We start from the raw sequence: 271,678 nt of genomic DNA on the forward strand, positions 1-271,678 counted from the left end.
GGCAGCCCCTGGATTGTGGAAAGGCAAGGAAACAGCTCTCTTGTGGAGCTTCCAAAAGGAACCCAGTTCTGCAAACACCTTGACTGTAGCCCAGTGAGACCCATTGTGGACTTCTGACCTGTAGAGCTGGGAGATAATAAATCTGTGTTGTCTTAAGTCACGACCTTTGTGGTGATTTGTTACAGCAGTAGTAATCCCCCTATGTAGTAGATACTTGTTAATTTTCACCTGTCTCCTGTGAACAGTGCCCACATTATTCTTTGGGGAACTCCCTTTCTCAACCCTCCAGGTACTTTGGGTAAAGTCAGTTTCCTTCTTCATATTGGATGTGAACAGGTGATTCAGACGTGGCCCCTGGGAATGTTGTATTTGCCTGGTCAAAGTTGTTAGTTAAGGGTTGGTTAGATTTGTGTCCTTCAAAAGTAAGAGCGTTTTTCTCTGGGATCTTGGGGAGCAAGGCTTGTAGGCTTGAACTCTGGAGATGTGGGGAGCCATCCCACCACCATGGAGAGCCTAAAACTGAAGGCAACATGGAGGAGCTCAGAGCCAAGAGAGGACGACAGATTGGGTCTTTGGACAAAGCCACTCTTGATTTTTTCTATTACACGAGCCAATAAATTCCTTCTGCATAAGCCAGTTAACTTTTGCTTCTCCAATTCTATCATCAAGTTCTAGTGAGGAGGCATAGGAAAGTGATAGAAACAACTCTATGTCTTTTATAGTGCATGTTTAGATATGTGTGTGTGATATAGTTTGGATATTTACCGCACCCAAATCTCATGTCGAATTGTAATCCGCCATGTTGGAGGTGGGGCCTGGTGGGAGGTGATTGGATCACGGGGGTGGTTTTCCCACGAATGATTGAGCATTATCCTCTTGGTTCTGTCCTCACAATAGTGAGTGACCTCTCACAAGACCTGGCTGTTTAAAACTGTGGCCCCCTCGCCTTCTTTCTCTCTTGCTCTTCCTTTCACCATATGATGCGCCTGCTCCCCCTTCACCTTCCACCATGATTGGAAGCTTCCTGAGGTCTCCCAGAAGCAGATATGCTATGCTTCCTGCACAGCCTGCAGAACCCTGAGCCAATGAAACCCGTCTCCTTTATAAATTACCCAATCTCAGGTATTTCCTTAAAGCAATGTGATAATGGACTAATACAATTTGTGTTTGTAGATTTGTGTGTATAATACACTGTATATATTCTCATCATAGCCATTCTCAGTTACTTTTTCATCTTTGTAAAAATCTGAGTTAAATACTTCCAGCCCCAACACCATCAGTTATAGTTCTATAGAGTCAGGTTCTCTGCTTGACATTACCTGACTATTAACATCAAGACTGTACCAGAAAGACAGTACCCTATTATGGAAGTATGCTGCAACACATCTTAATTCTGTCTTTGAATGTTCCACATTATAATCTTGCGTAGCATAATGAAACTCTTCATCATTTGAAAACATTAGCTATGAAAAGTTTTAAGTATTACCAGGAGGCCATTTTTTAAGCGTAATAATTTTTTTAATGATTTGTCTTCACTACGTAATTTCACTTGATTTTCTCAATATTTAACTAATCTATTTCTTTGAAACTCACCAACTTGCATTTTGACACACCAGCGGCTTTTTTTAGTTGAGGCTTATCTCATCACTGAGTTATTCACATCAAAGAGTAACATTTTCTCTCTGACTGTGTGTGTGGGAGCCTCTTGCAGGAGACTTCATTCTAGGTTTAAGGCTGTCATTCCCTTACAAAGGCCAGACTCACCAACTCAAGTGCCCACCATGGCCAGGCAGGTAATGAGTGAAGTGGGTTGGATGGGGACTGTGGTTGATCAGAAAGCCCACACCCGTCTAGGGCTCCTGCCACTCAGGACCAGTGCTTGTTCTTGCAGAATGTAAAGTCCATTGCTGATCTTTCAGATTTTCAGCAGAGGCCAGAAATCCACGTATTTATGTACAGCTCTGAAACTTTACCTATAGGATTCAAATTAAAATAAAAAAAATACCATGTGGGTGAAATAAATCCTAAACAAACAACAAAAGTCATGCTCATTGGCTTTATAGTGGCCCCAGGCCACCAGTTTGTCCTTCCAGAATACAGTGACTCATCCGTGCATCCAAAGTGTGAGTCTCACTTTGATCGTTTGTCTAATTGTGTTTATTGCACTCTGGCTTCATTTTCAGGTGTGTTGGGACATTATAAAACCTACATGCTCAATATGTACAAAGGTGACTATTGTTGAGAACACTAGTGAGGAAAGGCAAACATTTATGATGGAAGAATATTCTAGAAAAAAAAAACTGCAAGAAAATGGTGAGGAAAGGGCCAAAGTTGCACACACATACTGGATGAATCATTAGGGAACTGGCATGATTCTGAAGGAGAAAGAGAATCCTACAATGTGTGACAAGTTCATGCCCATGGAGTCTACAAAATTAGCAAGAAAAGAAGAAGAGTGATTGAGAAAATTAAAATTAAAGAGTGCTTGACTAGAAGGTTTAGTCTAAAAAAATAGATGTCTAGTAACCTAACATTAATTCAGAAGGCTAGCAATTTGTTGAAGAACTTAAAAATTATTAATACCTTGAAAGTCCTGCCGCTTTAATTTTTATGGCAACCTGTGGTTATGTCCATTGGATCAAGGTCGATTTTGGTGATGAGGTAGCAAAATTATGAATATTGGAGCTATTAAGGAGTTTTCTGCGATCTTTGTGGATGTCACCAATGAAGAGATTTATTTGCCTCAGCAGATTTTCAATATTGATGAAGCTTTTTAAAAATTGTGGTAAAAAACATATAACATTTACCATTTTAATCATGTTTAACTACACAGTTCAATGGCATTAAGTACACCTGCATTGCTGTGCAACCATCACCAGCATCCACCTCCAGAAATTTTTCATCAGCCTCAACTGAAACTCTGCACATACTAAATACTACCTTCCCATTCTCCCATTTTCTTTTACTGTCTCTATGAATTTGACCAATCGAGGTATTTCATGTAAGTGGAATCATACACTATTTGACTTATTGAAGATGTTTGTGGCTAGGCACCGTGGACTCATGCCTGTAATCCCAGGACTTTGGGAGGCCAAGGCAGGCGGATCAGCTGAGGTCAGGAGTTTGAGACCAGCCTGGCCAACATGGTGAAACCCTGTCCCTACAAAAAATTAGCCAGGCATGGTGGTGGGTGCCTGTAATCCCAGCTACTCAGGAGGCTGAGACAGGAGAATCGCTTGAACCCGGGAGGCGGAGGTTGCAGTGAGTCGAGATTATGCCACCGCACCCCAGCCTGGGCAACAGAGCAAGACTCTGTCCAAAAAAAAAAAAAATCTGAATGCCTATTATGTGTCCAAGTGCAGATGTTGAGGGGACAGTGGGGTGACAGATGTACCTACCGTGGCATGACTGGAGGTAGAGAATTGGAGTCATTGTCATCGAGATGGTGTCTAAGTCCATGGACCTGCGGCGGTAATCCAGAGAGAATGTAAACATATTCAATGAGAGCCTAAGATGAGTATGACAGAGCCTCACATTTGGAAACTGACCAGTGGAGAAGGAGACCAACAAAGAGACCCAGGCAGAACAGTGAGCAGAAGGTGAATGTGCTGATGTAAAAGCCAAGAGATGAGAATATTTCCAGAACGACCGAATGACTGGCTGAGCTGAATCCTGTGTGAAACTGGGAAGAGAAAAAAGAGATAGCCATTGGCTTCTTGGAGTCTAACTTATTACCTCTAGAAATTAAAAAAAATATATATTTAATAGAGATGGGATCTTGCTATGTTGCCCAGGCTGGTCTCGAACTCATGGGCTCAAGTCATCCTCCCACCTCAGCTCCCTAAGTGCTGGGATTACAGACGATCCTAACTTATTTCTAAATAAAAGACTGTCCCTAAACAACCTTTGGTCAAGCCTTAAAAAGAGTTTAAAACATTTTAGCATTTTTTTTTCCTCTGAGGCAACTTGGGGCAGTGATTTGCATAGCAGTTCATGTTTTAGCATAGGCAAAATACTATTTTATACTCTGATGGGAATTTCATACTATTTTATACTCTAATGGGAGTATAAAATCAAAATGATTTTATGTGCCAGAAGTATTATTTTTCATTAATCAAATGGTGCAGGTAGACAGATAAGAAGAGAAAGAATGACAAATTCTGATGATTTTAGTAAAGGCACAGAGGCTAGGGGATGACAGTCGACTGGCAACACTCAAGACTGTTAGTCACCATCTCTTTATGACATCAGCCTGGATTATCAAAGCAGACATCACAGGGGAATGATATATGAAGACTTACATTTTCAAACCCTGTAAAAGATATTCTTCACGAAATCTCATCAAAAGCTCTGTGGGTGCCCAGTAACTAACGGCTGCACAAGATTTAGGGTTTCCCTAAGATCTCCCCATTTTAGTTAACAGGATCTTCCTGGTCAATAAATTTAGGGCAAACGTGGTTTAACAGCCTAAATAAACTGCCGAATTTCCTCTCCGAACATGCAGTATTTTCCTTCTGTTTCAATAAAACCCACAACCATTAGAAAACATGCCCATTCCCAAGCAAAAGCTTGGTCACACAAGGGAAATCGCCGCATGATATCTTCTCAGCTGCTTTTGCGGCCACGCAACTTAACTCTCTCCAGATGTAACCCTTCATTCCTCCCACCTCCTCGTAATTTTTGTCTTGAGTGAAACTACTAAAGGAGGGTTTTTTTTTTTTTTTTTTTTTTTTTTTTCTTATGTGAACTCAAAAGTAGGAGAGACTGAATTGCAAGTTCGGTGATAAGTACTTGATAGAGTGGGCTTTATCTCCTGACCCTGGGATGCACATATAAGGGTAATGGCATTATGAGGAAAAAAAAACCTAATAGAGATGGGTCAAAAAGGCTAGATTTTAAAAATCATAACTCATGTGGAGTTTACGGGCTGCCAGGGGATCAGCTAATCTACACTGGACTTGGGAGGAGGTGGCTCTGCTCCTTGTACCTCTAACTTTTATTCTCCTCCTAGGACAAGCAGCATAGCCCTGGCATGTCCTTCTCATGGTGATGATAGAGGTGAAGGAGACCAGACTTCATCGTGCATGTGCTTTTTCCACATATTTGCTTTCCATTTGCTAGTATCCCACTGGTCAGAGCATGCCATGTGGCTGAACTCAGAAGCAAGGGTCAGGGAAAGCTAGTTGGCCCTTTGATGGGAGGAACAGCAAAGCCATGTGGCCAAGGGCTTAGATATAGGGGAGAGAGAAGGATTGGGGTTGCTAATACAACCTACCATTTAGGGGCAGTTCCAATTCTCCCAGATGAGATCATTGAAAGGCATCACAACACAGGAGGAAAAAAAGTTCTAACTTTCATGCTACATATGACTTCCCCATTGTCCATGGGATGAAGCTCTTTGCAGGGATTTCTCTTCTTCATGGCTCTCCCGTCCTTGACTCTGTCCCTGTATAAACCTACCTTTTTCCAGTCTCCGTGCCGTAAATCTCATCTACATTGAGGGAAACTCCCTCCTCTCTCACCAGACCTCTCCTTAGAGCCAGTCCATTCCTCTCCAAAGCACTACATTTCCTCACACCTGAGCATCTAGGCTGGTAGAATGTTCCTTAGGATACTTGATGGTATGTTTTGACTTCCCAAGTGACCCTTTGAGGTTTTTCCATGAGCATGCATCACAAACTTTCTTCTTTCTCCACATACGTTATTCCCTCTCTCTCTCTCTTATATACACACACACATACACATACATACACACACACACACACACCCCCTTCACATGTATTCCTCTAAAGTCCTAAGGATAAATATTAATTCTTGAAGACAGTCAGGTCTTTATAAAGAGAAAGAAGAATATTGTCTGTGTTTCCCTCTCTTTCTGTCCAACCATAATGAAATGCTGTCAGTCCCAAGATGGCTTCACATCTCACATCAGGCAAAACCACACCATCACCTTTCTTTCTCTGACCCAGTATTCAAGCCAGAAATGATGATTATCTTTTCCCTCTCTCCATCCTACAGGGGAGTTAAGAGAAATTCATTCTTCTAATTCTACACACAGCATCTCCATTAAAAAAAATGTATAGCATTTCAACATCACATAGCCTGAATTACATATGAACAGAGATTGCTGTTGATGCAATTAACAGACCTCCTAGGTCAAGGACTAAATTTGAATTCTATTTGTCTGGGTTAATCCTTAATAACTTCTAGTTTAAAGAAGATTAAAAAAAACTATTAGGTTAATCCCCCAAGTAAGGAGATCTTTAGACAGCAATTGTTTGGGGCCATTGCAGCCCAGTTATATGAGGTTGTAGTTTCCTAAAATGAAGCAGAGAAAAGCAAGATTTTTTGATTTGACAAAGGAGTTTATTCTGCCATTTAGGCTTCTAAGAAGTAGCTTTTTGGTGTAAGGAAAATGATTTAAAATACACTGTTCTAAAATTCTGAAACCCCATGGCCTTGGGAGTCAGTTCCAACCTTCACAGATGACCTAAAGAAGGGATTTCCCTGTTGAAGTATGTTAAAATTAAATAGCACATGTATTAGCCTGTTCTCATGCTGCTAATACAGACATACCTGAGATTGGGTAATTTATAAAGGAAAGAGGTTTAATTGACTCACAGTTCTACATGGCTGGGGAGGCCTCACAATCATAGCAGAAGGTGAATGAGGAGCAAAGTCACATCTTACATGGTGGCAGGCAAGGGGAGTGTGTGCTAGGGAACTCCCCTTTATAAAACCTTCAGATCTCGTGAAACTTACTCGCTATCACGAGAACAACAGGGAAAAGACCTGTCTCCCACTGGGTCTCTCCCATGACACGTGGAAATTATGGGAGCTACCATGCAATATCAGATTTGGGTGGGGACACAGCCGAACCATATAAGCATATATCAAAATTTTTAGGTGTCAGAGAATGTTGAGAATGTTTAGTCATGTGCATGAATCTAAATAGAATTCTGAAAATAGAAGGGGACAAAATGTCTGTGGTTCTTATTCCCAACTCTTTGTAAACTAAAGGAAGGATTCAGCTTTGTACTTCTGTATCTAGGAGACTTTCACAGATCTTAGCTCTTTTTATTCTCTGATTTTGGGAGAATTTAAAAGGGATCATGGAAGTCATGGCAAATGATTTCAACCTCATTATTTTAAACGGTTCTTCCCCTGCTTTCAACATGAATCTAGTAGGAATTCTCCATATTTGTTACCTGTGGCAGGTTGTAGGATCCTGGTCTCTGCAATTAGGCAGACCTAGATTTGAATGTCATTTCTGCCATTTGCTATGGGGCAAACCAGCAGAGGAAGCTACAGAGTCCATCTAGCCTGCGATTCATCAGCAAAACAGGGATCAATTCCATATTGGCAAAAATTCCTTCCTTGGCCAAACTGTCAGGCTCCTCTGAGCCCTCTCCTTGACCAGAGCCAAACATGGGCTTTCATCTTTGTCTTCGTAGTATCCCATTTTAGCAAGAATCCGAAGTTCATTTGGAAAGAGCTCCCATCCTTTACATCTGACCAAATTCCTCCCCATCACCATGCCCCAGGTGACGTCTGATTACCTTAGTCTGTCTCGGCCTTAGCCAGAATCGCCCCGACCCTGATGTTTCCTCTTTGTGATTTTCAATCCGCCAACCCCCACCCTGCTCCTTGCCTATAATCCCCACTTTTCCTTGCTGTATTCAAAGTTGAGCCCAATCATCTTCCCTACTGCAAAACCCCATTGCTGTGGCCCCTACACCCATGGCGATGGTCCTGAATCAAGTCTGCCTCACCGTCTTAATAAGTGTCAGAATGAGTTTTTCTTCGGCAGTATCTGTCCTGTATGGTTGTGTTAAGGATTAAAAGGAAGATGCACATAAATTACTTAGTGGAGGGCTTCATACAGAGTGGATGCCTAATGCATTTTCATTCTTACTGCTGTTAATGCTGCTTTTATGATGCCATCCTCAGCTCCTTCCTACTTGACTTCCTCTTCCTCAGAACAATCCGTTAGAGACCTGGGGTCAGTGTTTCCCCCAGACATTCTCCTCTTCAGGTTAATCAATCCCAGATGACTCAGCTATTCCCTGCATGGTGTGGTTGCGGCATCTCCTATTTTTGTTGTTTTTTCTCTCAATGATCAAATGCAGCCAGTATCACTGACGCCTGGGGCTCATGGGCCCAGAGAGACTCCTCAACCTGAGTGTGGGGTGAGAGGCCACTGGCCAAAGGGAAATATTCAATGCCCTCCACCTGGAGGTGGAGCTGGAGCCACTCCTTACATATAAATCAATGGAAATCCCCCAATAACTGGAAAGAAGGCAGTGGGAAGAGCAGATAGGTGGGGTGGAAGCAAGAGAAAAGGGTAGTTTAGGGGACCTGCAGGCCAATTGCCCAACCTGTGAGACCACAGCGATGTATGTGGGCAGGCACAGTTCACTCTTACCTGTGGCACCAAGGGCCCTGCCTACCTATGCTTGGTAAATTCACTTCTACCACAAGTGTCTGGCCCAGTGCCACATACAATATGTGCCCAGAGAATGTTCATTATCTTTATTTTCTTCATTCTGTCACCCACTGTGGCAACTGTTTTTCTCACCTCTGGGTCACTGTAGATTTAAACAATGTCTTCTCTGTGTTAATAGTGGGCTGGGGGCCAGGTGCAGTGGCTCACGCCTGTAATTCCAGCACTCTGGGAGGCCGAGGCGGGCGGATCACGAGGTCAGGAGATTGAGACCATCCTGGCTAACACCGTGAAACCCCATCTCTACTAAAAATACAAAAAAAATTAGCCTGGCGTGGTGGTGGCAGGCACCTGTAGTCCCAGCTACTCAGGAGGCTGAGGCAGGAGAATGGTGTGAACCTGGGAGGCGCAGCTTGCAGTGGGCGGAGATTGCGCCACTGTACTCCAGCCTGGGCGACAGAGCGAGACTCTGTCTCAAAAAAAAAAAAAAAAAAAAAAAAAATAGTGGGCTGGGGACCAAGCCCTACAGCCCAAATACAGGAACTTCCTCTCTGCTTCCCACTAACTCAGTGATCAGCACCCTTTGGGTTCTAACCAGCCAGGAATCTACTCACATATATCATAAAACTCATATTTATGCCTATTGCTTATGAGAATAAAATGATTATTTCAAGGGACAAGAAAAATGGAGAAAGAGAATATGGCTGCTGGTAGTAAGAAATTGCAAAGCAAGGCAAAGTAGATGAGTTAATTATTTGAAAAATGCAATCGCCTTGATCTTGTAATATATGCATAGAGGCAGTAAGTGAAGGGAAAACATAAATATGTGTAAATCTATTATTCACTCAGCGAACGCAAGCATATTACCTGAGTGAGTAGGTAATACTCACTTTTGATTCCTAGAGCCACTCCTTACATATAAATCAATGAAAATCCCCCAATAAATACTGGAGAGAAGGCAGTGGGAAGAGCAGACAGGTGGGGTGGAAGCAAGAGAAAAGGGTAGCTTTTCAAAAGACTCATGTAAAGATATCCTCTTTAAAATCTTCAGCCTATCCTTAATTCACATGCTTATGGATTTTATTATTATTTTTAGAAACAGGGTCTTGCTCTGTTGCCCAGGCTGGAGTGCAGTGGTGCAATCACAGCTCACTGCAGCCTTGAACTCCTGGGCTCAGGCGATCCTCCTGTCTCAGCCTCCCAAAGCTCTGGGATTATAGGCAGGAGTCGCCATGTCCAGCCTAGAACAGACACTTTTGAAGGGGGATGTTGTGAGTTGAATTGTGTCCCCTCCAAAAGACATGTTGAAGTCCTACCTTCTGGTATCTCAGAATGGAACCTCATTTGGAAAGAGGGTCTTTATAGAAGTAATCAAGTTGAAATGAGAAAATTTAGGGCTGACCATAATTTAATATGATTTATATGTCCTTATAAAAACAGGGAAACATGGACCCAGGTCCTCACAGAGGGAAGATGATGTGAGGACACATGGGAATATGATGTGACGAGGGAGTATCCATGTGCTGCGTTTACAAGCCAAGGAACACCTGAGACTCCCAGAAGCTGGGCGAGATGCCTGGAAACAGGTGCTTCCCTAGTGCCTTCAGAGAGAACACAGCTTCCCCAGTACCTTGATTTTGGGCTTCTGGTGTCCAGAACCATGAGACAATACATTTCTGTTGTTTTAAGCCATCCAGTTTGTGGAACTTGGAGCCCTAGAAAACTCACACAGAAGAAAACTATGGAGTTTTGAAAAATTAAAAGCCCTTATGGAAATAAAAATTATAGTTGTATGTGTACCTTTCAATCAATGAAGTGAATGAAAGTGGAAATACAAAACTTTAAATCCAGGAAAGTCTACTGTTACTGCTTAAAAATCAATCCCACCTAAAGGTTGGCTAGCAGGATGATTTGCTAATGACTTAGTTGTTTCTACAACACAAACCACAATCAAAATAAGCCATAGCACAGAAGGATGAGGAGCCATTCTTACTGTGTTATATCATGTCACCAATAGAAGTTAAATCCGGTCAGGCATGGTGGCTCACGCCTGTAATCCCAGCAGTTTGCGAGGCCGAGGTGTGTGGATCACCTGAGGTCAGGAGTTCGAGACCAGCCTGGTCAACATGGTGAAACCCCGTCTCTTCTAAAAATACAATAATTAGCCAGGTATGGTTGTGCACACCTGTAATCCCAGCTACTAAGGGGGCTGAGGCAGGAGAATTGCTTGAATCTGCGAGGCGGAGGTTGCAGTGAGCCGAGAGCTCATGCGCCACTGTATTCCAGTCTGGGTGACACAGCAAGACTCCGTCTCAAAAAAAAAAAAAAAAAAAAAAAAAAAAGGTTAAATCTAAGACTTTTTATTGTCAGGAGGTCCTAGTGTCAGGCTACATTTCTATATGGATTTTGACCCATAATCACAAATAATGGAGAACTTGCTCATTAACAATTCCAAAGGTAGATGATATTTGGGAGGTTGGGAGAGTTTAAAATGGCAAGCAAAGTTATACCTAATGCATGCTGGCCATCCTGAATGTGCCATTGACTTATGCATCACTGGGGGAGTTATCATTTTACTTGGCTCCCAAAATGAGCCTAAAGTTTCAATGCTTTAAACTTCTTATGCTAAAGAAATCAACATTTTAATGTAATCAGAGTTCTGGAGGAGAAAATCTGCTATATTTGGGAAAAAGAACATTAGACCCTAGGGGGATACTGTCTTAGCATTTATGGACATCAACCAAAGGTTTTCATGCTCTAGATCTTCCTGCAGGCACCAGAATGAATGCTCTTTTCTCTACAGGTAATCTGTGAGGATGGTGCAACTTTTTCAGAGGAAGTGTGCAATCCACAAGAGAATTTTACCTTGTTAGAATTCTGCAAGGAGTGATCCTTATCTCATTTCATCCAGTCTAGGCACCCAAATCTCAACTCAACATTTAGGAAGTATTGCCACAGTTAAGCATCTACATATAAAGTGATGGGACGTGGCAAAGAGATCACATCAACAGAATTCGTTGAGAAGACTGAGCTCCCACCTCATTTGTCCAACTACAGAGCATCTGACTACGATGGAAGACCTCATAGGAGTTCCTCTTCCTCTTTGCGATGAATATGTGCAGTCTTTAATCAGTGGGACTGGCCAAGGTGGAGCCTTCTTGTGTATGTCTCAGGCAAGTCTTGCACCACACAGGCTAGTTTATACTGGGTTGAGTGCTTTGCTCTTCAGCATCAGGCCAGGCATGGTGGCTCATGCCTGTAATCCCAGCGCTTTGGGAGGCCAAGGTAGGTGGATCACTTGAGGCCAGGAGTTTGAGACCAGCCTGGCCAACATGGTGAAACCCTGTCTCTGCTAAAAATAGCTGGGCATGATGGTGTGTGCCTGTAGTCCCACGTACTCTGGAGGCTGAGATATGAGAATCGCTTGAATCTGGGAGGTGGAGGTTGCAGTAAACCGAAAGTGGAGTGATCGTAGCTCACTGCAACCTCAAACTCATGGGCTCAAGCAATACTCCTACCCGGGCCTCCTGAGTAGCTGGGACTACAGGTATGCGGCACCACACTAGGCTAATTTTTAATGTTTTTTTTCTGGTAGAGATGGGTTCTCACCATTTTGCCCAGGCTGCTCTCAAACTCATGGCCTCAAGCATTCCTCCTGCCTCAGTCTCCCAAAGTATTGGGATTACAGGCATGAGGCACTATGCCTGGCCAGGCGTAGGTTTTGAAGTGTGAGTGGTATATAATACAAAGTGAAGGATTCATCCTACTGCTTGCTGTGGGGTACAGGGAAAACACCCAGATAAATTGTTCTCACTGGGATTCATGAATGTCAGAGAAGTGTCAAATATTTAAATATCTTATGGCTTATGAGCAATAAATAGGTTTATATTGAGTGGCTGATAAATATTAGAACTCAAAATTAAATGTGTACATTAAATTTACTAAATTCTAATAAAATATAAATTAATATAAAGTAACATTTGAAAACAATTATCAAACTATTTAAACCATGCTGAAAGAATTGGGAAGGAAGTGGTACCCTTCCTCCTCCTCCTCCTTCTCCTCCTCCTCCTCCTCCCCTTCTTCTTCCTCCTCCTCCTCCTCTTCCTCCTCCTCCTCCTCCTCCTCCTCCTCTTCTTCCTCTTCTTCTTCTTCTTCTTCTTCTTCTTCTTCTTCTTCTTCTTCTTCTTCTTCTTCTTCTTCTTCTTCTTCTTCTTCTTCCTCTGTTTGAGGCCATCTCATGCTGTCACCCAGGCTGGGGTGCAGTGAGGCTCACTGCAGTCTCAACCTCCTGGGCTCAAACTATCCTCCCACCTCAGCCTCCTGAGTAGCTGGAATTATAGGCACGCACCACCACGACCTGCAAATGTTTTGTATTTTTTGGAGAGACGGGGTTTCGGCATGTTCCCCAGGCTGGTCTCAAACTCCCGGACTCAAGCAATCTGCCCACCTCGGCCTCCCAGAGCGCTGGGATTAAGGCCAGAGCCACTGTGCAGGACTCATAATGCTGTTCTTAATATAAGAATCTGTGACCAGCTATTCCCAATAAGAGGGGGATGGTTAAATGAACCATGGTTCACTAACTGAATAGAACATTTACTATTATCATCACATTGTATGAATATTGTAAATAGGAGGATGCACACACATTTGTCTGTAGCTGGTGTTTAGTAATGAAGGGAATGACAAAAGCACCTGTTCACATGATTATGACTATGCGTGTATATATAGTCATGCATCCATTCTAGCAATTGTTTTGATCACTGATTGTATAACAGGTGTTGGTGCCAGGTATAGGAAACATACTGAGGAAATGATATGGTTTCTGCTCTCATTGACCGTCACTCAGCCGCAAGGTAGCTATGGGAACAAATGGAAAAGTACGGAAATTCACAAAACGCTAATGGAGGACAGTTAGGCAAAGATGAAGGGAAGGCTTTGTAAAGGAGCTAACTTGTATCTACAGTGGAGAAATCACTTGCATAAGGGTAGAGGTACTAGAAAGTACTTAAACATTCTTAATGTCTTTATTGAGATATAATTCTCATACCTTAAATGTGCTCATTTAAAACATACACTTTAATAATTTTTACTATACTCACGGAGTTGTTTTTGTGTGTATGTGGTTTGTGGTTTTTTTTTTTTTGTTATTGTTTATTTGTTTTTTGAGATGGAGTCTTGCTCTGTTGCACAGGCTGGAGTACAGTGGTGCAATCTTGGCTCACTGCAACCTCCCCTTCCTGGGGTCAAGCGATTCTCCTGCCTCAGCCTCCTGAGTAGCTGGAATTACAGATGTGCGCCACCACGCTTGGCTAATTTTTGTATTTTCAGTAGAGACAGGGTTTCACCATGGTCAGGCTGGTCTCAAACTCCTGACCTCATGATTTGCTGGCTTGGCCTCCCAAAGTGCTGGGAATACAGGTGTGAGCCACTGCGCCTGGCCACTCACGTAGTCTAATACAAACATCACTGAAATCTAAGCAGAACATTTGCATCCTCTCAGGGAGCACTGCATTTTTGCTCTATTAAATTTCTCCCAATCTTAAATGTTTTTCTAATAAGGAATTAAGATGTAGAGACAAAAACCTCTGATGTCTGGCCACAACAGGGAAGCTTATGTCGCATGTGAAATAAACCAGAATTACGCCATCGTATCTTTCAGTTTTAATTTTATTAGTGACAAGGTAAATAGGTACATGAAAATCTTCACAGATATCTACACATGTATTTAAATAAAACAAGAGTTGAGTTCTAAGAATGCAGTTTCAGTGGTGACTAGTACATACTATTTTTTTTTATTTACTGTATAAAAATCTCCAAGTTTATAACCCTTAATTTGCCCCTATTCTTGTGTCTTAAAACCCAGCGACAAGAATTTAAAAAGGGAATTCTTCGAAGAGGAATACAGATAGACCCTCAGAGGAGTACAGCACATTATGAATTATGAAGGCAATCGGCAGTGCTCTAACTAGAAGCAGATAACCTCTGTGTGTTCTCTGTCATCAGTATGTTCTCTGGGCAGAATTGATTGCTGGAAGGTTTGCCTGACCTCAGTTTCCTCCCCTCCTCCATTTGCTTCCTTTTTTTTTTTTTTTTTTTTGAGACAGAGTCTTGCTCTGTCGCCCAGGCTGGAGTGCAGTGGCATGATCTCAGCTCACTGCAACCTCCGCCTCCTGGGTTCAAGTGATTCTCTCTCTGCCTCAGCCTCCCAGGTAGCTGGGATTACAGGCAACTGCCACCACGCCCAGCTAATTTTTGTATTTTTAGTAGAGACGGGTTTTCGCCATGTTGGCCAGGCTGGTCTCGAACTCCTGACCTCAAGTGATCTGCCCATCTCGGCTTCCCAAAGTGTTGGGATTACAGTCGCGAGCCACCGCGCCCGGCCTTTGTGTCCATATTCTAAAGGGGGGGAGTGCCATTGTGCGCATGCGCATGTGCGCAGCAGCCTTCTCCAATTCCCATAGGTAGCAGTGCCTGTGGGCAGGTGGAAGGCCCCTGGAAAGGGGCCATCTTGGCTGAGACTCTGGGATGGTGCAGTTCACTTTGGAGCCTTCATGCCTTGCTTCATTCTGGGTCTCAGTCTTCCTTCCAGCATCTCTAGTTCCTCCCAGGTATCCGCATAAACTATCTCAACAGGGGTCTCTGTTTATGTAGCCCTAAGAGTTCTCAGTTCCTTCACAAATACTGGCTTAAAGACAAGGGGTGCATTTTTTCAGGGACCTTTTAGGACCCCAAATCCCGAGGAGCTAATCTTTATTGGTCACAGGTCAGCCAGGATCACCAGAGTCAAGGCATTACCTGGAGACAGAGAAAGCTGTCTGCCATTGCTCACATCATATCCTATAGATGGCCACCTACTTGTAAAACTGGCTCTACCTGGAGGACTAACACCAAAGACCCCCAGAGACTGGTGTGGACACCCCTTAAATTCTTCGAGGCAAATTTAGTGCTCATCCATAGTCAGCCACACAAACCAGCCTTGAGCTCCTGACAGACCCGAAACTGCTACCGGGACAGTATTCAATTCACAGGCAGGAAGAACATGAACTGCACCAGTGCGCTCGTCCATGTGCCTTTCATTTGCTCCTCAATGAAGTTCCGCAGCTGTAGCCAAATGGCTTCTCTCCAGGTTATAGCATGACATAAAATTTAGTGTCTGTGAGCTTGGCTCATCTTTCAAATAAAGCGTGATTGTTGAAATCGGGACACAAAGTTTTCCAACAGCTTTGTAAACTTAAGGATTTGGGTCAGCTTGTTCTATCATACTTAACGTTTAGGAAATTAATTAAAAAAAAATAACGCCAGTGTAAACATGCTTCAGATACATAGGTCTATAAAATATTGCACATAAAAATTTGTTCAGTATTTCTTCATAGTAATTTTTCATTATTAAAAAAGGATACAAAATTGTGCAGACTACCTATACACTTGGCTGGTCAATTTTACTTCAAAAATGATAATATTACACGATTATGAATTATTTACAAGAGTTTTAAACGTAAAAAATTTGTGATGGTTAAATTCAAGATGATGGGAAAAGAGCTTAAATAAAAGATTATTCTCCAAAGTTATATATTATAAGGATTAGCAGTAAAAATAAGTAATAAAGTTGGAATAAGCAATTTTAAATAAAATCTTTAGGAATCAGTTTTCCTAATTTGGCTCATGCCTGTATAATTTTATGTTTTGTCTAAGTTATATTCAACATGTTTTCTCTGTGTATACAAGTACAAGGCATAGCCCGAAAAATAGGTATTTAATCCCAAGCTAAATATCTGTAAGAAGTGTAGCTTCTTATAGACATTAAAAATAATGTTTACCCATATTGTTAAATTCCTTTTTAATTAATGAACTCTAGACATTTTACCATTACTTTTAAACACTCCAAAGGGTAGAGGGTACCTTGAAATTCATGTATTAACTAAGTCAATGGAAAGATATACAAGGAAATATAAATGCAACATCTTGCAAAGCTAAATGAAGCAGATGTGAGTCCCTGGATAATGTGAGTGAAAGGAATTTCAGATCGAAGGCAGCAAAGCATTAAACAGAACTGATTCCTAATGCCAATCTTCCTCTCCTTAGCACTGTCTAAATTCTGAAGAAGCTCTGCTAAATGAGTTATCTGCACACAGTGGTTGTTAGGAGGAAACTGAGTGAGTGATTTTGAAAACTAGCTAACCAAACCTTAATTTCCAAATTCTCTAGATGACAGATTCTCAACCTAGAGACATGGAAAATAAATAAATAAATTTTCACCCTCACTCACAAGATTCTTTTTGTCCTTTCAAAAGTACTTTCACAGTACCAACAACATATAACTTGTCTCCCTGAGCCATAATGTCCTTAGAAATGTTTCTTTTCCATAGGGAGGTGTCAAATGTTCCATTGGATACAGTAGTGTTGGACGATGTGGTCTTAGTTCTAAGTTCTATGGTAATTCAGTCATTTCACCTTAGTTCACCTTGTAAATTCTATCGTGATTCAGAGATTTCATCTCTGTAACTTATGCTGGATTGATCCGGACTGCAACTTATGTTCCCATACCCATTTCAAAGTGTCTGCCAAATACAGAACGATTAAAGCAAAAGAAAATCTTCCACAATTGCTGATGGCTTCTCCAGCGTTGGTGTTTCCTTTTCCAACAGGGCTCAGTGGGCACCCATGACAATTTCTCCAAAGTGTGGTGTAGATGAGGTGATGTTCCAGGGTCCCCTCCATTTCCCGGGTGACTGTCAGGTATCAGAAAACCTTGATTTTTAACTCTCATGTTCTTTTTCTTTGAACAGGACCCGTGTTTGAGGTCTTTGGTCTTTTTTTTCTTTTTTTTTCTTGTCATGCCTCGGGGGTCTTGTCATTTGTCAGCTGTTCCCTGTCGGTCATGTCCTCCTGAGGAGGTCTGGCTCTGTCAAAGAATCCACACTATAAAGGGAAAGATGGGCTATAAAATCACGTCATTCTGGGAATCTGTGAAACCCCTCATTCAAAGAATTTTCACTTTACATATTTTTTTTTCTTTTTTTTGGAAACAGAATCTTGCTCTTTATCCCCCAAGCTGGAATGCAGTGGCGTGATCTTGGCTCACTGCAACCTCCACCTCCTGGTTCAAGCGATTCTCCTGCCTCAGCCTCCAGAGTAGGTGGGATTACAGGCCTGCACCACCACACCCAGCTAATTTTTGTATTTTTAGGAGACACAGGGTTTTGCCATGTTGGCCAGGCTGGTGTTGAACTCCTGACCTCAAGTGATCCATCTGCCTCGACTTCCCAAAGTGCTGGGATTATAGGTGTGAGCCACCATGCCTGGCCCTTTATGTATTTTCGAAGGAGCCTGGAGCTCTGTGCATATAATCAGTTCGTTTCTCCAAATTAGGAGGTGTGAGTACAGTGTTTGTTACTTGTAGAGAGTTTATTGCATAGGGCAAGGTGAGCAGGAGGGCAGAGTGCTCACACCCATTCTCCTGCCCTGCAGTTGGAGTAGAAGATGTCCCTTTCGTACAGACCACTTATGGACCTTGGATACTTTCCCGAGATCACAGGAATGTGTCCCAAGGGTTTCCCACATGCTTACTAGAGCAGAAGCACGAACTATTGACCAGGAAAGGGAGATTGTCTCCTAAAGAATCCTGTCGGCTGCTTTGGGATGGATTATAGGAAGAAGTGAAGAGATGGCCACACATCCCTCCGTGCTTGGTGGAACATAGAGCATATATAGAGGGAGAATCGATTTGTCATTTATTTCAATGCCAGAACCAGGTAGGCACAGAATCTTAGTGACTTTCCAAAGATTAGCCAGCAACTCAAGGAGGAGGTGACTCTAGAATTTTCCTCCTCTTCGGTGTCAAATTAGTACTTTGCCAAGTAAACTATATTTTTTCCTAGACACCTGGAACCTCAATTTTTTCTTCTGTTTCTCATGTTGGAAGCCAATTAACTGGATTTGGCTTATAGACATTAGTCATCTCTCTTTCCCAGGGCTACTGGAATATCCTGTCAATTGGCACACATGATTGTGTCTTATACTCATTGGAAATACAGTTACTATGAGTGACAGAACAACACAAAAGTCCATTCTAAAGGTATGTCATAGACTACGTGGGTGTAGGATGACACAAACAGCTGATAATGATCAGAAACGCTATTACTTAACTCAAAGTCAAGGTTTTCTCAGTTTATATGTCTATTAGCCATGCCGCATATTGTTTCAAAATAAAAACGCACTATGATTTTAGGGAACACCACATAGTTATAAAAGATGTGACTGGGTTAATTACTCTATAGTCATGTAACTGGGACGTCATTTCCATTTTGGAATGGAAGGCTCTGTGAAACCTGGCAATTGTTTAGGGGCCAGAAATTAATTTCTATTGTGGGCTTTTAGAACAAACCTCAGTAAAACACATCAAAGACTAAGTTCAGGCTTCCCAATGGAGACAAACTAATTGGCAAGATGAAAAACTAAGTACAAGCATCCTATGACATGCATGATCTATTTGGCCGCATTAATAACTGAAATAAAAAATCAGAATTGACCTATATTAATTACATCTGCATAGTGCTTATAAAAAATCTCAAAGGATTGATGATAGGGCCATGTCAATAAAAAGCTTATGATCTTGGTTAATTAAACAAGAAAAAGAAATCTCCATTAGAATATTATCACTCTAAGCATATTGGAAAAAAGATCACAGGTCTTAGTTAATACAGCCTAACTCTCTATATATTTATTTACAAGAAATCTCAAGATGAAAGCAACACTAACACCTCCAGTCATCTTAAATGTCAGCTATATAAACACATTAAGTATGCCAAAGCAAACAAGACATGATTTTCCCTTTATATCCTTCAGACTGTTCAAAATTTCCAAAAATGCCTCCATAATTGTCTTTTAAAATCCTTAACTATATCCCCCTAAATTCCCTCAACAGCTCCTCTAGTTTAAAAGGAAAATAAAGTAAATCAACTTACCTTCCATAAAGCTAAGGTTAAAATGGCCAGAACCAACAATCCAAGAAGTATTGCTAGTATTATTACCCATAATGGGATTGAGAAGGAAACATTCGGAGTTGCCCAAATAACTGATGTCTTAATCTGAAATGGAAAACAAAGCAAATGAGCTCTAATGGGGAAACTATTTGGTGAAATAAAATAGTAATTACCAATACAATACTGGAAGTTGATCTGAAAGGATCCATATGACAACTGAAATTATCTAGGGGATATTTGAAAAGTAGCACTAGAACATGAACTCTTAAAAGCTAGCACGTTCTCAGATCTGCTTCGTTCTGTAAAATTCTAATGAGAGATTTGGTGGGTGGGTGGCTTCAAGTCACAGAAACCCTAGAATAGAATTGAGTGGGTCAGGAATCAACAAGTTGGAAAGGAATGGCCATAACTTGGGTTGTACCTTTCATGGGAACAATGGCAAAAAGTAGACTCACTAAAAAACTGAATGAGTCTGTCTACCATGTGTCTCCTTAGAACTCAGCTGGCCTCACTGAGAGAGGTAAGCTTGTGAATAACCATGAATCCTTGGAGAGGTGACACTTGGAGTGGAGTGACACTCTGTCTCCCAGGCTGGAGTGCAGTGGCACGATCTTGGCTCACTGCAACTTCCACCTCCCAGGTTCAAGTGATTCTCGTGCCTCAGCCTCCCCAGTAGCTGGGGTTATAGGCATGTGCCACCACACCTGACTTTTTTTTTTTTTTTTTTTTGTATTTTTAGTAGAGACGTGGTTTCACCATTCTGGCCAGGCTGGTCTAGAACTGACCTCAAGTGATCCACCCGCCTGGGCCTCCCAAAGTGCTGGGATTACAGGTGTGAGCCACTGTGCCCAGGCGCTTCTGTCTTCTTAACTAGAGTTGAGCACCCTGATGGTGCCCTTCTCAGCTTGTCTTGGTTTTTATTGCTCCTTCCTTCTTGATCTGCATTCCCCATGCAGCAGACACTGATGACTCAATTCATTTGATTCTCCAGCCCCAAATGTGTCATTTATAGCTACACTAATAAAGGAATTGACAGAGGAATAAGATAGGGAGGGAGTCATTCCACCTTGATAGGAACATGCCAAGGATGTGAGAGATGCTCTTCATGAGCAAAAGGCTGGCCTCAACCTACTCATCATTACATTTTCTTCCTGTGCCTGTTAACTCTCCTCGCTAGGCATTATTTCATCTTATCCTGGTTTTATCTGACACATCAGGGTGAAGCACGACAGTCCATCGCCACGGTGACATTACGTACGCTCTGCTCGCCACTGTTTAAGGACAAGACACATAGTTCATATGTTGAAGAAATCCATTTCAAGGACCCACCGTGGTTGCAATGCCACCTGGATTCTGCAGCCTAAATAATTTATTCTGAAATCATCTAAGATAAATATTACACATTCTCATTCATACACGGGAACTAAAAAAGTGAATCTCATGGAGGTAGAGAGTAGAATGGCGGTTACCAGAAGCTGGCATAGGGTGGGGAGGGCTGGACGAAGAGAGGTTGACTGACAAACACACAGTCAGGTACAACGGATACATTCTCGGGTTCAGTAACACAGTGGGGTGATCCTAATTAACAATAATTTATCGTCTATTTCAAAATAGGTAGAAGAAATTTGAAATGTTCCCAACACACAGAAACAATAAATGTTTGAGACAAGAGATATCCTAAATACCCTGATTTGATCACTATACATTATGTTCATGTGTGTTTCAAAATATCCCATGTACTCCACAAATTTGTACAATTATTTATCAATTGAAAATAATTCTTTGCATGTACACAGCTACATGAGCAAATCAAGAACAAAGATTATTTCTCTTTTTATGTACCATTCTTTAATTACACCTGATGACATGTATGAAATTACTGCTGAATCCAAATATTTTACTGTACTCAGAGAAGGGGTATGAAGTGGTATTTCAGGATGAACTTAACATTGCTTGAAGTGGACTTACACAGTTTTGATAATGAGAATTTCAGAATTTTGGAACTGAAAGGGACGGTGGTGATCATCTACTCACAGGCCAGTTATAATGACCCCAGGAGAGAGAAATCTGGAGCCATGGAAGATTCTGAGGTTTCATGTAAATGTTACTTCCTCATAACCCCCAAGTCCATTGAGGACACAATATAGTTTTAGTCCCTACTTTGAGCCTGTGTCAGAGCTCAGCAAAATTTTCTAATAGGTAATTCAGGGTGAGACAGGCAATGGATCTTTCGTCTCCTGGTTTACCTAATTAATACCTTAAGGCTGGGCACAGTGGCTTATGCCTGTAATCCCAGCACTTTGGGAGGCCAAGGCAGGTGGGTCACCTGAAGTCAGGAGTTTGAGACCAGCCTGGCCAATGTGAAACCCTGTCTCTCCTAAAAATATGAAAATTAGCCAGGTGTGGTGGCAGGCGCCTGTAGTCTCAGCCACTCGGGAGGATGAGGCAGGAGAATCGCCTGGACCCGGGAGGTGGAGGTTGCATTGCAGTGAGCCAAGATGGTGCCACTGCACTCCAGCCTGGGTGACAGAGCCAGGCTCAGTCTCAGAAAAAAAAAAATTAGTATTGTAAGTTGCTGCCTACTATTTTATATTAAACAGAAAAGAGTTCAAGTTTTATAAGTTAGAGAAAACACAAAACATGCTAAAGGAGTTGAAATAGAGGCACTTCAAATTGTTAGCTTAATAAAAAGAAATGGAATGGCCTTAGTGGATACCCACTGAGTACTTTGCTAGGTGACTTTGCCACTTGGTTATTGCAGGTTTTGATGTATCATCTATAAAACTGGTGTATCTATAGAAATAAGCAGAGAAGGTCACTTACAAAGAGCTAGTAAAGACATTTGAAGTTGTTTTTTTTTTTTTTTTTGTAGCACTGATGAAAAAGTACAATGAAAATGTGAAATTGATCAGGATATGCTTCTTAGGGTCTTTCGAAGCAGAGAACAACTTTATAGGGATAGTTACAGAACTTACTGGCTTTTTGTTTACATTTGCTCCCAAAGAGCCTGAAAAAAGGGTCTTTAAAAAGTCTATGGGAAGATGATCCCCATGCAGTGATCACAAATTCGGAAATTCCCTTTCAGTTCCCAAATTCTGAAATTCTCATCATCAAAACTGTTGCCGGTCTGCTTCCAGTAACGTTAAGTTTGTTTTAAAAAAATACCACTTTTGGCCAGGCGCGGTGGCTCATGCCTGTAATCCCAGCACTTTGGGAGGCTGAGACAGGTGGATCACTTGAGGTGAAGAGTTAGAGACCAGCCTGGTCAACATGATGAAACCCTGTCTCTACTAAAAATACAAAAAAAAAAAAAAAAAAAAAAAAAAATTAGCCAGTTGTGGTGGTGGTGGTGGTGCACACCTGTAGTCCCAGCTACTCAGGAGGCTGAGGCAGGAGAATCACTTGAACCCGGGAGGCAGAGGTTGCAGTGAACCAAGATCGCACCACTGTACTCCAGTCTGAGCAACAGAGCGGACTCTGTCTCAAACAAAACAAAACAAAACAAAAAAACAAAAAACACTTCATATCTTTACTCTGATGTTACGATTATGAATATCATATACATTTCCTACATGTCATCCTATGCAATTCATTAGCAGGAAGGAACACACAGAGTTTTAAAAGAAGGTAACCTCTGAGTGACTCTCCTCCCATGCCTGCTTTCTGCTTTCCTGGTCCTTTTAGCTGTAGGATGTCCATATGATGCCGAGACTGCCCAATCTTCTCAATCTAAAATGGGTGCGGCTGCAGAGACCTTCCTTCACCCTTGATGTTTTGCTAAACTTATGTAGGCTTTTGCAGCGTAGTCCAGAAGTCACTACAGTAACAATAGTGGAAATACAGAAAACCAACAACAGCAACCCAGAGCATTTCATCTGGTGTCCAGTGCAGAGGAGATGCTGACTCTTACTGGAAAGAGTTAGACAAGGAGCCAAAGGTAATTATTCAAATAACTGATAATTTTTTTTTTTTTTTTTGCTGCACTGTAATGATTCAGTGTTCAGACATATTTCTCCGAATCAGGCAATCTTGTCCTTGCCTCTGCACACATCATTAAAAGAGTCACGTATATGTCTCAGCAAGAGAGGTCCTTCTGGGAATGGAGCGATGGGGAGTCATGTGACATGGTCATCTCTCTAAATCAGTAAATGGCAGTGGGGAATCCCACGTGCAGGTGGAAACCAGTAAAGCAAAGCTTTTCCTGAAACTCCATGCTCTGTATAGATAAACTAGACTTGACCGCACAGGCAAGCTTAAGAGAAGATGACTTAACTGATCACTTTTACAGGACCAAAGTGTCTTTAAATATGTGTTAGTGCTGTGGGATTGCAGGCTAGTTCTGGGGAAAGCTTGGGCAAGAAAGAAAATGTTGACAAACACCAAAACTTTGTTATTTCTAATATCTATATTTGTCTCACAGCTCATTTTGACAAGCCTACAGGAAGCTTAGATCGAAGTAGCCATTAGGTAATAAATAATCAGGAAAAATAAGTCACAAATGTTAGAGTTTCTCATGACTAAACACTGACATATACAAAGTATCTTTCATTCATTTCAAATAATATTTATTTATTTTTGGAGACAGGGTCTCACTCTGTTGCCTAAACTGGAGTGCAGTAGCATGATCATAGCTCACTGCAGCCTCCAACTTCTGGGCTCAGGCAATCCTTCTGCCTCAGCCTCTTGAGTAGCTGGGACTACAGGCATGTACCACCATGCCTGGCTCATTTCAAATAATATTTATTAAACACCCTATGTTCTCTGAAGTTCTGTAGGTATTATCAGCTTCAAGACGTAACCTTGCCCTTAATCAGCACTGCCCAATAGAAACACACTGCAAGTCACAAGCGTAATATAAAATTTTCTAATAGTCACATTACAAGGAGTAAAGGTCCAGGCACAGTGGCTCATGCCTATAATCCCAGGACTTTGGGAGGCCTAGGCGAGCGGATCACCTGAGGTCAGGAATTCGAGACCAACCTGGCCAACATGATGAAACCTCATCTCTACTAAAAACATAAAATTAGCCAGGTGTGATGGCACACACCTGTAATCCCAGTCACTTGGGAGGCTGAGGTAGGAGAATCACTGGAACCTGGGAAGCGGAGGTTGCAGTGAGCTGACATCATAGTCCCACTGCACTCCAACTTGGGTGACAAGATCGAAACTCTGTCTCAAAAAAAAAAAAAAAATGGAGTGAAAACAAGCAGGGGATGTTAATTTTAATAACATATTTGATCTAACCCTAAATATCAACTATTATTTATTAATGATAAAACTATTATCCTTTCAACATGTAATTGGTTATTTATTATGAATCATCTAATTATTTATTAATGATGAAACTATTATAATTTTAATATGTAATTCATATGAAAATACTCATAATTTACACTTTTTTATTAAGTCTCCAAAATCAATGTGTATTTCACATTTGCAGCACATAACAATTACTAAATTTTTAATGGTTAAAGTGAAATGTAGTCCTATGAAAGTAATACAACTGTGTTTAATGGAAAAAATACTATTTACTGCTTCAGTTCTTAAGTTTACATTGAAATGTGTGAAAATGAAATAAAATCACAAGTTCTTCAGTTCCACTAGCCATAGTTCTAGAACATTCTGTATAATTTCACACAATGGTGAGATGGCCTGAATTACCCAAGTCTTTCATTATAAATTTTTTTTTTTTTTTTTTTTTTGAGATGGAGTTTTGCTCTTGTTGCCCAGGCTGGAGTGCAATCTTGTGATCTCGGCTTATCGCAACCTCTGTCTCCCAGGTTCAAGAGATTCTCCTGCCTCAGCCTCCTGAGTAGCTGGGATTACAGGCATGAGCCACCGTGCCCGGCTAATTTTGTGTTTTTAGTAGAGATGGGCTTTCACCATGTTGGCCAGGCTGGTCTCAAACTCCCAACCTCAGGTGATCCACCCACCTTGGCCTCCCAAAGTGCTGGGATTACAGGTGTTAGCCACCACACTTGGTCCATTATAAGATTCTTGGTAGACTCAGGGCAGAAGATAAAGCATATTTAGGAATAAAAGTTTACTTTCGGCACAGGGGCTTGTGATGAGATATTTCAATTGCTTTAAGAAAGAAGTTTCATGTTGAGTAATTAGAGTACTTAAATTTAGGAAAAACTATTCAATCTTGTGCCAGCTAGTCAATAAACTATTTTAATACAGTTTTATTTATCAAGAACTTCTAGCTATTTTAAAAATAGCTTTAAGTAAGTTTAACAAATCACTTTATTATAATTATCTGCAATTTTAGAAAGTAGTATTCATAAATTGTAAGTGGTTTAGATTTTCTTAAAATGATTCTAAGTAGGGAACATTTAATCTTACCTTCATCATGTCGTAAATCTTGTTGTTTTTTATTATGGAGGAAAGACCATAAATAAACCTTTAATACGCCTACATTTTATTGTGGACATTTATGATATGTTTTTGTATATTTTGACAAAAAATACCAAGGTATAAGGAAAAAGCTCCCTTGTATTTGCAACGGTAATTAATGTTGACGTCTCTATTTATGTATCACAAAATCTTGTGTAAACACACTTCAGTGGGGTCAGAAGAATGTTTTAAATAAACATACGAAGACACCCTACCTACACTGCCATTTAGAACAAAACAATCACATGAAGTGGACTAGCTGAGCCCACATTTTGACAACATTTAAACAGCTTCCCTATGAGACAAGCAGTTCCCATCATAACTTTCAACTCCAAATGATTGTTTAATATAAGAGTTCCATATTAAGGTACTGAAGTTTTGCTAACAATTCTGAAAACCAAATGGGTTCACAGTTTCTATACGAGTTTTTAAATAAAGATTTTCGGCCGGGCGCGGTGGCTCAAGCCTGTGGTCCCAGCACTTTGGGAGGCCGAGACGGGCGGATCATGAGGTCAGGAGATGGAGACCATCCTGGCTAACACGGTGAAACCCCGTCCCTACTAGAAATACAAAAAATTAGCTGGGCGTGGTGGTGGACGCCTGTAGTCCCAGCTACTCGGGAGGCTGAGGCAGGAGAATGGCATGAACCCGGGAGGCAGAGCTTGCAGTGAGCTGAGATCGCGCCACTGCACTCCAGCCTGGGCGACGGAGCGAGACTCTGTCTCAAAAAAAAAAAAATAAATAAACAAATAAAATAAAGATTTTCATGAAATATTTTGTAATAACCACCTTTGGAATTACACTAGACAATCCCACTTTCTGCTAGATGTAAATTATAGAATTGGGGGTTACTTGTATGGCATGCAAAGGCCAAAGTTCCCTGGTGAGCCAAAAAAATGTTCAGATAATTGAATTTCAATTTCTTCTGTTGCAGTATAATGATTCAGTGCTCAGGCATATTTCTTTGAATCATGCAATCTTTCCCTTGTCTCTGGACATGACAAGCATCACAGGACATGAGGAATTTTATTTGTTACAAACACAGATACTATGCAAGCAGCAAATGGGAACTGTGGTTTTCTTCCGTAAGTAAAACTAACACAGGCCTGAAGAGATGGCTGAATTATGACCATGCTGAAAAGGGAGTACGAACAAACTAATCATCACACAAAAACGTCTAGGAAAACAAGCAATTAGTAGTTAGTCTCATTTAGAAGAAGGAACAAAGAATGACTTTCCTCAGGGACAGATCAGAGCTCTGATGCTTCTCAAACCACCAGTTCCAATGGATTCCACCACCTTAAAGCAATTGCCTTTCTGCTGGGCCTTGTTTTTTTTTTTTTTTTTTTTTTTTGAGACAGGGTCTTGCTCTGTTGCCCAGGCTGGAGTGCAGTGGTGTGATCTTGGCTCACTGCAACCTCTGCCTCTCAGGCTCAAGCAATCCTCCTGCCTCAGCCTCCTGAGTAGCTGGGACAATAGGCGAGCATCACCACGCCTTGCTAATTTTATGTTTTTGTTATTGTTGTTGCTGCTGTTGTTTGTTTGTTTGTAGAGGCAGTGTCTCACTATGTTGCCTAGGCTAATCTCAAACTCCTGAGCTGAAGCAATCTGCCTGCCTTGGCCTCCCAAAGTGCTGGGATTACAGGTGTGAGCCACCCTCTTGGCCCTGCTGGGCTCCCTTCGAGAGAAGAATGACAAGACCTTTGAAAAGAGCTCACTATAAAACAACGTCTGCCAGCTCCACTCAGAGTTCTTCTCTCACATCAAGCCACGGTAAGGCAGCATTTCCCTGTGTGCTGCAGAGTTAACTTTGCACTGGCAAGGTCTTCTCCAGTTGGTCAGCTATGGGAGATTTGAAACTGTTTCCATTCCTGGATCTTTTTCCAATAACCTTTACATAACTGGTGTGGTAAATCACCTACATCAGATAAAAAGTCTTTTTTTTTTTTTTTTTTGGCGGCAATTCAATAATAGGGTGGCAGGGCTGGGGAAAGCATGTATCAGATTATTTTGTGGATCTTTTGAGATGAGTTGAGAACAGCAGGCTGTCACCTGTGGCCAGCGCTGAAAGATGCAATCCTGTTGATGGAATCAACCGTAACATGTGTTTCTGTTAGGGAACAGGTGCTTGGAAAAAACAAAAGGACCTAGATTTATTTCCCTTAGAGCTATAAGCCTTTGAATATTTTTACATGACACTTCTATATTAAAATCCCAAAGCCTGTTTTCTAGGTTGAACATAAATCCAAAATACAGAGGACATCGCTGGAAAGAGAGAGGTGGTGTAAATGAAGAAAGATGTGGCCGTGCTTGCTTTAAATACCACCGAAGTTTACTGAAATATTTTGACTATGCACGTATCTATCTTTCCTTTCTTTTTCCTTTTCTTTTCTTCTTCTTTTTTTTTTTTTTTTTTGAGACGAGGTCTTGCTTTGTTGCCCAGGTTGAGTGCAGTGGGCACGATCACAGCTCACTGTAGCCTTGAACTCCGGAGCTCAAGTGATCCTCCCACAACTGTGTAAATCTTCATTGCCGTTTTCAATTTGGACTTACTGGACTTAGCCAGAGAACGGGAGATATTTTGAGAGGTTACTCTCATGTATTGAGATTTGAGACTAACTTGTTCCAGGTACAGTGCTAGAGCTTTATACAGATAATCTTATTGATCTTGTTAACAGTTCCATCAGGTGGATGTGGTGGATTGTCTCAGAGAGGCAAAGTGACTTCCCAAAGGTTTCCTAATTAGAGCAAGGCAGGGCCAGGATCAAGCCCAGGTGACTCTATCTTGAAAACCTTGGATTTTCCTCTAGGCCACCTGCCTGTGCTAGACGCTCTCAACCCTGGCTCCGCTGCAGAATTGCCCCTCATAAGACTTTTAAAGCGCAGTGCCAGGGTCCCGCCCCAGACCTACTGAATATTTGCAGGGAAGTCTTAGCATGTATGCACTTTCTAAGTTGCATGAGTGATGATTCTGCTGCATACTCAGGGTAGAGAATCACAAATCAAGTGGTTAATTTAGATAACTGAAAGTAGACTAGGTTAGAAAGATTCAGTGTTACAATTAAGTTTATAATCTAGGCTAGAAAGAGATGACAATAGTATCAACTTATCTACCATCCAAAGCAGTGCTTCTCAAACTTGACCATGCCTAGGAATGCCCTGACGATTTTGATAAAATGCAGACCCTGACTCAGTGGATCTGGAGAGGTCTGTTTCTGCAGGGCTAAGAACCTCCAGGTGATGCTGATGCCATTGATCTGCAATCACATTTTGAGTAACAAGGTCTGGGGGACTAAGAGTTCAAGCTGTGGATGGGAAATATCCACTGGCTACCAAGGGATGAAGGTAGAATTCTAACATTGTTTTTTTTGGAGCACTATGTTTTTCAAAAGTCTCTGACTACCTTCACAAATAACTGAAAAGGCAGAGCTTTGGTGATGGTGCCTGCTGGTCTTGTCATTCATTCCTTCATCCCCTTTGCATGGCCTTGCCGGGTGGCAGACGATAATCAGAGTTGTTCTGTGGCAGATATTTGGGTGTCAGTAATGTTTAGTAGTTTCAGTTTTTAATAAAGACATTTCGGCTGGGCACACTGGCTCATGCCTGTAATCCCAGCACTTTGGGAGGCTGAGGTGGGCAGATCACAAAGTCAGGAGTTCGAGACCAGCCTGGCCAACATGGTGACACCTTGTCTCTATGAAAAAAAACCAAAAATTAGCTGAGTGTGGTGGCAGGTGCCTGTAGTCCCAGCTACTCGGGTGGCTGAGAAAGAAGAATCGCTTGAACCCGGGAGGCAATGGTTGCAGTGAGCTGAATCGTACCACTGCACTCCAGCCTGGGCAACACAGCGAGACTCCTTCTCAAAAAAAAAAAAAAAAAAAAAGACATTTCATTCTATTGAAGGTCAGAGTAGACTTTTTTATTCCCTTCTAGGACAAAATTAAGGTTCTTTGCATAGCAAGAAAAAATGACTGTCCAAAGCCATGCGACTACTCCATGGCCTACTCTGCCTAAGAAGGAATTTCTTCTCTTCTTACTTGACTCACTGTGCTGTTTAAAATGAAAGAATCAGTACGATTTAATTGTAATAATAACTGCTATCTGAATTTCTTGGAACAAAATGTCTTCGTTTAAAAATGGTATTAGTTCTGCCCTTTAATTTTCTGGGGTAGACATTTATATTGAAATTTCAAAAACCAGATCAAAAGGCACTAGGAAATTTCCAGACTAATGTAAGAAATTGGTGAGCTGAAGAGGAAAATTTTTCTCAAGTCAATGTAAACACTAAAGCCTCGCACAAGCTAGACAGTGATTAAAACAATTATTTCAATTAAATTATTTGTGCCTATATATATTTAAAGATACTCACTGCTATGCTTCCTTCTGGGAGTTTTGCTGGCTGGTCTTTATAAGGCATCTTCTTAACTTCAAAGGACACCAGCGATGCAAGAGCATAGGGATCATTTTTTCTCTGAAAGTAAAAGTATTTATTTAAATATATTTCATATAAAGTTTTTAAGAGTTATACTGGCAGCCACCCAATTATTTTCGGTGTTTTGCATTTCAAGGCAAAATTTCATCCTTACTTTTTAATTTCCTCTTTCTTTTAACTTTTTCCTCCCATTCAAGCATTCATCCATCTACTCACACATCCATCCATCCGTCCATGCATCCATGCATCCAAGCATCCAAGCATGAATCCATCCATCCATCCAAGCATCCACCCACATCCATCCATCCATCCATCCATCCATCCATCCATCCATCCATCCATTCATCCATCCATCTATCCATCCATCCATCCATCTATCCAAGCATCCATCCATCCATCCTTCCAGACATCCATCTATCCAAGCATCCATTCATCCATCCAAGCATACATCCGTCTGTCCATCCATCCATCCAGGCATCCATCAATCCTTCCATCTATCCAAGCATCCATCCATCCACCTATCCAAGCATCCATCCAAGCATGCATCCATCCATCCATCCATCCATCCATCCATCCATCCATCCATCCATCCATCCATTTATCTTCTTCCTATTTCTAAGGAGAATTTGTCTCATTAATAAAAGACTGTGTATAATAAGGTTAAAATAAAAACAAAAAATCCTAAAAAGTCCTAAAAAGAAGCAAGCAAATAATTAATATAGTTACTGCTAGTGAAGGACAAAGGAGAAACATGATGGATTACAAAATTCTTATCAGATAGAGGGAAATGTTTTAGGAGAGAAACTGGTAGTAAGTTATAAAGAAATGTATTGGCCGGACATGGTGGCTCATGCCTGTCACCCCAGCACTTTGGCAGGCCGAGGCGGGCAGATCACCTGAGATCAGGAGTTTGAGACCAGCCTGGCCAACACGGTGAAACCCTGTCTCTACTAAAAATCCTAAAAAAAATAAAAATTAGCTGGGCATAGTGGCAGATGCCTGTAATCCCAGCTACTCAGGAGGATGAGGCAGAAAAGTGGCTTGAACCTGGGAGGCGCAGGTTGCAGTGAGCTGAGAGCACACCACTGCACTCCAACCTGGGCAACAGGCTCGAAACTGTCTCAAAAAGAGAAAAACAATTGTATTACATTTCACAGATTACACAAGACTCACAGCAGAGTTTCTTGGCCTAAGCACTGTCAACATTCTGAGTTGGGGTGGGGGTGGGGGGGCCTGTCCTCTGCATTGTAGGATGTTTGGCCAGCGTCCCTGGCCCCTGGCTAGATGCCAATAGCACCCTCTATCAGTTGTGACAATCAAAGATGCCGGCCAGGCGTGGTGGCTCACGCCTGTAATCCCAGCACTTTGGGAGGCCAAGGGGGGCAGATCATGAGGTCAGGAGTTCAAGACCAGCCTGGCCAACTGAGTGAAACCCGGTCTCTACTAAAAATACAAAAAATTAGCCGGGCTTGGTGGCAGGTGCCTATAATCCCAGCTACACAGGAGGCTGAGACAGGAGAGTTGCTTGAACCTGGGAGGCGGAGGCTGCAGTGAGCCGAGATCACACCGCTGTATTCCAGTCTGGGCAATCGAGTGAGACTCCATCTCAAAAAAAAAAAAAAAAGAAAAGAAAAAAGAAAAGAAAAGAAAAGAAAAAAGCCTGTAGTTACGGCCAAGTGTCCCCAGGGGAACAAAATCACCCCAGTTAAGAACCACTGACCTACAGCCAAACAGTGTTTTTAACAGAGCTTCTCAGCCAAAGCTCTCTTTGTTTAATTGGGTCTCATATTAACTGTTGATAAATGTCAACGTTAACATATTTAAGAGTGACTCAGGAAGGCTGCTTGGAGAACTGAAGCTTCTGTGGCTCTCTTCTATTGGATACAATGGTTAGATCTACCCAGTGCTGGGTCCTAACTGGCTCATGATGGCTCTTGAGACCCCAATGTTAATGATTTCAAGACTTTTCGGTGCCGGTTGTCAAACAGAGCCATTATTACAACTTAAATTATACAAATGTAAACTTAAGTAAATTATATTTCTAAAAAAAAGGGTAATAAATACTCAAAACCACATGCTTGCTATTTTATTACATTTGACTATTATCTGTGCTCAGGATGTGATTTATGTCTATTGTATCTGTAAGAGGAAACGCTACAGAATGGTGTGGGACCTGGCATCTCTTCCCAGCTCTGTATTCCGTGACGATCGTGGTGGTGACTTGAAATCAGTGGCAAATGCTATGCATCAGGGCTCTTTTTCCTTCCCAGAGAGTAGTTAGTAAAAATCTACCAGTACGTCACTGTCTATAATCCAATGCTGGGCCTCATGAGTCCAGTCCAACAGGTTGGACTGTAATAATGTTGCTTAAATATTTTTTACAAAGTTCTTTTTCCCCTGTGGCAGAATTTTTTTCTCTATTAGATAACCCCTTTTTTTCTCTACATGGTAAGGGCAGGACATAGTATGTAACTTTTATATGTATGTAACTTTTATATACTTAAAGTTACAATATCTTTGAACGTTTCTCTCTTTCTACTCCTACCCTCCAGAATAAACAACTCTAATCATTTGGGAAAATTCTTTTTTGGGTGTTATTCTAATGATCTCTTCTCTCTTAGCATTTTCATTTTAACTAAAAGTTGGATTTTTGTTTGTTTGAGAAGTGTTTTTATACAATTCGGAAACTTTTGCTCATAAAATTGTGGGTGTACCTGGTGATTTCAATCTAATTTCCTTGCCATCCTCACTGGTAGAAACAAGAGAAATTCTAGTAATGAGATCCTGTGTGTAAGGATTATAATTATATTCTCAAATGTGTTTCCATGCTCCCAAACCTCCAATGAAGAAGTTTTCTTTAATCTCCAAGTTCAATAAAAAATTGATAGAAAATATTACCACTCTTGAAGTCATGTCTTTGATAAATAGTTTGCAAACTGCATCTCTGCATCAAAATCTTTCTAGATGGAATGCTTCTCTCTTACAGATTCTACATTTATAAATATGCAAGTTTCTTAATGCATCATAGATAGCATTTGAACTCTAGGATGTAAAATGTGGATTAACATGTTTCTTTAGGGGAATTTTCTTTCACTTCCTTCCTTTGCCCTTCCTGCTCTTGGCTGCAGTTTGATTTCTCATATTTTCCATTCATCACATTAACAATCTTTTTTTGAGATGGTGTGTCACTCTGTTGCCCAGGCTAGAGTGCAATGGTGTGATCTCGGCTCACTGCAACCTCCACCTCCTGGGTTCAAGTGATTCTCCTGCCTCAGCCTCCCAAGTAGCTGGGACTACAGGCAAGCACCACTATGTCCGGCTAATTTTTGTATTTTTTTAGTAGAGTCAGGGTATCTCCATGTTGGCCAGACTGGTCTTGAACTCCTGACCTCAAGTGATTCTCCTGCCTCAGCCTCCCAAGGTGCTGGCATCACAGGCATGCGCCACCATGCTCAGCCTCATCACCAATCTTGACTGTCGTTTCTGGTGGTTGCTGAACTTCAGACACACCTGAGATCAGGCTCAGAGATTCCGATTCAGCAAGACTGAGATGAGACTGTATCTGACATATTTTTTGGAAGGTTCACATTGTTGTTTAATTTTTCTCTATTACTTTTCTCCCCAACTATATGATACAAACATGGAAGGCATATTCCATGGAATATAATGTCTATATCTTCTACAGAACCTAGAACAATGTGCTCAGGAGAGCTTAATCAATACTGGATGTCTGACCACATGAATGAAGGGTGAATGAACACATCTAATGCTTTGGTCATTTGACGACCCTCTCACTCCATGTACCATCCACTTGATGGCAATTATGAAAGATCTTTCCATTATTGAATTGGACACCCTTTCCTTTCTCCCTTTAACTACAGTAAGCAGTTCAGGAAGTTGTAAAGGGTGGTAGTGACATAAAATGAGGGCTACAGTTCCTGTGAAAGGGATATTGACACGCTTACCTCCTCAATCGAATTAGTCGTGTGCATGGATGCAGCCTGGGGCACTAGCAAATCTTAAGGTAAGCAAACAACATGTAACACCACCTCTCCTAGATCAGTCTGTTCTTTGTTTTAAATGCATTCTCCAAAACCAAGGTTTCTTTCACCCTTTTTGGAAAGAAAAAAATGCATTTTCCTCACTTTTAAAGAATGCCCTGGAGTTCCAAGGAATGGAAGACGTGGTTTATTAGACTGATGAGCAGAGTCAGCATCAAAGATACCCAAGTCCTGCGCTATAGGTCAGAGGCATGGCACAGGTGAGTATTTAATAACTTATGAAAAGCAATCATGGGCAGAGTTGTAATAGGGATTCCACATCCAAAGTTAAATGCTTCCAGTTGTGCTCTTTATATAACAATAGTATTATTCTTATGTTCAAAATAATCTCCTCTCCCATACAGCAATCTACTCATGTAATAGCAATCACTGCCATATTGTAGGCAATTTAGGATTGAAAAACCAGCTGGGGTTAATAACCCTTGGCAACACTGAGGACCTTCGTCTTGCCCCAGCTGGCTATTAATCCCCAGAAAATGCATTGCTCCTCTGTCATTACCGCATCATTTAAACCGTGGTTTGTTGCTCACTGGCTGTCTCTGTGATGCACTTTTGCACAATGATTTGCTTATAGGCATGGCACCAATAAATGTAAGAGTTGGTAACAAATGGAGGAGTTAGCGACCTAGTGTGTCGGGCAACGACACAAGCTCTCCCACTCCCAACTTCCAGCTGCTTAATTTCTTCCCAATAATTATTTTTAAGCACATATCCATTTTATGTAGCCCATTTTGAAATACTCAATATTTACCAGAAACCAAACCCTTTGAGGTGACAAAACCTAAAGAATTACTGGCAAAACTTTCACCTGTAAAGGAAATTTCTATTTCAAGCAACAATCACAGAACAGGGGACTATTTAGGATTAACCTACATACAATCTGTTTCTGACCAGTTTGCATGTTCGTTACATGGACAGAAACCAACATAACGCAGCAAGTCATGTCCACCAAGAATTGTAAACTTTCTAGCCTGGATTAGAAGGGCGGAAAATGTTTCCCTCTTCCTGGGTTGTATGACAAAACCGTTAATACACCCCAGTGTACAGTCTCTTCTTGGAGACAGAGAGATTATAATAACGCATTCCTCTTTAGCATTTGGCACCTGACACTGACATAAGCAGAAACCACGGCAGTGCAGAAATCTGGGCTAAGGATGTGGGTGAGCCCACAGCGACTTGTACCTGTCTTTCCCATATCTCTGGAAGTGATGCTTTTCCCTAGGACTTCAAAATGTTGCTACAGATTCTTCCTTTCTGACTCTGCTTGTGCTAAATATTTATTGTTTCCAAAGCCCCTCAATTACTATTGACTTTTTGCAGATACTGGGTCTTCTTTAAAAGAAAAACGAAGATGTAATTTTCACTCGATCGGCCTCCTACCAGAGTAGAATGTCGTGCATGGGACTGAAGTGTGTGGGCTAAAATAGTAACGTTCCCCTATACTCTAGTGTCATAATGATAGGAGTCCTGCCTCACTGAAAAGCAGTTCTCCCTCATTTCGGTACGATGTGATGCTCAAAGTAAAGGAGGAATGTGTTGTTGTCATCTAGGCTGTATAGACTTGGGAATTCGTTAAAGCACCTCTCTTCCAAACTCTTGGATAAAAAGTAACAATTGGCTGGGCGCAGCGTCTCATGCGTGTAATCCCGGCGCCTTGGAAGGCCAAGGCAGGAGGATCACTTGAACCCAGCAGTTTGAGACCAGCCTGGGTAACATAGTGAGACCTCATCTCTACAAAAAATACACAAATCAGCCAGGTGTGGTGGCATGTGTCTGTAGTCCCAGACAATCAGAAGGCTGAGGTGGGAGGAACTTGGAAGTTTGAGGCTGCAATGAGCTATGATTGCACCACTGCACTTCAACAGAGCGAAACCCTGTTTCTAAGAAAAAAATAAAAAGCAACAGCCAAGCAATAGAGTGATTATAAGCAAATCAACTAAATGCAAGTGGTTCAGTCATCCTGGGTATTCAGTTAAAAAATTCTATAGCTGACCAGGTGCAGTGGCTCACACCTGTAATCTTAGCACTTTCGGAGGCCGAGGCAGGCGGATCACCTGAGGTCAGGAGTTCAAGACCCAGCCTGGCCAACATGGTGAAACCCCATATCTACTAAAATACAAAAATTAGGTGGGTATGAAGGCAGGTGCCTACAATCCCAGCTACTCGGGAGGCTGAGAGGGGAGAATCGCTTGAACCCAGGAGACAATGGCTGCAGTGAGGCGAGATCATGCCACTGTACTCCAGCCTGGGCAGCTGAGTAAGACTCCATCTCAAAAAAAAAAAAAAAAAAAAAAAAAACTATAGTTATGAAAATTGGCACTCTGGGGGAGCCTATGTCACTTAAGAAAAGTGGAATCTAATTTGAAAAGGCCAATGACAATTTTCAAGTTTATGACAAATTGTTAAGGTGTTAAAATGACATCATTTTTGTTGTTCAGTCTTTAAAGAAACTGTAGTGCTAATAAATGTGTGCCAACAAAATAATTAAATGATAAAAGACTCAGATGGCAATTTATCATGAGGAGGCTAACACTTGGATTCTCTGAATTATTAAATTTAAAACTAGCTTTTCTTTGGACTCACATTTCCAGGTACAGGTTTTTTTTTTTTTTTTTTTTTTTTTTTAAACATTTCCTTAGAAGACCAGGGAATGGACAGACTGGTTATGAACTATACAAAGATCTACGTGTAGCATTTCTGGAAGATATGTTGCACTCAAATATATAGGATATTTTGCAAAGCTTCTGTGGGGTGTGTGCTTGCTTCTTACATTTCAACTACAGAATAGAGGGAACCTTGCCTCTCATTTCCTTAAAATGAGAAGGAGTTTGTGACTGGCTCTGATCACGGAACCTACCTCAAACGAGGCAACAGAAATCTGATTGAATGTCACTAAGGGTCTCTGGTCTCTGTCTCAGTAGATGAAATAAAAGATATCAAAACACCTCATCCCTCTGAATCTGTCCCCTAGTTGTGTCCAAGAAGCATGGTGAGTTGCAGCCAATATTATTCATCATTATGTCTCTCCCCCAGGTTAAGTCTAGATAAATTATGTCAGCATTTTGTACTACTCAGACGTTTGACACTATCTCCCCTTTGGAAGTGGACCGGAAGCTGAGCCAGTATGACCCAATACTGCTGGTCATCATTTTGGGCAGGAAATAAAAGAACAATCATGACTCTTTGGACTTGTCTCTGTTCCCTGAGATGCTGAATTGTCTACCTTATGGAACTGAAAAGAATCAAATTAGGGTGTGGCTCAAAAAGGAAAGGCAGCCTAATTCTTATTTATTTTTTACTGATATCAGTTGCATGCATTTTGGAGGTACATGTGATATTTTGGTACCTGTATGCAATGTGTAATGATCAACTCAGGGCAATTGGGATATCTGTCATCTCGAACATTTAGCATTGGGAACGTTACTGATATGATTTGGCTGTGTTCCCACCCAAATCTCACCTTGAACTGTAATAATCCCCAGTGTCAAGTGTGGGGCCAGGTGGAGATAACTGACTCATGGGTGATTTCTCCCGTACTGTTCTTGTGGTAGTGAATAAGTCTCACAAGATCTGATGGTTTTACAAATGGGAGTTCCCCTGTACATGCTCTCTTGCCTGCCGCCATGTAAGACATGCCTTTGTTTCTCCTTTGCCTTCTGCTATGATTATGAGGCCTCCCCAGCCATGTGGAACTGTGAGTCAATTAAACCTCTTTCCTTTACAAATTACCCAGTCTCAGGTATGTCTTTATTAGCAGCGTGAAAACATACTAATACAATTACAAATCTTCCTTCTAGCTACTTTGAAATAGACAATAAATTATTATTAACTATAATCTCCCCACTCTTACTACTGACTCTCAGAATTTATTCTTTCTGACTGTATTTTTGTATAACCAACCTCTCTTCATCCCTGTTCGCCACCTTCCCTTCCAGGCCTCTGGTAATGATGAATCTGCTCTCTGCCTCCATGAGATCCACCCTTTTAGTTCCCACATAGGAGTGAGAACATGTGATATTTGTATTTCTGTGCCTGGCTTATTTCATTTAACATAGCAGCCTCCAGTTCCATCTATGCTCCCTCCTCAGTTTGGAAGCCTTCTCATCTTAACCTGGAGGGTTTCAATTTGAAAGATGTAAGAAAATGAGATGCTTGCTTCTGCCCAAAATGCAAGAAGTCTTTGCTAAACTCACTAAATCAGGACAGCTTGTGGCTTGAGGGAGGATGAGGTGCGAGGATTTGGGAGAAAAGCCAAATGTCATAACAAACATGAGCCCAAGCTCCTCATGGAAGATTCTTCTGGTGAACGGGCTGGCTGGGCACAGATGTCAGCATAGGTGCATTCTTGACTGCGCCTGTGCTTCTGAGGTATGGGACCGGCAGGACTTGTTTTCTGGTCACAACCCTGATGACTAAAACAAGACCTTGTACAGACAGGATGAAGGGAAGAAACTGGCTGAAGGCAGCCAATAGCTACTAAAGCAATCCCTAGCTGCCCTCATTGCTCACCAGCATAAGACACTCCCGCCAGCACCATGACAGTTTACAAATGCCATGGCAACAGCCCAGAAGTTACTGCTCCTTTCTATGGCAATGACCCGGAAGTTATTGCCCCTGTCCTAGAGAGTTCTGAATAACTTGCCCTTCAATTTGCATTCACTCACCCCTTAAGTTGCATATAATTGAACATGGGTATAAGTGGATATAAAGAGAGTTGCCAAGAGCCCACCAAGTCCAGCTCTGTGTGTGCTGTCTAGGAGTTAGCCCTGCTCCTCAGGGAGCAGATTCAGTTCAATAAAACACTGATCAAGACTGTGACTTTCCTTACATGCTCTCACAAAGTAAGAATGAAGCCCTTTTTCCCACAAAGCAGTGTCACCTGTCACCTGAAAAGGCAATGTAAGGTTGCTTGAATTCTTTTCTGAACGAAGCCAAGAATGCTCATGGGCTAAGCCCCAATTTTGGGGTTCACCTGCCCTGCGTCACTTTTGCATCTCAAACCAAGTCATCAAGGTGGCATTTCCAGAGACCCCAGAGAAAGGCATCAAAAATCACTTCTTGTTCATTTTGTTCAAAGGTATCACAAGTTTTTACATTTCTTGAATATCTGCTGCTTCCTGGGCTACTTGCTTTATGCCACGAGGGATAATTTGTTGTGATCTCATTTGCTGGTTAGTTGGACTGGTTTCATTCTAAATAGACAAGGACTTGTGTACCAGCCAAGCCTAGCATTTGGCCTGAGATGTTTCATTCGTTAAAGCATTATGAGTCAGGTGATACAAGGGCTGGGAAGAAGATTCAAAGACAAGAAAACATTCCTCCTGCTCTTGAGGAGCTTACCCTCTGGTATCAACTACAGATATACTTTTGGGAAGATTCCTCCACTTCCCTCCCCAAAACAACTTCTTAACACACCTCACAAGTTTTTGTTTTTTCATTACATATTGCAGAATTTCAATATTTTACTCACTCAGCAGATCTGAATCCAAAAGTTTACTTGCATGGTTCATACTTATATCTAAGCTTTGAAGTAAAGCCAGTACATTCGACCCCTTGGTCTATGTTCACCTCTTTTGCTGTCTTTGCTCACCACTCAGGAGAGCGAGCAGGAGGCTGTTGTGTTTATTCAAACCTGTAACATCACACTTAGGGAAAAGTAGATTCCTGATAGAAATTTTGCCTTTTGGAGTGGCGATTGACATTGTTATAGGGCAAAGGGGGCCTAATTCTTACTTTATGAGGGGATATAAGGGAAGTCACAAAGCTATTATTAAACACAATCCAGGTCTACATTCATAGATATAAGAATTGATTATATGATCGAATCTTACAATTTTGAATGGAAATATACTTCCCTAACATTTTAAAACAGTGCTGCCCCATAGAACTTTCTTCAATAAGAGGAATGCTCTTAATCTGCACAGACCAATGCCGTAGCCACAAGCTGTGACTCTTAAATACTTAAGATGTGATTGGTGAGACTGGGGAAATGAATTCTGAATTTTAGTCAAATTGAAATACTTTGAGTTGCCATACATGACTATTACTACTGTACTGGACAGTATAATTCAATAATCATAAGATGTTTTCTTTATCGGATTCTGAAATAGCATGCTGTACAATGTAAACATCTTGAAAAAGTTTAATACACGGTATTTAAAACCTTTGTATAGTAGTTATAGTATAGTTATCCATAATATAAGAGTTATAGTTTAGCCATCTGTAGTACAGTGATCAAAATATAAAATCTACAGAGGCTGTTACAGTAGTCTTTAGTTCAGCAGTCCAGTGTAGTGACATACATGGGGTAAAAGCTCAAGATTCTCCCCCTTACTATCTATGTGCCTTGGGAAGGCCATATAGTATCTATGTCTCAGTTTGTTCATCTGTAAAATGCAGCTGACAATAATAATATATGTCCCATGGGATTGCTGTAAGAATTAAATAAGTCATTCATATACAAGCATGTATCATGGTACTTAGCTACATGGCAGTCACTCAATAGTAACCTGACTATTTGCAGACAAACAGCCCTCTTTGGAAAGATTGGCAGGCTGTTCCTTAAGTGTAAAGAGCCATTTGGATGTAGTCTGTTCTCGGTCAACCAAAACATCAACAAAATAAAAAAGTAGGCTATTGAGACAGCATACAGAGTTATCGCTGGCTTATGCCAAGTAGAATAAACACCAAAAATTACTTGTGAGCTACCTATAAAATCAGTGAATTTTCAGGCATGAAAGCAGACTTTAGTCCAATCTCTTCATTTCACAAGTAAGGAACTTGAGCCCCATGAAAGTTAAGTGCTTTGAACACAACCAGGCAGGAATGGAACTGAGCTCCTGCATCCTGACCCAGTTTCTACCAAAGGTAGAGAAAATAGACTGTCTGATGTTAGTCAGGGTCATTCCTCCTAGAACTTGAATTTAATGGATGTCTGTGGTTTTTTGCCCATCACTTTGCTAATAGGCAGTTTTCACATATGAAATTCAAAAACAGGCTCACCCCTGTGTTTACTCATATACTTTTGCCAATATTTACCCAAACTGCAAGAGCATCAACACTGCATCTCCAGCCCCACTCAAGCCTTCAGATAACTTCGGCCCCAACTGTTCTGGTTCAAAATTTTGCCCATTTAGTGATAATGTCTAAGAGTAGATGGAAAATGTGTGTAGTGAACAGAGTCATAACAAAAACAATTTAAACCCTAATTACTTTCTTCTCATACTAGTAAGGTTGGTGAAGTAGTTTAAGGAGCATATTTACTAGATTAAAGAAATTGGTGCAATACCGTGGCAAATAGAATCAGGCTTTGCTAGTGGGGATGGAAGATTATTGATTTTAGGGGGTTGAATAATGTCTTCCCCAAATTCATATTAACTTAGAATCTCATAATATGACCTTGTTTGGAATAATGGTCTTTGCAGAATTAATTAAGGTAAGGTTTGAGATGAGATTGTACTGGGATTAGGCTGGGCTCTAAATCCAGTGTCCTTATAAGAAATAGAAGACACAACGGCCGGGCGCGGTGGCTCAAGCCTGTAATCCTAGCACTTTGGGAGGCCGAGACGGGCGGATCACGAGGTCAGGAGATCGAGACCATCCTGGCTAACATGGTGAAACCCCGTCTCTACTAAAAAATACAAAAAACTAGCCGGGCGCGGTGGCGGGCGCCTGTAGTCCCAGCTACTCGGGAGGCTGAGGCAGGAGAATGGCGTAAACCCGGGAGGCGGAGCTTGCAGTGAGCTGAGATCGGCCACTGCACTCCAGCCTGGGCGACAGAGCGAGACTCCGTCTCAAAAAAAAAAAAAAAAAAAGAAATAGAAGACACAGTGACACAGAGACACAGAAGGGAAGGTGATGGGAGATGGAGGGAGAGTAGAGTGATGGTCTACAAGCCACTGAATGCCCAGGATTACTGGCAACCACCAGAAGCTAGGAGGGGCCAGGCCTGGTGGTTCATACCTCTAAGCCCAGTGCTTCGGGAGCCCAAGGAAGGAGGATCACTTGAAGCCAGGAGTTTGAGACCAGCCTAGGCAATAGAGCAAGATATAATCTCTACAAAAATAATTAAAAACCGAGCATGGCATGGTGCCAGGCACCTGTAGTCCCAGCTACTCAGGAGTCTGAGGTGGGAGGGTTGTTTGAGCCCAAGAGTTCAAGACTGCAGTGAGTTATGACTGCACCACTTCACTCCAGCTTGGGTGACATAGTGAGACCCTGTCTCTACAAAAAAAAATAAAAATTAAAAAAAGAAAAAAAGAAAATAATAATAAAAAACAAAACTCCACAAAAACCAAAAATAACTTGAAGGGAGGCATGGGGTAGTTTATTCCTCAGAGCCTCCAGGAAGAACCAACCCTGCTGACACACTGGTTTCAGGCTTCTGGTTTTGGACTTTGAGAGAATAAATTTCTGTTGTTTTAAGCCACTTAGTTTGTGGTCCTTTGTTGCGTGCGTCATCCCTAAGAAATGAATCTGTTGATCACAATAATATAGCTTACTCTCAGCTTTCATCTGACTAGAGAAAAACAGGATTTATAGCTTAAGCTTTCAGACAAATTGCATCTAAAAGTAGGAAATTCAAGGGCTAATGATCTGTGGTATTAGATGGCCACCAGGGATTCTTCCCTCCTGGTATTCACACCCTTGTATGGGTGCCTCACCTACTGAATGAATACGACTGATATGTGCAAATGATAGAACATTGTGGAAATAAAAGAAAGTGACGATCCTACCTACAGCAGCAGCCCTGCTCCCTACTCTTTATCCTACTACCCTGATCTCACTCCCCAATTCTACTTTCTTCCTGGCACTGATCCATCTGTTTGCCTGCTCAGTTTCTGACTCCCTCCACTGAGATTAACAGCCCTGTGAAGGCAGGTACTATGTCTGTTGTGTTCACAGCTATTTCTCCTATAACTAGACCCTGAAGCAGCCCTTGGCACACAGTAGGTCCTTCCTACATGTTTGTTGAATGAATGAATACATAATGGTTTGATTTAAAAATAAAGTCAAATAAATTGGGCACTATGCCTCTCCTTAGGTCAGTGGTTCAAAATGGGATGATGTCCCCCGAGGACATTGGCAATATCTGGAGACAATTTTGGTTGTCACACCCGGGGTAAGGGTGCCACCAGCACCTACTAGGTAGAGGCAGGGATGCTGCTAAGTATCCTATAATGCCCAGGGTGGCTCCCAACAACATAGCATGATCTGTTTCAAAATGTTAATAGTGCAGAGACTGAGAAACTCTGCCTTAGAAGAAAGGAAAGAAAGGAAGGAAAGAAAGGAAGGAAAGAAAGAAAATGAAGTAAGAAAAGAAGGAGGGAAGGAAGATAGAAAAAGAAGGAAGGAAAGAGAGAGAAAGAAAAAGAGAAAGAAAGAAAAGAGACACAGAAAGAAAGAAATGAAAAAATTACAGAAAGACAGGAAAGAGAAAGGAAGGAAGGTAAGAAAGGGAGAGAAGGAAAGGGAAGGGAAATGAAGGGAAGGGAAGGGAAAGGAAGAAAGGAAGACGGCTTCACAATGACCTTTAAAACAAAACTTTAATTTTCCTCGTTTTTATTTTAAAAACAAAAATAAGATTGACAAGACTATAGAAGCATATTAAATCATAGAAAACATAAAAATCTAGAGATAAAAATTCTATATTTATAACTAGACTCAAAGGGATTTGACCCTTTGATTTTTCATGGCACAATAAACCAAATGAGTTTGTTTAGTAGTTAAAATGTGAGCAAGAATGCATAGACGTGGTAAGAGTTAATTTAGGATTAAAAAAAAAAAATTCCCCAAAACAATAAGGTTGTAACACAGTAGTATCATTTAAATAGCACTTCCCAAAATGAAACTCTCATTTTCTTAGCATAAAAGAGATTTTAAACTTTTAAAATGCACACAGTCAGCCAGGATCAATGGCTCATGCCTGTAATCCCAGCACTTTGGGAAACTGAAGCTGGTGGATCACTTGAGGCCAGGAGTTTGAGACCAGCCAGTCAATGTGGTGAAACCCTATGTCTACTAAAAACACAAAAATTAGCCGGGCATAGTGGCCTACATCTGTAGTCCCAGCTACTTGGGAGGCTCAGGCAGGGGAAATGCTTGAACCCAGGAGGTGGAGGTTGCAGTTAGCCAAGATCACACCACTGCACTCCAACCTGGGTGACAGAGTGAGACTTCATCTCAGGAAAAAAAAAAAAAATGTGCACAAATCAATGGAATGATCCCTGGCTATTGTGGGATGCAGAGCCGATCACGTGAGTGGTGCGTAATCTGTAAATCACACTCACATACTTGGAGCTTGGCTGAGGTGCTGTCCTGGTTGGAGCCCATGCTGCTAAGAGGAACCTTCTAGAACAATCTCCCTTTTCCCTTCTAAATTGATTTCTATTTTAACTTCTCTGGACATATACGTCTTGAATAATTATGTTCTCATACTCATCATGCTGCCACTGACTAATAGTTACTGTGCCCAACACTGGGTTTATAGTACATAACTTATTCAGAAAATAAGTACATTTTCTGAATCTACTCTTCAAGGTCTTAGAGAATCAGGATATTTAAACTGTCTTCACCTGCTGGGTAAAATGGCCAGTTCATCTTGCTCAACTCCTCCACATAAATTTTAATTGAAATATTTTTTAAAATGGAAACTTTTACATTGAAAAATGTAAAAAAAAATTTTTTAAGTTTAAAATTCTTTTTAATTTTTTTTTCTCTCTCTCTCTTCTTTTTTCTTTTTTTTTTTTTTTTTTTTGGTGGCATCTCACTCTGTCACCCAGGTTGGAGTACAGTAGTACAGTCTTGGCTCACTGCAACCTCTGCCTCCTGGGTTCAAGGGATTCTCATGCCTCAGCCTCCCAAGTAGCTGGGACCACTGGTGTTCACCACCATGGCAGGCTAATTTTTGTATTTTTAGTAGAGATTTTTACCATGTGGGCCAGGCTGGTCTCAAACTCCTGGCCTCAAATAATCCATCTGCCTCGGACTCTCGAAGTGTTAAATTAGAAATCTCTATGAAAAGTCTTCCTACTGAGCTTTTGCGAAGCAGCTCCCAGTGAGCAGTGTGTATGTGCTTCTGTGGTTGTTTATTACCTGGAGGAAGGTGTGGGCCCATAATCGTGACCTGACTTTCAGGACTGCGCTTTCTCCTCCTTCGAGTCGTCCCACTGCACAGGAGATTTGTAAACACTCAATATTTGTACAATTCTGCAAACAACAGCAGTGGGAACACGTCAGAGTCTTTAAATCATGGTAGAGACAATGAAGTTAGCTTATTGACATTTTATTCCCTCAGAAGTCATCGCCTTATCATAAATTATTAATTTAAATAGAGAACAATATATTGCAACAACCAAGAAAACACAGTTTAGTGGCGAGGATGAATCAACTTTAGTAGTAATGTAGAGGTAAAATGGAACACAAAATACAACATAAAATTTAAGCTCTTTTCGAACGACTTTAAGACAATCTTCTTGCAGCAGCAATTGAATTGTTCTGTTTCATTTTCTCCGAACTGGGGGAGGCATTGCTCATAGATATTCACAATACCCAATGCTGGGCTCAGCAAGTCTGGAAGGGATTGCAGAGGAAGACCCCTGAGCCCATATTATCTCAAAGACCTGCAGTTACTGACCCATTGACATACATTTGTTCCATAACATTCTTCTGTCTAAATTATTTTTCTGGTTATAAAGGAGGTTTTTCTATGCCTTTCATTCATTAGGCTATTTTTTAATCAGTTTCTAGAATTGCCCAGCGTATAATGAATAACCTTTAATATATGAAATGCATGTTCCTGAAAAGGATTCATTATAATGACATTCTATCTATCAAATCAAATTTTCTTTCTTCTTTTCTCTTTCTTTCCTTCTTTCTTTCTTTCTTTTCTTTCTTTCTTTCTTTCTTTCTTTCTTTCTTTCTTTCTTTCTTTCTTTCTTTCTCTCTCTCTCTCTCTCTCTCTCTCTCTCTCTCTCTCTCTCTCTCTCTCTCTCTCTCTTTCTTTCCTTTCCTTTCCTTTCCTTTCCTTTCTTTCTTTCTTTCTTTGTTTTCTTTTGAGACAGAGTTTTGCTCTTCTTGCCCAGGCTGGAGTGAAATGGTGTGATCTCGGCTCACTGCAACCTCTGCCTTCCGGGTTCAAGCAATTCTCCTGCCTCAGTCTCCTGAGTAGCTGGAGTTATAGGCATCTGCCATCATGCCTGGCTAATTTTTGTATTTTTAGTAGAGATGGGGTTTCACCATGTTAGCCAGGCTGGTCTCAAATTCCTGATCTCAGGTGATCCACCTGCCTCAGCCTCCCAAAGTGTTGGGATTACAGGCATGAATCACCATGCCCAGCCTCAAATCAGATTTTCTAATCAGATTCCAGCATGGAAATAAATGAACACATCATAATCCATTTTCTGTGTGCCATGCACAGAATGACACTTCTCTAACTGTACACCCTCATGGGTTTAAATTTATCTTGTGGCCCACGCGTATTCATTTTTCATATCTCAAGCACTCAACATTGGCCTGTTAGTACTCAATAAAAATCAAAGTACTGGATATTATATGAAGTAGGTGACTGAGACATTTCACTTTAATGAAATGGATATAACAGAATAATGCAAGGAGCATATTAACATGAGAACCCTTTTTGAGAATCTTTTTCAAGATCCTCAGAATTCTCCGCAAAGGGGTTAGTAATATATTGTCCAATAAATTGCAGTGAGGTTCATTTCCTACAGGACACTCCCAAAGACAGGTGGGTGGACTGTCCTTGGGCTACTAGAGTTGGGTGCTGAGGTGCTGATGTTGTTTGGCTGTGTTCCCACTCAAATCTCACCTTTAATTGTAGCTCCCATAACTCCCATGTGTTGTGGGAGGGACTGGTGGGGGATAATTGGATCATGGGGACGGTTTCCCACATACTGTTCTCACGGTAGTGAATAAGTCTCACGAGATCTGATTGTTTTACAAGGGGTTCCTTCTTTCACTTGGTTCTCATTCTCTGCTTGCCTGCCACCATGGAAGATGTGCCTTCTGCCTTCCACCATGATTGTGAGGACTCCCCAACCTTGTGGAACTGTGAGCCCATTAAGCCTCTTTTTCTTTATAAATGACCCAGTCTCGGGTATGTCTTTATCAGCAGCTTGAAAATGGACTAATACAGGTGCCCCTAGCAAGAACAGGAATTCTCAAAACTCTGTGGTTTGTGGCCCTTTCAAGGACTCTCATGTTGACCTGTGCTCCATGGCTGACATGCTGTGTACCACTAACCCCGCCCTTCAGAGGGAAGAGGGGTGTCAAGGTCAGGAGGTGTAGACTCCCTGCAGATGGGGATCCCAGTTAGCCAGCTCTGCTAGAGGATTCTGGAGAAGATGATGCTTGGAATGAGCCACGAAGGTGTGAACGGGAGGTCACCTAGCAGAATGGGAGACCTGGCCCATGATTCTGTTGTACTAGACTGGGGCATGCTCGAGAAAGGGAAGGGCAGGGTACATGAGGGTGAAATGGACAGATGGAAGTAGGATAGCAATGAGAGAAAGTCTATATGAAGAGTCTTCCTACGCATGCTAAGGAGTTTAGATTGTATTCAGAAGGTACTGGGGAGCCTGTCATGCTTTTATATCCAGGGGGTATTGATCAAGTCTGTATTTTAGAGGGATGGGTAATATGAGAGGAAAGAGAAGAGAGAGGGAAGAGTTGGGGGCAGGAGGGTGATAGGGGCCCAATGCAAGAGCCCCCAGTGAGTGAGGCTGAGGCCCTGAACTGAGGCAGTGGAAATGGAGAGAGGAAGATACATTTTGGAGAAGTTTAGAAAATAGAATAAAGACATGATGACTACACAGAGGTTGCATGGAGAATGCTCTTTGGAGAAGAATGGGGTGGACGGGTACTGGTAACACTGAGACTGGGGATTCTAGAGAGGAGATACCTTTGAGAAGTCATGGAGACAAGGGTTTTGGGGATGTGAGGATGGGGGTGGCTCTTAGACACCCAGATCAGGCCTTTAAGGCTTGAATGCAGTAAGGGAGGTCTGAGATGACAGAAGGCACGGAGGAAGGACTGGAAATATGATCATCCAAAAAAATTAAATGGATGGGAGAGAAGAGAAAGGGGCTGGGATGGAATCCTGGGGCACAGGGGCATTGAAAGGATGGGCAAAGAGAAATCTTAGAAGAGACTTTCTAAGAAGGAGCCATCCAAATGGCAGAAAGAGAACCAGGAGGGGATGTTCCGGGGGGAATTCAAGAGATGTGATAGTTTCAGGAAGTGGCCAATAGTATCAAATGCTGGAGATGCATTAAGAAAGGTAAGGTGGCTGGAAGCTGGGCAATGAAAGGGAAGACAGGAAAGTTCGAAGAGGAGGAGATGGAGGTGATAGCTACAGAAGCAGCAGGGGCCCACGATGAGAAAGGGAAGGGTATTCTGGGGGTGGAGGAGAAATTCTTTTTCAGTGTTGTAGATACAAATTTTTCCTATGCAAATTGGAAATTATGATCCCAACACAGGATGTTGGCATTTTGCACTTTCAAATTCCTCATCAGAAATGTGATTCAGTAAGTTGTTTTTAACTAAACAAAAAACGTAGGAGGTCTCATTTCGCTTTTGATTTTAGAATAAACTTTGCATAATCACTTTCTATCCAGAGTTGTTTTGACTCCAGGACATGGGGAGGCATAGGATTTGCAATTTTTGAACCAATAAGAGAAAGAGAGTAATATATGTGTTAACAAAACCAGATATGGAAATCAAGAACTGCCTTGGCCTTCATCTGAGAGTTTCTGTGATATTCGGGAGTTTAAAATTATCTTACATCAACAATATTCAAAGAGAAACAATAGAAGGAAAAAAATGGGCCCTGCAACACAAATACATACAATTTTCAAAAACAATTTAGTTATTGATCTCTACTGTCTCATTGTACTCATGAGACATACCCTGAAGTGGAAATTTAAAAACATACTTGAACTTTGATTTTTCCTTTTTTCTTTTCTTTTCTTTTCTTTTTTTTTTTTTTGAGATGGAGTCTCGCTCTGTCACCCAGGCTGGAGTGCAGTGGCGTGATCTCTGCTCACTGCAAGCTCTGCCTCCTGGGTTCACACCATTCTCCTGGGTTCACACCATTCTCCTGGGTTCACACCATTCTCCTGCCTCAGCCTCCCAAGTAGCTGGGACTATAGGCGCCCGCCACCATGCCTGGCTACTTTTTTGTATTTTTAGTAGAGGCGGGGTTTCACCGTGTTAGCCAGGATGGTCTTGATCTCCTGACCTGGTGATCTGCACGCCTCAGCCTCCCAAAGTTCTGGGATTACAGGCGTGAGCCACCGTGCCCGGTCAAACTTTGATTTTTCAAATCATTAATACTGCATAGGTTTGGACATTGGTTTTTCAGAAGGATTTTCCCATTAGTAGTGCATATTAGAATTCTGTAGATGTCTCTTTTTTATTATACTTTAAGTTCTGGGATACATGTACAGAATGTGCAGGTTTGTTACATAGGTATACACGTGCCATGGTGGTTTGTTGCACCCATCAACTCGTCATCTACATTAGGTATTTCTCCTAATGCTATCCCTCCCTATCCCCTCACCCTCTGACAGACCCTGGTGTGTGATGTTCCCCTCCCTGTGTCCACGTGTTCTCATCGTTCAATTCCCACTTATGAGTGAGAACATGCGGTGTTTGGTTTTCCGTTTCCTGTGTTAGTTTGCTGAGAATGATATCAATTGTTTTCTGTTCTATTGTACACCATGGAAGCTTCTTAAAAATGATAATATGCAAAGCTTTATTAATTTATCCTAAAAGGAATAGTATATGGATTCCCTACTGTTATGTTTCTTAAACATTACAGTGTCGTAAACATTTACTTGAGGCTGCATGCGGTGGCTCACACCTATAACCCCAGCACTTTGGGAGGCCCAGGCGGGACATTCACTTGAGGTCAGGAGTTTGAGACCAGCCTGGCCAATGTGGTGAAACCCCATCTCTTCAAAAAAACACAAAAATTAGCCGGGCGTGGTGGTGGGCACCTGTACTCCCAGCTACTCAGGATAGAGGTGGGAGGATCACTTGAATACGGGAGGCAGAGGTTGCAGTGAGCTGAGATCGCGTCACTGTACTCTAGCGGTGACAGCGCACACAGGTCCCACAGATGCCACTAAATTGGCTGAGAGAGTAGAAGACTATTTATCCCCAGTGCATTTTCCACTTTAGTTGAAGGGGCAACTGATTGTTAACATTCACTCATATTGTCATTACATTTTATCTTTTGCAAATCCTTCCTTCCTTCCCTTCCTTCCTTCCTTCCTTCCTTCCTTCCTTCCTTCCTTCCTTCCTTCCTCTGTCTTTCTTTCTTTCTAAAAGACATTTAATTGACTCACACTTCCACAGGCTGTACAGGAAGCAGGATTGGGAGGCCTCAGGAAACTTACAAGCACGGGGAAAGGGTGAAGGAAAAGCAAAAACCTTCTTCGCATGGCAGACGGGGAGACAGAGAGCAAAGGGGGAATTGCAAATCCTTTCTTAAACTTTAATTTTTCAGTTATGTAAATCAAGCATATGGGTTTCCATTCTACAGATGAGAAAATCGGGGATTCAATTTCTTGAGCACTGATTTCCTTTCTTCAGTGACAGTTACTTTGAATTATTTCAGTGTCATAACTGGCTGGAGCAGTTCTAGTCCTCAAAGCATCCTTGAATGTTGTCATAAAAAATGGCTGCTTTTATTTATTTATGTCATAACATTTTATTTTGAATTCAGCAGGTCCGGTGGCTAATGAATTTGGTCACTACCAACACTATCTTTTAAATGGCTTGTAATATATCATTGGCTTATAATTGGATTTAGGATTAAGAGCGTTTAGGTTAAGAACATGTAGAAGGGCACACCACGGAGCATTTTAGACGGTGATTCCAAAAGCTATTAGTATTGTCTGTGATGAGTTCATTCACTGTGTCATTCACATGTTTGCTCAACAGATGAGCTGGTATTATGCTACATGTTGAGAAAACAATACTGAGAAACCAAAACATGCTACCTACCCTAATGGGCTGTCAGGACGGCAGACAGGGAGGGAAGGAGGATGCTCCCTTAGGCCAGTGCACTGTGGCACCTGAACAAGTCTAGGAGCTATTCAAAGTTTCTGGGATGAAGCCACTCTGGAGAGGGTCGGCAGCATAGGTAGGTTAGGTGTCTGAAGGCTTTCAACCCAGCCAGGACTGTGACTGCTGCCCCTGTAGAAAGAACTCTAGCACCCTCCTTGGTTCAGGCTTTTCCAGTTCTACCTCCACCTTCCCTTTCTTATTACTCATTTGCCCTGAGGCCTTCTGCCAAGGGTTTTTCTCTCTCTCTCTCTCTATTTTTTTTTTTTTTTTTTTTTTTTGAGACCAAGTCTCACTCTTGTCTCCCAGGCTGGAGTGCAGTGGCATGATCTCAACTCACTGCAACCTCCACCTCCCGAGTTCAAGCGTTCAAGCGATTCTCCTGTCTCAGTCTCCTGAGTAGCTGGGATTACAGGTGCCTGCCACCATGCCTGGATAATTTTTATTTGTATTTTTAGTGGAGACGGGTTTCATCATGTTGGCCAGGCTGGTCTGGAACTCCTGACTTCAGGTGATCCATCCACCTTAACCTCCCAAAGTGCTGGGATTATAGGCTGAGCCACAACGCCCAACCAGGTCTCTCTCTTTGGCTTGTTTCTTTGGATGGACAACCCTGGACTTATCACTGTGGCCTTTGATTCAGTATCACCACAAATCACTACATCTTGGACTGAGCTTCTGAACTGCAGCTTTGGGGCAAGAAGTATCTGCTTGGTCTGTCCCTCCCATACCAGACCCAGTGTTCCTAGCCTGTCCCTGCTCTAAGCACGGAATGTTTGTTTTCTTGCTTTATCTTTAATATACATATTTTTTAATTTTTATGGTTATGTAGTAGGTGTATATATTTATAGGGTTTATGAGATATTTTGATACAGGTATACAATGTGTAATGATCACATCAGGGTAAATGAGGTACCAGCACTTCAAGCACTCATTTCTTTGCATTACAAATGTTCCAATTACGCTCTTTTAGTTATTTTTAAATGTACAATGAACTGTTGACTATAGCCACTCTGTTATGCTATCAAACGATAGATCTTATTCATTCTACCTAACTATATTTTGTACCTGTTCATCATCCCCACTTCCCTTGTTTGCTTGCTTTTGAGAAGGGTATTAGCTTCTGAGGTGATCTCTGGTTACTTCTGCATAGCTGGAGAACGTGCATGTAGCTTCCTACTTTCCATGGAGATGGTCTACAGAGGACAGATAAACCCTGGCATTCACTTTGAGGGTGAATGGTCAGGGAAGAGGATGTATATTCACATGAAAACATAAAGCACTAGAAGCTGCCGTAATAGGATGAGTGGGAGAATAAACTCGAAAACGCTCTGACCAGGCATGGTGGCTCACACCTATAATTCCAGCACTTTGGGAAGCCAAGGTGGGCAGATCACTTGAGGTCAGGAGTTTGAGACCAGCCTGGCCAACACTGTGAAACCTCATCTCTACAAAAATGCAAAAAATAGCTGGGCGTGGTGGCATGTACCTATAGTCCCAGCTACTCGGGAGACTGAGGCAGGAGGATTGCTTGAACCCTAGAAGCAGAGGTTGCAGTGAGCTGAGATTGCACCACTGCACTCCAGCCTGAGTGACAGAGTGAAACTCTCTCTCTCAAAAAAAAAAAAAAAAAAAAAAAAGGGCTGCGTCATGAGCACTGAAGATAGTATTGCTAAGGGCTGACTAAGCTCAGGCTTAAGCTGCCACAGACCCCAGTGCTATGACGCAGCAGGAGTTTTGGCCCAGGAAACCTGAACACAGTATTCCTTTTTAAAAAGTAGAGACTGCGTTTTGCTATGTTGTCCAGGCTGGTACCAAACTCTTGGCCTCAAGGGATCCTCCCACCTCAGCTTCCCAAAGTGCTGGGATTACAGGTGTGACCCAAAATACCCAGCCCTGAACACACCATTCTTGCCTCTTCCAGATAATCAGAAGACTCTGAGATTCTGGGACAGGTGCAAAACCCCAGGGGTCCACGCTCACTTCAAACTACCGCAGCCCAGCATCTATGCACGGACTAACAATGGAAACTGTATGTTCCTGAATTGGATTGAAGGCCACAGTTGATGTTTTCACCATTATTCTCCAAAGTGGCCTCCATGACAGCTTTAGAAAAGTGAAAAGGTTATATTGCAAGTGCTCCTTAATTCTTACAGAAAAGTTGCTTTTCATTCTCGAGATAAATACTGCCAAAAAATGTTAGGAATATCTGAGCAGTGAAGGAGACTAAGAACAATCCTTGAAGTTAAAACCATCTGTATTTGGGAGTTCTATCCAATCCACTCATTTCCCTCAGTTCTATGCGCACTGGCATAACTCACCAGTATTTTTGCAGGGCTCTGTCTGTGGAATTCAACCACGGGCACATCCCTCTTCCTGACAAGATGAGGAATGGTAGAGTTTCGCAAAAAGGCGCTGAGTTCAGGGGTGTCCTCTGGGGAGGCAGCAGACTGCAAAAGAAAGTGGGAGATACCACACACAAATGAGTGAACAATTGCTACATTTTCATTAACCTTGAACTCTAGGCATTTTTTTTTTCTCAGTGGAATATGATTCACATGAGAATCCAGTCATGTGATTACCAGCAGTGTGTTTGACAGTGACGTGACCTGCACGCACAAGGAACAAGCTTTTCCACTCTTCGATGACTCTTCGAAGAATTCATGAAGCATGGGGAATGCATTCCTGGGAAGTTTATCTTGCAAGGAGAAGATCTGAAGCAGAAGTCATTTCCCCATAAGGATAGAAAACGTGCAAGTGACATTTCAGACATGAGCCATCCTTCTCTCATTACTTTCTTCTCATTGTAGAGCAGGGCCAGTTAAACTGAGGAATGTTCTGTATGGGGAGATGAATCCTGAGGTGATAGAAAAGTGAGGTGCCAACCTCATTTGGGGAAACAGCCTGATGTGGTCAAGGACCCAACCTCCACATGGCTGAACCCCACGTTCCTGCACTCCTTTAGGAGAAAACTCTGCCCTGATGAAAATGACTTTTCCAAAGCATGCTACATGCCCACTGTGCCACAGTGGAGTCTGTTTTCAGCCCCGAGTTTAATTTGCAAATGTCCTAGAACTTACTATTTTATCTCAGGTTCCATGCTGGGTCCATCTGCTGGCTGGATAAATATTTTGAGACTTCCAGTAAATCACACAGAATATCCCACTGACATTCTTTATTTTAGACCCACTGAATACAAAGACCTAATTTTCTGCACCCCACTCCTACCCTTGAGAATTATGATTTCTCTTACACAGTTTCTCTTTGTAGTCACAGGAGCAATAATAGTATGCCCATCTCTATGGAATGATGAAAAGAAATTTCTACATTGCAGATGTAGGCTGCATCACAAAAGACGAAATAAGAGTGCTCGGTATGTCATAAAAACCTGGAAAAACCTACCAGGCAAACAGAAGAATGGAGTCCAGACTCCCTAGCGTGGTATACACAGGTCCTCACGTGCTGGTCTCGGCCGGTTTCTCCAGCCGTTTCTCTGACCAAGAACCCTAGGTCCCCCACTCCAGCATGCTAACCTGCTCTCCACTCCTGACAGCCACAGGCACACTCGCCAAGCCTCTAATGTTCTGCATGCCTGGTCTTGGGCCCATCTGTGCCTATCCAACTGCACCTCAACTGCCTGCTAGCTGGTCTGCATTGCCAGATGAGAAAATGCAAAACACAAAGCAGAGAGTCACTTAGAGCCTCCCAGGAAACAGGGAGACGAAGATAATCTGGAGAGGAAAGCTAAGGCAGGGAGATCAGATGTAGGAGGTAATCCAGGGAAGTGTGGCTTTTATAGAAGCCCAAGGAAAAGAAAGTTTGCAAAAATAAGACAGTGACAAAGAATGCCAAATCCTGCAGAGGAGTAAAGGGCAAAGACCTTTATGCACTGAACTTGGCAATTTTGTCACAGCCTTTGCAGGGACATGGATGGAACTGGAAGCCATTATCCTCAGCAAACTAACACAGGAACAGAAAAACCAAACACCGCATGTTCTCACTTATAAGTGGGAGTTGAACAATGAGAACACATGGACACAGGGAGGGGTACATCACACACTGGGGCCTGTTGGGGTATGGGGAGGGAGAGCATCAGGAAAAATCGCTAATGCATGTTGGGCTTAATACTTAGGTGATGGGTTGACAGGTGCAGCAAACCACCATGGCACATGTTTACCTATGTAATAAACATGCACATCCTTCACAAGTACCCTGGAACTTAAAATAAAATTAAATTAAAAAAAAATTATGGGCCAGGCTTACACCTATAATCCCACCACTTTGGGAGGCCAAGTCAAGAGGATCTTGGCTTGCGGCCAGGTGTTTGAGACCAGATTAGGCAACATAGTGATACTTCATTGTTAATTAAAAAAAAAAAAAAAGTCAATATAGTGGTACAAGCCTGTAGTCCCAGACACTTGGGAGGCTCAGGCAAGAGGATCATCTAAACCCAGGAGTTGAAGGCTGCGGGGAGCTATGATCACGCCACTGAATTCTCAGCCTGAGCAACAGAGTGAGGCCCTGCTCTCAAAAAAATAAAAATACAAAAGAACAAAATTATAGATGTCATTTTATCAGAAGAGATTGGTGGAGGTAGAAATTTAACTGCAGTAGCTCAAGAGTTAATAGATTTTAACAAATGGATAATTATTTTAAAAGTTATGAAATTAAATCCTTCTGTTGTTTTTATATTAAATTCCCTATGGCTCAGAGACAAGATGAGCCTTGTCCCCCAAATAAGGCATGAAAACAAAATATTGCTGTTTGTAGCAATACTATTTATAATAGAGAAGAAAAACAGTAGCTTAACACTTTGTAGGCATATACAGATTACAGATTAAATAAGTTATGATATATTTATACAGACTACTGGATAGGTTTTAAAAATGATGACATGAAGCTCCATTGGAATTTAGAAAGATACAATATATTTGTAAGGGGAAAAGACAGGTTTACAACAGCATATGTAGTAAGATTGTATTTTTAATAAAAATGGATGTATCTGATATTATAGATCTATAAGTAGAAATAATCTGGAAGGGCGGTCCTCAAAGTGTTATAGTGGTGGAGATCTGATGATACTAAGGGAGTTTTGCTTATTTCTTTTAAGGTATGATAATAATGTTATAGATTTTAAAAGGGTCTCCTTATTTATTTTTCATTTTTATAGACAGGGTCTCACTCTGTCGGTCAGGCCGGAGCACAGTGGGTACAATCGCAGCTCATTACGCAGACTGATCCTCCTGCTTTAGCCTCCCAAATAGCTAGGACTACAGGCACATCCTGCCACACCTAGTGAATTTCAATTTTGTAGAGACAGCGTCTTGCTGTGTTGCCAAGGCTGGTCTTGAACCCCTGGGCTCAAGTGATCCTCCTGCCTCAGCCTCCCAAAACATTGAGACTACAGGCCTGAGCCACTGTGCCTGGCCAAGCCTCCTTATTCGTTGGCAATATATATAATAGTAAAATGTTTATGGATGAAATGGAAAAATAAGTTAATGCATAAATAAATGGAAAAAACAGTAAACAGGTGGTAACACTATTAGATATTTAAAATGCTCTTCTTTATGTTTTTACATATTACCTGATATATTCTTGTGATGAACATTTAGCATTTTTAACATAAAAACTATGAACAATGTACAAAAACGTAAAATTGTAAAAAAAGTAAATGAGAAATGAAAAAGTAGGGATAGCAAGCACAGCTTGGCTGTAAATGGAAGGGGAAAGAGGTCCGTTCTTGGAAGAGAATACAGAGTGAAATTACTGCATTTACTGTTTGTTTTGAAGATGAGAGAAATTTAACAAAGTTTATAGAACCCCAGGAATGCCCAAGGAGAGAAGAAGAGGTTGAAGACATGGGAAATGGGGTTACTTGATGTAGCAAAGTTAATTCATGGAGCTGGAGAAATAATCCTCCTTTCTCTGGAAGTGTTGGAAAGAAATTGAGGATGGAAGAGAGATGATTAGGAGGCGTGTGGAAGGCTGGGGTGGTGTGTTAGTCCATTCACACACCTCTATAAAGAACTGCCCAAGCCTGGGTGATTTATAAAGGAAAGAGGTTTAATTGACTCACAGTTCTGCCTGGCTGGCAAGGCCTCAGAAAACTTACAATCATGGCAGAAGGTGAAGGGGAAGCAAGCTACCTTCTTCACAAGGTGGCAGGAGGGAGAATGAACACAGGAGAGACCACCAAACACTAATAAAAACATCAAATCTCGTGAGAACTCACTCACTATCACGAGAACAGCATGGCGGAAACCATCCCCATGATCCAATTACCTCCACCTGGTCTCTCCCATGACACGCGGGGATTATAATTCAAGGTGAGATTAGCCTAACCCTAGCAGGTGGGGAGGGGTTTGGGATGGGGAAATGGATCATTCCTAACAGTAATGATAGAGCTATTGCCTAGGAAGGTCAGAGAGCGTGGTGAAGGTTTAGACAAGGCAACGAGGAGGATGGGGAGGAGCGATCATCACAATGGCAGATGCCCCTGCGAAGCTGGCGGCTCCGTGAACGTACGCCGACATCCATCTGTCATGGCGCCATCAGGCTATGGGGTGGAGAAGCCAGGCTGTGGGACTGTGCATGCATGACTGAGATTTTCAGGGCAGGGGCTTGGAAGGATATTAGGAACAGGAGGTTATAGGGGCTTGTAAAAGCGTGTTTCAAGTAACGCATCGTGGAGTCCAGGCTTGGCAGAAAAGAAGGTATGGCCAGAGGAAGTCCTGAAAGTGGGATGGGGTAACTGTGTCAGAGAAAGCATTTATAGCAAGGAAGAAAAATTTTCTTGAAGAGAACAAGTGAGACCATCATAAAAATAGGAGACTGAATTGGAGGAGAAAGGAAAGTTGAGTTGAATGTCTTGGAGGCAGGGTAGTTTGAGGTGTTGTTGAAGACCAGTGGCAGAAACCCTGGGAGGTGGAGTGCATGGACCTGAGGGGAGGCCTTGGATATCCCAGCCTTATGGGCACTGGGACATCCCAGAACCATGGAAGAGCCTGGCACAATGAGGAGGAGGGGAAGCCCCACAGTTGATCGAGGTTGCTGTTATGGTTTGAATATTTGTCCTCCCAAATCTCATGTCGAGTTTTAATTGCCAATGAGGGAGGTGGGGCCTGGTGGGAGATGCTGGGGTCACGAGGATGGATCCCTCATGAATGGCTTGGCCATCGCATTGGTGCTAAGTGAGCTTCCACTGTGAGTTTAAAAGTGTGCAGCACTGCCTGCCCCACCCATCCTCTCTCTCTTGCTTCTGCTTTCACCATGTGAAGTGCCTGCTCCTCATTCTGCCTTCTCCATGAATAAAAGCTCCTTCAGGCCTCCCAGAAGCCAGGCAGGTGCCAGCTCCATGCTTCCTGTACAGCCTGCAGAACCGTGAGCCAATTAAACCTCTTTTCTTTATGAATTACCCAGTGTTAGGTATTTTTAGCCAGGCAAGAATGGCCTAATACAGATACTCAATGATCGAGGATCGGATAGAACAGTTTTTATGGCATAAGATAAAATGTTAGCTTAGACAGAAAATTAAGAATTGTGGAAATCGCTTGCTAAAATTCTGTCATGTGTTTTCTATCATATACTATGTGGGCGTGCATGTAGATTGTGCTTTGAGATGAATCATGTGAATTCTTTTATAGGTCATTGACAGTTATGTTACAGAGGTTAACTCTGTAGTTAACCAAACTACAGAGAAGAGGCACTATAAAAAATGAGAGACTGACTCTTTATTCCCAAGCTATAGTCTATTATTATTATTATTATTAGCAGTAAGCAGTAATAGTAGTGGTAGTGGTAAAACAATAGCCCAAACAGCCAGGTGCAGTGGCGCACGCCTGTAATCCCAGCGCTTTGGGAGGCTGAGGCAGGCAGATCACATGAGGCCAGGAGTTCAAAACCAGCCTGGCCAACATAGCAGAACCCCATTTCTACCAAAAACGTAAAAATTAGCTGGGCTGCTGGTGATGCACACCTGTAATTCCAGCTACTCAGGATGCTGAGGCAGAAGAGTTGCTTGAACCTGAGAGGCAGAGGCTGCCTTGAGCCGAGACTGTGCCACTGCACTCCAGCAGTCTGGGCAACAGAGTGAGGCTGTCTCCAGGAAAACAAAAACCAATACCCTGAAGAAAACTCTTTAACTTCCGGTGTGGTTTCATCAGATGTATCTTGTGTACAAATAAAGAACATGTCCTATTGGGGTAAATCGTCATTCACAAATATTTGTAAGTGGTCTCTCAATAAAATACAGGGCTTACTTTGAGCTAGAGAATGACAGTGTCGTGTGGCAGGGGTTGATGGAATACATCTCTGTATTTTGCGACACTGTTTTACAAATAGAGGAATGCCACTCTTACACACCATAGTCAAAAGGTCTCCAAATAGCTTGCAAACCAGCTTTCTGAAATGACATTCCAGAAATTATTTAAAAACAAAACAAAACAAAAAGGAAGAAGTTACCCAAGAAATCTAAACAACAGTTAAAGCCCATTTTCTACATGAACATTTGGAGCCTCTTTCACAGTTGACAATGAACCTGCAGGCCATGGTTTTCCACTGAGGGTGGAGGACACTAGCCTCTTAGCATCCATGATAGGCAGACAGTTCCCAGGACAATTTGTTAAGTGCTAGGAGAAGCTGGTGGTAAACACTAAAGTGTCTTCTGCAGAACAAATGAAAATGACTTCTTTCTGCATAAGGAAATAATTGTTGGTAAACATGTTTCTTTCTACAGCTGCTACTCAGAATTTAGCCCAACAGGAATTTTCTATTTTCATAATCTTTACCAAACTCTTCACCGTGTCATAAGTTTAAATTTATGGATTAAAAGGATACTGTGCAGCCAGAATGTGCAATACAGTCGGAAATGCGGCATTTGAAGAAAGGTAGTTCGGTGAAATTAGATTAAGGGCCCTGTGAACCCAAACAAAAGCAATGCACACTATCTTTTTCTTGTTTGTAATTTGTTTTTGGATTTCAGATATTCCTAGCACACAAAAAACAACAGACAACTCTCATGTACTTTGCCTATAATTAAACCGAAGTGGAGACAAGCCTGGGGGGGCAGTCCACCATGTAATTTTCTTTAAGACATGAATGTTGAGGGTTTGTAGGGAAAGAAAAACCCCACTTTTTTTAACCTCCTGAAAAGTTCATGCAAAGCATAACTAAAAGAATCAACTCACTCCGCTGGTGATGTTGAAGCTTTTGTTAGTATTTGAACATGGTGTTTTTACATTCCAAAATATATATGCAAACCTGAAGACCATCTCAAAGAGAAGGTAAAAATCTCAGACTGTATAATTCTTTTTGGTGGTCGAGAATTGGATCTTCAGGCACTCTTAAAAAGGCGAATACAATTCTTCTATCAGAGGTAGCATTCCCATAAGAAAGAGAAAGTCTACTTAGGACAGACTGACCAGGTCCGGGGGTAAGCCATAGATGTCACTAGCATGTCACAATAGGAGAGGAAGTAAATTAAAATTGACTACTGTTCTCCTGATCAGACCTTCTAAAATAATAAACAGTTAAGTTTTTTTTGTTTTTGTTTTTCCTGGGAGGAGAGTTTGTAGAAGACAGCTGAGTATTGAAGGGGCAAGTAACAGCCATCAAATAATGCTTTAGCTAGGACACAGATTACGGTTCCTGTGGTCAAGGCTGTCAAAATGATTCCACAAAGAAATCAGGAGTTAATGGCAAAGATATACTAAATAATCTTCTTCCTTTCATGTCTTGGTTTTTTTTTTTTTTTTTTTTTTTTTTTTTTTTTTTTTTGAGACAATCTTGCTCTGTCACTCAGGCTGGAATGTAGTGACGCGATCTCAGCTCACTGCAACCTCCGCCTCCTGGGTTCAAGCGATTCTCCTGCCTCAGCCTCCTGAGTAGCTGGGATTGCAGGTGCCCACCACCACGCCCAGCTAATTTTTGTACTTTTAGTAGAGATGGGGTTTTGCCATGGTTGCCAGACTCGTCTTGAACTCCTGACTTCAAGCGATCCTCCTGCCTCGGCCTCCCAAAGTACTGGGATTACAGGCATGAGCCACTGTGCCTAGCCATATGTCTTGATTTTTAAGGGTGTGTGTGTGTGCGTGTGAGTGAGAGAGAGAGGGGAAGAGAACCAAGAGCTGTTGTGCCAGGAAGTAACAAAAGCGCCTGCATTATGAATTAAAGAAAATCGGTACACGAAGGCAGTCAAGAAGAAGAAAGTACCTTTAAGGATAACACAAAACTATGCAAATTTGCCAAGCCACTGTCTGCGGGCCCACTCATTCCAAAACACAACTCCAAAACTCTCATCCCTAATGAACGGACAGTTTCTGTGTCTCTGCTTTCCTTGTTTGTACTATCTGGTTGTAATTTGGACTTCCCATGGGACCGGTCTGGTTCAGGAGACATTCTCGGTGGCAACCTCCAGCTTTCCATGGCTCTCACAGCAGTTTTTACAAACAGTATTGGCTTTTGTAATTCTGTAATTTTGTAATTCTCTTATGGTAAGTTCTTCTTTGTCTATAGAGTCTTTCAGGCCACTTTAATCTCAGGATTATTTTCTTGAACTTGGGCCCAAAACGGTGTTCCATAGTCTTAACATAGGTTATATGTGGGCATCTTATCGGTCCTCCTCTCCTAGGTACGGTCTCACATCTAAGCCTTTTCCCTCTGCATCTCACACTTAGCTGTCTATTACAAAGTCTTGCCAATTAAAGAAAAATCCTAGGCCAGGCATGGTGACTCACGCCTGTAATCCCAGCACTTTGGGAGGTTGAGGTGGGTGAATTGCCTGAGCTCAAGAGTTTGAGACCAGCCTTGGCAACATGGTGAAACCCCATCTATACAAAAAAAATGCAAAAATCAGCAAGGCGGGGTGGTACATGCCTATAGTCCCAGCTACGCGGGAGACTGAAATGGGAGGACTGCTTGAGCCTGGGAGGCAGAGGTTGTTGCAGTGAGCAGAGATAGTGCCACTGCACTCCAGCCCATGCAACAGAGTGAGATCCTGTCTTTAAAAAAAAAAAAAAAAAAAAAAAAAAAAGAGGCCAGGAGCAGTGGCTTACGCCTGCAATCCCAGCACTCTGGCAGGCTGAGGAGTGCGGATCACCTGAGGTCAAGAATTCGAGACCAGCCTGGCCAACATGGTGAAAACCTATCTCTACTAAAAATACAAAAAGTAGCCAGGTATGGTGGTACCAGGGTGCCAATCCCAGCTACTCAGGAGTTTGAGGCAGGAGAATCACTTGAACTCAGGGGCAGAGGTTGCAGTGAGCTGAGATTTCACCTCTGAACTCCAGACTGACTGACAGAGTCAGACCCCATCTCAAAAAAAAAAAAAAAAAAAAAAAAGAAAGAAAGAAAGAAAAAGAAGAATCCTTTACTTGTTATGAAACTTTTGGCTCCTCAATAGGTTTTACTTTTTCAACCTCATCTTATCTAAAGATCACAGTCTGTGTGCAGGACTCTCCAAACCCTAGGATAAAGCCCATTAAATAAGAAAATTGATAGTTTGAAATAATTATTGTACTGGCTTTAGATTAGTTGAGAAATACTTGACTCAACTCTAAAATTTTCTTCCAAGAAAGATCTGGAAAAAATTAGCTCTAATGGATTGCTTTGGATGCTGCAGACAGTTGAACATTTCAAAACGTTGTAGATGGTACAATGTGAATAAAGTGCCGTGTTAAAATCCTCTATCTCTGACCTAGACCCTGAAGCCTGGAGGGAGACCCTTCCCGGGCATCTGCTTATGCCCCTAAGTTTACAGAAAACACCAATGGAACCTGGTGAAGCAGAAACTATCAACGGAGAAACAGAAACTCAAAGGCAGAGACATTGTCATTGGGAGGCAAAAGAGAAAGTGGGAAGGGACGTCCCCAAGGTACTTCCGTGCCCCTACGCTGACCTCAGCTGGGCCCTGGGGCCAACTCACAGGGGAAACCCCAGTTGTGCAGCTCACCCAGCCTTTCCTGATCCCCTCCAGCCCCCCGCCCCGTTGCCTATCCCTGATTCTACCTTCCCTCATGCCCTAAGGTTCGAAAGTGTGGACACACCAAGCTGAGTGAATCCCATAAATCCTGATATGAGGCAAGTGTTTATTTATTTATTTGTTTAGAGGCAGGATGTCATGCTGTTGCCCAAGCTGGAGTACAGTAGTGTGATCATAGCTTACTGCAGCCTCCAACTTCCGGGCTCAAGTAATTCTTCTTCCTCAGCCCCCTGAGCAGCTGGGACTCCAGGGACTATAGGCATGTGTTATCATGCCTGGCTAATTTATTTTTATTTTTGTAGAAATGGGGTCTTGCTACATTGTCCAGGCTGCTCTCAAACTCCTGGCCTTGAGTGATCCTCCCACTTAAGCCTCCCAAAGAGTTGGGATTGTAGGCACGAGCCATGTGCCTGGTCCAAGACAAATATTCAGAATAAGAACTCACTGACTTCTAGAAGCATTTGTGTGTGATTGCCCCTGCCCCACCCCAATTTAGTTGCTAATGCTCTGTGTTTGGGCAACAAGTGAGATGCTTGTGGGTGAGAACTTTTCACCACTATTTTTTAAAGCAGCTACAGGTTACAGGATGATCCCAGTGGTAGCTTATAAAAGCCGTCAATGTCTCCTCCTGACTTTGGGGACATTAGGGTAACTTGCTGAGATAACCAAACTGTAACCAGTTTCCACTGTGAAAAAAACCTGAACCTTGTTTGGGTCTTATCACATGCCGAGACTTACGTGTGAAGACTTTCAGGGATATGTTGTATTTGCAGTGCATATCCGGGTTATAGACTGGTTGTATTTCAGAAGGTTTTAGGCTAGATGTTTGGCATTCAGAATGCATTTCTCTTTAGAAATGATATTTTAAATTGTGTTTCAGTTCTCAAGCCAGTCCACAAAACCCCAACTTAATCCTCAATAGGGCTTTGATGCTGTCAAAGTATGTGTTTGTAAGAAAAATAACAATGTCCAGGACTGCTGCCATATGAGTAATTTAAAAAATAAAAGAAAATCCATTTGTTAAGTACATTACATTAAACACTGATATTTAGGTGGGAATCGATTTAATTGAGAGAAATGAGGAAGTATGTGGGAGCTTATAGGGATTCTCAGGGCGTATCTGGGAAGTTCTGAAGGCTGTAGAGTTAGTGGCAATGGATCCCTGTAGTGTGTGACCTCTAAAATGTTTCTTAGGAAGTTTGGCTTGTTTTTCGCAAGTTTCCCTAGAGATCTGTGAGGGATCAGGGAGAGGTAATGAAGAAGAGAGCATTTTTCCAGTGGGAAGTGGGCAACTTAAGAACACATAAGGAAGGGGGATGTTGACTACAAAGTGTATCCGAACATAAGGGAAAGGGATTTTGCTGAAAGGAAATCAGTGGAATGATTAAAGAGGAAAACATAGGAAGGAAATGGCCAATCCCTCAGCTTGAGAAAGCTGGGGAGAGAGCTCCTCTCTTACAGGTCCACGGTGGCCTGCAACATTTTGGGGGCTAGTGCAGTGGGGACCGGATCATCTTCAGAAAGGGAGAAGAACTTGTAGACATGTACTACTCACAGATGCAGCTGTTTTATGAGACACTTGCTCCTATATCACTCTTCTTATAAAGAAACCGTAGAACCAAATAATCAGGAATTGAACCTCAGTTCACTTCCCCAGTGAGAAAGATTGGATACTGGAATTGAATTATTGCCTTGACAGATGTTATTTCTGCCGCCTCCCTGTTCCTTTTTGTAAGCCCATCCTCTGTCTGCTTCTTACTAAAAATAAAACTAACTATACAATTTTTTTAAAGAGATGGAGTCTTGCGATGTTGCCCGGGCTGACCTCAAACTCCTGGCCTTACGTGATCCTCCCACCTCAGCCTTCTGAGTAGCTACAGACACACATCACTGTGCCTGGCTATGGCACAATTTTTTGTTTTTTTTAACAGCAATTCATTTTCATGCTAATTTGAATCTAAAATGATTATTAAAATTAAAAATTTCTCAGGTCTATTCTGTTGAAGACAACAGTGGGGAAGAGATTATTTGTTTTTCACTGAAGTCCAAGTCACATCAAGAAAAGACGATCTTTGCATTCTCTAGGAAAAATTAAATTGCCAAGTAAGTTAATAGCAACTTCACCAAAACATTATTTAGCGTCATAAGAGAATAATTTCCAGTGCTTTCAATTATTTATAGCCACTAATATAAACTCTCTTGATTATCTGTTTTTTAATATCTATTAATAAAAGCTCCCTTAGACTTTCTGGGGCATTTATTAAGTATAGGTTTGAGAACCTGAAAACCTGACTTTGAGAACTTTGAGCACTTTGAGAACCTGAAAGCAGTAACATTTCAACTTCTCTATGAATTTAGAATTTCAAAAATTCACAAATTGCTATGATTAGTTATTTAAGGGAGATATTACTTTAAATTGTATTTAAATCTTATATTCAATTTCCACAGATTCAAAGTTTTAGGAAGATAATTGAATTGCATTTTAGAAATTATTAGCCTCAGACAGAATTTATTAGCCTCAGACAGAATTTTACTCCAAGCCTATACATTAAAGAACAAGTGGGGGCCAGGTGTGATGCCTCACAACTGTAATCCCAGCACTTTGGGAGGCTGAGGCGGGCGGATCACCCGAGGTCAGGAGTTTGAGACCAGCCTGGCCAACATGGTGAAACCGCGTTTCTACTAAAAATACAAAAAATTAGTCAGGCGTGGTGGTACGTGCCTGTAATCCCAGCTACTCGGGAGGCTGAGGCAGGAGAATTGCTTGAACACAGGAGGCGGACGTTGCAATGAGCCGAGATGGTGCCATTGCACTCCAGCTTGGGCAACAAGAGCAAAACTCCGTCTCAAAGAAAAAAAAAAGAAAAGAATAAGTGGGGAGTAGGGAACACCAGGTGCTTAGTATATACTATGGCTTGGTTTGCAAGAATCTGTCAACATTTAAGACAAGTCATCTATTAGTACTATCCCAGTCACAGTATGCCACAAAAAAACAAATAACTCACAACCAACATGGTGTACATTAAACCAGTTACATAATATATACAAACATATATAAGTAGTGTCAGATATAAACTAAACATTACATTCAAAAAGAGTTAGAGGTCTCTGCAGAATCATGTGCTCAAGGAATCTATGACGCAAAGTACATGTTAAATGCAGTGCAGGATATGTAAAAGTGTTAATTATTTAAATGTTGTACATTTGCATTTGCGGATGTTATTTTACAATAAGCTGCTGTCCTTAAAGAATTTTAAATCATCTCAATGAAGAGCAGAGAGGAAATGAGAAAAAAAAATTCCAGGAAGGAAGTATTTTAAAGAATCTTGTGTAATACAAGTGGCCCTATGTATTATTTTCACATAAAGGAGGCTGTTGTCTCGTAAGTCCTTTACTAATGAACCCCCTTTAGTCTTCCCTTTGAATAGAAGGCATGTTGGGTTGAAAAAGAATGCCTTTCAGAATGAGCAATGACCCAGTGCCACTGGCCGAGGTAGGGGCAGACCTGCTGTGTCCTGGCTGGTGGCGTTGGTATTCCATGAAGCCTGTGCTGCGCCATTTTTAACAGAGACACTATGTCCTGGTAGCTACCAGGAGAACATTCGTCCTTACATGAAGTTCTCTCCTAAGGACAATATCTGACTACAAGAGGTTGTTGTCTTTTGTTTTTCTTTATACAAATGTGTCATTTTCAAGGGCTTATGCTAATTAATTTCTTTCTTTCCCAGAAAAACATGAAAGTCAAATTTGGATGTTAATCTGGATGGGATCAGCTCCTTGCTCCTTGTTAATGAAAGTTGGGCCCACAGACTGGCATCAGGTACAGGAGGTGGGAGCTTGCAGAGAGGCAGAATCTAAGGTCCAACCCCAGCCCCTGCATTTTAACAGACAGCCAGGTGATTCAGAGGAAGTTTGAAAAGCACTGCTCTAGGCTTTAAACTTCAATTAAAGAATAGGGTCCAGAATATTCCATTCTGGGAGTTCTCATGGCTCTTGGCAAATTATCACAGTTCACCACTTGCTATGGGCTGCAGCTGGAAGAGCCTCTTTTGGCAAAGACCCTTACGAAATTTGGCAATAGACCAAAAAGACTTTAAAAATAGTATTTTTATACTAATTCTCCCAGACATGACATATCTATGATTTTGGTGTGCTGCTAATTGAGCCAAAAATAAAAGGTGCCTATTAAAATGGGTGAAATAAATGACAAGTCACCACGAGCAATAAAACTAAAAGAAATTTAAGTTTTTTAGGAGTAATACTTTAAATTAAGCTTGGTGTTTTAACTATAAAATGAAAAGGTCTGATCAATGATCATTGAAGCAACTTAAAATGATTTCACTGTTCTTTTTTAAACAAGCCCAGTTTGTATTTTTTCTATACCATAAAAATAAAATCAGCAAAACCACTGATTAGACCAGACTCCTACCTTTATATCCTGTGGATTGATATTAGGATTTGTTTGGCACTGCAGAGGTCCCAGAGTTTGAATATGGAAAATGTAGAGAAGAAATTCATCCCGGGCAGAGAAAGGCCAGCCCACCTCCAGGATGGTGTCACTGATGGTACTAGGTCCAATATTGTGCAGCTGTAAACAAGTGACATGTTATCTAATGACACAGCAGAAGGCAGAGAGATGAAATCAAACTCCAGATACTCTAGACCCATTTTAAAAAGCATGTATTATTGGTTTTAACTCATCTGGACTATGACTATGGAAAATTAAGAAATTCAGAGTCAAAATGGCAAGAAGCACTCTGAAAGCATCGTGGGCTGGTGTTATAGAGAAAACTCTTCAATCTGTGAAGCTCTAAGAGTGGATTTCCTCAGTGAGGACCATACTACCCTCGTCTGATAACTGTGATGCTGGCTTTAAATTTATGTTAATTTAATCGTAGTGCTAGACATTTTAATTTTGATTATATGCCTTCAAAACTTAGTGATTCTCTCTTTACATTGAAATCTGCCTCCGCTTTCTTGACTACTGACTGTCAATTGCAACCATATGTGATGCACTCTCTTTCACCCTCTGGAAGAATGTCCATCCATTAAGAGCCAAGGCGGGTCCATGATCACTACAGTTCATTTCAAGTGCACGTTTCAAAGCTGGGCTCCTTCCGTTTCCATCAGCTAATATCAAGGCAAGAAAGGCCACATCTCATAAAGAGATGAACGTTTTTTAACACGTGAATCCTGTACTTGGAGGACACAAAATTGTTTGCCCAAAACACCGAGTGCATTTACATTTATTACAGTTTTTTAAAAGTCAGCAGGGATTTTCTTCTGTTTTTTTCTTTTTTTCTCAGTTCTGAAAATTATAGTGATCTATAAAACAATGGATAATTGCTTTTGCTTATTAGATGACCTATTTAATTCATCTTATCAAAGAAGTTTGGCAACTGTTGATATAGTATATTTTGAGTCATGGGATTAGCAATGTATGGAATATTTGATGATTGCTTTTAGCACTACCAGTAACTACCCTAAACTTTTATGATCCACATTTATGCTAAGATTTGAAGCAGAACTGCCCTGAGAATGACTGAGTCTGAATATATTTTCATACTTTAAAGCTTCACCATTCTTGAGCAGAAACCAGCACACACAACTTTATTATTTGACAGCTTTTTTTCTTTTTCTTTTTTCCAGTGAGGTTCTTAATCAGAGTGGCCTTGGAGACTGTGTTATCCTTTTGCTATCAAAAGAGCTTAAGGCAAAGCTTTGATCCAGCTTTGGACAAGACTCCTGAATCTGGGCCACAGGTTGGGAGGATGACGGAGGGTTTCATGCTGATGCTGCCAGGAGTTGAAGTGTCTTCCCCACGTTTGTAAACAGTTCATCACTTTTGAAAAGGCTTTATTGTTAATCTTAGAGGATGTTATTCATGTCCCTTGTAGCTTGAGATGAAAGTCATAGTCAGAATTACTAGATTAGAGGCATGAGTTACATAGGAAAGGAACAGAAGGCATTAGTCGAGAAGGAACCTCAAACGGAATGCCTTAGAACATGGTTTTACCAAAATTCCATGCCTGGTTCCTTGAAAACAAATTGGAATAACTACTCTTTACTGCGAGCATTGACTTTATTTTTAAAAAACAAAAAAACAAAAAAACAGAGCAATACCAAACAAAAACCTGAACAACTACTAAAGTAACCCTTTGCTATATGTTGGTTTCTTTTTAGAAAATTATTTATGTTATTTTTTATTATTATTTTTAGAGATTGGGCCTTGCTATGTTGGCCAGGCTGGTCTTGAGCTTCTGGCCTCAAGTGCTTCTCCTACCTCAGCCTCCCAAAGTGCTGGGATTACAGGCTGGAACCACTGTGCCCAGCCATCTGTGTTGGCTTCTAACTGAAAAAAAGTTTAAAAGTTTCAGGTGATGGGTCAGTAGATCTCTCCCTGTTCACAACTTAGTGCCTGAAATGGGAAAAGAACATCAGCTCCTTTTTATGCAACACTGGTTCACTTCTGGAAAATATTTTACTAATCAATGAACTATTTAAAATCTCAGAATATATTCATTTCCAATTTGGGTTCTTTGGATGAAAAGTAAAATTATTTTTATCTATGTACCATATTCCCATCTCATATATTATATATGCTTTTATTTTATTTTATTTTATTTTATTTTAGAGACATAGTCTCACTCTGTCGCCAGGCTAGAGTGCAGTGGCACGATCTCGGCTGACTGCAACCTCTGCCTCCCAGGGTCAAGCGATTCTCCTCCCTCAGCCTCTCGAGTAGCTGGGACTACAGGCTTACGCCACCATGCCCAGTTAATTTTTGTATTTTTAGTAGAGATAGGGTTTCACCATGTTGGCCAGGATGGTCTTGATCTCTTGACCTCATGATCCACCTACCTTGGCCTCCCAAAGTGCTGGGATTACAGGCATGAGCCACCACACCCAGCCGCTTTTATATCTATGTATCTCTCTATCTATCTATCTATCTATCTATCTATCTATCTATCTATTTATATATGAGCACAATAGTGAATAGTTCTTAATATTTTCTGTCTGGTACCTTCTAGTTGGTGACCTTCAGTTTAAAAGATGGGTGGGTTTTAAGGATATCTGAGATACAGGAAAAAATGAAGTAATGTCTAGGAAGCTAGCCATTTTTATGTCTAGGTTGTCCAAATATTTTTAAAAACGGAAATAATTAAAACCAACAATGACAACAACAATAACAAGATAAAGTGTTTTCACCATGTAATGGCTCTCATACTAAGGAACAAGTGATTATATCCAGGATTAATCAACAGAACACCCCACTACACCCCACTGCAATATGATAGCATCACAGCATAAAGCTAGGCAGTATATACAGCTCAGAACTTGGATTGATGTCTTTTAAAATGCTATCTACTGTAGTCCTAGCATTGTGAGGGGCTCAGGTGGGTGGATCGCTTGAGCTCAGGGGTTCAAGACTAGCCTGGGCAACATGGCGAAACCCTGTCTCTAGAAAAAAATACAAAAATTAGCCAGGTGTGGTGGTGTCCACCTGTAGTCCCAGCTACTCAGAAAGCTGAGATGGGAGGATTGCTTGAGCCCAGAAGGTCGAGGCTGCAGTGAGCTGTGACTGAACCACTGTACTCGAACCTGGGAGACACAGCAAGACCCTGTCTCAAAATAATAATAATAATAATAATCATGCTACATAGAATTTATTTGCACAGGGCTTAAGAATAAAGCCCTAACACAACTTTAACATAGACAATGGCTACCTCGTAAATATGTTCCACCAATGGTCCAACCTCCTCCTCTTTGTGGGGCTCCTCTTCTGGTTCCCAGTTATGAATGGGTAGAACAATCTGCGGAGGGTGTGACACTCTGCAACATGAAATGTCCTGTTAATTGTTGGCAGTGGCCAAGGTAAAGAATGTTTTACTAGTGGACAGTACACTAACAGAAGCAGAAGAAAGTGGCTTTCAATTTATTTGAGTAGATATTCCCTACAGGGAAAAATACTGAAAGTGACATCCAGTAGAATGACTACAGCCACGGTGAAGGATCTGAAACTGCTACTGTAGGCTCTTCAGCCCAGAGGGCAACTATTTTATAGCATCTCATCTCGTGGGCACTAAAGAAGAGAGTGGAGAGTGTTCCTGAGTTGAGATGAATAACCAAACCTATATATCCATCTATTTCACATGTGAGAACGTGTGTGTGTGTGCTGGGGCGGGTGGATGGGGGGGGCGGTTATTTAATCCCTGCTTTAAGCCGTATCAAGAAATGGGACTCTTTTTTGCAGATTAAAAAAGTCTAGGATGCTGTGTGTTGTGTTAAATGTCCAGTTATGAAGAAATATAGTTTCTGGTTGAAGTCATCAGAGTGGAAAAGTGGTCATTGTACTTTCCTCCTTCCTATAGTTCTTTGGCTTCCCGGGAAAGCTAGGCCCAGAGCCAGAACAAAATAAAGTGTGATTGAGTTATAGAGTGGTCTTATAGATATCTCAAGTGTGAGAGAGAGACAGAGAGTTAAATGGTGTAATCAAGGAAGTAGGATATTAACTTGACATATGATTATTTTTTTTCCTGCAACTTACACCTAGAAAATGAGCGTTGGATAAATGACATACAATACATGGCATTATTTCATATAAAAAGCTGATTACAAACTAAGTTGTTATTTTTACAAAATCTTAAGAAAGGTAGTCCTCAAAACAAACCAATGTCTTCTAGCAGTTTTTAGGTAAAATATGTCTTTAAAAGAATTCCTAGACTTTCAACTAAAAGTAACCTCAACAGAAAACATCTCTTTTGGCAATCAGATGTCATAGTGCCCTTTTGAAGGTATCCAATAATTAACATGGCCTCTGGCAACTTCAAATGTTAGCAAAATTTATTGGGTTATATTCTGACCCTAGGGCAAGTAATTTAATTTCTGTATATCTCTCTTTCTTCATCTGGAAAATTATGATAAACTCTTTGGTTTGTGTACCACAAATGATTGGAAAACATCTCAAATGCTTTTGGTCAAAGTTAATTTGACTGCATTGTTTTCTAGGAATGACTACATTTTAAAAACAGACAACCCACAGAAATGTTGCTAAATTGCATAGCTCTTTGCATATGTCCTTACTGTGCAATGTTAAATAAGAAGAACAGGGCACAACTTTGCTGGACTGATACCACGAACATTTCTACCTTTATATTGGTTTGTCATTATGCTATGTTCCCTTTTCTTACTCGGTTTGATTAAATCATGACAGACTCCTTTCATCAGAGAGAAGCCCAGAGAGCCTGGGTTTCTATTCCTGTCTTGACAATCTCACCACCCAAAGCTGGAGTTTGCTTTCAGCTTGGCAACAGAGAGTTGAGTTTGTGTTCACAATCCATTGTCCATTGTGAGGTTCTAGGAAAACTTTTATTTATTTATTTATTTATTTTGCATAGAGAACAAACACAGCACAGAAGCTGAACACATTTTCTCTGAAAACTTTTGTTTTTATGGTTATCAATCCACAGGACTGGTCATAAATTCCCTAGGTTCATAGAATTATATGTATTTGAATCTTGACCAGTACTATGGAGATGATATTGTCAAAACCCTTCATTTTATACATGAAAGGAAGACTGTTGTACAGGAAAGTAGAGGGTTAGTTGCAGATGAGATCTAGAACTCGGATCTTAAGTACCAGCTACTCTATTTCTAATATAAAATGCACCATCGGGGCTCCTAGGCTGCTGTGGTATTTAGTGAAGATGACTTAAACTTCCTGGCATAGTTCTGTAACAAAAAATCAAATAGAAGTCTATGAAGAAACACATAATCTATCAAAACATCATATCAAAATCATTTAAAAAGCATGGGTCACAAAACTCAGTTATTTACCCACTGAAGACTACTTCAAATCCAGGGAAACCATGGTAAAGAATGGTTCTCTAAAGATCTCAACTAAATCAGTGTTCATGGTTTTCAAAGTGAATTTTTTAGAAAGAAGGAAGAAAGCAAGCAACACAGAATATATTGAAGTAATTTGCCTAGGATGAACAGCCAGTGTGGTAATCTTACAACCCTCACTGCATACCCTTCCATCCTAAGATGGAAGCTAGAACATGATCCCAGTGAGACCCTCAGATAGGAAGAAGACTGGGGTACTGTTAATGGGAACAACAAACATGAGAAATGCATTTTGGGAGAAGCGAGGAATTAGTTTTTTTTAAATTAAATGTTATTTTGAGATAATTGTAGATTCATATGTAGTTGTAAGAAATAATATGGAGAGATTCCATGTATTATTTAGCAGTTTCCCCAATTGTAACAGCTTGCAAAACCAAAATGTGATATTGTATGTAATATCACAACCAGAATATTGTCATTGACATAGTCAAGAACACTTCTATCACCACAAAGACCCTCTTTTACAGGAACATCCACTTCCCTCTGTCCCTATCTCCTCCATATCTCTTGGCAACCACTAATCTGTTCCTCGTTTATATAATTCTGTCATTTCAAGAATGTTATATAATTGGAATCATACAGGATGCAATCTTTTGGGATTGGCTTTTTTGACTCTGCATACTTCCCTAAAGGTCCTTCTGTTGATTGTTCATTCCTGTTTATTGTTGAGTGATATTCTATGGGATGGATGTACCATGATTTGTTTAACTATCAACCCGTGAAAGGACATTTGGGCTGTTTGCAGTTTCTGGCCATTATTAACAAAGCTGCTATAAAGATTTATTTATGGATTCTTTTTTTTTTTTTTTAGGTTTGCAGCCTGAGCATCATCTTTCTTAATCTCTTTTTCCTTATGATGCCTTTTTTTTTTTTAATTATACTTTAAGTTCTAGGGTACATGTGCACAATGTGCAGGTTTGTTACATATGTATACTTGTGCCATGTTGGTGTGCTGCACCCATCAACTTGTCAGCACCCATTAACTCATCATTTACATCAGGTATAACTCCCAATGCCACCCCTCCCCCCTCCCTATTTATGGATTCTTGTGTGAACTTAAGTTTTCATTTCTCTGAAATAAAGGAATTAGGTTTTCAGTAAGTTGAAGTATATACGCAGTCAGGAAATTCAAATCTGAGGATTTGGTAGTGTGTTGTGAATCCTGTTTCAAATCCTTGTTTTCAAACCCTATCATTCCCAAATAGCAAAGACTACCACGTATTGTATGGAACAGTCTTGACCCTACCTGCTGTGGACGGTATCATATGCAAACCTCAGTTGTTCATATTTGTGGTCTCTCTTAGTGCATACCCATTCAATCTTGATTATTTTACAAAATCTGCAATCTTACTACTCTTCATGAACTCAGTGTATGTGGTGCTGTCTCTTGTGGCCAAGTTTACTTCTCATAGACATGTGCTAAACTGATCCTTTGTACCACGAAATGCATACAGATCTGCTTAAAGATGATGTTATCTAGCTTTGAAAGAAATGGAAAAATTCTCAGTATTTTTTTCCCACTCAAATAAATAAATCCATTTTTGTTATTTTTTAATTATAAAAAAAGTAGATTAAAAAATGCTTAAAATAAAGCATGATAAATTACATCAGAATAAACACCACGGACCAAAAAAAAAGAAATTTCCGGGAGAGAACATGGAAGATTTTCAAACAGTAGCTGTTTGTTCTTTGATGTATTAAACATTGAAACCAATGTTTTGCTGCATATTTGCAGGAAAGAGTTTCACTATGTAAATGGCTAAAAAGGATTTTAACACAGTCTTAGTGAATAAACTGTGGCCAATTGTTGGACATTAATCTAGCTATTAAAGTAACCACATTCATATGAGAAACCCAACTTTAATGATCTGTTTTGATTATTGGCAAAAGTGAATAGAAATTTCCTTCTTTTTTTTACTGTAAGTAATGACAGTAATATTGAAAATATTAATCTCATAAAAATGGATATTGAGAATAAAGATAGTTATATTCAGCCATTAGTTGTCTTGGATTTAGTTATGTCCTAACAAATAGAAATATTTCCCAATTTTAAAATTTATTTTGGAATTAAGAAACAGTTTCAACTTATTTTTGGCTAGAAAAACTAAGAAACACTAAGCTTAAAGAAGGAGACAAAAGTTCATATACATTAATTATAAGCTTTGAAAAGATATAAAAATAAGATAGTAAAAAATAATGCTTGTGTTTTTTTCTCTGATTTTTAAAAATAGCAATTTTCTCATCGAGAGAGATAAGAGAATGAAATTAGAAGTCAACAAAAATAAAACATCTAGATTAGCTCCAAATATCTGTAAATCAAACAAGTCACTTCCAGTGAGTCAACTCATGACTAAGGAAGGAGTCACAAAGAAAACTAGAAAATATTTTAAGCTGAGTTATAACAAAAAACCCAACATATCAACATTTTGGTATGCTGCTAAATTTATACCTCTAAATGCTTATATACAAAAAAAAGTCTCCAGTCAAACATAAAATTTCTGCATAGAAGAACTAGAAATGGGGGAGAAAGTCAAATCCAAAGAAAGCATGAGAAAGGATAACAAGAAAAACTGAAACCAATAAAATAGAAAAAAAGAAAAGAAAAAATAAAGAAAACAAAGAAAAATTAATAAAACAAAAAATGGATTCTTTGAAAAGATCACTAAACTCTAGCCAGACTGATCAGAAAATGTTAAAAAAAAGAAAGAAAAAAGGAGAAGATATAAACCACCCATTTCAATAATGATGGAGAAGAGATCACTAGAAATCCTACAGCTATTAAAAGGACATTAATATTATGAACAACATTATGCCAATACATGTAACAACTTAGATGAAATAGACAAATTCCTTTAATGAGAAACTACCACAGCCCATTCAAATAGAAACATATATTATAAATAACCTTACGTCTAAGAATGAAGTTGACTTGTTCAAAACCTTCCTACAAAAAAATCCCCACAAAACCCTCCAGACTCAGAAGTCTTCATTGAATTTTACCAAATATTTGAGGAATAAATAATACCAACTCTACATGAATTACTCCAGAAAATAAAGCAGATGAAGGAATACTTACAAATCATTTTATGGAGCTAGCATTCACCTGATACCCAAATTAGAAAAAGATATCGTGAGAAAGGAAAACTACAGATCAGTACTTCTTACGAACATAGATGTAAAAGTCACTAATAAAATTTTAGCATGTCTAATCCCAGAATATCTAAAAAGGATAATCATCAAGACTAAATGTGTTTCTTCTCCAGAATGCAAGTTTGGTTTAAAATTCAAAACCAAAAATTAATCAGTTCACCTCTTCAATGGATAAAAAAGGAAAACAATTTAACCATCTTCATATACACAGAAAAAGCATTTGAAAAAACTGAACATACATTCATGTTAAAAATTCTCAAGAAAAGTAGAAATAAGAGAGAACATCCTCAACTTGGTCAGGGGTGTCTACAAAATCCCTGCAGCTGGTATCAAACTTGATAGTAAAAGGCTGAATGGTGTTCTTGTAAAATTGAACAAGGCAAGGATATCTCTTTTTACCGCTTCTATTGATCATGTACTGGTTTTCCTAGTCTATGCTATAAGGGAAGAAAAAAAATGAAAGGCATAACTATGTAACAAATAATTTAACCTTGTCCAAGAAGAGGTCTGGCCTTGGCCCTCAGCTTCTGGGGGTAATGCCTAAGCTCTTGGAATTGTATGCCTGATAGGAATAGCTTTGCTTGCCTGGGGCCTTGAATCACAGTGGATATCCTAACCATGTGATTTAGAGTGGGGGTTGTTCATACCAGAAAGACCAACAATGTGATATAGAGTGGAAGCTTTCGTCACATCATATCAATCAACTTGGAGACTGAGATCAGTTATATGGGCAGATGATCAATCAATCATGCCTATGTCGTAGAACCCCAGTAAAAACTCTGACCACTGAGGCTTGGGTGAGCTTCCCTGGTAGGTGATACTCCATGCATATTGTCACATGTCAATAGCAGAAAAGTAACATCCCTTAACTCCACAGGGGAGAACAATGGAAGCCCTGTGTTTGGTCCTTTTCCAGATTCCACAGTATGTATTTCTTCCCTTGACTGATTTTAATGTCTCTTCTCTCTGTAATAATCTCTGTAAGTATAATAGCTTCCAATGAGTTCTGTGTACTTCTACTGAATTTTTGACACTGAGGGTGGTTTTGGGAATCACCTGAATTTGCAGTTGGTGTGAAAAATGCAGGTGATCCTGTGTGGGGACTGTCCCCTCTAACTTTATAATTGGATAAACTTTTGAGTATGCAGATGGGAAAATAAGAAAAAAGTTTTTATTCACAGACAACATAATTTTATAGAAGATACTAGGAAATATGCAAACAAAAAGCTACTAGAATTTACAAATGAATTTGTCAAAATCTCAGGATACATTCCTGTATTTCAAGCCTTATTATTATATAGATTAGAAAGATAGATGTACATACATATATACATACATCAATAGAAGAGAATAGCAAATCCAGAAATAGACTCTCACATATAATGATGGATTTTCAACAAAGGTGCCAAAGTAGTTCAGTGGGGGTAAAAATGGTCTTTTCAACAAATGGCATTAGATATTCAAGTGTAAAAGTGCGCCAGGTACAGTGGCTCATGCCTGTAATCCTAGCACTTTGGGAGGCTGAGGCAGGAAGATTGCTTGAGGCCAGGAATTCAAGACCAGCTTGGGCAATATAGTGGGAGCTCATCTCCACAAAACTTTTAAACATTAACTTGGCATGGTGGTGCATGCCTGTAGTCCCAGCTGCTTGGAAGGCTGCAGTGGGAGGATCACTTGAACCCAGGAGTTGGAGGCTGCAGTGAGCTTTGATTGCGCCACCGCACTCCAGCCTGGGAGATAGAATGAGACCTTGTCTCAAAAAAAAAAAAAAAAAAAAAAAAAAAAAAAAAAAAAAAAGACCCTGGGCCCTCACCTCACACCAGATATAACAATTACCTTATAATTATAGCTCCAAGTGTAAAACCTGAAATTATACAACTCCTAGAAGAAAATACAGGTAAAAATCTTTGTGACTTTGGAACAGCGTTATTTGAAATTAGGACACAAAGAACACAAACAATTAAAAAATCAACTGGATTTCATCAAACTTTTGCTCCTTGAACATCGCTGTTAAGGAAATATAAACCCAAACTATATACTGGGAGAAAATAATCACAGGACACATATTTGGTAAATGGCTTTTTATCCAGAATATACAAAGAACTTCTACAACTCGATAATAAGGAGACAGAAAACCCAATAAATGGGTAAAAGATTTGAAGGAACACTTCACCAAAAATGAGATATTGATGGCAAATAAGCACTGAAAAGTTGCCCAATGTAACTAGTCATTAAGCAAATGAAAACTAAAACCTCAGCAGTACACTATAAGCTTACTAGAATGACTAAATACAAACCAACATAAAGCACATGCTGGCAAAAATGGCTCATGACGACGACTCTCATGCATGACTGATGGGAGTGAATAATGGAAACAGTATTGCCTTTCTGGAAAACAGTTGCACAGTTTCCTGTAAAGATACACTTATCATACAACTCAGTAATTACATTTGTGAGAGCAAATATTCCAACAAAGATCTGCACATGAATACTTATAGCAGCTTTATTCTTCATAGCTCAAACTGAAGACAACTCAAATGTTCACCAACAAGTGAACGGATGAACAATTCACTGGATGTCCATCCATACAATGGAATACTTCTCAGCAGTAAAGAGAAATCATCATAGCAAAGACTTGGAACCAACCGAAATGCCCATCAATGATAGACTGGATAAAGAAAATGTGGCACATATACACCATGGAATACTATGCAGTCATAAAAAAAGGATTTCATGTCTTTTGCAGGGACATGGATGAAGCTGGAAACCATCATTCTCAGCAAACTAACACAGGAACAGAAAACCAAACACCACATGTTCTCACTCCTAAGTGGGAGTTGAACAATGAGAACACATGGACACAGGGAAGGGAACATCACACAGCGGGGCCTGTCAGAGGATGGAGGGTTTGGGGAGGGAGAGCATTAGGAGAAATACCTAATGTAGATGACGGGTTGATGAGTGCAGCAAGCCATCATGGCACGTGTATACCTATGTAACAAACCTGCACATTCTGCACATATATCCCAGAACTTAAAGTATAATAATAAAAGTATATATATAAAAAGAAATTGTCTCTGATACATCCAAGAACATAGATGTTTCTCAAGTGCATGAGGTTAGGTGGAAGAAGCTAGCATCATTCCCAATGACTTATATGACATTATAGATGGAAAAAGGCAAAACTATAGTGACAGAAAATAGGTGAAGGTTGCCAGGGTCTCGGGGTGGGGAAGGGTTGATTATAAAGTAGTCCAAAAGAACTACGTGGAGTGATGGTACTGTTCTATATTGTATGTTCTTTCCATGTCATAACTTCTTCAACTAGACACCTAAAAAGGATGAATTTTACTTTATGTAATTTATATTCCAATAAATCTGCTTTTCAAAAACCCCACAAACTCCATAAACTGTTGAAAGATACTGGCAATCTTTGTAACTGATAAAGGATTAGTGCCTTAACTCTAGAATAGAAAAGAATTTCTATACACTAATGAGAAAAAGTCAACTCTTTTAGTAGAACTATGTGCAAAAAAGGCTGGGTGTGGTGGCTCATGCCTGTAATCCCAGCACTTTGGGAGACCAAGGCAGGTGGATCACCTGAGGTCCAGAGTTTGAGACCAGGCTGGCCAACATGGCGAAACCCCATCTCTACTAAAAATACGTAACACCAAACTCTTTTTGGTGTTGTGTACCAGGGGACTGCAAGTTAAAGTAAGGTATCATTTCTTATCCACCATTCTGGCTCAAAAACCTGATCATGTTGAGAGTTAGCTGACAGTGTGGGGAAACGGAAACTTCACCCACTTCTTACGGGAGTGTAATTTGGCATAAGTATTTTGAAAAAGACTTTGGTATTATGTCGTAAAGTTAAATAGAGCCTACTCTCTCATCCTAAATTTCCACTTCTAAGCGTATCCTCTGCTGACATTCTTCTCCATGTGTACTGGAAGATATGTACAAAAAACAATTGCAAAAAGGTAAATAATAAAAGCCCTGCATTTTCGTCAAGAGTAGAATAGATAAATAAATTATGGTATATTTTTGCCAGGCACGGTGGCTCAGGCCTGTAATAATCCTAGCACTTTGGGAGGCTGAGGCGGGCAGATTCACCTGAAGGCAGGCGTTCGAGACCAGCCTGGTCAACATGGTGAAACCCTGTCTCTACTAACAATACAAAAATTAGCCAAGCATGGTGCATGCCTGTTATCCCAGCTACTGAGGAGGCTGAGGCCCAAGAATCACTTGAACCCAGGAGGTGGAGGTTGCAGTGAGCCAAGATCAGCCTGGGTGACAGAGTGAGGCCCAGTCTCAAAATAAAGTAAAATAAGATAAACTATGATATAGTTTTACAATGTAACACTCAGGCAGTTGATATGAATGACTTACAGGCATGTGCACTAAAATGAATCTCAAAAACATTGGTTTGAGTGGAAAAAAATCAGAAACATACATAGAATATGATTTTATGTAGATAAGTTTCAAAAAACAATATCCCAGGCAGGATAGATAGCATGATCATTTCAAAGCATGAGCTCTGGAGACAGTTGCCTATATTTACTAGTTTAACCTTCAACTCCTTGGGCCACAATTCCCTCACCTGTACAAGGAGGATACTAGTTCATTTTAAGATGGGCTAACTTGGAGTAGCACCCAGAAAGGAACGGTACATGTTAGACATTGCTATTATTTTCTAATCCGACAGGGGGCGCCCCAGAGGCACCAGGACAGCAGGGCAGGACCCATGGCAGCACTGGCTCTGCCTGCAGAAATACCAGCTGTCATCACGGAAGCTTGTAAACCACCGTGGAAAAGGAAGGAAACCAGGATTCTGGAACCCCAGTGACAACTTGGTCCAAAATACCAGTTGACATTTTTAGCCAATGTCATTGTTTTGAAAAACAATGAGTTGTTTGTTCAAAACCAGATTGTGATTTTCTGAATCCGTGATTGTTCTGAAAAACCAGAATCATCAGGAAAAAAAAAAAAAAAAAAAAAAAAAAATCAATGAATTCCAACTTCATTCAAGATAAGAACTACACACAACCCATTTCTGATTTCTTTTTCCCCCAGGCATGGATTTTGCAGCTGGTTGTCATTTCCTTGACCCTTTTCCCCCTGTCTCTCAATTGATTGCTTATTGGCACCTTCCTTAAAGAATAGGACCAAAGAAAAAAGATATAAAATATAGATCCAATCAACCCTTGCATCTGAGAGTTAGTCATTTATTAAACTCCAGATGTGGCGTGGTAAGGCTAAAATGTCATCATGCTAAAATAATTATTGGAGAATTGAGACTTTTTTCCAGGGAATCACATGGTTGTCTATTTTATTAGGCTTCTTATCAACTGGTTTTTATAGTTTGATTACTGCACTGTCAATTTGGGGAATAAAGTGATTTCTTTTTTTTTTTGAGACAGAGTTTCACTCTTGTCACCTAGGCTGAAGTGCAATGGCACGATCTTGGCTCACTGCAACCTCTGCCTCCCGGGTTCAAGTGATTCTCCTGCCTCAGCCCCCTGATTAGCTGGGACTATACGCTTGGCTAATTTTTGTATTTTTAGGAGAGACGGGGTTTCACGATGTTGGCTAGGCTCGTCTCAAACTCCTGACCTCAGGTGATCTGCTCACTGGATTACAGACATGAGCCACCACACCTGGCATAAAGTGATTTCTTGTTTTAATATTCTTGGAGTTAATTATTATTTAGGGTTTACTCTGCTTTCCAATGGAAGGCTAATAACAATCAGTAGAAAAGAGTGAAAATTAATATCCAAAATGAACTGTGATCTCTAATGCATCAGGAAAATTCCACATCGTTTTCACTAGTATTTTATCTTAACCCTACATACAGAAGGCTATAATACTATTACAATGCGTTGCTTACTACTTACCCTCTTATTTCCACCTGCGCTACAGCAGTGATGTTGATTTGCAGGCTCACAGAATTGCTGTCTGGATTGTCCTTGTTGGAACTAAAACACAGGGACATGTGATTTAAATCTATCTGCTCAGATGTATTATTACAATATATGATCATAAACATTCTGTATATCACAGGAGCAACACATATTACTAACCTGATCATTCAGGAAACAAGTGTATTCATTCTCCAAAATCATAACCATTTGTACAGAGAAATGCTAAGATCTTTGAGGATCAATAGTAATGTAACAGCTATCTATGAAGAGACACTCTATCTGGAAATACAATAGATATCTGGATAAACTAACACTTCTTCTTCTTTTTTTTTTTTTTTTTTTTTTTTTTTTTGAGATGGAGTCTCCCTCTGTTGCCAGGCTGGAGTGCAGTGGCTCAGTCTCAGCTCACTGCAACCTCTGACTCCCCAGTTCAAGCAATTCTCCTACTTCAACCTCCCAGGTAGCTGGAACTACAGGCACACGCCACTATGCCCAGTTAATTTTTGTATTTCTTTTTTTTTTTTTTTTTTTTTTTTTTGAGGCGGAGTTTCGCTCTGTCACCCAGGCTGGAGTGCAGTGGCCGGATCTCAGCTCACTGCAAGCTCCGCCTCCCGGGTTCACGCCATTCTCCTGCCTCAGCCTCCCGAGTAGCTGGGACTACAGGCGCCCGCCACCTCGCCCGGCTAGATTTTTGTATTTTTTAGTAGAGACGGGGTTTCACCGGGTTAGCCAGGATGGTCTTGATCTCCTGACCTCGTGATCCGCCCGTCTCGGCCTCCCAAAGTGCTGGGATTACAGGCTTGAGCCACCGCGCCCGGCCTAATTTTTGTATTTCTAGTAGAGACGGGATTTCACCATGTTGGCCAGGATGATCTCAATCTCTGTACCTCATGATCCGCCCACCTCAGGCTCCCAAAGTGCTGGGATTACAGGTGCGATCCACCATGCCTGGCCAAAACTAACACTTTTTTAAATGGCTAAACCAAAAAGGTATTGAACTGAGTTCATTTTGCAACTTCTACCTTGGACAAATTCCTTAACAACTCTGTGCATATCATGTTCATTGCCCATTAAGTAGGAAGTGACAGCACAGCCAACTCCTGATTTTTCTTGCTAATAAAGGGAAGAGCTGGCATGAATAATGCAGAGAAACACATAATCAAAACAGCATTTGTGTTTGGCTCTGGGATGCATCATACCATACATTGGCTTGGCAGCAATTTCATCTTCCTTACGGGTTATTTCTTAAGTTAGTGTTAAAATAAGCATCTATTCACTGCATACTCAGCAGATAACTAGGACAAGGAGTTGGAGGGTATTTTAAAAGACAAGTTTAAATTACACACTTTTCATTACCCACAATGCCCTGAATATAGACCCAAGGAAGTTGGGAAGTTCATAAACAGGCAATTAGGAGATGACATGGATATTTACAAAATGCATTAAGAGTGTCTAGATAGAAGGTGTGTGTTTAACAACACTTCTTTGAACAGTGACAAAATTATTTTTTAAGTTGGCTGGGGTTTTTTCTCTCCAGCAAATATAATTAGATATGAAACAACTTTTAAAAATGCATGGGTTTCAAAATGCATGTGCTATGAGGAAAATAAAACATACTTCACAAAGAGTCTCAACCAGTAACTGGGTTTTGAAGGCAGCTTCTATCTGCATTTTATAATCCTAATTATGCTTTTACTGAAGTCACTAAAAACTTAGGCAGCTTTTAGCAAACCGAGACACAGCCACATCACCAATAACAGGTCATGTTTATATTCAGGAGTCGTTAGGAAGAGAAGGCGTCCTCCTTTTTTGTCATCAAATCTCACTCTGATTCGATGGACAAGCTCTAGCACCAAGAGGATGGTAATGGGGTAGGTTCTGACTAGCTTTTGAAGCTTTCCAAATGTGAAAGCTGGAAAGGATATGATAAAATTCTGCTTTCAAAGCAGGAGGAGGCAGAACTGTTCCCATGATGCTTTTGAGAAGTCCTGGCCGATTGTATATACTGATAAGACAACTTAAACTGCAACCACACATAAAAGATATAAACAGGCAAATGTCAGGCTCATTTCCTGGAATGGAGCATCGCCACTAAATCCATGACTGAGCTTAAGGGACTTGTTCCAGAGGCTGAACCCCAGTTTCCAGGCCATTTTATTAAGATCACATCTGGGGAGGATCAGTCAACTAAAAAAATGTCTGTGTGTGTTATTAAAGCAGTATTCTGAATTCTAACCACTAAGAAGTAATTAAGTAATTTTACTTATTGTAGACTTTATGGTTCTAAATATATTATGAGTAATTCTTTAGCTTGGAAATTTAAATATATTTTTGCCACAGATTAACCAGACTTTTTCCTATTTCTAGTTCACTACTGCTTGGCAGCTGTGGAAATTAGAATTATGAAAAAACAAAGTTTCATATATATAAGTTATTGCATAATTCTATTGTATTTTCTTCCCAAGTGGTTTAAATAACACACTTTTCATTACCCACAATACTGTGAATATGTAAATAGACATTGAATATTGAAATTATCCTTGAAAACAAGTCTAACACTAGGCTTTTAGAGGCTGTTTTGAAATGCGGCAAGAACAGCAGCAGACTCTGAGTCCAGACCTTCTAGTCGGCTAATCAAAATCATCTTTTGTCACACAGACTTGCCATGACACTTGCTACTGCATACCAGTGGTGTCAGCAAAATCTCCTGGTAAGAAAGGAACCAGTCTTGATAAATAACTTGGATGCTTCCTTGACCTCTTTCCTGAAAGGAAAGCTCCCTCACTAATACCACTGCTACATCCAAACAAGCCATCCATCACCGCCATGGAAGCTGAACTATTTAAACTGTTGGTGCTGGTTCTACACAAAGAATGATGAATTTCCTCTCTACAACTGCACCCTATGTTATATACTATGGATAGACTTGTTTTTCACTTTATTACTCCAATGCTATTTTCTTTTTCCTTACTATTTCCTATTTCCTGTATTCTAACATTCCCTCTATGCTTTCTGTGGTCTTTGGAATGTCAGCAAAGATAACACAGTATTCATCCCACCATTACTAAGGAAGTAACTCTGAGATGGTTACCAAGACCTGTTTGTATGTGGCAATTGCAATCTGAGACCCATTGGACACAGGGAGGAAAATGTTTATGTCATGTAGAGTGAGGGCATGGAGAGATCGCTTAATGCAAATATTTGGTAACAGGAAATACTTTAAGTTTATTAACATATAAAGCCCATTTCTCTCTTGACTTCTATTTGTGGAAAAGGGATTCATTAAATGCAGGTCATGGCAGTCAATATATGCCTGTAAGAGTTTAGACTTCAGAACATTTGGTTTAATTTATTTTTGGTTTAAACACATTTAAACCAAATGCAAAACCATCCATCTACATCCTTATTTACAGCTTTGGAGTCAGCCAGCAAACCAGGCAGATAAATGCTCAGCTCTCAAATACCCTAGTAACTGAATTTTTACAGTGTTTTACTCAAATACGGTATTTTTTTTTTTTTTTTTTAGATGGGGTCTCACTCTTACGACCCAGGCTGGAGTGCAGTGGCGCAATCCTGACTCACTGCAACCTCCGCCTCCCAGGTTCAAGCAATTCCCCAGCCTCAGCCTCCAGAGAAGCTGGGACTACAGGCGTGCACCTGTACTTTTATTAGAGGAAAGGTTTCACCATGTTGGCTAGGTTGGTCTTGAACTCCTGACCTCAAGTGATCCACTTGCCTTGGACTCCCAAAATGCTTGGATTACAGGCGTGATCCACTGTGCCCGGCCTCAAACACTGTATTCTTGCTTTTATACCTATAATGTATGTTTTGGGAATTTAATGCTATATGTATATTCCAGTTCTTTCTGCATTTCTGCATTTTTATATTTTTTTAGGGTAATGTTAAAATAGTCATAAGTAGAAATGGAATGTAATCAGTCATGACCCTTTGTTTTAGATGAAGGGGAATGTTAAAAATGTGGCCATTTCTATTTTACAGCAGATTTGGCACTTCATTACTGAATTCATTATTTAAATGATGATCTACAGGATGGACTTGGGGAAAGCATCTAGAACACTACCTAGTGTCTTTTGCTTCTTAGATGAACTACTAATTGCATCCATTCTCTTTTGTAACTTCAACCAAGAGTGAGGAGGAAATATCAATGAATTTGCTTTGTACCAGACTTCCTTTCTGTACAAAGGTTGTGTATTTTGTGAGAGATGTCTCTTTCCCCAGGTGACACAAAACTTCATGTCAGTGGAGGATCAATGGCACAGACAATGATGGAGAGGAATAGAAACTTCAGGTTACTGTCTGGAGGGATGATGGTCCTTTGCTATGACATGTTTTCTGTTTTTGTTTTTGTTTTTGTTTCTGTTTTATTTTTCTTAAGATACTTAGAAATATCAACAGAAGATTTCCAAAATAAAAATATTTAGGGCTTCCTATACCTTTAATATATTTTTATAGATACAAAGAAATGATTTAACATGCTTTAGGTAAAATGAAGGAATATTACAGAAGAATTCATTCCATTTGTATCCCATCACTAAATTTTATCCAGATTCTAAAAACCTAAAATTCAGCAGAAAATTTCTAAGTTAAATTCAAGAAAGACTTCATTAAGGTCAGAAATAAACACCTAAGGTAAGTTGAGAAAACTTTCCTCCCTAGAAATCTATCACAAAGTTTGGAGTGGGAGAGTAATTTGTGACATGGGTTGTGGATTTTAAAAATCTGCTACATTCTTACAGACTTTATACATTTTTAAAAAATTCTAAGCCTTTTACTTAAGTAGTTATTTAAAAAGTAATCCATTGCATGGAGTCATTATTCTAAAAGTTATCACACTCTAATGATACTTCTTGCAAGATATTAAGATAAACTTAGAAATTAACCATCTTGCACACTAGTATTTGAGACTCAAATTGTGGATACTGATTTCATATTCATTTAATGGTTAGAGTAAGGGTTCAACATGCCAGGCAAGGTATAACTAAATACAGAAGGCTTGCATGTCCTGTTTACATCAGTGTTTTTCAAACTTTTTAAGCTGCAGACCGCAAAAAATATATACCTCTCACTAGACATCTTACTACACATATTTATACTTACTGAAAGGAACATTTCATGAGCTGTACTAGTATATACTATATTATATTATATTGTATGTTAATTTCCATTCAATTTCCTTTTAATATGGGTCTAGAGCCATTAAACTGATTCCATTACCCAGTTAATGGGTTTAAGTTCACAGCTGGAAGCCCCAGTCCAAATGCCACACTACTTTCTTCAGGTCTTCTTTTTCACAAAATATTATTTTCAGCCACAAAGGAGCAAACAGGATAGGTGGTAAGAAGACGAAGTCACAGTTGAATTCTCGAACAGTGTCAGCCTTAGAAAAGAGAGGCAGCTACCTATATGGCTCGGCTTATCATTGCTAGAGAAGGGTTTGCCCTCAAAATAGAGTATCTCACCTGCATCCTGCCACAGTGCTCACAGGTAAGCCGTCAGAGATTCATTCATTCTTGGAAATTGAAGAGACTTCGGGATTGTCAATGCAAAATCTATGCTTTTTTTGCACAGATTTTGTTCTCAGGGACTAGCTGATGCCCAGCAGAGAGCATGGAGTTAGGGTGGGGAAAGGCATGCACTTTGGAATGAGGAAAAGCGGAAGTAAAGCAGGTGGGAGGGTGCCCAGGACAAAATTTTGCTGTCTCATAACTTGGTCTATATAATTTAATCTCTTTTTCAAAACCCCTAAAATGTTGAAATTACTGAAATAATTGAGGAAAACAAAGAATAAATGGGCTGTGAAAGTCTGGGTTCTAATTTCAGATGAGCTTTTAAGGCCAAGGACCTTGACAGGTGGCATCATTTCACTGTGGATCTCTTTTCTGTTGAGTGCTGTCAATAATATAGGCAGGTAAAGTTGTCTAACCTTCTGATTTGGAGATCGAAATTAATGCTCATGTTTGTTTTCTCGAGACGTGGAACTGCAAATCGGAGGCCCAGGGAATACTAAAAAAGAAAATAAAATCACACAGGACATAAAGTTATTACATGAGAGTAGCTTGTACACAACATCAAAATATTTTGTAAATCATTCCTGCAAAACCCCACCCTGGATCACTGTAACTCTCTCCTTTGTTCTGCTTCTAACCCAGGTGGCTGAGAGCCAAGAGAAGTCATGCAATGAACTGCAGGCCCCAGAAGATTCAGGTTACAGTACAGGTTGGTTCTCTCTCTCCATTTAGTTCTGTACTGCCTCCTCTCTTGCCACCTTTTTGTGTGTTAAATTGAAAATAATCCAAATACATGAGAAGACACTGATTGATTGACTGATTGATTGATTGAGACAGGGTCTCGCTCCATCCCCCAGGCTGGAGTGCAGTAGTGCGAGCGTGGCTCACTGCAGCCTCGACTTCAGGCTCGAGTGATCCTCCTTCCTTAGCCTCCCAAGTAGCAAGGGCCACAGGTGCACACCACCACACAGTTAACTTTTTTGTTATTTGTAGAGACAGAGTCTAGTCTGGTCTTGAACTCCTGATTTCATGCAATCCTCCTGCCTTGGCCTCCCAAAGTGCTGGGATTACAAGCATGAAACACCACACCTGCCAGAAATTGACTTAGAAAACTATGATGCTTCTGTTTGATGGACATTTATGTAGTCATTGAAATTATAGCTGTGAAGTCAACGCAACAATATGGAAAATGCTTCTAATGTAATAACGATCAACAATGAATGAAGGTTACAATGTTTATGTGCAATGCTCCTCAGCTATGGTTTTAAAAGTCTACAAATCAAAAAATTCTTCTACAGTACAGGAGCGTGGATGTATTATAGGAAAATGTTTCAGAATAATATGTTCTAGTTGAGGTTACAGTTACATGGATTATTTTTTCCTTTTAAATTTTTCCAAATTTTTAAAACTGCATTTACTATTTTCATAACCTGTAAATAGATAAAAACATGGGGAAAATAAATTCAATGGTGATATAAATAAGGAAGTAAAAATAATAGTTAACACATCTGTAATATTATGTTACTTACTCTTCCAAGCACTGTACTATGCCTTACACACGTGATCTCATGTAATCCCAAAAAGCACTCTGGGGTAGGGGCTGTTGTTGCTGACATTATACAATGGAGCAACAACCTGAGGATTAGAGAGATGAAGTACCTTGCTCCAGGTGCAGTGCAAATAAACTACAGAGCTAGAATTTAAATCCCTGTAAGCTAACTTTCAAATCTGTTGTCACAGCCACTATAGTATCAGAATCAAACCATTAACAAAAACTCATATTCACATGAAGCAGTAATAATAGGAACTAATAATAAATCATCTCTTTTGTCATAAATCAGCAGCACCAGTTCACCAGCCCTTGCCGAATGTGCTTCAAATCATGTACCATCCTAATGGCTTTACATTTGTCATATCATTCATTGCTCCAAACACTCCTATAGGTAGGTGTTTTCTCATTTCAGTGTGACTTGCTCAAAGTATCACAGCTGATAAAAGGTATAGCCGGTATTTAAACCCAGATGTGTCTTAATTGTAAGGCATTATGTCCCAGCAAGGATTATTTTATTTTATTTTATTTTATTTTTTTGAGACAGAGTCTTGCTCTGTCGCCCAGGTTGGAGTGCAGTAGCATGATCTCAGCTTACTGCAACCTCCACCTCCCGGGTTCAAGTGATTCTCCTGCCTCAGCCTCCCGAGTAGCGGGGATTATAGGTGTGCACCACCACGCCCAGCTATTTTTTGTATTTTTAGTAGAGACGGGGTTTCATCATGTTGGCCAGGCTGGTCTCATACTCCTAACCTCGTGATCCACCCGCCTTGGCCTCCCCAAGTGCTGGGATTCCAGGCGTGAGCCAACGCACCTGGCCAGATGAATTTTTTAATAATTCCAAAGGAGCAATTTTCTATCAGCCTCTTCTCTCTTTTTCAGAAGACTTTTAGCTTTTACTTGCCTTTTCTACTTGAAGAACTCCTAAATCACGCCTCAAAGCTCAGGACAGGAGATATCTCCTGTAATACATTCTCTGATCCTATGGGCTGGGCCAGGCAAAATTGTTCTCCTTTTTATTTTCTGTCTCCTTTTTTACCACTCTTCCACCACTCAACTTATGACACTGCTAATTTTGAGTTTCTTATTGAGTGAAGGTTGTATGTTTTTATCTTTATATTGCCAGACTCTAGCTTAGAACCTGGTTTATAGAAGCAGTGCAATAAAAATTGCCAAAAGAGGCTGGGCGCAAGGGTGGCTGACTCCTGTAATCCCAGCACTTTGGGAGGCCAAGGTGGGCGGATCACAAGGTCAGGAGTTCAAGACCACCTAGCCAACATTATGAAACCCCATCTCTACTAAAATACAAAAATTAGCCGAGTGTGGTGGTGAGTGCCTGTAATCCCAGCTACTCGGGAGGCAGAGGCAGGAGAATCGCTTGAACCCAGGAGGCAGAGGTTGCAGTGAGCCGAGATTGTGCCATTGCACTCCAGCCTGGGCAATAGAGTGAGACTCCATCTCAAAACAAAACAAAAAAAATTGCCAAAATTGCCGAAAAATGAGAGTTTGTTTTTTTTGCTTATTTCCAGTGATAGAAAACTTACTGTTTTCTTACGCTACCTAATGTTGGTTTTCATTATAGAACAATCAGCATGGGACAAAGACCCATTGAAGATGTGACAATTTCATATTGGTAAGAGGTGCATGTGTCCTTAACCAGTACCAAACACCAGATCTCATGGCATTGATTTTAAAGCGCTTTCACTGACACCACCATTTAAAAAAAAATTTTCCCACGAGAAAATTTGCAACTTGTTATGAATCTTATTGCCATATAAATATCTTATATTACTATAGCTACTCTATGGAAATGACTTTACTATTTAAAAATCAGAAGTAAAACTTCTGAATACTACCTTGAATATTTTGTTAAGTTAAAATACAAAGTCACTTGAAAATGATTTTCAAAAGATATTAGATAGAACTAAACATTCCTGGCAATTTATGATGCTTTTAAAATCTTTAGCACTGCTTTTCCATTTGGAATTTTACCACAACCCACTGAGAGTATTCTTTTTAAAGTGCAAAATGAAGAAGAATATAAATCAAAGTGTTTTATAACAAAACAGAATGCAATAAAATTTGATGTGTTTAATGGCATTAAAGAACGAGATAAGAAAGCTATTAGGTTTCTTCTACTATAGACTTCAGAGATAAATGAATATAAACAATTTACTTCCCTGTAAAGATTATTTGCTGGTAAAATGAATTGACATCCTTTCACATAAACACATTTGTGGTTAAGACCCACTGCCATTTTTCCTCCACTTTGAATGATACTGGTGGCCAGTTTTGTTCAAGATTATCCTTAGATGACCTCTGGTCTAGCTGTAACACTTCTAATACTGAAAAAGGAACGAGTGGTCCATCATCTACAAATGCTAACACTGTTAGCTACCACTTCAATTCATTTCTCTTTTGTCTTAGGTAACCCTCTTCATATTAAATTAGGCCATTGATGCTGGGCTTGGTGGGACACGTCTGTAATTCCAGCACTTTCGAAGGCCAAGGCAGGTAGATCACCTGAGGCCAGGAGTTCGAGACTAGCCTGACCAACATGGAGAAACCCCATCTCTACTAAAAATACAAAATTAGCCTGGCACATTGGCATGCACCTGTAATGCTAGCTGCTCAGGAGGCTGAGGCAGAAGAATCGCTTGAACCCAGGAGGCAGAGGTTGTGGTGAGCCAAGATCGTGCCATTGCACTTCAGCCTGGGCAACAAGCGTGAAACTCCATCTCAAAATAAAATAAAATAAAATAGGCGGTTGGATTTTTCGCAAAAACTAGTAAAATGATTCATTAGCTTCCAGATAAAAGGACTATGATAGTGAAAAATGTTCTAATATCTCAGTGTAGACATCCCATTCTCTCTTTCAATGCTTCATTTTAAAGTCTCATCTGTTACTCATTCGTTTTTATCCAAGGGCTTTTCACGATGTTACAGACCGGATAGAACACGGGCTTTGCAGTAAGGCTTGGTTTGAATCTTGGTTCTAACCTTTACCCTCTGTGAGGCTTTGACCAATTCATTCGACTTCTCTGAGCTTCGATTTCCTCATCCATAAAATAAATACTTGACTCACAGGGTTGTTTTGAAAATTCAATAAAATAACATTAAAAAGCTCCCCTCCTCCCACTGCTCAGTTTATAACCTAGAGGACAATCAATCCATGATCACCAATAATAATCTGTCATAGGAATGTACTTGTCATTGAAATATGTATTTACTTTTGCCCCAAGAAGCGAGTTTACTACAGTTTTAGTACATTTTTGAATACCCAAGATCAAAGCAACATTATAGCATAAAAGAGCAAAAATATCATTCTAGCATAATATTGTAACTTGAGAAAAGTTTCAAATGCTCAAGCAAAAGTATGAAACATCAGGCTAAAAGGTTTATTAACTGAAAGACTTATCAGCATCTTTAAAATGTAAATGCATACCTGAATCTCCCAAGGAAGGCCATGACATTCAACAGTGACCATAGAATTCCCTTTTCAAGGCTGCTCTCAGGGGACTAGCACTCTTTGGAATAAACTTTGGGAAGTTGTTTTAATACAAACCTACATAATGATGACTTTCCTTGAAGTTTCTTTCAAACAGGCTATTTCACTGGTAATCATAAACATCTAATTTTGAATAGAGGACTATGTATGTTCAATTTATGTAAGCTTTGTTAATACTTTCAGGGTTCAGAATTTTTTTTCTGATTTTATGTCATAAAATAATTGCTTACTGTAATATTTATTACTAGTTACCATGCATATACTTAACTGTAATTGGATAAAATTAACTTATTGGCCTGTGATCCCAGCACTTTGGGAGGTTGAGGCAGGTGGATCACGAGGTCAGGAGTTTGAGACCAGCCTGGCCAACATGGTAAAACCCCTGTCTCTATTAAAAATATAAAAATTAGCCAGGCATATTGGTGGACACTTGTAATCCCAGCTATTCAGGAGGCTGAGGCAGGAGAATCGCTTGAGCCCAGGAGGCAGAGGTTGCAGTGAGCTGAGATCGTGCCACTGAACTCCAGCATGGGTGACAGAGCAAGACTCCATCTTGAAAATATATATATATGTATGTATTTATTTATTTATTTATTTATTTTCCACAAGCAATCCCGAGTGGAAATTTCCTAAACCTGGAAACAAAAAGGAGAAGTAGAAGAAAAAGGATGAGGAGGAGGAAAACAAAGAACTATTTTTTCACATGTATGTTGGAGATCATTATTAATCTTTATTTTTTCTCCTTGCTACAAAACTATAATTTTCTGTATAATTCTTCAAGTAAGATAATGGAAAATATAAACTTGGTGAAGCTGATTCAAAAACCGGGTTATGATAACTTTTAAAATATGAAGATACTCTGAATGATATTCATATAGGAGGTATATTCGAAATAAAAGTTAATTTAATTGCCATTGCTAAACTCTTTGTCCTAAGTTGGTTATTTTTAAAGTCTTTAACTCACATTGCATTTCTTTTGAAATTCAAATAAAAGGTATTTTTAAAAAATATCTGTAGTAAAAACAAAGTCTGCATAGATTTGTTGCAACTAAACGACACGCAAGAGTTATGTCTAAAGAGAAAGCATAGAAGAGCCTGCATCTTTCTGTGTTTGTGGCCTGAGACGATTCGCTCTGTGTAGGCTGTAATGTGAAATCCCACTACTCTGGCAATTTCCTGCCTAATTTGTTGCTGCTGCTAGGTGCTGAGTTGCTGAGTGGTAACCAGAGAGCTTTCCATCTGTTGCCTGTAAAGTCCAGTTAGAAGGAATTCGGTCAGTATTTCTGGTTCTCTCTTACATTTGTTCCCGACACCATAGGGTTCCCAAGGTCACACACCACCATCCTGGTTACATTTTCCATCTTGTACTCACAGCTCAGTGGTCGAAATCCCTACAATGGGAAAGAACAGGGGATTTAGGGGGCAGTATAAATGACATCTTGACACAAAAGCCATGCTGGGGGCCTGGGAGCTCCCCTGGATCTCAAACACCCAGGAGGGTGACAGTGCAAAAAAAGTAATTGATGACCCTTAACTGAGAAGAGAAAGTAGCAAGAGAAAAGTAAAAGTTAAATTTTAGAAATAAATGTATTGGACGGGTAAGCATATTTATTGTGTTTCATTAAGGAAGACAACGCGTAATATAGTATTTATAGACAGTATCTTCACTAATGTTAATGTGAAACTCAGAGCATGAAAATCACAAATTATTAAACATGAGTAAATAAATTTATTCTATTAAGCTTTACAAAAACAAAATGATCATAATATGTGTAGATTATCATGAGATTCAATGATCATTTGCCAGAGAATTGCCATGAACACCAATTTCTATACACCATGGTCCCATTTTGAGATCATGCAATTGACTTTCTTCTGTTCTTCATTATTTCAGATGTAAAGAGAATGCCTTCATGTTTAGCAGTACTTCCTATTTCCTTTCCTACCTCTATATCCTATTCCACATAGAGTTCATACAAACTGAAGTTGGAAGAGGTTCTGGGAGTTATATACTGGTCAGATTTTCAAGGTTGAGCAGATGAGAGGGGACATACAGATTTGTTCTGGAACGATTGCCCTTGGTTTCCAGCTCCTCTTCATGTCCGCATGCTATTCCCAGCTGCTTAGAAACCCACCCCTCACTCTCTACCCTATTCTTTTTCCATACCTCAAACCCTATGGTCCCACTCTGCATGTAGCCATAGCTACTTACACTTCTCCATTGTTTCATTCTAACTTATTATATGTCATCAGTGTATTATCTGTCACCCTTGTTCCCAAACATAAGCTTGCAATATGAGGACTTTCATAAAGGAGCAAATTTTGGGGGAATTTCTGTCCCCGTGATAGGTTCGGAAGAGGGTTCCCAATATAATGACCATTTATCCATCTGTCAGCTCTATTGAAATTCTGTTTTTTTATCCTTTTTCTGTTATCTATTGAAATTTTATATAAGAAAATAATGTAAAGTTTCAGAAACAATCCTCCATTCCCTTCTATTTTATTAACAAAAACCCAAACCCAAAACCCAAGCAAAACACACGAAACATTCCCCAGACATCTAGCTAAAGAATTCTGTAGGTAAACCACACACTTTGAGAATATAAGCTTCAAGAAGGCAGAGGTTTTTGTGTCTGTTCTAGTCCTAATGCCTAGAGCAGACTTGGACACAAAGTAAGTGACGGTTCAGGAACAACAGAGTAGAGACAACTGACACCTTCTTGTAAAAGAGAAGGCTACAATGAAACAGACAAATATGCAACTAAGTGTACAACCCTGCTCCCAGAATCCCCCAGATAGACACATGGAAACATCTGTCCTAGTTATTGAGAAAGGAATGGATCACTAATATTTGGAGGCACAATTTAATACACCCTCTCTTCAAATGTCCTGAAAGACACTTATATTAAAAGTGGTAACATTCTTTCTTCTCAAAGATAGGTTTACTATGTATTCAGCTTCTTAAGGATCCATACCTAACCCCTAATCACACAGAGAGGCTTTGTGTGGGGATTATTAACTCGGTCATGAAAACAGAAAAAACAAAACCCAGAAAAATCTTTCATAACTGCTCAAATGTCCCTTGAATGTAATTCAAGGATTTAGTTTCTATAGTAAATATATTTTTTTAATCTCACCTAAAGGTTAAAAGTTATATGTACAGTTTTTCCCCAGCTTTCTGGAAACAGTTCTTTGACATCAATCAAAGAATTTTTTTCTCCCTTTCACATCCCCTCCACCCTTTTTCTTTTCTTAAGCGTTATTTCCTCTCTTTAATAAGAAGAGCAATGAACTTTTTCTGAACATTTCTAGGTGATTTTCCTCTGCAGTTCCAGGGACATTCTTGTTCAAATCCATTTATAGCTCTTAGAGTGTTCTTCTTTCACTGAAAACATTCACTGTGTACCCACTATTGACCAGGCCTGACAAATAAGACCCCTTGTCCTCATTGAATTCTTAGTTATTCTAACAACTGGAACAAGTAATTCTAAGCAATTGTAACAGCAATGGAAACACACAGTTGCAGTAGAGTTGGGTAAATTTTATGACAGGATAAATAAATAGTGACAAAGGAGGGCCTGCACATAGATCCAAGCAACCAAAGAAAGCATCCTGGAGGAAGTAGCATCTAAGCTGATGGGGGCAGTGCATATCAGTGGTTAAGAACAGGGTTCCAGCCGGGCGTGTTGGCTGACATCTGTAATCCCAGCACTTTGGGAGGCCAAGGCAGGTGGATCACCTGAGGTCAGCAGTTTGAGAGCAGCCTGGCCAACATGGTGAAACTCCATCTCTACTAAAAATACAAAAATTAGCCAGGCGTGGTGGCCGGCACCTATAATCCCAGCTACTAGGGAGGCTGAGGCAGGAGAATCACTTGAACCCAGGAGGCAGAGGTTGCAGTGAGCTGAGATCACGCCACTGCACTCCAGCCTGGATGACAGAGTAAGGCACCGTCTCAAAAAAACAAAACAAAACAAAAACAAAAAACAAAACAAACAGGGGCCTGGACTTAACGTTTGACATTTGAACTTGCTTCTACTACATAATAGCTGTATAATCTTGGGCATGTTACTTAATTTATTCTTATCTATAAAACAGGGATAGTGACAGCAGCTTTTCTATAAGGCTGTTATAAGAATGAAATACATTCAGGAACTCAGAGGATTACTCAGCTCATAGAAGTTGTTCAATAAATGTTAGCCACATCAATTATTATTGTCTCAGTTATTATTAAGCCTCAATTTTTATTAAGTCTCAATTATTATTTGAAGGATGAGTGAAAAGAAGTGAAAATAAGTAAGATAGATAAAGAGGATGAGGGAGCAGAGTTAGTGTGTTGGAAGGAGAAATGGCTGGAACAAGCTCTCTGTGTCATTACAGGTATGGAAAAGGAATTCAAGCTGGCCGGAAGCGTCAGCATTTAGCGATGAGGCTGAGGAGGCAAGTGGGAGTGATATGATCAAGGGCCTTATGCGTTATCTGAAGGATTTGGATCTTATCCTCAAAGCAATGGGGAGCTAGCAAGGATTTGAAGAGAGTGCCATGCTCAGATTTGCGATTTAGAAAGATGGATTTTTTTTTTCTAGGTTAGAGGTAACAAGTTGGCAAGATGAACTAGGAAGACTGTTGCAATAATCTGGGCAAAAGATCATGCCAGCCTGGATGAAGGTGGTGATGGTGGCTGTTGGATGGACTCAGTCCAGAATCTCTTTAGTTCATATCCTTCTCTCCATCCAACTGCTACTGTCATCACCCTCATCCAGGCTGGCATCACTTTAGGTGTTAGAAGCCAGGAGATGCTGGTGTCATTCTCATACATACAAAATGAAAGGGAAGCTGGATGTGGTGGCTCACACCTGTAATCTCAGCACTTTGGGAGGCCAAGGCTGGGGGATCACTTGAGGTTAGGAGTTCAAGATCAGCCTGATTTCTACTAAAAATATTAAAATTAGTCAGGTGTGGTGGTGGGCGCCTGTAATCCCAGCTAGCTGGGAGGCTGAGGCAGGAGAATCACTTGAACCAGGGAGGCAGAGGTTGTAGTGAGCCAAGATCATGCCACTGCACTCCAGCCTGGGCAACAGAGCAAGACTCCAATAAAAAAAAAAAAAAAAAGAAGAGGGGTGTGAGTGGGAAGACCGAAAGTCTAGATACAGACATGCTGAAGGTGAAGCAGCTGTGAGAGATTGAAGAAGAGATGATAACAGGTCCCTAGAATCACCACATTCACAGAGACAGAAAGTAGAATGGTGCTTACCAGGGCCTGGGGAAAGGAACAATGGGGAATTATTTTTAAGGGTTGCAGAGGTTCAGTTTGGGATGATGAAAAAGGTCTGGAGGTGGACAGTGGTGATAGTGGCACTACCATGTAAATATAATGTCACTGAACTGTACACTTGAAAATGGCTACAATGATAAATTATATCTTATGTGTATCTTACTACAATCATAATGATGATCATGATGATGAATATAAAACACATACACCTTTTTCACAGAAAAATTAAGGAGAAAAATCACCAAAAGTAAATATAAAGGCTGGCTCAACTAAGGTTTCTGGAGCAAGAGATAATAAAAGACAAATGTTTTCAACAAAAGAATAGCCAACCTTACAATCAGATAATGCCTAATATTTTTCCCCTTGAGGAAAAAATGGTTAAAATATGTTGAACTGAGTTGACATCAAAAGGTATACAAACCTCAAACTGTGTCAAAACAAGGAAGAAATTAGAATGTGGCTTAGTCACGTAAAATTCAAAGACTGAGGGAAGTCTCTGCCAAAGGGAAATTGACGGAGAAAAAAGTAGTGAAGGGATCATTCGAGATTACAGATAATGTCCCTTGTAATGTTTACAGCCAAAGATAGAATCCTAAGTGCTCTCCTGTATTTTCTATGCAACAAAACCAACAGTAAACTGGATGTTTTGCTAAAAGAACACTTTAGAATAGGTCCTTTGTTGAGCAAAGTCGGGGGTGGAGTGACAAGAAGGGAACTGAAATAAAAATATGAGTGGAGCTCCAGAATATTAAAAACAAAACACACTCAAACTTCGTTTTTGTTTGTTTAATGCATTATCTGCATGTATCTGTAGGCGACATTTTTCTGTTTTTGCTTGTAGAGATTTTATTACAAAATGACATCTTCAAATCAAAGTGGTTATTAAACACCATTTTTATAAGTTGTGTGTGTAATTACTCCATTTATTCTTACTTATTTATTTTTATCTTAAAGTGACTTTAATAGAGAAATGAAGAAGATTTAAAAAAAAAAAATCACATAATTGGCCAGGCAAGGGTGGCTCGTGCCTATAATATCAGCACTTTGGAAGGCCAAGATGGGTGGATCGTTTGACCCCATGTATTCAAGACCAACCTGGGCCACATGGCAAAACTTCCTCTCTACAGAAAATACAAAAATTGGCCAGGCGTGGTGGTGCACACCTGTAGTCCTAGCTACTCAGGAGGCTGAGATGATGGTTTTGCTTGAGCCCAGGAGTTGGAGGTTGTAGTGAGCTATGATCACACTGCTCCACTCCATCCTGGGCAACAGAGCAAGACCCTGTCTTAAATAAATAAATAAATAAATAAATAAATAAATAAATCACACAAAACAAAAAACAAACAAAAAAACACAATTAATTCAAGAAAGAAAAAAATGGGATGATTATAAAAACTACTTACTGGAGAAATTAGGGTTTATATTGATTTTCATGTTTGAAATAGCAGGGAAATGAAAGCTGAGTGGAGAGTTGCAAATACTCTTGAAAAGAAATGGAATGTTTTTTTCTATCTATCCAACCTCACTGTTAACATGGAAGAGTTAAGAATAATTTAGGACTATTTTTTAGAAAACTACTTTATTAAGATATGACTAACATACACAAAACAGCAGGACATATTTAATGTATAACATGTGATGACTTTGGAGCTTCTTTTTTCCTATATATTTCTTCAACAGAAACTCATAAGGATTTTAAACCAGTGTTAAAGATGCTCTATCATTACTCATCTGGATTTTAATTTTTTTTGTTTTTTACTAAGAAGGATTCAACTAAAACAAAAAGAAATCATGAGACTAGAAATGTGAATAGAGAATTTTATATTCCCTAAGTTTTTAAATGTCTTTAAAATACCAACATCACAACAACAGTTTGTTAACATCTCTTTAGAAGAATCAGTTTTCATTACAGATTATTCAATCATTAAAATGGATGAGGTCCTCAGGGGGTGTGGTATTTGGAAACTAGTAGACATTTAATACATTTAAGCTAAATGAACAACATTATCAGCAAGTATTTAAGGAGCACCTACGCTACACCTCATCCTGTGAAGAAAACGTGACACTTGGGATTTACCCTTAATTGTGAGTTTGTATATTTCTGACACTGAGGGGCTTTCTATGTTATTCTACAATGTATTTATAATGGTTTTCTAGACCAAGTGATTAAGGACACTGCAGAACTGGAGGATGCTTTGAATGGGAAGATTCATGTTCTGATAAGGAAAGGGAAGACTATAAATAGCATTGTTGTCATTTAAACAAATAGTGGCATTGAGGAATGGCAAATGAGGAAGACCAGGCTCTTCCTGGTCATAATTCTGACAAGGTGGACCAAGAAGAAAGGGGAAGGACCTTGTTCCCCTTCCGGTGCCCGTCCAAGCTGTTATCAGTGCTGAGCAGGGATTGGTTGGACCTTCCTCCCTAACCAATAAGGAAAACCAGGCTTCCTGACATGTGTTTGAAACTGAAGGAACTCAACGCAAGGCTAGAAAAGCCAGTGAAGACAGGGAATTAGCTTGGGAGTTTAGCTTTTTGATCGCATTGGTAAGCTTCTTCGTTCAGTCAGTCTTGTTCTCTTTTTTGCCTTAGCTCTCAATCTTTGGCCAATTTATCTTTGCACTACGGCAAAGAAGATACTAACACTGTGTAAGCCTCCCCCCCACCTCCATGGCTCATTGCTATGGTGATTTAACAAAAGAAGGTATCATTTTACTGTCTTTTATTGAGGAAGAAACTCTCAGCTAAGATGGCCCTTCTTAACGTTTACTTGACTTCAAAAATATACTTAGCTCTTGACTTCAAATAATTTGCAGGCATTACCTTGTTGTTGCGTTCGATCCCAACATAATCTGCCTCTTCTGGTATCATTACAAAGAGTTCAGCTTCATATGCTCCTTCCCCTTCATTTCTTGCATTTATTATGAGCATAAGGTGATTTTCATCTCCAATGATTACCTGATGCTTATCTCTAAAAATGCAGTTTAAAAAGAAGTATTAGGTACTCTACTTCTTGGCTTTGTGAATATTTTATTTAAGGATTTATTAAGGAGGAAAAGAAAAATGGCAAATGCAAAAAAAGAAGATGGATCATCATGAAGAGATGGTAGGAAGAGGCAAGATAATCATCTCTGGGTAAAAAGGGCAGGAAAACATCTAGTAGTGTGTTGGTAAATGTTTAACAACCAGTTCTCAAAAAAAAAAAAAAAGAAAAAGTATTGATTTATAACATTTTCAGATTCCAATAGTGTAAATCCATGCACCGTGGTCAATTTCAAGCTACCAACATATTTAACAATCTACCAACAAAATTCCTGCAAATTTAACATTTCACTTACAAGCCAAAATGAAGCAGCTTCAGCGCTTCACTGAAAACATACATTAGGAAGAAAATGGACAATGAAATAAAAAGAAGAGAGGTGGTTTAGAAATTAAGAGGGAGAGATTAATGCAAAGGAAATAATGAGACGGAAGAAGTAGGCAGATACGATAAGATCTTAAATCACTGATAGAGGATTTCAAGGTATTTTGAAGAAACGTAGTTCACTTAGAACTGCAAATCAAACCAATATTTGGAAATACCTATTGTACTTTTTAACTTTACTCAAAGCGATTGCATTTGAAGTTGGTAAATTATGAAATCTGGGGGAAATCCCTCTGAAAAGTTACCAAGTACATTCCAAACACTGGCAGTGAGATAGTTCCTGGGAGGGAAAGGAGCACAAATCTGTTTCTTGACCATAGGATGTTTTATATCCTAGTCCACGTCTTCCCATAACAGAATACAGTGCAATTTCCAGTGCTGGAATGGGGGCGTCCATTACTGGCAACTGTGAAGCCCTTTGATTCTTTTCAATTTTGTGACACCTTCTGCTTTACTCCATAGAGTGCTATTTAAGTATTTGTTCAGTAAGTTAACACTAATTTTGTTCTGACAGTTTTAAGGATGCCTTTGAGTCATGGGGTGCTGGAAAGAAAGTTTGGTTGAAGGTGTAGATGGAACTTGCCTGTCTGAATCCTTCGTCTACTTGACTGAGGCAAGTAAATATAACCCGAGCCACCCCATCAATAAGTTTACTTTCAACAAAAACTTTTTTTTTTTTTCAGTTTTGCTGAAAGATGAAATGGCCCAGGCAAAATCTTAGGGTGTGTCATTTGACACCAATGCCAAATAACTGACCCAAACCACAGGCTAACCCGAAGTGTAGCCAAGCTCAAGAATTTCACGCAGCATACTTTTGGTGGTCATTGGAAGTGTATACTTTCTTCAGAGAACCTTTAAATAAATACCTCTAATTCCATTACATAGAATGCACACATTTAGTTATTTAAACTTACGGTCTAGCTGACAGCTTCAAGTCAGGAACACACAGATTGTCTTCTCCACAGTCCACTAGAATGTGAGCCTGTGTTGTATAAACACACATCAGGAACAATCCAGGAAAATCTGAATCACACCCTTTTTCTTGAAAATTCTGAACGGTGCCACAAATGGAACCAGAGCTTTCGTCTCACTATGCATGACTCTACCCAAGCCAATAGCCTACATTTCATGGCGATCTCCCAATATAGGCCACTTTACATAATAGCCCAATTCCAATGCACTCCGATATATCTGTAAAGAATGCAACTCTGGCAATGGCTTGAGGATTACAGGCTGTATTGCTTCCATTACAGCCACATTTTGAACAAATTAAATCTTGGTTGCACAAGAGGAAAGGCTTCTGAAAAACACAATCATGCAGTGTTTCAGGAAACATGGTAAGAAAACTCCCAAATGTTCCGTGTCTGCATGCAGAAATAAAAATGAAAGGAGCTGGCTTTAGTCTTAAAGCCAAAAGAACGACACCCCAGAGAGCCTGCTTGAGAAAATACCATCAAAGACCGCAAAGGACTTACCTGTTCACTAACAACATTTTCCCTGTAGTAGTTCAATATTGGTTTCACTTCCAGGCCTTCCTTAAAGGTGGATTCGTCCAAACTGTAATTCAAACTAATGTTGATTGGAGATAATTTATCTCGGAATTCAGTTTCATCCTAGGAAAAATAATCACAAACTCAACAGAGGCTCCATGAAATAGCTGCAAGGTGTCAGTCTGCCAAAGTCAGGCAACACTGGAATTTACTCAATGAAAGTGAATGATGAAATAATTATCTTTGCAGCAGGCTTAGATGGAGGCTGATTTATGTGGTACATAGTTGCCAGCATACCTAATATACGTGCAGTGATGAAATCATTTAGAGCTGCGGCTTCATTGCAATATGCTTCTGGAGCCAATCTTTGGGTTCTCCAGACCTTCAACAACTCATGCAGAATTGGTCAAGTTGCAAAGTAAAAGATTACGCTTGTATACCATAAATGTCACAAAAACCACCATGAATTTGGACTTTTGTTTTCGTGAGGTTGCCAGAATTTATGAGTTCTCTCTTGGGGCTCAGAAGAAGAAAACATCTTGATTCTCTTCCTCTCATCATCTTTTTAAGCCCTTGCCTGCATGAACTGCAGAACACCTTCAGGACATTTGAAGTTCTCTTGGAAAAAGAAACAGAACTCCTTTAGTAGGGAGGGGTAAGTACCAAACAGCAAGCACTAAACACACGGTGGATATGTCACCCTTCAATTGTATGCCAATCAAGGGTCAGGTATCCAACTTTTCATTCTTGAGTGTGATTGTAATCAGTGATCTTCCCTAGGATGGTCCTTGCTAACTAAGCCCCCTAATGGAAAAGAGAAATTGAGACAGTTATCACAACCTCACAACTGGCAAGGTGAAGGTAGGTAATTGTGTTATAAATAATTTTACTTTTTAAATTTTGGTAGGTTTTGAAGTCATTGTGAAAATGCATTACTTTAAAGAAGATAATTATAAATTACTTCTAATAAAAGCTTTGAATGTCTAAATGTTTTCCTGAGTTGGCTCTGAAATGTGCATTGATAAAATCTAACAAGACATACTCACATAGGAGAAAAATTCACATAAATTATGTTGCACTTTTATGTTTTTTGGGGAGGAGGTGGGTAGAAATGAAAACCATGTGAACTGAATGCCATTATAAAGATTTTGTTCAAAATGAAAAGAAGCCTTAGAAATTAATAGCAACACAACATCAGGTTAGTTGAAGTCAGGGTCAAGAGGAGAGTATTTGGCCCTAAAATAAAGTTTCCTGCTATGAAAATGAAAACAGACGGATGGGGGTCTATGCAGACAAATATGATGGTTAAATGGAGAAAAATGGTTGGAATTCGGATATGAAGGTGAGAGGCCAGAGAAGTCTTTCTGGCATACTTACTCGAAGGTAAACGATGAAATCCTGGCACTGGTGGGATTTCTGCCCTTTTATCACAAGAGGGAAGACACGATGAGCCTGATGGTTATCAAGGAAGAGTGTCCGTTTAATGGCTCCTTTCTGTTTCAGGGAATCTAATTGCACCTCTGCCATCAAGACTAAAGAACAGAAGTAAAGTAGAGAAAAAGTATTCAGTGAACACAGTGCTCTATCAGAGAGATGAATTTCCATTTCAAGTTGCTTATTCAAGAAACATTTATTTTTCATAGTTGAGATCAAGCATGATAGATGAACTGGAAAAATTTTATAACATACTCTCCAAGCTAAAAATGTTTTATAATGGTTTTATAAAAGTTGTTATTCTCCCTATAATTACATGTTCTTATAAATAATAGTATTACCAAGTACTGAAGTAATATTTATGTAGAAGGTTCCATATATGCAATAGACATCTTGATATTCCTCAAGGGTTCTTTCATTTTATATGGTCTGTGTAGAGAAATGGTTACTGTTCAACTTTCTTAGTATAGCATAAGAATGTAAAAATGAAAACGTGCTTACCTATTGTGTTTGAAATGCTCTGGCCTGCGACAGATGCACATACTCTTAAAGAAAAGCTATAGAAAATAATAATCAGTAATGTATTGGTTAATAAAGTTCTGAATCTAAAGTAGAAGCCTTCCTTTACCTCATCCCAGATAATGAATATCATTTTCTCTATATATTTCTAATTATACACACACACACACACACACACACACGCGCACACACACACACCCACCCCTTCTACCAGTTAGTCTCAACACTAATACAATTAAGAAAAGTGACATTATCATTACATGGAAGGTAATACTGGAAAATAGTACAGGAGGTTAACTGATTTAATCAATTGCTCAATTAATCAATTACTTGTTGCTTTTATTCAATGAATACAAGTGAGTATCTTCCATGTGCCAAGGAGAGAAGAATTAGGCAGCACAGCAAGAAGATAGCTAGAGGTAAAATCTGGAGGTGAGTAAGAATCTGGACCCATTTGAGAAAATTGAAGAAATTCAGTGTAGTCGGGGCACTGAGCAAGATGGCAAAGTTGTAGGAGACAAGGCTGGCTTGGTGGATCGGTGAGGAACAAGGCTTTGAAAGTCATGCTAAAAAGTGCAGATTTAATCTTCAGAAGCATGGAGCACATGGTATGCTTAACTTAAAAGACCCACTCTGCTTGGAGGGAGATGGAATTTGGCAGAACCTTGCTACAGTTGGGGTAAGACTAGCGGTAGAGACGAGAAGAGGGAGAGGAGAAAGAGAAATAGGAAGCTTAGCATGGCTGTCTCAAGCTAGGTAGGCACAATGATACAGGAATAAAGACAATCAAGAGAAGGCAGATGTCCATGAGAGACACTTTGGAGTTGTGCCTTGAACACGTGATGACTACCATTCAAGGCAATGTCTGCACTGGCTTGTAGGTTGATCTGCACTTGGCTTTGGTCTGTGGCTACAGATGGAATGAGAGATGGCTGACTCCCTGGCTGCCTTTGCTGAATGAATGTGCTCACCTCTCCCTGAAAAATTCCAAGCCCTAACAGCCATCACTAGAGATGGGGCCTTTTCTCGTTTCTAGGAAAGTGAAAATATAAGAAAATACTTAAGTAGGGTTTAATGATGATCATAAACTTTTTACCAGTAAAATACCATAGTATGATTTGGGTATTTCTACAGAATTCAAAGGGAGTAAATAATCCCCAATCATACTTTAATTCTGTGTCAGCTTCCTGTGTCAAATATAATGAAAAAGTGTCACATCTGGGATTCATCTATCTACCGTGACCTCAGTCAACGTCTCCCCTCAGGGTAAATAATTTGCCACATACCATTAAGCCAAAAGTTTCCTGAAATGTCTATGTTATTATAAGTGTTTATTCCGCTTCCCCAGAGAAATCACTGATTCCAACTCGCTTCTGCTTCAATTAGAATTATTCAAGAAAGACGAAGAATTAATCACGTCTTTCAATTTTGTAGTAAACCTGGCTTTCAAAATTAGAATTTTTCTGTGTTCAATCTTTTTGGAAGTATTTGGGTGTATGTTCAATCGGCCAATGATCTTTTTTTCTATTCATCATTAACTGTGTAGACATAGGCCAATAAAATATATTCCTATTTGTAATGAAATTATCAACATATATATTAAAATCATTTTAGATATAGCATTTTTAATACAAACAATTCAAAAGCAATAACACATTTTTAAAAAGGAATAAAGTTATGCAAATGAATATCTTTTTTTTTTCTTATGAGATGGTGTATGGTTGATAAATGATGTTATCAGCTAAAGGGTTACTATTTATTTATGAGTTACATGTCAGTATAAATCTCTGTTTCTTTCTCGGCTCTCTCTTTCTGTTATCTGAATATCATTAGCAACTGGATGAATTAAACTTTTTTTCATACAAGTGTAATATCACTGCTACAATGTGCTGCATTCTCAATAATAGTACTCCAACCTAAACCTGCCAGTTCATAGATCACTTTAGTGGAAAAGAGTCTGTCAAGTCATAATTTTTCAAACACTCTGTTCTGATCTATAAAGAAAATTTCAAGATTTTACAGTAGTGCGTTGATGTGCTCATTCTGAATTTAGAAAAACATATATACTATATTATATGTAAGCACACATACATCATGGGTCATATAGAGTATAGAATTAGGATCACTTGAAGGTCTACAGCTAATTACAAAGTATACTTGGGTCATTAGGGAAAGCTGTAAACTTTGATTAAATTAGAATTAAAATTTCAAACTAGAAATATTGGTCATTTTCACTATGGCCCATTAGTCTAAATAGGTCTGATTGGAACAAAAAAACCCCATGAAAACAACCCAGGTCCCTTATTACATAAGTTCTAAATTAAACTGTTTATGGACAATGCTTTTGATATGGCCAGAAGGCTAGTCCCAACCCAAGCATGGTTGGAATAATGGTTCTGCGATGTGACTGTGCTCATAGCAGTCTATGATGAAGAGAAAATGAGATAAAGGTGAAACATGATTTAAAAGTACAAAGCAATTCATTTTACATTCTCTTCAGTTTTCAATCCTATTTCAGTGATAGCAAATAGCAGGTCTCACATAGTCACTCACATCCGACAAGTTTTTTAAATCAGGTTGGACAAGTGGGTAATTACTCACGTTTACATTTCTAAAATGAAATATTGCGCTAGTTTTTCCTTTTTATAAGTGGTTAGTCGCCAATTATATTAATATTTATTGAGCTGGCTTTTTCCCCCTTTTTCTAACTTAGAAATCCCAATCAAAGATAGTCACTTTATAAAACTACACTGCTGTTTGAAAGACACAGAAATCCACATCGATGGAAGTGAAGAACTGTTTGCCAAGTAGAGTTTATGTGATAGTTTTCAGATGTGTGATATAAGATTATATCAAATACAGATACAAATAACAGCAGAGAAAATCAACAGAGACCTTTCAATCATTTTGGAAAAAGTAAATTAAGTTCCCAAAATAAAGAAAAAAGAGAATCAAAGAAACACATTCTAGACTGAACCAGCTGTTAACTTTCTGTCTTCTGAGACTCTGAGGCATCATTCACAAATTTTGCATGTGAAAATAAGACCTCTTCCAGAAAAATGTATGCAATAGAAACAAATATAATTGTAAAGGGATATACGTTTGTCCACATAACAAACTGCACTTTAACTTAATAATATGATTAAATGCAGTAAGAAAATGGCTCATGAAAAGACAGACATTTAGACAGACATTTTCTTGTTAAAAAATAATATTCTTTCCATGAAACCAAACAGAACTATTAATCTGGTGAAAAACAAAACAAAACACCAAAACTTCAATCTTATAAAAATATCCATTAAACTAAAAACCCTTAGAAGCAATTATCTATTTCAAAACAACAACATTCTATATCAGATTGTACTACATGTGCTTAAAAGAATTCAGCTTAGAAGTCCATTCTGTTATGAAGGTGTGAACATGAGCCTGTTTGGTGGGAAATACTGAAGTTTTAATATTCATGAACAAGTAGCAACTCTCACAGTTCATTGTTCATTTAATCATGCATGGGTAAGGATAAATGCTGGCTCTCCAACATATTTTCTCAGATCAGGTTTTCATTACACTATTTTACGACTTTAAACCATTTTAAAATGTGCCCAAGGCATTTTCCAACTCTTTTCAAAAGCAGTTAAAGAAGAAGACGTGCTCCCGCCACACTCCCCAGCTCCCAGCAATAGGATGTTTTTCAAAGAATTCTTCAGGGTCCTCTAAGTCCCCACTCTCTACCCTTAAAAGCTTTGACTCCAGTATGAACTCCTGTCAAAAGGCCATCAACAACATGTTAAAATTGGCTGGAAATAACTTCTCTGGGTCAAGAGTGGTTAGTTCTGCAATTCTGACATTCTCAGAAACCAAAAATACTGTCTGAGTTAGACCACGTCTCCTGAAAAATAAGGGCAAAATATTAAACACCTCAAGGATTTGTTGATCCTTCAGAGGGTATACCCTGAAGGTATTAACCAACATAGTGACTTCTAACCCTGGAGGACCTACGTATTGAGAAACTAAGTAGTATTTTCTTGAGCTGTGTTACAGTCAAGTTCCATCTTGTACTCCCATCAGATGGCTGACAAAATTCAGAAGGAACACTTTCAGAAGCTGTATCAGACAGCTTTTGAAAGTCCAAGCAAAGCCTCCATCATCCAGGCAAAAGGAATAATTCAATCACTATTCTTAATGATGAACATAAAAATACAGTTTATGGCACAAAAATCTTTACTTGTATAATGTGTTCCTTCTATCTAGTTGTGCATGCTAAGTTACAAAACTGTTATCTGTTGTCAGCATAGAAAACCCAGTAAATTAACCCGGTAAATTGACTAGTTAGAAGAGGGACATCGGCTGGGCATGGTGGCCTATGTCTGTAATCCCAGGACTTTGGAAGGCCGAGGCAGGCGGATCACCTGAGGTCAGGAGTTCGAGACCAGTCAGACTAACATAGTGAAACCCCGTCTCTACTAAAAATACAAAAATTAGCCAGGCATGGTGGTGGGTGCCTGTAATCCCAGCTACTCGGGAGGCTGAGACATGAGAATAGCTTGAACCTGGGAGGTGGAGGTTGCAATGAGCCGAGATTGTGCCACTGCCCTCCAGCCTGGGTGACAAAGTGAGACTCCATCTCAAAAAGTAAATAAATAAATAAGACATTATATGAGCCTGAAAAGCAGTATCTATAAGCATATGCCAAAAATGTAAGAGTGTAGGTATTTTGTTATATTTTTACCTCGGTTAGTGTTTATTTTAGCACACCAAGAATCTAAGAGCAATCTCCAAGATTTGTTTCACTGGGAATTTCCCCAAATGTTTTTACACTTCTCCTCTCACCTAGAGCCTGCAGATTAGACAAGTAGCCTTTGAATGGTAAGTCGATAGCCAAAGATCAGCACCATATGATAGGTTCTCTTGAAAGACGAACTCCTTGCTACTCAAACTTGGGCCACAGACCAGCAGCAGCAGCATCTCTTGAAGCATTTTTCGAGAAATGCAAAATCTAGGCCCCACCCCAGACTTACTGAATCCAAATCTGTGTATTTCACAAGATACCCAGGTGATGTGAATTCACCTTGGAGTTTGAGAAGCACTGGACTAACTCACCAGGCTGCAAATGTCATAGAGTCTGGAATCTGGCAAGTTTTATTTTCAAGATTGACAATCATTGGGTGCAGCAGAAGCTGGGCATCTACCGTCACAACCGGTCTTGCTCTGCAGGGAGAAAATGCAGGTTTTGTTTGAATAAACCACAAAGGTGATAGGCGGGCAGAAGCCCACTTCACTGCATACTGAACTCAGTAGTAGACAGAATACTTCAGAGGCCATTGCCAACATTCTCAGCATTTGTGCCAAGAATTCTGCTCACTGCATGAACAGGTAGGTACCACACTCAGCTAATTACCTCAAAGCACATCTGGAAGCACACAAACACAAATAAAGAGTGCTGTGGGTCTGTCAAGCAAAGTTGCATACACAAATCTAATTTCTTGATGAAGTGGGCCCCCAGTATTATGGCAATATTGCTGTGAAATATTGCTTGCCATCTGCTAGGATATCTACATCCGTATCTGATAAAACACATCATCTTATAACCATTTGTGTTTGTGAGTACTTGAAGTCTGCAACTTTTCATTGGTAATTTTAATTTTGTGAGTACTTGAAGTTTGCAAATTATCATTGATAATTTTTAAATTTCCATTGATAGTTTTCAAGTTGAGCTTTGCAAATTTAGCTAAATACACGAAGGTGGGTTTGCAGAATAATTCTGTACTTCAGCCAGAGAAGTGGTTCTCCATCCTGACTGCACAATATAATCACCTAAAGAGCTCTAAAACAAATTCTATGCCCAGGCCCTGCCAGAGCAACTGAACCAGAACTTATGGGGTAAGGATCAGACATTGGAATTTTAAACAAACTCTCCAGATAATTCTAATATGTAGCCAAATTTGAGGAGAGAGACTGATAGAGAATAAGTAATTCAATTGCAGCCATCCAGACGAGAATAACAAAACAAAAAAGTATTAATAAATCATGGGGGAAGGAAATGGAGCAGATTTTAAAGCTTGGTTCCAAGATATGATCATTGGAAGCCAAAGTCCCCAAATGACAGGGAGAAATGAAGCCATGTTGGGTAAGTTTCCCCCCAACAATAGGAACGGCTGTGTCTCAGGGCAGAATGGGTTTACAGCACTGCTTTAAACAATAAGCAATGGGCCTGCTGGGATTTCTCCTAAGTTCCTTCATGCCACTTCTCTGTATTTTGTTACATAATTTTGCTTTCAATACTGTGTTAGTTCCACTCCTTGGAAAAGCAGATGATAAAACGGAACTAGGTATGCAAGAGATGTACTGGGGTCAAACATCTATGAGAAAAAGTGGGGAGAAAGTGGAGGGGGCTGGGAGTTCTGATCCCTGGAAGGATCAAGGGAAGGACAGAGGACTGGATAAGAAAGTTCTGGCCTGGGCAATGGAGAGTCATTGATCCAAATTTGCCCATGAGAGCAGTTCCATGTCTTGCAAGAACAGGCCTGCATTTGTGTTCTTGTTGTGTTGGCTAATTGTCTGGGAGCAGCTCATGGAAAACACAGCCTTGGCATGAAAGTGGCAGATTGGAAGCAGAGCAGCTGAGCCCTATGCCCATTCTGCTGCACCAGCTCTGAGTGGTGTACTCCACGGCCACCGCAAACCCAAGCCCCATACTTCAGACACCTCGAGGGTTTCGACTGTCTGATTCTCTAGAACCTTAAGTGGGACATGATTGGTACAAATCAACCCTCTTTGAGTTTGTCTTGGGACTGATGAAGGGATAACCTTAGAATCTCTCTGAGAGCCGACTAAGTTAGCACTATGCACCTAGTACACCCAGGTATGCCCTCGGCCTTTTGTCTTGATATTCTAACCTAGTGTCTTGAACTCTCATAAAACCTTTTTTTTTTTTTTTTTTTTTTTTTTTTTGAGATGGAGTCTCTCACTCTGTCTCCCAGGCTGGAATGCAGTAGCACAATCTCTACTCACTACAGCCTCCACCTCCCGGGTTCAAGTGATTCTCGTGCCTCAGCCTCTCGAGTAGCTGGGATTACAGGCGTGCACCACAATGCCTGGCTAATTTTTGTATTTTAAATAGAGATGGAGTTTTGCTGTGTTGGTTAGGCCGGTCTCAAACGCCTGACCTCAAGTGATCTGCCCACCTAGGCTGCCCAAAATGCTGGGATTATAGGCATGAGACACTGTGTCCTGCAATAAAAAAAATTTTTTTTTTTAAAGAAGCTAAAGTTGAGCACCACCTCTCTCCCAGTTACTATTCTGTGTACGCCACATGCATATTCTCACTGAACCCTTTGAACAAAGGTAACCTTATAAATATTGTTTTTATCCTTCTTTTACAGACCAGAAATCTGAAACTCTGAAAGTGATAAGAACTTGCCCAAGATTACAAGTCAGTGAGTGTATGGGATGTCCAGGCTTGGAATCCATAGCTGTTGTGTTTGAACTGTTTTCAATACTTGCCTTTGGAGGCTACCAACTCCTGGAATGTTCTATTCCCTAACTTAGTGTCCAGTTTGATTATAGAAGCCAGGATAAATAGTAACATTCTTCTACCCTGCACTGCTTATTTATAAGTGAACATTTCAATGCATTTCCAAAGCAAAGAGAATAAATCAAATACAGTAAGATCTAAAAAGTGGGTCATTTTATATGATCTGCTTCATTTTCATATCTTATTTAACATTATGTTCGTAAAATCTGGAAGTTCGGTCATGCAGTATGAGAGTAAAAATGCAAAGAAAAGGAAGCGTGAGAGCAAAAAATACCTCTAGACTTTAAAAAGAGCATCTAAGTATTCACCAGAATAAATCACTGGAATGTGCTCTTTAAAGCAAAACTAACAAGAAAATGTATTTGAAACAATGAGAAAAACATTTGAATGCTATCAAAAACGTACCTGTAAACAGCGACTTTTCCTGTTCCAAATGCACCCACAATCAAATCTTAAAAAGACAAAAACACAGAACGCATGCATGAATCGTACAGAAACAATTTACTAAGTTCAAAATCGTGAGTAGCACATAGAATACCCCGACGTGCTGATGGTACGAGAGCCACAAAATTAGAAGAGAAGTCACACCTTTCTTAAGACATTTTGGAAAGGATGTTGGAGCTTCGCTATAATCAACTTGATAAAACGTCCATCGGTAGATCTCAAACCCCTCTGTGCTTAGGAAGGTCAATTTCTAGAAACTCATTATCACATCACTTTTCCTATCCTCCAGGTTCAAAGCACATACCCCCAGGGAAGGAAAAGAGGAGAGTCAGGTGGCTAGTGTCTGCTAGGTACCAGGCTCACTATACATTTCCTGTTATCACTCTCACCAGCAAATACCCTATGAAGAAGGATTGTTAACCCAGAAGTGGAACATTCTGATTGTCATTTTGACAAACGTTTGCTCTTTACAAATAGTGTGGGTGGTGAGTATACTTCTGGCAAAGCAATCAGTAGTATATAAAATAACTAACATATTATAATGATCTAAAGTAACAACAGCAATTCTAATAAATAGCACATGGAACAACACTGTATGCCAGGAGTCCTTTTAAAGGATTTCCTTTGAATGATTCCTAACAAGAATCAATTTTGCAAATGAGTCAACTGAGACTTATGAAGGCCTAACTATAAATTTCCTAACATCATTCACACAAGTAGGTAAGTGGTGGACCTGGGTGACTGCGGTTGAGCAATCCTGGACTAGGTAAGGGGAAATGCTCAAAATTATTTCAGTGATTGGCTAACATAGAGGTCAAACTGTTGGCTTTTTTTTTTTTTTTTTTTTTTTTTTTTTTTTTTTTTTTTTTTTGAGACAGAGTCTCGCTCTGTCGCCTTGTCTGGAGTGCAGTGGCACGATCTCGGTTCACTGCAAGCTCCACTTCCAGGGTTCAAGTGATTCTGCTGCCTCAGCTTCCTGAGTAGCAGGTACTACAGGCACACACCACCATGCCCGGCTATTTTTGTTTTCTTTTTCCTGAGACGGAGTCTTGCTCTGTCGCCCAGGCTGGAGTGCAGTGGCGCGATCTCGGCTCACTGCAAGCTCCGCCTCCCGGGTTCACGCCATTCTCCTGCCTCAGCCTCCCGATAGCTGGGACTACAGGCGCCCGCCACCTCGCCTGGCTAATTTTTGTATTTTTTTGTAGAGACGGGGTTTCACCACGTTGGCCAGGATGGTCTCCATCTCTTGACCTTGTGATCCACCTGCCTCGGCCTCCCAAAGTGCTGGGATTACAAGCGTGAGCCACCGCGCCCGGCGGACTTTTCTTAATCTCATTTACAATGGCTGTCCCTGGTAGAAGCAATCAAACACAAATAAAAATGACAATGGCTAAATCTGCAGAGTAAAATTTAGATGTAAGAAAACTGGACCTCCATGGAACCAACCCAAGTGTCCATCAACAGTGGATTGGATAAAGAACATGTTGCACATAAACACCATGGATTACTATGTAGCCATAAAAGTGAACGAAATCATGCCCTTTGCAGCAACATGGATGGAACCAGATGCCATTATCCTAAGTGAACTCAGAATAGAAAATCAAATATTGCATGTTCTCACTTATAAGTGGGAGCTAAAACAATGAGTACACATAGACATAAAGATGCTAGTGATAGCCACTGGGGACTCCAAAAGCAGGAAAGGAGGAAGGGAGATAAAGGTTGAAGAATTACCCACAGAGTCCAATGTTCAATATCTGAGCAATGAGTACACTAGAAGCCTAAACCCCTTTATGCAATATACTCATGTGACAAACATGCACACGTATCCCCTGAATCTAAAACAAATTTAAAAAGAGAAAAAGAAAACTGAACTTGGTAGAAATAAGGGCCACAGAAGAAGACTTACAACAGTTGAAACTATAATTGGTTAATTCTAGCAGAACGGGAATGAAAATAGAAAAAAAACAAAGGTGGAAGGAGGTCCTATTTGACCACTCCATATGGAAACTAATTCAGGAATTAAATTAGTGTAATGAAATTTGCATAGAAAAATGATTTATAGCCGTATTCCCTTGGCATCCACCTTTTGCACATGCGATGTTGAGTGTCAACTTGATCGGATTGAAGGATGCAAAGTATTGTTCATGGGTGTGTCTGTGAGGGTGTTGCCAAAGGAGATTAACGTTTGAGTCAGTGGACTGGGAGAGGCAGACCCACCCTCAATCTGGTGGGCACCATCTAATCAGCTGCCAGCACGGCCAGAATAAAAGCAGGCAGAGGAATGAGGAAAGATTAGACTGGTTCAGTCTTCCGGCCTCCGTCTTTCTCCCATGCTGGATGCTTCCTGCCCTCGAACATCGGACACCAAGTTCTTCAGCTTTGGGACTCGGACTGGCTTCCTTGCTCCTCAGCTTGCAGAAGGCCTATTGTGGGACCTCCCCTTGTGATCATGTGAGTCAATTCTCCTTAATAAACTCCCCTTTATATGTTCAGCAATCCTACTAGTTCTGTCCCTCTAGAGAACCCTGACTAATACACGTACATGTGAACAGAGACAGACTGCAGGTGATTCTCCCCCTGAGGGCTTAGTGTCCCTGGGAATGGTTTTTAGTCAATTACAGGTAGGAATTGGAAAGTGAGTGGCCCAGCTTCCTTATCAGTCAAGTGGGATAGTTGAGGTCTGTTCTCTGACTTTGCTTTCACCAGCCAGATGAGGCCCTGATTGCCCATAGTGGCAACTAGCTTGATGATGATCTTTGTTGTATTCTTCTTTTCCATGTTTCTCTTCTCTACCTTTACCAGTATTTCTCAGGATTTCTTAAAGACACTGCTTGTTTTCTCATCCTTGTCTTAATGCCTGCTCTGGGACAACCCAACCTAAGACACAATAACACTTGTTAAAAAAAAAAAAAAAAAAAAAAAAAGATCTGAAAGTTCTCCAGGTCAAAACCACTGTCAGATGTCTTAGGTTTTATGGATAGAGAATCAGATTCAGTTATTAGACTTGGAATTTGACTCCAGAGCTCCATATTTAAAAACACGTGCACGCTGATGTTCAAATAAGTCGAACAGATGTCATCTAAAGAGTTCTGTATTCATGAAATTAAAGAACGCGTTAAGCGAAGGGATACACCTTGGCCACCTACGACTCATGGAATAAAACATTCTTTTGTCAGGGTTTAAATCTCTGAAGCCAGATGCCAAAATTGCTAAGTTTACCAGTTATTAAAATTATAATGATAAATTATATCAGAATTTCAATTTTTCAACTATTTTTACATGTATTCTTTCTGTTACATTTGTCTCTTCTAGCAAATGAGTGCATTCTTTTTTCTAAATCAGAGAAAAAAAGAGCTACTGATTTGAAGAAACATGAGCTCTGTTCTTCCTGTGTAATTACAAACCCCAATATTTAGACAAGTGTAACACAGGTGGCCCTGGCCTGAATTCATATCTGTTGACATGACACCAGATAGGAGAGCTATTTTATGAAAACTGATTCACGAGGAATTACGTACTTTGTTCTTGGCTCCAAATAAGGTGAAATATTTATTTAATAAGATTAGACATTTTATAAGTAATAGGTGAATTTTAAGAATTGATTCTCTGGAAATGGCAAAGAAAATAAGACTGTAAGCCCTTCCAGGGTAGGAATCTTTATGTGTGCACATCCTCAAATAATCACGGAATGGTATGGGTTGAAATAAATGAAGAAAGAAATAACCTTGGCATGTATGTTACCAGGCACAGTGCCAGATACAGAACATATACTTCATAAATGCTTCATTAAATAGGGAGGATAAGTAATAATAAATTAAGATACTAGAGATGAAGAAAATGAGACAATTAATTAAAACTGACTACCGTCAGCTGCAGCTAGATTCTGCTGGAGTTTTGCATATGTACTTGGAGGTGTTGAGATACACACACACACACAAACACACACACACGTTCCAGATCCTAGAAAGTAATATAAAGTCTCCATCAAAACTAGATTGTCATTATAGGTGAGAATTTGAGGGACACCTTCCCAATGGTAATGAGACATGGGCTTTTCCTTTAGGAACTTTAATTCCTGTGCCTTAGGGTGGGAATTTTTCCTACTCTGGAAAAATAAAATAACTGGCAACACAGGCCACAATTTTCTTCATGAGAATGTGGTCACAGTTATTCAGAGGCCAAGAAAACAGTTACCTACCACAAAAGTATGCTTGCCTTTAGACACTACCTTGGAACTATGCCTGCTAGAAAGAGCCAGAAGTACTTACGCTCTGGAGCTTAAAATTGTCAGATCTCTCCAGGGGAGCAGAATTGATTGGCTGGTTTGTGTTTTGAGTGAATTTCTCTTTTCAAAATATGTGGTTGGTTTTGGAAAGCACTACGCTGCTTCCATCTATACACACATAAGCATAGAAGTTTGTGTATGTAGCATATCTGTTATATATGTGTTCTACTTATATACACATACATTTATATTTATGCTGGAGTGTGTATATTTGTGTGTGTATGTGAAATAATATTTAAATAATACTCAGAAATAATATTTTTTAAATGTTGCATAATTCTGTGCTTAGGCATTTAATAATAATAATCTGGACACAAAGTAATTTCAGGGCTGATATTTGAATTTCTAAAACTTGGAACATTTTTTTCTCCCTTGAGATAACGGGTCTGATACCATTATCTATGTTTACTTCCTTTCTATAAATGCCTTAAGGGCAAGTTGAAAACAAACAAATAAAAAACTTTGCCTTTCTCTATACATAGATACTGAAGCTGGCTTTTTTTTTTTTTTTCTGGAGGAAATAACTGGCAATTAAAATCGGTTCTTTCCTTTCAATCAAAAACTGTTCCCGAAGTGCTGGAGGCCTTTGCTGTTGCCTCACATTGCCTGAGAAACATAGTTTATTTTCTTTTTGGCTTTTGATGGAACAACTGAGCACTTTTAAGGAAACAAAAAGGGGACATTAGCATGAATGCAGGATCAGTTGGCAAGAAAAAAAAACCCTAAGAATGTGAGGTCATAGGAGATGCATTACACCTAAGTTTCGTATTTTATTTCTTGCAAATGGTTATTTTTAAATGAGGAAGAAGAGCCAAGCCTTTAAAGTGGTGCTTGGTTTGCAAGGTCTGATTTCACTAATTTGGGAAGGAAATTTTAGTATTGGAAGAAGCTCTATTTGAAAACATCAGCTTTGTTTTGAGTGTGGATCTGAGGTTTGGATTAGGTGGGCAGGAAACAGTGAAGGGAGGGAGAGTGGAACAGTCACTGTTCCCTGAACAGTCCTAGGGAACAGTCAGGCCAAAGAAGAAGAGGAGGAAGAGCTGACAGTATCAGATTAAAGGATCAGCCAGGCATGGTGGTATACAACCGGTAGTCCCAGCTACTTCAGAGGCTGAAGTGGGAGGCTTGCTTGAGCCCAGGAGTTTGAGATTGCAGTGAGCTATGATGGTGCCACTGCACTCCAGCCCAGGTAACACAGCGAGACCCCACTCAAAAAACAATAGCTGGGCTCGGTGGCTCATGCCTGTAATCCCAGCACTTTGGGAGGCCGAGGCAGGCAGATCACCTGAGGTCAGGTGTTCGAGACCAGCCTGGCCAACGTGGTGAAACCCATCTCTACTAAAAATACAGAAATTAGCCAGGCATGGTGGTGCACGCCTGTAATCCCAGCTACTTGGGAGGCAGAGGCCAGAGAATCACTTGAACCCAGGAGGTGGAGGTTACAGTCAGCCGAGATCGCGCCACTGCACTCCATCCTAGGTGACAGAGCAAGACTCCATCTCAAACAAACAAACAACAACAACAAAAAAGCAAAAAAAGAATCACCCAGAATCAATTCAGGGGAGCAGTCTCTGTGGCCACCCAAGCACCTACACTTCCTAAGCTAAGTCACCTTCTTCCTGCTTCCTTCTTCTCACCTCTCACTCTCATCTTCTTGATAGATACACTAATGTTTATATCTGTTGCCAAAAATGCCATTGGACATCTCCTGGTTTTTTTTTTCTTTGGAATTAAAAAGCATTTACTATTTTAGAATAATTCCAGACAATGAGAATGGCCACCGGGAATTTCCAAACAAATGTGAAACATGGAAGTGTTTATCTTATAGTTGTATAAAAACATTATGATTAATCAAAAGGGAAGACCTCCTTAAACGTGACCAAAAATGTAGAAATCACAAAGGAATTTTAAAATCTAAACTACTTTTATAGCAAAAAACAAAACAAAACAAAACAAAAAACACACACGAGCAAGGTTGAAAGAGAAACAAAAGCAACAGGGTGAAATGTTTATCATGTATATGCCTGATCAAATGTTAATATTTTTCAATGCCTAGAAGAATGTTTGGCACTTGGTAAAAAAAAGAAAAAAAAGTTAACATTTATTATTATGCCTAATCTGTAACAAATTCATACAAATAAATAATAAAACTATAAACATTCTAATAAAAATATTACAAACAGGCATTTCACATAAAAATAAATACCTGTGACTAATAAATATATGAAAAAACTTCAACCTCACTAGTCACCAAAGAAATCCAAATGAAAGGAACATAGAGATACCATTTTTTAACCTTGTAAATTGGAAAAGATCAGTACTAGGCATTGTTGGCTAGAAAGCATGCTTACAGGCCGTTTGAGGAAGTATAAATGGGCATTATTTTCTTGGAAGGTAGTTTGTTGATATGTATGACTGTGTACCTCTGACCTAGTTTCTACTTCTAGGAATTTATCCTGAGGATGTGTTGGACAGTTGCGTAAAGATCGATCAAAGAAAAGCTAATATTCTAAACATTGTAAATATAATTGCCTCCTTTAAGTGATACAACAATCCTATGAGAAAGATACTTTTATTATTCCCATCTTAGGATGAGAAAAATGAGGTACAGAGCCCGAATACAGTAAAGTCACAAGACCAAAGTTTAAACCCAGGCAGTCTGGCTACTGAGCCCACACTGGGATCCTTTTTACCACTGCCTTCTAGGAGCACATCTATTGCTGTTTTTATTCTCTCCTTAAGCCTTTAAAAAAAATTAAAGATATAGCCAGGCACAGTGGCTCACGCCTGTAATCCCAGCACTTTGAAAGGTCGAGGTGGGTGGATCACTTGAGGTCAGGAGTTCAAGACCTGCCTGATCAACATGGGAAAAACCCATCTCTACAAAAAATACAAAAATTAGCCTGGTGTGGTGGCAGGCGCCTGTAATCCCAGCTACTCAGAAGGCTGAGGCAGGGGAATCGCTTGAACCCAGGAGGTGGAGGTTGTAGTGAGCCAAGATTGCAGCACTGCACTCCAGCCAGGGAGGCAGAGAGAGACTCTGAATAAGTAAATAAATATAAAAATAAGTAAATAAAGATACATTTTACTATGATTAATTTCATCCTTTTTAGTAAGCAGAGTTAAGAGCTTTGATAAATGCACCCAGACGTGTAACCACTTCCACAACAACACAGAGAACAGTTCCAGCAGTGCCCCAGTGTCACCCATGCTGTTCTGTAGCCAAGCCTGACCTGTCTCCTAACCCCTGGACTCCACTAATCTATTTTCCAGAATGTCATATAAACGGAGTCATACAGCCTTTTGGGTCTAGCTTCTTGCAGTCAGCTTGGTGCATTTGAGAGTTATCCACAATGTTGTGTGTACCAGGAGTTCATTTTTTATTGCTGAGTGGTATTCCACTGTGTAGATGGCCCACAGTTTATTCATCCATCCCTGGCTTAGGGATCCCTGAGGTGTTTCTAGTTTTTGCAAAGTCACTATAAACATATGTGTACAGGAGTTTGTGCCTCAACAGGCCAATTTTGACTTGTCCATTGTCTCTCTTTGAATCTCTCTAAAACCTTTGAAGACTTCTTTGAAACACAGTGTTGTATGTCAGGTAGAAAATCACCAAGTGGAGGCTGAAAAATTAGCAATTCTCAACTCCAGTTCACTTTGCTACTGGCTTCTAAATGACATTGGACAAGTCAATCTTCATCGCTGAATCTCTGGTGGTCTTTAAGTTTCTCTAGATGAGAAGGCCAAGAGCTCAGTAACATTTGTTGGAGTCTGATGACTGCATTCTGGGCACTTTGATGTAGAATCCAGGTCTCTGCTTTGCTCTTGGACTCGGCTTTGTTCCTGCAGATTTAGGGACTCCTTGTGCCTCCACTGAGAGACAGCCAGTTTCTGGCTTTCTCCGTGGCTTCACCAGACTGGACTTCCTCCCATCCAGCTTCATAACTCAGCTCTACAGACGCCTGACTCCTGTCTTGGCAATACCACTGCCCACAGCTCACAGAATCTCCTCCAGGAACTGCCCATCACTGCCCAGGTCCCAAGCTGCCAATCCTCTTCCCACAGCACCCAAATCTTTTAAAGACGAACTAAGGCCATCAAGTATAGTTGTTTACATAAACCAACCCAAGGTTGGCTCACTTTCATACAACGATGATATTAAGAGAAACAAGAGGATTCAAGATAATGTGTCCAATGGTGGGGTCACAGATGGTGGATCCATCTGGCAATGTTCACTTGTAAGTGGGCTATGAAATTGGCTTAAGTGTCTGGCATTGCAAACGCAGCTCATGTCTGTGGGAATTCAGCATTTAGATAAGTCTCCTTGACTTTGGCAAATGTGTTAATCTAAAAATAGAGGTTGCCTGTCTGCCTTGCTTTTTTATTGCAACATGCAAAATATTATTGCGAGGAAGGTTATGAGTTGAGGAAGAAATGTTTGAAAAAAAAAAAAAAGCATGATTTTATCCCAGAAAGTAATAATCCTAAAAATCTGTCTGAAATGCTTCCAAATGAACTCTGAAGAAAAGCTTTTATGAGTTGGAACGTGGTATTATGTTGCAACATTCTAATTTACTGGGGGATTGTTTTCCTTTAAAAAAAAATCCCACAGAAAATAACAGCAGAATATCAAATGATGAGTCTGCCTTATGAAAATAGTTTTCTGTGTATTATTATCATCCTGTGGTTACAAGAATGATCCTTCCGCTTTCAATTGTTTGATCCTCCACTTGTTACGTTTCATGTCAGTGTATCAAAGGCATTTAACTTCATCCTCGTCATGGCCACACTGAATCACAACATGTGTGCCGTCTGTGCAATTGCTGAGAGCCCCGGAGGTAGGTTTATTTCTTCAGTACCAGTGTCACTTATATGTAGCTACCTATTGGAAAGGGTTTCACAGTCTCCAGAAGAGCCTGACACAGACGCTTCCCTGACACCCAGTCTGACAGATAAACTCCTATTGATAAAAACCTAATGGGACTTGATGTTTTCGCTAAGTGTTTTAGGCAGAATTGTGTACTCCCAAAAAAGCCCTATGTTGAAGTCCTAACTGCCAGCACCTCAGAATGTGACTATATTAGGAGATAGTGATATAGGAGTTAAGAAATTATTTAGGAAGATATGAGGGTTCAGGAGTCCTTAGTAAGGTTTTCCTTTTAATGAAAAGCAGCCCCCGAATCATTTTCTTTTCAAAGAACAGCCTATAAAATCGAGCCGCGGACATAGACAAGCAAGCTGGAAGCTTGCATAGGTGAATGCTGGCATCTGTGCCAATAGGAAAAGGCTACCTGGGACTAGGCATGTTCAAAATAGTAGCTCCATCTTTGCCAGCCAGTTATACAGTAAGGAACAGGCAACATGGCACCTGCCAGGCAAAAACCCCATTTAGATTAGGGTGGGGCAGCCAGCTTCCTTGCATGGTATATAAACATCACACCTGGGCCAATCAATCTTTGGGCACTATGTAAATCAGACACTGCCTCCTCAAGCCTGTCTATAAAATCCAGTGCACTCCAGAGAGAGAGCTGTTCTTTCTTTCTTTTCTTTTCTTTCTTTCTTATTTTTTATTTATTTATTTTTTTGAGACAGAATCTCACTTTGTTGCCCAGGCTGGAGTGCAATGGCTCACGGCAACCTCTGCCTCCTGGGTTCAAGTGATTCTCCTTCCTCAGCCTCCTAAGTAGCTGGGATTATAGGTACTTACCACCATGCCCGGCAAATTTTTGTGTTTTTAGTAGAGACGGGGTTTCACCATGTTGGCCAGGCTGGTCTCAAACTCCTGACCTTGTGATCCACTCTCCTTGGCCTCCCAAAGTGCTGGGATTACAGGCATGAGCCACCGCGCCTGGCCTCCTTTCTCTTTCTTTTGCCTGTCAAACCTCTGCTCCTAAACCCAGTTCTTGTGTGTATCTGCATCCTGGATTCCCTTGTCATGAAACAATGAACCTCAGGTATTTACCCCAGACAACAATGCCGCTTCAGTAGGGTCCTTAAAGAGGTAATTAGTTTAAAATGAGATCATCTGGGTGGGCCCTAATCCAATAGGACCAGTGTCCTTATACAAAGGGGAAGCTAAGATACAGACATATGCTCAGAGAGAAGTCAACATGAAGACATAGGGAGAAGATGGCCATCTACAAGCCAAAGAGAGAGACTTAGAGGAAACCAACCCTGCTGATGCCTTGATCTTGGACTTGCAGCCTACAGAACTGGGAGGAAATATATCCCTGTTTGAGCTCTCCAGTCTGTGGCGATGTGTGATGGCAGCCTTGCGATTGACGGAGTTGCAAGGGAGGTGGAAGAGGAAGGCAAGAACAGTTACACCAGTGGTTCCCTATACGGGGCACCCTCATCTAACAACTCATCATTGAACCTCCAGCATGAGCCGGGTCCCACCCTAACTGCCCAGGATTCAGCAAAGGGCTTTAACACAGACACTCCCCTGCCTTCCAGTTACTTAGAGTCTATCAATCAACTCACTGAGGGGTCATATTACAAACACAGGCCAGGATTCACTGAATTGAAGTCCCTGGGTGGGATCTGCTTTCCCTGGATCACTCACATTCTGATGAGAATAAGGTCATTAGATCCTTCCCTTTCATATGTTTGAGAAGAGGAAATAGTGTAAATTTCTGCAATTGGTATGCAGCAGCCCTCAGGTACAGAAAAGAAAGGAAACAGGATGAAAGGGGCTGAGCATCCCACAAATACGCTTCTCTTGCTTCACTCTTTAGTCTGTGGTCTGGTTGGACCGCCAGCTTTCTGGCTTACGCTGGCTGTCTCGTGAACTTCTCTTAGGATTGACAGTTTTCCTGTAACTGGCTACTAATGTCATTGCAGGAAAATGTCAGTAAGAAAATCTATAAGGGTTGGCATATAGAAAGAAGAGCATTACATGAGCAATACTTGCAAATAGGAAGGACAAAAGAGATGAAAGAGGGCTTTGTTGCTGTATCAGTTGTTTTGAAAACCTCCCATCTGTCATCCCAGAGGAGGCTTGAGACAGATTCCCCAAGTCAACATCTGATGGCACAGGCCTGGGTCTGGGGTGCAGAACCTGGACCCTCACCCTTGGAGCTTGTTTACATGCCTCATACTGTCAGAGGCATTTGAACCAGAGCAACTCCATCTTGAATAGGGGCTGGGTAAAATAAGCCTGAGACCTACTGGACTGCTTTCCCAGGTTAGTCATTCTTAGACACAGGATGAGATGGGAGGTCAGCACAAGATACAGGTCACCAAGACCTTGCTGATAAAACAGGGGAGATACCATGATCACGAAGGTGGTTTTCCCAGGGTGAGGCTTATCCATTGCACTCCGGATGTGCTGACCCCTGCGATTTCCCCAAATGTGGGAAACTCGACTGCATAATTTGTGGTAGTGGGGGACTGCGTTCGTGCTTTCCCCTGATGTAAAAAAAAAAAAAAAAAGATGTCGGTCAAAATCACCAAAACCAAGATGGTGATGGGAGTGACCTCTGATCCTGCTCACTGCATATTCTATGCTAATTATAATGAAATGCATTAGCATGCTAAAAGACACTCTCACCAGCCCTATGACAGTTTGCAAATGCCATGGCAACGTAAGAAAATTACCCTATATAGTCTAAAAAGGGGAGGAACCCTCAGTTCTGGGAATTACCCACTCCTTTCACAGAAAACTCATGAATAATCCACCCCTAGTTTAGCATATAATCAAGAAATAACAGTAAGTATAAGCAGCTGGGCAGCCCATATGCTGCTGCTGTGCCTATGGAGTAGCCATTTTTCATTCTTTTAGCTTCTTAACAAACTTGCTTTCACTTTATGAATTTGCCTCTAATTCTTGCACGAGATCCAAGAACCCTCTCTTGGGGTCTGGACCAGGACCCTCAGTAACACTACCTCCATTTTGCTAGTGGTGTTTAAAAATAAGAACAACTGACGTGCTCAAGGCAACGGATATCCTAAATACCTAGACTTGCTCATTACACGTTTTATGTGTGTATCAAAATATCGCATGTACCGCATAACTATGTATCGAAAAATTTAAAAATTAAAAAGGATCAGTTAACTGTGCAGAGTACTTTCCATGGGCAAATTGTCTCTACAACAATCCTGAGTGGTGGGGATTGGTCTGATCACCTTTCTTTTGTGGCTGGATAGGCTAAGGTGAAGGAGCTGCAAGTGTGGCCAAGGCTGCAGAGCTGGTAACAAAAGAGAATTTGGGTCTCTTGACTCCTGGCGTTCTTTCCATCACACTGCCTGCTCGTTCTCCTGGTCTCTCGCAGCCTGAACAGCAGCTGGCATCTGAAGGCCCAGTGAGAAAGGAAATTAAATCTTGGGACCCCAAACTCATGAAACCAAAGGGAGAAGTCAAGCTGGGAACTGGGTCACACAAACCTGCCTCTCCCTTTTTGGTTTCTGAACAAGATGGAAAGCTACATGCCTCCCCCATATTTTGCCCATAAGGAAATTCCTAGTGAGCTGCAAGATCTTCACTCTAAGGTGTTTCTGTTAATATTTCACCACGGCAATGTAAATTGATAGCTTATCTTTATAGGTGCATTCACCTCCACTGCCCATTTTGCCTCTGTCACGCCCTCTGCCCCATTTCGTCTATGTTATCTTATGTAAAAGTCAGGCTCCCTGCATTTTTCCTCTGCCCCACTTGTCTATGTCATCTATGTAAAAAAATGCAGATTCACTGAGCCAGACAAAGGCAGGAATGAATATTTTTCCCTACCCTCCTCTTACATGAAAATTGTGTATTTCTCAATATTCTGCCCTTGCCCCTTTAAATTTGGAGCCCTTAAAATTGTCTTCAGAGGCCGGATGTGGTGGCTCATGCCTGGAATCCCAGCATTCTGGGAGGCCAAGGCGGGTGGATCCCCCGAGGTCAGGAGTTTGAGATCAGCCGGGCCGACATGGCGAAACCCCATCTCTACTAAAAATACAAAAATTAGCTGGGCGTGGTGGCGTGCGCCTGTAATCCCAGCTACTTGGGAGGCTGAGGTAGGGAGAATCGCTTGAATCCATGAGGTGGAGGTTGCCGTGAGCCAAGATTGTGCCACTGCACCCCAGTCTTGGCGACACAGCAAGATTCATCTCAAACAAACAACAACAACAAAACAAAACAAATAAACAAAAAAACATGTTTGGAGAGAGACAGAGACCTGTCCCCAGGAATGCATCCTTAACTTTGGCAAATAAACCTCTTAAAATAATTGAGACTTGTCATTTTTCTCGATTCACACTGGTGAAGGCAGAACTAGGGCTAAGGGTTAAACGCTAGCCAAGAATCAGTCTGCCACTTGGAGTAACAGGAGACAGATGCCAACATTTATTTTAAAGGGCATCATCATCGTCTCCGCCTATCTGTCCATTCTCATTCTGCACAAATATAAAATAGTTGACTGGATTTTAAATAAAGTTGAAACACAGTGGCAAGTTAAAGATGTGAGCAGCAATTTACATACAAGGTGTGCAGCTGGAAGGAAGCTGGTTTATTTATTTATTCATTTATTCATACTCATTCATTCAATTATTCACTTAATAAATATCGACAAGTTGCCTTGTGTGCCAGCCGCTGCCTTGGGCATTAGGATTTTGCAGTGAGTAACACCAAATCCAGTCCCAGTCTCAACTAATACAGTGGCCAGTCTAGTGGAACAGAAAGGACATTTATCAAAGAATTGCACACATGTGTAATTTCCATCTGAGATCATTGTTTTCAGGGGAAGGACAACAGTTCAGGGAAGGCTTCCTGAGGAAGTGACATTTGACCTGAGTGTCTAAGTGGGAAGTGAACTCCTGGGAAAATGGCCAGGGCACATAGAGACTTTGAGGCAGAAGAGATGCATCAGGTGAATGATATGAAAATATGGGTTTCAATTTATATATTAATAAATTTAAAGTGACATATTAAAAAACATGCTGAGGGAGGGAAGAAATAATGTGAGGTTCTAAGCATAGGAGAAATTTACTCCAACTAATTCATACTCCATTCCTCATATCCTATTTAAAAAAAAAAAAAAAGCCTGACTTTTTAATGATCACCATTCTAACTGACGTGAGTTGGTATCTCATTGTGGTATTGATTGGCATTTCTCTAATGACCTGTGATAATGATCTTTTCTTCATATGTTTGTTGGCTGCATAAATGTCTTCTTTTGAGATATATGTCTGTTCATATCCTTCACCTACTTTTTGATGGTGGTGTTCTTTTCTTGTAAATTTATTTAAGTTCCTTATAGATTCTGGATATTGTGCTGGAGAGAATGTGGAGAAACAGGAACGTTTTTACACTGTTGGTGGGAGTGTAAATTAGTTCAACTATTGTGGAAGACAGTGTGGCAATTCCTCAAGGATCTAGAACCAGAAATACCATTTGACCCAGCAATCCCTTTACTGGGTACATACCCAAAGGTTTATAAATTGTTCTACTATAAAGACACAAGCACACGTATGTTTATTGTGGCACTATTCACAATAGCAAAGACTTGGAACCAACCCAAAAGCCCATCAATGATGGACTGGATAAATAAAATGTGGCACATATATGCCATGAAATACCATGCAGCCATAAAAAAGGATGAGTTCATGTCCTTTGCAGGGACATGGATGAAGCTGGAAGTCATCATTCTCAGCAAACTAACACAGGAACAGAGAACCAAACACCACATGTTCTCACTCATAGGTGGGAGTTGAACAATGAGAACACAGGGACACAGAGAGGGGAAAATCACACACCAGGGCCTGTTGGCAGGTGGGAGGCTAGGGAAGGGAAAGCATTAGGAGAAATACTTAATGTAGATTGACGGGTGCAGCAAACCACCATGGCACATGTATACCTATGTAATAAACCTGCATGTTCTGCACATGTATCCCAGAACTTAAAGTATATTAAAAAAGAAGAAGAGGAAGAAGAGGAAGAAGAAGAAGAAGAAGAAGAAGAAGAAGAAGAAGAAGAAGAAGAAGAAGAAGAAGAAGAAGAAGCAGCAGCAGCAGCAGCCGCCGCCGCCATGGCCAAGCGGGCTCTGTGGCACAATTAATAGTGCATGGGACTTCTAGCCCCGCCCCCTCTCCAAAAAAAAGCCATGGCTAAGCAGCAAATTTCTGTTAACTGTATCTTTACAAGCAAGATCAAGTATAAATCATATCCTATCATATTCACTGGGTTTCAGAAAGAACTCAGTCTCTGATTATTTGGAAGGAAGTTAGTTCAAACTTAAACTGACAAATGATTTGTGGCATATAAAATCTAATAGCCATATAGTTAGATCTCTTTTATCTGGTGAGGGAAATTTGCTGTATTTACTACCTGTGAGTGGGATATGGTTTAAGCCTGCTTTGGGACAGAATTTGGATTCTGAAGGATATTTTATTTGTGAAATAAGAAGGATTTATTATTTGTGAAAGGTTTTATCTGAGAACCTGATTCAAGCATGGGGAGGGATGTAGTTCAGGTGTGCGAGGGAGTCCTGGCTTCACGTTTAAGGTCATTGACATAGCTGTGTACATAAGGCCCACTTTTTCAGTAGGATTGCCTCTTCAAAGGTGAGTCAGAAATGAGGCAGATGGAGGTACTCACAGGTTTTCACAACACACTAAGCAAAAATAGAAATATCTGTTTGAGAGAGATGACAGTTCCTACATTTTCATATCTTAATCTAAAGCTGGGAAAATAGTCAGATATTATGTAATTGGACTTGAAAATGACTACAGCCAATCTTTGTTTTGGGCTTTCATAAATGCAGCTGTGAGTGTAGACAACAGTCATTCTCAACCTGGATCTGTGAATTTCTGAAAAGAGTAATTCCCTCTTGGAAAGACATCCCACAAACAGGAGATAAATGTATTTGTAAGTGGCTGGGCAGAAGCAGGTCGGTATCTCAGGTTCATTCAGTGATACGGATAGCAATTGTAGAACTCTTATCACATCAAAGTCACTACAGCTTGAAATCAATCATGATGAGGATATTTAGACCACGGAAACTGGTAAATGCTACAAATCTGGGCTTTTTTTTTTTTTTCTTCTCTCCCTTGGGAGCTGGTTGTTAACCATTTTTTAACACACCTCTGAATATAAAGGCATATTTCAAGGTTAATGATATATAGACAGTGGGATCTCTTGAGACATGTGCACAGCAGCTCCCAGGCTGTCTTATGAAGGATGGGAGGCTGGATAGTCCCTGCTGGTCCTCCTCCTTTAGGCTCCTTTCTCCAGACACCTCCAGCTGCCCTGGCCTTGGTGCTTCATCACATTATCCTCCCCTGGGATACTTTAATGACTTTTGATTTAATGTTTCTTTTTCATTATTACTCATTCTGCTCATTGCTAAGGAATGAGGTCCTCAAAGCACCATTTTGGAATATAGAGCATATATCTTTTTCCATTACTTTACTAATAACTAATTACTTAACATGCTATTCAAGGCCCTTTGTTACCTGTCCCCAATCTTCCTTTCACTTTTACCTCTCTCCATGTGTGCTTCCATCATTTTGGACCAATTCACTTTCAAAATTGCCTTTTTGAAAAAACTAGGAAGCATTTCCTTTAACTTATATATAGAATTTCATTTTTAGCATGATCAAAAAAATACAAGAAGTTATGGTTAAAAAATTCTGCAGTACATACTAACAAAGACAAACTAGGCAACATGTTCATTACACAAAACTGAAACAGTCAACATTAATTATTTTATGCCAAATTCCTTTTAGTTTAGCTTTTTTTTTTTAGATGAATTCTTGCTCTGTCACCCAGGCTGGAGCACAGTGGTGTACAATCTCAGCTCACTGCAACCTCTGCTTCTCACGTTCAAGCAATTTTCCAAGTAGCTGGGATGACAGGTGCGTGCCTCCACACCCAGCTAATTTTTGTATTTTCAGTAGAGACAGGGTTTTACCATGTTGGCCAGAGGGGTCTTGAACTCCTGACCTCAGGTGGTCTGCCCACCTCGGCCTTCCAAAATGCTGAGATTACAGGCACGAACCACCACGCCCGGCCACCAAATTCCTTTTAAATTCTACCTATATTATATAGTCCTAGAAATCTGTGGATCCCTTTTTTCCTCCCTCACTCATATATCACTAAGTCAAATCATTAATTCACAATGTTGTATCCCTTGATAATACAAAGGCTTGTCAAAAGTAGGAAATTATCTGGGTCAGAGGATGATCATAAGACATTGAATATGTATGGCCCCCTGCAGTTTTCTCATCTAGTCCTTCTGTTCCCTGATTCAGTGCTCCCTGTTCTGCGAAGCCTTGCTTTTTTTGATCGTGGCAAGAACACACTTGACATGTAATCTCAGGGTCTTAGCTCATGCTGTATTCCCCTTCTGAGATGCCTTTTCCCTATAACCACTCACAGTCATACCTATCTCAGGATCCTACTTATCTCCCTCAGGAAACTTTCTCTTATCACCTTAGCAAGAAGCACTCTCTCTTTTTAACTGTTTCATTACTTTTTACCTTCTTAAAGCTCTTCTCATCCACTGCTTACATTACAGTTCATTGTTGGATGTTTTATCTCCATGATTACATTGCTCCTTAAAGGCATGTATTATGTGCATATAGTAACAATGTGTCATTTATAACTATTATTTAGTGGCTGCTACTAGATGCTATTCACAGCATTAACTGCTTTACATATATTATCTAGCTTAACCTCCAAACTCCAACTTTAAAGGAAAAAACTATTATTAGGTATTATTATACCTGTTTTATCACCGAGAAAACTGAGACTCCAGAAAGTTGATGAACTTGGCAAGGTTACATATCCAGCCAGTGTTAGAGCTATAATTCGATTTAATTCAGGCCCATGAGAGCAGGATCTTTGTTTAATTCAGTGCTGTATCCTCAACATCTAGAATAGTGCCAGGCACATGGAAGGCACTTAACATATACTTGTTGGGTATATGGATAATGGTATTTCTGAAAGTACAATCTCTTGAATACCATATAATCAGCAAATATTCTACCATCAGCATCACTGGTCACAGATTGGAAGAGAGTAAGGAAATATAACTAAGTGCAATGTGGGATCCCAGCTTGAATCATGGGACTACAGAAAAGAACTGTAGAGGAACAAATGGTGAAATTCGATAGAATTTCAAATAGGTCCATTGATTCATTAATAGTTCATTGTAATATGTTTATATAAGATGTTTATCATTGGAGGGCTGGGGGAACAGTTTATATGGGTCTACAATTTTTTTTGCAACTTTTCTGTGAGTCTAAAAATATTTCCAAGAAAACATTGAGAAAAAAAGTCTTGTATAATTTCACTAAATCTTTTTTTTTTTTTTTTTTTTTGAGACGGAGTCTTGCTCTGTCACCAGGCTGGAGTGCAGTGGTGCAATCTCGGTTCACGGCAACCTCCACTTTCCAGGTTCAAGAGATTCTCCTGCCTCAGTCTCCTGAGTAGCTGGTACTACAGGCACGCGCCACCATGCCCAGCTAATTTTTGTATTTTTAGTAGAGACAGGGTTTCACCATATTGGCCACGATTGTCTCGATCTCTTGACATCATAAACTGCCCGCCTCCACCTCCAAAAGTGCTGGGATTACAGGCGTATGCCACTGTGCCTGGCCTTCACTAACTCTTTTAAAATATAGATCCTTAATAATCTACCCAATATTACCGAGCACTGTGTAAAGGCAGGAAATCTCGATCTGGGATGATAGTATCAGAGAAGTGCAGAGTTAAAAAGACCCTGGGAGGAGCAATCCCTGCACCTTTGTCACTTCTTGATGAGGAAGGCAAGACCCAGAGAGGTGGAGTTACTAAAATCACACGTGGGAGAACTGGTTCTAGAACTCAGGCCCTTTCCCTTTCCACTCATTTTCGTTTCTACTTGACAGCACTCCTCAATTCAAGTCCAAGAGCTCTCCCAGCTGGATTACTTCAATTTGATCTACATGCGTGAGATATTTTTACCCCAAAATTTAATATTCTAATTTCTAATGTGTTTATCATGAAACTACGAATATCTTAGTCAATAAGAACGTAATGTTTTGCTTTTCACACAAAACTTGAGTAGCAGTTTGAGAAGTAAAAATAAACTTTGACTATAGTATTTGAACCTAGTTCAACTAAACTTCAAATTAACAATTTCAAGAAGCTCAAAGTTTAATTAAAATGCATTATTCCCTTTGGATAAAGCCTCTTTCCATGTGCAGGTTCTGAGTTACTCGTTTGCTTATACTAAACACACACACACACACACACACACACACAGAGCACTCATTGAAAAGATAATGAGTTATTTTATTTCATTGAGTGTAATTGTCTGAAACGGCTTCATGATACAATCATATGTTAGGGGCCTGGATGAGGCATTGATAGTCTTGGCCTTCTGCCCATGTTTTCCTCCAGTTTTTCTTGCCTGTAGGATCTCTGTTCCTCAACAAAATCTGTACCTCCCCTCCTCCACCTTCCAATGCCTGGGCTATGCGTTTAACAGATGGTGTTGTTATACAATCACGTTTAAAGGGATTAGAGCAGATCACTGGATTTCAGAATTCCTGACTATCACAGCTGTTTCTCCTCTAAAATGCTTTCACTCAATTAATGTATGCAAGCTACTCCTCTGGCCAATCCTACTTTCCCAATGAACCCCAACAGAGAGACCTGAACACATCTACATTTTGAATCAGAAAATGAATTTTGATGCTAGAAATGAAAATACTTATGACTCTATGTATGTATGTGTGCCAGTGACAATATTTGTTGTAAAAAGCCTAAAAACATATTGGGTGGTTGACGTAGATGTTAGGAAAATTATTCCACACATTATTTCTGCAGTCAGATCTGTATATTCCACAACAAAATCCCCCAATCTGTCCATGAGACCATCCTTTTCTTGGGTACACTGCATTCAAATCTGAGTCATCTTTTATATCCACCTCTTCCTTACCTCCTGCCACCTCCTCTCCCTTCCATCACTGCTAGTTATTATCAAGCCTTGACTATTTTTCATTTACACTGTTGTGTTAGTTCCTTCCTTTCAATTTCCACTGTCATCACCATACTTCAGGCCGAATTTAGATGAATTTCAATATATTTAAATGGCTAAGGGGCAGCAAGGGAGCAGCATGTTCCTTTGGTAACCAGTAAGGCACAACAGTGAAAAATGAGAGGTTGGCCACGGTGGCTCACACCTGTAATCCCAGCACTTTGGAAGGTCGAGGCGAGTGGATCACTTGAGGTCAGCAGTTCAAGACCAGCCTGGCCAACATGGGGAAAACCCATCTCTATGAAAAATACAAAAATTAGCTGGGCATGGTGGTGCATGCCTGTAATCTCAGCTACTTGGGAGGCTGAGGCAGGAGAATCCCTTGAACCTGGGAGGCGGAGGTTGCAGTGATCTGAGATCATGACGCTGTACTCCAGCCTGGGCAATAGAGTGAGACTCTATCTCTAAATCAGATTTTAAACAGAGGCTGTCCCTTTCCACCATCGTAGAATGCAGTTTCTCAAAATCTTATGGGACTCCACGGGACTGTGAGGTAAAGTAGCTCATATTTTGTTCATGATCAGCGAATTGGTTTCCTTTCCTATTCTGAGCCATTTGACAGCATTTTGTAAAAATCCTCTGCCACCCTAGAAAGTGCATGCACACGCAACCCAGTGAAGTAGGTATTATTAGCCCTATCACACCAGATAAAGAAAAGCTGAAAGCAAATCACTGCTCAAGTGTTACGCTAATCAGTGTTCAATGTTCAATGGGAATCTGAACTCATTCCCATTGAAAATCAGGGAGTCTGATTTTCCTTCCCCTGTTCTCACAGACTCTTTAACTTTTTTTTTCTTTTTTTTTTTTTTTTTTTTTTTGAGACAGGGTCTCACTCCTGTTACCCAGGCTGGAGTGCAGTAGTGCGATCTTAGCTCATTATAGCCTAGACTTCCCAGGCTCAGGTGATTCTCCCACCTCAGCCTCCCAAGTAGCTGGGACTGCAGGCATACTCCACCATGCCTGGTCAATTTTTTGTATTTTTAGTAGAGAAAGAGTTTCGCCACATTATCTAGGCTGGTCTCAAACTTCTGGGTTCAAGCTATCCACCTGTCCCGGCCTCCCAAAGTGTTGGGATTACCAGCATGAGCCACCATGCCCATTGGCTAACTTTAATATAGTTTTTAAAAAATTGGTTTGATGTTTTCAAAAAAGTGCGGTGTCATCCGATCTTACTCTATAAACTCTGTGTACATACATATATTGTACATATAAAAAATGCACACATACATAGATGTTTGAGTATATGTATCTGTGCATGAGAGAGATTCCAAAATAATATATTACAATACACACTGTATTTGCCCTCTGTGCAGCAGCTGGCATGCTTTGGGCTCTTAATTATTAGTAGTAATAATTAGGATAATTGCAAAAACATTACCAACATAACAGACTGTATGCCGGCCCTTTGCTAGCATTCCTCTGAAGACAAGAAAACTTAAGTAGTCCTGATTATATACAGAACATCTGTAACGTGCAGAACAGATCATGTGACAACAAATAAATACAAACCAAACCACCTTTTACATGTCTGTGTTTTCGGTTATTTGAGGTGCTGTGTTACTTTATTCTGAGTCAGTTTGGAAGATGAAACAGCTATAATGCACAAAAAGTACACATAAAACATCACCATCAGCCCTCCTCTGCCTGTGAAAGGCAGCCAGGTTGTGTTAAGAATACGTCAAGAGTGTTTGCTGCTGTCTATGAATGGGGCAATGTGTATGCCCTGCCATTACTAAAGGTAGATTTCTTAATAGGCTGCCCAGAAAAGGTTTTACAGCAGACAGTGAAAACTGGGGGAAGCCAACACTGCCCACGCTTTTAGATAGAGCTGCTAAACATTTTGGCTCCTGAAATGAGGAGAAAGTGTTCATCTCAAGAGTGTGAAAACCAACCCCATCACAACCCCATCAGAAAGCATCGCTGTCAGGAAGCGTGGCTTCTCAGGGGTGTTCCATTCCCTAATCATGCCAAGTAGTTTGACTCGTTTCCATTCAGCATTTTAAATGTTTGCCTTTGCATTTGTTTTCTCATAAATTCTGCAGGTAACCAGGTAAAGTGACAAAGTTTGGAATTTTGTTTCTGATCTATTTAGGATGGAGAATTTGAAACAGGGCAGCTGAAAGCCTATATGTCTCTGAGTGAATTTTAAAAGGATCCTGGGCATGGTGGCTCACGTTTGTAATCCCAGCTCCTTGGGAGGCTGAGGCAGGAGGATCGCTTGAGGCCAGGAGTTTGAGACCAGCCTGGGCAACATAGCAAGATGCTGTCTCTACAAAAAATTAAAAAATTAGCCAGGTGGCCGGGCGCGGTGGTTCACGCCTGTAATCCCAGCACTTTGGGAGGCTGAGGCGGGTGGATCACAAGGTCAGGAGATCGAGACCATCCTGGCTAACACGGTGAAACACCGTCTCTACTAAAAAATACAAAAAATTAGCCGGGCGTGGTGACGGGCGCCTGTAGTTCCAGCTACTCCGGAGGCTGAGGCAGGAGAATGACCTGAACCCGGGAGGCAGAGGTTGCAGTGAGCCGAGATTGTGCCACTGCACCACTGCACTCCAGCCTGGGCGACAGAGCCAGACTCTGTCTCAAAAAAAAAAAAAAAAAAAAAAGTCAGGTATGGTGGCATGCACCTGTGGTCCCAGTCACTTAAGAGGCTGAGGTAGGAGGATCACAGAAGCCCAGGAGTTTGAGGCTGCAGGGAGCTATGACTTGTGCCATTGCGCTACAACCTGGGTGACAGCGCAAAGATCCTATCTCTAAAAAAAAAAAAAGTTGCTCCTGCCCCTTCCTGAGTGGGGTGTGCCTAAGCATTACCATGGCAGGAGCCACGCAGAGGCAATATTGGAGAAAAGAGCGGTGGTGGGTTTGACACCCTTGTAAAGAATAAATAAAATGCTAGGGCTTAGCAAACTGGTTCTTGGCAAAAGAGAAAAGCACATCTGACTGCTGTAGACCTGGAAGTAGAGCCACCAAGATTCTAGGTGATGTTGCCCAAAGTGGGGTGCGGGGTAAAGGCACAGATCCCTCAGCCCCATCACAGTCATCACAGTATCTGAAGGGGTGCTGTGCATTCATCTATTATTAACAAGCCCCACAGATAACGTGCATGCACACTGAGTCTCAGAGCCCCAGTGGAAAAGCTCAGCACCCAACAACTCATTGCATGGTGTGGTGTGAAGGGCAGCAGTAAGGGCCACTCCTTAAGTGAGGAATCTCGCCCCACACGCTCCATCTCTGCATCAGGATCTGCAATTGATAAACACACCCAGGTGAGCTGTTTGCACACTTGGCAGGGAAACACTGCTCTAGAGGACTCATTCCCAAAGTGCTGCACACCAGACTCACCAGGGTCACTTAAAACCTATCACTATAGTCCGTGCTCCAGCCCGGAGAGGCTAATTTAATTGGTTTGGAGGGTGGCCTGAGCATTCCGGTTTTTTAAAGCTTTCCAGGTGATTTTAATGTGCAGCCAAGGTTGCAAACCCCTGTTTATAAAGGATAATGAGATAGATTTCAGATGGAGGAAGTCAATTTGTTGAATAGATTGTGAAACTCAGAAGGCACAGTAATCTATGTTGTAGCAAACCCCCGTCAGCTCCAGTGGGGATGGCAGCATGTTCAAGAGGCTGAAAAACAGAGCCAGCAAGTGAGACATGAGGTTTCAGTGAGGATCCATGTACAGGGGAGAGAGTCCAGGGGTAGAAGGCTGGGCAAGAGAACTGCAACCACTTGCAAAAGGCATGCAGTTTATAAAGCATCTTCACTTACTACCCTCCCGCTGACAACCTCCACCTGGCAACCTTCATTTAATCCAAAAACAAAGGACCTCAATCCCCTCTACGGCCCGCGTTCAATGGGACAGACCCGGGTCTCAGGTCTTCCTCATAGACAAGGAATGGATCTCTGGGCTGGCCACTCCCAGATTCCCTAGCTCGGATTTCCCAGCCACATTCGAGTGTGTGTGCCACCCAGGGTCATTTTGGGGTATGCTGACATTATTGCTCACAGGTGCATTTACTTCACAATTGAAAGGCAAAGTGCTTTTGATTTGAAAAAGCAGGACCCCAGAGTGAAAGAAAATTATTCTTTTTAAGTTCTAAAAAGCACTGGTTTGGAAATTCACAAAACCAATCATGGAGGCCTAGAACATAGAGTTTATCAAATAAACTAGAGGGTTTAGAAAGCATGCCACCCAATTATCTTTAGGGGAAAGAGGGCTTTTGTTACTTCCCAGACAAAACATAACAAAGACTGCAGCTCAGTCAGGGGCTGGAGCAGTGAGATGCCTGGGTGAAAATTGGAAACAGCTAACGAAAATCCAGGTAGATAAGCCTGAGGGCAATCACAGGAACCTGCATACTCAACCCGTGCATGTCTGAGTCCTAAGAGTGGCTCAGAAGCATTTGCTAAAAGCGGACTGAAGAGGCTAACAGAAGATGAAGAGAGCCCCGGACACAGGGAACTTTTGAGCAGAGGTCACTACAGAGACAATGGAACTAGCCACAGAAGCTTGAGCAATGCCCCAAAGACCACAAGGGACTGAGCTACCCTTTAGTCTGAAGCCAATAATAGTAGATGATGGGTGTGAGCCAGATCGCTCTTCCCAATCACTGGACAACAGGTAAACCCCTTTCTATTCCATTCCTTGAGAGGGTGGCTACACAGGGCGGAGAAAAAGAGTCTTTTTTTTTTTTTCTGAGATGGAGTCTCGCTCTGTTGCCCAGGCTGGAGTGCAGTGGCACGATATCGGCTCACTGCAACCTCCACCTCCTGGGTTCAAGCAGTTCTCCTGCCTCAGCTCCCTGAGTAGCTGGGACTACAGGTGCATGCCACCATGCCTGGCTAACGGGTTTTGAATCTGAGTAAATATTTATCTAAATAAGACTAAGTCTAAACCTAGAAGTGATTGCAAGATTAACATTCTCTACCATGGTGGAAATGGAGGCTTTGAAAGCTAAGTGGAATTCATTTCTAGAAAAATGAAGAAAGTTACATGTCTGATTCCTGAATTACGCCTGTAGCTTTCAATCAACTGTACTAGTTAAGGGAATCTAGTCACCTGTCTTTAAGGCAGTTTCTTCTCTATAGGTCCTGGGATCTTGCTATCAAGTTAAAAAGACTTCTTTGACTGGCATTCTTTTTGCTAAAGGATGAGGATCAGGGAAAAATGTTGTAGAATCATGAATCACATGAATCATATTCCTACCTGAGAGATAGAATTAGGGCTAGAACATACGTCTACTAAGATGCATAGATGAACTCTGAAAGCCTCAAGACTCTCTTGACGGATGAATTCAACCAAGCAGCATGGACAGGCCTGCCTTAGTAAAGAACATTTACTTCAGAGACAAGAGGCACTGCACTGACATGTCTGATTATTATAATTTGCATCAGACTGAGCAGATAAAGTTGTTGACTAGCAAATGGCCTCAAGTGAATATTTCTGATTGTTAAGGGAAGAAAAAGACATAATTAGGTAATCGGCTGGGCGCAGTGGCTCACGCCTGTAATGCCAGCATTTTGGGAGGCCGAGGTGGGCAGATCATGAGGTCAAGAGATTGAGACCATGTTGGCCAACATGGTAAAATGCCATCTCTATTAAAACTACAAAAATGAGCTGAGCATGGTGGTGCACGCCTGTAGTCCCAGCTACTCAGGAGGCTGAGGCAGGAGGATCACTTGAACCCAGGAGGTGGAGGTTGCAGTGAGCTGAGATCATGCCACTGCACTCCAGCCTAAGGAAAGAGTGAGACTCCGTCTCAGAAAAAAAAAAAAAAAAAAAAAAAGAAAAAGAAAAAAAGAGGTAATCGATTACTAACATTGCACGGACTTTATTTTCCTTTCCTGCTGCTCTTAATTTTTTTTCTCCCTGAAGGGAATATTCCTGGGGAAAAAAGTTGACTCACGCTACTCTCCTTCATGGCTCTCATTTGGGACATGTTTAGCCTTCGAAGCAAGTCGAAGGGCCGGCTGTGTGATGGATACATCCTCTATTTCCTTTGCCTCATCGAAGGCACAGCCTTCTGTCAATTTCCCTGGTACTAAGGGTGGGAAGGAAATCTATGACTACCATAATAAATAGCAATAACTTTCTAACTGTTTACCTAAAATGCAACCCAGGATTAATTGATTTTCGTTAATCACCCTGACATTTTTGGGGTAGGAATTACATAAGCGACCTAGATTTTTGAATTATTTTAAATTTGGATATATTATATATACAAACCTCCCCCCAGTAATAACAACTAACTACCATTGATTAGCATAACGTAACCTAAGAAAATAAATGTAACTAGATATTCTTGGAATTGCCACAGGTAGAAAGCATTAGTATACAGTATAATACCAAATCCACTTTGAGCCCACTTCGACGTCTCCATTAGTGTCATAAAAGGTTTATGGCAAATGTATAAGACTATGTTGTGGTATCCTTTTTGTCTAACCCCAGAGGAGAGAAGAAAGCCAAAGTCCTGAAATTAATGATGTATATTTAGGCAGTCAGCTTACTGGATGCTGCCCCAAACCAAAAAATAGCTCTACATATGGAAAATTCCCAATTAGGGGAGGGGCTGGTGGAAAAGACAAGGTTTTTGTAAGTAGTTGAAGCTGTCATTTAACTATTAATGGCTTCTAAATACTTACTGAAACCATCTTAAACATAAAAGTGAAAATCAAACCATAAAACCAAGAAGTCTGATGTTCTCTGCTAAATAATCTGAACAGTGAAATAATCTTTTAAGACAAATCAATATCTTCATATAGCATGCACAAAACATAAATTATCTGTGCCTTATGGCTTTCTATGTGCCTTCAATATGGGGGAATTAGGTAAATCAAGAATAGTTTATGATTCCTATCATGAATCAGTTCTTTTTTTCTCCACTTTAAAATGTTCAGTCTATCTTTGGAACACCACAAAATATGACTGGAAGAGAAACATATATTTTTGAGACACAGTCTCACTCTGTCGCCCAGGCTGGAGTGCAGTGGTGCAATCTTGGCTCACTGCAACCTCTGCCTCCTGGGTTCAAGTGATTCTTATACCTCAGCCTCTCAAGCAACTGGGACTACCGGCATGCACCACCATGCCCAGCTAATTTTTGTATTATTAGTAGAGACGGAGTTTTACCATGTTGACCAGGCTGGTCTCGAACTCCTGACCTCAACTGATCCACCCATCTCGGCCTCCTAAATACTGGGATCACAGGCGTGAGCCACCATGATGGGCCAAGCTGGAAGATATTTATGCTTTAAAAACATGAGCTTCATGACAGAAATGTTGAGGTTCTTACTATAATAGGAACTATGAGCTGAAAAGGGTTAAAATAATTGGTTCCAGAGAGGCTGCAAACTGTCTGTGTCAGTGCAAGCCGTGGTATTGAGGAGTTTCAAATGAAAACTTGGGTTGTGAAGTTGACAGGTTTTATGTACAATGCAGATTTTTAAGCCATTTTGCCTTTCTATCATTGTCTCTTGACAGGAGAAGGAAGTGTGTGTTTGTCTTTCCTCAAATTCTCATGAAAGTCGCTCTGGATTCATACTTTTAAAAAGCCTGTAGCACACTTAAGCTTCAGCCTCATCTGTAGAAGAAAACTGCTTTTGCATGATGCATTTTCCAGAAAATGGACTCTTTTCAGGACGTAGACTCTCACGTGGGAAAAGAAAGAAAACCTTACCTGGGTAATCATTCTTGTCTATGTCTGAATCTCCTCTTAAAGTAAAGCCAAATCCAGAAGGGACAGCGTGTGAGGCCCATACTCCTTGCAGAACTTGGGAAGGCTTGGTGTTTAAGCCATCTTTGTTTCCGTTATAAATGAGCACTTTGCCTCGTTGATCCTTGCCTGCAAAAGGCACGCCGATGGCAATGTCTAAAAACAGACACAAAAACATATTTTATGTGTGTATGTATTTAATTCTTCATTTATTCATTTTAGAGACAGGACCTCACTCTGTCACCCAAGCTGGAGTGCAGTGATGGGATCTTGGCTCACTGCAGCCCCAAACTCCTAGACTCAAGTGATCCTCCTGCCTCAACTTCCCTAGGAGCTGGAACCACAGGTACGTACCACCATGTCTGGCTAATATATATATATATATAGTTTTTTGGTTTTTTGTTGTTTTTTTTTTTTGAGCAATGGGTCCTTGCTTTGTTGCCCAGGATGGTCTGGAATGCCTGGTCTCAAGTGATCACCCCACCTCAGCCTCCCAAAGTGTTAGGATTAAAGGCATGAGCCACTGTGCTTGGCCATGGAGACATTTCTTTTCTTAAGTACAGAAGAATGGTTCAGAAATAGAGTTCAGTACACTCAAAGAGCAGTATCAAACTCTAAAGCGCTTATAATGTTTTCCATGAAAATTCTGTAGTACTGCTGCAATGACAAATTATTTGTTGCCTTTTATCCATCCAACAAATATTTATTAAGAGCCTCCAGGGCCTGGCGCGGTGGCTCACGCCTGTAATCCCAGCACTTTGGGAGGCCAAGGCAGGTGGATCACGAGGTCAGGAGATTGAGACCATCCTGGCTAACACAGTAAAATCCCATCTCTACTAAAAATACAAAAAATTAGCCGGGCGCCTGTAGTCCCAGCTCCTCGGGAGGCTGAGGCAGGAGAATGGTGTGTACCCGGGAGGCAGAGTTTGCAGTGAGCCGAGATCACGCCACTGCACTCCAGCCTGGGTGACAGAGAGAGACGCCATCTCAAAAAAAAAAAAAAAAAAAAGAGCCTACAAAGTACTGAATGTAGTGAATACAACAGCAAATTAGACACTCAAAGCTCCTGCTTTTAGAAAACTTATATTCTAGGACAGGTAATAGACAATTTGCATAGAGAAAAATAATCAAATTATCAAAAACAATAAATGCTATGTAGAGAATCTTTTTTTTTTTTTTTTTAGATGGAGTCTCCCTCTGCTGCCCAGGCTGGAGTGCAGTGGCACGATCTTGGCTCACTGCAGACTCCGCCTCCCAGGTTCAAGTGATTTTCCTGCCTCAGTCTCCCAAGTAGCTGGGACTACAGGCGTGCTCCACCATGCCCAGCTAATTTTGTCCAGGCTGGTCTCGAACTCCTGACCTCAAGTGATCCATCCACCTTGGCCTCCCAAAGTGCTGGGATTATAGGTGTGAGCCATAACGCCCGAATAAGAATCTTGAAACTAGTGATTTAATGGAGAGTGGTCAGATTGTTGTTTTTAGATTAGGTGATCAGAATATGTGTCTCTGTGACTGGCACTGAAACTGAAATCTAGAAACAGGAAGCAACCAACAGTGTGAAAGCCAGATGGAAAAGCATCCAAGCAACTGCTGCACAAAGGCCCAAAGGCAGAAGGAGTGTCGTCCATTGGAGAAACGGCCAGAGGCGTTCCACATAGAAACTCAGTGAGTGACAGAGCCTGATCAGATCACAGATCCTGGGGCTGGGTGGACGTTTGCAGGGTAATTAGGAGATCCTTGTTTTCAAAAGAAAGGAAAAAACTCACTTTGAAAGATTATTTCATTTAATGATTACCTCGTCCCATGAATGAATAGGCAAGACACTTTCTGTAGTTGAGAACAGTGGGAAACCTGGAGAGTGTCACCTGACTCACATCAATATGCCATTTACCTTCCACACATTTTGTCAGGATCGTTCCTGAACAATAAACGTGAGTACCCAGTTGTATTTGAAGAAGAGTTCTAATAACACCAATCGCATCTTAGTCCCCACAGTGGGTTGCAGCATGTGTTCTCATTTGTCGCTCCATTCCTCTTTCTTCCTGGGTACATGTGGATAAGACTGAATAAATCGAGACTCAGTCTTCATGATGTTAATGAGACTGATAAATCCACTTTTTCTGAACAAGTAAAGAGAGACTATCTAGACAGGGCACAGTAGCTCACACCTGTAATCCCAGCACTTTGGGAGGCCGAGGCGGGTGGATCACGAGGTCAGGAGTTCAAGACCAGCCTAGCCAAGATGGTGAAACCCCGTCTCTACTAAAAAATACAAAAATTAGCCAGGCGTGGTGGTGGGCACCTGTAATCCCAGCTACTCGGGAGCCTGAGGCAGAGAATTACTTGAACCCGGGAGGTGAGGCTGCAGTGAGCCGAGATCACACCACTGTACTCTAGCCTGGGTGACAGAGAAAGACTCTGTCCCAAAAAAAAAAAAAAAAAATCTAAAAATTCAGATTTTTGTAGAAAATAAAGATATTGTCCTGTGTCAGGTGAAAAGGAACACTTTCTTAACTTTCTCTAAGTCAGTGCCTTGACTCCCATCCCCTTGTTTACTCTCAGTGAATTTGACATTATTTTACCTGCTTTATATACTCAAGAACACCAAAGCTCAGAGAAGCTAGGACCTCCATTTATGTCATTTAGAATGCTTCTTTCATCTTTTAAAAATACTATTAAAGGTTTGAGAGAAAAGACAAATAGACGAAACTATGATTTTAAAAGACAACTCCATAGATAATTTAGCACTGTTTATTTTATTTGAGGGACCAGGAATAGAGCAGCTTTGGAAGGCAGCAAGTCACTTAAAGGTAAGCTTGTCTTTACAAAAATTTCCCTGCAACCATAAGCTTTTTACATGTACTTTGTTTTATGGTACTCTAAAAATTACTAACCATATGTTGCTGAGAACTTTTTTCAAAGAATGTATGAGTACAGTAACATTTGCCAAATATACTAATGAATACTAATCTGATGTGAATACTTCCAAGGCTACTTTGCTAGAGCAAGTTCCTCTTACTTCCTTGACTTCAATCAAGAAATTCACTATACTTGGTTCTTAACTTAAAAGTCCTGAAAATGTATTCAAAATTTTGTGTGAAGGTGTGTTTTTCTGAGGAGAGGGTTTCATAAATTCTAGACTAAAGAACGACAAACCTAAGCTAGGAGTTTAACACTACTTTGTTGCAAATATTGAAACTAAGGTGAAGCTTACATGCCAATTAAAATTCAGCATAACCTATACATAACCCATAGAGGCTAATCAGAAGCCAGGATACTTGCTAATATATCAACATGTATTTATTTGTCTTGACATATAGAAGGTTTCCTAGTTAAATCACCAAATCCAAACATCAATTTTAAAAATAATTCCTGCCACTGCTGAGAGCTATTACAGGATCGTCAACATCAAACGTGAGAAAATCGCTTGGACTTCAGAGCAGGGACTATTTCTGTATTAACTTTGGCTTTAAAGTTTTAGTTCTTAAAATTTAATAAGAAATATTTCTGCGAGTAAACAGCACTTATAAGTAGAGAAGTCTAAGGTCGAACATTTGAGATATTGTTTTGAAGTTTGCAGACACCTAAAGGTACTCATTTTTATTGTAACCTGGAGTGCTGGTAGCCTTCCAATGTCTCTTAAAATTCATTTAGAGGTTTTCAAACTGTAGTAATACCCTCAAACCATTACCCGGAGCTCTGAAGACTGATCTCTGAGGTAGTATGGTTTTGACATTGCTTAATGAGGTTTTTCTGAAGTTTCTGATAACTGAATGTGTCTTCTACAAGGAGATCAATTATACTACATTTAGGATTGAAGCAAATTATGTTACAGATTTTCTCTCTGTGTCGCACTGTAATCTTGTGAGATTTGAAATAGAAATTTTCAGAAAAATGAGAAGGGAAATTTCCATGTAATATTTATATTAGTCAAAATGTATAAACTTAAAGCTGCCTTGAGATTTGTGGTAGTTTATTAAAAATCAGTCATAATAATAACTGTACCCACACAAACCATACTGAATACTTTAAAACAGGCATGGCTTCCTTTATGCAGTGGTGACGACACATAAATGACTTCCATGCTTTGGTTTACATTACCATTGTATCCATCTTGGTTCAGGTCTCCTAAGTGCGCCATAGCACTTCCGAATCTCCCAAATGTCTCGGTGCCAGTAAGGATCTGGGGGTCTCTGAAGAGGAGGGAGCTCACTTGCAAATACAGGTAGATTTGCCCTACTTCTCTGGGGTTGCTCTCAAATTCACGTTCCATAAAGAGAGGTGCCCCAACCAGGACATCATCCAGTCTGTAAGGAACAAAGAAAGCAGCTCAGCGCACTGGTAGAGAGGAGAGTCATTTTGGGTGTATTTGTAATCAACTAGACTAGTACATTTCCACTGGTACTTTTCCTTCTCTGAGGGTTATTTTACAGTCATCAGATTGCTTTCACTGCTTTGTTACGTCTGTGGGATCGAATGCTGTAAGAAAATAAGGGTTGTTAAATTATCACACTGAACATTTTAGCTATGTTAAAAATGTCTACTTAAAAAAAACCACAGATATTTCACCATTTTCAGCTTTTTAGTGCATTTCCAGAACCTGTACTTGCACAAAGAAAACATATCGAGAAAGGACAAAATAGCTTTTTGTAAAAATAGATTAGAGTTTGTCTGCAATTAATATAACTGTACATTTAAATTATTCAGTTTTTATGCAGCAATGTTTCAAATCAACTTTGTCCTTCCCTTTCCTTTTGTTAGCTCAATTTAAATAAAACAGAGATTAGAGAGGTATATCAAGCTGGTTAGAAAGGTAGCAAACAACTTCTCAGCCCAAATAAAAATTTATGTTCTTTGCATACATAGATTATAGCAAAAAACTAATATGTAATTTTTAAGGTTAAAAAAAATTTCAAGAGATATTCAAGCAAATTATTTAGAGATAAAGATATAACCACCTGGAGAAAAAATAAAACAGTGGTTACAGGTGTTTCCTTCACAGAGCCAGATGGGCAGGAAGAGGACTGGAACGGGAAACTTCACTATAAGCCTTCTAAGTGATTTGATTTTTTAAAAAATGTATAATGTATGATTTCTATTTTAAAATTTTAAAAGTCACACCAACCAAAATTTATATATATATGTGTGTGTGTATATATATATATATATAAAATTTGATCTAAATTAATGGCCTCTACTAAAGTTTGTCTACAGATGCAATGTCTTGGCAGATGCAGTCATCTCAAGAGTGACCGGAGGCAGGAACATATATTTGCATTTGACTTTTATACCTATGTAGATTAGGTAATATGCTGAAGTTTGCCAAGCAAACTGATTAAAGTATTAATATAATTTAGTTATAATAATTCATGTATATGAATGATATATAACAATATATAATACATTAATGTATGAAATATATATAATTAATTATATAAATTGAGTATATTATATAAATATAAAGGTCAAGAAACAATACTGTATTAATATGCAATATATTAATACCTAAAAAATTAAGATATATCAATAATATTAATAACATAACATCAATAATATGTATAAAATATATTAATAACAGATTCCATATCAAATGGCTCATATACATCTTTAATATAGTTTATATCAAAAGTCAGGGGTCAGGGATGAGGTGGGAACAGTTACTGAGAACAAGAAACTTTCTTTAAGATCTGAGCAGTCTACAAGACATTCCAACATCACTCTGACCTACCCTCTGTCCAATTTCTGGCCTTCCTTGTGGTATTTATCTCTTGTCTTCAGTCTGAATCAAAAGACATCCTGTGTTCTTCCTATGTTTAAGGTACTTTGATAAGTGACTTTAATGCAATGATGACTATTAGGTCAACCAATTCATTCCCTAATAACTTACAAATGAGGTTAAATGACTACCCATATTACTATAAACAAGGCAGATTGGGAAAAATAATATGAGACAATGAAATTCATTCTGGGTATCCTGGACCAGGGAGAGGCTGGGTGCTTGAAGGAAACTAAGGAAGGTTCCATGGAGGAGATGGCTTTGAACCTGGGTGGGATCCTGAGGTGGGCTCTCCAGGTGGAGGTGTTGTGAGCCAAACCAAGTGTCCCTGGGTAGAGTGAGGGTACAGTGAGTGTCTAGACATGCTTGGTGCCAGGGGCATTCTAACAAATTTAATTGTAAAAGTAAAATGTACAAAGAATTCTTAAAAATTAACCCCCTTAAGAAAAAATATGTAACAATAACATATATCATTATCACATACGTATTATATACTATATATTGTTACAATCAATATTATATGTACATGATATACAATAAGAAAATAAGCCAATTAAAAATCGGGCAAGGCCAGGCACAGTGGCTCATGCCTGCGATCCCAGCACTTTGGGAGGCCAAGGTGAGCAGATCATGATGTCAGGAGTTTGAGACCAGCCTGGCCAATATGGTGAAACTCCCGTCTCTACTAAAAATACAAAAAGTAGCTAGGCATGGTTGTGCGTGCCTGTAGTCCCAGTTACTCAGGAGGTTGAGGCAGGAGAATTGCTTGAACCCGGGAGGCGGAGTTTGCAGTGAGCCGAGATCGCATCACTGGACTCCAACCTGGGCGACAGAGTGAGATTCGGTCTTAAAAAAAAAAAATTGGGCAAAAGATGTGAATGGACAGCTCATCAAAAAAGATAGATGGCAAGCAAGCTTATGAGTAGACACTCAATATAATATGTCATTAGGAATTGTGAATTAAAATCACAATGAGATACAACTACACATCTCTTAGAATGGCTAAAATCCAAAATGCTGATGGCACCAAACATTGGCAAGGATGTAGAACAACTGTAATTAATTGCTAATGGGAATACAAAATGATACAGTCACTTTGGAAGACAGTCTAGCAGTTTCTTACAAAGCTAAACAAAGGCTTACCACACAATCACAAAATTATACTCCTTGGCAATTACTCAAATGCATTTAAAACATCTACATACAAAAATATGCACAAAAATGCGCATAGAATAATTGCCCAAACTTGGAGGCAACCAAGACAGTCTTCGATAGGTGACTGGATAAGCAAATCGTGGTACATCACACAATGTAATAATATTCAGCAATGAAAAGAAATAAGTTATCAAGCCATCAAAAGACATGGAGGAACCTTAAATGTACATTGTTAAGCCAATCTGAAGAGGCTACCTGCTGTATGATTCCAATTGCATGACACTCTGGAAAAGGCACAACTATGAAGGCAGCAAAAAAAAATCACACACCTGGGTTCATGTTATAGGCAACCCAACAGTGTGCATAAGTTACCATGCTTTTAATGTGTCCCCCGAATTTCATGTATTGGACACTTAATCTTCAGATGCATGTATTAATGGCATTTGGAGATGAAACTTTTAGAAGGTAATTACGATTAGATAAGGCCATCAAGGCGGAGCCCTAAGATGAACTGGTGAATTTATAAGAACAGGAATGGAATACAGAGCTGGAACGCTCTTGTCCCCTTCGACATGTGATGCCTGGCACCTCCTCCGGACTTTGCAGAGGGTCGCCACCAGCAAGAAGGCCCTCATCAGAGATGGCCCCTTGACCTTGGACTTCCAGCCTCCAGAAGTATAAGAAATACATTTCTTTTCTTTATAAATCGTCCAGTCTCCGGTATTCAGTTATAGCAACAAAAAACAGGCTAAGCCATGTATTGCTTTAACATAGAAACTTTTCTGTTTCTTTTTTTTTCCCCAGTAGTACACATTGCATGCTAATGCTCATGACTAATATTCAGAATTTAGTTATTTATTAAAAGAATACAGATTAGTGGACTAGATAGTAGATATCAAATCAACCTAATTGTTTGACAGGTAAGAACTAATGTCACTTCACTTACATTACAGAAATTAATTTACAACCTCTTTTTGGTTTAATTTTTTAGATTTTTCTACCTAATTCAATTATAATGATATGCCCTGTATGAATGAACATACTTGCACTAAATCTAGCATAAAAATATAGTTCCCTAAGCTGTGTCCTTTCAACTGGATTTTTCTGTAAATTATTCTCAAGTTAACCACTAAGAATCTGTTTAAATTTGGCTCCTTTTGGTCCTGCAGAGGTTAGAAACAATGGTAGTATAGAAAGTATCCAGTGGATTAAATTGTAATTCAGTGAATTTCTGAAGTAGAATAACTACTATAAGGCTCAAAAGCCATAAGAAATGAAAACATATTTGCTTGTTTAGGCACGAGATGAAAAATACCATTTCCATGTGTTGTTAACAAGTTTGTTCAGAAATTCCTAACAAAGCTTACGTCGACAGAGTTTGTAGTAATGGAAGTCTTAAGATAGCGAAACTGAAGATAATTTCCACAGTTTGTTTCCATTTTCAAAACTGTCACAGGCTTGATAGTATTAACCATCAACCAGCACGCACACAACTGTTAAGGCTAAATGTTTGCTGTCCATTCAATCATACTCGGAGATTTTTTCTTAATAGAAAAATATCGGGGAAAATTTCCACCAGTTAATTTATTTGGTCACTTACTGACGCTGTCTTTTTTTTTTTTTTTTCTCCTGATGTTGAGATTCTGGAGCTCTTTTAGGGACCTTGTTTTTGTTGCCTAGTTTTCAAAGAATATATGTTTTCCAACAATGTTCACTACAGAGCCTTGTGCACAAATGTACTTAACTATCTCCAGCTTGGGGAAAGGAGGGTCTGGTTCAAGCCCATAAATGTGTGTGTGCAGGGAAGTCCTCACTTCTGAACCAGGAGCAATGACCTAGCCAAGTGATTTTTTAAACCCTATGAAATATATTTTATATATATCATCATTGTTGTAACTTCAGACTTCACTTGAGTTGTCTATCTTTCGCCTTTCTTTGGCCAGTCTCAATTACTTCCAGAGCATACTTACATATAACAGGACCTTGAATTTACATAACATCTAATTATTAAAAACAGCAAATGATATACTGAGAATCTATGGGCACTTTACCTTTATGAATGGCGTTAGTAAATTAATGCAAATATCCTTCAACGCAGTCTAAAGAATTCAGAAAATACTATGTAATAAAAAGATAGTATGCATAGCAATTTTTAAGAACATCAAGAAGGAAATTATTACTTTAAAACAGTAATGTGTTTGTTACTACCATATTATTGTGATCAACAGGAAGCCAATGAGGTCCTTTTCTCACATTTTTTTTTTTTCCTTAACATGGCAAAAAAAAAAAAAAAGTACTATAAACATTGTCACAAAACTTCACGATAGACTAGGATGTGCATGTTTCCAGAAAGGACGGTGCCCTGTAGGGCATAAGGTGAAACTTGGGCAAAGTCCTGAGGATTCAAAACAGGAGTGGCCTGTGGAAAAGAACACACAGAGTGAATCCGTACAGTAGGGGAAGAGCCCCTGCTGCTTGTGTGACCGTCAGTGGGGAGAAATGTGTCTGTGCATATATGAAAGGCCACAGTGGGATTCTTTTTTCCCCCCGATTTTGAGATTTTGGAGCTTTTTTAGAAACCTGGTTTTTGTAAGCATGACAAAAACTGGATGGCATGCTATGTCTGGCCTTCAAGTTCTTTAGCTATTTTCTTTCCAAACGACTAAAAGGCTGTGATTACAATTATAGTCCACCTAAGTTGGAAATCTTGAATGGCAGTCCTAATAGCTACTTTTGAAAAATTTTTTTAAATTTTTTATTTTTTTGAGATAGAGTCTCGCTCTGTCACCCAGGCTGGAGTGCGGTGGTGCCATCTCAGCTCACTGAAAGCTCCGCCTCCCGGGTTCACGCCATTCTCTTGCCTTAGCCTCCCGAGTAGCTGCGACTACAGGTGCCCGCTACCACGCCCAGCTAATTTTTTATATTTTTAGTAGAGACGGGGTTTCACTGTGTTAGCCAGGATGGTCTTGATTTCCTGACCTCATGATCTGCCTGCCTCGGCCTCCCCAATTAGCTATTTTTACAACTTAAATAACTGAAGATGAAGGCAATTTATTTTTAAATTAACTGCTTTCAGGATAAGATTGGCATTCAACTGTAACTTCGAAGTACATGCAGAGTGCAAGCACTGCCATCTCCCTCCACTGCTGTTGCTTAGACAGAGTCATTTCACTGCTCTCCAAGCCGCTGTCCTGCCTCCCCTGGTGCATGGTAGTAGGGTTCCAGAAGGCTCTGTGACCATCTAGAGCTGGTAGACAGAGCACAGCTGATAACACGAAGCCTGAGCAGGTACTGCTCACCTGGAATCCCTATGGCTCACAGGATGTTGTAGTCTTCTTGGAAATGGACTTGTTCTAGTCTATGGCAGAGTTTGTGTGCACTGTGTGGAGTGGTTTGGAGTAAATGCAGTGACCTGCACACCTTCACGATCCAGTTCCCTGGGGTTTTCGCTCCACAGCTCTCCGCTGGTTCTTGAATACGCCTGGAGCTCCCGCCTCAGGGAATACGCACCTTTTGTTCTTCCACAGGGAACACTCCTTCCTCCCTCCCCCTTAGATCACCATGGCTGGTCCTCACCTCCCTTAGGTGTTTCCTTAGCTGGAATCTTAACCCTAAGACCATCATGATCTACCCAATTGGGGATTGCATCCCTTCAAATACTCCCTATCTCCCCTCTCTTTCTATTTTAACAAGTTTAATTAATAGACTTTATTTTTTAGGGCAGTTTTAGATTGTTTAGATTCAAAGCAAATTTGAGCAGAAAGTACAGAATTCTCCCATTACCCTCTCCCTAACCTGCAACCTCCCACACCATCACGTCAGAGAGGGGCACATTCGTTCCAGTCAGTAAGCCTACATTCACACGTCATTATCAACCAAAGGCCATGGTTTACATTGAATTCACTGTTGGTATCAAACCTTCCATGGGTTTTAACAAATATATAAGGACACACATCCACTATTACTGTATCATACAGAGTCGTTTCACTGCCCTAAAAATCCTGTTCTTCACCTGTTCATAACTCCCTCCATCAGAACCCCTGGGAAACACTGCTTTGTTCCTGTTGCCATCGTGTTGCCTCTTCCAGAATGTCATGGAATTGGAATCATATAGAATGTAGATCTTTCAGACTGGCATCTTTCACTTAGCAATATTCAGTTAAAGTTCCTTTGTGTGTGTGTGTGTCTTGTTTTTTTTTTAGACAGAGTCTCGCTCTGTTGGCCAGGCTGGAGTGCAATGGTGCAATCACAGCTCACTGCAACGCCAGCCTCCCGGATTCAAGGGATTCTCCTGCCTCAGCCTCTCAAGTAGCTGGGATTACAGGCACCTGCCACCATGCCTGGCTAATGTTTTGCATTCTTAGTAGAGACAGGGTTTCACCACATTGGCCAGGCTGGCCTCGACCTCCTGACCTCAGGTAATCCACCTGCCTCAGCCTCCCAAAGTGCTATGATTACAGGCATGAGTCACCGCACCTGGCCCCTCTGTGTGTTTTCATGGCCTGATAGCTCATTTCTTTTTAGTACTGAATAAAAATTATCAGGATGTACCAGAGTTTATTTATGTATTCAGCTACTTGGTTGCTTTCGGCCCTTTTGTTTTTGTTGCCTCCATAGTACTTATAACCATCTCACATAGTCATTACTCATTTAATTTTTGTCTGTAGCATGAACCTTCCTAACTCTACTATAATCTTCATGAAGTTATGGATTTTTCTGCACCTAGAACAGTGCCTGTTAGTGCATAGTAGATGCTCGAGAAGTTTATGTTCAATGAAAGAATAATAGAAAGACATTTCCCAACAGGTACAAAAGGTTTGAAATTTATCTCCAGTCAAATGCCATGACACAATTAATACAAAGTCCACTGATAGCTATATGAAGGTCACAGAAAATATCTAGCAAAGGTATAGCTAAAGTGCTTAGCACATTGCCCAGAACAAAGTAAGTATTCTTCGGATATTTGCTTTCTGTGAAAACGTGAGCTCCCTGAGAGACTCTACCTGTCTTATTCACCTGTGTATTCTGGGCACCAGGAACAAAGCCTGGAACACGGTGGATGATCCAATAATATTTTTGGGTGGATAATCAATACATCTCAATCTAATGGTTTTTTAATTTAATGATTCATTAATTTACCTGTCAGGTCCTTTTAGTGAATCAAAGGGGTGTTTAATCATTATTTATTTTTGAAGTAATGACTTGAACACAACCAAAATTCACCGTGCTGTTTGGTCCATGTTCAACTGTAATTTACTACTGTAATCTGAAAAATAACAATTTCATCTTTTCCATGGCTGTTACTAGTATAGTACATTTTAAAAGCAATTTAAAAATCCATTTATGTGCAAATGTTTTGTGAACGTATCACATGCTAGGTGAAAATTCTAGGAATAAAGAGAAGTAGATGAATGTCTTCAATGGCTATGAATTTTGAATGACTGAAGACTTTATAAAATTAAAAATAAAACAAATAAAATAATCCTCTTCTAGAAGCAGCAGATGTGGAAAATCTCCATAAGGACAAAATCAGATGACAGAATTATTTAAGAGATGCCTCTTCTTGCCCTGAACCAAAAAAAGTTGAGAACAAGAGAGCCTCTATCTTGTTGAGGCAGTAAGGAAGGATGTATTTTGTGAAGGGAAGATATAACATCTTTATGAATGAATGTAACATATTGTATATGACAGAGGTCTATAAACTTACCCATCACTGTTAACATCTGATACGACAATGGTATATCCAAAATAAGATGCCATCTGCAAAGGAAAATCAGGAGATGACATTCTGTGTCCAAACAGTCAGTTTTGTAGTCATGTCTCATGTTATTCCTGAAAGATTCATCTCATTGTGGTACATTTTTGCATTTAAATTTGTAGACTCCTGGAAGTTGCCAGGGTCCTCTTGCCTCATTTAGTCTAACCCCTGACCCAATGAATAATTTTCCCCATAATAACCCTGACATCTGCTTGGACACCCTCTGGGGCTGTTCAACAATCAGCCCATTTAATTGGTGGACACAGCTATCGGAATGTTCACTGCTAAATCTGGCGCTTTCATAACTTGTAGCACTTAATCCCACCAAGTTCTGCAATCTCGAATCTCACAGAAGGAATCTAATTCCACTTCCATATGATGTTGTATGAAAATATTTTCAGGCCAGGTGCGGCGACTCATGCCTGGAATCCCAACACTCTGGGAGATCCAGGCAGGAGGGTCACTTGAGTCCAGGGGTTCAAGACCAACCCCGGCAATATGGTGAGACCACATCTCTATGAAAAATAAAACAGAATTAGCAGGGCATGGTGGCATCTGTAGTTCCACCTAACTGGGAGGCTGAGGTGGGAGGATCTCCTGAGCCTGGGGAATTCAAGGCTGCAGTGATGTGAGATCACACAACTGCACTCCAGTCTGGGCGACAGAGAGAGACCCTGTCTCAAAATAAAATCGTTTCACTTGGCTCACCATCCAACCTCTCTGTGTTAGAGATACGATATGTGGTACCAAAACACAGATGACACTTGTGAGTGCACTGACTACAAGAGAAGAGTTAGGTAGGATTTATGCTTCTTGCTTCAGAGGAAGAATAAAATGTTTTCATGTTGGGGGAACCCACATCTCAGTGTCAGTTTGTATTGTGCTCAGAGTCAACAAAAGCTCCTAAATCCTTTCCATGAGTGTGCCTAGTATACTGCAGTCTCTCCACATTTTTTTTAATTTTTTTTTTTTTTTTTTTTTTTTTTTTTTTTGAGACAGAGTCTCGCTCTGTTGCCCAGGTTGGAGTGCAGTGGCGCGATCTTGGCTCACTACAACCTTCCCCTCCTGGATTCAGGAAATTCTGTTGCCTTAGCCTTCCAAGTAACTGGGATTACAGGTACCCACCACCATGCCCAGCTAATTTTTGTATTTTCAATAGAGATGGGGTTTCACCATGTTGTCCAGGCTGGTCTAACTCCTGACCTCAGGTGATCCATCCACTCGGCCTCCAAAGTGCTGGGATTACAGGTGTGAGCCACTGCACCCAGCCTCCCCACATTTTATCTCTGCAGTTTTCCTTTTTAAACCTGTTTTTGGATTTATAATCTTTTCAGGATTTATACTCTCATCAGATTTGACCCATAGTTTCAGCTTGCCAATTTTGCTTCCATAGTGTGCCATGCATTGTTTGAGGTGACGTAACTTCCTATCATGCCCTCATTTAATGAACACGCAATCCCTTAGAAGGCACGTGCCCCAGGAGACAGAGACTTTGGTCTGGTTTGTTTACTGTTCTATCTGAACTTCCTGAGCAGTGTCTGGACCAAAGTAGGTGCCAAGTGCCAAATGCTCTTTGCAGAGAAAATGAATATACGAGTTAACAAGTGGCTTGTAACAACTCAATTCTTGCACCTCTTTTCTCTATTCCAAACATAGATCATGAAATTCTTACTCTTTATGTGGCGGTGTGTGGCCTTCACTCAGAAGAATTTCATCTTTTATGAAATTTCATCATTTATCACCTTCTGGGGTTCAGGATTACAGAACTGGGTAGTATTGAGGAGAAGAAGTTATAGAAAGGCTAAATTTAGCAATGTTTAAAAAGTTTCTAATGATAAAAAGTAAACAAATGTGGGCAAAGGAGAAGCATTGCTAGATTCTCATTCACTTATTAATTACCACCACTTAGGAATAGTTGTTTGAAATAGTCGTTCAATATCTATTCAACTTCCTGCTCATCTCAGTCTTACTTCTCCAAACCTTCCAAAAGAACATCAGGAGATGTAAAATGCTTTGTTGAAAATGTCAGAGTAATAGACTAAAGCCCCAAATTATAGCAAAAAGATGTTAAAATCATTTTGTGTTTATTTTTAAATCTGCTGATTTCTCTTCTTTCATTTTTTTTTCAACAGAGACAGTGGTCTCACTATGTTTCCCAGGCTGGTCGTGAACTCCTGGCCTCAGCCATCCTCCTGCCTTGGCCTTCCAAACTGCTGGGATTACAGGTGTGAGCCACATTTCTTTAAATACTGAGTTGGTACTTCCATCTAAGGGAAGCCAGTTGTGAACTGAATTTGTCTCTCCAGACAATCGATTTTTCTCTCCTCTTCAAATTAAATTCACATGGTTAATTTTAAATGTATCACTTCCACAGTTTGTTCATATTTAGTTTAAAATTAAGTGTGTAGTTCTGTTCGTAAATTGTCACATATTAGTTACAAACACAAGGAGTTCATTTTAGGTTTGTCCTGCATTCAAACATGGAGGCCTGAATCTATATCTTACTGACATAGAGATGCAATCATTTATGATCATTATAAGCACACGTATTTGCATGCATCTCAAATTATAGAAGATTTAATGGCACATGGGAATTTAGTGGCTTTTGTTTAGTCAAAAGACGGGAGAGAGGAAGTGGGATGGGAAGGAATTAACATTTCTTGAAGAGTTATGTGCCAGGGAATCTTCTAAGTAATCTATAATCCTTGATTTATTTCATTCTTAAAAGGAGCTCGGAAGATAAACATTTTATTCTTATTTTGCAAAGCAGCTCAAAGAGGTCAGGTAATTTTCCTGTGATCTCACACAGTTCATGAGGGTGCAGTGGGAACTGGAATTCTGATCTGTCAACTGCAGAAGTTCAGGCCCTTTTTACAGAGACATTCTTCCCATATCTTACATCAAAAGCTTCAGGCATTTATAGACTATTGAAAGATTCATGTTAATACAAAACCACTTCCCGTTGTTCTTAGAAAAAAATTCCTAATCCCAAACACCACCCACCTCCCCCACCAGTCTCCTATGAGTAGCCCCCATCCACTCCGTCCTCAGCTCCTACATCTCTCTTGCTTACAGAGACTGTGGCCTTCACTCTGCTCTTCACACATGTCCGGCTAGTTCTTGTTTGAAAGCCTTCGTATTAGCCTTCCCTTGCCTGGAAGGTTCTAGATAAGATGGCATAGTTGGCTCTGTCTTGTCATTCACATTTCAGCCCAGACATTGGCACCTCAGAGGCCTCCCTGATCACCCCATCCAAGGGCTTCCTTGCCACCTCCCTCCCGTCTTATATCACTCAGCTTTATTTTCTTTAAATCATGGTTCACAATCGGAAATTATGAACATTTATTTGCTTGTTAATAAACTATCCCTCTCCATCCCCTGCCACCTCACTGCTGCCTGAGAGCTGGGTGGGATCTGACTGTCTGATGCACACGATTGCAACCTCAGTGCCTAGGACAGTTTCCAGTACATAGTAGCTTCTCATTAAGTATTTGTTGAATGGATGAATAACTGATATCAATATTATAGTCTACTGGTAACCCAGAGTGATTTTATTTATTTGATATTAAAATGTCTCTACCTGTTCGCCAGTGAAATTCTGAATAAACGTCATATCTGTAGAGTTAATGATTGAAACCTGAAATCATAGAAATTAAACAGGTTACACCATTTGACGTAGAATTGGAGCCCTTTTTTAAAACTACAACTTGAATCATTTAAAATTTTTTGGAAAGTATGATAAATGGTTAGCTAAATGTAAAACAAAAATGAAAGCCCACAGAATGATCTTACCTAAAAAAAAAAAACCAATTGAAGTTTTTCTTTGTGGTTAAGTCTGAGATGCTTTCAGACAAAATGCATGCTTATTAATCTGAGCTGGAGAAATAAAAGTTAAATTCAAGAATATTGAGAGTGATTAACTTGACAATCGGTTGATTTAACCAGGATTTTTGTCTAAATCCATTTCTGTTCTTGTGCTACTATAAATTGATCATTATGGTTCTTTGCAAGAAAAATTAGGTTTTAAAATGCTATCCACAAGGCAAAAATATTCCTTTTAATTCTACCTTGCCAAACATGATGCTTTCTAGATACTTTTGCAAAAGATGAACTTTATTTAAAATATGGTTTTCTTTCAGATCTATTTATTTACTTTTCCTAATTTCATAGTGACGGGTTTGAATAGTAGCACCCCAAAATTTCATATCTACCCAGAACATCAGAATAAGACTTTATTTGGAAATAGGGTCTTTGCAGATGAAATTAGTTAAGGATCTCAAGATGAAATCATCTTGGTAGGCTCTAAATCTGATGGCTGATGTCCTTATAAAAAGAGGAGAAGACACATGTAGACACAGAGGGTAGAAGGCCACACAAGGATGGAGGCAGAGACTGGTGGGATGTTGCCACAAGCCAAGGAATGCCAGGGACTGTCAGAGGCTGCAAGGGGGCAGGAGAACCCTCCTATCATAGATGCTCTGATGAGAATATCGTCCTGCCCACAATTTGATGTCAGATTTCTGGCCTCTAGTACTGTGAGTGAATAAATTTATGTTGTTTAAAGCCAGCCAGTTGGTGATTCTATGTTACAGCAGTCATAGGAAACAAATAATAAATTTACAATTAGTTAAATTTACAATAAAATTAATTAATGCAATTAATTAAAATAACTGAAATAACAATTGCTTTTATTTCTACTGTATGAGACATATTAAGGTGTTGATCATAACCATGGCATCCTCCACAATAATTCTCAGATTATACCCACAGGTAGGACAAGCCTTGTGGGTATGTGACTTGTGCAGTCACACGGGACCCTAGATGGGTCCCATACTTGGTTTAATGCTCTGATGTTGCTGTCCTGAAATTTTTGATAATTTTTGAACAAGGGGCCTGTGTTTTCATTTTGCACTAGGTCCATCAGTTGCCTAGCTGGTCTTGCACATAAATGAGAACACATCTAATCTGGCTTGTTTTCCTTCCTTATTCGTAAGCAAGCAGGATGAATCGGGAGGAGGAACTCCTTAATAAAGGAATTGTTAAAAGACTTAAAAGTTGCATAAAATGAAACATTTCTTTGCATATACAGATGGTCCTTAAATTATGACGTTTCAACTGACAATGGTTCAAAAGTGATACACATTCTGTAATAATCATACTTTGAATTTTGAGTTTTGATCTTTTCCCAGACTAGCAATATGCAATATGATGCTCTTACTTGAGATATGAACACTTTATTATACAATAGGCTTTTGCCCACCTGTGGGCTAATGTAAGTGTTCTGAGCATGTTTAAGGTAGGTTAGGTAAGCTATGATGTTCGGTGGGTTAGGTGTATTAAATGTGTTTTCAACTTACAGGATTTTCAAATGATGGGTTTATTGGTATGTAATTCCATCAAGGAGCATCTGTGCAAGAAAATATCCTATTCCTATAATGCATTCTCAGTACTCACATATCCAAAATTCTGTGCTCCTCTTGGAACTCCAGCAACCAATTCTGGGGATGAAAATAATCATTTAGAAGGGGAATTACACACAGCCACCCACACACACCCACACACCATATAATAAATAAGTGGTAAAGACAGTGCTTTTTAAATGAGTGTCTATCATAACAGAGCAGGGGTCCCCAAGCACCAGGCCATCAACCAGTACCTGTCTGTGGTGTGCTAGGAGCCCGGCCACACACACAGTAGAAGGTGAGCCTCAGGTGGGCCAGAACAAAGCTTCGTCTGTATTTACAGCCACTCCCCATTGCTCACATTATAGCCTGAGCCCTGCCTCCTGTCAGATCAGCCGTGGCATTACATTCTCACAAGAGCACGAACCCTCTTGTGAACTGTGCACGTGAGGGATCTAGGTTGCATGCTCCTCTTGAGACTCTAACTAATGTCTGATGATCTGAGGTGAAACAGTTTCAGCCCAAAACCATCCCTCACCCCCACATCTGTGGAAAAATAGTCTTCCATGAAACCGGTCCCTGGTACCAAAAAGGTTGCGGATTGCTGATGTAGAGGGTTGGAAATTTGAAGCCAGGGCTTTGCGTGTACTTTTGTTTCTTCTCCAGATAATAGAAAACAGAAAAACAGAGGTCGTACCCCTTTGTCATACTTTGACATTTATGTCTTCATTGGGAGTCTTTCTGCACTTTGGTCTCTAGATCATGAACCTGGCTTCTTGGGTCTGCATGCGATTTATAAGCTAGACCTCTTACTGTGATTCTTCCAGCTTTTACTATAGTGACATCTTTTGTACTAGTATAAAAATTACAGTTCTGGTTCCATCTCAGAGTCAAGGGAGGGAATGGGATCAGGTGCGAAGCAGAGAGGGGAACCTTGGACAGGAACGTGGATGATTCATCTACAGCAGCAGGAGAGCAGGGGGAGCATGCTCTTGAATCATAAAACAGGGTTCAGAAAAACTAAGCAATCTGGATAGACTGCCAGGAAATTGACGGAACTGGTAGTATCCTGTCCAGTTTTCAATAATCTTTATTTGGTATAAATTAAGTTCTCCTGACACTAAAAGCAAACCACAATCAGATATAATAGGGCTGACTGATTTCAGAGTCAGGCCTGTGGGTGAGGACAGATTCTAGAGGATTGGGCCATTTGAGAATCATGGCAACCACGACTTCTCCCATCCCACAAACATCAGGAATTTTGTTTTTAAAATATCATTCATCCCACCCAGTAACGGTGAAGTCTGCAATCTCATATGACCACAACTCTAAGGAGTTATTAAATGTAATATTGAGTAAAGATGCTCCTAATTTTTTAATAAATTATCAGGACAGCTTAATTGCTTGGGGTCTAAGGCAAGTCTGAACTGTCACTCAACTACAAAAACTATTCAGTTGGAAGGAAAAATAGACTTTTCTTTTTCAATAATTCAAGGTGAAATCTTCAGAAGGACCTTTTTATTATTATTATTATTATTTTTTTAAACAGGGTCTCACTCTGTTGCTCAGCCTGGAGTGTAGTGGCATAATCATCATGGCTCACTGCAGCCTCAACCTCCTGGGCTCAAGCCATCCTCCTCCCTCAGCTTCCTGAATAGCTGGGACCACAGGTGCATGCCACCATGCCTGGATAATTTTTGTATATTTTGTAGAGACGCGGTCTCACTATGGTGCCCAGGCTGGTGTCAAACTCCTGGGCTCAAGCCATCCACCTGCTTCGGCCTCCTCGAGTGTTGGGATTATAGGCCTGAGCCACTGTACATGGCCAGAAAATTTTTAATAATCAATATAATCAGGAAAAATTTAGATCCTTGGCCTGGGAACACATGACTTGAGTAGCATACTGACTAGTGAGAAGCAAAACTATTTCCTTCATTTGCAGCTTAGAAAGGTTCTATCACTGTCAAACTCATAGTTGGTGAGTAGTACAAGTCGAAAATTGACAGCAAAGTCAACATTCTTTCCAAATGTCAAATTATGTTCCTGGACTTGGTTAGGGACAGATTACTTTCTTGGGTTTTAGCTCACTACATCTCACTCTAAAGTGATAACAAAGGCTCTTAACCTTTTTTGAGTCATGAACATGTATGAAAATTGGAAGAAAGCTATGGATCCTCTCACCAGAAAAATTATACACAATCAAATCTTGCATGTAATTTTTAGGGGTTCCAACCCAGTGAAGCCCATCCATGTCCCACCCAGCAGTGGGAGGATCCATGTTAAGAACCCATCATCTAGAGGACATTGAAGTGCTCACTGTTTTTTTAAAATAGAATTTTTATTCCCTATTGTCTAATTAAGTAAATCTTGAACATGCACAGTCCTGGATTCGTAGTGGTCTGGTGAGCTGACTGCGATGTTCCTCGATAGTGCTTTTATTTTAGATATCCTCAAAACACTTAAAACACAATCCATTTTCAGATATTTTATTTTAGATATCTTATTTTAAATAGTTTAGATATCCTCAAAACACTTTTTATTTTATTTTAGATATTTTAGATATCCTCAAAATACAAAATATCCTTTTAGATATCCTCAAAACACTTAAAACCCAATCCATTTCTGAGATCTGATGGAAAATCACTACTGTTTTCTACCATCTTTCCCTACAATGTACTCTTGTGCATCATTATTTATCTTATTGGGTCAAAACTGAATGCTATTCTGGAGAGCTTTCCAACAAGACTCTTTTTTTTTTTTTTTTAGACGAGGTCTCAATCTGTCACCCAAGGCTGGAGTGCGGTGGTGCAATCATGACTTACTTCAACCTTGACCTCACAGGGTCAAGTGATCCTCCTGCCTCAGCCTCCCAGCCTCCTAAGCTGGGACTACAGGTGCATGCCACCATGCCCAGCTAATTTTTGTGTTTTTGAGAGGAGGTCTCACTATGTTGCCCAGGCTAATATAGAACTCCTGAGCTCAAGCAATTCTCCCACCTTGGCCTCCCAAAGTGCTGGAATGACAGGCATGTGAGCCACCACACCCAGTCCAACAATGCTCCTAATGCCATATTACAAAAAAATAATTTGGCATGTTTTACAGTTTCTTTTGTAAAATTTTCAGTGATTTTTAGATTTGACCTGTTCTCAAGGCACTAGTTACTCAATACTATCTTTGATGGTTCCTAATTCAACGGTTCTTGTGACAGCCAACAGCGCTTTTTAGATATCAGGCCTTGCACTGTTTTATGGATACACAGTTAACTCATTTAATTCTCACAAGAATCCTATGAGGTGGACAATACTATTAGCATCATCATCCTTATTTTAGGAATGAAAAACGTTGGAGGCACTAAGATGCTCAGTAACTTCTCCCAGGTCACAGAGATAGTAAGTAGCGAGGTCAGGGTTTAAACCCAAGAGGTCTGGCTCCAGAGTCCAGGCTCTTAAGCATTACAATATACTGCCTTTAAATACCTTGAAGAAGACATAATGAAAGGACAAGTCCGTTATGAATTAGTTTTTACCTAAAAGAAAAATGTTCTTTCAAAGGAAAAAATAAAAACCTGATTATCTTCAACCCGAACTGCAAAACTTTGTTTATGATTTTCTGCTTTGTATACCTAAACACAAAATTATGAAAGGATCTGTGACAATTACTAGAGGTGACCATATTTCATTTACTCTTAATTATTTGTGAATTAAACCACTTGTGTTAGTGAAATGCAGTCAGTGTTCACATGAAACAAGATGGAAAATGGTAAATACTGATTGATGATTGACTCATTCAATAAATATTACCAGTTAAGTAAAAGTTCTCATTTATTGCCCTGCATCTAAGTATTTCTCATGCATTTGCTCACGCAATCTTCAGAACATTATTTTTAGTTAGCATTAGTGTTATTTAAAGATGAGCAAATAAGAACCAGAGAGGTTGTCATATCCTAAAGAATACAGAGTCTGTGAAGTCAGAACTTGAACCTATGTGGATCTTGACTCCAAAGATTCTACTTATTTCTGTCAGGCTGTTTCCCATATGAATCTATTATGAGCAACACATGGTCTAGTCTTTGTAAAGGAGATAAATAAGAACAATACATAACAATACATAGATTTGCCTTCAAGGAGGTAGACATGAAGAGAAGTGATATATATGATACCATTTTTCCTTACTCTCATCTCAATCAAATCCACATAGGCAGCCAGTGTGATTTGTTCTCTTTTTTTCTTTTAGATTACAAGCATAATTGGATTATATTTACTCCTCAGCTGAAACCTTTCATGTCTTCTCCCCTGCATGTTGAATAGATCCCAGAATCGTTTCCATGACCCATAAAACCGGATATAATCTGAGCCCAGACCTTTCTTGAAGCCAATCTCGTTTCACTATTAAAGTCTGGCAGTCAAACTGAGGTCCTTGAACACCCCCATTTTCTACACACCTTAGAATATAGAAATTGGCCTATGTCTGTCTGAACCCCCGCCCTCATCATCCCAGGCTCTATTCAAATGTTTTCTTAACACCAAAGCTTTCCTTACTCTATGTTTAGAATTTTATCCTAGCACTTATCATAATTGAATTAGGTATTCTGTGTTAATTATTTCATGTCCTTCAGCCCCAGTAGACAACAGTCACAGCAAAGTAGAGAAGGCAGGACAGAAGGGATATATAGGAGATAGGGATTCGTTTGTTTTGTTATTTGGGTATGTTCAAAGAGGAAAAAGGAAGTAAGGTTGGGGTGTTGGATTGGAGTTGGCTGGGGAGAGTAATTTTGGACATGTCCTATATGAGAGGCACTAGAAATGAAAGTTAAAAAGGGATCTTAATTTCACAAATTTGATCTGTCACTAACAGCATGGCTTTTAATCATCTGTATTGTTCATTCATAACATGAGACTATGGCCCTAATATTTTATTGCTTAACTAGATTTTATACAGTTGATATTCTTATGAAATTATTTGAGACTTAAAATGCTGTACCGAAGTATTTTTTTCTGCAAAATATTATAGGCTCTCTGGGATTCCATTAACGTACTTTTTGTATGGCAAATAAAATCACATTGATAGAAAAACTTTTTGTCATTTTACCATTTCCCCATGCTTTATAAGTGATTTAAACTCAACTGTGTCTTTTACCTTGCTGAGAATCCCCTGTAAACTCCCCAGCAGCAACTGAGTATCCTGTTTTAAAGAAAAGAAACAAACTCATCACACTTATGACTTAACCAAATTAGTTACATCTAGAAAAAGGTGAAAGGGCTACCATCATACTGCTTTATTTAGAAATCTCTACAAATATTATAAAGATTAAAGATTCTATAAAGGAAAAATTAATCACACTGAAAGGAACACTTTTATACTAAATCCTGAATGCATAATAGATTATCTACTACTTAAGTAGTAGCATAGAAAAAAAAAAAAGAGATTCTGAGGTCAATTTTTAAAAGCATGGACACTTCATACTCCACCTTGAGTGTAAATGGTGGCTGTTGCGTTTTAAGAGCTGCCGATTGAAAGTAATCAGACAGAATACTCTAAAAGATTTCCTTTGGGCTCAGGTTTTGCTATTTCTGGTCACCAGCAAGACCTACTTCCTAATACCTCTCATGATGACCACAATTTCATTTAGCTCTAAAGTGAGGTGCTGGCTACATTGACAAAACATAGCTACATTTCTTTTTCAAATTCATCAAGCAATCAAAAGGCCACTAGGATACCAAAGGTGGGAAACAGTAGTGGTAAAATGACATTGTGTGGTTTGTACATAATACAATTCGAGAATATTTCAGCAACTCAAACTTCTTTTGTGCGGCTCTGTTAACTAGAGAAGGCTGCTGTCATGCTGTCCCTGTCACACCGGTAGCAGCCCTGCTAATACGTAGTGTCTACTACTGGTGAAATAGTTCACGTGGAAGAGACTGCTATGGAGCCAAGAAAATAGCTGCTCAAATTATGTATTACACATTGTGGCTGGAAAAAATAGCAGTATTAAAAAGAAAAGAAAAATCGAGTCTACTCTAATAAAAGAACACTCGTATAAGATGCCAAATAACATCGGAAAAGTCAGGGATAAAACTTGCATCTGCATTTACTATGCTTGTCTTTTGAAAAACCACAAATGTCTTGGGCAATGGGTCTTACCAAGGTAACTGTCATCATAGGAAGCTGGAGCCACTTCTGTCTGCTTTTCTCCTGCCAGTTTTCTGAGGATATCCTTGAATGAGTAATTTGCAATGATATCTGCAACACTGGCAGTGATCACTTGCCCTGTGTTTAAACAAATTAATACGTTAACTGAATGAATGCAAGAGGCAGGCCCTCCCTGGGCAAACACATATTCCCTTGAAAGCTATGGTGGAATTGCTTGCTTTTTTGATGATGAATTTTCCTGCCTGCCACTCGAACTCCAAGGCAGAGTTAGTTGCAGCTGGGTAGAACTTTCCATTCTGACCGAAGACCCGAGATGAACTACAATATTTTGTTGGTCTTCCTGCTGCTTTCAACATACACATTCCACCTCCAAATAATAAAAATATCTAAGAGTGGAGGCCAAATTTGCAGGCCAAATTTATGTGATGTATTTTTTTTTTTTTTTTTTTTTTTTTTTTTTTTTTTTTTAGCGAGGAGACAGAGTCTCGCCCTGTCGCCTGGGCTGGAGTGCAGTGGCGCGATCTCAGCTCACTGCAACCTCCACCTCCTGGGTTCAAGTGATTATCCTGCCTCAGCCTCCTGAGTAGCTGGGACTATAGGCACCTGCCCCCACGCACGGCTAATTTTTTGTATTTATAGTAGAGACGGGGTTTCACTATATTGGCAAGGCTGGTCTCAAACTCCTGACTTCGTGATCTGCCCGCCTCAGCCTCACAAAGTGCTGGGATTACAGGTGTGAGCCACAGCGCCCAGCCATGATGTAATTTTTATTCTGGAATATTTCAGCTGGAAGGAAGGTTTGAGATCATTTAGTCCAATATAGCTTCTTCTAGGTGGAGAAACTGAGGCCCAAAGAGCTAGAGTGCATTCTCTAAGGTCATACGGTTTTGGGGCATTATAACCAATGTTTCCTTTGGCATTCTAATAAAACTTTTGGTATTGTTGCAAAGTATAGATATTGTGTTCAATCTAAATCACATATCGGATTAATAGATGATAAAATATATCAGCTAAGTTAAACGAAGGAATTACAAAATCTTTCAGCCATCTGCTTTTCTTGCTAAAATATATAGAGAGCATAAAATTACAACAATGGGAAGCAGCTAGGTCCAATGAGATCCAAAATTCAGCAAAAGAGAAATCCATGGGCACCAACATTGATATGATAAGAACTTTGGCTAATCTCTCTCAAAAGTCACTCTCAGAAGTCTTGAAATATGGCATTGGGGTAGACAAGTATCTAAAAGACAGCCAGAAATTTCCGCTGCAATTTCTATGCATTCCCATGTTTACCATGGACATCTAAGGCAAAAGTGTGAGATCATGTTCTTTGGGAGAAAGCTGAAGAAATGCTTTCAAAAGACTATCATTTAACATCAATTTGAAAGCCAAATTAGTCTTTGGGATTTCACACATAATTCCCACAGTCTTTCTGTTGGAGGTCCACAAAAGAATAAAACTGTCAAACCAGATCATAAATATTGCCAAGTGACTGGGACTGAAATGACTATTCTGCTATTAAGACAATGGTATTTACACATGAGTTTCTGAACACTGTAGAATTTGCCAATTGTCTCTGGGTTAGAGCTAAAGATTCTCTTTCCTCCATCCCACATACACACTGTCTTTGCTGTTTCCTTTAATTGTGTCTATAAACATTATCATCTTAAACCTGAATAAAATTTTAAATTCTATGTCTCAAACATGTGTTTCTATATGCAATTGCTATGGCAAATTTTTAACAAATCATTTGTCTCAGACATTTTTTCAGTTTAAGGAAAAGAATAGATTATGTGAAATAAACCAAGTGAATTAGAAAACCTTCCATAAAAGTAATTTTCATCTTGTAGCCATCTGTTGTGCAAAATATATAGTTTTACAGTTTGCAAAGTAATTTTTAAATACCAAAATGTTAATGATTTGATGTTTATAATTGTATATGCATGAATTGAGCTTAACATTGTTTATATACAATTTTATCATAAATCGGCTGGGCGCGGTAGCTCACACCTGTAATCCCAGAACTTTGGGAGGCCGAGGTGGGCAGATCATGAGGTCAGGAGTTTGAGACCAGCCTGACCAATATGGTGAACCCCTGTCTCTACTAAAAATACAAAAATTAGCCAGGTGTGGCATGCACCTGTAGTCCCAGCTACTCAGGAGGCTGAGGCAGGAGAATCGCTTAAACCTGGGAGGTAGAGGTTGCAGTGAGCCCAGATCGCACCACTGCACTCCAACCTGGGCGACAAAGTGAGACTTGTCACCAAAAAAAAAAAAAAAAAAAATATCATAAATCTATCTCTCCTGGATCTTTCTCAATGACTTTTAAACATGATCAAGTTTCTTCCATTAAAAAAATTCCTCCCCCAACTATTAATCTCAGATTCTACTCTATCCTAAACTTTACAGCCCAAATTACAGAATCTTCTCGGTATTCTCTCTTTAGGCCTCCCATCTATGCCCGTGGCCTCAGTTAAAATCAGTATGCAAGTGATGAAAATTTATATTTCACTTTAGATGTCTTCTCAGCTTAAGCCCTAAATACTTATGTGAAACCCTTTAGGCATTTCAAACATTTTCATACCCTCAGAACAAAAAGTAAACTCATCTTCTTCCCTCTCCATCCCGCTCCAAACCTGTCCTCTTCCAGTGTTCTCTCTCTCAGTGAATGGCACCCACCTACAGCCATTCAGTAGCAGGCGTCAGAAACATTCCCTCACCACCTCTCTTCCCTTACCGCCATATATCCAACCCATCATTTAGGCTGCTTCTTTTGCCTCCAAAGTATTTCTCAAATTTCTCTTCTTTTTCAGTCTGTACCATCATCGCTCTAAGAAACAGACGTCTTTACCTGAAATTTATACAGCTTGTTTACCCGATAAACTTAAAAGTAGTTTATATCCTTGTAACTACTTTGCTGATAGTTCACCTTGGCCAACTTTCAATCTATTTTCTGTGACGCAGCCAGAATGATCTTTTCAAAACATAAATTCAATTGTAGCACTCCATGCTTAAACTAATTTCATAGTTTGTCACTATACTCAGGACAAACAACACCTTCTTACTCTAGCCTAAGCCATCTATTTAAACTCTTAAAATCTCCCAGTGGTTTCCCATAGTTTGTAGAATGAAGGCAAAATAGCTTAGCATGGACTGCAAGCCTGCAATGTGAAACCTGAATAAAATTTTAAATTTCTATGTCTCAGACAAAACGCTTCTATGTGCCGTTGCTATGGAAAATTTTCAGCAAATCCTTTGTATCCAACGTTTTTTCAACTTAAAGAATGGATGATGTGAAATTAACATCTATTAACATTATTATGTTAATGTCACATCATCCATTCTTTTGTGAAATTAGGGACTCCATACCACCCAAGCACTTCTTCCCTCACTCTCTTAACTCTGGTCACCTTGACTTTCCTCTGTTCTCACCTGCACTGCCCTCCTGCCTCCCACAGAATATCCTCTCTTCACCTAGGTAACTGGTCCCTCCTCTCTTCACCTAGGTAACTCCTACGTAAGGTCCAGATCTCAGTTCAGGGTTGCTTGCTTTCCAAGTTCGTTAACCTTTGCACTGCCTCTGACCTATGCAGCACCTTAGCAAGAATTAGAAGATGTCATTTCCTCTGGGCAGATGCTGTCTGCACCTGGGTTCATGGCCTGTAAGCAGAGCACAGGTTGTATTCCAGCTCCCTGTCAGCCAGTGGTCAGAGGACAAAACACACCTATCCACAGCCACCCTGGAGAAGCCTCCTAATTTCTCCCGGCCCCATCACCAAATGCCTTTGCTTTGGAGTGTGTATCACAGTTGGGGGTTCTCGGGTACCCCTGTGAGTGTTTGATTAATGCCTGTTATTCTCTAGATATTAACCTCCATGACAGTAAGAACAATGTGTTTTTACTCATTAATGTATCCCCAGCATCTACCACAGAGCTTGGCAGAGCCTCAACACATTCTTGATGGAGAAATGAATTGTTAAGTTGCAAGAGTATTTAAAAATATCATTTACATTACAGAGTACAGGCTGGGCACAGTGGTTTACGCCTGTAATCCTAGCACTTTGGGAGGCCAAGGCAGGTGGATCACCTGAGGTCAAGAGTTTGAGACTAGCCTGACCAAGGTGAAACCCCATCTCTACTAAAAATCAAAAATTAGCTGGGCATGGTGGCGTGCACCTGTATTTCCAGCTACTCAGGAGGCTGAGGCAGGAGAATTGCCTGAACCTGGTAGGTGGAGGTTGCAGTGAGTCAAGATCATGCTGTTGCACTCCATCCTGGGCAACAAGAGCAAAACTCTGTCTCAGAAAAAACAAAAACAAAACAAATGAGAGTACAAATCGAAACGATGCTTTTGTTCTTACTCATACATGGAAGCTAAAAAAGTTGATTTCATTGAAGTAGAATATGGAAAAGTGGTTCCTAGAGGAAAGGATGAATAGAGATTCAGGTATAGCCAGAGATGAGTTAACGGACACAAAAGTACAGCCTGGTAGGGGGAATAAATTCTAATGTTCTATAGCATTAAGGTGACTACAGTTAACAGCAATTTACTGCATATTTTCAAATAGCTAGAAGAGATTTAAAATGTTCCTAACACAAATGATCAATGTTTGAGGTGATGGTTATTCTAATTACCCTGATTTGATCATTACACATCATATACATGTATGAAAATATCACATGTTCCCCATAAACATGTACAATTGTCAATTAAAATAAAATACTAAAAGCAAAAACAACAAATAATGCTTCATTTGAGAAACTACAAATAAGGATATAAAATTAAGGTAACAGAAAGTAAACATTTAACATTACTTCTGGGTCTATCCTTCTGTTAGTAACAGTAAATGTGCTTTTCTGCTCTGCCAACAGAACGTACCTTGCCAGTAGAAACTCCCAGGACCTCCCACAATAAGGTCTCCATTCTACAAAACAGAAACAGCAACAGCAACCATAATCAGAAAAGAAACACTGAACGTTTTTAAAGGGTGATAAATCATTGTTAATAAGCATTGCTCTAACAATTTGTTACACATAAAAAGCAATTTTTAAAAGAGACCCTTCTATCTGGGGCCTGTAGTTCATTTTCCTTCCTCTTTTGTTTTCAATTATTTAGTGTATTATCACATTAAATAATTTTAATTTCACTCAACTAAGTAAGTTGAACTCTCTCCCTTGAGAGAGATAAATTCTGGTTTTTGGCATTGCCTCTGATAAGCAAAATATCAACATGTTTAATGCTGTGCAGTCCTGCAGACATGGTCTTTTGAGGCTCAGTGATAAAAAAAATTCTGTTCCAATTTATTTCAAGGCCATAGTAATGCCTATTTTTTTCCATACATCCTCAATGCCACCTCATTCTCAGGAGAAAGAGCAAACACTCCAGACTAGCAAATATAAACATTTTCTCATGAATTTACATCCTCACCTTTCATGCCTCATATTTTTAACTCTCAGTGGAAAATATCAAAACAAAAAAGTAATGATAAAAAGTATGATAAAAGACAGTAAATAGTTTATACATTGATGAAATTTTTCTATACTATTTTCAAAACCACAGAATCTTTTCCCTCTACATTCTTACTGAACATCTCTTTTTAATTTTGTGAAGGATATATGAATTTTAATATTAATATTAAATGTAACTGGTCAATTGCAGTTAACAAAACAATGAATAGATTCCTGTGATCTTTTTAAGAAACATTTCTTTACTGAGTTTTTAGATTTTCATTTAAAAAATTATTGCCACAAAGGGTAAGAAGAAAGGCTGTTGCTTTCCATCATATCTACTTCTCTACTATTTAATAGGCTGCTATGTGCATAAGTTATTTACATAAAAATAAAAAGTGAACAGAAAATATTTTTAGAAAGAATTTGCCCAAACAGGCTAGGTATGTTCCTTAAGATTCTTTGTTTCTTTGGTTGTGGTGGTGGCTTTGGGGTGTGGGAGTGAGAGGCAGAGGGTAAAAAAAAAAGCAATCAGATGAAATATTAGAAGCTGCAAGACCAAAATAATTCACCTTATAAAAATCCAGACTAAATCCTGCTTGACAGTAACCCTGTCCTTCCGGATCAGCATTGCCTAGAATGATCAAAATACATAAATGTTATAACATCATCGTTCCTGAAATATTTTTAAACAACCAATTCAGGATATTATGTTATTTCCTCTAGAACCTTCTAAATTAAAAATGATCAATATGTGTTTTATGTTTATTTTTTAAATGTATTCCAAGTAATTTATTAAACAAATTTCCATCTATTTTCTTACCCCAAATATCATTGTGATTCTCTAGTAAGATCAAAAGGAATAACATCCCTTTTGGGTACTATATTGGGTTTTTTGACTCATGTTCATTGGAAGAAATAAAATCTCTATCTTTGACTATATTCCAAATTTCCCACGAGGCAATAACGTGTGTCTCCTTTGCCCCCTCATGCTGAGTGAAGGCAGGTCTGTCATTCCCAACAGGTGACACCTTGAGGAAGAAGGAGCAGTGCAAGATGACCTTTGTGGATGTCATCTTCTGGGCCACCAATAAGCATTTCCATTGTTATGCTCTTTAATAGGAACTTAATTTTAAATTATCCTATTATGGCCAGGCGCGGTGGCTTACACCTGTAATCCCAGCACTTTGGGAGGCCAAGGCAGGCAGATCATGAGGTCAAGAGATCGAGATCATCCTGGTCAACATGGTGAAACCCTGTCTCCACTAAAAATATAAAAATTAGCTGGGCATGGTGGCTCATGTCTGCAGTCCCAGCTACTTGGGAGACTGAGGCAGGAAAATCGCTTGAACCCAGGAGGCGGAGGTTGCAGTGAGCAAAGATCATGTCACTGCACTCCAGCCTGGGTGACAGAGCAAGACTCCATCTCAAACAAACAAAAATAATAATAAAATAAATTTTCCTGTTATAATAAGCTAGGTAAATTGGGAAATTGCATTTCTGGTCATAGTCTCACTGGACATTGCAATGCTAGTGTTCACAAAAGACAAAATTCTAGTAGTGGTTTATCTTGTTTTCCATCCAATATGACTCACTAACTCATTGTCCAATAGGATCTCATGGTACAGTTGTAAAGTATAGGCAGGCCAACACCATGATTTCAAGGCTATTATCAAAAGTCTGTAGGGCATTAGGACCAGGAATTTACTACTTGTAACTTGTACTTTAAAAGAGTTTCTACAACTCCTAACATGCCTAAAATAGCCAAAATGTAGTGAATTAAGTAGAGGGAATTTCAATCCTGCATAGTTAGATTTGGACATGTAAATAATGACTCCTTTCTTATCAAGGATATTCCTCAATGGAAACTGAAATAAGAGGATGGGAAAGGAAACACACATCATCACAAGAAGTACTGATGACTGGGCACGTGCCTGTTCAGAAGCTTTTTGAGATGGACCTGGCCTTTCCAGCTTCCCTTAGAATGTCTCCTGGTTTTTTCTTTCCTTTGGTCATTACTTAGCTAATTTTAGCACTGTCATCATCAATTTTTTACAGATGCTCCCTTTATTTTTAAAAACACTTTTTGACCTCATGCACTGTATTTTAACAAAATTTGTTCCTTATTTCACAACTATATTTCATGATTTATGGTCACGAGTCCTATAAAGTTCCCTAAAAGCTCATCTCTATAATGTGGAATGTCTGAGTAGCAATTTTCTAGAAGCTCATAAGTGTAAATATTTATATGCATCCAGAAATATATATGAATGCATGAGATATTACTCTGAACATATATGTATTCATATACATGTTCTTACATGTATTTTTCCATCCACAAGCCTTTAAAAATCCCTTTTAAATTCAACCATGACTTTTTATTTTTAAGATTGTAAATTATTCGAAAGGGAAGAAACACAACCATTCTTTGAAAGTACTGCTTTAAAACAGCAGGCTGAAAAAAATTAAGAGAAAACATTCATTTTTTACAAAATACACTGAGAAAATAATGAGCTCCAAATGTTTATTGTAAGTGGTAATTATAATAGCGCATGAGGTTCTTTCCATGACAAAGTCTTTTTTTTTTTTTCCTTGTTGAATCATAATTTATGAGAGTTGAAGGAATCTTTCTTCCTGGGACTTCAGAGCATCTGTGAACTTGATAATTACATCCTAGAGTGAACTCAGGAATCCAAGGGAGCCTGTGGATAATCTGCTACTATTTGTTGACTTCTTATCCAACAAATGGAAGGGTGTGTGTGAACCATCTCCACCTGAATTATGAATGACCATAAGAGCCATAGGCAGGTCACCAATATGAATTAGCAGGTAATGGCTGACAATATCAGCAGTGTGGGTTTGTGGTGTAAAATTAATATGAGGTGCTTCTTTAAATTTTATTTTGAAAATAATATTACTGATGTTTCCTGTTCTGGGATACTGACCATCCATATGCTCAGGAAGAAGCTGGCTTTGTGTTAATGATCTGTGAACTTCTTGGCCACGACGGAAAGTCTGCTTCTTGGATGATCTGAGGAGGAAGAAGTACCCGTAGGAATAGGGAGACCAGGAGGATGTGAAAACTGTGGCTATACACCAGAGAGGAAAGAATTCATGGCAATGTATTGAGCTATTCTGCAACTCAACATGTGCTCCATTCTATCTTTGTTGAGCTATTAGCCTACTGTGTCCGTGCAGCTTAAGATGCAAATGTACATTAATGTACGTTTTTAAAGAATGGTTCTGGCCGGGCGCAGTGGCTCCCGCCTGTAATCCCAGCACTTTGGGAGGCCGAGGCGGGTGGATCGTGAGGTCAGGAGATTGAGACCATCCTGGCTAACACAGGGAAACCCTGTCCCTACTTAAAAAATACAAAAAATTAGCCGGGCGTGGTGGTGGGCCCCTGTAATCCCAGCTACTCAGGAGGCTGAGGCAGATGAATGGCGTGAACCCGGGCGCAGAGCTTGCAGTGAGCTGAGATCCGGCCACTGCACTCCAGCCTGGGCGACAGAGCGAGACTCCACCTCAGAAAAACAAAAATAAAAAATAAAAATAAGAAAAGAATGGTTCAAACTCACTCTGAAACTTTTCCCCTAGAAGTCTACATTTCATGTGGTGTATTTTGATGTGAGCCCTCACATCCCACACAGGTAGTCAGGCAAAAAGGCAGAACAAGGAGTGACTAGTTTTATAAAGATCATCTTTAATGGCAGTTGGAAGAATATCCAACATTATCAAGCCAAAAGGCATATGAAGGATGGTCTCATCTTTTTAGTTAAATTATTTGTTGTTCATTGAACAAGCCAGCTTGTCCGTGAGCATATGGTCAATATCACAGAACAGGCATGGAGTATAGGATATGGATAGGTGTAAATATTGATGAAACAAGTTCAGTCATGAATCTCTCCACTCCCATTCTTTTTCTGATATACTTTGGATTTCCTTTGTTATTGTTTGTGGGATTTTATCTTCAGCATAACAATACTGACCTCTTAATAAATCCAAGAGCACAGCACTTTGAATGGAACACGACACAAACTAGGCCTCATATTGGTTGTTGCCTGAGTCTGGGAAGTTTCTCTCCTCTCTACTCCAATAATCATTTGCTAGAAGAATCCCTTTCTATCATCTTGTCTAAAATGCTGCTCTTCCCCTGGCTTCCCCAGCACAGGTCTCTCCCTCCTTTCTTGTCTTGTTGTATTTTTTGCAGCACTTTTCACTGCCTGACATTGTATCATAAACACATTTCTTTACATGTCTAGATGTAGTTCCTACATCTAGGAACTCTCTAGAGCCAGTTCCTTGAACAGAGGGCTTTTTTCCTCTTGTTCTTTGCTGTATTCCCTAAACATAGAAGAGTTAGTTTAGTGCTCAGTGTGTGTGTATGTGTGTGTGTGTTTTAAGAAATCCTGGCCGGGTGCAGTGGCTCACACCTGTAATCCCAGCACTTTGGGAGGCCGAGACAGGCGGATCATGAGGTCAGGAGATCAAGACCATCCTGGCTAACATGGTGAAACCCCGTCTCTACTAAAAGTACAAAAAAAAAAAAAAAAAAAAGAAAAAAGAAAAAACTAGCCGGGCGTAGTGGCGGGCGCCTGTAGTCCCAGCTACTCGGGAGGCTGAGGCAGGAGAATGGAGTGAACCTGGGAGGCGAAGCTTGCAGTGAGCCGAGATCGCTCCACTGCACTTCAGCCTGGGTGACTGAGCAACGCTCCATCTCAAAAAAAAAAAAAAAAAAAAAGAAAAAAAAAAATCCTGCATTGAATAAATACTTGAGTCCCATGATCTACAAAGAACGCCTACTTTAAAGCTATTTAAAATAAAATCCTTATTCCATGGACTATCCATTCAGCTGACATTTGTTGTAATCTGAAGAAGCGTCTGATTTACTTCAGTATTTCTAAATAGAAAGCAATAATCTTCTCCTTGTTAAAAATCCTCACTAAAAGCCATCAGAGTTAAAATGTCCAAGCCAGGTGTGGTGCCGCACGGCTGCAATCCCAGCACTTTGAAAGGCTGAGATGGATGGATCGCATGAGCTCAGGAATTCAAGATCAGCCTGGACAACATGGCAAAAACCCCTCTACAAAATATACAAAAATTAGCTAGGCATGGTGGCACATGCCTGTGGTCCCAGCTATTTGGGAGGCTGAGGTGGGAGGACTGCTTGAGTCCAGGAAGTCAAGGCTACACTGAGCCATGATCACACACATTGTGCCATGATCACACTATTGCACTCCAGCCTGGCTGACAGAGTGAGACGCTATCTCAAAAACAAACAAACAAACAAACAGTTCCATTCCCAGTACTTTAGGTTTCTAAATCTCAGTAGCCTCTTTGTTAACCCTCTAATATCACTAATCTGTTTTTTCTCTTCATTTATTTATGACATTTGATCATAATCTTCCCTACATTAATAATGAATTTTAGAAACACTCATGCAAAAGGGGAAAAATTTATAGTTTTAGAGATCAAGCTAATTTGGGATTTAGTGGTTTTTTTTTTTTTTTTTTTTTTTATATATTATTATTAAACTTCAAGTTGTAGGGTACATGTGCACAACGTGCAGGTTTGCTACATATGTATACTTGTGCCATGTTGGTGTGCTGCACCCATCAACTCGTCATTTACATCAGGTATAACTCCCAATGCAATCCCTCCCCCCTCCCCCCTCCCCATGATAGGCCCCGGTGTGTGATGTTTCCCTTCCCGAGTCCAAGTGATCTCATTGTTCAGTTCCCACCTACGAGTGAGAACATGCGGTGTTTGGTTTTCTGTTCTTGTGATAGTTTGCTAAGAATGATGGTTTCCAGCTGCATCCATGTCCCTACAAAGGACACAAACTCATCCTTTTTTATGGCTGCATAGTATTCCATGGTGTATATGTGCCACATTTTCTTAATCCAATCTGTCACTGATGGACATTTGGGTTGATTCCAAGTCTTTGCTATTGTGAATAGTGCTGCAATAAACATACGTGTGCATGTGTCCTTATAGCAGCATAATTTATAATCCTTTGGGTATATACCCAGTAATGGGATGGCTGGGTCATATGGTACATCTAGTTCTAGATCCTTGAGGAATCGCCATACTGTTTTCCATAATGGTTGAACTAGTTTACAATCCCACCAACAGTGTAAAAGTGTTCCTATTTCTCCACATCCTCTCCAGCACCTGTTGTTTCCTGACTTTTTAATGATCGCCATTCTAACTGGTGTGAGATGGTATCTCATTGTGGTTTTGATTTGCATTTCTCTGATGGCCAGTGATGATGAGCATTTTTTCATGTGTCTGTTGGCTGTATGAATGTCTTCTTTTGAGAAATGTCTGTTCATATCCTTTGCCCACTTTTGGATGGGGTTGTTTGTTTTTTTCTTGTAAATTTGTTTGAGTTCTTTGTAGGTTCTGGATATTAGCCCTTTGTCAGATGAGTAGATTGCAAAAATTTTCTCCCATTCTGTAGGTTGCCTGCTCACTCTGATGGTAGTTTCTTTTGCTGTGCAGAAGCTCTTTAGTTTGATGAGATCCCATTTGTCAATTTTGGCTTTTGCTGCCGTTGCTTTTGGTGTTTTAGACATGAAGTCTTTGCCCATGCCTATGTCCTGAATGGTACTACCTAGGTTTTCCTCTAGGATTTTTATGGTATTAGGTCTAACATTTAAGTCTCTAATCCATCTTGAATTAATTTTCGTATAAGGAGTAAGGAAAGGATCCAGTTTCAGCTTTCTACTTATGGCTAGCCAGTTTTCCCAGCACCATTTATTAAATAGGGAATCCTTTCCCCATTTCTTGTTTCTCTCAGGTTTGTCAAAGATCAGATGGCTGTAGATGTGTGGTATTATTTCTGAGGACTCTGTTCTGTTCCATTGGTCTATATCTCTGTTTTGGTACCAGTACCATGCTGTTTTGGTTACTGTAGCCTTGTAGTATAGTTTGAAGTCAGGTAGCGTGATGCCTCCAGCTTTGTTCTTTTGACTTAGGATTGTCTTGGAGATGCGGGCTCTTTTTTGGTTCCATATGAACTTTAAAGCAGTTTTTTCCAATTCTGTGAAGAAGCTCATTGGTAGCTTGATGGGGATGGCATTGAATCTATAAATTACCTTGGGCAGTATGGCCATTTTCACGATATTGATTCTTCCTATCCATGAGCATGGTATGTTGTTCCATTTGTTTGTGTCCTCTTTTATTTCACTGAGCAGTGGTTTGTAGTTCTCCTTGAAGAGGTCCTTTACATCCCTTGTAAGTTGGATTCCTAGGTATTTTATTCTCTTTGAAGCAATTGTGAATGGAAGTTCATTCCTGATTTGGCTCTCTGTTTGACTGTCACTGGTGTATAAGAATGCTTGTGATTTTTGCACATTAATTTTGTATCCTGAGACTTTGCTGAAGTTGCTGATCAGCTTAAGGAGATTTTGGGCTGAGACAATGGGGTTTTCTAAATATACAATCATGTCGTCTGCAAACAGGGACAATTTGACTTCTTCTTTTCCTAACTGAATCCCCTTGATTTCTTTCTCTTGCCTGATTGCCCTAGCCAGAACTTCCAACACTATGTTGAATAGGAGTGGTGAGAGAGGGCATCCCTGTCTTGTGCCAGTTTTCAAAGGGAATTTTTCCAGTTTTTGCCCATTCAGTATGATATTGGCTGTGGGTTTGTCATAAATAGCTCTTATGATTTTGAGGTACGTTCCATCAATACCGAATTTATTGAGCGTTTTTAGCATGAAGGGCTGTTGAATTTTGTCAAAAGCCTTTTCTGCATCTATTGAGATAATGATGTGGTTCTTGTCTTTGGTTCTGTTTATATGCTGGATTATGTTTATTGATTTGCGAATGTTGAACCAGCCTTGCATCCCAGGGATGAAGCCCACTTGATCATGGTGGATAAGCTTTTTGATGTGCTGCTGAATCCGGTTTGCCAGTATTTTATTGAGGATTTTTGCATCGATGTTCATCAGGGATATTGGTCTAAAATTCTCTTTTTTTGTTGTGTCTCTGCCAGGCTTTGGTATCAGGATGATGTTGGCCTCATAAAATGAGTTAGGGAGGATTCCCTCTTTTTCTATTGATTGGAATAGTTTCAGAAGGAATGGTACCAGCTCCTCCTTGTACCTCTGGTAGAATTCAGCTGTGAATCCATCTGGTCCTGGACTTTTTTTGGTTGGTAGGCTATTAATTATTGCCTCAATTTCAGAGCCTACTATTGGTCTATTCAGGGATTCAACTTCTTCCTGGTTTAGTCTTGGAAGAGTGTAAGTGTCCAGGAAATTATCCATTTCTTCTAGATTTTCCAGTTTATTTGCGTAGAGGTGTTTATAGTATTCTCTGATGGTAGTTTGTATTTCTGTGGGGTCGGTGGTGATATCCCCTTTATCATTTTTAATTGCGTCGATTTGATTCTTCTCTCTTTTCTTCTTTATTAGTCTTGCTAGTGGTTTGTCAATTTTGTTGATCTTTTCAAAAAACCAACTCCTGGATTCATTGATTTTTTGGAGGGTTTTTTGTGTCTCTATCTCCTTCAGTTCTGCTCTGATCTTAGTTATTTCTTGCCTTCTGCTAGCTTTCGAATGTGTTTGCTCTTGCTTCTCTAGTTCTTTTAATTGCGATGTTAGAGCGTCAATTTTAGATCTTTCCTGCTTTCTCTTGTGGGCATTTAGTGCTATAAATTTCCCTCTACACACTGCTTTAAATGTGTCCCAGAGATTCTGGTATGTTGTATCTTTGTTCTCATTGGTTTCAAAGAACATCTTTATTTCTGCCTTCATTTCGTTATGTACCCAGTAGTCATTCAGGAGCAGGTTGTTCAGTTTCCATGTAGTTGAGCGGTTTTGATTGAGTTTCTTAGTCCTGAGTTCTAATTTGATTGCACTGTGGTCTGAGAGACAGTTTGTTATAATTTCTGTTCTTGTACATTTGCTGAGGAGTGCTTTACTTCCAATTACGTGGTCAATTTTGGAGTAAGTACGATGTGGTGCTGAGAAGAATGTATATTCTGTTGATTTGGGGTGGAGAGTTCTATAGATGTCTATTAGGTCTGCTTGCTGCAGAGATGAGTTCAATTCCTGGATATCCTTGTTAACTTTCTGTCTCGTTGATCTGTCTAATGTTGACAGTGGAGTGTTGAAGTCTCCCATTATTATTGTATGGGAGTCTAAGTCTCTTTGTAAGTCTCTAAGGACTTGCTTTATGAATCTGGGTGCTCCTGTATTGGGTGCATATATATTTAGGATAGTTAGCTCTTCCTGTTGAATTGATCCCTTTACCATTATGTAATGGCCTTCTTTGTCTCTTTTGATCTTTGATGGTTTAAAGTCTGTTTTATCAGAGACTAGTATTGCAACCCCCGCTTTTTTGTGTTCTCCATTTGCTTGGTAAATCTTCCTCCATCCCTTTATTTTGAGCCTATGTATGTCTCTGCGTGTGAGATGGGTCTCCTGAATACAGCAGACTGATGGGTCTTGACTCTTTATCCAGTTTGCCAGTCTGTGTCTTTTAATTGGAGCATTTAGTCCATTTACATTTAAGGTTAAGATTGTTATGTGTGAACTTGATCCTGCCATTATGATATTAACTGGTTATTTTGCTCGTTAGTTGATGCAGTTTCTTCCTAGCCTTGATGGTCTTTACATTTTGGCATGTTTTTGCAATGGCTGGTACCGGTTGTTCCTTTCCATGTTTAGTGCTTCCTTCAGGGTCTCTTGTAAGGCAGGCCTAGTGGTGACAAAATCTCTAAGCATTTGCTTATCTGTAAAGGATTTTATTTCTCCTTCACTTATGAAACTTAGTTTGGCTGGATATAAAATTCTGGGTTTAAAATTCTTTTCTTTAAGAATGTTGAATATTGGCCCCCACTCTCTTCTGGCTTGAAGAGTTTCTGCCGAGAGATCTGCTGTTAGTCTGATGGGCTTCCCTTTGTGGGTAACCCGACCTTTCTCTCTGGCTGCCCTTAAGATTTTTTCCTTCATTTCAACTTTGGTGAATCTGGCAATTATGTGTCTTGGAGTTGCTCTTCTCGAGGAGTATCTTTGTGGCGTTCTCTGTATTTCCTGGATTTGAATGTTGGCCTGCCCTACTAGGTTGGGGAAGTTCTCCTGGATGATATCCTGAAGAGTGTTTTCCAACTTGGTTCCATTTTCCCCCTCACTTTCAGGCACCCCAATCAGACGTAGATTTGGTCTTTTTACATAATCCCATACTTCTTGCAGGCTTTGTTCATTTCTTTTTCTTCTTTTTTCTTTTGGTTTCTCTTCTCGCTTCATTTCATTCATTTGATCCTCCATCGCTGACATTCTTTCTTCCAGTTGATCGAGACGGTTACTGAAGCTTGTGCATTTGTCACGTATTTCTCGTGCCATGGTTTTCGTCTCTTTCATTTCGTTTGTGAGCTTCTCTGCATTAATTACTCTAGCCATCAATTCTTCCACTTTTTTTTCAAGATTTTTAGTTTCTTTGCGCTGGGTACGTAATTCCTCCTTTAGCTCTGAGAAATTTGATGGACTGAAGCCTTCTTCTCTCATCTCGTCGAAGTCATTCTCCGTCCAGCTTTGATCCGTTGCTGGCGATGAGCTGCGCTCCTTTGCCGGGGGAGATGCGCTCTTATTTTTTGAATTTCCAGCTTTTCTGCCCTGCTTTTTCCCCATCTTTGTGGTTTTATCTGCCTCTGGTCTTTGATGATGGTGATGTACTGATGGGGTTTTGGTGTAGGTGTCCTTCCTGTTTGATAGCTTTCCTTCTAACAGTCAGGATCCTCAGCTGTAGGTTGTAGCTGTAGGAGATTGCTTGAGGTCCACTCCAGACCCTGTTTGCCTGGGTATCAGCAGCAGAGGCTCAGTTGAAAATGCAGAAATCGCCGGTCTTCTGTGTCGCTCGCGCTGGGAGTTGGAGACTGGAGCTGTTCCTATTCGGCCATCTTGCTCCACCCCTCCGGGATTTAGTGGTTTTTTAAAAATCAATATCCTGAAATCAGTCACTAGAATGTTCTTTCTACTACATTTTTCTTCCAGTATGGTCTTGTGAATTATCAAGAATAAGAATGAAAATCCATAGGTTGCTTATCAACAAATCCCAGTGATCTATCTGGCACACTGAAAACTGGAGGAGTTAATTAAAGGACTCCAAATAGATGAATCCATCTATCCATCCATTCACCCATCCATCCATCCATCTACCCATCCGTCCACCCATCCATCCATCCATCTACCCATCCGTCCGTCCATCCATCCATCCATCCATCCATCCATCCATCTACCCATCCGTCCGTCCATCCATCCATCTACCCATCCGTCCATCCATCCATCCATCCATCCATCCATCCATCCATCCATCATGCTATCCCAAGTCTTGGGTATTCCACAGAGATAAAGTGATTAAAACACAAAGCCCCAAAGATGACACTCCCAGGTTTGCTTTAAAGACTGCTTGGCTGCAAGATTCCTGGAACTGCCATATGAGATTTGAACTCTAAGTATACAGAGTCATTTTGGAAAAAAGGATTAAACCTCTTAAGCAGAAAGGCATATCATGCAGACAGTCTGCATACACAGCTGGTAAAGAAAGAAACAGCCATTGAGAACACAAGCCAGACAGAAATCTCAAGTTGAACATATGCCCAGGTCCAACCATGCTAGCTAACACCATTTCAGCAATAAACAAGTAGAGTGGGGAGTCAGCATTCTTTAGGACATGGGGCGTGAATTTTGAACAGCAACTGACAGCTTATGGCCTAAAATAAGGAACCAATCAATTCTGCAAAATATCTTAAATCAGAAGTGTTCTAAAACACAGAAGATCAGTAGAATTCCACGCCTTTGACCTGCTGTCACATCAAGACACCTGTAAGGCTGACGAAAATCTTTACTTACCCCCAAAGCTTTTTCCTTGCAACCCTGTAAGTTTTCAATGGTGTTTTGAGCCTACCTGCACTCCTGTCTACAATAGAAAGGCGCTTGAGCTAATGTCACTTTCAAGGAATAAAATTTGCTTACTGTTCCGGCAAGGAGAGAATTCGGCATAGGCGCTGAAGTTCTGAATTGCTACATAGCAGGTGCCAACTGGGTCCTTTTCTGGCGTCGGTTTAAGAGTTCTCCAGTGATATAAAGGAGCACAGGCCTAGGAAACATCAAAGACAAGAAAAATACATTTTTGCTGTAGGTTTCTCATACTATAGTTTTATTTGATTTATTGGTGTAACAAACGGTTACACTATTGGGTGAATAAATTGGCCTCTAGCATGCTAATGAGTACCTTGGTCATCAGAGGTAATTACTTCCAAAAGTAAATTTTTTATGTTAATACACTGTAGAATTGGTGAAAACTAAATACATGCAAAAAAAGGAGTTTTCTGACTTATTTATTTATTTATTTTTTGAGACAAGGTCTTGCTCTGTCACCCAGGCTGGAGTGCAGGGGCCTAATCACAGCTCACTGTAGCCACAATATCCTGTGCTTAAGTGATCCTCTTGCCTGAGCCTCCCAAGTAGCTGGGACCACAGGCACACACCACCATGCTTGGCTAATTTTTCTTTCTTTCCTTCTTTCTTTTTTTTTTTTTTTTGTAGAGATAGAGTTTCACTAGGTTGCTCCCACTGGTCTCAATCTCCTGGGCTTAAGTAATCCTCTTGTCTCAGCCTCCCAAAGTGCTAGAATTACAGGGAAGAGCCACAGCACCTAGAGACCATAGTAATTAATTTTTTTCTGCCCCTAAAGGCAAGCAGAAAATAATTCCTAAAAGTGAATAACTCATATTTCTTTTCTTCTTTTTAATTGGACCTACATAAAAGCAAATGATCATGTAAACAGTGAATTAATCAGTGTGATGTCTTATGAGAACAAGTTCCTTTCTGTGTCTAATTATTGTTTTTGAAAGATGACTTTCCAATCAAAGGATGCAAACAAGCTAGTAAACTTCTGTTTTGTGACGCCCCCTAGTTTATCACCGAAGCCGTATCTTATGACTTTTCAACAATGACTTTCATCTGGATGCACTTCTCCATTTTCACAGTGTTTTTGGCTTGGTTTTTCCTTTCATGGTTTTTATTCAGGGCAAAACTGAAAGTAAAAGCATCTTATGCCTGTTTTAGCAATTTTATCAGGGGTGATCAGAAAGTTAGAAGAGAGCATGTTAATGAGCTACAAGCATTTCAAGGCATTAAACACGACAGGTGAAGCAATTCAAGTCTGTGGCCCTCCTTGTTATGGAGAAATGTATTGAGATAAACTCCAAAGGCCTCAATCTTTTTGAGAAAGGAGAGTTATCCAAATTATTTCATAAATGCCCTCTCCATTCTAAGGTAGCAAATAACCAAAGGGTTAGAAACCAAATGTCCTGGGCTTATTTCCAGCTAACATATAGAGTGGTAAATTAAATAATGTTGCATACTGTACAAATATTTGCTCACACTTTGGAACCTTTTTTGGAATTGATTTAACTGCCTACAGGACTTACATATGAAAGTTTGCATATAAAACTTGATTAATAGATGTATAACATGTTGAATTAAATGCATGCCTATCAGATAGAAGTTGAAACATAATTTTACAATACCAAATGATGATGCATTTGTTTGTTATATCTTTGCTTTTATGATTTATAATTTGTCATATCAGAAACTGATTTGATGCCTCACCCATGCCTTTTCATTTTTGGAATGTTGCTTTAGAGAAAATAAGACATACTTTATGTCATTGCCTATGACCCCTTTTTTAGGAATATATTATGGTGAAAAGAGGGAATTGCTTCTGAATTAGTTTGCTTAATATCAGGAATATTATGGGCAAAAATAAATTTAAACAACAGCAAGAAAAACATGATCTGGCTGTTTTTACAGAAGTTTAGATTCTAACAAGAGCACTGTATGGAAATCCTCTTCAAGGAAATGAAATAACATTTTGTTAGGAATGAAGAGAGGAAATAAACGTGTATAAAACATTAGCATGATTTGGACTTCTGTTTTGCTTGCCTGAATCTTCTGTAAATATTGTACCTGATTCTCCAAATACTCATCTCTAAAGACAGAATCCTAGAACACAGAGCTGCTAGCCTGCCTTCTAACTTGATGGTATTGTGTCATACTTAATTCCAGAGAAGTGAAAAAAAATCCCAATTTGAAAGTGGTCTATGCTTCCAAATGTGTCCTTGGTAATTTGGGCCAATTATACTACTAATTTGGCCCAATTATATAACTACTTTTAGTAAAGATAACTCCTAGTCTCAAATAAATTACCCTTCTACAACTTCAGTTGTTTGGTTTTGCCTCTCTATGTATTGTAAAGTCTTGGCCAATACCTCAAAACTCTGTAACTCTTCTAGGTTCCCCAAGTTATCTGGTCATAAATTCAGCATAAGGTGCAGATGCAAAAGCACAGGGAAGTCTACATCATGAAGCATTCACTTGTGTAGCTTGATCTCATCCAACTGGCTTCACCTTCTGTTTCACCAAAAGGCATTTCATGCCACGAAAATGCTTTCCAGTGTTTGTCTGATGTTAGCTCTAAAAAGTTACTCTTTTTCAATCTGCTCAGTTTCACATTGATGTGAAACATACTGATGTGATATATTTAGGCTTTGACCCAAACCTGCTATGTATACTCATGGTACCTGGATATATTAAATGATACTTCTGGAGGCAGGATTTTGCAGTTATAAAATTACATCATATAGGAGAGAATTTAAATGTTCAATCTGCTAAGTTTCCGTGTTCAAAGAAAAAAATTTAGCTTGAAATATACTCTGTATTATCCTATTTCCCATCACATATTTTAGAAAATGCATGCATGCCAAAAATTAATCACTTTTATTATGAACATGGTGTATTATTTTAGTTTCCATTGTTTTGAGGGTTTGTACAGTTATTGAATAAATATGCAACTATTATATGTTGCAGATAAAATTTCAAGACACACATAAAAAAATCAAAACTATCCAAAAGATTTTTTAAACCCCAAACAGTTATTACACAGAGTTGATTTTTCAATAGCAAGTCCCATAAGTCATATACCACCTTAAAAAGTGCTTACCAATTCTGGAATGTAAAACTTGTATTAATACAAAGACAACCCTACAAAAACTATATTGTAAATGTTGGATTTCTTAACTAGAGAGGGCTATATACACTTTATACATTACCTGTTTTATGTCAAAATCTTTTTGGGGTTAACCACAGACTAAATAAAGTAAGGCATTTCCTTTAGATACTTATTCTTATTAAATCATAATTCAAGTAGCTTTCAACAAATCCTAAAAGCCAAAGTTATTGCTTTATTGTTGTAAGGAAATTAAAGCCAATAGGTTGAAAAATTCCCCAAACTAAAAAACACTTCCAGATTACTTCAACAGTCATTTGCTTCTTGATAACTTAGACACGTATCATTGCTCAGAACAATAAAATAATAGAATTATGAAGTCATAGCACTTTGAAGCTGAAAGATTATCTATTTGGGAATGAGTGTTTTTACTTTAAAAAGTATTAATGAACTCAGAGAATCATGCAGTCAGTCGTTTAAAAACTATGAAAGACAGTTTTCCTTTCGGTGGAAAAAGGATCAATGAAACCAAAGCAGATTAACTTAGCCTCCTTATGGGAATTGTCCTATTTTTCTGGTCAGATTTTAAGTAGTCCCTAAGTCAGTCTTAAGCAGTATAATATTTTACCACTTTAAGATTTAGCTTTTACTTTTCTTAGTTGTTTTTAAAATATTTGAAAATATTTAACTGCTTTTCTGGAAAACAGGCGTTATTTCTGATAACTTTAAACACTAAAATACATTCTTTAATTTTAAGCATTCAGTTTCTTTTAAAATGCCAACAGGCTTATCATTGAAAATCTAACATGTTCCTGTAGGAAAGAGCTTTCCTAAACATGAGCTTTAAAACATTGCAGTACACACCGTATTCCAAAGCAGCAGCACAAGCCCACGGCTCATACTCACCACAACTTTTCCTTTGTGAGCTTTCACTGTTGCTCCAAACCACTGATTGGATTTAAACTCAATATGTTCTTTGGTTCCATTAACTCTGATCTTTCTGTTGTCTGACAAAGAAGATATGAATAGTTAATAATTTGTAAAACATGGCAGCCAATTAAAACACATAATAAATTTGTACATTAAAAATACTTGAAGTAATACCAATCCTTCTCAAACTCCTCCAAAAAAATTGAAGAGAGGCTGGGTACGGTGGCTCACGCCTGTAAGTCTAGCAATTTGGGAAGCCAAATCTGGAGGATCATTTGAGTCCAGGAGTTCAAGACCAGCCTGGGCAACATGGTGAAACCTTGTCTCTACCAAAAAATACCAAAAAACCCCCAAAAAAACAAAAAACAGCTGGGCATAGTGGCTTGTGCCTGTAGTCCCAGCTACTCAGGAGGCTGATATGAGAAAATCACTTGAACCCAGGAGGTGAAGGTTGGGTTGCAGTGAACTCAGATCGTGCCACTACACTCCAGCCTGGGCAACAAAATAAGACTCTGCCTCAAAAAAAAAAAAAAAAAAATTGAAGAGAAGGAAATAATCCAAGGTACCAAAACCAGACAAGGGCATTACCAGAAAAGAAAATTACAGGCTAATATCCCCAATAAACATAAATGCAAAAATTTTCAACAAAATACTAGCAACCCAAATCCAACAGCACATTAAAAGGATCATTGATCATGTTTAAGTGGGGTTTATCCCTGGAATGCAAGGCTAGGTCAACATAGCGAATCAATAAATATACTACCCGCATTAATAAGATGAAGGACAAAAACCATATGATCATTTTAATAGATGCAGAAAAAGCATTTGACAAAATTCAATATACTTTCAACATAAAATCTCTTAAAAAGTTAAATATAGAAGGAATGTACCTACACACCGTAAAACCATAAATCACAAGACCACAGCTAACATTACACTTAGCAGTGAAACGTTGAAATCTTTTCCTCTAAGATCAGGAACAAATACCCACTCTCACCACTTCCATTCAACATAGAACTCTAAGTCCTAACCAGAGCAGTTGGTCAAGAAAAAGAAAAGACATCCAAATCAGAAAAGAAGTTAAATTGTCCTGTTTGCAGATGACATAATCTTATATATAGAATGCCCCAAAGATTTCACTAAGAAACTATTTAAAATGATAAATCTAGTAAAATGGCAGGGCACAAAATCATATAAAAATCCCATTTACAATAGCATTTAAAAAATACTTAGGACAGACGGCATCGGCCAGGTGGAGACTAGAGGTGCCTAACACTTGCTCCCTTACAAAAAAGGACCAAAACAACAACAAACAACTGCATTGCAACCAGACTAACTTAAGGAGATTACTGGAGTACAGCAAGGGAGTGGCAAAAACCCTGTGAGAATAGAGACTCCGGATGGCCGCAGAGAGAGGGGAACATAACATCTTGCCTCCACCATTTCATCTCCCAAGCCAGGATGAACTCAGAACCAGGAGGGGAAAGAAGAGCAGGAGGCCTCCTGAGCCCCATCACTGTCATGGACACCTGCAGTCTGCTTCGGGAGAATTCTGCAATCCTCAAAAGCCCTGAGCCCAGCTGTAGAGCTACCTGCAGTTCACACAACTCCAGAGATGGAGCTCACTTTGTACCCCACTCCTGTGACCCAAGCTGTTACTGCACTGAGCCATCTGGAAGCAGGAGTCACTGCTAGAGTGCATCCTGCTCTGGGGGCCACTAGCCACTGCATCCCTCCATCCTTGAGCCTCTGCCAACATTGCACTATCCTCACACACACACACAGCAGTACCCCAATCCCCAGCCAGTCTGCTGCAGCTCCCTACACCCTGGGCCCTCCATTTCCCCATCCCAATTGCCGCTGTGCCCTGCTGCCAGCTACTCAGAGCATGGGCCCAGCAGAAAAGCTGAGTCCAAACCCACAGAGGAGCTGCACCCCTTTGGCACCAGAAGCAACCTTGTGCTTTGCCCCAGAGAATTGGTGCTTTGGTGCAGAGGAGCAGGTAAGATTCTGCACTCAAGCCCGTGTTTTGCCCACCCTCTCCAGGAAACATAGCTTTCTCTGATTTTACCCAACCTTTGGGCCAAATGGCAGCAGCACCGACCTCCCTTAAGTGCTGGAGCTCAGCCCTCCATAGTGTGAGCTGCTGAGGCTCCCCACTCCCTGGGGAGCGAAGCCAACATTGCACTGCTCCCTGTCCCCTGGTGTCCAAACTACCACTGCACCCTACCATTCATAGGACTTTGCTGCCACTGCACACGGCCTCACAGAGCCTGGGCCACCAGTGTCCAGCACTCCAGGATTCAAAGTCAACACTGTGACTTAAAAGTGGAAATCCTCTCATTTGCCACAACATGGATGAACCTGACGATATCATGCTAAGGCACGAATATTTTGTGCCTGAAACAAGCCAGGCACAAAACCACAGATAAACATGGAACTACCGTATGATCCAGCAATCCCACTACTGGGGATATATTCAAAGGAAATGGAATTAGTATATTGAAAATATATCTGCACCCCCATGTTCATGGCGGCACTGTTCATAAGTGCCAAGGTATGGGATCATCTTAGGTGTCCTTCAACAGATGAATAAAGAAAATGTGGTGTGTATATGACGGAACACAATTTAGCCTTAAAAGAGGAAATCATCTCATTTGCCACAACATGGATGAACCTGAGGATATCATGCTAAGGCACGAATAATTTTGTGCCTGAAACAAGCCAGGCACAGAACCACAGATACTGCATGATCTCACTTACATGTGGAATCTAAAAAAGTCAGACTCATAGAAGCAAAGAGTAGAATGGTAGTTACCAGAGGGTGGGGAGGGCAGAAGGGATTGGGGAGATGTTTGTCAAAAGGTACAAAGTTTCAGTTGGGATGAATAAATTATAGAGATTTATTGTACAGAGTTGACCAAGAGAATAGATTTTAAATGTTCTTAATATACACACACATATACACAAAAGGCAGCCATGCTAGCTAATGAATATATTTATTAGCTTGATTTAATTATTTCACAATGTATAAATAGCTCAAAACATTACATTGTACACGATAAATATATATGATTTTTTTTGAGACAGGGTCTCACTCTGTTACCCAGGCTAGAATGCAATGGCATGATCACAGTTCACTGCAGCCTCGACTGCCCTGGGCTCAAGTGATCCTCCCACCTCAGCCTCTCAGGTAGCTGGAAATATGTGCACGCCACCGTGCAGGGCTTTTTGTTTCTTTCTTTGTTTGTTTTTCGGTAGAGGCAGGGTTTTGCTATGTTGCCCAGGCTGGCCTTGAACTCCTGAACTCAAGCAATCTTCCCGCCTTGGCTTCCCAAAGTGCTGGGATTACAGGTGTGAGCCACTGTACCCAGACTTATACAAATTTTGTCAATTAAAAAAAAAACTTGAGCACCAATTTTCATATAGAGGGGGATTTCTCTTTGATTAAGTCTAAGTTGGAGCATGACTCCCACTAGATAAATATGACATGAAAATATGTATTCAACCATGACATTTCACAACTTAAAAGAAGCATTTTCTTAAGATTTGCATTTCAGAGGTAACTGTCTTGCAAACTTAGTGTAGACGCTGGTATCCTTGAATCTGCACTTCAGTTATTGATTTCATATTGAAGACCATATATTTATAACTACTCTAAATATTTCCAAATCTTTCCCAATAGTGAAACACATGGGATTCTGCCTACTCTGAAGAACAGAGGCTTCCCAGCATGTGTTAGCGGGAACCAGCAGGAAGGACTCCAAAGTCTTGGTTTTTAACTGAATAACACATGTCTACACAACCACAGTAGATAACACCCCAACACAATTGTACATACACTTTGCAGATGTCAGCATGAGTGGGGCCATCTGGGTAGAAACTCAACCCGATTATAACACACTTTAGTCCTTAATAAAAAGCGTGCATTTTGGCCAGGTGCAGTGGCTCATGCCTGTAATCCCAGCACTTTGGGAGACCAAGGCAGGTGGATCACCTGAGGCCAGGAGTTCAAGACCAGCCTGACCAATATGATGAAACCCTGTCTCTACTAAAAATACAAACATTAGCTGGGCGCGGTGTTGCACATCTGTAGTCTCAGCTACTCAGGAGGCTGAGACATGAGAATTAGTTGAACCTGGAAGTGGAGGTTGCAGTGAACTGAGATTGTGCCACTGCACTCCAGCCTGGGCAACAAAGTGAGACTGTCTAAAATAAAATAAAATAAAATAAAATAAAATAAAATAAAATAAAATAAAATAAAATAAAATAAAAAAGCAAAGCATGCATCTTTTCTTTCACTCTTGATTTCACATTCAACTATTTCACAAGTGGTTCTAATTGCATAGTTTTAACTAGAGCTTTATCAGTAATAGCTAATGAATTTCAAAAGACATTTGTACTAGGGCATCTTATTTGTGTGTTTCCTGTGGTATGCATTTTATTTTTCTTCCTTGACTTTATAAAAATGTATTACAAAATAAACTTTTTATTCCTATTAAGTGAGGCCAAAATAAACATATAATTAAACTTTCAATGAAGTTTTCTTATGATTACAGACTGTTTAAAGAATAAATTATACATACTCAATCTTAACCTAAAATTTACATTTTGACATGTTAGTAGAAAATCATGAATTTCCCTCTAAAAATCTTATGCTTTTGATGTTTCCAGATGTTTTTAAAAAACAAGTTCTGGAAATCCTCACTCAGAGTGCACATGACTAACAAAGCATTACAGCATCTTACAGTTTATAGCTTAAACTGGAAAATATAGACATTTCTATTTATGTCTAGGCAGCTTGGAAGATGATAGAATTTGAAGCTGAAGGTTCTTGCCGTCAATGATTACGTGACCTTGGGCAATTCATTTAATCTTTTGCAGTTTCGATTTCTTCTGTAAAAAGAGGCTGAGAATAGCTTCCCCTTCTCCTCCCGCACAGGTGGTCATAAAGTCACGAAGGTTCCGTGAGATAAGTGAGCGTGAAAGTTCTCTGTAAATTGGGAAGTCATACAACAGAAATCTTGTAGCGATACAGCTGAAGGTCCATAGGGTTTTTTTTAAAACTCTAAATTAGAGATAGCTTAAGATAGTTTAAGACAGCGTAAGTCTGTGTTTTGGTATCACAGTTTAGTATCACCAGCTTAAGATATCCCCACTTAAGCTGGGATGTTGATGTTGTACAACAGAAATCTTGCAGCAATACAGCTACATGAAGGTCAATGGCTTTAACATATACTTATTTTGAAAAATCTATCTATATTATATATAAAATATCTATATGATATATAATATATTTATATTTATAATACATCTATTATATATAAAATATATCTATAATAGATAAAAGTATATCTAATATATTATAGATTTATAATATATATCTATAAAATATATAAAAATAGAGATATAATAATATATAATATAGTGAATATAATATTTTATGTATTTATTAATATATATTATAATATATAATAATTATATCTATTATATATCTATATATATCTTAGGAACCTAGAAATTCAACGTAAGTCCAAGAATTCAAAAGAACCTCCCAGACACACAAGTATAATATGTTGTTAGTAGTGACTTGCGGCACTCAGGAATGAAATTACGACACCTCACGACATAGTCAAGGCGGCTTAGATTGCACACGGGGAGAAAGTACTAGAGTGGTCTTAAAATTACTAAACTATAAAAAAGCCATGAAAAGAAGACCAGTGCCTCAAAAATTCAAACAGAGTTAAAGGAGATCCCAAAAGGACTTCAGAAGAGCTGGCTTCAGTGAGGAAGGAAATGAATTCTAGGGAAAAAAAGAAGCCGCAGGAAGAACCGGATCTTCCTTTGCTGGTTAAAGTTCTGTAATTCTGCCTGTGTGATTCTCAAGATCTCTTTTCTGCCGTTATAGGGTGAACTGTGTAATAACTTGATTGCAAGTGTCAACTGGGCTATTTTTCAGTAATATATTTCTTCTGGACTAAGGGTACAAATGAATGGGCTTCATTAATTTCATATCCAATCCAGGGATTATAACAGAGCAGAATTCCACTGCCCCAGGTCTCTGTGTACTGAGACGAGTTTTTAATCTGTGTGTATCGTCCTCTCATTGACCTTTGAAGTCAACAAATCACCTTTCTAAAATTCTGTTTTATTATTTCAATAAATTATCTGACTTTGAACCTAACATTGTATTTGAACCAAATTTCAAATAAGTAAGATGTATGTGGGTTGACTGAAGGTGAGCTTTCCCTAATTTCTTATTTCCCTTTTCTAAGCAAGGTTCTTTCATGCCAAATAAGCTGACACACTGCTCATTACTGTGTCAACCTAGTGCTCAATGAACCTTTGATGCATGGAGGATGTTTTTGATTTAATTTGATATGACCTTTAGTGAAAACTACTTCCAAGTAATGTCTGTCAATACTCAGCACTGTGTCAGCCCTTCCAGTCTCTTTTCTTTATGGGAAGAACTGAACGTATGGAAAATACATTTCTCAGACTTTCTAATGAGCAGGATTCTGAATGAATGAGAGGCTCAGGAGAGATTTGAGAACCGGGAAAGAAAGAGAAGCCACGTTTTCTGGTGACAGCCACAGGAAGCATGTGGACATCAGCGGTGACAGATGTGATGTTCTTCCAGCAGCTCCCAAATATCCTCCTGACAATCACCTCTTTGGTCCTTTGGACAGCAGAGATCAAGTCCTGTGATCCCTGAACTTCCACATTCCTTGATCTGCAGGTAGCAACTTTCCAGACTTTCACACCCTATCCTTGCCGACATCCATGAAAGCCTGCCAGACTCTGCGTGAAATTCCTTCCTAGTTGTAATACTCAATGTGCTCTCTGTTTTCCTAACCAAACCTGCTGACTGACATGGGACAACACATTTAGGGTAGGGCCGCATGTCCTCTGAAGCAGAAGGAAGGCATCGGGTTACCCTGGGAGGACTGTCAACCCCACAGAACGCACAAGGACCAGTGGTTCCGGGAGACGATGGAGCCCATTAGTTACCTAAGCGAGTCTCTCAGCATATCACAAACTATGGAGAAAGCAAAGGCAAAAGCTCAGAAAAGCTTTTATAGTGGCTGCATATATTCTCAAGTTTTCTAAGTGGCAGGAGGTGATTAACAAAGCTAACAAATGAAAACCAAAGTGAAAAATTTTCAAGAAAAGGAGGAATATGTCAGAGTCCCCAAATCGATGAGAAAAAGACTAAAATTCAATAGAAAACAATTTCTAAGGATCCAAACAGGCATTACAGGTAAAGATAAATTAGCCAGAAAATTCAGAGAAACAACCTGAGCCTCAAATTAAAGCAATAATAACTTACCACTTGTCACTTACCAAGCTGGCCCCAAATTAATAATATTTGCTCTATTTCAAGACAACAATTTGATGCTGAAGTTTGGAACAGCCATTTGGCACCATGTATCCAACTTTTAAACGTATATTTTGATCCTTCTGATCAAAAAATTGTTTCAGTATTTTGTTCAGTGGAAATAGTAACACAGTGGCTCATGCTTATAATCCCAGCACTTTGGGAGACCAAGGTGGGAGGATCGCTTGAGGCAGGAGTTCAAGGCTACAGTGAGCTATGATAGCGCCACTGCACTCCAGCCTGGACAACATGGCAAAACCCCAACTATTACCAAAGGAAAAAAAAAAAATTAGCCAGGCATAGTGGCCCATGCCTGAGGTGGGAGGATCAGTTGAGCCTGGGAGGTAGAGTCTGAAGTAAGCCAGGATCATGCAACTATACTCCAGTCTAAGTGACAGAGTAAGAGTATTCTGTCTCTAAAGTCTCAGAGTAAGTACTCTCCTGTCTCTAAAACACACACACACATACACACACACACACACACACAAAAGATATAGTATGAAAATATTGCTACACTGTTTGTCACACCAAAAACTGGAGTAACTTAAATGTTTATAAATAAGAGACTCAAAAAGAAATGTCTGCTATCTATAAGACAAAGATTCAACTGTTATACACATATGATAGATTTGTATGCACTGATACAGAAAAATGCCTACACAATACATGTATTTTTAGCTTTTCTGAGGCTTTTTAAAAGTACAGAGAAATATAAGGACTTTAATACGTGAAACACAGGTATTCTCACCAGGAAGTATCGATAATTGTGAAGAATGGACAACGTTTGTGAATTGCGATTCACAAACATTATGGTACCTTTTTTTAAAAAAATTATTATTATACTTTAAGTTCTGGGGTACATGTGCATAACGTGCAGGTTTGTCACATATGTATACTTGTGCCATGTTGGTGTGCTGCACCCATCAACTCGTCAGCACCTATCAACTCGTCATTTACATCAGGTATAACTCCCAATGCAATCCCTCCCCCCTCCCCCCCTCCCCATGATAGGCCCCGGTGTGTGATGTTCCCTTTCCCGAGTCCAAGTGATCTCGTTGTTCAGTTCCCACCTATGAGAGAGAACATGCGGTGTTTGGTTTTCTGTTCTTGCAATAGTTTGCTGAGAATGATGGTTTCCAGCTGCATCCATGTTCCTACAAAGGTCACAAACTCATCCTTTTTTATGGTTGCATAGTATTCCATGGTGTATATGTGCCCCATTTGCTTAATCCAATCTGTCACTGATGGACATTTGGGTTGATTCCAAGTCTTTGCTATTGTGAATAGTGCCACAATAAACATACGTGTGCATGTGTCTTATAGCAGCATGATTTATAATCCTTTGGGTATATCCCCAGTAATGGGATGGCTGGGTCATATGGTACTTCTAGTTCTAGATCCTTGAGGAATCGCCATACTGTTTTCCATAATGGTTGAACTAGTTTACAATCCCACCAACAGTGTAAAAGTGTTCCTATTTCTCCATATCCTCTCCAGCACCTGTTGTTTCCTGACTTTTGAATGATCGCCATTCTAACTGGTGTGAGATGGTATCTCATTGTGGTTTTGATTTGCATTTCTCTGATGGCCAGTGATGATGAGCATTTTTTCATGTGTCTGTTGGCTGTATGAATGTCTTCTTTTGAGAACTGTTCATATCCTTTGCCCATTTTTTGATGGGGTTGTTTTTTTCTTGTAAATTTGTTTGAGTTCTTTGTAGGTTCTGGATATATGGTACCTTTTGACACCTGTCCCCCGTTACATTCCTCTTCCCACCTCCCCCTCCAGAGGTTACCACCATCATTAATTAAATGTATGTGTTTCTGGCCATTTAAAAAATACCATGAATAATATAGGGCCATGTTCTACAATGCTTTTCCTGTAAAGGACTAGATAAATGTCTTAGGCTTTGCAAACTGTATAATCTTTGTCACAGCTACTCAATTCTGCCCTGTAACAAAAGCAGTCCATAGACAATATGTGAAAGAATGGGCTTGGACTTGACTGTGTTCCAATAGAATTTCATATTTCATATAGGAACACAGAAATCGAATTGAATTTTATATGACTTTTATGTGTCATGAAATATTATTCTTTAAAAACATTTCTCCAGCCATTTAAAAATGTAAAAGCTACTCTCAGCATGTAGGCTGTGCACACACCGATGGTGGGCCAGTTTAGTTGTAGTTTCCCAACAATTGATAGCACAGTCTTTGGTGCAGTCTTGTAAACTAAAGAAAAATGGTATTATATGTTCTTTTTCAATTTATTTTTTATTTCAATAGGTTTTAGGGGAACAGGTGCTGTTTGGTTACATTAATAAGTTATTCAGTGGCGATTTCTGAGATTTTGGTGTACCCATCACCCAAGCAGTGTACACTGTACCCAGTGTGTAGTCTTTTATCCCTCACCCTACTCCCACCCATTCACTGGAGTCCCCAACGTCCATTGTATCATTCTTATGCCTTTGTATCCCCATAACTTAGCTCCCACTTAACAGTGAGGACATACAATGTTTGGTTTTCCATTTCCGAGTTACTTCACTTAGAATAATGGTCTCCAATTCCATCCAGGTTGCTGAGAATGCCATTATTTCATTCATTTTTATGGCTGAGTAGTATTCCATGGTGTATAAACATACCATACTTTCTTTATCCACTCGTTGATTGATGGACGTTTGGGCTGGTTCCATATTTTTGCAATTGCAAGTTGTGCTGCTATAAACACACATATGCAAGTATCTTTTTCATATAATGACTTCTTTTCCTCTGGGTAGATACCTAGTACTAGGATTGCTGGATCTAATAGTAGATCTTCTTTTATTTCTTTCAGGAATCTCCACACTGTTTACCATAGTGGTTGTACTGGTTTACATTCCCACCAACAGTGTAAAAGTGTTCCCTTTTTACAGCATCCATGCCAACATCTATTTTTTTAAAGTTTTTTATTTATAGTCATTCTTGCAGGAGTGAGGTGGTATCACATTGTGGTTTTGATTTGCATTTCCCTGATCATTAGCGATGTTGAACATTTTTACATATGCTTCTTGGCCATTTGTATATCTTCTTTTGAGAATTGTCTATTCATGTCTTTAGCCCACTTTTTGATGGGATTGTTTTTTTCTTTCTGATTTGTTTGAATTCTTTGTGGATTCTGGATATCAATCCTTTGTCGGATGTTTAGATTGTGAAGATTTTCTCCCGCTCTGTGGGTTTTCTGTTACTTCTGCTGATTATTTCTTTTTCTGCGCAGAGGCTTTTCAGTTTAATTAAGTCCCAGCTATCTATCTTTGTTTTGGATGCATTTGCTTTTGAGTTCTTGATTAGAAGGTTTTTGCCTAAGAAAAAATGGCATTTGGTTAGGCACAGTGGCTCGTGCCTGTAATCCCAGCACTTTGGGTGTCCAGGAGGCAGATCACCTGAGTTCAGGAGTTAGAGACCGGCCTGGCCAACATGGTGAAACCCTGTTTCTACTAAAAATCCAAAAATTAGTTGGGCGTGGTGGCACATGCCTGTAGTCCCAGCTACTGGGGAGCTGAGACAGGAGAATCACTGGAACCTGGGAGACAGAGATTACAGTGAGTTGAGATCCCACCACTGCACTCCAGCCTGGGAGACAGAGTGAGAATGTGTCTCAAAAAAAAAAAAAAAAGAAAGAAAGAAAGAAAAGAAAAGAAATGGCGTTATATTTTCTGTATTCAGCAGTCTATACTTGTGTTTTACCCTCAGTTTTATGTTTGTGAGAAATATCCATGAATAGATAGATGGCTAGTTAGCTAGATACATAGATATATAGAAACATAGATGAGTGAATGGATAGAAAAATAGATGACAGATAGATACATACATACATAGATCAGTCTAGCTCATTCTTTTTAACTCCTGTATAATATTGCATCCTATTGAATAATAGTCTACATTTTATTTATCCAGTCCGTTTACATATGAACATATATGGATTTTTTTTTTTTCATTTTTCCAACTTCTACTCTGAGCTCTGAACATTCATATACCCACCTCCATGTGTCTGTGTAAAAGTGTTTCTCTCTGGCACGCAGACTAAGAATGACATTGCTGGGTCATAGAGAACGATCATACTCATTTGATCAGACATGTCCACTGATCTCCAAAGTAGCTACAATTTTATGTCCACTAGCAGTGTGGGAGCAAGGGATTCTCAACTTTTGTTATTATAGGAGGACTTTTAAATATTTTCCAGTCTAGATGACCACGGAATGATATCTCATTTTGTTTTCATTTGCATTTTCTTGACTTTTAGTAAGGCTGATCATCTTTTCATGTTTGTGGACCATTCACTTTTTTCTTCTGTGAAGTGTCATTTTATATTCTTTGCTCATTTTCTTGTTTAGTTATTAGTTTTTTTTATTCATAATTCTTATATTTTTGGCTACTGATTCTCTTTCCCACATAAATGTTGCAAGTATCATCTTCCAATTTTTTTCTAGTCTTTTAACTTTGTTAATTGGGATGATTGTCCATCCGGAATTTATTCTTGTTTATACAGTGGCAGAGATACCTTTTTTCTTTCAATATGAAAAGTCACTTGCTCCCACAGCACTTACTGAACAATCCGTCTCTTCTCAGTGATTTGCAGTTCCACCTCTGCAATAATAAAACCTGACTTGGTCCAAGGGGCCAACATTGTCTGGCCCTTGATTGCTTCTCCAATCTCAGTGCCTCCTGCCTTCCCATGCTCCTCAACCTGCAGACACACCAACTTCCTGTCCTGTGAACACCCCCAGCGTTTTCAGTCTTGCCATTGCATTTCCTCTTCCTGGAATGCTCTTCCCATAGTGCTTCACTTGGCTGCCTTCTTCACATTACTCAGATGAGAGTATTGCATGCTATTGCAGTAAACATGCAAATAAGATGTTGCATACAGTAAGCATGCAACCAAACCAAAGATAGTTAGCTGGGACTTAATTAAACTGAAAAGCTTCTGCACAGCAAAAGAAATAATCAGCAGAGTTAACAGAAAACCCACAGAGCGGGAGAAAATCTTCAAAATCCATACATCCAACTAAGGACTAATATCTAGAATCTACAAAGAACTCAAACAAACATCAAGAAAAAAAAATAAACAATCCCATTAAAAAGTGGGCTAAGGACGTGAATAGCTCCAGTACCACATCCTCAGAGACATATGCCCTAAGCCACTGGTTCTGTCTACTCATTGTCATTCACTCCCCCATTACCACTTTACATTTTCTTCGTAGTACTTATCACTATCTGAGATGATCGTGTTGGCATGTTTACTGCAATAGTATACAATACTATATAAGAGTTAAAAATCTATGTTTTTATATAGGTATTATCTATCCTTTGAGAATATAGATAGATTCCACAGAGATGTTCTCTGCTTCCCCTCTGCATTTTACAGTGCCTAAAACCTAGTAGATCACAGTGTTTGTTGAATGAATAACCAAGCTCCCCTCTATTCATTCAAAAGATTGTGAAGAGTAAATTGTTCAGTATGATCCCACTTTTATTTAAAAGTTGAATATTCTATGCCTGGATGTGTATGTGTGATTGTTATTGTGCTTGTGTGTGTATGTACTGACACTAACCTATGGGTGATAGTTATCTTGAAGGCAGGGAATATACAGGTGCTATTGGCTTTTATATTTCCATGGAATACATTTTTGTATCGTTTGAGCTTTTACTGTGAGTATTAGTACATCTATGATCTGAAAAAGGGAAACCCTAAAGATAAACTGAAAAGATCTGTAAGTCCACCCAGGGAGTTTAGATGGGTGGTGTCAATACAATTGATTTGACTCATCCTCCGTTTCTAGCCTTTGAAGTGATCTCTCTGAAACTGGCAGCTTTTGGTTCTTTTTTTTTTTTTTTTTCATGGGAATATGCATTTCAGAGGAGGACTGAGGGGATGTCGAATATGGTGCACACATGGGCTGTAAGCAGATTTTTCTAATCTTTTAGCGTAGTGAAATGAGAGGAATTACACCAAGTGAAGAGAGATCGCCCTAGGACAGGAAGAGAAGAGTTGCAATTGACACAGGTGTGACCAAACATTTTGGCAGACAGCATAATTTTTGAAAACTATTTATAAAGCCCTTGACCCCCTAGAGAAAACAGTAGGTTTCCCTATAACCTTCAGTCATCACTTTAAGTTTGTCTCCTTGGAAATTTTCTTAAAGCAGTTGCAGGAGCTATCCAGACATTTTTAATCAGGAAAAGGGTAAAAGAAATCCTTAACCATTTGTTTATAATTTTTATCATAGTCAGATTTATGCTGTAAAATTTCTAATTGGAACTAAGCATCTGAGAACAGGGAATAGTCATATGTAAAATTCAAAATAAAACAGCTGTGGCCAGAGAACTCCTTGTCTATGAGAAACAAATCCAAGAAAAGGACCTGGATTGATTTTTATATCACAGAAAATTGAACTTCCAAATGCGTGGCTCCAAATACTCCAAAACCACTCTGAAAACCCTTTAAACAATATCACACTAATTCACTTTTCCTTATGATGTTTGAGAGATGTGTTATTTTTATTAAATGATTATTTCATTATTTATATCATGTAGGCATACTATATAAAAATATGTGCATGCTTACACTCACATTAAATAATTTTCTTGTCTTTACCTCAAAGATCAAATATAAATGCACTGCCTTTCGCACTTGAAAATTTTTTTTTTTTTTGAGACGGAGTTTCACTCTTATCACCCAGGCTGGCGTGCAAATGGCACTATCTTGGCTCACTGCAACCTCCACCTCCCAGGTTCAAGCTATTCTCCTGCCTTAGCCTCCCGAGTAGCTGGGATTACAGGTGCCCGCCACCATGCCCAGCTATTTTTTGTGTTTTTGGTAGAGATGGGGTTTCACCATGTTGGCCAGGCTAGTCTCGAACTCCTGACCTCAGGTGATCCACCCGCCTCGGCCTCCCAAAGTGCTGGGATTATAGGCGTGAGCCACTGTGCCCGGCCCACCTGAAGATCTTGACCCCACAGCCTGAGCTCTGGGTATTGATTGGGCTTCCTTTCCATTTGGTTTAACTTTCTTTCTGTTCCCTGTTGAGTCTCGTTCCACGGCCTTCTTTCAGACATTTATTTTGTGAAATTCCTTTTTTCCTTGTTTGCCAGCTTGTTCAAATCACTCCTTAAAAGACTGTTTTAAAATGTAGGGCTCAAAATTCTTATCTTTTCAAATTGAAATTCTTTGAGATTATTGTTTCAAAATTTTCAAATAGTGCAAAGTAACAAAACTTGTATACGTAATTGTATAAAGTAGCAACTAAAAGGCCATTAGAATCCAACTCCCTGGACCTAGTCACTGTTCAGTTTGGTAAACTCATTCAGAATTTAAGAAGCTTCTAGACTATTCCTTTAGTTCATAGTGAAATAAACTACTCTTTCCTGGAAATCATGAAACTTCCCTTTTAAATTATTTGTTCGTATCACTATTTAAATATTCAGTTTCATATATAATCAAATACTATAATAAAGCTAAGTGAGTTAAATGCATGCTTTTAGAGTTTTAATAATCATTTTCATAAATATGGGTTTGTAATAGCAACAGTATAGACTGTATTACAGTCTGCCTATTGTATAGTTTTCCTGATCCGGATGAGAACATAAATTTTGTGCTGTAATTATTTTCATGTCTAGACTGTCTTCCTTAAGAACAGAGATCACATTTCTAACTTCCTGTCTTGAATAACCCATAGTGCCTAGCCAGTGTTCTTCAGACATTTGCTTGGTAGTAAATACGAATGGCTTTTCCACATCACATACTCTCATTCAGAATGTTTTTCATATAAAAATCGACTAAGTAGTATGTATGATTTGGTCAGGAAATACCTATGGATTATACGATGCAAGCAATATTTTGGATACAATGCAAGGGAAAGTGGGAGTTGAGAAATGAAAGAATTATCTCTTCCAAGGGAAATGATAAGTTATCTATGCCAGATCAGATTAAAAACAAAAACAAAACTCCCAAGTATGAAACAACAGTGTGAAACACAGAGCTGGTTACAGTGGATTCTATTGATCGAGACAACTTTGACCTCATCTTCTACAACCCACTTCACTACATCCACACAGGCTGGAACAGGTTTTTTCTCTCATCTGTCCATCCCAGAGACAGACATGCACGCATAGGCATACTCAAACACACACACACACAAGCCACTCTTCAGCTCCGACCTTTCATGTTGTACACTCTGAAAATCCTCCCCCAACACACAAAAGCCCCCCATTCATTCAAGCATAGGAGTCCTTATTTTGCACATCTGAAGCCTTCTTCACTTTCTGCTGTTACAGCACTTAGGCCCAGATTAGAAGAGCCAGGCACTAGTATCCCATCAAAGTTGAATATTGTGAGATCAGAGGATGTCTGTCTTGTTCATTATTTTTACCTAATATAATGGTAACACCATTAACGAAGCCAGAATCTTGAAATGCATCCTTGACGATCCCCAACCTTGCACTCCCAAATTTCAATGAGTCATCAATTCTTGTTGATACTTCCTTTTGTTATCTCCCAAATCCATCCACTTCTTTCCATCCTTGTTGCCACTTTCCTAGTTATGGTCATCATTTTCTTTAGCCTCCACTGCTGTGACAGCTTCCTGACCAGTCTCCCTTCCCCCCGCATTGCCACCTTCAAACCCATTCTCTATCCTGCAGCCAGAGTTGTTTCTCAAATGCACCTGTTTCTTAGGTGCATGCTACTGCACTTGCTAATTTTTTTTGTAGAGATAGGATCTTGCTATGTTGTCCACAGTTTTCTTTCCAGAGTTGTGTCTAAAATCTCAACCTTTCTCAAAGAAACCCTTCCCATGCCAATATCATCTTTGCTACTCTCAACCACAGTGGTTTTCTTTCAACTTTCTTCATACTTGAATCTTTCATACTTTCTTTCACCTCTATGTTTTTTTCACACTTGGAATAATTACCTAGGATCACATATCATAGTCATGTGCAGCCGGGGAAATGAGTACTCTCAGTATGGCTTCAATGTCAACTCCTGATGGCCAGGAACACAGCATGCTTCTATTTAGTACCCAATCATTTATTTGCTTCAAGAAGTAATGAAAACCTCTCAGCATCTCAGGAAGGTGACTCACTGACATAAATTTCTTCAAGATGACCTCAAAGGAGTACTTTTAAATACAGGATATGATTGGGTTTCACGATGAAGGCTGTATAAATTTGCCTCCCAATAACACTTGAAAATGTATTTACACTACCTCCTGTTACATGGTCTTATATTTCTGAGAATCTCATGTCTGCTGCCAAAAGATATAGTAAAGGGTTCCAACCATTCACCTAACAGAACAGTTCGTATTATGTTTTGTTGTTGTTGTTGCTGTTTGTTTGTTTTTTTAAAGTCATCATTCCCAATGTTACACAAAATAGGCACTGCAGAATTCAAACCTTCTGTTTCTGTGATTTATCCTTAGAGAAGATTAACACTCAAGAGGAGATTATTCTGTGGGAGATCTTCTTAAATCCTACCCCAAACAGCCGTGCTATAGGCTGAGCAGAGGCAAAATGTTACTTATCCAACTTACTGCCTGATAATCCCTATTATTTCATGACTCCACTTACTCTGCCATTCTGTCACTACTGTTTGAATTTCCTTTTTCTCCCAACCTTCTCTTTGACCTCCTCAACGTCAGATGGTGACCTTGCTTCTCATTTCAGTGAGAAAATGTAAGCAATGAAAAAAGATCATTTTCTTCCTCCTGCCATCCAATCCAGCAGCCCATTCTCGGTTGTTTTGTGGCTCTACCTGCCCTCCTTCCACTGCAGATGAACTGCATTTCTGCTGCTCTAAGGCCAATCCTTCCATTTGTATAAGAATCCCCTCTATTCCCCTCCACTCAGAAATTTGTTCCTAACTATGCTCTCTCTCTCTTTCTTACAGTCATCTGAACCTATTAGACTATGATCAAGCTATAATACCTTCTTAATGATTAAATTCCTCTGGTCCCATTTATAGCCAAACTTTAAAAATGGCTACACACACTTACTCTGTTCCATTGGCCATGTCCCTTTCTCTCTTGACACACTCCACTGCAACTGGATTTTTCAGTCATCAGTAACCTTCAATTGTCAAATCATATGTTCCAAGTTTCCACCCTCATTTCACTTCACCTCACAAGACTTTCTTTACTGGCTTCATGGCTTTCTTTTACCTAACTGGTGGCTCCTTCCTTGTGTTTTATACACATCCTCCTCAAATCCCCAGTATTTCTGTAAATGTTGTGGTGATCCAGGGCTCAATCTCAAGCTTGTTCTCATCTCTTTGCTGCTCTTGTCTCTTGAGCTCTCTTTGCCTCCCTCCTCTTCTCTTCATCCACACTAATTCCCTAAGTCATGGCCTTAAATATTACCTTTGTATTCAGACATCTTGCCTGAGCTCTGGGTTTATTTATCCAAGTGCCCATTTGACATCTGCTGGGAGGTCTAATAAGCATCTTAAATTTCACATATCTGGACTCAACCCTGGGTATTTCATCTAAGACATGCTCTTTACCCACTGTTCTCTAAGTCCTATTCCTTTAGTTACTTGGGCCAAAATTTCCTCTTTATTTTGCACTCTTCATCTGATGCATAATGATAAGCTACTAACTGCATTTCCAAATAAATCCCCAAACCAACCATTCCTCAGCTCTCACTGCTACCACTCAATCTCAGCCATACTTGCCTTTCACTGGAAAGGGAATGGTCCTCTACCTAGTCTCCTTGCGTGCTTGCTTCTGCTCTTCCTTGTCTGTAGTCTATTTTTCAACAAAAGCTAAGCTGATCCTTTTTTTTCCCTCCTGTCACTCACTCTGTCAGCCTGGAGTTCAGTAACACAATTATAGCTCACTGCAGCCGCTAACTCCTGGGCTCAAGTGGTCCTCCCACATCAGCCTCCCTAGTAGTTGGACTACAGGTGCACACTACTGCCCCTGCTAATTTTTTACATTTTTTGTAGAGATAGGATCTTGCTACACTGCCCAGACTGGTCTCAAAATCTTGGTGTCAAGTGATCCTCCTGCCTTTGTCTCCCAAAGTGCTGGGATTACAAATGTGAGCCACCATGGGTAACCAAAACTGATCTTTAAAAAAACATAATTCAAATTATGTTACTTCCTTACTCGAAACCCACCGTTGGCTGCCCACCACTCTTAGAATAAAATCCCAAATCCTGACCTTGGCCATGAAGATACTATACCATCTTGCTTATACCTGGCCCTCTGGCCTAATTTTCTATCACTCTTTTTCTGACTTGCTTTTCTCTAGTTCAGTAACCTTTCTCCACTTCCCAAGCACATCCACATCTCCACACTCCAACACTGACACTCCTACAACCTAGAACATGTCTCCCTTGGATGCCACTTGGCTCCCTTCCTCACTCAGGTTAGGCCCTTGCGCAGATATCACCTCCTCAGTGAAAGTTCTTGTGACCACCTGTAGTACACAAAATAATCCCGCCCAAGACGGCTACATCTGAATCCCCAAAACTGACAATATTAGGCTACATGGCAAAGAGGGACTGAGATTGCAAATAGAATTAAGGTTGCTAATCAGCTGACCTCAAAATGGTAGATTATCTTGGATCACACATGTGGATCTGATGTAATGATAAGGATACTATCAGGTAGAAGAAGGGGCCAAAAAAGGAAATCCAGAGATTTGGCAGTGGAAGAAGATGTTGCTACTTTTGAAAATGGAAAGGAGCCCTGAGCCAAGGAATGTGGGTCACCTGTAGGAGCTGGAAAAGACAAGGAAATAAATAGGTTCTCCCAAGAGCTTCCAGAAGGAATGCAGCTCTGCCCACACCTTGATGCTAGCCCAGGGAGACCCATTTTAGGCTTTGGCTTCCAGAACTATAAGACAATCAAGGCTAGGTGCAGTGGCTCACACCTGTAATCCTAGCACTTTGGGAGGCCAAGGTGGGTGGATCACCTGAGGTCAGGAGTTCTAGAGCAGCCTGGCCAACATGGTGAAATCCCATCTCTACTAAAAATATAAAAATTAGCCATGCTTGGTGGTGGGTGCCTATAATCCCAGCTACTCAGGAGGCTGAGGCAGGAGAATTACTTGAACTTGGGAGATGGAGGTTCATGCCACTGCACTCTGGCCTGGGTGACAGAGTAAGATTCCTTCAAAAAAAAAAAGAAAGAAAGAAAGAAAGAAAAAAGATAATCAAATTGTGTTGTTTTAAGCCACTAAGCATGTGGTCATTTGTTATAGTAGCAATGGAAAGCAAATGGCCTGCCCAAACTAAAACAAATGTGCGCGCGCGCACACACACACACACACCCCCCATTCTCTGTCCTCTTGACCTTCGCTTTCTTTTCCTTCACTTGTCGCTGGCCGTTACTATGAACCCCGTCCAAGGGGATGAGACCTTAGGCTTTGTTCGTGGACATACTCCCACGTCAAGAACAGCATCTGCCTGCGCAGTGTTGCAAATAGTAGCCCCTGAAACTTAATTTTACCATTTGCTAACACTAAGCTTGATTTTCAACTCTCTTTTTCCCCCTTAGATGACATTTAATAAGTGAAAGCGTGTTAAAGTGTGTTATGATTTAATAATATGTCACCTGAGGAACCACAGTGAAAGGAAGAAGGTCATCCAGTCTTCCCAGGTAATCTTGGTGGTAAAGAATGGATAATCTATCACAGGAGTAGAGAAACAAAAAGAAAAGCGAAAAAAAAAAATCCAGTGGAGACCAGGTGGAACAGGTTGGGGACTGAGTGTTGGTACAAAAGTCCCACTCATATCTTTGAATCTGTTCACAAAAACATCCTCTCCTTGCCATGTGTCTGTTAATAGGTGAAGGGGTTGAGATTGTATCCCCCCAAATAACTGTGTATTTGAATTATCTGAGTGTCCTAAAAACATGTCCTGCGAAATAAAATTTAAAAAAAAATTTTTAATCACGTTTCCCAAAGACAATCTGTTTGTGTTCGTTTCCTTTCTCAGGCTCTTGTAAAGATGGTAGATACAATTTTGATAGGTGCAGATAAGTAAAGTTTTCCACAGTTAAACAGATTGGCCCAACAAACCTCCTAGGCATGGTTTGGCCTACAAAATATGTCCAACAATAAATGTCAATTCCAGGTGGAAGCTGTAACAGACAGTGTGCAATTGGACACACCCCTTTTCCAATTAGGAGGATCTCAGACACCTGTGCCAACAAGGAATCTCCATGAAGCTGGGTCCCTGTGTGGCTTGAACTGGCCAAGCCTCCCTATCAAATCACACTGAACATACAGTGTGAGCAAGAAATAAACCTTAGATGCTTTAAACCAAAGATACAGGGTCATTTGTTTCTACAGCCATTTGGGTCTGCTTTGGCCTCATAAATGTGAGGAGAACTGATGAATGTTAACAAAGGTCCCATCCTATGAATCCAATAGGTTGCTTTCGTTTGTGAATTCTTAGTGCATTTTCTAAGAGAATATGCATTGTAAGTGTCATAGAAAGGGAGCAAATGCAGTCATTTGCAAACTCATTTGACATAAAACTTTTTTTGTTCATTTTTGCGCAAAAGAATAACGTGCAAGAGATTTTCAGAAACGCTGCTCCCACTTTCGTTCTGTCAGTTCTCCTCCCGGAAACATCTCACTTTTCTCTGCTCAGCCTAGATTGTAAGCAAGTGTGTTGACATACTCTTTACTTAGTAAACAGACACACCTTTACAGAACATTTACAAACCTTACTTGGGACTGAGTAGAATGGTGCACCCCAGAAGACATGCTCTAGACACATACATAATGTTTTAAAGAAAAGAAAAATCTCATTATTGTACGTAACAGAGCAAGAACTAAACACCAATTAATGCTATAATATTTGATACTACTTCATGAGTTTATCTGGATGTCTTGACTCTATCCAATGCCTTCCATATTTTAAGGTCTATGGGATTATCTGGACCTATGGTCACTCTTGATTTCTTTCCTATGGGCTCTTATAACAAGTTTTGTGAACTGATTGCAGTATAAATAGATTGTGAATTAACTTCTGGCAAGATCGTCTTACTCAGACACACTCAAAACTATTCTACACACAAACAGCTCTTGAAACTGCCATGCCAGAGCAAGTCTATATTTCTATCTTTAAAGATAATCTAGAATGAAAACTGGTGAGACTTATACTGCATCTTCTTATTTTTACACATATTGTTACTGAAAAAGTCCTTGGTCTTTAGTATTTTAGAACCTATACCTTATATAAATGAATGCTTTTCTAAACCAGTCAAGCATCTGCTCCCAAGACAAGAGAGGGAACAACTAAGATTACCATCTTCCAATCCAGAGCTTTGATTCTGATCTTTTATTTATTTATTTATTTATTTATTTATTTTTTGAGACGGAGTCTCGCTCTGTCGCCCAGGCTGGAGTGCAGTGGCTGGATCTCAGCTCACTGCAAGCTCTGCCTCCCGTGTTCACGCCATTGTCCTGCCTCAGCCTCCCGAGTAGCTGGGACTACAGGCACCCGCCACAACACCTGGCTGATTTTTTGTATTTTTAGTAGAGACGGGGTTTCACCATGTTAGCCAGGATGGTCTCGATCTCCTGACCTCGTGATCCGCCCGCCTCGGCCTCCCAAAGTGCTGGGATTACAGACGTGAGCCACCGCGCCCGGCCTGATCTTTTATTGTTAATCTTTACAGCACTTTAGTGAACTCACTCATTTCATCTAGATTTTTTTGTGTTTAATTTTTTCATTATTTTTCCTGATCATAAATAAATGCTTGTTCATGGTTTGACAACAAGAAAAAAAAAAAATGCATGAGAAGAAAAAGTCTTAATCACATTTCCCAAAGACAGTTTCTCATTACAATTTCCTTCTTATACTCTTCAAGAAGTTGTAAACACCATTTTGAATTTTATGCTTTTTATTTACCATTGAAACAAAAGCATCTTCTCATATTAATCTTCTTTGTAGACTTCATTTTTAATGATTATATAATATTCAATTGTATGCTTTTATGCCCTAATTTCATTGACTATCCACATATAGGCGATTGAAAAACATTATGTACTTAGGGTTGTACCCCTTTTCTTTCTTTTTAAAAAAGGATTTGTAGCTACTTTAGAATTAATTTCCGAAAATGTATCCTGGTGGGAACTGTAGGAGGAGAGAAGCCAGAAGCATCAGAAGATCATTCTGGAAGATCAGATGTCCTGGATGGGTAAGAAGGCAGGAGGACACGGTGCAGGGTGTGTGGCACCACGTGTGTATGCAAGAGTTGTTTGCTGCGCTCTAGACAGACAAGCTGTGCTGTACTGTGTGGCACTGTGATAAAGAGATCAGTTGTGTCATCAGTGAGGCAAGAGGGGCAGGCATAGGCTGGAGACATCTGGGGAAATCACAGGCTCTGACAACTGAGACAATTGGAATAGAGCTACAACATGGCCACAGGAGATTTACCTCCACTGCTATACCTGGGGTGAGATGCTGCGTATAGTGTGGGCCGGGTCAGGTCCTTGAATAAACCTATTCCTGTAGCCAGTGGTGTGTGCCCTTCTGTCTGGTGTCAGTATGTCCTGGGAATCAGGGCAGGCTGATACAGGGTTTTTTGCAATATCATATTCAAATCTGTGTCCATATGTCAAATATCAGAGCCGAAGAAGAAAACGGACCAAATGTTTCTAAGTGAATGCCCTGCAGTGCCATTATACTAATTCTGATAACTATGATCAGGTGTTTAAAGTGAGCTCTCTTCCGTGACTACCAGTGAGGAAGTTTTGTGCCTGAATTTCATCAGGATATAGGAATGATACAAGTCATTGCATAGATATTCTTACGCAATGTGTTTGCATTCGCACTCTTCTTATCAAACACATTCGGAACATATGATCCTTTATTTAAAGAATGTTAAAGAAGTTCCTACATGATGATCTGACTAACCATTCAGCCTTACTTAGGAGCAGTGACCTATGCTTCTCAGGGATATGTGACTTTACACCCCCAGGTATTGTTCTATCAGATCCTCCCATAGTCTAAAAGCCTATTGCCCACGGGCTCAGAGCAACAGCCACAAAATCACATTGAATCATCGTATCAGATATGTAACTCTCTTGCATTCTCCGTAAAGGATTTTTCTCTTCACCTTTTGTTTGCATTTATTTATACATTTATTTTATTTACATATTGTATTAATATAGATTTTTAAAATATATTTATAAAATCCACTTTTGGTGATCTACAGCATCATGGGTTTTGACAAATACAGGCAGTCATGCATCCACCACCACAATCGAGATACAGAACGTTCCATCAACCCTCCACCCAAAAAATTCCCTTCTATTACACCTTTGGAGTCAACTCATCTCTTCCACTCCCAATGCCTGGAAATCACTTCTATAAACACTTATTTTCATAATCTATACCTTAATTTTATGAAAGAAAGAAAAAGAAAGAAAGAAAGAAAGAAAGAAAGAAAGAAAGAAAGAAAGAAAGAAAGAGTAAAGAATCACTTTCTTCAGTGTTTATGAGTCTAGGAAAGTTTCTCAATTTGCAGAACTGTGGGCCAATACACGAAACACCACAGACCTAAACTCTGGCCTTTCAGCAGGGTTGAGGTGGAGCTCCACTCCTTCCAGACCATCTAATGACATTCATCTAAGAGCTGCCCACCTTAATCCTACAGCAGTCCGTAGCTGATGTATTAAATGTATTTGGTTTTAAGTATAAATCACTTAGTCACAATTAGTTGGCATATCTTAAATCTCCTTATCATGTAACCTAGAATTGAAACTACTTTAATCTATTATAGGATTTCATTATGGAGGAACACCTTGCTTTATGCAATAAATATGTTATTTGTAAACATGTATTTAAGCCGAATTTTGAAAAATAAAAATTATTTTAAAATGCTTTGAACATGCTTGCTGATTAAAGGATGAATGAGTATTTTTTAAATAAAACCAATAATTAGTCTTTCAACTATCTTCCTCAAAAATCAATGTTCAATGGCCGGGCATGGAGGCTCATGCCTGTAATCCCAGCACTTTGGGAGGCCAAGGCAGGTGGATCACTTGAGGTCAGGAGTTCAAGACCAGCCTGGCCAACATGGTGAAACCCTGTCTCTACTAAAAAACAAAACAAAACAAAATAAAAAAGTCACACAATTAGCTGGTCATGGCGGTAGGCACCTTTAATCCCAGCTACTTGGGAGGCTGAGGCAGGAGAATCGTTTTACCCTGGGAGGTGGAGGTTGCAGTGAGCCGAGATTGTGCCACTGTGCTCTAGCCTGGGTGACAGAACCAGACTCCGTCTTAAAAAAAAAAAAAAAAAAAAAAAAAAAAATTCCGTGTTCATGTACTGGCATGGAATCCATCAGGGCACCCCTGAGCTGAGCTTTTTCATAAAGTTGGTAACTCTCTCCATCAATGCAATTCCCAGATATAAGACTTGTTATACACTAACAGGTAAAGTTTGAATGTGCACATCTCAACCTGTCAGCTTAAATGTGAAAGTGCATTTTTCCTTTCAGAATAATTTCAAGACTATTTCAAGATAATTTCAAGCCATTTCTCCCAGCATGCTGCAGAGGCTACACAGAATATTCCTGCCAAGAACCAGGAAGCCTGTTCCCTCACACAGACTTCCAGTTTCTTGAAAGAATTTTGCAGATTTAACAACGGACGCCTAATGCTCATACTGCTCAACTAGCCATACAGCAGATCTGTTTCCCATTTCTAGTTGGAGTTTCAAGGACTTCCTTTTTCTAATTGCTTCCTCAGTTGCTATGGGCTGTAGGGACTGCTGCCTCCTCCCGTCTCATACCAACGTTCAGTTGTGTTCTGTTGCATGAAGTCTGAACTAACAGAGAGAAATGTAGGGATGATGGTTGCCTTTGTCATGCCAACATATCCAGGCATAGTAGCCATCATGAATTGCTTCTAGAATCATAAGTAAGACATCCAGCTTATAAACCACCTTTGATGACTCAATTGGATCAGCACTTAGCAGAGGAAGATTTCTGCAAATATTGTGCTGTGTGCGTGTGTGCACACACTGCTTCTTTTTTTCTGAGTAGCAACACTTACTTTCATTGTTAAGTCTTGAAAAGAGGAGGTTATGTTTGGGCTTCCCTCTTCCCCCACCTTTGAACTTCCAATTGAACTTCCAATTGAACTTACTCGAGCACAGACTTCTCCCGTCCCTGAGTCCTGTCCTATTTATGTTATTTCCTGTGTCATTTACTTGGGTAGCTTTTACCTACATTTTTCTTTTCTTTGTTCCTGAACAGAAACTGATTTCTTTCTGGGAAGCTAGAAAGGCAAGACTTATGCAGCCAATATGTTTCCCAACCCTCACATGAGAAAAAGAGCACACCCAGCACTATCAAAAAACAACCCTATGCCAGTTGCAGAACCAGATGCTTTAAGCTGCTTCTCATTGTGGGATCACTCAACACAAAATGAAACAGACCCCCCAAAACAAAGGCTTCCGGTCTCCCGCAATTCCAACAAAAACCTTGTCATTCCAGAGCTTTGAAATATCCTAACCAAATTGTCTTCCATTTTAAGTTTTCTTTTCTTTTCTTTTTTTAACACAGGGATACTAACTTGAAACCAGGCAAATTCTGCTAGTTTTTCTCAGATGATTTCCAAATCTCAATGGCACCTCCTACCTCTTCCTGTCTGCTTTTTATGTGGGCTCCTCATTGTGACTGGTTCCCAGCTGTATTGCTTCTCTATCATTATTAGTACTTTGATGATTATCATCATTAATTAGCGCATATCACCTTTTTCCTCAAACATTTTACTTGAGCATTTAAAACAATCAAGTACTTGTATGCTATAGTTTGGAACTATGTTGCTATTTGCCCTTTAAACAATCAAATATTTGTGTGCTATACTTTGAAACTATGTTGCAATTTGCTCTTCATTATTCCAAAAGTGAGGGTCCTTTTCATTGTCTCATTCATTCTGCCTTTTAGCAGAAGGGTTACAACCTAACATTCTTTAACCCATGCATTGGTTTGGAAAACGTAGGAAAAAGAAGAAAGGGGCCGGGCGCGGTGGCTCATGCCTGTAATCCCAGCACTTTGGGAGGCCGAGACGGGCGGATCACGAGGTCAGGAAATCGAGACCATCCGGGCTAACACGGTGAAACCCCGTCTCTACTAAAAATACAAAAAAGTAGCCAGGCGTGGTGGCGGGCGCCTGTAGTCCCAGCTACTTGGGAGGCTGAGGCAGGAGAATGGTGTGAACCCAGGAAGCGGAGCTTGCAGTGAACCGAGATCCGGCCACTGTACTCCAGCCTGGGCGACAGAGCGAGACTCCGTCTCAAAAAAAGAAGAAGAAGAAGAAGAAGAAGAAAGAAGAAAGAAGAAAGAAGAAAGAAGAAAGAAGAAAGAAGAAAGAAGAAAGAAGAAAGAAGAAGAAGAAAGGGACCCTTGGAGTAGACACAGAAGTGAGAAGCATGAATTAGGCAGATGTGATATTTTAAGCTGTTTAAGACATGGGACATAATTTAAAGAGTTCCTGAGAAAAAAGTGAAAGAAATCAATTTGGTGATAGGAGGAATTTTCTTCTATTGAAGTAAACAGGGAAAGACAGAAGGGAGACGAGAGAAGTGCTTTTTTTTTTGGAACCCCTTGATTTTGTACAGAGCAGGAAAATTATCAACTCTTTTCACCTCCCCCACCAGCATATGCTTCTGGTATTCATTCATTAGACATTCTGGGCTAGCGCAAGCTTCCTCTGTTTTTGTATTTATCATGAGAAATGTTAAAAAAAAAAAAAATCAAGTTACGTGATAAGGTAAAAATAAAATAAATAATGATTATTTCATGAAAAAAAAACTGAAAGGCAGTTTTTAGAAAATGACCATTGACCTTAAATAAATGGAGGAACAGGATCTTAACTGGACTCTGGAACTCAATTATAGGGCTGTTTCCCTCAAAGTCTAAGCTGAGAGAATTTACTTGGTTACCAGCGCAGAACAACCAATTGTAGACACCCCAGGAACCTGAACAAGATGAAACAACTTCATTGAAAGGTCAAATTTACTTAGGATGTCTTGAATTCAGATGTTGTAGTAAAAGTAGGGTAAAAGACCAGGAAAATCACCAATGACTTGACAGATGAATATTTGCAATACACATATTTATGCCTGACACATCACATTCCATTATGCAGATGTCAATTTGGGGCCACTATTTAGTTAAGCAGAGAAATTGTCTTCCTTTTTTGTGGGCGAGAACAATACATTACTGGCACTGGGCAGAGAGAAACTCACGAGGCAGCTTATCAGAGACCGTGAAGGGGCATTCTGTGGGAGTCTGAGCAAACCAGGCGCAAATGCGACCCACCATTCCCACCAAGACAAACCCTGCTTCTACAATGCTTCTGCCAAAACTGTTTATCCTTTTCACCCCTTCTCTGGAGAATCATTTAAAATGGAACTGTAAAGCCACTGTTGGAGTAGGGGAACGGAGGAGAGGGAGGGAAGTTGAATATAGCCTTCCAGAGCTCCTTGGGGGCTCAGTCATAATCCTGAACTTGCAGTCTAACAGGGTCAATCCTCTCCCCATTTCTGGAAGGAAGGCAGAGTGAAGAAGAAGGCTGTGAACTGGGCAGACCTCTATTCCAGTCCTGCCTCTACCGCTTACCACTGTACGGTCTTGGGTATACCTTTGATGTTGGTTTCCTTACTTACAGAATGAGTTTTACATAGTAGTTTTGATTTGTTTTATGTAGTAGAAACAATGTGTGTATAGTGTCTGGTACATAATAGCAATGTATAAATGGGATGCCTCTGGCAACACCGACTTCAGGACCCAGAACCAGTGATGTCTGTTTCTACCTTTTATCTTTGGTTTTAACATTCCACTTTGTCCACAAAGCTGATGTTCAGATTGGAAATAGCTACTCTGGCTTCTGCTGTGCCTTCTTCACTTGCACAGCTTTGCGTCAAGTAGCCGCCACTGCCAGTTCCACTGTCTGAGGGTATAAGGATAAAGCAATTGGCACAGATGAAGTGTAGAGAGTGAGCAACCACTTGGTAGCAAATACCTGAGCTTTGGCGGTGGCTTCCTTCCCCACACCCGTTTTCAGGCCATTCCCACTGGCAATCAAGGTTTCTGGGCCCACAGTACCCCCTGATGGCTGACGTGGGGAACTTTCTTTTCCCAACAATTCCTTTCTCCTCTCCTAGTGGAACCTCCCTGTCTTTCACAGGTCACGGCGTTGTGCATTCTGTCATGAACCATTCATTTCTCACAAACTTGTGTAGCCTTTCCTGCCTTGCTTTTTAAATTTCCTGTTCAATTATTTCAGGAACATCTATTTTTCTCCCTCCTTCTTTCCCTCACTTTGCTCCATTTATGAATTCTGAAATTATTATGATTGTCATTGATAAGTATAATAGTAGGATTAGTGCATTCATCTATTTATCAAGTAAACCACTGTATATTTGGAAGTAAAATAAAACATAGTGTGGAATGAGCAGCATCAATCTCTAAAGCCCTTTGAGATATCCAGACATTTTCCTAACCTACACAGAAGAGGACATTGTCTTTCTCCAAGTAACACTGATCTTTTCTGAACATTATTTTTTTATTTAATTGCTAAATTGTTCTAGTTTGTCCCCTACTGATTTACTGCAAATATAATTCAGCTACAATTAGGGTTAAGTGCATTCCTGTGGGCTATTCTGGAAACCAAAGCACATCTTTCAGCATTAGTTCTCTATGGGAAAGTGAATTCAAGGCTTCAAGCAATTGCTTTAGAATGAACTTGAAAAATATTACCTATTGTATTTTTTTTTTTTTTTTTTTTTTGAGATGGAGTTTCACTCTTGTTGCCCAGGCTGGAGTGCAATGGCACTGTCTTGACTAACTGCAACCTCTCCCTCCTGGGTTCAAGCGATTCTCCTGCCTCAGCTTCCCAAGTAGCTGGGATTACAGGCAACCACCCCTACACCCGGCTGATTTTGTATTTTTAGTAGAGATGGGGTTTCACCACGTTGGTCAGGCTGGTCTTGAACGCCTGACCTCAAGTGATCCACCTGCCTCAGCCTCCCAAATTGCTGTAATTACAGGCATGAGCCACCTTGCCTGGCCTACCTCTTGTAATTTAATATTGAAAATTTTCAGTTAGGAGTGGTCAATTTTTTAAAAAATTCATAGTTGACATCTGGATTCTCTGGTTTTTAATCTATTGGCCTATGACATCTATTGGGATGAATACTTACAAAGTAAGTCAGGTGTCACTTATCTGGGCAGACACTGATTCTTCCTTTATTAAAAGAAAAATATACTAATCAGATCCTGATTTGATATGTTATGAGACTATAGAAGAAGATTATTAAATTTTTTTCTGCGACCGTAAATTGCTTCTTGGTGAAAACACATCAACCATGTCTCAAAATATAAATACTTTCCTTAATGTAAATTCAAATAATGTCAATGATGTCTTTATTTGGCCTGGGCTTAAAATACTTTTAAAAATACAAATGATTTGGGTATGAATTATTAAAATGGCATTAATTTTATGTTTAAATGTTTAATTCTTCTGATTTAAAAAGCTTATTCTTAAACTAGAGAGCAGTAGCTAAAAAGCATCTCAAGTCTTGATAAAATAACTAATTAAAAGATTTATGTCACAAATTAACATCAAGAGGTTTAATCTTCCTGGTTGCTAATACTCAAATTTAAAAGTAAAAGCTTATAAAAACTGGTCTAAAATAACAGAATTATTTAATAAAATGATAAGCTGTTGTGACCAGATAGAGACAGGCATGATAAAAATATGATTTTCCAATGCTTTTATAAAATACTTTCCTAATTTGGTCATAATTCAAGGTAATGCTTACATAGTATGTTTGACTTTGAAAGATTTTCATATTTATGGGACTGAATTGTTTTCTCCTTTAACAAAATAGATACAAATTAGTTATAGTAACAGGTAAATATCAGCCAGCCAATTTCATCGAAATTCTATGAAAATATTCTGCATAAATTCTATATACACACTAATCAAACAATTAAAAATCAAAGAAATCAAGTATGATGTCATAAAATAGTTGTGTGATGCAAAAGGTATTTTAAATGATTATTTATCAAGGACCATTATTCAAGCTGACATATTCGCGTTTTTCTGGAAAGAGATATTTGTTTTCTGATAACATATACCTTTTGAATTCATAAAGTTTTGGTGGTAAAAATTAAAGCATTTGGTGTTAATGTTTTTGAAAGCATTGCATTTAAATTATTTTCTCAGGCTCTAAAGAGAAAACACCAGAGAAAACATAACCAGACTGAATTGTTTAAAATGTATTTTCCCTTTAATTAAATAAGAAACATCTGTCTGGGGATTTTGGAAATGAATGTAATCCATCCACACTCTGCCTGCACTAGTTTGCATCCAATGTCTAATATTTTGAAAGAAAATTCTTTCTTTCTGTAAAGAATTAAACAGCAACACGGAGAGATGTCTGGGTCTGGGGCAGCTAAGTCCTGCCTCCGGAGCTTGGACACTGGAAACGCTAAAGAGCTCTCTTTTTCCACATCTGTCCTTGAAAAGCAACCAAATTCTCTCCACAGTCAAAGTTAGGACGTATCTTTTGTATTTCTCCAAAATATCCACTTGCCCTGCAAATGCTCATTCCAGAACGGTAAAGAAACAGGAGTTGCCAGGATGCATCCAAACACTCAGGGTCGAAATAGTGTCCTTTCTCTAGGGTTCACTAAACATCTTCCTTCATTTAACTCAGAGCTGAAAAAATTGATTTCTCTAGACACCCACACAGCCACAACACGGACACATCAGACAAGCTAAATGAGCCCGCACTAAGACAGCGGGAACTCTTCTCTGGGATGACCCTGGTTCTCCTAAACCCAGGCCCGCAGCTTAGAAGGACAAATGTCACTTACTGGTGGTGTCAAATGGTATCTGCCTGCACTGCGCAGACCCCTCCACGGGCCAAGGACAGTAATAGACGGCTCCCCCTTCCACGATGTCGGGCTGGCTGGTGTTGGCTTTGGGCGCCCCCACCAAGACACTCGCTCTGCAAAAGAGTTGGAGAAGGTCACTCTTTGGGCGCCACAAAAGCGTGCGCATGCAATACAGTCTCTGTAGCCTCCTGCCCGGGGACACTTGGACAGGTGTGGAGGACAGGAACGTATTTATGATGAGGACCCACTGTCAAACTTGATTTCCTCTTGGAAACCTATGGGGGCCCTCAACATGGTTTGCAAGAGTGCAAACGGTCCTGCTTCTCTAGGTGGAGCTCTGTGGGTACAGTGAGATGAGAGAAGGGGGTGGGGTGGGAGGAAGCCAAAGACAGAGCCCAGCTGCTGGTAGCCGACAGCTTTTGCGCCCAGACGCAATGGTTACAGGCTCTGCATAAACAGACCGCGCTGTGGTCGCGGTTTTAATTGACTTTGGTCTTCCGGGTCCCGTTCTCTCCTTTGTGGGATGCGTGCGTCTTGGTACCCGGAACACTCAGGACTTGCGTGTTCTATGCAAGTGGCATGTCTCTAGCTCAAAGTTCACAAGACACATCTAGCATGGCAGGGGAGAGAAGGGGCTGGTGGCGGGGAGAGAGACGAGACCCCGGGCGGGCGGCAGGACGGGGATCCCAGGCTGCGGGGACTGCGGGGCAGAGCTGCTGGGACCGGACACTGGAGAGCGTTCGCCCCCGCGCGCACCTCTCCGGGTCGGGAGACTTACGTGCGGGCGTCGGGTATGTGGAAGTCCACAGCGTAACCGAAGTAGCTGCCCTCGGGGCCGCTGTACACCGTGAGCTTTTCCACGTCCAGGTTGAACGCCTGCGAGGCAGGAGACCACAACATCATCCCCAGCGCGGCGGCAGCGCAGCAGAGAGGCGCTATCAGCGGCGTCCGGCTTCCCCGGGGACCGCGGCTGGCCCCGGGCGACATCTCCCTCCGCCCCGGTGGCTGCTACCCAGGAGCGCGAGCCGAAGACCCCGTCGGGGCTAGCGGCGCGGGTGGAATCTGGCGGTTCCCAGCTGCCCGCGTCCCGGGTCCGTGCGCCCAGCGCATCCGCGGTGACAGTGCCCGGCGTCTGCTTGCGCCCACCCGCCCGCCCGGCTCGTGGGCTGGCCCAGGCGCTCTAGCCCTCCTCCGGCCCGGCGGGGACCACTACTCTCGCGGCGCCTCCTCGCGGCTGGTCTAGAGCTGGGGACTCCCCGGCGGCTGCGCTGGTGGCTGGAGCTCTGGATGCCTGTTCGGGCTGCCCGGATTTCTATTGCAGTTTCATCTCAAGGACAATCAGTTTCGCATCTGTCACCTCAAGCTATTTATTGCTTTAGAAGTAATGCCCCACGTGGAGGGAGAGCTTGCTCCAGTTTCCCTCAAATGCGCAGCTTGGATGGAGGATGTGAAAACCAACCCCACCACCAGGAGGGACAAAGCAATGATCTCTGCATCACCTCTGCAGCCTGACCTCAGCGTTCATGGCTTTGCACGTCTGTGACTGAGAGTTGAAGTTGAAATGCAAGAACCCTGTCCTCCCCCAAGTCCACCCACCTCCTGGCAGAGCTAACTCATAAACAAGAAAGCCTCGAGGGGCTTTTTTTGTTTGTTTTTGTTGTTGGGTGGGTGTGTGTGCGTGCGGGTGGGATTTGTTTTTCTTTGGTTGGTTTACTTTATTTTGTTTGTTTATTTTTTTCTTTTTAGAAATAGGGTCTCTCTCTCCCCCAGGCTGGAGTGCAATGGTGCTATCATAGCTCACTGAAACCTCAAACTCCTGGGCTCAAGCGATCCTCCTGCCTCAGCCTCCTGATTAGCTGGTATTGCAGGTGACTCATCACACCTGGTTAATTTTCTAATTTTTTTTTGTTGACACCGAGTCTCCTCATGTGGCCTAGGCTGGTCTCGATCTCCTGGCCTCAAGCCATCCTACCACCTCGAGTTGACTTTTAAAATTTCTTTTCTTTTCTTTCTTTGTTTCTCTTTCTTTCTTTCGTTTCTTTCTTTCTTTCTTTTCCTTCCTTCCTTCCTTCCTTCCTTCCTTCCTTCCTTCCTTCCTTCCTTCCTTCCTTCCTTCCTTTCTCCTCCTCCTCCTCCTCCTCCTCATTCTTCTTCTTCTTCTTCTTCTTCTTCTTCTTCTTCTTCTTCTTCTTCTTCTTCTTCTTCTTCTTCTTCTTCTTCTTCTTCTTCTTCAAGGAGCTGGGGTTCTCACCATGTTGTTCAAGTTGGTCTTGAACTCCTGAACTCAAGTGATCCGCCCACCTAAGCCTCCCACAGTGCTGGGATTTCAGGGTGAACCAACATACCCAGCCCTTGAGATGTTATTCATATCTTTCTTAAAGGCATCTTGGGCATATTAAATGACTTCGTAGTAAATCTCCATCCTGTGTAATTGTGACCAAGTTTGGTGAAGTTAAGAATGTTGGAATTTACAGTTTACTTTCTGTGGGGGTAGAAGGTATAGTTCACAGTCTACAGGAGTTCAGACTTCAGTTCTGATCCATTGGTGTTGTCAATCTCTTCCCATGTCTGCTGGGTCAGAGAGGAAGTGAGAGTCGAGTAGCGGGGAGGACAGAGAAGAGAAAAGGAGTATAGATGCCCTTATATAACATATGGTCTTTCATTAACATTAAACAAAACAGGTCAGCATGAAACTGGAAGGGGCTGAGGTTAAATAGAGATGACGTTTAGAGACAGAAGAGCTAAGTTGTTTCTGAAACATCGTAAAAGTCTCCTCATGTAGGTGGCAGATGTAGATTTAGGCAGGATTTTGAATAGGGGGCTTACATTTGGGCATTGTGGGGGGAGAAGTTGAGGGAAGGTATTAATACTTAGAAAGGACAGATTAAATGGTTGTACATGGGACTGGAATAAAAGGGGTGGGTTAGGGAGTGGTGGAAAATAGGGTTGGATGGGTCTGCAGGAAGAGGATTTTAATAACAAGAACATTTACTGAGGCAAAGGGAGCCAGTTCTAGAGCAGAGACAGGACATACCTCCTGGGGTTCCAAAAGTTTAGGGGTGGGGAGTGGGGGGTAGTTGTTGGAAGGAAAGGAAAGCAAAGTAGGTGTTGCCCAGATGCACTGGGAGGTTAGGACCTCAAGCTGGTTAACAGAAGGGAGGTCGGGGGAGGGGGGCAAAAATGCTAAAGAAAAGAACAGGCTGGGCATGGTGGCTCATGCCTGTAATCCCAGCACTTTGGGAGTCAGAGGCAGGAGTATCACGAAGTCAGGAGTTTGAGACCAGCCTGATCAACATGGTGAAACCCCGTCTGTACTAAAAAATATATATATACACAATAATAAAAAAAAATTAGCTGGACGTGGTTGTGTGTGCCTGTAATCCCAGCTACTCAGGAGGCTGAGGCAGGAGAATCACTTGATCCCGGGAGGCAGAGGTTGCAGTGAGCCAAGATCGCACCACTGCATTGCAGTCTGGGCAACAGAGCGAGATTCCATCTCAAAAAAAATTCAAGGTGTCTCAAGGTATTTACCTAGAAAAGAAGAATAATGAACGGTAGCAGTGGGGCTAGAACAACAGGTTGGGGAAGTAGAAGGTAAGTTAGATGCTGGGCTCATTGATTTGAGTTACTAGCCTGGGATTAGCAATATAGATTACAGTTTAGGGAGTGGTCAGTCTGTCCATTGATTTGAGGGTTTATCCAGAGAAAAATCGCTGAACTTACTGAAAAGCTGAACTTTTTGTCTTCCTTACATCAGAACCCATTCAGTAAACTGATTTAAATGTTATATCTTTAACTTGTCTTGCCCCTGTAAAAATAATGCAAATAAATAAGCTATCAAAAAATTCCCTGGCAAATTGTCACGTCTGGATAATTTCCTAAGTGAATACTCCTTTCCCAGATAAAGACTTAAGAGTAGATGATAGAAGACTTGCTTCTCATTTTAAAAGTTTATTCGCTTTGAACGCAGAGTCTGCTACTCTGATCAAGTTACTGTTGTTCATCAGAGTGGTGTTCCCTTCAGTAAATTTCAATGAGGAATTCATGGGCAGCATACAAATAGGAATGTTGACAACTGTGTTGTACACTAAGGTTAAAAAAATAACCTCAACTCAATCATTTCCTGACACTGGCATGCTGAAATTTGGAAATCTGTCCTATTGCAAGCTGGCCTGAGGTGGATGAGAAACATCTAAATAGGTAGGAGGTGACAGAATGATCCTAGACATGCACCTGACCTGTGTGCTGACTTACTAGGTGGAACTAGCTATATATGACACAATGCTTTGATTTGCACAGGGAAGCGCATCACCAGGGTATCCCCTGTTGTACCCACTTGCTTACTTCCTTGGCATATTTCTCAATGGCCTTTTTGGCCTTTTTGTTCAAAAATAGAGTGAGAGGCTGGGCGTGGTGGTTCACACCCGTAATCCCAGCACTTTGGGAGACAGAGGCAGGTGGATCAACTTGAGGCCAGGAGTTTGAGACTAGCCTGGCCAACATAGTGAAATCCCGTCTCTACTAACAATACAAAAATTAGCCAGGTGTGGTGGCACGTGCCTGTAATCCCAGCTACTCAGGAGGCTGAGGCAGGAGAATTGCATGAATCCAGGAGGTGGGGGTTGCAGTGAAGCAAGATCACGCCAGTGCACTTCAGCCTGGATGACAGAGTGAGACTCTGTCTCAAAACAACAACAACAACAACAATAACAACAAAAATAGAGTAGATAAGGAAAAAAAATCTGTTTACTGACACATAATAATCTGTTTACTGACACAGGAACACATAATTGTTCCTGTGTTCTAAAATACACTTGCTGTTGACTTACACAAGTCTATATTCTTAATATGGTCACTTTCTGCTTTACAGATGAGGACATTAAAGTTTGGGGAAGTATGATAATATGCATGTTTACAGGGCAAGTAAGTGGTACTATTTTAACCCTATCAAATGCCAAAACCAGTTCCTCATGCTATGAGGTCTATAAGGAATCAGGTTTTAAAGCCACCTTTCCAAAGGCAGTAAGCTATTCTGGGTTGCCCTCTGGGCATGCCTATGACTAGTCCTTGAGAGATGGCATAAAGCTGCTGTGTACTTTTCCGAGAGGTCGTGGAAAAGGGTTTGGTTGCACCTTGGTATTTTGGAGGGAACGCAAACTAACTCCAAGCTCTTTGACCTCCCTGGGAGGCCAAAAGCCTGGGAGAGTGGTAAACCTTCCAAGAAGCCAGGACAAAAAAAAAAAAAAAAAAACTCAATTGCAATAATTGCAGAGAAGGGATAAGTCTGAATAGGTGTCTTGTACATTTCATCATTTTGACATATGGGAACCATGCCAATTGGTAAGATCTGGGGAATCATCAAAGAAACACATGGACAGTGACAGGTCTCATGCTGAATGAGAAGTTTGACATTTTAAAGATCTACCAGCACTGATTTATTTGTCAGAAAAGCAAGTCTGGGACTTGTTTATCATCCACGTGAGCATGTGTGTATGCTTCATGCTGGGAAAGGTATACATAGTTCTTTCCCTAAAAAGAAAAGGAAAGAATCCAAAGGTCAAAGATGGAATAGATTTGGCCCAAACTTTCCAAAAATAAACAAGTAAAGAGTACCACAGGGGAAAAAAATGATGTCTGAGTTGTAGCCATGTACGAAGTGCTTAAAAATAGAAATGCCAGACCATTTAACCAGTTAGTGCATACTTTTTAATCAAAAATATGTATAACTTAATGACTAATTATTATTTCTGATTGTGTTTCAATCTATTTATTTATATGACGTGACCATGCCTTAAAATCAAGAAGTGTGAAAGTATCAATATAATTATTTCATTAATATAACCACATTTCAAATATTTTAACTAAACTATTTACAGAATAAGCCAGTGTGAATGCAATGTATGCTCGGAGGCTCCATCAGCTTTAAAAATGAATGCACCAGAAATGGAAGGTAGCTTTTCAGTCTCTACTTATAGAATGGATAATTGAGGTTATCTCAGATTTTTCTTTTGCGCAACTGAACTCAGCTTTCCTGCAATATTAGAAACAACTGATTAGTAGAAACTGGATGGTTAAACTTACCGAGGGGAAAAGACTTTTAAATGTGTCAGGTGTCTCTGCTGACATCAGCTTATGTCTGCAAATTTTCTATTCGGTCCCTGAAGGGTGAATTTCACCATAGTAAAATCTTCTTTTTTTCTTTTTGATGATTTTGTTGGTAATTCTCTTTTATGGTTTCCCTTCATGATTTTATTAGCCACTTTTAACTTAAAAGTGCTGTAGCACTGGCCCCTGTATTGGCGGGAGTTCAAGCACAGCCAACAGTTGGTTTAGCTGAAAGAAAATTCCCACTAGTCAAAACCAGACTCCAATTTGATCTCTTTTTTAGAACAAGCCTTGAAAAGCAGCTCTGCTTTAAACAAAAATAAAAGTAAAAGAATTCTTCCTCCAAAGGGAAGGTAACTGGAAAGCTATGTTCTTCCAAAACATTGACATTTGAGGATAAATATTCCTTAGAGTCACAGCCCTTGGGGGTGGGGAGGACTGAATTTGTAATTAGGATCTTGAATGATTTACATGTTTCAGTTAGGGTCAGTTGACTCCAGAATACTGAAAGACCTACACATGTGTGATGGGTTGGTGGGCTGGACCATTTAGTAACTATTGGTCAAAATGACTAAAGGAAACTCTTGAGAGGAGAAGGGAACTCATAGCATCTAAGCTGTAAATTAGGAGTCTGGCAATTGAGAATTCCAGTTCCCCAAGGGACTCATGTTTGAGTCCAGTGCAAAGGGTGGAGGTGGTAGGGGGGACCTGCAAGAATGTTCCAAGTTTTTATTTTATTACAAAAAAACTAAGTCACCGTAAAGTGCTAGGGTTCAGAGCAGCACCACCCTGGTCCTTGGCAAAAAGGGCAAGATGGAAAGTGGGGCATTCTTCCCACCCCTGCACACCCCAGGACTTGAAAACGTAGGCCTCTGTGAACACAGGGCTGCAGGCACCTTCATGGACCCCAGATAACAGCAGCAATAGATGTGGTTCCTGGACAATCAGGGAGTTATAGCCTTCTAAAGCAGCCAGACACCACTTTACTCAGCTCCTGGGGGAGGCTACAGGACTCAGATGAGACACCCTATGCCTCCTACAAATAAGTGGGGAAGTCCTTCAATTGCAGAAGCTGGTGAAGACTGGAGCAACTGATGTATTGATAAGAGTGTGTTTAAAAGCACAGGCTAAGTTGCTGTGCTTGGTTTGCCTTTAGGAGAACTGCAAGGGTGTCTAGGACTGCCCTCTAGTGTCTGTGATCTTATTCAAGTGTGTGGGATTTTCCATTAATAATAGAAGCCTTCCTTGTGAAAAATGATTTAGCCTTACAATTTTGATAATTCTTGCAAATGGATCTTAAAAATATTTTTATTAAAAAGTTTCCAAATATTGATTTAATCTTTCCCACATTTATTAAGATTTTTATTTCCTTGTTATATCTTTGCAAATCATTAGGTGAAAAAGAAAAAAAGAAGAAACAGAGAAAGGAAGGGAGGGAGGGAGGAAAGGAAGGAAGGCAGGAATGAAAGAAGGAAAGAATGAAGGAACACTGGCAGGGAGAGAGGGAGGGAGGGAGGAAGCAAAGGAGGGAAGGAAGGAAGGGGGAAAAGAAGGAAGGGAGAAGGAAAGAAGGAAGATAGGCAGGGAGACAGGGAAGGAGAACGTGTCCCATGAAAATAAAAATAATATTTTCCCAACTAATGACAAAGTCCAAATTAGTTGTCACTGTCATCCATGCAAAGACTATGTCCTGCTCAACCTCACTTGTCTTCCTGATTTTGATTTACTTATTCATTGTTTTTATTCTTTTAACAAATGTGGGCACCAGTTTTGTCCTACATACCATGCAAGCACTGGCGATGCAGCATTAAGCTAAAAAGACATAGTTCCTCCCTTCATGGAGCATACAGTCTGGTGCGGTGCTAGGTGGTGAACAATCAAGCAACCTGAACAGAATGTAATTAAATGGACAAATGCCAGATGGATAAATGCCAGGACTGAAACTAATGGGGTGTGGTGTGAGAGAATGATGGGGCTGGAGGTAAGATGGGGAAGGCTTCATGAGATATTTTTCATCAGAGAAGACTAAAGCCATGTGATAAGCCAGAGAATAAAACAAACTGTTCATGGCATGACTTAAAAAAATACATGCATGTGATTGTAACACTCCTTACCCAGATCCGGAAAATAAGGAATGCTATGGCTTGTCTGGGGCTGCTGATTTAGAAAAGTTCAACCTTAGCAGAATTCATCTGAGCACATCAAACCACGATATGGTTTGACCATCCCCACCCAAATCTCATCTTGAATTGTAGCTCTCATAATTCCTATACGTTGTGGGAGGGACCTGGTGAGAGATAATTGAATCATGGGGGCAGTTTCCCTCATACTGTTCTCGTGGCAATTAATAAGTCTCATGAGATCTGATGGTTTTATAAGGGGTTTCCTCATTCACTTGGTTCTCATTCTTTCTTTCCTGTCGCCATGTAAGACGTGCCTTTCACCGTCTGCCATGATTGTGAGGATCCCGAGCCACGTGGAACTGTGAGTCCATTAAACCTCTTTTTCTTTATAAATTACCCAGTCTCAGGTATGTCTTCATCAGCAGCATGAAAAGAGACTAATACACAAGTTAAGACATTTACTGCCCCCGTAAAATGCCATATGCCATCCATGGCATTTGCATTTTGTTCTCTGTGTAACTCATGTAAAAAGGCCTCTTACTTATCATGTAAAAGTCTCCATGATGGCATCTTCCTAAGTTATCCATGACAATGGCCTTGACCGTTTTAATTCTCTCCATGTGAGAATGCCTTAGCCTGTTTTTAGAGCTAGAAGTCTTTGAACAACTTGAAAGTTGGAAGTGAATTTCCTGTCTTCTACTGAGCTTGCCTAAAACGTAACTTAATTGACTTAAATTGATCTCTCTTGTTTTTATTGTGTTAATGTATTAAAAACTGGGTCCTTTCCCCAAAGGCCTCTGGTCTCATGTACAAAAGAATAGAAATACGACAAGTTAAATTAAAACCAGTAGAAGAAAGTTAAAATACTCTCATGAAGAAAAAAGACACCAAGTAGCATTATGGGAAGGAGAAAAAAATAAGCCAAATTGATTGAACTTAGCTCATTTTTCCATTTGCCAGGAGGACTTGCTCAAAGTAGATGTTAGAGTGACTTTCTACAAAACTCCTGAAAAACTATTTGCCACTACATATCATCACACTAAATCAGCATAATGATGGTAATTTCAGAGACAGAAGAGATCCAAATTGTAGTTCTTTTTATAGGAAGGTCAAGATGGTCTGTCTGGCTTTTAGTCACTGTGTGATCTTACTCATCTACAGTTCTACATTTAGAGATAAACTCTAAACATATGAGCCTTTCTCTTGAGCTCTAAATCCCGCCCCGTGTAGTTATGGTGTAATTCTGTTTGGAAACCAGTGCTGTTCATCCTTGGAGGGGCAAAAAAGCATGACCATTAAGAGCATGGATTCTAAAGGCAGATACCTAGTTCCCTGGCCTGTTTTTGCCACCTACCTGTAGGAACCTGGGCAAGTTACTTACCATCTCTATGCCTCAGTTTCCCCATGTGTAAAATTCAGGCACAGGTTGCATTTTACAGGTACATTTCTGATCCAAAAATCCCAAATCTGAAATATTCAAAAATCGAAAACTTTTTGAGCACCCAACATGGCACTGTCAGTGGAAAATTCCGTACCTGACCCCATGTGATGGATCACAGTCAGAATGCAGTTGTATAACACAGCTTATTCAATATTCCTGAAGGAAAAATACAGTCACTTTCAGGTTGTGAGTATAAGGTGTATATGAAACATAGATGCATTTTATGTTTAAACTTGGGTCTCATCTTGCAATATCTTATTATGTATATACAAATATTCCAAAAGCCCCCCAAATTCCAAAATCTGAAGCCCTTCTGGCCTCAAGCATTTTAGAGAAGGGATACTCAACCGGTGCTAACAATATGTCACATGGATTTGTGCGGACTAAATGAATTAAAATATACAAATCTATGTAAGAATCCATAGGAAAAGCAATTTGTTAGCTAGTATTGTCACTTACATTTCTAATTGGCTATGGATTGCTAATGGCATAATGTTATTGTTTGCTTTCGATTGTCCACATGTACCTGCCCTTCACCAGGGTCAAGCACTCACTATTTGCCAGAACTTAGCCTAGACATTGTCATACTCTTGAGTACAGTTCCCTGCTGTCTTGGTCAAGCCTTCTCAGTTAATACTCCTCTGGTAATGTAGCAGTCCCCCCTTATCTGCAGTTTCAGTAATGCAGTAATGCAGTTTCAGTTACCCACAGTCAACCGCAGTTTGGAAATACTGATATTTTGAGAGAGAGACGACATTCACATAACTTGAATTACAGTAGGTTGTTATAATTTTCCCATTTTATTGTTTACTATTGTTTTTAATCTCTTACTGTACCTAATTCTTAAATTAAGTCTTATCATTGGTGTGTATGTATAGGAAAAAACATAGTGTATATAGGGTTCAGTACCATCCGTGGTCTCAGGCATCCACTGGGGGAGTCTTGGAACGTGTACCCTGCAGATAAGGGTGGAATACTGTAGCAGGTTACAGAGAGGTTACCACAGTATTTTGAGTATTTGGGGGGGGGTGTAACAAATGGGTAACAAATGTTTTAGAAACATTAATCTGACAGTTATGTGAATGAGGAAAAAATGGAAAATAGTTATTACATGCTTATATTTGTACGTGAAAAAATAAAGGTCAGAATTAGGATGGTGCAATGCAATGGAGATGGGCAGATAAGATGGCCATGAAGCAAGATTTAACTGAGCTCTGTGACTAGCTGGCAGGAAAGAGAGGGAAGATCAAACAAGAGGTGTTTTCCTTTTAATTTTAAACTTAAAAAAAAAAACAAAACCTGAAGCACAACAAATACAAGAAAATTACACAATATAAATATAATGCATAATGGATTCTCACAAAGCATAATATCCCTGTAACTACCACCCGAATCAAGAAATAGAATACTCCCTGCATCCCAGAAGCTCCCCTAGTACCACTTCCCATCATACTCCCTCTCTTCTCCTCAAACTCAATTATCCTGACATACAAAGCATAGCTCATTTTAGTCTGTGTTGAACTTTATATCAATGGAATCCTACAGTATGAACCTCCTTTGTGTCTGGTTCTTTTTTTTTTTTTTTTTTTCTTTTTTGACAGAGTCTTACTCCATCGCCTAGGCTGGAGTACAGTGGTGTGATCTCGGCTCACTGCAACCTCCGCCTCCCAGGTTCAAGTCATCCTCTGCCTCAGCCTCCCAAGTAGCTGGGATTACAGGCACCCATCACCATGCCCGGCTAATTTTTGTATTATTAGTAGAGACGGGGTTTCATCATCTTGGCCAGGCTGGTCTCGAACTCCTGACCTCATGATCCACCCGCCTCGGCCTCCCAACGTGTTGAGATTACAGGCGTGAGCCACCCCACCAGGCCTGGTTCTTTTATTTAATGGTCTTGAAGTTCTTCCATATTATTATTTGTATCACTGGTTCATTATTTTATATTGATAAGTACTACTGCATTGTGTAAATACACCATGATTTATTTATCCATTTACCTATTCATGGACATTTGGATTGTTTCCATTTGGGGATTCCTATAAATAGTACTGCTATGATCAGTTATGCCTATGTCTCATAGTTCTCATCTGCATGCATTTTGGTTGGAAATACATCTAGGCATGAAATTGTTATGTCATAAGGTATTGTTTAGTGCTGTTTGTGTTGAATCTTTTAATCTGGATGTGACTGTACTAGATAACTCATAGGTAGATTCTATTGTTTTACCCTATCTGTTAGTCTTTGCCTTTTAATTGGAATATTTGGTGAATTTACATTTAATATAGTTATTAATAGATTTTAAATCTAAATCTACTCTCTTACTATTTACTTTCAGTTTGTTCTGCTCACTCTATATTCTTTTGTTCCTTTTCTTGCCTTTTTTATACTGGTATTTTTATTATTTCATTTTTCCTCCATTAGCTTTATAATTTCACACTTTTTTACTAGTCTTTTAGATGCAAATTTACTTCATATTAAATTCTACTATAAATCAACATTTCACTTCTTTTCAGAAAATTTCAGAGACTTTTGAATACTTTAAGGCCATTTATCCCCTCCCAGCTTACATGCTTTTGTTATCACATATTTTTAATTCTCAAAAAATGTAATTCCATAAGATGTTATTTTTACTTTATACAAACAGTATTTATTTACATTTGTTGGCATATTTACTCTGTTTTTTGCTGTTCATTCTTTCCTGAATTTCTGCGTTTCCATTTGCAGTCTTTTGCCCTCTGCCTGAAGAATGTCCTTTAGTCTTTGTTGGGGTTTACTGATGATGAATTCCTTTGGTTTTGGTTTGTCTGAAAATGACTTCATTTCACTTTCATCCTTGGAGAACACTTTTGCTGTGTATAAAATTTGGGATTGATAATTTTTATTTATTGATTGATTGCACTTTGAAGTTATCATTTTATTGCCTTCTGGTTTCTTTCTTTTTTTTTTTTTTCGTTAAGATGTCAACTGTCAGTCTAATTGTGACCTTGAAGGTAATTTTTTTTAAACTGTCTGCTTTTAATATTTCCCTTTGCCCTTGGCTTTTAGTGATTTTAATACAATGTGCCTAGTTGTGATTTTCTTCTTGTTCATTCTTCTTGAGGTATAAAACTTCTTGTATCTGTGGGATAATACTATCTTTCATAGTTTTTAAAAGCTTCTCTTGGCTGGGCGCGGTGGCTCACACCTGTAATCCCAGCACTTTGGGAGGATGAAGTGGGTGGATCATGAGGTCAGGAGATCGAGACCATCCTGGCTAACACGGTGAAACCCCATCTCTACTAAAAATACAAAAAAAAATTAGCCAGGCGTGGTGGTGGGCGCCTGTAGTCCCAGCTATTCGGGAGGCTGAGGCAGGAGAATGGCGTAAACCTGGGAGGCGGAGCTTGCAGTGAGTTGAGATCCAGCCACTGCACTCCAGCCTGGGCAACAGAGCGAGACTCCGTCTCAAAAAAAAAGATGTCTGCTACTGTGTCTATTGTGTGCATCCTGGGGTAGGGTATGTTTGTATTTTCTCTTGTTTCTCTTGAGTTTTGTTCACATTATCTTGTCTTCTTGTGTGTTTTTCACATAAAAACATTTTAAAAATTAAATGTTAGATCCCATATATAAAAAAAAGTATGAACAATTTAAGCATAGAATGATGCCACCTTCTTCCAGATGGAGTTTAACACTTATTTCTGGCAAGTAGCCATGAACACTAATACTATTCAACCACTGTAGTCAATATTCAGGGATTGAGATGGTTTGAACGTGGACTTCAGTTGCTGGAAGGGCCAATCTATTTCCCGCTCATCGTTTATCCTAGACCATAGACCAAGTGTGAGATATTTATCACCGAATCCTTTCAAGACCCTGGATTACAATTTTTCTCCCTTTAATGCCACAAGCCCTTCCCACCCCGATCTCCAAGTGCTTTATTTCAGTAGAAGCATAGAGGCTTCTTACAGATAAAAATAACTCCAAATATGGCTCCTAACTCTGAATTTCCTTCTTCCTTTGGACATTGGCCTTACAATTCTGTAGTGACTTACAAATAAATGCTCTAGTGTCTTTAAGAACACTGAAGAAATACTTTGTGAATATTTTCTAGTTGTTCACAGCAAGAGTGTTAGTCTGAAATATCTAGTTTGACATCACCAAAAGCTAAAGACTTCAAGTCTGAAAAACATGAATGAATTTTTGTGCTTCCATTAGAAATGTAAAATCCTAATGTGAGACTTGGTTTAGCAACAATAATTTAGCTTTAAATGTTTTTAATTTGAAGTAACATTTATACACCCATGTGGCATTGTTCCATACAGGTTAAGTATTCTATTATCTAAAATGCTTGGGACTAGAAGTGTCTTGGATTTTAGATTTTTTTCAGATTTTGGAATATTTGCATTATACTTATTGATTGAACATCCCAAATCTGAAAATCCGAAATCTGAAAGGCTCCAAAATAAAAGATATTTTGAGCACCAACACAACACTTACAGGAAATACTGATTGGAGCATTTTGGATTTCAGATTTTCAGATTTGGGATGATCAACCTGTAGTTGGTTTGAAATACAGGATAGAATCTCAATAAGTCAACTGACTCTTGCATTAGATTTTACATGTGGAGAAACATATTTACCAAAGCAATTATTTCTTGTGAAAGGTCTAAAGTGAAGAAAGAATGAGTGACCCTTTCATACTAAGGGGTTGCTAATATTTATCAGTCATGAGCTTGATGTTTTATTTTATCCTTTATATACCTCATATCATTTAATATGTTTTAAAGTATTCTCATTTTTAAAATGAAAGCCCTTGGCTTGATGGAGTTAAGCGACTTGCAGGAGGTTCCATGTCTGATGAGTGGCAACACCTAAGGGTAAATCACAGAATGTCTATGTTTTAGATTATTCCATTTCTGTTTTGTAAGTTTGAGACAAGGTGCTACCATCAGACCTTGAAAATTCGAAATAAGGGGAATTAAAACAAGTGCTACTAGCTGGGTGCAGTGGTTCATACCTATTATCCCACTAATTTGGGAGGCCAAAGTGGAAGGATCACTTGAGCACAGGAGTTCAAGAGCAGACTGGGCAACATAGTGAAACCCCATCTCTACACAAAATAAAAGGAAAAAAATTTAGTCATGTGCAGTGGTGCTTGGCCTATTGTCCCAGTTACCCTGGAAGCTGAGGCAGAAGGATTGCTTAAGCCCAGGAGTTTGAGGCTGCAGTGAGCCATGATCATGCCACTGCACTCCTGCCTGCGTGGCAGAGTGAGACCCCGTCTCTAAAAAAAAAAAAAAAAAAAAAAAAAAAAAAAGTACTACCACTGAGTGGGCCTAGAAACAACAACACTCCAGTAGCAACAAGCACACCCAGGACCCTGATCTTGGTTTCTAATACCATTTTCCAAAAACAGGATCCAGGTCCCTTGGAGGAATGGCTTATTCTAGGACTGGGGCACGTAATACACAGGTTTAACCTGGTGTATCTTCTAATGTAGAAAAAAAGGGAGGGCTCAAGAAACAAACTGATGGGGCATTTCAAAGGGTCACAGGAGTCAACCAAAGGAGCTCCCAATGGCCAGAGCTGGAACAGCTTGAACAACAAAAAATAATATAGAACTGGATTGTAACCTAAAATATAAAATAGATATCTATGAATCCATACTGATATAAATAAGTAATTAAAAAATAAATAAATGGGGGAAGAAGAGATATATTCTGACATAGAAGAATTTGAGGAAATTTGTATAGGTGCTTTCCCTCAAGGAGATGGAACATTAACTCCCCACTGCTTAAATGTGAGCTATACGTAGTAGGGACTGTCTTCCAAAGAGGGTGCCATGGAGAGAGGCTAAATGTGATGAATATTAACATCACCAGTGAGAAGTCATATTGATAATGTACCCTTAGATATGATGTGATGAGAATGGCTCTTGACCTCTGCAGTGTTCCTCCCCTAAATCTACCACCCCAGTTCAATAAAGAGAAAAACATCAGACGAACATGAATTGAGAGACATTGCAAAATATCTGACCAGTATTTTTCAAAAGTACTAAGGTCATCAAAAAGAAGTGAAGTTTGAAAAACTGTTACAGTCCAGAGGAACTTAAGGAAACGAAAAGACTAAATGTTATATGGTAACATGGATGGAATTCTAGAACAGAAAAAAGGACTAACAACGTCTGAGTAAGGCATGAGCTTTTCCAACCCTGCTGGAAATGAGAAATAAGAAAAGGCATGGGTTTCGGTTAATAATACTATACCAATTTTGGTTCATTACTAGTGGCGAACGTATCATACCCATGTAAGGTCTTAACAACAGGAGATATTGAGGCAGGATACATAGAGAAATGATCTATATTATATTCTGTAAGTTTTCTGTAAATCTAAAATGATTTTAAAGCAAAATGTCTACAGCAAAATGCTAAATTATGTAGTTGTTACATCTTACAGATAACTTATCTTTTTTAAATTTAATTTAATTTAATTTAATTTTATTTTTGGAGAAGGAGTTTTGCTCTTGTTGCCCAGGCTGGAGTGCAATAGCACAATCTTGGCTTACTGCAAACTCTACCTCCCAGGTTCAAGTGATTCTTGCCTCAGCTTCCCAAGTAGCTGGGATTACAGTCGTGCGTCACCATGCCTGGCTAAATTTGTATTTTTAGTAAAGATGGAATTTCTCCAGGTTGGTCAGGCTGGTCTCGAACTCCCAACCTCAGGTGACTCGCCCACCTCAGCCTCCCAAGATAACTTACCTTTTATATTGTTTCTCTGAATATTCCAAAGAGAATACTTACTGCTTTATCTTGGGAACAAAGTTGCTTTTTTTTTTCTTTCTGTTTTTGTTTTTGCTTTTTTTTCTCATTGAGCAGGTCCTATCCTTTTTTTTTTTCTTTCTCCAAGACAGAGCCTCATTTTGTCACACAGGCTGGAGTGTAGTAGCATGATTATGGCTCACTGAAGCCTCAAACTCCTGAGCTCAAGTGAACCTCCCACCTCAGTCTCCTGAGGGGCTGGGACTACAGGCATGTACCACCATTCCAGGCTAATTTTAACATTTTTTTGTAGAGACAGAGTCTCATGATGTTGCCCAGGCTAGCCTTAAAGTCCTGGGTTCAAGCAATCCTCCCAGCTTGGCCTCCCAAAGTGCTGGGATTATAGGCTTGAGCCAACGTGCCTGGCTTGCATTCTTGCAGTCAATATTCTGCCACATGTTGGCAGAAGCCTGGTAGTAAAGGGAGGCTTGGGGGAGGGCAGGACCTTCTGAAAACGCAGAGTGTTTATCTGTGTCAATGAGGAAGTCCTGTAGGCATCTTTTAAGATGGACGTGCAGTTGCCACATATGAAACTTCTCCACGGTTGTCTCTCTCTCTTCCTTGGTAGTCAGTCTCTTTCTCCTTTTGTGGAGTATCTCTGAAAATCCCTGAAAACAATATTTGCTTTTAGATGTTTTAAATTAAATCCTCTATTGTCTTTTTCCTTTGAATCCTCTCCTCTCTTTTCACATAGAGAAACTCCCAGATTTTTCACTTTAAGATTATGTTACTGAACCAGGTGATCCATCTTGATCCTTTGCTTCTCAGGTTAGAAAAAAAATAAAAAAAAGAAGAAGAAGAAGAAGAAAAAAACCTGCCCATGCTGGGAGATTTAACAAACACTACTACCTCTTCTCTTCCAGATCTTGTCAGCTGCACTATTCCAATCACACTCAAAGCAGATCCACAACTCCCAACCCCATTCCTGTTGGATTTTAGTGCTGGCCTTTTACCAAGAGCTTGCTGCAGCTGCGACTGCCCTCTGAGTTCCTTAACCCTTTCCTCTTGTTTACTCTCATTTTGAGAGTTAGAGATCGAGGAAAGGAGGTTCATTCATTCTTCCCACAACTATTAGCCATATTATACAGCAGCCACACTGTGCCAGCCACTGAAGTTCTGGCAGTGAAGAAGGCAGGCCAATTCCCTATCCATGGAGAGGTCACATTCTAATGATGGGTAATAATCAGGGAGCGTTTATTATTTTTGTTTGTTTTTTGTTCATCCTTTTGTTGCTGTTGTTGTTGTTTGTATGTTTGTTTGTTTTTTTGAGACAGAGTCTCGCTCTGTCGCCCAGGCTGGAGTGCAGTGGCATCATCTGAGCTCACTGCAACCTCCGCCTCCCAGGTTCAAGTGAGTCTCCTGCCTCAGCCTCCTTAGTAGCTGGGACTACAGGCGTCTGCCACCATACCCGGCTACTTTTTTGTATTTTTAGTAGAAACGGGGTTTCTCCATGTTAGCCAGGATGGTCTTGATCTCCCAACCTCGTGATCCACCCACCTCGGCCTCCCAAAGTGCTGGGATTATTATTTTACAATAATGCCTGCATTATTGAATGGGGTCCTTATGATATAGGCACTGTTGTTATTCTCATTTACTGAGACACAGAGGTGTCTCACACAACGTCATGCAATCGGTAAGTGATTGGGGTACCATTTAAATCCAGGGACACAGCCTGGGCAATGTAACAAACGTAGCAAGACCTTGTCTCTACCAAAAACAAAAAACAAATAGCTGGGCATGGTGGTGTGCACCAGTAATCCCAGCTACTTGGGAAGCTAAGGTGGGAGGACTGCTTGAGCCCCAGAGATTGATGCTGCAGTGAACCATAATCGCACCACTGCACTCTAGTCTGGATGACAGAGTGAGAACCTGTCTCAAATACACACAAATAAACAGGCAGGGCGCAGTGGCTCATGCCTGTAATTCCAGCACTTTGGGAGGCTGAGGAGGGCGGATCACCTGAAGTCAGGAGTTTGAGACCAGCCTGGCCAACATGAAAAAACACCATCTCTACTAAAAATGCAAAATTATCCAGGTGTGCTGGCATGTGCCTGTAATCCCAGCTACTCAGGAGGCGGAGGCAAAAGAATCACTTGAACCTGGGAGGTGGAGGTTGCAGTGAGACGAGATCATGCCACTGCACTCCAGCCTGGGCGACAGAGCAAGATTCCGTCTCAAAAAATAATAAAATAAAAACAAATACATGAAAATAAATGAAGCCAAGGACTTCGATCCCAGAACACTAGGATTCCTAGTCACTATAATATTGATAAAAGTATTATTTTAGGGTTGATATATACTATCCTATTTTCCTCTTTCCACTTAAAACATTGTATGATGCTTAAAATATATATCTGTAGTGTTTCCTTATTAAAATTCTAAAAGAAAAAGCAGGTTTCTTTCTTTCTAAGGAAAATGGTGCAGTAGGCATTCACTAGCCGCTTCTGTAGCGTCCATCACCTCTCTTTCTCATTTCTATGGTGAAGCTCTCCTTCCCCTCTTTTCTCCTTGCCCTTTTACAGAGCATCCAGGTGGGATGAACCCACCATCAGTTCTATGGGTGGGCTCTGATTGGCATAAGCCAAACAACATATCCTATTCCTTTGGCCACAATGATTGGTAGGGCTAAGGTTAGTGCTTCAGGCATGAACCAATCAGTGACTCAGGCATGAACCAATCAGTGCCTGGCATTCAAATCACCACCCCGACTGGTTCAGGCTCAAATAGGAACTAGAGATGGTGAGAAGGGAGGCTCCCTCTCCTCCTGGTTGGGAAAGAGGAAGTCGATAACCCCAATAGCTGCCAGTAACTATCAGGAGGAGCGTGGAACCTGAGAGCAGTGTGGGTAAGTAGAGTCAGCGTTGTCACCAAACCGTGCCTAATTTCTGCCTCTCTTCTGAACTCTTCAGTTATGTGAGTCATACTCTTTATTGTATTTCTGTAAGTCATTTTGGAGTTTGTTATACTTTCACCCCAAAGCATGTTATCTGATTACAAATAATTTCTTGTGATTTACGCATATACATCATAAATATTGAAGTAGGTTTTTAAGAAAACAAACTCACAAGAAACTTAAAAAAAAAATCTGAATTATCCAGAGGGCTTCAAATATCCAGGGAACATTTGCAAACAAATCGGGATCCCTGACTTATATGCAATAATGGTAATAATAATAATACAAATAATAAAGGAAAATAAAATGCCCATAGCCCAGGTGATTTGTTTGCTTCACATGTGAAGACAATCAAGATTGCGGGTTAGTAGTTTGGGGCCAGATGTAACAGATGCTCACTTAATTGGCCCACAGCATGCTGGTTTCAGATTGCCCTGTACAGTTGTCTTGGATTTTGTTGCTAAAAACACTCCTGTTTTTGCCAAACAATACTGTTTTGGAGGTTTGCCACCACAAACAGAGAGTTTACTGTGATGAAGATTTGTTCTTTTTGTGGGACCACAGAATACCATTAGATTATAATAATGTGAGAGGGAAGATATCGGCCTGTCTGTGTTCAGTTTATCACACACTACTCACTAGATTTAAAAGCATAGTTTTATTCTCAATAGCTAGCAACCAAGAGTGAAGATAATAGTGATGTGATTGGGCTTTTAAAATGCACGGGAAGTTGCATTCTATCGGAGTCTGTACGCGTCCAAGGACATTCCTTCCACAGCCAATTTAATGTTCCGTGGGATCTTAGCCTATGCAGAACAGAAGGCCAAAACTAATTGAGAATCGTTGGGATGTAGCACAACAAAGCTCAGCTTATAGCCAGCTGGGGAGACAGAGCCTGTGGAGGAGTTAGCTCTTTAACGGAGCCATCCCATTATGTTTTCAGCTTCATTATCTGCTTTGTTGGCTCAAACCTGGCAGCTTTCCGCTCTGTTCCTAGAACAAAATATTAAGAAAATAGAGGTCACTTTGGGAGGCCAAGGCGGGCAGATCACCTGAGGTCAGAAGTTCGAGACCAGCCTGACAAACATGGTGAAACTCCGTCTCTACTAAAAATACAAAATGATAATAATTAGCTGGTCATGGTGGCAAGCGTCTATAGTCTGAGCCGAGATTGTGCCACTGCACTCCAGCCTGGGTAACAGAGCGAGACTCTGTCAAAAAAAAGAAACAAACAAAAAAACTAAAAACTAAAAAGAAGTTGGCCTGACAGTGGTAAAAATAAATAAAAAACAGAAGTGGATAGAAGGTTTTTTTCCATTTTTATTTCTTTTAACATTAACTACTGTATCTGATATTTGGGATGGGGATAGACATAAATCATAAATTTATTCCCTTAGGAATAAAATACATCTGGAACTCTATTAAAACTAATGAGGATGAAACGTCGAGTGTGAGTATAAAAACATCGTAGGCAAGCACAGCCCAGACTCTAGACAGACTGTGCTCCCAAAGTCACCTTTTATGGGTTGTATGGAACTTGGAGCACGTCTTCTGATGCGCACAAGCATGATGGTCAAAAAGTCAGCCTGCTTGTTCGGAATGGCTTCAATAGCAAAACAGTAAAGCCCAAAGCCCAAACACAGTGTGTCAAGGTTGCTTCTGTGGGGACGTGGTTCGGACTTCACACTTGGCTTGCTGTTTGTCCCGGCTGCACTGAGCTTGGGCGTTCCTTGGCAGTTCCCCAGGAGCTTACTTAGAGCAGTGTGGGGGAGGCTGTTGATGAGTGGAAACAGGCAAGGACTCAGGTGTGGAGGGAACTAGCACGGAGGGGGATGGGAGTGTGAGCCAGTCAGGGCACAAGGAAGTCTGTGACTCCTAACAGCATAAGTTGTAAGGTCTCTGCTTGTGACTCATCTCCCTTTTAAAAATTCTTACCTTCAAGGGCAAAACCAGAGAGGCAGACCTTGCCTCAGGTCACTTCGTTGGCAAAGGAAATGATGGGATATGTATTCAACTCAAAGGATTGTGGGTGATGTCCAGTGAATATAAGCCCGGGCTCTTGACACAGTGAGCTTCAGAATTCTGATTCTGGGGACTACCACAGAGTTTTGTGTAGTAGAATAATCCCACTTCTTATCAAAATATGAGCAGAATGTTTTATTTTTTATAAATCTTAAGTTCCTTTTTTTTTTTTTCTTTTTTGAGACAGAGTCTAGCTCTGTCTCTCAGGCTGGAGTGCAGGGGCGCTATCTCAGCTCACTGCAGCCATCACCTCCCAGATTCAAGTGATTCTCCTGCCTCAGCCTCCTGAGTAGCTAGGATTATAGTCATGCACCTGGCTAATTTTTGTATTTTTAGAAGAAATGGGGTTTCCCCATGTTGGCCAGGCTGGTCTCGAACTCCTGACCTCAGGTGATCTGCCCGCCTCGGCCTCCCAAAGTACTGGGATTACAGGCATCAGCCACCGTGCCCAGCCCCTAAATTCAATTTCTATTTTAGAAAGTACACCTTAATTTTTTAATGAAAATCATAAGTACACTTCTTTGTATAATTTGTGTATGTCAGCAAAACACATTTAGAATGAAATCAATGATATAAACTTTTTTTTCTTGAGAGAGTACCTACCTTTTGATCAGCTCTTCAAAATGTTAATAACCCTGGAAAAACCAAGATTCACTACAAAGACTGAGAGTAGTAATTAATTATGGGTGCAGTTATAGTTAGAGAGTGATGGATGGTTTTTCAGAAGAGCTAGAGATTTTTCAGCAGCATCCATAATGATGACTTTGGGACATATCCATTTGAAAGCACTAATGTCTCAATTTGTTTTAAGATGACAAAAGCACAATTTAAATATGATACTTGTGAGGTTTTAATTGCATGATCTTGCAGTTTATTAAGGGGAATGTGATTATAAATACATAATTATATTACAGGTATTTAAAGGTACGTGAACATATAAGGTATCAGATAGTAATTCCTGATTATTATTATTTTGAGATGGAGTCTTACTCTCTCACCCAGGCTGGAGTGCAGTGGTGTCATCTCAGCTCACCACAACCTCTGCCTCCCAGGTTCAAGTCATTCTCCTGCCTCACCCTCTTGAGTAGCTGGGATTACAGGTGCGCACCACGACTTTCAGCTAATTTTTTGGTTTTTAGTAGAGACGGAGTTTTGCCATGTTGGCCAGGCTGGTCTTGAACTCCTGACCTCCTTGGCCTCCCAAAGTGCTGGGATTACAGGCATGAGCCACCATGCCCGGCCCTGATTATTAAATGATTATTTCTTTCTATGACATTATGTCCAGGTTGTTGTTAATGGAAAAGTATGGTGTGTGAGCTCTTTGGGACTGGGAGCTCTACCTTCCCTGTTCTTTCAATTTCCCTAAAGACCTACTGTCTTGGTCTCCGTTTTTTAATATCCTCCATAATCTATTCCACAGTCAGGTAGGATAAGTACTTGTTGTGGGTTTGGTTCTCTTGCTTGCTTTCTGTCTTCTTCCTGCCTCCACATAATCAATATCTTAGTGATTCTCTTCAGGTGTTTTCCCCTTTGTCAATATCCTCTGCTACTCCTCTAAATTCTCCTCTAATTTTTTTTTCTGATATTCTGTTGTAATCTTTGCTCACTTAACCAGCTTTCTCTTGTCAAAGGCCTCTTCAAATTCCCCCACGCTCCAATGTCTTTGCTTGACAAGGAAGATCAAGAACATGAGCATTCAACAAGCATTCCCTCAACACACTCTGGTTTGTGACAGGCAATATGCTGGGTGCTGGGGATGAGACGCACAGTCTCTACCCTCATGAGTTGAAATCCAGGCAGGTTAAACAGTCTGGCAAGATCTCCCAGAACCTTCTGTCACTTAGCAAGGAAGGAAGCGGGCTGTTGAAAATGAATAGTTTGGGTGCCACCCATTCTGCCATTTTATCCCATGATGTCCCTGACCTTTTTGTGGGTGCTAAATAAGCCATTTCTCAGTCTCATGTTACAGAAGAAAAGCAAAACTACACAGATGGTGACCATTGTAAAAATAAATTCATTTTTAAAAGTCAGTCATCCTGAGAATAGTCCAATTTCCCCCACCACCTCCAAAAAAGCCTCATTCCTTGCCAACCACTTGAGGATGCATTAATACTTTTATTTCCATTTTCACTTTATTTTTTAGAGTTTTAACTTTTATATTTAGTTCAGGGGTACAGGTGCAGGTTGGTTACATAGGTAACCTTGTGTCATGGGGGTTTGTTGTACAGATTATTTCACCACCCAGGCATTAAGCCTAGTACGCGTTAGGTTTTTTTTTATCCTCTTCCTCTCACCCTCCAAAAGGCCCCACGTGTGTTCCCTTCTGTGTCCACGTGTTCTCATCATTTAGTTCCCACTTATAAGTGAGAACTCGTTGTATTTGTTTCTCTGTTCCTCTGTTCCTGCTTTAGTTAGCTAAGGATAACAGCCCTGCAAAAGACACGATCTCGTTCCTTTTTATGGCTACATGGTATTCCATGGTGTCTATGTACCACATTTTCTTTATCCTGTCTATCATTGATGAGTATTTAGGTGGATTCCATGTCTTTGCTATTATAAATAGCACTGCAATGAACATATGCATGCATGTGTCTTTATAATAGAATGATTTCGGTTTCTTTGGGTATATACCCAGTAATGGGATATGCATCAATACTTTGAGGAAGATTGCTTTGGACTTTAATCCATCAGTCAGTGAACAAATGTTTACTGAGCACAGGTTGTTAGGTTCCAGGCACTGAGGACACAGGAGAGCCCAGGACAGAACCTGTGCCCTGAAGAATTTGGGATGTACTGTGGAGACAGCATATGCGGGATCTAATCCATCACTACCTGCCTCATTTCTCTTAGGCCTGGTCTAATTTCCTTCAAGTCAGATAAGTCCTATAAATAGCTGGTTTGTTTTGCTCAGCAGAACCAAACTTGAACTCCTGATTTCAAAGCCCTTGGGGGTATGGTGAGGCCCCTTCAAGTGGCTCCCTCAGTTGCCGAACAATGACCTGTCTGCGGTTGCTGCTGATTTCACTGACTGTGTGGGATCACTTTTCAATAGAGAGACGGCTGTAACCTTAACCACACTGCATTGAGTCACAACAATATATTTTTTGCCAAATTCTCCAACCAGAGGGGCTGTCTCCCACTCGTGTGTACTCCTGTGAAACTCATAAAAGTGGATGTGATTCATCATATCGCTAAGGCTTTTTCCAGAAATATCTTCATTCGATTTCTGTGAAAACAAATGAAGCAAGTTTTCTCCTTCAAAAGCATGGGATACAGGCTTCAAAGCACTTAAAGGTAAACATGCCATCAGAATGAGGTTTAACCATGTGAGATTCCGTACTTCCCTTCACCCTATACAATCTACACTTTGCTCCAATGCTTTGAGACCTCACACATGTTCCTCTATTCTCCTTCAAGCCCCTGGACTAACATACCCTGGAGATGACAAAGGCTTTCTACAAATGACTCTGTTGGTCTTTCTTGTTTTTACCAACACAAGGAATGAATACCATTCTGGCCAGATTGGTAGTCCTATAGATTGGGGGTCTGTCTGCACTCAGTTCTTTTAGCCATCCCTCTGGAGCCCTGTTGCTGAGTCCCTGTGCCTTTAGTGGTCTTCTGGGCTGATGAGGGCACCCACTCAGTGCCAAGACTGATCGTTTGGTCAACAGATGTCTGGGCCACCGAGATATCCTCACAGGGAGTCCTTTGGTCCCAAAACTTTGTGATGTTGTAGCTCTGGATAGCAGATAGATTGCGTAGGTGTAGTGACCCTGCCTTGAAATAAGAAGGCAGTCATGGGAAGTGGAGAGTGCAGAGGAGAGGATGGAGAGTGTGTTAGGCAATTTTTACATTGCTATAAAGAAATACCTGAGGCTGGGTAATTGATAAAGTAGGTTTATTTGGGTCATGGTTCTGCAGGGTGTACAGGAAGCATGGTGTCGGCATCTGCCTCTGGTAAGGGCCTCAGGAAGCTTCCTATCATGGCGGAAGGTGACAGCAAGCAGGCACATCACATGGTGAGAATGGGAGCAAGAGAAAGAGAAGGAGAGGGCCTCAGACTCTTCAAGCAGATCTCAGGTGAATTGGGCAAGAACTCACCACCAAGAGGGGATGGTGCCAAACCATTCATGAGGTATTCACCCCCATGATCCAATCACCTCCCAGCAGGCCCCACCTCCAACACGGGGAATAATATTTCAGCATGTGATTTGGAGGGTATAAACATCTAAACCGTAACAGGGAGAGAGAGTGGCCCTAGGTATCAACCAAGGAGGCCCTAGCCCAGGTACTTGGCCTGCGTCATGGCACTGCACCCACTAACCACTGGGTCTACTTAAAACATTAAATGTGATCCAGAGAGACTTTTGGTGGCCTTGTATCTGTCATGATATTTCAGCATGCTGCCATCTAGTGGACGTGTCTGTGGCTTGACTGACTAGTTAGAGGAATTTGGACCCTTGGATCATCTTCCTCTTGATCACATTGAGCACTCAGCACTGGGAACTTTGAAATGAAATGTGATCTCCTTACTGGAAATTGTAGCAAAAGAAGGAAGTGGAGACAGCAATGGACTATCTGTGATCCAGTCTTCCAACCAAGCTCCCTAGGAGGATATTTTCATGGGTGGGGTGTAGGTGGCTGGCACATGTTAACAATCCCCTTGTGCTTGGCTTGATTGCTGCTGGAATATCAGTTTTTCCTTGCTTTCCCTATGGGAAAATCTGATAAAGAAGTGGAGTCTCTTCAACATGTTCCCTGTAGTCGGTACCATTCTCAAAGGACTCTACTTTCTCATGGCGACCGCTTAACCTCCTTCTGCCCCTCCACTCCCACTGTGATCAGAGCAGAACCTCACTTTCACTGGTAGCTCTTCTTGTTCATTTAGAAAGTCTTTATGAGCCAGTGGCCTGCTTATTAAAATCCAGTCAGAAGAGTAGTGATCCAAATGCTATTAATCCCACCTCCTTTAACTTAGTGAATTAAATACTTACGAATACAGGGTGTATCTGGCTAGGTCAAGGTGATCAGAACAAGGTTATCTATGATTGATTATGTATTTTAAAATATTATCAATATCTAAACTTAAACATATTCCCTGTGACTCAATTCTCTTCCAACAGAAATATTAATAATCCAAATAATATTCTTTGGGAAAGAACCTGAGCACAGACTAAAATTTGTCCTTCTCTCCCCTTGTACCTCCTAAACTGAAATAGTCTCAAACAGAAGTGGAAGTCATTGCCCATTAGTCCTACGGCAAAGGTACATTTATCTCCCACTAATCTCTGTGTCACAACTGCCACTGTGTCTGTGAAGTTGGACTTCTGCTTCCACAGATTTCCTAAGCCTATAACACTTCCACAGATGACCTGGCTTCAGCTTCATGGACCACATAATATCAGAAATCAGCCCTCATTTTGCCTCCCAATTTGGGAAAGCATTGTTCTACAGTGGAGGCTTACTTACGTCCTCGGCTGTGCCTCAAAATCACTTGAGTTTTAAAAATGTACATGTGCCATAATTTGACACCCGAATATTCTGATTCTTTAGACTTAGGATGAGGTCAATTGTCTGTAGTCATAACTCTAATGATTTGTTGTCAGAACAAACAGCCGACTGTTCTAGAACTTCCAAGTCTAGTTCCACATGTTCACTGCCTGTTGTATACACACCATTAGCCATATGGAATGGATCAATTCATACTCAAATGGTCACTCCAGAATAGCACCTCTTACCAAAAAATAGACAAATGCTCAATGTATTCCCAACAGAATTCAGTTGTGATGACTCACCACAGTTCACTGGCCAGAACACTCCCTTTGGAATCCATCACTCTTCCACTTCTACTGGTCCTCCGCCACCCCTGGCACCACTGTTACCCCAACAGCTGGTCAGTATTAAGCTGTCGTCATATACATATAAGGAATTCAATAACTAGTTCTGTGGACTAGGGGGAGATTTGTGAGTCTTGGCTTGATTCCAGATGCAATGCACATTTTGCCCAAGCCAGCTGCTGGAAGACCACAACTTCTGACTCTCCAAGGAAACAACAGATGCTATCTTCAAGGTCTTTACACCCCAAGCATTCTACTCATGCTCATCCAAGACTCAGGACTCCCTTCTCTACCTTGAACCCTTATGTATGTGTTAGAAGAGGTTCTGGGAACACAGTGACATTAAAATCAACCACTGGGCCAAAGAGCCAGGTGAAGAAACCCTTCTTCCACTTCAGAAATGTTCTGGGGCACATTAGGGCCTGCCCTGCATAAACCTGGGGGAAGCTAAATCCCTCTCTGGTTGGTGGGAGGTGGTGTCTGAATTCAGTGAGCCCCTTGTGTAATTCATCCTACTAAAACCCAAGGGTGCAATTACCTTTAATAACAGCTACTCACTGCAGTCATTTTCTCTGACTTGGAAAACGTTCCCAGACTCTGTGGCCACACCCTGGTTTCCTTGGCTTCCAGCTGGTGGCCTCCCTCGCACCTGTATTTTCTCTCTCTGTCCCCTATCCTAGTCAGGGATTGCATTTCTGATCTAAAGATGCTGCTTCCTGGGTCTCCAGTGGTCAAGCGACTTTTCCCCCTAACATCCTTTCCAGCCTCCTGGCGTAGAACATCATGGCTCAGGCCTCGTATGCAAACTCCAATTTTTTGAGTAGGTGAAGGGGCTAGCCCCAAGGACTCAGTCAGAAAAATTAATACCCCTTCCTGAATGTTTGGAAGGAGCTGCAGAAGAACACTTAATCCCAGTGGGAGTCTTCCCCTCAATTCCCCAAGCTGTGACTACCAGTCCTGAGCTCTTTCTTTATTGCTGCATCATTTTAATTTGTGACTTTTCATCATCTTTCATCTGACCAGATTGTTAGATCTCTGATGGAAACAATGTGCTCCCTAAACTTCATTTGTTCATAGTATCTGCTGTAACCTTTTACTTCAAATAGGGGATCAAATAAATATCAATACATATAAATGCTATGAAATATGCAAACGTCACTAGTGCCCTCTCTACACAAAGGTAGAGGTAAATGTGATGGGTTCAGGGGTTTCTGTGATTTTAGGTAAGATGTGCTGGTTGGGTAATCAGAGGCTTCTAGAGGGAGTCAGTGACAGGGCAGGACTGCTCAGCCCTCACAGGAGGGGGAGTGTATTAGTCTGTTTTCATGCTGCTGATAAAGACATACCTGAGACTGGGTAATTCATGGAGAAAAAGAGGTTTAATGGACTCACAGTTCCACGTGGCTAGGAGGTCTCACAATCATGGCAGAAGGCAAAACACACATCTTACATGGTGGAAAGCAAGAGAGAGAATGAGAACCGAGTGAAAGGGGTTTCCCCTTATAAAACCATCAGGTATCATGAGACTTATTCACTACCATGAGAATATGGGGAGAACTGACCCCGTGGTTCCATTATCTCCCATCAGGTCCCTCCCATCACATGTGGGAATTATGGGAGCTATGATTCAAGATGAAACTTGAGTGGGGACAGCAAAAGGATATCAGGGAGAGCATCTGACAAATGCAATGGACGGATTTCTTGAGAATGATTGAGTTCATATCCCAAATGAGAACCATATGCAATTTCCTATAGATTTGTCCAGATCTCCCCCTCAAAGCAATAAGGGGTATCTGCTGGATGGCTGTAACCGTGTTCAGTTCTTCCTCATTCATCAACCTGTGAGGGCATTCACTGGAGTGGGCTCAGACTCTTGCGTGGAATCTTCTTTCTCCAGGCCCTGAGCTTTGTTCTGTACCAGCTGTGCTGTGACAGCTTTTATTTTCCCCCTTCAAAGTCCACATGACTAAGCACAGAAAGGAACTGGTCTTTTCTGATATAATTGTTTTTAGCACAGCCTGTAAGTCATGAATCTTTACCTGTTGATTTTCAAGAAAAAAATTTTTTTCCCAATGTGTTATGCAAAATGCTGGCTATATTCTCTTCAAATAGAGTTGCATTTCTCTGTCTTTCTCTACCTAGATGAACTTCTGCTTGGGTTCTCTTTACAAGCTTTATTCTCTGTGGGCAAGAAGGATCTCTTTGCCCAGTGAACATACTGTGTGCAGTTGTTTTACGCAGCTCTGGTGGGTGCAACTGCTGCTTGCTTGCAGTCTGAGTTGAAAATGGATTTTCCTCTATGCTTCTGTGATACTCCCTGTGGCCGGGAATGAAACAGTTTGAAGTATTCTCACCATCCACTCACTGTGGGCTATGTGGCAGGCCTGTAGGAGGCGTGGTTAACAGGAGGATGAAGAGAAGGAGAGTTGATGCTGCTGTTCGTAATTAGAGGCTAAGGTTGTTTGATGAGGAGGATAGACACTGCACTCCAGCCTGGGCGACAGAGCCAGACTCTGTCTCAAAAAAAAAAAAAAAAAAAAAAAAAAAAAAAAAAAAAAAAAAAAAAAAGAAATATCTCTACAACCCGTAATCAATTCGATGTGATCAGAACAATAAATATAATGTAATCACTGCAGAGCCAGTCATAGTTTGTGAAGACAGGGTAGCAGGTGTAAGAGGACGTAGGAGGAGGTAGAGGGCAGGAAAGTTGGTGAGGAATTCACTGGGGCAGCTGGGTCTTATGGCGGCATAATGTAACAAAGGAAATACCTGGGAATGAAAGGAATGAGAGAGGAAAGGTTAAGTACCTGGGACCTCAAAAGGATCCTTTATTTTTCTGAGATAAGGTCTCACTCTGTCACCCAGGCTTGAGTGCAGTGGTGTGATCATGGCTCACTACAGCCTCAACCTCCTGGGCTCAAGCAGTCCTCCCACCTTAGCCTCCGAGTAGCTGTGACTACAAGGGTGTGACATCATGCACCGCAATTTTTTTTTTTTTTTTTTTTTTAAGTAGAGATGGGGTCCTGCTATCTGGCCCAGGCTGGTCTCAAACTCATGGGCTCAAGTGATCTTCCTGATTTGACCTCCCATAGTGCTAGGCTTTCAGGCATGAGCCATCACACCTGGGTGACCCTCAAAAGAACCTTGACACCACTGCCAACACTCAGAAACTCTGAGAAGCTGGAAGCTGGCTCTGAGTTAATGAGCTGAGTTTGTGAGTCTTTTTGACAAGAGGTCAGCTGCTATGCTCATGGACTCGTGCGTTGCTCCGTCTTGGGTTCTTGAGTTTGGCCTGAGCCCCAGCCCGTCCCTGTGGGTACAGGTTTTATGGACTGATCGATCCATATGACTGCTTATTTTCCGCCATACTTTCTACCACCAGTTCATGGAGAACTCTGCCTGCTGCCAGCCTGTATGTATCTTCAAGAACTTGTGTGACTTACTTTCTTCTGTAGTGCTATTATCAGAAGACTATATTTTCTTTAAGTGATTTTTCCATATCAGGCAGCTCTATAAAAATGATAACAGTGGGTGAAAAATAAGTTTTACACGAATTCTTAAAAAATATCCTACCTGGTGGCATTCTTTTTCATTTGCATTTGGAGGGGACTGAAGGCTGGGTGAGCAAGTGAGAAAAAGGGACAACTTAGGAGATGCATTTTTGGCAATAGAAGAGGAGGCTTTTCTGGTGTGTGGCTTGGCATTTTTTGTTTGTTTGTTTTGTTTTGTTTTGTTTTTCTTTCTTTTCTTAGAGACAGAGTCTCATTCTGTTACCCAGGCTGGAGTGCAGAGGTGCCATCCCTGCTCACTGCAATCTCTGCCTTCTGGGTTCAAGCAATTCACCTGCTTCAGCCTCCCGAGTAGCTGGGATTATAGGCATGCACCACCATGCCCTGCTAACTTTTATATTTTTAGTAGAGACAAGGTTTCACCATGTTGGATGGGCTGGTCTCAAACTGACCTCAAGTGATCTGCCTGCCTTGGCCTCTCAAAGTGCTGGGATTACAGGCGTGAGCCACTGTGCCCCCACCCCGCCTTGTTTTGTTTTGTTTTGGAAAGCAATAAAGCCCAAAGCTCAATTTGTTTTTGATTAGCTGCAGTTGCTGAAAAGAAACTCTGTCTCCAGCAAAGACAGAGAGGAGGAGTTTATGTAGCAGTAATGTGATCACAGATATTTGATGTGGCCTGCATAATGAGGCCAACAGTGAGAAGCAAAGATAGTTCTCTAGAGGAGACCAAGGCCATAACAGGTAAATGAACACTGTGCTAGATTCAGAAGATGGGATTTGGGGCTGGGTGTGGTGGCTCATGTCACTAATCCCAGTACTTTGGGAGGACGAGGTAGGTGAAGAACTTGAGCCCAGGAGTTTGAGAGCAGCCTGAGCAACATGGCAAAATCCCATCTCTACAAAAAATACAAAAATTAGCAGAGCGTGGTGGTGCCTGCCTGTGGCCCCAGCTACTCAGGAGGCTGAGGCAGGAGGATCACCTTAGCCCCATACTGCAGTGGGCTGTGATTGTACCACTGTACTCCAGCCTGGGCAACAGAGTGAGACCCTATCTCAAAAGAAAAAGAAAAAACAATGGGATTTTGAATGCATCTGGAATTATGGCTGAGTTGTCTCTTGTAACATAGGTGAGCCATTGAAATCAGAGGTCCTGGGTTCTGAATAGGGCTGAGCTACATCTGTTCTCATGAAGTTCTGGATAGCAGCTGTTTGTGTGTGTAGCTTAGTTCTAAGACAGAGCTAGGTTATGAGAGCCTGTTTTATATTTTTTTCTTTTGGTGTTACATAATAAGTTTCTTCTTTTCTTTCTTTTTTTTTTTTTTTTGAGATTGAGTTTCGCTCTTGTTGTCCAGCCTGGAGTGCAGTGGCATGATCTCAGCTCACTGCAAGCTCCACCTCCCGGATTCAGTCGATTCTCCTGCCTCAGCCTCCAGAGTTGCTGGGATTACTGGTGGGCGCCACCATGCCTGGCTAATTTTGTACTTTTAGAAGAGACGAAGTTTCGCCATGTTGGTCAGGCTGGTCTTGAACTCCTGACCTCAGGTGATCCGCCTGCTTCAGCCTACCTGCTTGCTGGGATTACAGGCATGAGCCACCGTGCCCAGCCAATAAGTTATTTCTTTTCACAACTGAGACCTTCTGGGGTTCATGTGGAAGCATTCAAAAACACAATCACTGGAAAGACTTCAGTCAAGCCATTAACAGCTTGCTGGCACAAAATAAGGAATTGAGAGACGATCTCAGTGGTACTGTGAATCTGTGTGTGATCTGAGAAGGTTTTCCTAGTCACAGGACAAGGCTGTCTGCCCTTCAGTTTGTCCCCCCCACCACATCTGTCCTGTACACAGCTGGCAGCTCTCATGAGCTGTGTCCTGAAAGAATAACCAAACATCCTTTGTTTCTCACTGAAGTTCTTCGGCAACTCCCCTTCTTCCCTGACCCCTCCCAGTTCAACATGTATATTTAAATCAAGAACGGTTCATATTTTAAGAAAGTGAAATACATAAAAAGTTTAAAAATCTCAATTTAAGTATAAATCGCATCTGTCATTATGCTGCCACCTTGCTACCATAATCACATAATCTTGGCAGCCAATGGACAAATTTGAAACATGTCAGTAAGTCTTTGAAGTTGTGACATCACACATGTAATTCTACTGAACGGAACAGATTCATGGAGAATCTCCCATTTTTACTGACAGCACCAAAAACATGCTAATACAATGGCGTGAGTCGCTATTCATTAAACACTTATATTGTATTTCCAATGACAATTGTCAAGGCATGAAAGTACAAAACATATGCCCAGGTAGAACTTCTGGAGCGCTGGCAAATTAAGACCCTGTCATGTCTTGGGGGGCAGAATATTTTATCGTATTGGCTGCATTGCTAATATAATAGCTAATTATAATGCTATATATTATATATCATATTAGCATTATAATTAGCTATTATATATAATATATATATATAATCCATATTATATATTATATATAGTAATGAATATATACAATATATAATATATATTATACATAATATAGTATATAATATATAATAGTCAATATTTGGGAAAGTTTTCTACACATGTTAATAGTTGCAAAACCGTATGACTTTTTTTTTTTTTTTTCCGAGACAGAGTTTTGCTCTTGTTGCCCAGGCTGGAGTGCAATGGTGCAATCTCGGCTCACTGTGACCTCTGCCTTCCTGGGTTCAAGCGATTCTTCTGCCTCAGCCTCCCCAGTAGCTGGAATTACAGGCATGTGCCACTGTGCCTGGCTAATTTTGTATTTTGAGTAGAGACAGAGTTCTCCATATTGGTCAGGCTGGTCTCGAACTCTTGACCTCAGGTGATACTCCCGCCTCGGCTTCCCAAAGTGCTGGGATTACAGGCATTAACCACCGTGCCCGGCCTAGAACTATTGTTTTCAGGGGAAGGGCATGTGGGTGTGTTAGTCTGTTCTTACACTGCTATAAAGAAATACCCAAGACTGGGTATTTGCAATATGCCTGACCATATTCCATTTTTTAAGGTCCAATTGAGAGAAATATATTTTTATTATAAAATCACAAATATTTATGGGAAAATTAGAATATACAACTAAGCATAAAAAAGAAAAGAAATCGCCAGGCGCTGTGGCTCATGCCTGTAATCCCAGCACTTTGGGAGGCCGAGGTGGACGGATCACGAGGCCAGGAGACCAAAACACGGTGAAACCCTGTCTCTACTAAAAATACAAAAAATTAGCCGGGTATGGTGGTGGGCGCCTGTAATCCCAGCCACTGGGAAGGCTGAGGTAGGAGAATCAGGGAGGCGGAGGTTGTAGTGAGCTGAGATTGTGCCACTGTACTCCAGCCTGGGTGACAGAATGAGACTGTGTCTCAAAAAAATAAAAACAAAATAAAAATCAATAACTCTTCTTTCCTAGAATTAAATACTATTAAAGCCTTGATACACATCTTGCCAGGTCCTTGGCTGTGTATGTGTGTTGTAGAGTGACCAGCTGTGGCAGTCTGCCTGGCACTGGGGGGTGTCCTGGGTTACTGGGCTTTCAGATCTAAAACTGGACAGTGTTGGGTAAACTGGGAGAACTGGATCATATGGACAGACTCCTGTGCACACACAGATTTACCCACACCATAGTACGTGAAATTATTTTATTGAGGACTCAAGGGCAGGGCCAAAGAACATTAAGCTTTTTCTATGCATTATTAGTATTCTCAGTTTTCAAGAGGGAAACCAGCTGCACTCATGCCTGTAATCCGAGGACTTTGGGAGGCCAAGTCTTCAATTGCTTGAGGCCAGGAGTTGAAGACCAGCTTGGGTCTTTGAGAACCAGTCTGTACAAAGAATGATCTGGTTGTGGTGGTGCACACCTGTAGTCCCACTTACTCAAGAGGCTGAGGCACGAGGATCATTTGAGCCCAGCAGTTTGAGGTTGCAGTGAGCCATGATTGCACCACTGCACTCCAGCCTGGGTGACAGAGCAAACCTTGTCTCTTAAGAAAAAATAAAAAAGGAGGAAGCCAAGGCTTAGAATGGTGTTTTTATTTTTATTTTTAAATGAGAGAGTCTCGCTCTGTCGCCCAGGCTGGAGTGCAGTGTCCTGATCTCGGCTCACTGCAACCTCTGCCTCCCGGGTACAAGAGATTCTCCTACCTCAGCCTCCCAAGTAGCTGGGATTACAGGTGCCCACTACCACCCCTGGCTAATTTTTGTATTTTTAGTAGAGACGGGTTTTCACCCTGTGTTGTCCAGGCTGGTCTTGAACTCCTGACTTCAGGTGATCCACCCGCCTCAGCCTCCCAAAGTGTTTGGGATTACAGGCATGAGCCACTGCACTTGGCCAGAATGGTGTTTTTAAATTAATGTCCTGTTAAAATGTTAGGTCTGTTTTCCTGTTGGAGTAGAGTAGTGATGTAAGCTGTTAGACACATACATGCATGTTTTTTCCTAGTTTGTCATTAAAAAAAAAAAAATGTCAGTTGGGGTTTTCTGTATACAGACATTATATCATTTATGTATTAGTGCTCTCATTTTCCCTTGTTTTTTTTTTTTTTTTTGAGACAGAGTCTCACTCTGTTGCCCAGGCTGGAGTGCAGTGGCGCAATCTTGGCTCACTGCAGTCTCCAACTCCTGGGTTCAAGTGATTCTCTTGCCTCAGCCTCCTGAGTAGCTGGAACTACAGGCGCGTACCACCATGCCCAGCTAATTTGTTTTTTGTATTTTAGTAGAGACAGGGTTTCACCATGTTGGCCAGGATGGTCTCGATCTCCTGATCTCATGATCCACCCGCCTCGGCCTCCCAAAGTGCTGGGATTACAGGCGTGATATCATTTTCCTATTTTATGTGACGCTTTAGAAAGTCTTTTTCCCTCCTGAGACCATATAAAAAGTCACTTGTAACTTTTTTCAGAATTCTTAGGGTATCACATGCATTTGGGATATACTTTGGTGTAAGATACAAGGTAAGGATTTAACTACATTTTTTTCTCATATGGATACAGGTTGACAAATAATCCATCCTTTTCCCTTTTCTTTAAAGTTCACATATTTTACACACGCAGACACAGACATGTATACACATGTCCACATACATGAACACATTTCTATACCTTCTATTCTGCTCCATCAGTCTATTTCAGAAGCTGTATCCCACTATGCTAATTATTATAGCTCGAGGATAAGGACAGGATGGGAAGAAGAAGTATTACTTGACCAGGCGCAGTGGCTCACACCTGTAATCCCAGTACTTTGGGAGGCCAAGGCAGGCAGATCACCTGAGGTCGGGAGTTCAAGACCAGCCTGGCCAACATGGTAAAACCCTGTCTCTAGTAAAAACAAAAATTAGCTGGGTGTGGTGGCAGATGCCTGTAATCCCAGCTACTTGGGAGGCTGAGGCAGGGAGAATCACTTGAACTCGGCAGGTGGAGGTTGCAGTGAGCCAATATCGTGCCACTGCACTCCAGCCTGGGCAACAGAGTGAGGCTCCATTTTTTTAAAAATTAACCTTAACCCTAGGAAATATGAGAATAAAGATGAACCTGTAGGTAACAATTGAGCCGTGAAAGATTTCCTCCAACTCAACCCTACCGTATGTGTCTGGGGATGGTCCATGGGGGAAACAGTCTATGTTTCGAAGTTGTGTGTTGATGATTTGCAGTTCCCATAGAGACAGGCCTTGGAGACCTACAACAAGATTTAGCCTTGTAAAGCTCTTAATTGCTGTAACAGACAAGTTTTAGCCTTCTGTCTGTTTCACTGCTACATAGCACCACACAGGGATGGAATAGTGTTCTTTCATGTCGAAGGTTTGGAGCTCTTCTGGTTTTTTTCCCCTTAGATTCCTTCTATTTTCTGGCTACACAAGAAGGTTTGAAGGGATAATGAGGACAGTGACACCAAAACTGCAGAAAACAAATTGCTGCAGTTTTAAGGGTATTGCAAAATCTGAGATTCTGGTCCTATTTTTGAGTGGTTCAATGGAGTATTCCCAGTTTTCTTTTTTCATCTTTAGTTTTCCTTTTCATCCTTAACTATGGTATCAACAATTATTAAAGGATAGAAATGAAAATACCAGTGACACTGTTTAGTTGTAGTGATAGATGCGTTTTCTTGTTTAGTGGTGCTCATAAGAGCCTAACGCTGTTTTCTTTCTCTTTGTTCAGTAAATGTAATTGAAGCTATTTCATGTTTGTTTTTTTTTTTTTTTTTTTTTTTTTTTTTTTTAAGGCACTGAGCGAAGAGACAAGTGATTTCTCATTTTGCTATAATTTCTTAGTGATAGCAAATTGATGTCTTATCAAAAACATGCCTGGCTTGTTTGCAGTTTGCTTTGGCTATTGAACTAATAATAGTAGTTTTTAAAGTTTATCAGGTTTTGATAAACGTGACAGTTGTTTTCTGTTGAAGTCTTTAAGAGTGGGTAGAGTTTTTTGTTTTTGTTTTGTTTTGCTTTTTCACTTAGGTGTAGTGATGTAGTCTATAAGCAAAGGCATCTGAAAATAGCCTAAAAGACAAACAGCTATGATTCAGGCTTTGCTGGAGCTTATAATCAACTCCATGCATCCTAAAAAAACTTAATTTAGTTCATAAAGACTGCATTAAGCAAATAAGGTTTAAAAGTCACATATCAATGAAAGATATAAAACATGTATCAGTTTGGGCCATCAGTGCACAATAATAAAAGAGGCAGGAACTTCCTTAATAAAATAGTGGAATGTGCCATTTGTTCTAAAAATGGTAAAACTGTGCTAGGAGACATTCCAGCAGCCTCGGTTGCTCACTTTTCCATTTCTTTTTCACATTCACCTTCAAACATTTGGAAATTTCTTCTAGTTGCACAGTCAGTAATTCATTCAACAAGGAATGTTCAAGTGCCTGGGATGTGCCAGACACTAGGTGCTGAGGACACAGCAGTGGGTAGATCATAGCCTCTGCCCTCATGAGACTTACATTCTAGGGAGGAGAGACACACAATAAAATAATGAACCATTTAAGGCAGAAAATGCCAAGTAGTAAAAAGTGCCATGGAGAAAAATAATACAAGGTAAAGGGGATAGCAAATGCCTGGCCAGTAGTTGTGGGTGGCAGTGGGGGATGGGGGAAGGGGGGCATGTTGTTGCGATTTTAATGAAAGTAGAGAAGAAGGCATTGTGTAAAGAGCTGGAGAAAACGAGGGTGTGACTCGAATAGGTGCCCTGAGGAGGAACATTTCAGACAGAAAGACCAAGAAGCACAAAGGCCATGCCTGGCAAATTCCTGGAGGAACAAGTTGGGGATGTGAGTGGGGTACAGGAAGAGCTGGGAGGGGAGGGGAGGCTGATAGGAATGATCTGAGATAGGACTACACAGTTGTGGATGCTTTTTGGCCATGAAAGGATGTTGTTGGTTTTTCCCTGAGTGAGAAGGGAAGACTTTGGGAGATTTTGAGTGGGGACATGACCTTGGCCTACGTTTTAATAGGATCCCTGGGCTCCATTATTGAGCATAGACCCTAGGTAGTCAAAGGAGGGTGAGGTGCAGGGGTCTCATCATGAAGCTACTGTAATAAACGAGGAAGAGGAGGAGGTTGGATGGTGGAGATGGGGAGAAGTGATTAGCATCTTCATTCACTTTGAAGACACAGCCAAAGATTTGCTGATGGACTGGATGAGGGATATGAGAGAGAAGAGGAATGAAGATGGTGCCATGGTTTGTGGCGAGGCAACTGGAAGAGTGGAGTTGAGCTAACAAATTGCAGCAACCATCTTTATCTGACTGATGGCTCTAGTTGTGGGTTCTGGGTCTCTTTCCTTTTGTCTTAGGCCCTACTTCTCTGCTCATCTCACTTTTAAAAACATTAATGAAATTTAATTTTTACAGCAGTTTTAGGTTCATAGCAAAATTGAGTAGAAAGCACAGAGAGTTCCCATATATCCTCGGTCCCCACCCACATATAACCTCCCCTACTAATGGACATCCGCCAGCAGAGTGGCACATGTACTACAACTGATGAACCTGCCCTGATACATCATTGTCCCCCAAAGTCCAGAGGTGACATTAGGGTTCACTCTGTGCTGTGCATTCTATGGATTTGGGCAAATGTATTATTCCACGGTAGCATCATACAGAATAATTTTACTGCTCTAAAAATCCTCTGTGTACCTAGTCATCCTTCTCCACAAACCTTTCTCCTGGCAACCACTGATCTTTTTCATGTATACATAGTTTTGCCTTTTCAAGAATGTAAATTTCCTCCGCATCTTTTCGTGGCTTGATACTTAATTTGTTTTTAGCAGTGAATAATTGTATGTACCAGAGTTCATGTATCCATTCACTCACTGAAAGACATTTTGCTTGCTTACAAGTTTTGCCAATTATAAATTAAGCGTAAACAAACATCCTCGTGCAGGTTTTTGTGTAGACCTAAGTTTTCAATTCATTTGGGTAAATACTAAGAAGCACGATTGTTGGAGTGTATCATAAGAGTATGTTTAGTTTTGCAAAAAGCTACCAAACTGTCTTCCAAAGGGGTTGTACCATTTTGCATACCCACGAGCAATGCGTGAGAGTTCCTGTTTGCTGCACAGTCTTGTCAGCATTTGATGTCAATGTTTTGGACTTTGTCCATTCTACTAGGTATTTATTGGTGTCTTGTTGTTAATTGATTTCAATTTCAAGACTTTCAGTTTGCCAAGCCTTCCTTTTAAAAATGACCCTTTCCAAGCCCTTGTCCTTCTGGATCAGTAAGGCCTTTGAAACATCCTCAGTTATTTCAAAGTCCCAGATTAAACAAACCAATTGCAGCCCCCTGCAATGGGTTTTGCTAGTGGATGAAGTCATCTGAGACCCAGTGCCTGTATTTACACAGCTTCAGTCCATCTCTGCCTCTCCCTGCTCAGGTCATTGGTCTCTGTGAGTGGCCCTATGACTCTCCTTCATCCTGCTAATTTCTAAATAAGAATACCCACCTTTCCATGAATTGCTGTTCCTGTTTTACGCTTAGCCTATTAGTGTGTATGAACATTTGAACCATCACATTTAGGCTGATAAGTTTCCAATTTACATCTGCAATTCTAACCTGTCATCTAACTTCTATCCCTGTATTTCTAGGTACCTAGAGAACCCTCCCATCTTAAAAATCTTACTGTTCTTTCTCTTGCTGTCTCTCAAAACCTGCATGTGTTTTTCTCTCCCTCTCCCTCAGTGCCTCTCATTTTCTGTCTCTCTCTCTCTCTAGGCTCTGCAGGTACCAGTCTTGTAAGATTACCCTCTTTTCCTCACCTCCCACCTTAAGCTCATCAGCAAGTCCTATTGGCTCTTATATCAAAGTTTATCTACCAATTGGACAGTGCTTATCTCCTCTGCTGCCAGCACGTAATCCAGGCCAGCAGCTCTTACTGAAGTCCTACAGTAGCATTCTCACTTACCTCTTAGGTCCACTTTTGGTGCTTTATATTACACCCCCACAGAGCAGTCAGAGTGATCTTTTAAATCAGATCCTAACACTTTCGTATTTCATGTTCTCCAGTGGCGCCCCATAGCTATGAGTATGAAATCCAAACTTCTCTCCGTAGCCTAAAACTCTGATGTCTACAGACCTCTGCCTGCCATCCTCCAACTAGTCTTCTACCTTGTCTCCTTCATTTCCAACTTTCTTTTCTTTTTTTTTTTTACTTGATAGTTTTCCCTATTAATAAAACAGGGTCAAATTTAATAGACTATAATGTAAAAATGGGAACAAATTATAGTTTTCCTTACTGTTTTTACTTGAACATGCATAACTCTTGAGCCTCCATTCGCACAGATGCCAGAAAGACACTTAGATTTGACAAGTAAAGATAATGGTCTTTTTCTCTTTAAAATAGTTCCTTCCAGGTAAATTGATTCAACTAATAAACTTCAAATTCCCTGTCAGGGTCTTTCCTCCCGCTCATCCTTCCCACAATGTCGCCTGAATGAAAAGAGAAGTTCATGAATTTCTGGGAAGCAGAGATGCCCTCTCCTTCCTGGTCACTTTGTAGCCTGCACAGGGACCTGCTGAAGTGTTAGGTCTTGTGTGGCATCCTCCTGGTGCCTTCTGGGGAATTCTGTCCTCCTGAACTCTGAGATGTCTTTGGACGGACTCCAGACCTCCTCAGGCCATTGGTTCCCTCAGCATTTTCATTTGAGAGTCTGTTGAGGGAAGCAGGGTACTCACAAGCATAAGAAACACTATGAAGGAGGAAGCAGCATAAGAAACGCTATGAAGGAGGAAGCACTCAGTGTCAGGAAGCACCATTTCTATGAAAATAAAAACTGTTTCCCACTTTAAAACATGCAAACCTAGTTCGCAGCTTAGAGCCTTTCTACTTGCTGTTCTTTCTACCTGGAATGCCTCCCCTCGAGATGGTTCCTTAGTGAGTTCATTCATATCATCCCCATCTTGGGCTTTCCCTGACTTTCCCAGGTCATGCAGTTACCACCTCCCCATCAATCCCATTCACTGTCTGTCTGATTTCCAACTTTTATTTTCTTGATAGCATTTATATGTTATCAGAAATTATTTTGTCTGCTTAGATGGTTGCAGTATGCCTCTCTCCAGTGGAACATGAGCTGCCTGAAAGCAGAAACCTTGTCTCATTTGCCACTGGAGCCTAGAGCTTAGAATTGTGTCTGGCAGTTAATGTTAGCTAAAAAAACATCTGTCGAATGAATAACTATATTTAAAACTGAATGTGGCCCTCAAATAACTTATCCTGCTACTCCTTCTGATTCCAGATTATTTTTTCCTCTAATTCTATTTTCAAGCCCTGAAATAAAAAAGTCGAAATCATCTTTATGTCCTCCTTCTCTTTGTACCCCATATCCAATGAAACCCTCAAACCCCATCCTATTGATCTTTCTTTCCTGTGTTTGTTCATCTTTCTTTTTCCCTTCCCTAGTCAGGGGCCTCACCATTAATTTATTTTTCCATCTTTGGTCTTTCTTTTCCTAACAATCTGATAAGTGATGCCAAACTGATGTTTCTAAACACTGGTTTTCAAGTTTTATTGTTTTTTTTTTTTGTTTGTTTGTTTGTTTTTTTGAGATGGAGTTTGGCTCTTGTTGCCCAGGCTGGAGTGCAATGGCACTATCTCGGCTCACTACAACCTCCACCTCCCAGTTTCAAGCAATTTTCCTGCCTCAGCCTCCCTGGATTACAGGCATGTGCCACCACGCCCAGCTAATTTTGTATTTTCAGTAGAGATGAAATTTCTCCATATTGGTCAGGCAGGTCTTGAAGTCCCGGCCTCAGGTGATCTGCCCGCCTCAGCCTCCCAAAGTGCTGGGATTACAGGCATGAGTCACTGTGTCCTGCCTTGTTTTCAATTTTATGCCCGAATAGCGTCCAGTCCTTTTAGGAATTGGAAGCACGTGCAAAAATATCACTCGCTGGAGCTGATGTAAAGAAGCAGCATCGGGATTTGAATGTGATTAGCTATTAGGGTCACTAATCAACTGTGAGGCGTTATGTACATATTGTGGTTGAAACCAGTATCCTTGAATTTCTTCCAGAAACCACCAATTTAAACTAGAACTAGTAGAAGATATGTCCCTGGTTACCTGGTGCTATTTAATTCTGGCATAATGATTACATGAGGTCATATTAAATCTTTACAGAAGAAATTTTGCAGGTCAAACCTGCTTTCATTGTGTGTTGTACTGGAGGCTCCTTATATCGACTCTAATTGTGAGTTTCAGTGAGTGAGATGGAAGTATTCTTTAACTTAGGGAAAGGTGAAAACACCCTGCATCACTGACTTGCTGTAAGTGTCCTTTGACCACAGTTTCCTTTTTGCTATTTATTTGCTCTCCAAACAACCTGTAATTTGGTCTCTTACTGCCCCTCACCCACTGTGAAGATCTGTCACGTGTGCATAGATGGTACTGAGTTTTGATCTTGGCATATTTACTTTTTCTTTCTTTTCTTACTTTTCTTTCCCTCCCTCCCTCCCTCCCTTCTTCCTCTTTTCTTTCTCTTCTCTTCTCTCTTCCTTTTCTCCTCTTCTCCTGTCCTTCTTTCTTCTCATTTCTTTTCTTTTCCTTCCCTTTCCCTTCCCTTTCTTTTCTTCAGAGTGTTGCTCTATCACCCAGACTGTGTCACAGTCTTAGCTCACTGCAACTTCCACCTCCCAGGTTCAAGCGATTCTCCTACCTCAGCCTCCTGAGTAGCTGAGACTACAGGTGCACACCACCACACCTGGCTAATTTTTGTATTTTTAGTGGAGATGATGTTTCACTATGTTGGCCAGCTGATCTCAAACTCCTGGCCTCAAGTGATCTGCTCGCCTCGGCCCCCCGAAGTGCTGGGACTGCAGGAGTGAGTCAACATGCCCAGCCCAGATTTTGGCATATTTTCTAAGAGAACTCAAGAAATGTATATTATCATTTACAAATCTGGCTTTTGCGAAGTTGTCTGTGTGAAAGGACCTCCTGAATTAGTTCACAATTGGGTAAAGAGATAAGTTTGAGATTTTGGATATTGAATCTGTCTTTGGTGCAGACACTCCCCGAGATGGCCTGTGTGTGACTTTGGCGGCCCCCAGTGACCCGTTCTCCCTAGAGCTCATGTCCTGGCGTGGTCACCTGCCTCACTGACTCTGAGCTTGGCCATGTGTCTAACGTTGGCCAGCGGAACATCAGCAAACATTATACAAGTGAAGGTGTGCTTGGCTCTTACACTCTGGGACTTGTCCTCTTGGATTGCCCCCTTCTAGAATCCAGCTTCTGTGCTGTGGGGAAGTCCATCTGAAGAAGAACTGAGAACCCTGGATGCAACCCCAGCTGAACTCCCAGTCAGCAGCCAGGGCCAGCTGTCAGCTGTGCAAACAAGGCTATCTGGAACTTTCCACCATCACAGGGACCCAGCCTTGACAAAGGCTTCTCCATTCTCAAAATATCATTGATGTTGATATCATAATTTCAATTATGGTGTAACCGATAATGATGACAGGCATAATAGCAAACCTGAATGCAGCATTTGCTCTGCCCCAAGCACACAGATAAATTGTTGATTGTGTGATTACAGCTCTGGTAGTAAAAATATTAAGTTGTATTTTTTTTTTTTCTTGATCACTGACTTAAACCACACTTGATCAAATTTCCTTTACCCATCTTTTGACCAGTTCTTCGCAGGAGTAATTCATTCAACACATGCTTATTGAATTCCTACTGTGTGTTAAACACAGTTTATACAGTACTGAACAAAATAAGCAAACATCCTTGCTTTCACTGAGTCTATATCCTAGTGGAAAATATAGATAATAAAGAGTGGATGAGTTAGTTTGGGATTAGTTATATACTGGAAATATTCTTTGTGTTTTTTGTTGTTGTTGTTGTTGTTTGTTTTTTGAGATGGAGTCTCCCTCTGACACCCAGGCTGGAGTGCAGTGGTGTGATCTCCGCTCACTGCACACCCTGCCTCCCAGGTTCAAGCGATTTTCCTGCCTCACCCTCCCAAGTAGTTGGGATTACAGGCACCTGCCATCATGCCTGGCTTATCTATCTATCTATCTATCTATCTATCTATCTATCTATCTATCTATCTATCTATATTTTAGTAGAGACAGGGTTTTGCTATGTTGTCCAGGCTGGTCTCAAACTCCTGACCTCAAGTGTGCCACCTGCCTTGGCCTCCCAAAGTGCTGGGATTATAGGCATGAGCCACTGCACCTGGCGGGAAATATTCTGTGACTTAGAGAATGTTGAAAACACCCAGCATTAATAGCTTGCTGTCAATGTCCTTTTGACAATGCAGAGCTTCCTTTTTTCTGATTCTTTTCCCATCAAACAACTGGTAATTTAGTCTCTTATTGAGCCTTCCCCACCATGAGGATGGGCCACACGCACATGGATGGTGCAACCTAAATACAGCGATGAGTTTACATTATGTGCCTTTGTAGGCTGGCTGCAGCTCTCATCGTAGCACCTTCAAGGTCAGGGAGAAAGCCCTCCTGGGGATGTGCTGGTCTGATGGCAGAGGGAGAAGAGAGGTGATAAAGCCATAGGATGGCTTTGCAGCTTCTGTTTAGGGGTAGCATGCATCACTTCCTCTGGCATTTAATTGGCCAAAACAGGTCATATGAACACTCCTGATTGGACTGGGAAACAGTTGAAAGCATGAATGTATATTCTACCACAGTTAGCAGAACATGCCAGATGTAGATAAGGGTTAAGTAGAGGAGGAGGTGGAGGAGAAGGAGGAGGCGGAGGGGGAGGAGGAGGAGGAGGGGGAGGGAGAGGAAAAAAGGAGGAGAAAGAAGAAGGAGAAGAAGGAGACCTGGAGAGAAGAAGTTCAATTTTAAATCGCATGGCCAGGGTGGACTTCTTTGGAAGGAGACATTTAAGCAATCTAAAGGAGGTAAAGGGAGGAACCTTGGAATATCCGAATGAAGAGTTTCAATAGCCAGGTGTGGCCGCAGACGCCTGTAATCCCAGCTACACGGGAGGCTGAGCCACGAGAATCGCTTGAACCCAGGAGACACAGTTTGCAGTGAACCGAGATCTCAACACTGCACTCCAGCCTGGGTGACAGAACAACATTCTGTCTCAAAAAGAAACAAAAACAAAAACAAAAAAACCTGAAAAGTCTTAAGAGAGGGAAAGCAAGTCAAAGGCCCTGAGGCAGCATGCGTGGTGATTTGAAGAATGGCAGAGGCCAGTTGTAGCTGGAACACATGAATGTCTTTGTGGGGTAGTTACTGGAAATGGAATCAGAGAAGAAATGAGGGTGGGTGAAGGTCATGTGTCAGACAAGCACAGGAGGGTTTTGAACAGGGGAGTGACACAATCTGACTTGTGTTTACTAGGATCATTCTGTTTGCTGCGTTATCAATAGACGTAGCGGGGCAAGGTGGGAAGCTGGAATGTAAATGGGGGAGGCTTTATGTAGCCATTCAGGTGATAGCTAAGGTGGCTATACCAGAATGGAAGCGGTGTGATGGTGAGAAGCAGATGGATTGTAGATATCCTTTGAAGGTAGAACTGAGAGCCTCTTTTAGTGGTTTATGGGATGGAGAGAGAGATTAAAGATGATGCTAGGGTTTCCTAACTTTCCACTCAAAGTTATTAAAATCGATTTAATCTAAAGCATCAGTTTCAAACTCATTGTCAACCTCAGCTTCCCCCGTATCCCATGCTGCCTGGGTTAGTACAGGCCTGAATGGGGAATTTGGCTGCTTGGATTGAGGGTGAGGGAAGTGCTGGGGGTGCGTCCAGGAAACCACCTCCCACACTCATGGTTGATATTCCAAGGTGCCAGGGCGAGGAGGGAGGAAAGGGAAGGTGATGCACCCTTCCTTCTGGGAGCAGAAAGTCTTGTAGTCCTCCGCTAGGGGGTGGCCTCTTCTTTTCTGGCTAACACTGAGCAACCATTGGTGTTCTTTGTTCGGTGGGTTCCCCAATGCTGCTCTCTCAGGTGGGTACTTGGGCAGGTTCTTTGTGTGGTGAGGGGCCTCCCTTCTGCACAGGTTTTCGATAGCTGAAGTACTAGAGTCCTGATTGACTGCTGTCCCAGCTGGACCACCTGGAGATCAATCAAGCATGGCTCCCTTCCCCAGGGCCCTAGAAAGTAGAAATGCAGGCTGCCCTACTGCCATGCTATACCTTCTCCAATTCTCTTCCTTCCTGTTCAGCAGGGCATACCCCCTTATCTGCTAAGAAGGTCTCTTATTCTTGCAAACACTCACTGTCTCAAAAAGTGTTTCTTTTGATGCATCGCTCACTTAGTTTCAGGGAAGGGAGGCAACCCACTGGCTCCCAGACCCAGGAGGCGGAAGGAGGGCACGGTCTCTCACCATGAGTATTATACTTGTGCAAAGGTGACAACCCCAGAAAGGCCCTCTCTGCTCCTCCTTTTTCCTGCCTCATTTTCTTATACAAAGAAAGGGAGGTAGGACCCTGGCTCATGAACCAAGAAGCAGAGCTGAATCAAAAAAACCAATTAGGATTTTTTTTTTTTTTTTTTTTTTTTTTTAAGAGAGCCTCGCTCTGTCACCCAGGCTGGAGTGCAATGGCACGATCTTGGCTCACTGCAATCTCCACCTCCCAGGTTCAAGCAATTCTCCTGCCTCAGTCTCCTGAGTGGCTGGGATTACAGGCATGCACCACCATGCCTAGCTAATTTTTATAATTTTAGTAGAGATGGGGTTTTGCCATGTTGCCCAGGTTGTTCTTGAACTCCTGACCTCAAGCCATCTGCCCAACTTGGCCTCCGAAAGTGCTGGGATTCCAGGTGTAAGCCACTTCACCCTGTCCCAGTTAGAATATTGCACGTCCAGGTGGCAGGGAACTGACTGCAGAAGGAAAAGTATAATCTCCTCTGTGCTTTGCCTATGAAGACCGTGGACTCTCTACTCATTGGTCTTGCCTTGCACTGGGCTCAAGGACAAGTAGGTCCAGTGTTGCTACTTACTGGGGCCTTCACTTCCGGATTTTACTGTCTCATCTGTGTGGCGGGGATGCAGCATGAGCTCTACCTGGGACCCTCCGTCTCCCTGTCTAGATAGCCCCCTCCTCCCTGCTGCTTGGAAATTCCCCCATCTCCAATTCCACCTCTTTGGGGCTGTCTGGTTTTGGCTCTTACCTACCTTTGATGTTGCCTGTCCTGGTTATGATACTGTTTCTTCTTAAAAATATTTAACTAGGTGTTTGCATTTGGCCTTCTCCCTCTTCCTTTCCTGCCAATCCTCACCTCCTTTCCTCGGTGTCTTCCCGAGACATCTGGGTACCAGTCGGGCTCACGCTCACCTCCTGTCCTCCATGGAAGTCGGTCATGGGCCCCGTGTCATCCTGCTCCACTGTGATCAAACCCCTCTGTAGCCAAACCAGAGTCTCAAGGTTTGGCTCGCTGTTGGGAGAGAGACAGTGCCCTTTCACCTAAAGCAGTCTTTCCTATCTCATTGCCAGAGGTTTGACCAATCTCGCAACGAACCTGAGAATCTCACCAATGAAGATTCATTTGAATCACCCAATGTTGTCATTTTTGGGTATATGGGAGCTAGAATCAGTTGCGTCTTAGTATGTTACTTTCATTCCATGTCTTCTCCTATCCAGGGTTATTCCAGCTGTTACATTTACCCAGGATAGGAAAACTCATATCCCCAGAGTTTGATAGAAAAATCAGTTCCTGAAAATTTCCTTCAGTGAACGAAGATTATAATGGATAACAAGTGGGTGTTAATATTAAATAACCATTCAACACACTACTATTGAGTCCCAATTTTGTTTCATAAAGTGTTACTAGAACTACAGATATAAAAAGATCTGGTTGCTGTATCTGAAAGGCTCCAAACTTATTGCAGTGCTTGTTAACGTTGTGAGACCACAAACCCATTTTTAGAAATATGCTAGAGGCTTGGTGTGGTGGCTCACACCTGTGATCCCAACACTTTAGGAGGCCAAGAAGCGTGGATCACCTGAGGTCGGGAGTTCGAGACCAGCCTGACCAACATGGAGAAACCCCATCTCTATTAAAAATACAAAATTAGCCAGGCGTGGTGGTGTGTGCCTGTAATCCCAGATACTCAGGAGGCTGAGGCAGGAGAATCGCTTAAACCTGGGAGGTGGAGATTGCAGTGAGCCGAGATCACGCCATTGTACTCCAGCCTGGGCAGCAAGAGCGAAACTCCGTCTCAAAAAAAAAAAAAAAAAAAATGCTGGAAACTGTTCCCCTCATTGCCCCATTCCCTAAAATGTTGGATTGTTGGAGAGCTTGAATATTTTATTTTGGAACTTACTTGTCCAAGGCTGCGTGGCTAGGACCTCTGTCTGTCAGGGATCCACTCTGACCTCAGAGTCGTCTACTATGCTAACTTCTAGCCCCAGGCTCTCGTAAAGAAATGCCGTATATTTCAATTAGGATTTCAGGACTCTATCAGCTAGGAAAAGATAGTATCAATTTTCTTGAAATTGTAAAAATAAGTGGATTAAAAAGGTATGACAGTAAGTAAATGAGACTATATAGGAATTGCAGTAAATAAACACTATTATGTTGTTTGGTTTCTCCAGAGCAGTGTGATTTTTAATGGGAATATTTCTTCTATTAAGTTTCACCATGAGTATAGATGTATTTATAGACAAAATGTTTTAATTCCACAAGGCAGCTGGAAATCACTCACATTTGCTTTTTGATTCAAAATATTTGTTTATAATTAGTCAATTGATTTAATATGTAACATTAGTGCAAACAAGAAGTGCAATTGACAGGGAGGAAAAAATTATTGCATATGTAAGTGTATAAGCAATGTGTTGATAGAATGAGTTGGTGTTCTTCAGTATAGATGTTTAATGTTAACTCTGGTTCAGAATATAGTGAAAAAATATTTGTACTTTTGGTTTTATACTCAGATCAAAATTCCTTCAGAGCAGATCTTTTTTATGCTTAGGAAATTAAGTTATATAACCTGACATGATAAGTACTATGTTACATGTCAGTGAGCCACGTATGTATTTTTCTTCTGTTAAATTGAAACTGATTTTCCATAGATTGAGCTGGTGTAAATTTTGTATGCAGTTGAAAGTGTCTCCTAGGGACCTGTGGTAATATGTCTTCCCCTTTCTATCCACTTCATGAGGAAGAGACCGGCAGACAGAACAAACATTTGTTGACCAGCTAACATGAGCTAGCATGATTTATGCTTAATATCTTATTTAGTACCTACAGCCGTGTTCAATTAATTCTTGTGAATGAATGAAGATGAATATTATTTTCAACTCCTTTCTATTTATGGAAGGGTTCAGTGAATCACCTAAATTCATACTAGGAAGGAAGTGGTGAGATGTGAGTCTCACCTCTGGTCTGGTCTTCATTGCTTCGTGCCTTGCAAAATTGCCTGATCGTTGAAGGTTTGGGTGACGTTGACTGTCCTCATGGCTTGGCATCACACCGTGGTTCACAGGAACTCGGGGGTCAGAGCACAGCAGCCGTCCAGCTGGCCTCGCTTCTTAGCACTGCCATGTTCTGATTGTGTGGTTATGGGCATTCATTTTCTGCATTTCAGGTGCCCCATTTACAAAACAGGGACACTCATGCTATAGGATTGTGGAAAGGCCACGGAGCAAACCTAGTTACTGACTCAAAGGCACTGTGAGAAATGGTATCTATACTTATAACTTAAAGACTGAGAAAGTAATACTTGACAAACTGGGGGAGCTCATGCTGACGTTTATTACAGTGTGACTTTTTTTTTTATTGCCTTTTTTGTTTTTATGTTTTGTGTTTTTCTATTTCTTTGACTGTCCCATCCCCATTGATTTATGCTTCCTGCCCATCAGGTATCTCTTTATCGCAACCTGCTCTCGGTGATTGTGTAAGGCAACACTTTACATGTTGTCTCCCTGAAACCACCTCTTGACCGCACAGTTCTTTTAAATTTGCATATAATTTTTTTTTTTGAGAAGGGTCTTGCTCTGTTGCCCAGGCTGAAGTGTAGTGGTGCAATTGTGGCTCACTGTAGCCATGATTACCCTAAATCCATGCCCTCACTCTTCCTTGCTAGACTGCCACTGAGGTCCCCACTTCAGGTGTTCACTAATTAGAAACAGGCACCTCAGTGGCAGTTTAGTGGAAACCCTGATTAGGAATAAATTCAGTGAATGATGTGCAACTTCCTACACTGAAAACTAGAGCGCATTGCTAAGGGACAAAGCAGTAAATAAATGGAGTAATACACCACGCTCATAGACTGGAAGACTCAATATCACAAAGAGTCAATTCTTCCTGAATTGAGATTTAAACTCAATGAAATCCTAATTAGAATCTCATTAGAGTTTTTTTGTTTTGTTTTGGTGGGTTTATCTGATTCTTTAATTTATATAGACAGTGAAAGGGACTGAAAGTAGCCAAGATAATCTTGAAGTAGAAAAACAAAGTTGGAGAAATTAATTTGTCAGATTTCAAGATTTTGTATAGTTGCAGTAATTATATGTGGTGTGTGTACAAGGAGAGATGAACCAGTGGAACAAAATCGTTCAGGAACAGACTCGCAAACACACCTGATTTTTAACAAAGGCTCCACTACAATGAAATAGAAGGTTAGTCTTGTTGATAAATATTGTTGATCAGTGTTTATTTGAAAATAATGAGCCTTAGACTTGTCTTATTTCATATACAGAAATTTAATTTAAAATGGATAATAGAGCTAATGTGAAAATAAAACCATAAGCTTCTAAAAATTAGGATAATTTGTGACTTTGCAGTAGTCAGATTTCTTTAAAAAGATACATAAAAATACTATTCATAAAAGGATGATAAATAGGACCTTATTGAGAATTTGTTCATTAAAATACAACATTAAGAGAGTAAAAAGGCAATACAGAGACCAGAAAAAGATATCTCCGTTTTATGTATATGAAACAAAGGACTTATATTCAGAATATATAAAGAACTCCTACCAATCAAAAAGAAAAAGGCAACCAAATGTAAAAATGGGCAAGAGACTCGAATTAGTATTTCACAAAAAAAGAGATCCATATGATCTGTAAGCATTGAAATGGCACTTAATTATCCAGCAAGGAAATGCAAATTAAAACTACAATGAAGTATTACCACACCTTCAGCCAAATCAGCTAAAATTAAAAGGAGTAATAATACAAAGTGTTGCTGACAGTGTGGAAAAACAGGAACTCTCATATTGCTGATGGGAGCATAACTTGATGCAATATTTTTGGCACATTTATTTAGTCATATCAGCTGAAGTTGAATACACCTATACCTCCCTTATGACTCAACAATTTCACCCCTGAGTTTGTAATCAACACAAACGAATGCTACATTCACCAAAAGTCTGTATTATAAATGTTTGGGGCTATTTTCTCCATAATAACCCCAAACTGGAAATGATAAATATCCATCAACATATCCCAAATAGTATTACGAATTCATACAATGGATAACTACATATTAATAAGAAATAATGAATCTGATGCATGCAAAAGGTGGGAGAATTTCAGAGATACAATTTTAAGCCAAAAAAAAAAAAAAAAAAAAAAAAAAAAAAAAAAAAAAAAAGCCTGATACAAAAGACTATGTGTGTTATTCTAATTATATGAAAGTCAAGAACCGGTGACATTGACCTATGACAATGGCAGTCAGAATAGTGTTAGTTTTTCAGGTGATATTGACTAGGAGAGGGAAGGAAATATTCCTTATCTTTATCTTGGCAGTGGTTATGTAATATGTAATTGTCCATTGTATGAATTCATATTCCTAGGTATGTGGGGTTTTTTGATGCTACAAAAAACAGTTAAATTTTTTTCTCATTGCCTCTTTCATGTCTATAAAAATAGTTTTTGTATATTGACCTTATATCCAGCAACTGGCTGAATCTACTTATGAATTCTAAGCATTTGTGTATGTATATCTATTAATGTTATCTATCAATGATGACACGTTAACATTTTTCTAATTGTTTGATATTTTATTTCTTTTAATTGCACTGGCCAGAACTTCCACAGGACAGTGCCGTACAGAAGAGGTGAAATGACATAGTTGTCATGATCCTGAACTTGGGGGAGAAAGCATTTAATATTTTACCATCAAGAATGTGTTTTTTTTTCTAAACACTCTTTATCATATTAAAAAAGCTCCCTTCTAGTCTAAGTTTACTGAGATTAAAAAAAATCATAAATAAGTTTTAAATATATTATATATCAAATGCTTTTTCTGCCTCTATTGAATCATGACTTTTCTCCTGTTAAAGTGAAAAATGCTTATTTTTAATATTAAACCAACTTATCACTTCTGCCATACTCCCCACTTAATCATGATGTATTATATACACACATACATGTATATATGATTTATTCATGTTTCATATTTGTATAGGATTGTTGTTCCCATGATCATGGGAAATATTCGTCTATAATTTTTCTTTCTTTTAATGTCTTCGTCAGGTTTTAGTATTATATTAGGGTCATTTTGGATTCATAACTGGAATTACGAAGTTATTCCTTCTATTTCCTGGGAGCATTTAAAATTGGTATTATTTTTTCTTTAAGTGTTTGAAAGCATTTGTTAGTGAAGCCATCCAGGCCAGGGATTTTTCTTTGAGGAAAGTTTTTAAATTATTGATTACATTTCTTTAAGACATACAGAATTTCTTGTGTCAGTTCTGCTTCTGCTGTTGTTTTTTTCAAATTGTCTGATCTGAATTTTTAAATTTAATTTGGCATAAGATAGCTCACAATCTCCTCCAATTATTTTAATATCCAGATAACTTAATGTTTCCCTTTTTGTTCCTGATGCTAATGCTTTCTCATTTTTTCTTGACCTTGTTAGATTTATCAATTATATTGATTTTTTTCAGAGACCTAAGTTTTGGATTTGCTGACTTTTTTTCCATTAGGTATCTATTTTCTATTTCATTGGTTTCCCCATTTATCTTTTATTCACACAATTAAGTGGTTTTTGGTATATTCAGAGTTGCACAACTCTCACCATAATCTAATCTTAGAACATTGCATTGCATCACCCCAAAAAGAAATTCCATACACATTAGCAGTCACTCAATCCTGTTAACCTACTCTGTCCCCACTCCAGCTGCTGCAAATCCACTATGTTTGCCTATTCTGGACATTCCACATAAATGGACTCAGGCACACAGCCTTTGTGACTGGCTTCTTCCACGTAGCATAATGTTTTTAAGGGTCTTCTATGTTGTAGCCTGTGTCAGTAATTCATTCTTTTTAAATGCCAAATAAGGTTCCATTGTATATATATACAGATGCTCTTTGACTTACTGTGGGGTTATGTCCTGATAAAACCATAATCAGTCAAAAATATCAAAGTCAAAAATGCATTTAATACCCTGATAAACCCATTGTAAGAGCTGAAAAATTGCTAAGTTGAATCACTGTAAGTTGGAGACCATCTATACTATGTTTGTTTATCAATCTATTAGGTGATCAACAGGTTGTTTCCACTTTGTGGTTATTATCAAATAAGATAGGTATGAACATTCACA

General features: G+C 40.3%; 1 protein-coding gene and 1 non-coding gene across 2 annotated transcripts; one reads left to right on the top strand and one right to left on the bottom strand.

Moving 5' to 3' along the window:
• Positions 1-14,095: 14,095 nt before the first annotated feature.
• Positions 14,096-219,520, bottom strand: ITGA8 (integrin subunit alpha 8). Its single transcript, XM_073018751.1, has 30 exons — positions 218,770-219,520; positions 217,971-218,104; positions 186,682-186,782; positions 182,739-182,862; positions 171,327-171,388; positions 170,186-170,231; positions 165,298-165,423; positions 164,293-164,337; positions 159,209-159,252; positions 157,335-157,391; positions 153,704-153,756; positions 145,167-145,372; positions 141,030-141,221; positions 113,023-113,068; positions 110,184-110,291; positions 105,069-105,124; positions 104,511-104,665; positions 103,119-103,256; positions 102,558-102,625; positions 101,043-101,190; positions 94,243-94,335; positions 88,304-88,383; positions 82,333-82,413; positions 71,110-71,215; positions 67,812-67,970; positions 53,727-53,855; positions 45,412-45,525; positions 30,194-30,295; positions 19,411-19,533; positions 14,096-17,365 (listed from the first exon to the last, which is right to left on the bottom strand). Exons 1-30 carry the CDS (start codon positions 218,976-218,978, stop codon positions 17,279-17,281), a joined length of 3,192 nt encoding a protein of 1,063 aa, XP_072874852.1. The 5' UTR covers positions 218,979-219,520; the 3' UTR covers positions 14,096-17,278.
• LOC119618828 (U1 spliceosomal RNA) lies at positions 124,599-124,762 on the top strand. Its single transcript, XR_005235194.1, has one exon. It is a non-coding gene; the product is annotated as a U1 spliceosomal RNA (small nuclear RNA).
• Positions 219,521-271,678: the final 52,158 nt, after the last annotated feature.

This window comes from Chlorocebus sabaeus, chromosome 9 (assembly GCF_047675955.1).
Source record: "Chlorocebus sabaeus isolate Y175 chromosome 9, mChlSab1.0.hap1, whole genome shotgun sequence".
Lineage (NCBI taxonomy): Eukaryota > Metazoa > Chordata > Mammalia > Primates > Cercopithecidae > Chlorocebus > Chlorocebus sabaeus.

Bases quoted from the DNA above. Each gene is read 5' to 3' on its own strand.
- ITGA8 (XM_073018751.1), bottom strand. From the start codon at position 218,978: ATGTCGCCCGGGGCCAGCCGCGGTCCCCGGGGAAGCCGGACGCCGCTG. The intron at 186,783-217,970 runs GTAAGTGACATT...CTTCTTTGTCAG, and splicing joins GATACCATTTGACACCACCA to ACAACAGAAAGATCAGAGTT. The intron at 153,757-157,334 runs GTAGAGACATTT...TTTCCTTTGCAG, and splicing joins AGAATTTCACTGGCGAACAG to ATGGCATCTTATTTTGGATA.